This window comes from Poecilia reticulata, chromosome 2, assembly GCF_904066995.2.
Source record: "Poecilia reticulata chromosome 2, P_reticulata-male-v2, whole genome shotgun sequence".
In the NCBI taxonomy this organism is placed as follows: domain Eukaryota; kingdom Metazoa; phylum Chordata; class Actinopteri; order Cyprinodontiformes; family Poeciliidae; genus Poecilia; species Poecilia reticulata.
Genome location: NC_088831.1, coordinates 32,226,011 through 32,468,008, shown reverse-complemented (window position 1 = coordinate 32,468,008; position 241,998 = coordinate 32,226,011). Strand labels below are relative to the sequence as shown.

The 241,998-nt window shown below is 38.4% G+C and overlaps 7 protein-coding genes across 20 annotated transcripts; 3 read left to right on the top strand and 4 right to left on the bottom strand.

The window, feature by feature from the left end:
* The first annotated feature begins 691 nt into the window (after positions 1–691).
* Positions 692–2,648, top strand: dap1b (death associated protein 1b). Its single transcript, XM_008404003.3, has 4 exons — positions 692–849; positions 1,720–1,816; positions 1,933–1,999; positions 2,127–2,648. The coding sequence occupies exons 1-4, from the start codon at positions 780–782 to the stop codon at positions 2,241–2,243; spliced, it is 351 nt and encodes a 116-aa protein (XP_008402225.1). The 5' UTR covers positions 692–779; the 3' UTR covers positions 2,244–2,648.
* A 2,896-nt stretch (positions 2,649–5,544) lies between these two features.
* On the top strand, positions 5,545–113,288 carry tanc1b (tetratricopeptide repeat, ankyrin repeat and coiled-coil containing 1b). 4 transcript variants are annotated; one of them, XM_081603855.1, is made up of 28 exons: positions 5,545–5,727; positions 5,929–6,179; positions 16,670–16,763; positions 38,655–38,861; positions 50,210–50,314; positions 63,097–63,230; positions 66,021–66,210; positions 71,291–71,623; positions 80,713–80,835; positions 83,465–83,746; positions 84,119–84,273; positions 88,746–88,977; positions 89,488–89,654; positions 91,918–92,525; positions 94,707–94,815; positions 95,272–95,394; positions 96,895–97,131; positions 98,432–98,617; positions 99,025–99,103; positions 104,546–104,679; positions 104,842–104,965; positions 105,055–105,230; positions 105,953–106,085; positions 106,757–106,786; positions 106,896–106,987; positions 107,441–107,587; positions 109,123–109,223; positions 109,304–113,288. In XM_081603855.1, the coding sequence occupies exons 3-28, from the start codon at positions 16,703–16,705 to the stop codon at positions 110,802–110,804; spliced, it is 5,769 nt and encodes a 1,922-aa protein (XP_081459981.1). In that variant the 5' UTR covers positions 5,545–5,727; positions 5,929–6,179; positions 16,670–16,702; the 3' UTR covers positions 110,805–113,288. The 4 variants fall into 4 exon arrangements, with proteins under 4 accessions (XP_081459981.1, XP_081459983.1, XP_081459984.1 ...); XM_081603857.1 differs by lacking the exons at positions 5,545–5,727; positions 106,757–106,786 and having other exon boundaries at positions 5,850–6,179; XM_081603858.1 differs by lacking the exons at positions 5,545–5,727; positions 5,929–6,179; positions 16,670–16,763; positions 38,655–38,861 and adding an exon at positions 50,040–50,117.
* Positions 111,890–131,346, bottom strand: LOC103461690 (WD repeat, SAM and U-box domain-containing protein 1). 4 transcript variants are annotated; one of them, XM_081603882.1, is made up of 11 exons: positions 130,037–131,346; positions 127,472–127,659; positions 126,809–126,895; positions 123,239–123,332; positions 122,427–122,460; positions 122,240–122,280; positions 121,757–121,878; positions 121,290–121,319; positions 119,219–119,395; positions 114,538–114,672; positions 111,890–114,417 (listed from the first exon to the last, which is right to left on the bottom strand). In XM_081603882.1, exons 1-11 carry the CDS (start codon positions 130,432–130,434, stop codon positions 114,266–114,268), a joined length of 1,458 nt encoding a protein of 485 aa, XP_081460008.1. In that variant the 5' UTR covers positions 130,435–131,346; the 3' UTR covers positions 111,890–114,265. The 4 variants fall into 4 exon arrangements, with proteins under 4 accessions (XP_081460008.1, XP_017157918.2, XP_017157914.2 ...); XM_017302429.2 differs by having other exon boundaries at positions 121,772–121,878; XM_017302425.2 differs by lacking the exons at positions 122,240–122,280; positions 122,427–122,460.
* A 91-nt stretch (positions 131,347–131,437) lies between these two features.
* baz2bb (bromodomain adjacent to zinc finger domain, 2Bb) lies at positions 131,438–164,405 on the bottom strand. Of its 6 annotated transcripts, XM_008404009.3 has the most exons (38): positions 164,160–164,404; positions 153,741–153,896; positions 152,215–152,370; positions 151,340–151,471; positions 150,942–151,102; positions 150,672–150,851; positions 148,009–148,070; positions 147,104–147,531; positions 146,789–146,983; positions 145,718–145,778; positions 145,327–145,435; positions 145,096–145,197; positions 143,964–144,168; positions 143,304–143,396; positions 143,160–143,221; positions 142,894–142,959; positions 141,666–141,731; positions 141,234–141,278; positions 141,013–141,039; positions 140,498–140,563; positions 139,957–140,097; positions 139,375–139,629; positions 138,732–138,955; positions 137,820–137,894; positions 137,493–137,721; positions 137,336–137,398; positions 136,794–136,932; positions 136,514–136,708; positions 136,116–136,429; positions 135,010–135,175; positions 134,719–134,874; positions 133,973–134,130; positions 133,678–133,883; positions 133,377–133,512; positions 132,984–133,121; positions 132,616–132,884; positions 132,370–132,513; positions 131,438–131,730 (listed from the first exon to the last, which is right to left on the bottom strand). In XM_008404009.3, exons 2-38 carry the CDS (start codon positions 153,892–153,894, stop codon positions 131,583–131,585), a joined length of 5,526 nt encoding a protein of 1,841 aa, XP_008402231.2. In that variant the 5' UTR covers positions 153,895–153,896; positions 164,160–164,404; the 3' UTR covers positions 131,438–131,582. The 6 variants fall into 6 exon arrangements, with proteins under 6 accessions (XP_008402231.2, XP_008402229.2, XP_008402227.2 ...); XM_008404007.3 differs by having other exon boundaries at positions 132,984–133,118; positions 136,116–136,708; positions 164,160–164,405; XM_008404005.3 differs by having other exon boundaries at positions 136,116–136,708.
* A 5,032-nt stretch (positions 164,406–169,437) lies between these two features.
* On the bottom strand, positions 169,438–176,695 carry cd302 (CD302 molecule). The gene is made up of 6 exons (XM_008404010.3): positions 176,489–176,695; positions 172,956–173,081; positions 172,737–172,850; positions 172,248–172,430; positions 171,243–171,263; positions 169,438–171,137 (listed from the first exon to the last, which is right to left on the bottom strand). Exons 1-6 carry the CDS (start codon positions 176,586–176,588, stop codon positions 170,935–170,937), a joined length of 747 nt encoding a protein of 248 aa, XP_008402232.1. The 5' UTR covers positions 176,589–176,695; the 3' UTR covers positions 169,438–170,934.
* Positions 176,696–178,717: 2,022 nt separating this feature from the next.
* On the bottom strand, positions 178,718–198,519 carry rbms1b (RNA binding motif, single stranded interacting protein 1b). 2 transcript variants are annotated; one of them, XM_008404011.3, is made up of 13 exons: positions 198,182–198,516; positions 194,363–194,541; positions 192,252–192,310; positions 190,452–190,543; positions 186,503–186,660; positions 185,148–185,221; positions 184,487–184,602; positions 183,652–183,701; positions 183,455–183,542; positions 183,202–183,252; positions 182,502–182,612; positions 181,573–181,653; positions 178,718–181,502 (listed from the first exon to the last, which is right to left on the bottom strand). In XM_008404011.3, the coding sequence occupies exons 1-13, from the start codon at positions 198,230–198,232 to the stop codon at positions 181,431–181,433; spliced, it is 1,182 nt and encodes a 393-aa protein (XP_008402233.1). In that variant the 5' UTR covers positions 198,233–198,516; the 3' UTR covers positions 178,718–181,430. The 2 variants fall into 2 exon arrangements, 1 of the variants encoding a protein (XP_008402233.1); XR_533181.3 differs by lacking the exons at positions 178,718–181,502; positions 181,573–181,653 and having other exon boundaries at positions 182,557–182,905; positions 182,981–183,252; positions 198,182–198,519.
* A 10,799-nt stretch (positions 198,520–209,318) lies between these two features.
* On the top strand, positions 209,319–225,129 carry tank (TRAF family member-associated NFKB activator). Of its 2 annotated transcripts, none has more exons than XM_008404012.3 (8): positions 209,319–209,530; positions 210,314–210,445; positions 218,415–218,523; positions 218,656–218,726; positions 220,839–220,897; positions 221,005–221,123; positions 223,738–224,129; positions 224,690–225,129. In XM_008404012.3, the coding sequence occupies exons 2-8, from the start codon at positions 210,347–210,349 to the stop codon at positions 224,855–224,857; spliced, it is 1,017 nt and encodes a 338-aa protein (XP_008402234.1). In that variant the 5' UTR covers positions 209,319–209,530; positions 210,314–210,346; the 3' UTR covers positions 224,858–225,129. The 2 variants fall into 2 exon arrangements, with proteins under 2 accessions (XP_008402234.1, XP_008402235.1); XM_008404013.3 differs by lacking the exon at positions 209,319–209,530 and adding an exon at positions 209,550–209,726.
* The last annotated feature ends 16,869 nt before the right edge of the window (positions 225,130–241,998 follow it).

Genomic DNA, 241,998 nt, shown 5'->3' with positions numbered 1-241,998 from the left:
AACTCAATTATGGGTAACTTTGTAATTTAAAACAATACAACTCAAATAAAATGCACTTTTTTTTATTTGGTGTGTTCTTGATTTTGAAAGTCACTGTAGTCTAAATGCCAACAATGAACAAATTCAGTACCAATTTTAGTTTCATGAATTCAACACATATTTAATAACTCACACTTCTTATTTTATAGAATATTAGTCCAGCACATATAAATAGCTTTGAACGGAACCTGGCTTGTGAGTAAAAGACCAGAGAAAAAATGGTGAAATGGCCTTTTCTTAAGTTGCCTCCCATTTCAGAAGATTTCAGATCTAATTGAAATACGTCAAATGGAAATTTTAATTGTATGTCTGGAAAAGTCAGAACATAAACAGAGGGATTCTTTCCAGATAAGATTACTTTTCTATAGGCTCATTTGAAAAAGCCACAACTTTGGTTCCCTATGTGCACAGAGCAAATCACTGAGAGGGAAAACCAACTTAAGATGAGAGGAAAGCGACTTTGGTAAGAAAACTGCTCCGTTATTAACAACGAGTGAAACAAACTGGTTGAGTGTTCTTCTGGTTTCATTTCTTCCAGTTTCAGTTCTTCTTACATAGTTTCAACATCTGTTTGTTTTTAAAGAGAGGGAGAGAAAGATTGAAATGATGGGCGTGTCTGTGGCTTCCTGTAGATTCTGCGGGTCGCTCCTCCGCGTCTGAGCATAAAAACAAGCGAGTGGGCGTTCACAGCACTTTGCTGCCTGCGGATCTTCTCTGCGCTGCGGAAACTTTCCAACAAAATGGTGCAACAGCTCTCCAAATCTGGAGCAAAAGAGGCTCATCTGCTCAAAGCTGGGCATCCGCCAGCAGGTAAACAGATGTTCACATCAGCTTTTGTAGGTGTTTGTTTTGTTGTTTTCAGGTTTAATCAAAGCGTTTTTGTCCTGGCGCTGTTTGACCCAGATACACAGTCATGCAGAAAAACAAACACTAGCTCGACTTTGCTGCTGCGGTTTTGAAATAGTTCTTGTTTTCATGTTTGCATTATTATCAGACTACCTCTCTGCAAAAACGTTTTTCTGAAAAGCGTCCGGATGTTGTCGGATGTTTTTTTTTTTTCCTTTTAAAGGCAGGCCTTGTGGCGTAAAAAAAAACCAAAAAAAAAAAAAAACGTGACAACTCCGCTCCTGCGGCCGCAGTTTGCACACAAGGTGTTAATCAGTTTACTGCGGCAGCTTAGTTTCTAATGCTCAGCAAAGCATCGAGGTTTCAAATCTGCCAAAATCCAAAATGTAACTTTACGCATTTATTTCTATAACATGCAACTAAAATAAAAACTTGTGTAAATATTTAAATACACAAAAACATTGAAATACACATTACTTCAGAAACCCATTAACTAAAAACAGTTTAGTTCATCTCAGATAAGTCAAATTATTCAATACACATTTTTGTTTTGCTACAATCCTCGAAATGATTTTGGGCTCGTCAAACGCTCCCCTTGTGAATGATTGGTAAACCTGTTATTGCAAACCAATTGGTTCCTCTGAATCCGTCTTAGCCCCGCCCACTGACTTAAAACCTATTCCGCAACCTCGCGTTCTTTCAAACTTTCAAGTAACGCAGCAGAATACCCGAAGCTGATCACATTTTTAAAACAAGTCACATTTATTTGTAGTATATCTAATGCATAAAGTCAGAACTGAAATGAACACCCCTTTTATATTTTATCGTCGTCAGTGAAGGCAGGAGGAAAACGAGTTGCCAAGAAAACCCTGGAGGACGGATCTGCCCATGGGACTCCTGAGAAAGAGACGAAGAGGTCTGATAGACTCAGGTACGGCCCTCAATGTCGGGGCGGTGAACACGCCACCGCCCTGACTGAGTTAAGAAGCCTTGGCTAATTAAGTGAATCTCATTTGTTTTTCTTTTCTTTTCTTCAAACCCGTGCAGCCGGTCTCTTGCCACCTCCAACAGGATGCAACAAGTCGGGCTTCTTCTGACTGGGACTCTTGACAAGGTTAAAAATAATAATAATAATAATTTTTAAAAAATCTATTTATTTGGCTTGTTTAATTTAATTCAATTTCATCTAGATTTCCATAGTTGCACATTTATAAACCCCCCCCCTGCTTGATACTTTACAGCTGAGTCATGACTTTCCGGAGACCCCTGTGAGCGTGAGGCACAGCAAGGTGCGCCCTGCTGTGGAAAGGTCTCACTGCCCCCGGACCTTCTGCATCCAGCAGCCCAGGAAGTGGTGAATTTGCCTAAGAACGCCCCAGAGTCTGCTGTGTTCAGTCTGTTGTCAAACGTTAAACTCTTGAGGGGAAGTGGCAGGTTCTCTGTGAGGTGCTGATTTAAACCGTTTAGAAGAAAAACAACTTTCCTTTTGTGCTAAGCTTTTGAAAAAGAATCATAATGTTCAGCTTTGTGTGTGTTTTTTTAATTTTTTTATTTTTTTTACATCTTTTTGAAAATGCTGTAGTTTTGCTTCCCGACTTTTTGTGGGGGGAATGCATGGCAGATGGGTTAAAGTAAGTTGATTAATGGATTAGAGGCATGTAGGTGAAGCTTAAAAAGCCTCTTCTTTTGTTTATAGGCTTTCTTCGTTAAGCTCTGCATTGTAGATTTGTATAAAAAAAATAAATATGCCATCGCAGTTTGAATGTTTTTTTTTTCTTTTCTTCTTTTGTGTGCAATTTCCATTGAGTCGAGACGCCCACTAGATGGAGCCAAAATACAATTTCTAAACTGGGGCCGACAACAAAATGCATACAGAACGTCTAACCCTCAGTACCCTGCAAGCATCCTGCATATTTGCTCCAACACATGGGATTGAAATGACCGGATCAGCTCTGCATAAGCCAGTAATCTGAATGGAGAACACTGTGTATCTGACGTGAAACGGAAGTTTAATTCTTTGTTTATGTTCATGAACCTGGCCAACCTGACAGGAACGACATAAAATATGTTCACATTTTACCTTCCATGTGAAACCTGCAAAAAATATTTGGATTAGAAAACTGTTTAGCTATTGTTGCAGAGGCTCATGGGATAACTCTCACTTGCAAAAAATGCAAGACTTGGAAGGTTATCTTGCATTTTTTGATGCATATAATGATGCAAGAAAGGGCCTTAAACAGACCACAAAAAAATAGGGAGATACAGAACGACGCCTCTGATTTTTACCTCAACAAAAAACGATGTTAGGACAAGCAGCATGTTTAGTTCTATGCAAGAAAATTTATTTGACTATCAGTTTTGCATCAGAACCACTTTTTAGTGGCAAAACTGATTACAAAAATCACATTATAAAATTAGTTCTACAACCCTAAGGATTATATTCTGTTTGGGATTTAGGTTGCATCTTCTCATCCGTAGTGTATCCCACCTCTTGTATAATAATTGTAATGGAAAAAAAAAACCTCTTTGTTTTGATTCCAAGCTTTTATAAGAAACCTATAGGTCTCTTTTTGGCGACACTCAACTTTGCAGCTCTGTGTGTCTGACGGGATTAGTTAAAACCTTGTAAGTTTGAAAATACATGATCTCCTCCAACCCCAGCCCCAAAATGTGTTTGTGAAGTCTGTGCCCCGTTTCTGTTTCTGTGAACAGATCCACAAACAATATCTGCTCATTTGTTTGCTGGGAGCGTACACAACAGTCGCCTTGTGAACACAATGTGCTGACATCAGATCCCTCTGTGACCTTCATGCTGTTCGTGCACGCCTTTGATGCCATCTGTGTGCAAAGTTGAGAGACCTCCTCAGGTCTGTTTGAGGAGTCAGAGCAGCCGGTGGTCCCCTGACCTGCAGGCATGGGGGCATTTCACTGCCAGTGAGGGCCCATGAGGGGACCTGGAACTCACATCGCCACGGCAGAGAAACCCTCCCCCCCACTGTGGTGGCTTTGTCACAAGGGATGATAGAGAGAAAAACATGATGCTGACGTACAGTATTCCCATCATTCTTTCTTATTGCATACAATTGTATTGCCTCCAGAGGGCGCCACATACCAGGACAGAACAGCATGGGTGGATTTACAGAGACCTTGGCTTTTCAGGCTTCATCCATCCTCTTTTTTTTTTAAAACGCTCCTATATATTCACGAAAGTAACAGCCAATTTTACATCTTTCTCAGACTCAGTATGACAATTGATCATACTGTTACATGGCATTTATCTTATGTAATCAATGTATTGATGTATTATTTAGGCAAAAACTGTTAAGGCAGTCAGGAGAGAAAAGAATAGCTTGGTTGAAAAGATTCAAATCCACCCTGAGTTACTGGATCAATACTAGCTACATCCAAAATTATAACATTCATGTTTTATAAATGTTCCAGAATATGAACATTTTATTAATTATATTACACCTGATTTGCACAGAATAAATTGACTCATTGTGAATAACAAAACTATTCTTTTGATTATTCCTCTCTAGAGACAGGTAAATGTCAGCCTATGAGACGGTTTAGTCATTAAAATCTAAAGACTAGGATCTTGGTTTTAGTCATTTGAGGGGTGAATAAAACCATTTTAAAACAACAACAACAAAAAAACCCCAGTTCAGTGCAATTTGCGTCTGAAAGTAAACTAACGGTGTTTCAGTTCCAAGTTTAAAAAACAATGGTAAAGATCTGCAGTGAAAAAAATCAAGCTACCTCAGGGGCCCGAGGAAACAAAACAAACCTATGCAAGTGAAGCTGTATTTGAGTTGCAGGGCTTCAGACTTAAATCTTTGAGCCCAAGCTTGACTCAGATGAGTCCCGAAGCCATTCTATAAACTGCTGTGAAGAGAGAAGATGAAGGAAACAACGATTGCCGGCAGAACTTAACACTCCTGTTAAACTGACCCAGGAACGTTATTGCTGCACCTCAGAAACGAACATAGGAGGAGGGTTAAACTGTTCCCTTTCCATAACTGTATATTTGCCGTCTTTCTATCTGGTTGATTTCTGTGCATATTTACCACTGTTGTGATCATCAAAAGTCTTCGGTGAAGAAATCTGCCCCACAAACACATTTTATGTTATTTTTGTGTATAAAACACATAAAACTGTAAATTTGTTAAAAAAATATTCCAGTAGTCCACATTGTGCTGTTTGAGAGCTGATTTTTGCCTGTAATGATGTCACCAATGTATCTTTTGTCATGTGATAATTTTATAATAAACCAGTAATGAAAAAGAAGACATTATTTTAAAAGATTTTAATTTGGTTGACTTAATCTTTCAAGCCATATAATTCTGCAGCTATTATATACTGGAACTGTAGGGGGCGGCAGTGGTTCCTCTGAACACCAAACATTAAAAACATTGCCCCATTCACTGAACAATCACAATTAGAATAAATACATATTTTGAATTTTAATAAGTTTGAATATGAATTTCACAACAAAAAAAATACTTAAAAAAAATTGCATTATGTGCCTAATGCTGAAAAACAATCCCCTGACACTATATGGACAGTGACCTCCCAGGCAACATAAAATAAATGCTCAGTACAAGCTGAGGTGTATGGAGAGCCGATAGGCATGGACTTGGAATAAAGAGGGAAGGAGTAAACACAAGTGTGTAGGAGGAAGCTAATCAGCAGCCTTATGTGATGTCACTAGACTTATGGTGGCTTTTGGGAGTGTAGAATTTACAACATTCACGAAATAGTAAAACAAATAGAAAACCTGCCCTTTATAACTTTTTTTTAGGTGATTATATCAAGAAAGTGACTGATTTCAGAAAAACAACGGTGAGTAGCACAATATATAACAAATTTTCCACGCACAAACCTAGCTAAAATTGTATTACAACTTGCATTTATTTGGAACCAGGAAAGTGTATAACAATTTAATGTTGTTTTTTTTGAGGGAATCTCGTGTGGACTATATACTATATTCCTGTTCCTGTAACCCTGCAGCTTCTATCTCCTGCTTCCTTTCATGTCCATGAGGCTTTTCCAGTGGGAGGTGGGAGGACCGGGACTTTGTTCCCTGAGCTCTGCCTCCAGATGACCTCATGCCGGGGGAAAGAGGAGGAGGAGAAGAAGTAGGAAAAGGAGGAGTCCGCGGCGTGCTCGTAGTCTACCTTGCTGAATCAAACTGGGTCTGGGACTTGAGTTTGTGTGGAAGTAACGCTGTTAAGAACCGGGAGAACTTTTGTGTTTTCCTTTGGCGGCACTGTGATCTCCATGACATTTACCAGGTAAGACTTTAGACGTGCTGTTGTGAGTGGACTGTTGAGTGGAGGGTGTGTGAGGCGTTCAGGGGAGATGTGTCACGTTTTAGCTGGAAGTTTGTGAGGAGGAGAAATGCCGAGACATGCCCATTGAGTAGCCATGGGAAGCAGCAGGGCAGACAGCTGACTCACTGTAACTCCAATTAAATATTTCTGGCTCGTTTTAATAGACTCTCGTTGTTTTTTTAGTTTTTTTTATTTTAGTTTTTTAGTTTTTTTTTTTAGTTTGTTATAAAACTCTCTGAACGTTTGAGGCTGAGTTTGCTTTGAACATCAGCGAACACACCATTCAAACTCCAAAACTGGCGCTAAATGAAAGCGTTTCACCGCTGTTTCATCCCTCAGGACGCTAATGTGAAGAAATGCGTTGCGCATGTAGGTCTTTAAAGTAGCAGCGCTTTAATTGGGTTATTAACTAACTAACGCAGTTTAAATTTGGTCATTCCTCTGGATACGTTTGAGCGTGGTTTATGCAGCAGTGTGAAAAATGTGAGGACACCCCTCTAAATATTTAGTTTTCCAAATTGAGGCTTAATTAGCTTTTTGTTTATATGTAGGAAGTGGTTTAGTTGAACTTAAGCAACTAAAGTAAATCTCATCTTTCAAAAGAGCTCGTCAAGTCGGAGTGAGGACACCTTACCCTCCTAATTATTTCAACTTCGAGGTGTTTTTAGTCGTTTTCAAGTCATGGCAACAACACCTTAAGCAGATCAAGATCTAGGCTTTGACTCTGGCTTGAATCATCGCGTTTCTTAAATCTCACTTAGTCATCTATTGGACTAACTTGTGAGTAATTTTTATTGCTCAGTTTCCATTCTGCTTTAGCTTAATTTTAATATTTTATTTGCTTGTTTATTTATTTTTTCTCATGCCCCCTCTGATACTTTACAGTTTATGGTGAACATTTAATGGTGACCTGGATAGATTTTGTTGCAGCAAAGCATCTGCAAACCATGACACTTTCACCTATTAATGTTTGTCATTTGGTTGTAAAAGCTGGCACTGGTTGATCTTATAAATTTTCTGTGTCACCGTGGTGTTTATATTGCTGTTGCTCTGTAAATGCATTTTTAACCATAACATATTTAGTGGAACTGCAACTGAACTGCCCTCCAGCAGCACCCTGTTGAGGACTGAATACTATTTTGAAATTCAGAAATTCCTTAAACTTCAACCTTCGATGGCAAATACAAGGCCAGATCACAAATCCAACAGTTGGAGCAAAATCTGCAAATGTACTGATAATAAGGTACTTTGTACATTGAAAGAAAACTATATGTTTCATACATTGTTTATTGAATATTCTTCTGAAAGAAATCCAAAATCCAGACAGCAGAAAATCTACAAAGACTTCAGCCTCCTAAATGTTATGGCTCATGAATGCATCATAGGTTCTGCTTGTTTTGACTGAGGGTTAGTCATAACAAGAAATGCTATGCTTGAGTTCATACAAGGGAAAATCTATTAGATGTACCAAAGGATAAGAACACATTTTAAAAGAAACCAGGGATCCACTAATCAATTGGAAAGTGATTGACATCGCCATTTTTTCCCTTTGTGTTTGTGAAAATACCAAAATAGCAAAAAAAAAAGCAACTTTTTTCTGTTATTTCCTACTTTTAAATTCTATAAAAGCATCAACTAATAATGTGTTATTTCAAACAGATCATAGAGATTATATTGTGATTGCTTCATTGAAATAAAAACTAGAGCTGCAATAATAATAATTATTTGGTGGATAATCTATCCATTATTAGATCTGCCATTTTAGAGTTTGTATTTCCCAAAAAAGCTCAACAGAACTAATCTGATTCTGGCATCTATTGCTGGGCAAGTTTCAGCAAATCAAAGTTTGACTTGGTGTCAGTTTAAAGGAACTATTGATTATATAAGTACATTATATTGAGACATTTTAGTGAGATTCACATTATTATAAAGAGAGAGATAAATTTTAATGCCTCACTGATGAGATATTTGAAGACACTGGTTGTACTTCCTAAAAACTATGCCGACCTGTTTGATGCTCATCCCCGGTCTGTATTTTGAAACTGGATGGGGCATTTTATAAAAGCAAAAGCTAGCCCAGATTTATATGAGGGCTAAAGTACAGTAATTTTGTCCACCCACTTAAACTGAGTCATTGAAGTTTGACGACAGACAGGCAGGTTGGCTGTATATAACCTGAGCAGTTTTCTGGTTGTCGTCAGATAAGGAGTTGTACTTCTGTCCGGTGCTTTGAAAATCAAAGTTGTGTTTCAACGTCTTTAAAGGACGTATCAGAAGGGAGCTGACTTTGATTTTGAGCTCATAAATTCATTGATTCAAAGCCGTCTCTGGATCAGATTTATGAGAGTTTTTGTCTGTACAGCCTCCTGGCTTTCTACCTTGACAGCTTGTTTTGCATTAGAAACCCCAACAGGTGGGAAAGACGTTACGGAAAACCGTTGCGGTCAGATCATGTGACTGTGCTGTGTTAGCTTTCCAGTGTAATTTCATCTAATTTTACACAGATGATGAAACCATCAGAATGGATTTGCGTGCCTTTGGGCCAAAGCTTGATTCGTCCCAGTTGTCTGTTGGAAGATGCCTTCTTTACAGAGCAGTCATCTTGTTAAGGGTGGGGGAGGGAAAGGGGGGCGTCTTTCCCCTCTCAGTCTGCAGAGCCTGGTTCCCATGGTCCACGGCCAACTGGCCAATAAAAGATGCTGGCATTAGAGTTGCATTGTGATGGCTGAGGAGGGAAACTTACGGGAACCACTGACCCGACAGAAAGTACATACTGAGTCGTTGCCGTTATTTTGCTGAATGAATTTTGTCCTTCAAAGACGACTTCACAGCTTCTCCCAAGCAGAAAGTCCAGATTTAAAAAGTTTGTCCGCTGAAACGCAGTGATGCGGATTTCTGCTGTAGATGAGGCAAACGTCTTTGCTCCTGCCTAGCCATGTGACTGTATGGTATTTTACGGAGCAAAGAGTGTTACTCCGGAACGCATTATGTTGCATCACCTCTAATCTGCTTTAAACGAATTATGTTACTTTTATCTCGGTTTGCTTTGGCGAGCTACGGTCTGAGGAAAACTCTTTGAAACTCTTTACAAGTCAGTGTTTCGGTGAGCACAATGGCCTTCAACTTAAACAGGAAAAATAACTTGTGTGATCACATTGTTATTCATCGTACCTTTTAACATATTATCTGTCAGTCTGCCTCAAAGCCAAACTCTGAAATCATTTGTTGATTTTTATCTGGAAAGCATCAGCCACAACTGACGATTTTCTACTGGTTGTGTTTGTTCTCTCGTCTGCTGTGCTGGATTTTCTGTTTACAAAATAAGTTGATCCTCAGGAAAGTATTCATGTGTTCACAGCTTTGGAATGGAGGATCATAAACAAGGCCCTTTTGAAAAAATGGTATTGCGTAATAATATTAATGTCTTACAGAAGCCTTTGTTGTGCTTTTTGAAATGAACCGGTTGCCCCCATTTTATGGTATGATGACTAAAACATATGGTATCACGTGTAATGTGAAAATTTCAAATCCTGAATGTGTAAAGTTCTGCTATCGTTTCAGAAAACTGGAAAAAAAGATTATTCCTCAAACTTACTTAAAAGTTCAATTAACATTTATTTTACTTCAGCTTTTCGTTCAGACATAAGCAACACTATTTTGTGAACACCAGCTAAATGTAATATTTTCAAAGTGTTTATTGTGCAAAACCTTTTGCAGTTTTGTTTTTCATGGAGTTGCACATAAACAAGAAGTCAGATGCTTAATGGACAGCCTGCTCAAAGCTTCAAAACAGAGCTACAGCTGGTGCTCCGTTACTGTCCACAAGTAGATTAGGATATGATTTGGAGTCCTTCTTTTTAACCAGCTGTCTGGCAGTGCACAGCAGCAGTTGGAGGAACGGCGTCTGTACATCACCATATGTATGTGCGAACAGAGAAAACCCTCTGCGACTTATTAAAAAGTTAAAGACGAGAATGGTAGAAAAATGTTTGCCGTTATGAAATTGCCTGCTTGTCCCACATTGGCGTGTTTGTGATGGTTCATCATAAAGACGGAACCATCTTCTATAGGATTAAATATCCAGATGACCATCCCAGGTGTGGATGTTTACCCTCTGACTTGTGTTTGGAAGGACCTCTCAGTCGCAGCTGCTACTTTTTTACACTTAAGTTCAGTTCAGACTTTCTGAAGCTCCCAGGAATGGACAAGGGGCGCTTAGGAGATTAATGACATTAGTTTAACAACTTGTGTTGCAGTCATTTGTTCAGTGAAAACATGTTTGGGATGCAGATGCATATTAAGGTAGCTTCCTTTGCTGGCGCACAACACACAAACTGCAGTACATATGTCTGATCTCTTAGGAAGGCTGTTGCAGATAAAGCTCTTAAAAACTGAACATGTCCTTCTTTTGTTCACAATTTTACCATCTCCACATGTCACTGTTGTGCAGAACATGTGTTCTCTGGTTCCTTTACTGCTCCTCTGCTCTTAATCTCTGCATGTGGGGAGGACGCAATTAAGATGAGTGACTGAGCTACTAATAAATAAGTCATCAACAAAGAAGGCATGCAAACAAGATGGTTGTCCTCAGCTGGATGTGCTCTCAATGTAACAATGAATCAGTGAAAAATATCTCTTTGGCTTTATTAGATTGTCCCATCAGTTAACTAGGTTTCTGCAATAATGTTGCTATAAAACCATTGTTTTTTTGTGTGTGTTCAGTGTTAGCTTTACCTAATTTATGACATTTAAATAGAATCTTTTGGTAGTTTTTCATTGTATTGTAACTGATAAAGGAAGAATTGATTAGTGATAGAAAAGTTGTTCTTAATATGAATGATCAGATGAATAAATAACTTCCTCACTAAAACAAACTATAGTATCATAAATGGTTTGTTGCTGGAGCCTCCTTTTAGACTTTAAAGCATTCCTGTCAATGTTTTACTCCTGGTCAAATACCAGAGTTCCCTAGGAGGCAAATGTCAAATTTAGCTGAAGTTCCAGTGGTCCATCGTTTTTTTTTTTTTTTTTTTTTTCCTTTTCTCTCCAGAGCTTCATTAATTGTGTACTGGAAATCAATAATAGTGCCATCAAGTTTAATATGTTGAAATGAAAGAAGGTGGCAGCAATTCTCTTGAGGGGACAGAATGAAGTTGTGCGTTTTTGTTTTTTAAAGATGGGAAGGAAAGAGGAGGATAAATAAATGAATCCAGTTTAGTCATTTGTCTCTCTTTATTCTTACATGGGGTGTAACAAAGTTATTTAGTCATGACTGCTTTGTCTCAAATTGTCTAGAGGTACACCTTGCAGATGAAAAGATCTAGTCACTGCTAGAGCTGAGGCAGCTTTTAATTACCACATTAGACGTGAGAAACAACCAAAAAATGCTCAATCTTCTCAATACATCTCATCAGAGGTAATGTGTTGTTGGTTGTAATAAGTCCTATGAAGTTAAAATTTATGAAATTTGAGAAAACACAGTCCAAAAAAATAAATAAATAAATTGGTGATTTTAAAAGATGTTCTTCACTTTTCAATTCTTTTAGAAAGGGAACTTGTCAATTTCTACATCATTGCAGAATAATTTTTTCTCTGGATTTCTGTCAGCACTTGGTTAGATGACAAGTTGTACTTATCAAAGGGTTTTTGATGAATATCAGTATTCATCCTGCGGATTAAGTAGGATTAAGAATAAGTCTCCTCTGAGGGCAACTCTAGAAAGTGCTTTTCTTCGTGATTTATTTATTTTTTGCTCTGTTGTCTAAGTGACTTTAAAAAAACAAGAACACTTCCACCTTCTTCCTAGTCTGTTCCTATGATTTATTAAATGTGGATCCTTTTAAATTTCATGTTAGGTTTTCTATGCCTGATTAGGTGTGACTTTTGCCTCAGTTTGATTTTCATTAGAAGACAATAATTTAAATGAAAAGTAAATAAAGCTGCTGTTGAAATGTGGGTAAATAAAACAAATGTTTTAATTATGGCTGCACCAACAAGACATTTACGAAAACAAACAAAGCAAATGTACAAAACCAACGGCAACAAGATAGAAATAAATATTATATAGGCCCAGTTTTATCTGACCGATATCAATATGCTAAAAAAAAAGATTATTGGTCAGCACCAAAGATGGTAATAAAACATCAAGCATCCCTAATTTGAATTCATAATCCACTTTTTAAGGTTGTATAATCAAATGTTTTCTCCCTTGTTCCTCCTCATGGCCACACACTTCAGATTTAGTCTAATCAGTCCACAGGACGTCTCCAACTATTAATCTCCTGTGTCTATGTATTTTCTCAAAGGCAACTTTTTTTTATTTTTTTTAAAGTTTACTTCTTCCTCACTGATTGGCTTTTCAGCCCATATCTGTCACAGCGTCAGTCAACCTCTCTACATGATCATTTCCTGTTCTTCTGGTGTTGATGTGCACGTCTTACCAAAAACAGACTCATTTCAGGGTCAGAATTGTAAATACCAATATTAAGAGTTTTTTTTTTTGTTTTAAACAATTATTTTTAAATTAGAATGGTTTTAAACAAAGATCAGAAAAACATAATTAGTAACCATAACATGGTATTTTTAATGTGATAGTTGGTGCAACATTTATTAATAAGCAATTGAAAAAATATGTAAAAAAAGAAACACACTTGAGAAGAAGTGAGGTTTTTCCAAGGTTATGCATTTCCCTTCTGTTCGCTGGCATGAACACAGGAGAAGTCGAACCAGTAGGGTTGTTCAGTATAAATACCACTTCGTTTGTATTTTCCCTTCAGCTCTGGTGTGAATAATAACCTTTTGTTTACAGCGACTGACACTGCTCTCCTTCGTACCTAATCCCCACGCTTCCTGTTTAAAAGATTTTTTTTTTCTTCGCCATTGTTTTTAAAGCACTCGAACTCGCAGACCAGGCCGGGTCTGTTTCCTCCCCTCGTTGAATGGACAACAAGAGAATAGATAATTACCGAGTTCACATGAAAATTGAAATGTTCCACTTCTCGACAGCATTTATCAAAGCATTTCGAAGGTCGGCACCAGTTTGAGAGTTTCCACGTTGCTATGCCAACTGTGTTGAAATCCGAGCATGATTATTCATGTGAAACTGGTCGATAAAGACAGCTGGCATAACATTTCAACTGGAAAGCGAACGCTTAGAGTGGGAAATAGCTGTTTACTTGGAGAGGAGTGGTTTTGATTGGAGTACTTTCATTATTGTGTGCCACCTAATAAGAGGACAAAGTTCACTCTTACTCACCAGCATCCGGTTGAGGTAAATGCTTCCTTACCAGTGGCATTCTGAGCAAACAATCCAATTTTTTTTCTCTATAAAGCTGTTTTTCTTAGATAACTGGAGTAGCCACACAGCCCTATTAACCCCGTGTCATGTCAACATTGTGCAGGTGAGGATCTTTTCTTCTCAGCCTGTTTGGATTTGAACTGCATCACATGAGGAATGACCTAGAAAACGGGCACGTTGATAACCGGCGGCACCTTTTGAACCAGCAGAGACTTCAATTTCTCTTTCCTGAAAAGGACCCGTCTTAACGCTGCACTTTATTGTCACTTTAGGCGTTTTCAAAGTAACCATCTCCCTGCTGAAATATGTTTGGACAAAAATGCCACAAGGTCCCTACAGACGTTGGACAGCTACATTGTTTCTTTTTAAATAACCAAAGAGGGCAAGGTGGCCGTGGTTTTCTGCTGTTTCTATTAGTAGGTGTGAATGTTTACAGTCTGTTATGTCTGTTCTACCAGCATGTGTCTGCAAACCTGTGAACCTCTGAGCAGCTTTCGCTGCTGTGTGGTAATATTGAGAGGCCCCTTCTAAGGGGGCTTTGTATGTATTTGAACCCGTCTTAAATGGAGTTGGATGGACCTGAGCTTGAGGAATCTTGATCCCATCATCCTGCATACCACACAGTCCACGGCTCCTCTCTAAGGAGCCTTTCTCTGAAAGGTCACAGTTATGTCCCCAATTAAGCAGTTGTGTTCAATGGTATGTGCTGATCTTTGTGTCGTTGTTACATAGGTCTAATTAATGCCCGACAGTGGCTTCACTGTGAATAAAATGTGATGGTACAGTACATGACAGTTCTTATTCTGAGTTTTACAATGTGTGTGTGTGAGTCTGTTGCTGGTAGCTTTTGAAAAGGGGTGGGGGGGGGAAGGAAGGTAAGGAAAAAATTAGTCATGTTGTTTTTTTAGGGTTTTAAAACGGTGTATCTCATTTCCTTTGGGTGTTATTTGTTGTAACTGTGGAGATGAGCAGCGCGTTTCTATATGATATCACTCAACTGTTTCATTAAGTAGCCAATGTGGTGCACTGTGCCATTCCTGCAAAATCCGCACAAGTTTGTTGGAATCCAGAATGGCACAGTTATTAAATTTGTATAATATATCAAGCATTCTCCCCAGAAAACTTGCTAAACCTGGTGGTAATAGCTTGGCCATTATTTTCCTGTGCAATCCCGCTTGAATAAAATCTTGCCTATAGCACAGTTTGGCCTTTCTCCCCTTCCCTTGGATTCCCTCTGGTAGATATTTTTTACCGGGCCAATCAGCGAACAGAAGGAGAAGTTGTGAATGATGACGTTGGTTTTCTGCTCTGTTTTAGCAATGGCAGGGGGAGAATGTGAACGAAGCGGTTCAAAGCAGTGACTGGGGGGAAAAAAAGGGATTTTACTATTTTATAACAGACATAATTATCACAGAGTTGGCATTGTAATCTATTTCAGCATCTAATATCTCCAATTAGCATGATTGATGATGTGTTATTACATCGTCAACCTGTTTAAGTCTTGATGTCTCGATAGGATAACAATGAATGAACCGCAGGCTTGTCTCAACATGACGTAGGAAATTGGTTCCTTTATGGCTTTTTACTAGGGCTGCATAATTTAAGGAAAATATTGAAATATAAATATATCCGTTGTGAATAACTGTAATTTTCAAGACACTTGCTTTATTATTATGTCCCCTCAACTCTACTGACTCTAGGATCTTAGCCATTGATTAAAATACTGCTATTTGGGCATTTAGAGAAGTTTAGAGAAGAGTCTATTCAACTGGCTAAATATAAAAGAACTAGGCAGAACTTTAATGCATTCAACTCAAAATGGTACATAGCAAATATTGAATCCAAGCTTTCCTTGCAAATGCAATTGTAGAGATTGATATTTCAGCCAAGTTTGTGATTAAATATGTATAATTGACTTCATTTTTAGAAAGAGTACTGAATCTACTTCCTTAGGTAGAAACTTGGACACTAAAAGTGTTTTGTTTTCCATGATCGAAAAGCTCTAAATAGATTCTGGTTTAAGCTGACTGTTGCATACTGCCCAGCTGTTCAAGCATCCTCAAACACATCCAACCAATCATATGAAATGCTAAATGATCAAATTAAATCTAGAGTGGAGTACATTTCCCCAGCGTTGATCCAAAGCGTGTCTGTGAAGTCTCAAAATCAATGAAAAGTTAATTTATTGACTGGTCACAGAGGAGTTGAAATGATTTAAAGTTTTGCCATGCACCCCCCCAACCTCCAGTAACCAATCAGGTGGAGGGTTTGCTACAGAGTTCCATCCAACACCATCGTGGATGAAAAAGGGCAAATCGATAGCGTCTCCCACAGCAACAGTAGGAACAGTGAGATAATATGGAGACTGGCTTCTGGCTCAGAACTGTTTTTGTTTGCGGATGATGTGTCCTTATTTGGCTAAAAGCAATAATTTCAGTGGGAAAAAAAATCTCTGCTGTTACTAATATAAAACCATAAACTGCAGGACGCCAGGACGCATTTTTAAAGGGTTAGAAACAAAAAAAAAAAAAATCCCTTACAATCAACTGTCAGAGCTGCTGCTGCTGCATTAGGAATGTTTTAACCATGGTGCAACAACATACGACTAAGAATAGTTCCAGTGCAAACAAGCACAACCAGACAGGACCTTGAGTTTATTTCTTAGCATTTAACTCTGAGGACTCCAAAGACACAGCAGTCTTAGAAAGCCATGGATATTAATTGAAAGCCCTGTAGCTCAGGCACATAACATCAATTACGTGTGGAATTCGGGGCATTCGACCAAGTGTTTTCCTGCAGAAGACGATAACAGAACTTGTCCTTTTCTGTTCAAATATTGAAGCATTCTTTCCATGCTTTCCTCTGCCGATGACCTGCAGGTTTGGGAGTGCGGTGGGAAAACTCAACAAATACAACATTTACCCGCGGTGTTGTCAGGTTTTAGGAACGGTCTTTAACTCGTCGAGGCTGCTTTGGATAAACATCCTGCATCAGATGAGTTTCCTTTCTGCAGGTGCATGGACAATAACATGCATTTAACAATGAAACTGGTTGTGTTGCAGGACGCTTTCCTCAGTTCTCCTTAAGGAACAATGGATGCGTTACAGCTGTGGCTCTGCATGTAAGGGACTCACTGTACACACTTTTCCTTCAGGGGCCTTAAAGAGAGGATTCCAGGAACCTCACCATGTTCAAGGCTGTGCTGAAGAAGAATAGAGATGGAGGCAAAGGGAACAAGAAGGAGTCAGGTATGTGTATATCTGTTTGTTTTATATGTTTATTTCTGATTAAACTCTGAGGTTTTTACCTGGACACCCAATAAAAAGCTACATGAAAACTAATGCATATACTGGACAAACTAATGCAATAACATAGAGTAGCTAAAGAAACCAAATCAAATCAATTTTCATCTTAGGATTTATATTCATAAATATATTAGTCTTACATAAAAAGCACCCCATGGTGTTGTACAGAAAGATCACTGCGTGTTTCCTTTTGTCACTGTTACATAATGATATTGGGCTAAGACTACAAATTCTGGACTTTTAATTTTTCTTTTTTGTTAAAATATAAATGTAGTTAAAAAAGTTTGTAAATGATAGGATGCTGTAGTTTTGAAATATCTGTTTGGAAAAAAAAAATCTTTATTCCAAATATAGTGTCATAGTAAACCCTTTAAAAATAAATAGTTTTTTGTCTCGTTATCCAAATCTATATATTTGCACACTTTAAAATTCATTGCGCAGTTTCTACGTAATGCTGCCTCTAACCAGTGAAAATACACCAGATTGTGTTGCGTCAGATTGACTCGCTCCAAGCCTGAAAAAAAAGTTTGAAAACCTCCATACATGGTCATGATCTCATATGCATTATTTGAGCCTGGGCAAGAAAAAAAAAAAAAAAAAGCCATGCAAGGCATCAAAATAAAATGCCCTAGGTATATTAGGAGTTTGGTCAGTCTAAGAAGAAATGAAGAAAAGAAAATGAACTGCTCACATACTGCAGCCATCGCTAAATGCTTCACACTCAGAGACTAGTATACCTCCCATTGTTTAGCTATAATTTTGACTTGAGGTACACCCTTATTATGTCATAACAGATGTTTTACTTTGAAATTTGTATGCCAGCTGTGACTAACTACGCATCATCCTTAGCTGTACATTGAAGACTAGTCCGTTGTGCACATAATTTGCCTTTTCCAGAGATCCATCTTGGCAGGCCAGGGTGACACTGTGTGTTTATATTCCATCTACCAGCCCCGACCTGCTCCATCACCTCGGTGGTGGTTTCCACAGTCTGATTCAGCAGTTCTGATGTAGATGCATGTCTCATAGCTCTGCTGTCTTCGTCGCCTTTTGTTTGACTCAGTCAGTATTGAAATTACAGGGGAAAAGAGTTGCTTCACGCGCGCCGTCACACCACCTCCACTGCTTTCTAGCATACAACAGCAAAAGAAACGACTAAAAAGGCGTGCATGCACAGCTTTTCATGAGGCTGTTGAAACCCGTCTTGCACATACTGATGCAACACGGCTCCCCTGTTATCCAGGACACACCAACACACATCTACACTTGAATACAAGGGGGATTTGATCATGTGAAATCTGGGAGGGTCGACTGTTTCATGGCGGGATACAACTCTTTTTATTCCCAGTGTTACTTTTCCCAGTTGGCCCCCATCTATCAAGCCCAAGCAGCTCCTTGTCTTTTTCACATGCCGAGACAATAAAATCTGGTCACTCCTTTCTCTTGTTCAGGTCACTTCAGACAGATGAGAGGTCACAGAGTTTCAGCTCTGACCAGTGGCCACTGTGCCCTATTGTTGTTCCTCCATGGAGCAGACAGCCCTCTTCTTTTCAACTCAATTTTTAAAGTTAAACTCTGTGATTTAAATTTTATTTTACACATCATCCTCTAGTGGTTTCAGCATTTTCATGTATATATATATATATATAAAGACAAAAGGTGTGAAAAGCAGTAGTAGTGGCCATTTTCTGATCACCAGCATAGTAATGGTTTGACCTCCTGGTGCCAATTTTAGCTGACACTGATTTCTCTTTAAGAATTGCAATATACAAAATACTTCATTTTCTACTTTCTGTGTGTACATGTTGAGCAGTCTTAACAATTAAAAAGATTATTTAAAAAAGAACAATTGTTCCTTTAAAATAGCACAGTGTTGTAGAGTCCATAATGAGCCCAGTAGATAAGCAGTTCCACCAGGTGTTTGCTAGTTGCTGCTGGCTAGTTTGAAGGAGTTGAGTGGGGGAGTCACAGGCGAGGGCTGCTCTGTGAGGCCAAAGATTTTGAAGCTGCAGGGAGCTTCGTCTTCAAAGGCAGCGCTCGGTCGCACCAAGCGTTTTGTACAGCTGAATGGTTGCAGTGGGAGATTAAAAGATTTCTCAAATATACTTGAAAGAATCAAAGCAACACTTCAGTTACATTTGTGATGAGGGAATAACATAACGTCATGTAAAGCTCAAAAATGTTGAAATGATGAATTGCAAAGTCAAATTTCTTGTTAAGTTGTTTCATATATGCAACACTTTTTTTTAACAACTGAAGGTAACATGGTTACTTGATTATGCTATAAAGTAGCACTATGTGCATGAAAAGTATAACACCCCCTCTAAAAGATTATTACATGATTGAACATAATTTTCACCCCATCAGTAAAAATGGTTTTCATTAGTCACGACTGGCTTTTTTAACTAGGGCAAAACGTTGGGCAAATCTAAGCAGTATATTTCACAGTGGAAATAAATGGGAGGAAAGACTTTGATAATGCTATAATTGCAAGATACCTCAGCAGATGTTGCTTATGACTTTGTGGCTATGGACTGAAAGCAACTTAAATATGGTCAAGGAAACTTGGTCCTCATGCCAGATACCACTACAGTCATTAGCTCTCCTTTGGGATCTCCCCATTGCCAAGACCACAAAAACACAAACTTTGCTAATTCAGTCTCTCCATATTGTGCTCCTCCTAGATCTTTCTTCCCTTTTTGCTTCTGGAAATTTTCATCCTGCAAGGACTCCATGTTCAGATTCACTTCTTTTTTTAGTTTATGGTATCTGCTCTTTTGCGGTGGTGTTTCAGAATCTAAAATCAGGCTGTTCTGTAACTCTGGTTGCAAGCAGAGTTATGGTTCGTTGCATTACTGAATTTAAAGAACTATTATTTTTATGCAGAAATTTCAGAACTTCAAACATTAGTAGCCATGCCTTTTTTCTTTGTACGTTTCAGTAGCAAACGATCAATGAGCAATTTATAGAAATCTGACATTTTGCTCTGGTTTGGTTCTGACTAGAGGTGTGCCTATCGATCGGCCACCGATCATAATCGGCCGATTTTCGTGAAAAAGTGTATGATCGGTGATCGTCGATCACGGTCTCTTGTTGCCGATCACACAAACCGATCACCTGCATCTCATTTCGCAGCCTGCCTGTGCAGCTGGTCTCCTCTTTCCTTCACACTGCGCAAACGCGCAACAACAAATCCTAAGTGATGTTGTGTGGAACTATAACGCACTGAGTGAATGGGGAAGTTTGCGCGTTGCAGCGGAAAATTGAAGCACGTGGGGTGAAGCATCTCAAAATGCATCAACATGACGAATCTAATATGGCATAAAAACAATGCCATACTTGACAGAGTTTGACTACATCGAGGCTCACTGCAGTAAAAAGACGATCAGATAGCGGATAAAGCAGCGCACAGCTACAAACACTCACCCGGATTAGCATGACGGTCAGAAAGCTAAACAAATAACCCGCAAAATTATTTAAGTCTTCGAGCTGCGATGTAAGACGCTGGTTCTGCTCTCGCTGTTGAACCGCTGCTACGCTACAGGTAGTAATATTTCACAGACGGAGCGCCGCTTCTGCTCCACCTGGTAGTGACTCTCACACCGGACCTCTGCTTAAAGCTGCAGCATCTAACTTAATAAAAAATAAATAATTTTTTTTACGTATGTATTAAAACTTTCGCTGTCCTAACATGAGACAGATAATCTCTGAAAAAAATTATCGATCTCCTCCCTGTTCTGCATAATTACTCCGCTCAGTCAGAAACAGCCAATCAGAACTAGCAGTAATCAGCTAGCCGCCATGCTATCAGGAAGTTTTCATTCAGTAACTCAGGATTGTTTATTGTAATGGATCCTGTATTTGCCTTTGAATGTTAAGTTTTATACTTGAATTTTTTGGCAATGTTGAGAGGTTTTATTTTGACTCTTTGCATTATTTAGCCTCTTCAGAGCCTTCATATGTTATCAGTCTGTTAAAGATAGCATTACCGATAGCAGTACAATTTGCACAATGCCTGTTTTTTTCTTGGAAAAAGTTATTAAAAACAAGTTTGTCTAAATTAAGGTGAATTTATGGTTCCTTTTTCCATATAATGTAACCGGTAGTGCTTATGATAAAATAAAAAAAAATTATGTGATCGGTATCGGTGATTGGTATCGGTGAACGGCCCTCATGGGTGATCGGAACCAGAATCGGCAGGAAAAAACCTGATTGGCACATCTCTAGTTCTGACATCACACAGACCAGCATGGAACCACAACATTTAGACTCAAGCATCTTGATTATTAGAGTTAAAATATTACCTGTAACTTTTGTTGTCTTTTTGATTTTTGTTGACTTCTAACTACGGCTGGGCAATATACTGCAAATATTTTTTCGTCACGATATCTGTGTTTGCAATACTCGTATAACAAAGGACAGTTTGAAGTGCACTAATTGTTGACTAATGCATTCTGAGTCTTATGAACTTTCATTTTGATTCTAATTTAATATTTAGTCATTTGGGCAGAGTCTCAAGGATTATGAATCACAGATAATATATGAGTAAAGAAGAAAATAGTCACCACAGCTGTGGTCGGTGACCCCGTCAAACACCGGGGGTCCACTGTAGCTGTAGCACATTTCTGTTGTGGTCAGTGTTGTATTCAGTTGTTTAACGAAATCAGTTTTATACGAATGAGTTGTTTCTTTAGAAAGAAAATTGGGACCAGCTAGTTCCACTTCAAAAAGACCAGTTGATTTATTGTCACTAAAAGTACAATTTAAAAAGCCCCCCACAAAAGTAGAGGCTTTCAGAGATGCTTACTAGTTTACAGGCGGAATATGCTCCTAATAATGAATGACATAAAAGGCTTTTTCATGTCTAAACACAGATCAAATCTTTTAATGGATCCTTATGTTTCAACCCTCGTCAATTTTATTTTATTTTTTTATGGATGTATTTTCTCATCGTTTAATAGTTCCTCCGACAAACAGACCCACGGGACCCGCTTCTTCCCTTTTTAAAGAAATCCTTCGCTCTTAAAAGCTTGGCTTTCTGGTGTTAAGTGTCTGGCATTAAACCATTGCTGTTGCTATGGGAGTATCTTTAATAGGCCCCTCAGGTGACCAAGAGTAATGCCATTTTTGACCCAGCTTTGATTGCTTAGTGTTACTTTGTGAGGCAGGTAATGCCTCTGGAGGTTAAACTCAACACTAGACTTTTCACTCAATGAGGGTGGCAGCCTGAAGCAGCTGCCAGACATTTGTTCTGTCAGACGCAGTGTTAATCACAGCGACATGCTCTGTCGTGGCCTCACTGAGGCCGATAACAGTTCCGGCTGTTTGCTCCTCCGCATCCCAACGCATGCACACACACACACACACACACACACACACACACACACACACACACACACACACACAAATGTTGCATTCTCAAACGTCACCCATACGGTGGGTGGTTGTCACAGGTTGTTTAACAGCATAGAAACAGGAGCTGGACACACACCTGCTCACAACAGGGTAAACATTTCTCAAGTAGACCCGAAGGCAATCTTTTTTTAAGGGATTACCGTTTCATTATTGAGACTGAGTGAGGGCAGATGCTTGGATACAGAATCTATACGAGCAGTTTTCATTGCATTCATCGTGTTGATTTCTGATAACGTCTGTGTGCTCTAAAGCTCACCTTTTGGCTTAGCTGAGACGCAATCTTTCTAATGAGAAACAACAGATGATAAGCCAAACTGCAAAAAGAAAAAGAGAGAAAAAAAATATACATAATGCATTGCTTGTTTGGTGATTTGCACAGTTTTCAAGACTCAAATGTCATTTTTTCCCCCAACAAGTAAATCTTAATTAAAGCCAACATCGTTTCAGAGAGATTATGTGAAAAAATGAAGGGAATGTTCATGATTTAGAGGATCTGTGTACAAAGTAAAAGCATGACTGAGAGACCCCTAAGCACTCTGTTGCCTCAGCTGTGGTGGGGAATGGTACATGCTGGCTCTGCAGTTTCCATGAGCTCTTTGGTTGTTTTGACACAAAACAGTGATTTGTTGCTAAAGGTCAGGCCACAGCAAATTGGTTACAATGTTGTATTTGTGTTTTTTCCAGTGGTTCTTCACGTTTCTAATGCCAAAGGTGTTGCTAAAGCAGATAATTCTGAGGTTGTGGTTTGTGGCTCTGAATTTATTGAACCTCTTTGAAAGTAAAATATTTTACGCTGATCCCTGTTTTGCATTATTTTGCTTGCTGTTAGGCTCAGTAGAACAGCTGACATTGCAGACATTCCTGCACTGTCGTCTGCTTTCTTTCTACTTCATCTGCAACCAGGAGAGGAGTTTTCTTTCCCTTTTGTGGAAAGAATTTGCCACAAAAGAACAGGTATTTTTGCAGGTATTTTTTGTTTCGAGCAGTTACTTTTCAAAACCAAAAACATTTCCGACAAATCTTGTCTGCTGTTACTATTATCCTGGGTGAAGGGTTTTCTTTCCTCAACCAAAAATGTATTGGAAGCATTTTAACTGGACAGTGCTGCTATCCAAGTTTCTCTGTTCAGATGCATTTTATTGTGAAATCATATATGCAGAGTCTTGAGGGGCACAGATTTCAGGACTGAGCTTTTCACAGTCAGTGATAATTTGAGAACTCTTGTCATCTGTTGCACTTGTTTTATCAAGTGCAGCGTCTCTGCAAGGACATTTTTTGAGGCTCCATGCCACACTGCATTGATGCAGTAATTAATGCAAAAGTACCTGAAAAGTACTGAGTACACATACAGTGCAACACATTCAGCAGACTGACAATTTTTAAATTATTTTTTATTGTAATCATGTAGTATTCCACATTTATGAGTTTTCATTACCTGTAAGCAATGATCCTCAAAATACAAGAAAGGAATTGATTTACGTACCAATGTTTTTAACGCAGGCCATACAATGATTAATTGCTTGTTGAACCCTTTTGATTCATAGGATTAGCATTTGAACTTATTTTACTCATGATTCATTTCAGTCTGATGGTCAACGAGCCGTGGTGCCACCTTCTGTTTGTTTACTCTGCATGGCATTAAGCAGTGCTTAATAATTTAACTTGGAAAAGGAAGTTGTGTGAAGTAGTCTGACTTTTCTCACGTGATGTCATATTGCCATAACAAGTGAGATTAGCATGCCAAATATACAGTTTCATAAGACATGTTTATCACAGAGGACAGAGAGTGAATATCAACTTTCTTCTGCGTAAGGCATTTATCAACATTTTATTTATTCTCATGATTTTTTTGTTGCAGTTTTTTTTAATATTCTAAATAACTTAATCAGTAGTTATGAATTAGGAAATCACCCCCATTCTTATTACTGTTTGTCAAATTAAAAGCTGTATGAAACTAAGAACCCTGAAAGCTCTTTAAAGCCACGACTATAGTTTGTTTTGTAACAAAGAAGCAAAGTTTGGACAGACATTTCACTTTCTGATGTATGAAGAACGCCATCTATCATTCTCTGAACGGCGAATTAAAGGCCAAATTATCCCCTCAGTTTGTCTGTCTCTGTTACAGACGGCAGGAGTTCAGACTTGCATCACGCTGAAAATGATACGTTCATGTTACAAAGTTCTCTTGAGTCGGATGTCTGCTTAAAAAAAAGTTATGGAAAAGCACCAGGGGGCTTCGTTTGCACATTGTACACCTGGCTGTCCTTTTATTAATGGGAACTGATGCTTGTGTGGAAAGGACATAAGTCTCACCACTAAGCTTTTGATATAGGTTACCACATTTTCTGGATCTTTTAGCCAAAAATCTTCTTGCATTCATTTGTCCTCAAAATCATAAAATGGATGAAAAAGTTGCTCTTCTCGATAAAACGATGTGTAGATGGCAAATTGCATATTCTTTGGAGCTTGAATGAAAAAACACAACTATTTTCTCACATACACAGACATAATAAGTGATGAGAATTTGCACAGTGCTTTCATAGCACATTATTCTAACAAAATATCCAGTAATGAGCAATTCATTTTATTCAGGAGTGTTGGCGAAGCGATGCATCTAAATGTTACGGTATAGTAGCTCTCGAGGACTGGATTCAGGCACCCTTTAGGATATAATCTAAGCAGCTATGTGGGTTTAGTGTTCTTTTATTGTTAACTTGAGTCTCTGTGTCTGAATAATGTTTTTGTAAACTGTTTCTAAAACCTCAACAAATCACATTGTGATAAAATTTCTCCCCGATTCCTCTTTTCTAAATCGAATAAACACAAAATTGTATTGTAACGGTTGCTCAGTGGTTTTTTTTTTTGTCCTTTGTTTGCTCTTCTATTTACCAGTCCTGTTTATATAGATTTTCATGTCCAGACAGTTATGGCAGGACTTATAAAACCGGAGAGGAATGCACCTGATTTTACAAAGGAGACCATTCAGTATGCAGACCTACATGGCTATCAAAGCACTATGCAGCCAGCAGGCAACGATTAGCAGGGCGTAGCTCAAAACCACATCTTTCACTTGCACACATTCGTGTACACACAAACACACACACACACAGACACAAACACACCCACTCACCCGCAAACCTCAGGTGTATCCACATTAGACACGCCCAGTGTTTCCTACTGGAAAGCAAAATAAGGGCTCTTGGGGAAACCAGTGAACCTGGTTGGGCAGTCTGTTTCCTTTTTTAAGTCTAATGCGGCGGCATATTTTGGGCCAGCCATTATATGCTTTGCATGATTTGAGATGTCTGAGAATGAAGACTATGAAGCTAATAATTTTTCTTTTCTCTTTCCACACCTATAACATGCATGCACACACTTCTCTGTAAAGAGAGGCACAATTCAGTTGAGCAGTAAATTAATGTTAAACCTCACCTTGCTCTCTTTTTTCTTTTCATTGAAATTTTGCAGTTATTAAAAAAAAAACTGTAGTGTTTTGCTAAACACTACAGTGTTTAGCAAAAGTATTCACTTTCCTTAAGAATGGGTTCAGTTGCTGCTTTGTTTATATTTTATGTGATAACGAACACGAAGCTGAAGAAAAATAAATTATTTTCTAAATTTATTTAGAGTGCATTGTGCATTAATATTCACCCTCCTCCTGCAGTATTATCTTGACCGGTGTGCAGTTGTGCAACACTACTCCCGTTTTCAGATGATGGATTGGACAGAGCTTTGCTTGGGATATTGTTTCATAACATAATCCCGCTTTTCCACAACTTTCTCCCCAACCTTCCTGCTCTGCTCCTTGCTCTTTACGATGCCTTTTGCTCTCTAATTGTCTCTAACAAACCTCTGAGACCTTTATGCAACAGCTAAGTTTTTACTGAGATTTACTAAAACACAAGTGAAAAATGCAATCCGACTTTTGAAGGCATTTGGTGCACAATTTTTTTTAGGGGTATCAGAAAATAGGAGGCTGAAGTGAATACAAATGCACAAAAGACTTCATATTTGAAATTGTAAAACATTTGAAAATCACATGTAGTTTTCCTAATACGGAACAATTTTACTTTAAGGTGACAGTAAAATACATTGACGTTTGTGGTTGTAACATGAAAATAAGTAGAAATTTCAAGAACCCCCCCCCCCCACATGCCCATTGTATATTGTAACTGTTACTGTTTTTAATTACCCCGACTCCCAACCTGTGACACTGGAAGGTTGGCACGGCAATGAACAAGCCAAGCACATACATGAGGACTTGATAAAAGCAGCGAGTGATCTCATTTGTTACATGACAACAATAAATGCCTGTCACCCCTCACAACCCACCTCAGACTTCAAAGCAGAGGAAAAGCATTTTATCACTTAACATGCCAGGGTGTTTCAGATGATCTTCTGAAAGGTGATGGCGGCTGTGACAGCAGTTCATTGGCTGGGGAAGTCAGTAGGCCACAGGTTTTTCTAATTACAGCATGACCTTCCTGGGCAGACACATTCCTTCTGTCTGTTTTTTTTTTCTTCCCTAATAAGCTTTCATACCTTCAGCAGTCTCTGTCGGAAGAGATGGTCATCCCTCTCATGGCTGTTCATGCTTTAGTTTCCGATATTTTTTCCAATAACTTGAAACGGTTTTGTCTTGGTCATCCGTTATCATTCCTATGCTGACACTGTTCGGTGCCGTCACACTGTCAGGCTCTTTGACGAGGAGGTGTGGTTGTCCGTTAAAACCGCTTGTTGTCTTTCTTCCTCTGTCCAGCTTAGTTTGCTCACAAGGTCTCTGAGAACAGATTTTGGCAGCCACACTTGGTATCTTTGATGCAGTGAGACTTTCTACAGGTTGAACTAGTGACCCCGGTGCTTTTGTGTTCTCCTTCAAAAAGAACGGGTACTAGTGCTGAATGCCAACAGCAGCAGTTTGGATGCAGGACTCCGTTTTTCTCATTTTTTTTGGTTTTGGTGCCCCATTTTGAGACGAATATTTAGTTAACAGAAACATCATTTTAGAATATTATTAAAACACAAAATTACCTGTGATCAATCACTTTTTTTTCTGAAAGTTCAGTTCCACTAGCATACTCATAATTGCTGCTAGAACTGTATAATTAAGAAATCGGTTAAATGGAATCCGTCTGACAAGATGAAGTAGGCTAAATGATCTCAGAAAACAACACATTGTGCATCAATGTAGAATGATTCAAGAACAGCAGAAATTTTGAAAAAGTTAAATGACTCAAAATCTTCCAGACCCCAGTGGTTATGGTTGCCTGACGTTAAAATGTGTTTGAAATGAAACAGTGGGACCATAAAAAGAGAAAACTGAAGAAACGAGCAAGATTGCAAATGCTTTTTCAGAGTGTTGTAGAAGTGTCGTAATAGCGGAAAAGAATTGTTCATTGGTCAGTGCTACCCGTCACTTAAGGCACAATTGATTACTTAGTTTTGCAAACCTCCACCATTAACCGAGTTTCTCATAATTACTCAAAAGCTACAAGATTTTCCCTGGTTCGTGTTTGTTTTGGGGATTACTCTTTAGAAGGACTCTGTGGATAACCTTTGTACTACATTGTCGTCCGTTTAGTATTACTGAACAGGCTGGTTTCTAAAGGTTACTGGTGTTCTCACGACCTCACCTGGCCTCGGAGGCAGCTCTGCCTAATGGTCTGTGCTAATGGCAATCCAAATCTATCATTAAGCCAAATCTCCATAGTAACACAGGAATGAAGACCACATTTCACTTTTGCCTTGCGTTCTGTCCCATGTGGCTCTGAGTTCATTCATTCATAACTTTGCAGATCCTCAGTTTCTGACGTTTTTCCTCTCCATATGACCTATATGTCATATGGAGAGGAATCTCCTGTATGACCCATTATTGACCTAAAACTGTTCACTGCATTAATATGATTGATTGGCGAGGACCCATGGATCCCTTTGTCCTAAAGACTAAACAGCTGTGTCTTTGACTTTGACATTGTCATTAACCCAATTAAAAACCCATGAGGGATTTTTTTTGTTTTTTTAAGGTTGTGCTATAAAGGAAATCTCTTTTTCATTGGTCAATGGTTCAACAATAAACACTCATAAAAATAACTGTAGGAGAAATTAAAAAAGAAGGTGGATTGTTTTTCTTATTGCACCACTATCACTTTACTCTCTAAATTGCTAAATGTAGAGATTCACTGATGCATAATTTTGCGTTTTGCATTTCTTTGAGGCTTCTGAATGGCAAAATGGTCACAATGACTTCCTGATTAAGCTATTTATCTGCGTTATAAAAAGTAATTAATGTCTGTTGGTCTGAATAGACATTAGTTTGGCCTACCAAAGTATACTTGGATTACTAAATGGGGTTTCCTACTAATAATGTGTGCTACTTCTCCTGGAAATTTCACAAAAAAAAGTCTGAATGCAATTAATAGTCTTGATACCAGACTGGGGTCCAAAGCAGTGTGCATAATTCAGCTTCATGTAATGAGAACTTCAATAAACATTCAGGTTGTAACGGCGCAATTCCATAAACGTGCACTGATGAAGTTATATTTTACAAGATATGGTGCATAGCTGCTACAACTGAGCCTCTGAATACATACACATGCAAATGCTAGCAGTGCACCGATTGCAGTTTTTTACCCTATTACCAATCTTTAAAAAGCCTCACCTGCCGATTCAGATTTTGGCTGATGCCAGTTTTTTTTTTATTTTTTTGTCTGAAATGTTGCCAAATATAGCAAGAAAGTCACTGAGTTGACAACGGCAGGATGACTACTGTTATCCGCAAATGTGTAGACATGACCTGGTGGGGACCAGTCTGTCACGCAAACCTCTGAGCAGAGGACAGTGGCTGATTTTAGACGTTTGATGAGGTAGATTAGATAATCACCAATCTCCCAAAATTAAGGAGATCAGCACTGATAAATCAGCTGGCGTATAAATCGGAGCAGCCTTACCAAATGCTAAATTGTCCAAGTAGAAATTGAATATCCTGAACTGGAATTATACTCTGGTGCAAGAAGGGAATGATGGCCACGGCTAATTGGAAACAATGGAAACTGTCTTGGCACTACCACAGAACCTAACATCCACAGTTTTGCCTATCTTCTCTCTTTGAGGGCACAGCTAATCGGTGTCAAGGAAAATGAGCAGTGCTCCTGGATTGGCTTTTTGGCAACGCCCAGCCTCCAACTTCCCTTCAACTTCCCAAGCCGTATTTTAATTTCAGTCTTTTAGATACGCTTTAAGAAAAAAGCGGAGTAGACAAATGTTCTCAAATAATTTAGAGTTGCCTTTCACAGCGAAATAAGCAAGTAAGTGAATCCATGAGTGTGCAAGGTAAATGTATTCAAACTTCCCGAGTCAATGCCTTGTGAAAGGAGCATCAGAGTAAGGGGAGCCGAATGTAAATGCACCAAACTTGAATTTGACCAAACTTTGCATTTTGGGTCAAAAGAGAAGTACTGAGTTCAGTCTAACCTTGGGATAAAAACGGGGCATTTACACGAGTGACAAATGTCTCCAGCCACAACGTAGGAATATTTGTGTTGACAGTTATAGCACGTTCAGTCCCCTCAATAGGCTGCTATGAGAAAGATCAAGCAGGTCATGGTCATTTTTAATAATATCTTCATGGCCAGAATGGTGTAATTAAAATCTGTTTCACTTGACATTCTTTCCTATCAAGTGGCATACAGAAATTCTCATCTGTCAGTCTCTTTTATTAGCCTTCGTATATCTCCGCTGTCAGAAATCGTCAGATAAAACATGGCTAAGTCAGACTCAGGCACGTAGTTTTTTTTCCCCCATATATGCCTAAATTGCCAATTTATGAAGAGGAATGAAAAATGTCATGCTGCCTGGCCAGTGCTGCCCCTCACTTCCTCCCCCTCTTCTACTTCTTATCCCCTAGAAACACACGTACCCGTCCCTGCCAGTCTTTTCCCTTGGGGCCATCGAGGAAAGCATTCCACAGCTCAGGCTACTGCAGACAAGAAAAATTGAGCACAATCTAAGTCTTTTTTAGATTCAAAATGCTGTGAAGTCTTTTCAATTTTGTGAGGGGGGGAAAAAAATCAGTACGGTGTGAGAACACATTTAAGCTGGTTGTTTCACAAAGGAGCAGGAACTCTTGGACTTTGAGGAGCTAAAATGACATTGTCAGGATGGTTTCCTTCCTTCATGGACCACCAGCTAAGATGAGAAATCCGCTAAACACCCAGGTGTATATGTTGGAACAAAAAGTTAGGGAAATTAATTTTTTACAGAAAAAAAAAATCTAATTTTAATACCCAAAATTGCCATAAAAAAGGATGAAAAGATTGAGTTCTTCAAAAATTGAATATCTACCAAAAATACAGCCTGATGGAGGACAAAGTGCTCAATTATTAGTAATATTGAATTGTAGGCTTTTTTTTTTTCTTGGCTCATTTTTATAGTATTTTAATAGGTTTTATAACAGCTCTTGGGTGATTAGAATAGTATGCCACTAGAAAACCCTCATGATTAAAACAATTATTTCTCCAAAATGGTTTCTATTTTTTAGTTTCAAATTATTGTAAAATTTGAAGATTTTGCATCACAAAATAACCTTGTAGTCCTTGATCATTATGTATGGCTCAGTGTGGGATCTCCCCCACTCTTTTCTTTGTTTGCCTCTCTCTGCTCTCTGTGGGTCACTGTGGGTTAACCATGACAGCTTTTGTGAGACTGTCTCACTGGTCTCGGAAGTACATAGAGACTCCTCACTGGCACTCAGTCTAGCGAAAGAATTTTCCTCTTTGGTGGATTGTCCGTTAACCATCAGCCATTGTGCTTTGATTGAAAGAATACGCATTAATTATAGTCCCCTTTGTCTCTCTAGGCCATAAGATGAACTAGTTGCCAGCCAATCAATTTCTCTTTGCTGTGTACAGTGAACATTAATGGAAATGATAAGAAATGATATCACAGCTCATACACTTAGGACGTTACCTGTCTTGTTGTTTGTTTCAAAACAAAAGCGGTAGGTGATTGTTCTGGGAAGCCAGTTGGAGTGAATGCATTGCATATTTTTGAGCCTGCATCTTTCAGGGGGCCTTTGCATTCCCTCAGAAGGAGTGACGAGCCACATTCCACAGCACAGCTTTACAGGAGACGCTAAGGACATTGTCCAGAGTTTATTCATGAAAGAACTCTGCTGGTCAACACAACTTGAAATTGGGGCATTTTTTTATTTATTTATTTTTTTCATATTGGATTATGATTTCGCACTTTGCTTCAGTACTGCAGTGTGGTTGGAGCACTTAAGACAAAATGCGTAAAACAAACATGTCATTCTCTGTCGTTTATTGTATTGGCTACATGTGGTTTAATAACTTAAATTGGTACTTCATTTTTAAGAGGGACAAAATGCATTTCAAAACCTTTTACAAATGACAATCTGAAAAGTGTGGCGTGCATGTGCATGATGTGATATTACAGCATAAAATCCATTACAGCCAATTACCTTTAAAAGTCTCCTCATTAGTACAGTTCACCTTACTGTAATTAAGGCTCAGTACGAATCCAGATGTTTCATGAAGGCCTCAGTGGATTGTTAGAGGACATTTGTGAACAAACTGCATCATGAAGACCAAGGAGAACTGCAGACAGGATAGAAATAAAGTTGTGGTGAAGTTATGGGCAGAGTGAGGTTGTAAAATAATATCCCAAGAGCACCATTCAATATGTTGCACATAAATGAAAATAGTATGACACACTGCAAACCTAGGAAGACATGGCAACCTTCCTAAATTAACTGGCTGACTCATGGAAGGAGAGAATCAGTCGGATCAGGAAGCAGCCAATAGTAAGTATAGGGGAGCCGTACGGACCGACTGGTCAGGTGGGATAATCTGTGCAAAGGGCAATGTTTGAACTTATTTGGACAAAGTATGCTGTTTATGGAGGAATAGCTAACAGAAGCCATGTTGAAAGAAGTCTAGTTCAGTGTTTGCTACAAGCCTTATAGGGGACACAGCCACCACATGCTCTGGTCAGATGAGAGATTCACTTAACTTTTGTTGCCTTGTTTGGCAAACGCTTTACACAGCAAATCATCCTGCACACACCATCTGCGTGGTAAAACATCAAATGGCTCAATTACATCCTCAGTGCAGTCAAGATCTCCAGAGTCCTGCTAATGTCTTGACCGTTTGACCCAGGTGTGTCGAAACAGAGAAGCATCTAATACCTGCAGGACACCGACCCCCGAGGCCTGGATTTGACGATTCCTGGTCTAGACAAAGGTTCATCTGTGGCAAGATCAGAAAATTGATGTTCAGACATCATCCATCCAATGCGACTGAGTGCCCATTTTTAGATTTGCAAAGCTGCTAGCAACATAACAAAAGATTTGAAGTTTTAATTGTAGCAAAATGTTTCTATTCATTGAGGGTAAATGCCAAACACACCGCACTTTTCAGGTGACCGTTTGTAAATCAGTTTTTAAACCATTTGACATTTACCTTCCAATTCATAACTATGTCCAATGTTTTGTTTGTCTGTTCTATAAAATATCAACAAACTATACAGTTTTTAATGGCAACTTGACAAAATGTAAAAAGGTGGAGGGGTTTTCAATATCTTTTTCAAGACACTGTGAGTGATTGATTTCTCCTTGAATGGCAAACTGTTGTAAATCGATGTCTTGAAATAATATTGAGCCGTTTTATAGGGTGGGTATGTCCTTGTGGGCTCTGGACCTTTCCTTTTGATGAGGAGGAACGAGTATGTAAGGGACTGTAATCATTTTTACATCATCCCAGGCCAGTGCCATATAATTAGAAAGAGCCGATTTCCTCGACCACAGAAGGGCCTAAAATTGCAGGCCTTGTTCCATCCAGGACTTTGGAAAGTAACAGAAATAGCACTGGCGAGTTTCTGCCCTTGTGTCCATCTGTGTATTATAGCGTCGGTCAGATGGCAGTTCAGCCACCGTAGCACTCTGCTGCGTATCTACCAGCACTTCGATGAAGAGCTTTTATGTGGCGCCTCTTGTTTTCAGAACCAACTACCAAAATTGCATCTCAACCCCTTTAGCATGCAGCATGGCGGAAACCTTTATTGCCACAATCTGATGTGGCCTCAGCAAGTTCAGAACCCTCTGTAAGATGCTGATGTATAAATGTGTAGGTTTTTAGTTAAAATATACCCTCTCTAACTAAGCCTTTTATCACAACATCCTCAGAGTAATGGTTCCCTTTTGTTATTGATGGCTAACATTGCCCAAAGTATTGATGTAAGCAACTTAAAAAGACAGACGTGCAGCGGTTTAGAATTTATTTCTGTTTATTATAATGATCACTGAAGAGACCTTTAAAAAATATAAAAAATCAAAAGTTCAAAATGGTAAAGAGGCAAAATGACCAGGATTGCCTTACCGTAAGAAGATTTGAAAAAAAAACAAACATTTTGAATAGTGTTTAGTTTTAAAAGAGAATGCAATTTTAAGCTTTCAAAACTCTTTGATCGGTCTATCTAAAATGAATCTAAAATCTAAATCGTGAAATGAAATGTTAGTAAATGGGACTAAAAGCTGAAACAAAGTGTTCAGGGGAGGTTTATCATAAGTCATCATTTGTTTTCATCTATGAATTTGTAATATTTGTCTACCCAGAGATGCTTTCATCAATATTTAACCCAACCAGAACTATATAGACTTTATAGAGTACTATAAACTAAATAGAGTGAGTGTCCATACAAAAGTCTTGCTCTTTGTCTGAGCTGAATGTTCTAGTTAGATCAAGGTGGCTGCAGGTCGTGCCCTTTTGCAGACTCATTTACAGTTTTTTTTTTTTTTTTTTGGTGCCATGTCTGGAGGCATGCAGAGGCGTCATCGGACCTCTCCGTTTCCTGCTGCTGGCATTCTTCTTTGTTTCAAAGCTTCTAAAACACAGGACAACTTTGTGTCCATTCTGGCTCGGCAGAGGAGTGCAGAAAACGGATCTCTGTTTCTGATTAGGCCGGCAGCCTCATGGTACCCGGCCGTTTTCTCCTGAGCAGATCCAGAGGGTGCTAATATGAGCATGCCTCCTTCCCATTAGAGCCTGTAGTGATTAGGCTGCAGAAATAAGCCAGAGCTCAAAGAATGGAACCAAAGTGTCATTAATGTGGCTCACCACATCTCCACTTATGATTCAGCCAGGTCTGCTGATGCATGGTCTGTTTTATTAGTGAGGTAATAGATGTTGTCTTGAGGTTTATAATTTATCCATTTTATTTGTGGCAATGATGAGTGAGCAGCTTTGATTCTGGAGAATAGATTAGTATGCTGTGAGCTAGCCTCAGAACTCTCGCAATGTTATTGGTGAAGCTCAATCATTTTCCACACTGTGAGCAGGTAAAGTCATTTATACCTCTTTTGGCACTCGTACTCAGTTTGAGAGAATGTTTTTGTGATTTGTAACAAAATACAGTATTCTAGCAGATGTTACAAAGTGCTCAACATCTGTAAACCTGGGCTTGATAGCTGGAGAGAAAAGTCAAATCATTCTACTTTACTGTGCCTTGCCAAAGAATTTCTTCTCCTTTGATTTAAAAAAAAAAAAAAAAAAGATCATGTTATGTTATGAGTAGTTTTAGACCAATATAAATTGGTGCATAATTTTAAAGTGGATGAAAAATGCTTGTTTTCTAAATGTTTTTACAAACACAAAACTGGAAAATAATCATCTTTTGATGTGTTTGAAGCTGCAAGTCATTTAGGATATGTCTCTACCAGTTTTGTACAATGCAAAGATGAAAACTGTGACCCATTCATCAGTTCGATGCAACTCTAGCTCAGTCTGATGCACAGGTCTAGACACAAATTGGATGATGGTCTATATTTTGGTTGGTTATTCTGTTTGTCCAGCTGGAAGGTGAACCTCCACTCCATTCTCAAATCTTCTGGAGCTTCTTAAAGAATCTTTTCTGATATTGTTCTTTAGATAGCTCCATCCATACTCCATTATATCTGAGTAGCTTTCCTGTCCCAAAAGAAGGAAATAATCCCTGTAACATAATTGTGCCATGACCATTAACAGTGCGGATGGTGTTGTCAGCTTGATGTGCACTATTCATTTTCTGCAGCATATAGTTCTTTCAATATTAACTCAAATGTTCAGTTTTGGTTTTATCTGAGCAGCACTCAATCTTCCACTGTGTCCCCTCAAAAGTTTTGGGAAGCTGCACATTGTATTTCTCATTGTTTTCTTTTTGTTGCTCTTCTACAGAGAGCAAATTTGTGGATTGTACCAAGGCTGAACAATATTGGTAAAATTGCAAATGTGTAAATATCTCTGCTTTATGGTCACAGAATTTGATATTTCCATCTCAACATCAAGGTTTTATTAAAACAAGTTACTTCTGTATGGTGCCCACTGTTTTATATCCCTAATAAAACGTTTAATGCTGCCACTAAGTATATTATCAAGATCGAGGTATTAAATGCATGGCACCTAAATAATTACCTATCCTGGGATCTGTATACCTTGTGCAGTATTATAGCCAGCTTCTGATATATTGTGCAGCCCTTGAATAAGCAATCTGCCAAAAGGTTCTCCTGAGGTATGGAGCTCTGCAGTTCCTCCAAGTTTCCTGTCTGATTCATCGGATAGAAACGCTCCTTCTTCTTGGAGGAAGAAACACATTTGCACTGCGTAGTTTTTCTTAAGTTTGAAACATTTGTTTTGACTTAGACATTTATTAGTTTGTGTGTAAGATTTGGTCGTCTCTCCTCCGGTACCAGCTCTATCAAAGGGAAGAACATATGAGAGAAGGTGCAAGACGACATCTGACAAAAATGAAACAAACTCGCTTTTAATTTTCCCACGAAATGCTTTAAATACCAACTAGGAACATTCAGTGTGTCATCAGTGAATTGTTGCTGTCTGTGAATGGCAGAGTTAGTGCTCCACTAACTCGATGTCCTTCTCGTGTTTCGTAGAAGCATGGGAAATGCTCGCAGGCCCATGACCTCTGGGTTTAAACACACATTAAACAGTCCTGTTTTTCCCATGTTCAGGTCTGTTTTTTACTTTTTTCACCTCTAGCAGACATCCTCGTTTGTGTCCCCAGGAACTTATTAATAGGCTTATCTGTCCAGTGTGTTCGCTGGAGTTTCACATCAACAGTTTTTTTCCCCCTTCATTCAGTTTGGTTATAAAAAAGCATTAACTCTGGTAACTTTAACCTTATTATTGGCATGTACCTACATGGTTTTCAAATGCAGATTTCACTCATTTAAAGTATTTGCCAAAATCATCAGCCTTAGCTAACCTCGGTGTCTTGTTACAACATTCCAATATTGGCTCACAACTCTGTTGCTGGAATGGCTGGAAGGCATGGTATTTAGTTATCTTTCAGGCTGAGGTGCAACTAGTTTCAGAAATGCAAGACTTTACTCTTAAAAATTTTTATTTTTATTTTTTGGCTGACCTCAATAATGATTTCTGAACAGAATAGAAATACCTTTCATTGTCTCGCAAAGGGGAATTTGAGGTGTAATAGTAGCAACAGTTAAGGCTCAAGGTACAGTTGGGTTAAGTGTACGGAGGTAAATTATATTACAAACAATTTGCAATGGTCCATCACATTTTTTAAGACTCCTGTGTGTCCATCTGTCGAGCTGCTAAACAAACAGTATTTTCCCAGAAGTAAAGGGCTTTTAAATGGCTATCAATTACTTTGAAGCGTCTTCTTTTGGAAAACCAGAACTGATGGAAAAAAGTGTGCACAATGATATGTTTGGTTTATAACTCGGAGGAAAAAACTAATCGGATGGTGCCAAGAGAAAAATGGGGGCAGATGTTTCATCACCAGCCGTCCTCACGTCCTCAAGAAGAAGAATCCTTTTTTTAATGTGTAACATGCAGGAAAGAAGTCACCCACTTGAGATCTTGCATCTGGAAAAATGAACATGTTTGTACTCCCTATGCACTGCAGAGGACAGCATTCTCAAATAAAATAAAATAAAATATCTCTTCCTTCTTATTATGGAACACACCAAACGCGTATAATACAAAAAAGTCAGAAGTATTGTGAATTGCTCTACTATAAGAATAAATGTAAATTTTATACTTTCCTGCTGTTTTTGACAAACTGTTCAAACAGCCTGATAATCTTTATTTGTACATCACCTTTAATATAGAGTGACGGACACTCAAAGTGTTTTACACAAGATAAAAAAGATAAACAATGATGACTAAATTGCTAATAAATATGTTTATTTTTAATGAATGGGGAATATCTTCATTTAAGTGATGAAACACTAGAAAGTATTTTTACATTTAGTTAAACAAAATGCAAAAATACTACTTTTAAGTGTTTTTGATTTATTAAAGATTAATAACATAAATTATATGAAATCTGGAGAAGAAAAGCTTGATTCCCACAGCAAAATACTTTGCCTTAAGTTTGCTTTTGAAAGTACAATTAGTTTTTCTTGGTCTCAGGTCCTCTGGAAGGTTGTTCCACAGGTCAGAGCAGTAATTAGAGAAACATGTTTCCCTTCATGCCAAGTCTAACCTGTTTACATACAGGGACTTCTTGATCTGGAGAATGGTTTGGGGTGGAGGGGGCCTTGAAGATGCAACAAGCACCAGTAGAATGTCCAAACCAAACCAATGAGAACTTTGAAGATGAAAAACTTGAAAGTACACTTGCACAACGGAAACAAAAGTCATCGGATTGCTTTTTCACTACAAGGCATTAAAAGCAAATTATAATCCTGAAGACTTTGTATATTTTGGAGATCTTTTGTTTGACTTAGCATATTATTGTTATGGAGTGGTGTGGGATGTTTATATTTCTAAACCCTGATTGTTTTCCAATTTCTCTAAAAGGTTGTGGGAGGTTCAGGTTGATTTTTAGTCGGTGCAATTCCTTCCTTCTTATTAAGTTGGCATGGATGTAGAAATCATTTATTAAATATTAGTCTAAGAAACAAACATTGTTGCTTTTCTTCATAGTTGTGCCACTTTATGGAGTTAAAGGATCCTGGGTGCTTATACAGTCTACATGAATTTTACAGGGGCTGCATAAAAGAAACGTGGGAAATGGTTTTGAGAATGCAGATATTAGCCACTCATTCATCAGATTTAAACCAACTAAAGAGAGACTTGTCTGTACTGTCAGAATTCATAGATTTGTGGAGTTTTTTTTTAGGCTCTCTGCTTCCTCTGTATTTGCAGATTATCATCATAATCTGTGTGCAGGTGTGTTAGGTGTGTTCCCTTTCTCCTTCAATGTTTCTGTTTTGTTGTGTTTAATGGGGTTTAAAGCATAACCACAGTAAGCTGGAACAGATTTGCTTCTTTTTGGATGTGTTAAGATCTGTACTTAAATCAAAATGTAGTTGATCCCACCTTTTCTTTTGATCTCATTGCTTTGTTTTTGGCATAAGGTAACTATTGTTCTCGTCAACAGGTGATGTCAACAGCCACGGTGCACAAAGAAGATTCCCACCTGAAGGAAACCCCCTGCCTCAGGGGCCTGGCAGCAGCCACTTTTATGCACAAGATGATGCACTGAAGTTAGGATTTGCCAAGGGAGTATCAATGTCTCTTCCTTCCTCACCTCTTCTTCCACGACAGTCCTACATGATGCCCTTACGCCAAAACAAGAGATCTCCAGGTACTTTTTTTATGAGCTGCTCCTTACTTCTCCTGCTGCTTCTGAAACAATTTCAGAATTTTCCATTTTTGAAGCTCTCTATTTTAATATTTGTAGTACTTACTAATTTTGTGGTACCTTTAAGATACAAGTTTCATATTTTATGCTGTGTGATAATTACTTTGATATTATGGCAATATTTGTGGTATCAACGGATAAGAGATATTAACTTATAAAATATCGTCCATCTTGTACAGTAAGACACACAATTCCATTGTGTGTTGAAGAAAAAATTTATTGTAAATATCTGGGTTGATTTTGGAGGTTTTAATAATTATATGCTGGCTTTGCAGATTTTCCTTAACTATGTAATTCCTAATTATTTGTGGGAAATTTGTCTATTTGTAATTTTTTTTAAAAATATCTAGGAGCAATTCTCCTTGACATGCTGTTGACTGCTGTTTGCAAAGCAGCTAATTCAGGAGCACTATTGACTTTTTCTGCCTCTGATTGGCTGTTTCCCCAAAAGCAGAAATAAAGAATAGTGTTGATTTTAACTTTATCTGCAATACCAAGATGGTTTCCACTGTGTATATTAATGTGTATTAAGGTATATTTTAACGATCGAAATAGGCAGTTATAGATTTATTTATTTTTTTACAATTGGTCTGAAGTACTTGTGGATTGTATCTGCTGTTCCTAACTCCTTAATTTGGATGTATTTCATAAACTGGACAAACCAGTCATAGCCCACCGATGGCAAATCTGACAGTTCTGACCTCTGGTTGATTGATTGCCTAATCTTTAGTGTAAAACACTTTGTTACAAAAATTCCTGACTCATTAGATAAACTTTTATAACATGCAGCTCACATAAAATCTCAACAGCCAGTATCAGCCTTCTGATGAGTAACAACAGCCTGATACTGTTGATACTCGTCAGTATCAACAGATACTGGCTGTACATCAACAGTCCGTATCAGGAGTGGAGTTTTTTCACAGACTCTGTTATTCATAATGTTAAAATGTCTTGATTCAGACCCTGAGGGATCAAATAATGGCATCTGTAATTTGTACATTTTCTCCAGTTCTTAATTTCAACTCGGTCGTTAACGTTTCATTTTCTGTTTTTGGTCTGCCATGCCAAAGTGTCATTACTTTCCAATTTTACAGTTCTTTTACTCTCATTTCTATACAAAAGGGTATAGAAATGTGTTGAGATTTGATTTCCTTTGTTGTGTTCTTTGTGTTTTCTCTAAAAGGGAGATTGATATAGGTACAAGAAGAGTCTTTGTAACAGAAAAGCTTTTCAAGTTGCCTGTAGTCACCTCTGGAGTTTCTAAAGCAACATTATGCTGATTAGGTGCAGAATATATATAAATTATCCTTAAATACTCTCTATTTTCTTACCCTGACGCAATCTTCAGTGTTGGAGGTGATGTTTTTATATTAAGATAAGGTTAAGTTTCATTAACTTTGAACGTGTTAAATATTTTATCGTAACTACATTAATCACTCATATCTTGACAGCCAAAATATTCTTCATTGATTAATGTGCGGTTAATCTGCTTGCAGAAAACCGTTGCGTCATTTCCTCTTTTTATTTGACTACCGCGATTCAAAGAAAAGGTGCCTTGAACCTCACAGTGTACACTCAGTGAATGGTAATGGGCGTCTATTTACTCTGGATCGAACTCCTCTGGGACTTTTTCTGACATGTTGAGAACATTGTCACCAGCTGTAGAGGGCTTCAAAGCCATGAATACCTTTTTTTTTTGTAGCTGAACTTGTTCCAACCTGAATCTTTGTCTTCTGGAGACTTGGCAAAGAGGAGAGAAATCCTTTAAGTGGTCAATGTGGCCCCCACTCACATGTGGCACTCATCTGTGGGCTATGTAGCTATTGTTTAGAGAGGCTGCAGCTTTGATCTGCTTAGTGTAAAGACCAGCAGATGGGAAGCTGATAGTGTGGTTTTATACTCATACAAACCGGTGCTATTTTATGGCATACATCTCCTTTAAAACTTTAGATATATTACTTGCATGTTTGAATTTTGTTAAAATTTTACTTGCATTTGAAGAATGTAAGCAAAACACAATTTAGTATAGTTTATATTTTTAAGGCAATTCTGCTGAGTTAGCTTTTAAATTGGCAATCATTGTTGAATCCACAAAATAATGGATAGATAGAAGTAAGGAGGGGGAGATTTAGAGAAGAGGTATGATTTGTGAAGGTGAACGGGACCCTGTGGACACAGAAGGGAAGACTCATTAAAAGCATATTGCTCTTGGAGTGCTGGAAGGCATGGATGAGAGGAAAAACTGGGCAGACAGGATAGGTTCGAGGGTCTCTAGTTGAAGGATGTTGGGGGCAGGGTCTGGCTCTCCTGCACTGTCCTCACAGGTGCCTGTGAAACCCTTTAGAGGGAAGAGCTCACACCTGTAGTTAATAAACGCATGCTGGAGGAAATGTCTCAGGTTGGTGACAAAATCGACATGTGTGCTAATGATGTTTTCCTGTGGAGCCAGAGAAGCAACTTGAAATACTACATTTAGGCTACATTTAGGCTACGTTTAGACGAGACCGCTGTCTGGAAACTGCTGGGATTTTCGGATGCCGGTTGGGGAAAAGTTCCACATTTAGACTAGACCGCCAAGACACCTTGACTTCGCTGTAGTTGTCGTGCCGGAGCAATATAAACCCAATGGTAACCCAGCTACGTCTCAGATGAACCAAGTGCTCATGTAACATAAAGCTCTAGAAAAAATGAAGATCCCACTGCACTGAACCTCATGGTGATTCCACCAAATATTGATCTTTGAACTCTTCCTGAGTTAAAACATTAGCGTTGTTGGTTCTAAATGAATATGAACTTGTTTTCTTTGCATTACTTGAGGTCTGAAAGCGCTGCGTCTTTTTTCGTTAATTTGACCATTTCTCATTTTTTTGCAAATAAATACAAAGTTTTTGCTTGAAATTTTGGAGAAATGTCAGTAGTTCATGGAATAAAAGAACAATGCTCAGTTTATTTAAACATATACCTATGGAAAGTAAAATAAGAGAAGCTGAACATTTTAAGTGGTCTCTTATTTTTTATTTTTTTCCAGAGCTGTTTATGTGTTCCAACTTATAAGTTGTATTAAATTAAACTGGTAAAGTAGCACGAGTAGTACGATGGTATCTGCTGCTGTTTTTGTTATCTGCCCATGCCAGCATAGAGCAAACCTTCTGCGCGTGTGCACTTTCACATCTGTGGAGTACTTCACACCTCCATGGGAGTGTTCTCGAAAAGTTTCGCTCCGAGACCTAATTTCAAAAAGTGCTGGTCTCAGAGTTTCCGATCACTGGAGACGTGTAAATGAGCAGCTGAATCGCAACCACAATGACTTTTGTAAATTGCAATGATTTTGTAAAAACAATTATGAGTTATATTTTGGAGCTTTAATTTGAACATTACCTCGCATTCATTGTTGGCTTCCTCGTGGAGCTGTGCGAGGAGAAACTTTACACACATTATAATCTCATTCACAAGTAGACTTGGCATTATGAATGAGAATTTTATAGAGATTTGCTTATAGGATCTGTTTTGGACTTCACGCTGAAGCAATTCTTGGACCAGATATTGGGTTGTGGCGACTGCTCCCTTTACAGATCCAGATGCCACAGATCTTTACTCAATCAATAAATGTTGCACCCATGGATAATAAAATATTTGCTGCCTTTCATGGAAACCTTGAGTGAGCACGAAGCTAATCACCATCTATTTTTTTCTGAGTTATTTCTGTGTTTTGTAAAGGAGGGTAGCACCACGTAGGTGTTTGCAAAGTGTTTCATACTTGCAGTGGAAGATAAGTCAGGTGATTGCAGTGATGTCTGGGAACGAACAAACTAGCACTAAAGCCCACTAGAATGAACATAAACCTTGACAGTGTGGGTCACAGCACCTTGGTTGCTTATCCATATCTGTTTAAACGGCACCAAGACACAACACCACTAAAGGTCTAAGCAAAATTAACCTGCACTAATACTGAAGTTTATATATTTAGTTTATATATTTAACAACCATCCCAGGATAATTTATGCTGATCACGCAAAACATCTATCGCCATTCAGTTAAAACCTTTAGAGTATTCTTCTATGCATTCCACACTCTTTGATCTCATTCTCATCCAATGGGGATGTCTCTGGAAGGAAGTGGTTCCACAGACTCAGAAAGCAGTTTTTGCGGCTGGGTTTCGTTTCCCGACACATTGGATAATCTATTGCAGTTTGAAAGGCTCTAACTTGGTGGTTGTTCCTTTCATGGAAACTTCACAGGGGGACAACAGGAAAACATTGAGTTAATTAGGAGTGTGAGGGATGCCTGAGCCACAGAGTCTGGTGGCGTTGAGTGGTGCAGCTTTGATCAGTAAGGCCCAGAGCTTCGGCATGAAACACCGCGCTCCGACATGTGTTGAACAGCACCTACACATTACTGTCTTCTTACAAACACCCCTTCATCCCCCAAAGGAGCCCTTTGGCTTAACATAACCCCTCGGAGGTACCTGTCCTGCTCCCCCTTTGCTCGCTGGGACTACAAAAAGGGTTAAAGATGCTTTAAAAAACAAAAACTTAAATTGAATGAACACATTTAATAACAGATGTTGTTGTTCTGTTGTTGAAGCCCACTACAACAACAGAATCTTTCTATGCTCCCTACTTTGTCTCCAGGGTATGTCCACAGTGACCTCCACTGGTTAGAATAAGTTATGTGTCATCTGCATGTTTAACAGAATGAGTCTCTTCAATGCAGCATTTTACAAACGGAAAGGCAGAAGTTTGTACTGGAGAGTTTCATTCATGCAGTCTACCAGCACGGGAAGTTAATGTCTGATGATTAGATGTTTTTAGGCCTAAGGAGCCAAAGCCCTGACACTTATTATTTTTTGAATGTTTATTATTCTTTGCTCAAATTACACATCAGTCATGCATGAACTTCAAGTATTTATAAGGTCTTGCAAAAGTCGCAAAACAAGTAGCAGCAAACAGCTCGTCAGCCATTTTGGTTTGAACTTGTTTAATCCAGGATAATTTTGACCCAATTTTGCTCGTCTGTAGTCTCCACATTTGATTGAACTACTCTTTCAGGTTTTAATAAATTCACCATTTACAAATTTTGAATTGTTCTAACTAAAACTTCAATGAGCCCCTTCCTGAACGTAATATCAAGGCTTACTCATTGTACCGCCTACTGGGGACATGCAGAATTGATTGATGGGCTCTATGAAGGCGTTGAGTTGGCGGTGTGTGAAACCCTTTGGGGTTGCGAAACACACCGGAGCGGCGCTGTGCTGCAAGGACCGTAGGAGGCTGCTTGCACCTTTAATTTTAAATTGCATTTGAAATTTTAAATTCAAATGGCTGCTTGTACCTTTAAATTTAAATTACATTTGAAGGTGTGTAGATGCAGAGGTGACCCTGATTATGCTGTTATGCACTCGTGTTTAGCTGTTTGGCAGAATAATAAAAAGGCATTTCATAACAATTTATTGCTGTCACGGGCAGCGTATCAATTTAACGAGTCTTTTCATATGCAGAGTGGCTACGGGGGGACCTATCTCATGTTGGTCAAAGTGTATATCAAAAAAGCCTAATTAGTTTGAGCTTTGATGGGAGTTTTGTTTTGCGTGGGCTCAAGTAATGAGTTATCCATTGATCAGCCAAGCAGGTTAAAAAATATGTGAAATGCTATCTTCACATTATTAAAAAACAAAACAAAAAAAAGCATTTAGGCTACTCTATCATTCTGATGTGTGCCTCTTAAGAATAATTGTTTCAATGAAAACAAGTGATTTAAAATGTCTTTGTCTAAGAAAAAGTCCCTAAAAACAGAGAAGATTGATGCTCCAGTATTTATAAAGCAAAAATATGAGGGGTAATTTACACCATGGTTGCTGCCTGTGTGTTGAACCTTCAGCTGGCTGTTGGACAACTCTGCACTTTTAATTGTGATACAACCAGCAACATGTATTTGACATGTTGCTGGTGGACGTTAGTTCATCCTATTTTATCCAAATGTACATTTTATTTTTGCACATTGAGATTTATCAAATTGTGCAAAAACTCTGTCCAAAGCTGTTTTGATGCTCCTTTGAGGTGATCTTTCCCTGAAGTCAAATCACATGTTTTGACACCAACCAGACAACCTTAAGGGCATATCAAAAGCTTTCTGGAAGCTGTGCATTACAAGATCTTGTGAGTCTACGAGAAAACTGTGATGAGCATACACTTTGGAAACTGCACTTCTGTTCTCTACTTCACTGCACTTGACTTGACTCCAGGTTTGTGTTTCTTATCACACAGAACCTCCCTACTATGAAATATGAACTCTTGAGCTGCCTCGGAGATCTTCACTGAATAAATTCCCATTGCTTCCTCTGCCAGTCAGCAGAGTTAGAACTGTCCTGTCAAACAACTTAAGCTGCTATTTCATTTAAAATGCCCGTCTACTGACAGGAGCAGAGTGAGTAACCTTGGATCTTGTTTGTCATGCAGAACTCGGAGGGATATCAGAGGGGCTTTCAGAACTTCTTGAGCATAAAGACGACTTTGTGAGGCTGTTTTTCTTCTCCTTGGCTACACAAAGACGACACACTGTCTCATTGATGAGTTGAAATGTGAAGAAGTCAGAGTCCATGTTGAAGAATTTTTGGGGAAAGCTCCTTGATCACTTCCTAACCATAACAATCCTCCCTTTCAGTGGCTTTGACTGGACTGTGCAAGTTTCTGGCGATAGGTATGCGACTGCTTGCTATGTGCATGCATACGTGTGTGCCTGTGCCTGCTGATTGATGGTTCATGGTCATGGATGCCTGACTCTGAGAGTGAACATCAGCAGGTTCTCTACGGTTGACTCTCGCATTGTTGATTTACCATAAAGTGAATCTCTTTTTTCATTTTTGATTCATTTATCAGTATTTTCAGCTTTTATTTTTGTTTTGCTTGCTTTTAATGCTTTTAATAAATTTTTTGGATATTAATAATATGCAGCTGACCTATTCCACCCATCTTCATAATGTCTTTATTTTTAAGTAACCTCACCCATATGACTACTTCATGACACAACAAAATTGGTTTTCCAAAGCTTGCTGCTGGAAATGTGAAGAATTATTTCACCTTTAAACTATATTACTGCAATAAAAATAATGGTACTTTTTGATGATTTTCACATATCATTACTGAGGAAGCAATAAATGGGTGGGGCTGTAATCTCTTTAGATGAGAATTGTAACTTTCATCTGCTGTTTTATAGTCAGAAAATGAACAATTACAATTAAGGACAATTCACCTATATATGATACATATTAGATGAGTTTATTCTGCAAAAAAAAGTTTGTATATATGGAAAGGTTATTGTTCTGGATTTTGCTCCTTAGTCAAGATAAACGTAAGTGTGTGTCTCATTCTGTCCATCTCTACCCGTCCTTCAGGGGTCATATATCTGGCGATTCCATTTCGGTGACCTTTTCATGCCCGTTATGAACCGCAATTGCTTATCCGTCACCGCCTCCATTTAAAAGGGCAGAGTGGTAATGGCACCCTGTTAAATTTCGAAATGAGATTTTCAAGGAAGAAGGAAGTCTTCTGAGTCCCGTCTGACAGCTGGACATCAAGAGTCCTGCCAGAAGGCCTTTTATGTCTTCGCTAACCCCTCTGTCTTTAGAAGTGGCTCAGAATTACCTCTAATAGCAGGCCACATGTTTGTTATTAGATGTGTTTATCTTCTGTTCCTCTGCAGAGTTTATGTAAACTGAATATGAACTTGCGCGTATGGTTTCGATTATTGAAGCTATGCCTCCTGTTGTTTTCAATGAAGTACCATCATGAAGCACATCAGGCAGCTCTTTTGGCTAGACAAGAAATTTACCTGAGCTAAGCATGTAGCATACAGTTTCTCTGTCTCTCTAGTCTGACTTTAAGCCAAGCAGTGGCATGTGACTCCTGAGTCCTGGCTAACGGGTTGTGGCTGACCCTCCAGAGATGAATTGTCGTTTTCGCAGCATTCTTTCATGCAAACTCTCTTGAACTTTTTCACACTTTGTGACTTCACAACCATGAACTGCAATGTATTTTACAGGGATTTTATGTGAGAGGCCAACACAAAATAGCGTATTGCTACAAAGTGGAAGGAAAATGTCACATGGTTTTCATGTCACGTAATTAGTAAATGGAGCCCACTTGGGAGTAATTTAATCATAATATAAACACAGCTGTTCTTTGGCGGCCCGAGGTGTTTGCTAGAGAACATTAGTAAACAAATAGCATCACAGAGACCAAGGAATGCACCAGAAATGACCATGGTGACTCTCAAAAAGCTACAGAGATCCACAGCATATGACTAATGGGTTACCAGACAACCATTAGTCATGCATTCTACAAATTTGCCCATAATTAGCCATGAGCCTTGCAGAGAACGCAGGATGGAGGTGCTCAAACCAGAAGAGAACAAATTTGAGTGTGTTGGGCCTATATTCCAAATGTGTGTGGTGGAAAACTGACACCTCATTTCTGTGGTGAAACATGGTGGTGGCAGCACCATGCTGTGGGGACAGAGGCACAGAGAAACTAATCGGAGTTGATTGGAATATGGATAGAGATAAAAACAAGCGTACAGTCAGAAGTGCAGAGGAATGCTTCAGATCAAATCATATTTGTGTTAGAATGGCCCAGTCAAAGTCCAGATGTAAAGTGAACCGAAAAATGTGTGAAGCTTTAAAAATTGCTGCTCACAGATGCTCAGTTTCCATTCTGACTGACAGTAAGGTACTTTGCACACGATGGATAGGAAAAATGTTTAGGTTTCTAGATGTGTAAACATACTCTAAAATACTTTTTAGCTTAAAAAACCTTTCAAAGTGTTTAATTTGCATTTCACTTTACAAAGTTGCACAGTTTTGTAAAGAACACAGAATTGTGTGGCTGCAATGTGTAGAAATTTTTTTTTTTTCGAGACCACCAAGTCTCTAACATCTGACCTTTGTGGTAGCCGTAATAATCTCCACTGTGATCCCCTTTGAGTTGAATTTTCTTGACTTTTTCAGCTGAAGTTATCAGTGTTTCAATTTTGTTTAAGGTTCCTATTTTAACGGTAAGAAACAGCAAGGTTTGTAGCCAAAGAAGTTCTCAGGTATCAAAACCTTGCTATTCTGTATGCATTTCAGCTTGGATATCCATAGATGGCACTGTGCATCAAGCTGCACAGGTTTAAGATTACATCTTGAGCCTGATTCCCAGGAATTCTTTGAGATCGGAGTGACAGGTTATCAAAATAGGTAATGGGGAATGCCTGTCTTAGCACATCCATTTCTGCTGTATCTTTTGATTGGGGTTACACATGGTCATCTGATAATGGGAGTTTAGAGGAGGGAGTTACATGGGGTCATGTCTGGGGACGGTTGTTTCCTTACGGATTTATGGATACAATTATGCACCCATCTCTTGTTTCTAGGTTATTTTCTGCCTCTTTATTTTTACTGTATTTACGTTTTGCACAGGAAATGGTCGTCTCTAAGTAGAGAACTTAAAAGGGCATGAAAGGCAGCTAGTTACCAGGGCGATGGTTTGTTTTACGGTTTAATATTTAGACTCATGTTCTTCTTGGACCTCTCTATATAAACAATTATGTGGCCTTTAAGGAAAGATTAGTGGCTCTTTTCTGCCCTTCAACTGAGCAACCCTACTTGCAGTCTCTCTGTTACAGTGCTTTTTTCACCCCCTCGCACATTTCTTCTGTTTTTGCTTTTTTTGTTTCACCTCAATGTTTCAGACATGAAATTTTTATGTCGGACAAAAATAACCCGAATAAACACAGTCAGTTTTCAAATTATAATTGGCTATCCAAAACAACCTTAGAAACCGTAATAAATGAGTAGCCCTCCAAATATTGTAACTGTCATCAAGCATTTTCAATAACTTGCAATGGCTTTTTTTATGTCGCAGTGGGGGGATTTTGACCCACTCTTTACAGAGTTGTTCAAAGTCAATCAATCATACTGGAGGATCTTTGAGCACGAGTTGCCTGATTGCGTATATGCTGCAGCATCTCAATTGAATTTAAGTTCAGACTTTAATTAGGCCACTCTAGAACATTTATTTATTTAAAATAAATAAAGGTTTATTTAGAGATGCGCTTGCTGGTTTGCTTTGGATTGTTGTTCTGCAGCATTACCCGAATTCATTTGAGCTTAAAGATTTTCTCCCATATATTTGTCTTTTGGCACACACTATAAATCTATCAAAGACAAAAATATCAAAAATGCATTCTATAAACACATTTTTAATAAGATGGTGAAAGTATCTAAAAAAAAAAAAATCACCCTACCGACACCATGTTTGATTGTCAGTATGATCTTGAGTTTTTGAAATGCTGTAACTCGATTGCCGCCTTTCAAAAATGTTCCCCTTTTGGCTTTTAATAGCACAGAATATTTCCACAAAGTTTGAAGATCAAAAGAAACGTGAGACGGGTCATTCTATTCATTTTTGGTCATCAGTGGTTTTCACCTTGGAACCCATTGATCGTGTTTTGCCTTTTTCTGTTAACATGTGAAATGAGAATTTGAAATCTGGAAATCTGCAAATTATGTCTTAAATTAAAATTTCTTTGATAAAAAATATTTGTGACAAAAAAAGTAAAACCAAAAGAAATCTGAGGGTACATGTACATTTTCATAATGCTGTTTGTCAAAGACAACAGGAACCAATCTTCTACACTGGTATACAGACTGTACATATTTTGCAAGAGTAACTACATTCCAAGTACTCTCTAAACACAAGGGTGATCCTCAGAGGACTTTACGAATGTCCCAGATGCATCTTCTTTCTCACATCAACCCACCTGAATCTTAATCCATCTATGCGAAGTAACGGCTTTTGCAGAAATGGGACATTCTATGAATTAATAACTGCTCTGATAGATGAACACAAAAGCTTTTACTGTCTTATTACTTTTGAACATGTTGGTGTGTCTGAGCTCATTTTTAGTCCACTAAGAGGCTAATTGTTGTGGTTTCCTGCTGTAGTTTACATTCCCACAGCCAGCTTGCAGTGTTTAACTGGAAGCCTCCTGCCATGCGGAGTCCTGAGGGTTGTCAGCCAAACCAGGGCTGCTATCTGTGTGTGAGCGTGTGTGTGTGTATGAGAGAGAGTTTTACGTGAACTGTTTTACGTGCTGCAGAAGCTGTCCAGCTAAGACACCGCTGTGTCTCATCTCTATTCCCGTCTGGAACGCATTAATCCTGTGAGAACTCTCTCTGTCTCTTTCTCTTCTGCAAGTGTCTCTGCTGGACCCTCTCCCTCATTCTTGCTCTTCTCTTCTGTTTGTGCCGGCAGGTCCGACCAGGAAGCCCAAATATGTAGAGAGCCCTCGCGTTCCTTCTGATGCCATCATGTCGGCACTCAGAAAGGTGGCTGATAGCAAGGATTCCTCCCACAGTGGTGAGTTTTGTTTACGTTATTTTAGTTTTTATACATAAAGAAAGCAGGCACATCTAAGAAATAGAATCTAGACTCGCCCCTTTCAGTTTGACGCCTGCAGCTTCACAACTGTTTGAAGTGTCTTCCTGCAAAAGTTGATGCAAAGATTTTTGCATTTGAGCCTTCCTCTACTTCATGTAGTCCCTTTTGCAAACAAAATAGTACTGTGTTTACCCTCAACAGAGTGTTTATATTACAAAGGAGTCAGTTTTCCACTGTGTATGGAAGCACTGTTTGACTGAAGTGCTCAGTTTTTATCACGAGAATCCAATGAGATCTTTTTTAATCTCTCTGAAGCTCCACATACTTGTGTTCTCGTGTTTCCACATTTCTGTGAGGTGTGCCTTCAGCAGTACTGCAGCCTATTTTTTTATTTTTTTTCCCTTTCTCCTGTTGGGCGTTGTGTTTGTGTGTGCATGGGTAATATTCCTCCAAGTAGTCTTGTTTTGATTTCCAACAGAGCAGGGCTGGTTCAGATTCCTCCCACAAGGCTTAAGTGGAAGATGTAGAACACGTTATCTTTAGCATTGCAGGAAGAGTGCCCTTTGACTGTACATGGCTTGTATATGCAGACCACAGCCATCCACTGCACCCAGGTCGCTGTTGACTGGGACATTTGAGACATAAGGGTGTCAGACATTTGGCTCAAACACATCTCAAAGAAAGCCACCAGCAGATAGCGGGCACCTGATAAAAGTTATCTCATGACAGCTGGTGGAGTGATGCAACTGGTCAGCTAATTTTAAGAAGATGCAAACTTGGAGCAACATTTTAAGGTATTTATTTTCTATGTGAGTGGAACTTTGAAAGACTAGAGAATATATCTAGTTGAAAAGAATATTCTTAAATGTAAATATGTCATGCAATCATCACCTCCAAAAGCTCACCTCATTTATCCTCATCTTTTCTCAATGTTTAGTTCTAGTTCCACCCAAATAGCACTAATTCTTTTTGAAGCAAATAACCTGCATGCTTCTACTCCATTAAATGCTGTTTGTGTTTATTTATATGCAGTGCTTTCCAAAAAAAATTGCATAGTTTTATATTTTTTGCTTGTTGAAACATCTAAAAAAATCTTTGAGTTTCCTTTATGCTGATGCCATAAGATAAAGTCCTGACCAATCAACTGCCTTCAGAAGTCGCCTAATAGAGTTCATATGTGTATAATTTGATCTTGGTTTGAATGCAGTTGTTGCTGTGAAGGCCTCAGAGGTTTGTCAGAGAACATCAGTGAACAGACATCATCATGAAGACCAACTAACACAGCAGACGGGCCAGGAAGAAAAGTTTAGAGAAAGTTAGAACGGAGTCATGGAAAAACCAAGATGTTCTTACAAATAATAGACACGGTTTATTATAGAATAATGACTTTTGTTTGAGGTTCTGACGTGATCACGTCTGTCAGTGCTGACAGTAGCGTCTAACTTTTCTTCACAGCTGGATTTATTTAGGAAAAATGCTAGAATAAGTGTATTTAATGGGATGTTTGAGATTGTAACATGGCTTCACAAGGGCTGTAAAGAAATGTATAAAAGCTGCCAGAAGGTCTTGGCTGGGTCAGTTCAGGAAATAAAAGGAGGAAAAAAAACTGAACAATAAAAATGAGCTAATGTTTTTTTTGTATCGAACATGGTGTCGGTTTAAAAAATATAAACATTCTTAAAAAACTTGATTATTCTCTGTAATGGGTAAATGGTACAATTTACCAAAAAGAAAATTACAAAAAAAGATTTAGAAAACCTAAAATGTTAATCTAAACTTTTTTTTTAATTTGCTCAGGTTTACAGATTAAAAGATCCATGGCATAAAATCTTTATAAAAATATGCAAATATTTGTATATTGATATAAAACATTTTTTATAAAATAAAATTGTTTTCTTCCATATTCAAATAATATGCAAAATTCTATTTTTATGTTGTTAAAGTGTTGACTTCCAAGACTAATTTGGCTCATTCTTATCACCCCTAGCAGAAGTAAATGATGGTAAAATCTCTCTGGTTGTGAAGCCGGAGGGGTTTAAGCTTGGTTCTGTTCTCCAGGAGTGACTTGTACATGTTCTCAAATATTGACTCAGCCTTCAAAGAGCAAGAAGAAAGAGCCAGCCTGTTTTTAAGGTCAGACAGCTTCCCATTTGTGCCTTTTATTACTGCTGTGTACAGTTATTCAATAAATGCAGGAGAAAAGTCAATGTATCAGTCAGGAGAACTGTTTTTTGTCTTTACTCACAACCATAATATCAAGTAAAAAGACTTCAGTGAGGAAAAATCTGTGCTGAGAAAACCAATTGACTCAACTAATTATGTGTAATTAGGGACTTTACAGATTTTAACCAGTGATTGGCAATCATGGGAGCCCAGCTTTACACAGCTGATGGATCTCTGATATCAACATAGTTTGTTTTATTTGGATAAATTCACACACACTGAAGAAATAGATTTAAAGCACATTCTCTTGGAGTTGAATTTACTCTAAGCATATGTTTTGTTTTTGCCTCTTAGTTTATCTCTTGGTAAGTATTGACCTAATGGGCATTAAGTCACTCAGCGAAACAGAATAGCAACTACATTTTCCTTTTTCATTTCATGTTTTAGACACTCCTCCAAACTTCCTCCTGAGGTCATCGACTGAAATGTTTTTTTTTTTTTTAAAGGAGTATCCCGGTCTGCTTGGCACCGTTTGACTGCCTTACTTTTTACTTTGCAGTCCAAATTTGGCAATGTCTGATAATCTGCATCTTGCATATTCTGGATGAGCTCTTCTGGGTCATTGTTAAAAATAATGTCCCCACCTCCTCCATGGTTGGAACCACACATTGAGATGCCATCCGTTTCCTTTTCCTGCTCCTTAAAAAGACATGGAGACTTTAGGATGCACTGGACCATAGTTTACAAAAGGGTACCACAGTTTATAGGTGGGGTCAGACTGTCTGTCCAGTGCTATTGTTCTTAAAGCTTCCCTTTACTGTCTATGACCAAAGGTTTTCTTTCCTTTTGAGGTCAAGGTAAACTTTTAAGTACACAGGAGGTTAAATTGTTCATATTTATCACCATATATGTAGTATTCAATGTGCTTTGATGCCATGCAGCTGTACAGTCTACCTTCGTATGGTTATCATTTCTCAAATTAAGTGTTTCCATAATTGTAGCGATGTCATTTAGATTTTTTCAGTATTGATCTTCAATTTAAAAGCTAAGATTGGTAATCAGCAATTGGCCAGAAATCTGCAATCGGTGCACACCTAGTACAGAGGGACCCTCAGTGTTTGTGTGCATTAGGCATCACAGCTGCCTGTGACTATCTAAAGTCTGTGAATATTTCTGATCTTTTTATAACTGCCTATTTTAATAGTTCAAACACAAAATATACCTTTATATGCATGAATGTGCACAACAGAAGCTGTCTGGGGTCTACCATAGAACCTAATGCCTACAGTCTCCCTTATTTCCACTCTTGGTACAGCCAATCGACGCCAAGGAAAATAAAATAGATCTTTTGGATTGGCTGTTTGGCAGTAGCATGTCAAGTAGCATTTTACATACATGTTTTATTTTCCCAAGTTGCAGGAGAAAAGCTGTGGGAGACAGTGTCCCGTTAGCCCGTTAGCCATTTCAGTTGTTTTATTTTTACAGTCAAGCATAAATTACCAATTGTGTTTATGCTGTCTTCTTGAAATGCAGAATTATGCTGGATTTGTCATTTGATGTTGCGACACTATGAACTGATTGCTGCCTTGACGTCATCAGAGGGTGTTGACAGAGAGCCAAACAAATTCAAGTTGGAAAGTCTTCCAGCATGGAAAATGTGACATTTAGGGAGCAGATTTATAGAGGGTTTGCTGGTAGGCGTGTTGAGTGATGCCTCTCTTGAATGTCAGATAACCCATGGTCCACATCTGTCGTCTTTGAATGCAACTAGCATGTTGCTTACAAGCTTTGTTAAAATCGAGGACTGCAAAGATTTTTACTCTTCAATAATCTTCGGTCTTTCAATACAGCTTGATTTGTGTCCCTCTGTTTTATTTGGCTATAAAACAATTAAGATGTTGGCAGATTTACAGATGGATCTCATTTGTTCCTCTCTTGGTTTGGACTTTCAGCGTAGTCATGCTCTGTATTGTGGACAAGCAGGATGGGCTGTAGGCTAAGAAAGGAATGATAATTTTGACCCGACTTGAGTCTTTCCACATGGCTCTGTCACTGTGGATGGATTGGGTTTCCTCTGTCAGCGTATGAATGCAGAATATATTTTTATGTTGACAAACCCTTTTATCTATGTTTTTGTATGCGTGTATTTGGTTGCCAGAGGCGGCCCGCATTCTGGCACATGAAATTGTTTCAGCTGCCTTAGAGCCCTGTCTCTGTCAGTCATCCATGAGCCACAGGTTCTGTCCTGCTACACAATTGTATTCCTTCCAAATTTAACCTTGAGCCAAACATTTGACACCTGTCTTCATAAACAGGTTTGTCTAGTAGCTACTACTGCTGCTGCTGTTGTTTTTGTCTTTTAAGGTGGTAATAATCTCCTGCAAGATGCATGTTGCTTGATAATTAGTAGCTTTTGGAGCATTACAGATATCGCAGTATTCAAAAAAGATCCTGTTTTACTCGTTAAAAAATACGGAGAACGTTCAAAGCTTGACAATGAATATTGATAAAGCAGCTGACTCATATATGCAGGACTTATCATGTAAAGTGTTTTACAAAAATATTTATGCCGCTGGATCTTGTTCACATTATGACCATAAAGTGAAATGAATTTTAATTGGGATTACAAATTAAATTTTTTTTTAATTATGCAGAGGTGTAATTGGCTTACTTCTTAAAGCAATATGTTGAATTTTTTTAGAGGTACCAGATTAAAGGGAGCTGAATACAAATTCTCATCACGCCTATGATTTTTGTTTAATAAGAATTGTTGAAGACGTGTCATTTTCCTTCTTCTTTGACACTTTGAACTAATTTGTGTTTCTCCATTATGTAAATCCAAGTAAAATATATCAATTTTGTCATTTCAGCTTGATTTTTATTAAATGTCATATTTAATCTTAAAGCTTCATTACTATGGTTGGTTATTTCCTTAAAATACAGCCACTCTGTCCAGATCTAAATTTGTGCGGGAAAATGTTTAACTGTTGCTCTAATAATTAACCAAATACCATCTGGCTCCAATTAGTGTTTACTGCAGCCAGGCTATATTGTCAAGCTGAGACATAAAGACAGAGATGATTACTCGCATCCTACCCCTTGCTCCAAGCATTATTTTATTTGCAGTCTCTGTATTGTCAGTAATATCATCCTAATTTCCACCAAATTCTCATTTGACTCTCCCATCTGTCTGTGCATTAAAGGACATTTATGGTTTTACCGCTGGAATGTCCAATCGGACAGCTCGGTTTGCTTTAAGGGGCATGTCACCATGTAGGTCTGAACTGAAAGGTGGGGGAAGCAGGATACGTTCTCTCATTGAGGGTTCATTAAACAGCCTCTGCAGTCGGGGTAATGAAACTCCGGCTTCTAATGAGGACCGTCTGGATTGTTTTCCTGGCAGGAGTGAGTTAAGACAGCTCCGTGGAGCCAGTCTGTTCAAGGTGTCCCTCCTCCTCTTTGCCTTCCTCCTCCTCCTTGTCCATTCCCGTCTCCTGCCTCATCCCTTCCTTTTCCTCCTTCATTCTTGTATCGTGGAAGTACATGGCTGCTGTTTCACACCTGCTCATAAACTTCCTCCGGCAGCAGATAACGATGTTGTTTTGTTATCCCTTCTCGGTGCGGTGCCGTTACTGGAATACCAAATTGGTTCCAGCTACATCCCTGGTTTTCTATAGCTCCAGGGCATTGTACCTTTGAGAGAACAAATCAGATACTTTTTTTCCCCTCCAACAGGCTACAATTTCTCTTTAGGCTACTATCTTACATAATATCTACCTCACATTTGGAAAAGAGATGTTACATTTGTCCTTTGACAAAGCCAAAGTTGGCCTCGAGCCCCAGTTTTATTGTCCGCAGGAGAATCGTTAATCATGTAATTTCTGTTATAAACTCTTAAAATGAATCATAAAATGTCAAGTGGCTTGTGAATGTTCCTCTTCATTCACATATTAAGTCATTGTATCGGGTGAAGTCCATTCAGAGGGTACCAATTAAAAAAGTAGGCCAATCACAATGAGTGAAGTTAATGAGAGCCTTGCTTGTAATTCTTCAAATCATTTTTAATTCTATCCAATTAGGTTTGGATCTTATTTTATTCGCTGTGGAACTAGAAACAGTTTGTCAAAATTAGACACTTTCCAAATCTATTGTCACCCTTTTCCTTGCATATATTACTACCAGATGTTGGTGGAGTAATCTAAAGCTCATTTGTGCATTTTCCTAATTTGCACGGCCTGCCTCTACTAATAGCTTCCTTGTTCACTTGGTTAAACAGTTTCTGAGTCTGGCATTTTTTTTTAGACTACTCACCACTTTGTATGGACCCAAAATACCCGTTTTATCTACTCACTGTAGAGTTAAACATTGCAAATTTTGCTAATTTGCTGAAACACAAATTATATGCTTAACTATGTCACACTTTTTTTGTCAATAGCTTAGTGTATTTATGATGTTATTTGGCTGGAAAGCTTCTTTCAATGATCTGATGTTGTGTAGATTCACTCTCTACCCGTGTTCCAGTGTAAACTCTTCTTGTTTTTGGGATCCACTCCCACTTTTGAGAGTTTTTAAGTGAATTTAAGGCCCTTGTGCAGAAAAATTATGCTCACGTGTGGAAAGACTGGCTTCATGACATGAGATCAAAGTCCTCCTAAGTTGGACTGAGAAATGTAAATACAAGGACTTCACAAGTTGTTCAACATTGTTGTACATCACTTTCAACAAATGCAGAAGTGCCTCGGGATTTATTTATTGAGACATCTCCCCTTAACAAAGGTACTGATTAGTATGTACCGAAAGTGTAGTTTATACAGCAAAAAACATCAAGTTATTCACTTGAAATATTGACTATGATGATGCCTTAAAGACAGTGTGGTATCCATCTAAATGCTCCCCAAGGATTAATATCTATATCGTTAAATATATTCAGCTACAAACCCGTCCTTCACTGGTAAGCTTGTAGTCTCCTCCCATCATTGCAATCAATAAATCATGTGTCCAAAATGTTGACCGGCTTCACTTGCACATTATTTACAATTTGTAAATCAATTAAATAAAAATGCTTCTTTTTATAAAAAAATACATCACATTATGATGCTTTTATGGGACAGCGGTAGGAGTGCGCCGTGCAATCTTCTATTTTAAATTGTGATTTCAGTATTGACAAATAACTGTAATTACTCCTCACATAATTGAGTAAAGCTGCTAAAATATGCGACATTAGAAAAGCAAAATATTGTGAGTGCTTCCCTGAAGAAAATATATGTTATTAGATTGTCATTAAGGAATGTACCCCTAAAAAAAGAAACATTTCTACACACTGGGGTTGTTTTCTTTAATTCTTCCTCAGATGTATTTGCAACTTGTAAGTGAATGCAAGATAATGTGTTTTCTATAGACTGTATGCTTCTCGGTGTCTTATTTTCTCTCAGCATGCTGCATTTAATAACACTAATACAAACAGCGATTACCGTTTTTGTTCCTCAACAATGTTTCCAACAGGGTTGTGATAATTTGGACCCCCAGCTTTCTTGTTGTAGTTTGTTTTGTTTCTGGCAGATAAGAACTCTGCAAGATTTTCCATCCACAAAGAACTCTAGTTTGTCTGCATTTTTCTAGCTAATTTGTTTTTCATTTATTCATTAAATATCGCAAAATGGCTGTCTCGATAAAGACTTGACAGGTAAATAAATATAAGGGAAGAAAATACAGAATAATATTTATCTATTTGGTGAATCATTCAAAAATGTTGCGTTTTGTTCTAAAGCAGATGTGGGACTGTATGACATTGACAGACCCATAACAAGACTCCTGTTTATAACTGGGAGACTTCTTTGTTTCAACATCTGGTTTAGCCTGCAATAAATGTGCTCATCTTAACAATGCAACACCAAAATCATAAAAATCATTTATTAGAGAATCTGTGTTAATAATGGAACTACAATCACAATCTGCTGAACAATTTTCAGTCCTGAGACTATCCTAGGTGGTGCATAAACTGACATGTATTGGTAAATGTTATGCTGCAGTTACATTGGCCAGTAAGGCTTTAGATGCTATCATCCTATTATAATTAATGATCAATAATAATTGATTTGGTTCATAAACATGCTGAAAGAAAATGGTGAAAAATGTTCTTACTACTTAAAAATGATCCCAACTGAAGTTTGTTTGAGCTGGACACTTATAAATGTCCTGGTTTGAAAGCTAAAGTGAGACAATAGGAATACTTTAATTTGTTCTTATTTGAGCCAGATGTTAAACTTTACCGACACTTATATTGTTGATGGCTTTAATGCATTTGGCTTTTACAGTAAGGAGAAACAAATTATGTCACATAAACATTTATAAAGTAAATGTTCCCCAGATATAGCCACTTAACTTTCTTACAGAATGTCCATCTTGATTTATATGTATAAACAGACTGAAGGGTGAATCACACACTCTGTACTTTACATTTATGTTCAAAATAAGTTCCCAAGCACAAAGCCTAACTGGTATAATATATTATCCTGCACCAAACTAAGCTAAATACATTTCCCACCATGTTACAATAACATTGTTAAGGCTAAATGTAAAGGTTTGTGTCTAGTTGTGTATATAGTATTGATTTCACAGCTGTAGATGTTACTGATGTGACCCAGGAGCCAACGGTTTATTTGGCTTGTAGGTGTTGTGCGTCTTATTGCATCAAACGTCCTGTCAGCCCTGATGTATCCGTAATGTCTTATGACTTCTTCTCTTATGATTAGGCTTGCCATTTTGAACAATGCAACTATCCTACCTGTTACTCTAGGACACGGGTCTCCAAACTTTTTCCTGTGAGGGCCACATAACTTTTCCCTTCTCTGGTGGGGGGTCGGAGTCAGTTTGTAACAGAAAAAGTGTGACAATTGTAGGAGTGCCTAAATGTAAAAATGCATTGTTTTCCAGAAAGCACAATCAAATAACATTCTCTGGGTTCTTCACAGAAAAAATCCAGGAAGGATTATAGTCCGTATTTTCCGAACTATGAGCCGCACCGGACTATAAGTCACAACCCCAAAGTTGTTTTTCTTTAAACCAGTAAACATTCACATATAAGCCGCAGATATCTCTGCCTCTCCAGGTTTTCCACAACGATGCAGCAGCAGCAGAGGGGGGCGGACACCCAAAATCTGAGTAATAACAGATCAATTGAATATCACATTTATTACGGTTGAAAAAGAAAAAGTTGCTAAGATTAGATTTAACTGAACTGATTACGGTAGTTTCCGAACGGTAACTCTAACAGTAAAAGTGCTGATCCTTCGTGTCTGCTACTAGCATGTGCTAAATGAAAATGGGCTCCTCCCTCTTCTTTAGATTTCAACGGCAGCTTGCATCCATTATTGTTGGACTACTGCCATCTACTGGATCCTAATATCTATACCTCAAATTCTCATAATGATCCCAGTATTAAAAAAAACGAAAAATCTTCTTTTTCCCCTCAATGCTATTTAACTGATCAACAACATTCTCAAATTTCAATTCCCTATTAAAACCTAATTCCGTATTAATAGGCACTTTATTCCAATTTTGACTTCCAATGATTCACTTCCTGCTAAAGAGCCCCCTGGTGGTTGAAGAAAAATCCACATATAAACGGCTTATAGTCCGGAAAATACGGTATATGAAAAAAAATCTGAATGCTCTCTGGTATTGTTCAGGGGGCCGGACCAAAGGTGGAGGCGGCCGGATCCGGCAGTAGTTTGGGGACCACTGCTCTAGGACAATATTCCAAGTTTTTTTTACTGACTTGTGAGTTTGCTTATGAAAACTTTGCCGGTTTATATAAAAGCATTGCAATTCTAAACCGAGAACAACAACTTATGGCATAATGCTACAATTGGGAATAACGTCCATTGTCAATTCATGAGATGATAAATGTGCATTCTAACAGTTTGGGTCTTCTCCAGTACTTGGTTTGGTTCTGATTCAGTCAGTATGGCTGTTCCCTGCAAGTGTCGTTGGCTGCGCTTATGTTTTTTTTTTTTGTTGATAATTAAATTAGTATCTTAGCATTTTCAACAAATGATTCCAGCTTACTTCAGTGTTATTAAAGTAACAAACAGCTGGTCGCAGGATTACGTTAGACGGGAAGCACTAATCTTGCTTTTGCATTGCACTCATAAAAAAAAAAATCCACCAGTCAGCTTTTCTTTTTAGTATAACAACAAGAGTTATTATTTATGTTCTTAAAATGAGAGGATGTTATTACTACAGCCACTTGTGTGCCAAAAGTGTAATGTCCTGCCTTTATTGTGATTACGTTTGGACCTGGCAATACACTCCGCCATTGAACTTGTTTGTATTTAATCAGATTTAATGTCAACATTATTAATAACCATGGAAGACTGAGGGCAAAGGAGAAAATGCAAAAGATGAGACGAAGGTGCTGACAGAGAGCTGGATAGTAAGCGGTTGTGCTTCACTCTCTCAAAATCTTTCACCCACGGAACGGTCCGCCTGCTCTAAGATAATGCTTTGACTTCATTTGCATGCTACATGCATGATGCATGAAAACTATTTTTTTCCCCTACCCTTTTATTCACAGCTTCTACATAGTCTTGAAAAAAATGTTGGAGTATGAAATTTGCTTGTAATATTTTCCAAGTGTGTGGTTTCTATGGACACAACATTTGTGTTCAGACTGTGCTCAGAAAATAAGTGATTTAAAAAAAATAATAATGCTTCAAAGAATTGCCGTAATTTTCAACCTCAGTGATGCATAATGGATCTTTGGAAGAACAGCTGTACTTGCAGTTAGATCAAGACTTATGAGCACAACCAGTTACAACCAGTTTCATTGTACGAGACCTCTTCTACAAAATTTAAAATCCTGCTTGATACATTGCAAGTATTTATTTTGTTTCATTTTAATGGTTATGATGTCCAACTAATGAAAACATTCATTCATTCATTCATTCATTCATTCATTCATTTTCTTGAGACCCTTGTCCCTAGTGGGGTTGGGAGGGTTGCTGGTGCCTATCTCAAGCTAACGTTCCGGGCGACAGGTCGCCAGTCTGTCGCAGGGCAACACAGAGACACACAGGACAAACAACCATGTACACACACTCACGCCTAGGGGCAATTTAGACAGACCAATTAACCTGACAGTCATGTTTTTGGATTGTGGGAGGCAATAGCTCTACCAACTGCGCCACTGTGCAGCCCCCTAATGAAAACATCAAATCCAATATCTCAAAAAAATCGAGATTACATTATGCCAATAAAATGAAAGTTTTAATACAGAACTATTATGCCATGACCATGTTATGACTTACACAGTCACGGGGCGTTCATTGATTCGACAGTTGTTTAGTGTACAGTCTCAACCCTGAGGCCAGGTCCCATAAGGTTATTTCTAAGAAGTTTATTCCAGGAATGTTAACGAAAACTTGAGTGGAGGGAAAAAATGGGGTGTGAGGTAATGGAACTTAGTCACAAAAAGAGTTTAAAATCTTAATTTATTTCAAGTGTCTGTTTTTCTTTTTGGTGAATATGTCTTTCAAATCCAGTTTCTATGACAACTTGGATATTCCACAAGGTCAATAAAAAAAAGACATTTAACAGAGAATTGTTGTCGATATGAGCATTTTGTTAATGTGTGGTACGATGTAACATTTGTGCTCAGGTTTTGTTGGGCTTTTTTTCACATGACATCAGTGCAGTTTGTCATTGAGGCAGTTGAGTTTCGGTCATCCGTGTTGCTTTTTCTACCACAGTTTTTCCTCCGCTCAACTTTCTGTTAATATGATTTAAACCAGCACTCCAGCAAACCAGCAGATGAAAGTTAATTTAATAAATATCTGGACAGTATCTATATTCTGACATTTAGGTATTTGAGTTACTGTTTGAAAACATGGCACATTGGTGTTCAGACAATATTTTTTGTGAATCATGGTTGCTTATAATTCTGATAATAGAATGTATTGTTTTGGAGCTCCTTTTAAAGTCTGATTATTTAAATATTTTCAAGTCTGAATTTGAAGATATAAATTTATATATGTACTATTTACTAAAAACTAGTTAGGAATAGCCTTTAAGATGTACAATATTTGTCTGTGCTGCATTGCTGTCGCTCCAGTCTTTAATAATTGTCCAAAGGTTTAAAAAAATGCTTGAACAAAGTTAGTCAAAGCTTTGCCTCAGAAAGCCTCGGTTCACCTCATTTATATTCAGAGGCTTTATGAGTGAGAGCTGTAAACAAGCATAATGCCCTGGAATTGGCACTCAAAGCATGTTGCTGGACATGCATAGAGCCTCTGCTTTCTTAACAATGCCAGACATTCATGCATTCACACACACTCAAGCCACAGCTCCCTCCTCACTCTCTCCCTTACTCGTCTTCTCCTCTCGCCCTCTACGGGTCTGCAGCACATCAGCAGCTGCTGGAGGAGTGCAGCAACGCATTTCAAAGCAGAGCTGAGGAGGGCAGGGCAGGCAGCGTGGCCCTGTGTGGCCCAGCCAGAAGAAAGAGTGTGTGAGCGAGAGAGAGAGAGAGAGAGAGAGGGAATCTTCCCGGCTAACTGCACTTCTCTCCCTCTGTTTTTTACTCCTTCTCTCATCTCCAGAGCTGCAAGCGGAGCAACAGCCAAGCTCCTCCTCTCCTGCCACTCAGGAACTGATGACAAGGCTGGGCTTTTTACTGGGAGAAGGGATCCCGGGCACAGCACGCATACCTATGGACGACAAGAATGAAAAGAAGGTATTTAATTTTTTTCTTCCCTCCCTCCACCTCCACCTCCCTTCCTCCTCTCCCTCACCCAGCAGCAGCTGCTGCCACTGCTGCAGCACTAAGATTCACAGATAGAGAAGCTAATCAGAGGAGACGATAGTTGTCGCACTCCAGTAGTGAAATGGATTATTATTTTGCTACTTGACTTATTTTTCCTCAGTGAATTATGGACAAGTTTGCAAGCTGTACGTGTTGGATTCATTTTTCCCCCCACAACAAGCAATGGTAACTATGAGACTACTTAACTTGGAAGCGTTAAATTTGTACAAGGGAAAGTAAGTGGAGATTTTAAATTGGTTGCATGTGCCTTTATTTCTGTGCAAGCTCTTTAGTGTCGTGCTGTAACTTAAGTGCTATTTCAGGGGTGGCTCTGGAGAATGTAACAAGAGCATCTGAGCCCGGGTCCAGAAATAGTTATGTTAGGTCTGAGCCTCAGTTTGTTTGGCTCCGCTAATTAAGCTGGGACTTTGTGTGGAGCAAAGCCCAGCATGCTGCGCTTTCCTCATCCATCTCATGTCCAGGACATGTTTTGACGCTGAGCTGGCGATTTTAGGAACGTGATGGAGGCTTAGAAAGTGTTTCATAAATCACAGGCATTACTGGAGGTGTCATAGGAGGGGACAGCCAGTACGAGTGGGTCGATGGTTTAGACTTTGAGGGGTTTTTTGTGCACGGGTCTCCCAGAGCATGTTGCTGTCATCTGCAAGCAGTTCTCTTTTCCTCCGTGACGCTGTTTTACAGCACGTCTTTAACTCGGCGTGTTTTAGTATTGCCTCAGAGCTAATTATGAAGTCTCAGTTTGGTCTCCGACTGAGTTGTTTGTTTACAGAAAGGAGGGATATAAAAAGAAAGAATGCCATGTAGTTAACGTTACGGCTCTACAAGTTGTTAATCACGCTGTCACAGCTATTTATTAGTCTGACTGTTCTATTCCTACTGTTTCAACCTTAGATTTTGAAACGCAAAGAAAATTCAGTTAGTCCAGTCTCTCTTCTTTCTCCTTTTTAAGAGTAAAATGATTTTAAAGTCATGCACTGATGTATCAAGCAGGATAAATGGGAGCTCACAATTTTAATAATTGAACATATGTGACCATTGTGACCATTTGAAAAGTTTACAACTTTACAATTAAAATCATTTTAAGAGAAAAAAAAAATCAATCAAAATCCTTCAGGCAGCAAAATATCTTGAAATGCAATATGAAGACCAAGGAACACAACAAACAGGTCAGTGATGAAGTTATGGGGAGATTTATCACTTAGGTTTAGGTTATAACGTGACATTCTGAGCTTTAAAAATCTCACGGAGCATTGTTGAGTCCATCATCTAAAAAATAAAAAAAAAAACCTAAAGGAGAGTATTGACCAGAGAAGCAACCAAGAGGCTCATTGTACCTTTGGAGAAGTTGAAGCGATCCACAACTCAGGTGGAAGAATCTGTCAACAGCACAACAATTAGTTGTGCATGCCACAAATCTGACCTTGATTGCGAAAAACGGAAAGAAGAAAGCCGTTGTTGACAGAAAGCCATAAGAAGTCTGGTGAGCAGATCGTGACTAGTCATTTAGGAGATGCAGAAAACATGTAGAAGAAGATGCTCTGGTTAGATCAGAGAGTAAACCAGCTAGAGGCTTTCAAAGACTTGAGACTCCAAGCAGAGCAGAAACTCTTAACATGCTTCTGGTTGAAGTTCAGTTAAGAATCTGCAGTAAAACGTAAAAATAGATGGTCAAACAATCTCCATCCTCATGAGATGGCTTCCAGGTTAGGGTCAATCCTCATAACTGCAATGTGCCACACTTTTCAGATTTTTATTTGCAGAAATGTATGAAATCAGTTAGCTTACATGTCTCAATTTTGCACTGCTTTATATTGTGTTATCACATTAAATCCCAATTAAATGTATTGTTTGTGGTTGTTATATGATATGTGAGAAGGTTCAAGGTATCTGATTACATTTATAGATTTGCATAAGGCACTGTTTTCCATATGCAAACAATGTCACCCATTATACCTAGTGTTGTCGTCTGTAAAGTTATCCACAGGAAAAAAACAATAAATATTTTATTTCTTGAAGTTCATGTGAGCAATAGTGGATAGAAAAGTTGCAGAGTGATGATTAGTCATTCTCTCTGTTGTCTGCAGTGATTTGACTTTTCTTACAAAGAATCAATGATGACCTTCATTTACTTTTCATTGAGTTGAAGGAAAATGACGAAATGGAGCAAACAAGGATTAATTTGGATGTGTACTCTTTTTTTTGTTTGATTCCAAACATAGACTCAGCCTGTTGCCTGGTTGTCAGGCAACCTTGATGACTTTAGAAAGCTGTCTATTGTGTCATGACAGAGTCTTTTCTAATGTGCATTTTTCTTTGGGTTTATTTGGACTTCTCTAACACATGGATCTCAGCGTATTTTGATTTAGCTTGTGCCGTTTGCAGAGCTCACACCCTTCAGCTTGTGTGTCATACTCACATGTGAAACCCATGCCTATTTCCTAAGGAATGTCATCTATTGGTTTCACATGATTCAGGTCAAACAGATTGTGAAGTTAGATCAAATCTGCCCCTTTTTCTCTTTACTTTCTTTTACTGCATTTTACCTTCAGGATAAAACTCAAAAATATTGCTTGTTTTACAAAATATGTGATCTCTTGTCCTGGTGATAAGCTTTCCTGAGCTTTCATTGATTTTGCTTAATCTCAGAACACCTTCTCGTTGTATCCAAGCCCTTTTTTTCTGGTCTCTCTCTTTCCTCAGTGCACTCTGACCAGCCAGGGAATTAGCCCCTGCTCCACCCTGACCAGCAGCACGGCATCTCCCAGCACCGACAGCCCATGCTCCACTCTCAACAGCACGACAAGTCGTCCCCCACTCAGTCGTTCCAGCCCCTGTGGGACTATCACCAGCCCCAGCTCCACTCTTGAGAGCAAGGACAGCGGGATCATAGGTACGGTACAGCGCCTCTCCAGCCGTTGACGGCAAGCTTTTAGAGTTCAGGGGAAAACAGTGAGAATGGATAAATCTCTCGTAGTAGGGATGCTTTGGTTGGGATTTTTCAAATGACTGATTGCGACTAGGTCTTTTCAGTTAGGATTACCGATGTTAGTCGTCTCTGTTAAACGCCAGAATAATGAGCAGGAGACTTTTTAAGAGATTAAAAGTATCCTTTAAATCCAGCAGCTTTCATTCATTTGTTCAGCATTTAGTAGAATTTTATTTTTTAACTTGGATCTAATCTTTTAGGTATCTTTTGCACAATCTTCCCAGAATAGTTTGCTTTGATTTAGTTCCATTCCTCCTGACAGAGCTGGTGTAGCCAAGTCAGGTTGTGTAGGCCTCCTTCTTGACACACACCTCGTCAACTTTGCCTACAGGTTTTCTAAAAAACCGAGAAAGTTTTTGTGATGATAATGCAAAAACATTAAATCTATTGTCCCGTAGCCTCATGGCAACCCATTGGCAGTATGTTTGGTCAGTGTCCATTTGGAAATCCCAAGCATCAACTCCCCTGCTGATGTCTTGAGATCTTGCTTCAATTTCCACATGATATTCTATGTGGTGCCATCCATTTTGTCAATGGAAATGGTCCATCCTACAGCAAAATGACCCTGCATCGTGATATCACCTCCAGATTGTTCGTAATTTAGGTTGGGGAATTTAGACTTTTAACCTTCCCTCTTTCTCCTCCAAAAGTAACAGTGATAGTTGTGGGAAATCTTTGTTGTTTTATCCCAACAGACAACAGAAGTTGTGAATTTCATTTTCCCTTAAGTGCATTTGTAATGGCTAATCTGGCTTTTTTTAATTATTTTACTTTTGAAGTAAAAGCTTCTTCCTCTCTAAGTGATCTTCCAATACAAGTCAATTCTGGACTGTGTTCACTGTAAGTAATGACACTTTTTCACTAGCTTCATCCAGCATCTTCACAATAGTTTTTTCTGGGGCTGACTTGCACATTTTACCCCAAATAAATTTGTTTTTGGGCCAAAGACCCTGTCGTTTTTTCTGCTTAAAGCTAAACACAGGTCAAAGTAGGCTTTAAATGAGCTTTACTCAAATAGTCGGTGATATGTATGTAATACATTATCTTGTCTTTATAAATTAACAGCACAGCATAGAAAAATGACCAGAATCTTTGCAGCCTCAGAACTACCCCCTTCAGTTCCTCAGTGGTAAAACCTCCAGTTGAATTTAGAAAAACTCTGAAAAAGCCAAAGCATGTAATGACTTGTAAACACTCTTAAACTTTTTGTCACCTATCTCCCTAAAGTCTCAGAAACTAAAGAGTTTCACATAAGGACCCTTTATGTTAAAATTGATACCCTGTGTGTCGTTTTTGCTGCAGAACAAAGGGACGAACCTGTGCGATGTCAGTCACCTGTCGCTCTGCCAAGCTTGTTAAGACTGAGCAGCATTTGTGTGACATGTTATTCATCCTGAGTGTCAGTCAGCTGGTTTGTAGGAAGCTGCTTCAGCAGGAGGAAGCGTCGTCCTGACAGTTGTAGCAGTTTGACGTTGTGCTGGATCTCTTGTAATAGTCCTATAAGACATCGAGGGATTTATGCAAGCTGACAGGAAGATGGCATAGTCTGTTGATGCATTAGTTCGTCTACCGTTTCCTCCCACACTGTCTCGCATGGCCACACAGATGTTAGGGTCTTATTCTGAAAATGGGCTTCACATGTATTTAAGGATGATTGAGTAACAAATTGTAATTGGACCTTCGGCTCTGTACCATAAAGTTTTCTTTTTAACTGCAGTCTGTCTTTTTTTTATGTATTCTACAGTTCACACAGGTGAAGCAAAATGCATTCTAATGCTAACAACAATTATACCACGGCGCTTTGAAACCGACTCACTTGATATGTTTGCAGCAGAAACCAATATGTTCCAAAGCCATTCATAACGAAACATTTGGATTTCTAATTCTGCAGCGTTTCTATAACTGATTGCCATGAGTCCGTCATTCTGCCTCCCCTAAAGTAATATTATTGCTCAGCGCTGAATAATTTATGAAGGCCGTGATATACTATCTCCCTGCCAGAGGTGCCGATGCAAATCATGATTAAACATTTGCTGGAATTCTGCAAAATGATGATGGTCTAAAAAATGTGCACCTTAACCAGAGGATCCTCAATTTTCAGAAAGCATTGAATTTGAAATTCTCACATCATGTAATTTGTAAAATGTATTAATTACAGAAATGTAAAACTGAGGGAATAATCTGATGTTTTAGTAGTTTGAACAAAACTGAGTTGATTTTGTATAATTCTTTAATGGCTAATCTACAGTGAATTAAGTATTAATTCAGATACATCAAACTATTCATCAAGTAAAAAAGCAGAACAAAAATAAGTCCAAATATGACGCTTTTAGACTAAGTTATTTCTAGTCTTGGTGAAGTGATGCTTCAACATCTATGAACACATCTTACATCTTTGAGTTTTTATCGACACTTTCTTCATGTCTCGTGTGAAGTTTGTGTTTGGCTTTTATTTTCCTCGAGTTTGTGGAGCCCAACTACTCTTTTGTTCTCCACTTGTCTAAATTTGTCATTTTTGAAACCCAGACTGTCATCATTGGTGGTAGGGACAAAAATGAGTTATAGTTGTAATTTGGGGCCAAATGAATAAATGCTATTAATTCTGCCCTCATTAAATCTTCAGCAGTTAAAATACAAATAACATCCCTGGGTTCAGCCCACATTTCTTGTTTCTAACATTGTCTATGACCCACACTTTTCTGTGCAGACAGATGAAAAGACTGCAGCTGTTAGGTGAACAACCTTTCATGACAAGGCACCGAAATACAGAAAAATTAGAGATAATTTATACTTTAAGGAGCTGTGAAATACATGAAGATTAAGGACGAAATTAAACATTCTTCCTCACTCATCTTAGCTGCATTAGCAACACCTAACGTATTGGAAGAGCAACAATTAATGACTGTTCCTTCATAGGCATCAAGCTGAATTAAAATTCAGGGTTTTACTAATTTGTGTGCAAATCGAGGGGGTTGGGAAATGATCAGAACCACTGGGCTGAGACATCTCTCTTCCGTACCTTGATAAAGTAGTTCTAACGAAAAGAAGAACAAAGCTGTGCTGCACGTCAGATTCCTGTCGGTGATTAATGTTCCCTGTTCTTTGAAGTTTCACCCTGACTGGTTTGAAAAGCACAATAATTTGACTTTGTACTGAATCAAATTCCTTTATTTAGCAACATAGACTGGCTAAAAAGGGACATGGGAACCTGAAGTTATTACTGAAAACAGCGTTTTAAATGATGTAAAAGAAAAGTCTTTTTAGATGTGAATAATTAAAAGTTTTTTAGTTTAAGATGCCAAGTAATCCAGAGCAGGGTGAGATGTTGTTGTATATCCGAATGATTTCAATTGGCACATGTGCTTGCTTTACCAGTAATGACACAGAACTATAGCACTATGAAATTTTGACAAGTAGCTCATTCCAGGCACTTTGACTAGTGCCTGGAAAATGCATAACACTGCTCCTTTAACACTTTTAAGAACATGTTAGAGTGCCCTCCAAAAAAAAAAAAAACTTTGCTCTTCCTGGTTAAACAGTTGCAGTCCATTTATATTGAAAGCTGTGGAGATGTCACACTGCAAAACAGGATTTTACTATTGTAAAATATAGACAAAATTGTGTTGACTACTATAATGACTACTATTTTCTCACTGATTATTTCTGTTTTTATTTTAATTATGTAAAGCACTTTGAAATGCCTTGCTGCTGAAATGTGCTATACAAATAAAATTTGATTGATTGATTGAATGTTTGGATCTTATAGCTGCAAAAATGTGGGTAACATTACTTAAACGTTTACTAACTGTAAGGCTTCCAAAAATGGTCAATGTTGCTGAAGTTTGAAAGCTCAAGGGGATAAAACAAATATTTCACTCTATGTTCAACCTTTCTATTATCTGGTAAAAGTCGTGCTTTATTGTGGACAAATGACAGTTTCCCTTTCAATAACTGTTTACATATGTTCCAGCCATCATTGGGTGAGAAGTAGTGCACACCCTAGATCGACTGGCAGTTGGTCACAACAACTCAGACATACAAGACAAACAGTCGTACACATGCATGCTCATACTTGGGGAAAATTTAGAGAAGCACACGCATGCACAGAGCAGTCATGCAAACTATGTAACTGGACAACAGAATTCAAATCCAATAACTTCTTCCAGCAAGACAAGACTGCTACCAACTGTGCCACAGCACAGCCCTTCTCTTAATTTGTGAAAAACTCAGGAAGAAAAACCAAAATGAGATTTCTTTCCTCAGTAGCACCACCTAAACCAAAGGCTGCTGTTCCTGCTGACCTGATGGTGATAATGTATTATACATTCTCTAAACAAAGCAGATCTGATTTCTCACCTTCTGAATGGCCAATCACACATCATGAGCAATCAAGAAAATCATGCAGTTCTAGTCGCCAACTGATTTCTCTGTCCATGTCTGTTTTTTTTACCTTCTGTGCACCTCTCTGCTCTCAGAGAACATGTTTGTGTTTGATGGTTTTCTTATAGGATTGGCGGATTTGTTCTCACCTAAACAGAACTCCAGTCTAAACTTGAATGTTTTTAGACCTGTGTCTTCTTTCTCTCTCAATGTTTGGGTGTGGATTTCTTTTTTTGTTTGTGCTATATCTAATTACTGTTTTCACCGTATAAAGCTGAATGAATAGTCTCATTTGAAGCAAGACCTCTGAGCTAAATCCTTAAACTAATTTAACAAATCCAAGCTGCCATGCCTCCTACTTTTTTTTATTAGTGCACAGAGACGGTCGCTGTCGATTGAAAATGAGTTTCTGAGCAGCGTTGATAAGAGCAATGAGCAGCAGCAATGAGTTATTCAAAGTTCCATTACAGCTCAGTGTCTCAGTGAAGATTAAGACTGATAAATGTTCATATCACACAAAGAACACTGCTCTAATTTATCTCTCCTCTTTCCCTCCTATTATCCCTCCTCATTGGCTCAAATTCTGTTTTCTGTCTCCATTTAGCCACCATCACTAGTTCCTCTGAGAATGACGACCGCAGCGGCTCCAGCCTCGAGTGGAGTAAAGATGGCAGCCTAAGGAGCACCGGGTGCCATGGCTTGGCGCAGAGCGTGCGGGCTGACACGTGCTCTCCTGTGGTGGAAGAAGAGTCCAGTAGTGCCACGGCAACACCAGCTGACACCCCGTCGAGGACAGACCAGCAGCAGCAGCAGCCCCACACACCAGCTGGAGCACAGGGGCCACCACGACCACTAGGTCACACATCCGACGGGCCTAATCCGTATCCACCGCAGGCATCATCCTCCCTCATAATGCCGAGGCCAAACTCTGTTGCTGGTAAGGACGGTCTCTGTTCTTGGCAAATGTTGCAAATAAGCCATCTGTGTGAATGTGCTACTGTAGCCGTCTTGGTGAAAAGCTTTGTCAGTCAAGTTCTTTTGACTCTGATAAAAGAGAGCTCTGCCTGGGGACTGGCAAGTGAAATGTCATTTTAGTCCAAGCAGGTGAGCGATACAAATGGCCAGGAGCAGGAAGCGATATAAAAGAAATCAGTACAGGTTTTGCTTTTCACAGCTGGGCGTCAGGGCAGAAGTTTGGGATTAGGCAGCTGCTGTGTGTTGCGCCTCAGCCACTGGCTGCTATGTCAGCTCCAAGCACAACCTGCTGTCTGGTTGATCTGTTCTGCATTCCTTCCCTTAAAGCTCCCTGTTGTGGTTTGGCTCACGATATTCACACAGCTGTCACAGTTGTTGATATTCCCCAGTACCCCCTTTTCTCCACTCATGTCTCCCCCTTCTTTTCTACTCCCTGGTCTCACCCTTCCACCTCGCTTCTGTTTTTGTTGACTGCTTTTGACCTTGACCCTGTTGTTAAACTGGCCTTCATGAGCTATTACTTTCTACTCTATTTTGGACCAAGATTTTATTAGATCACAGTCGGTGCTTGGTTTCTCCTGTATAATATACCGTCAATGATGTAGTAGTTCATAGCTTTGTATACAAGTACAGCGGGTTTTGAAAGGTGCTTGTGTCGCTTGTCACAACCACAAAAATGATGCACAGCTTTTAAAATGTTTTACAGATAAATGTTTGAAAAATGGGCCATTTGTTTTGTGATGACTTACTCTTAAAGCCCTAAAAGTAAAATAGGTGTGAACAAATGTTGTTTGAAGTAAACCTATTTGTACTTTAGTCAAAGTGGAATGGTTGAACATTTCAGTCCAAACCTGGGGGAGTCATTCCTGAAAAGAATCACATCAGCATCTGCAGTGAAAGGTGTTTCTGAAATATCGACGGAAGAGGCTCAGAATTACACAGTGTCACATTTCTCATGTTTTTATTAATAAAACAACTATGCAGTACTTTATGTTGGTCTGTCACATACATTCGCAATAGAGTACATTAAGGTTTGCAGCTGTAACATGACACATGGTGAAAAAGTAAGGGACTGTATGCACAGTTGGATTTTGTTTTTCCGGTCCCAAAATGTCTGCAAGCTTAGGGTCAGGTTTATAGATGCTGGAACTGACAACATAAACACTAAGGTCATGACTTCAGCATTTGTTTGACAGACGGGAGTATGTGTTGTGTACAGAGGCTGAAACATTTCTTCAGCAAGAGGTATATTGCATACAAAGTGAGGTTACACAGGGACAAAGAACAAAATCATCTGGTGTACAGTATTGCCATTGAAATATGCCACCTTCCACTCTGGAAGCAGGTAACTGAACTGAAATTGCTGGAGCGGATATGTTTTCAGTCGGAAAAATAAAAATAAGTCGCACGTGTAAAGCCGTAACAAAAAAAAGCACTTCGTGTCCACTGACTGCTAATTGTTTTCCTTAACCTTTTTAACTGGATTGCATCTTTCTTATCCATTATGTTTTGTACCATAAAGCTTAAGAGGCCAGACGCACTGTGGCTCATAAAGCTGGCAGACCAGGAAATATTTGGCAGTATACGTGTGCTTGTTTTATGGGTTGATGTCATAGTTATGCAGCATTGCCCTCTTGGGGCCCTTGACAATTCACACCTTGGATTTTACGCTGTGTGACAAAACCATGGGAGAGGACATCAAGGACGCTGTAAGACGACTTCATTTATGGCTGCGACTGGGCTGTGTAGGTGCCCCGGCGAGGCACGGATGCCTCTCCTGAAGAAAATTATATTTGGAGAAGAAATGGTGATGAGCTCATTTTAATGAAAGCTGCTCCCGTTTTTGATGCATTGACTCAGAATCGCAGTGATTAATGGTTTACTCTGTCTAAACTTTGACCGAATACCATTAAGGAAAATATGATGCAGGAGTAAAAACAATGTTATATTAAGCCTAGGAGACCTGGTGTAAAGCTGACAATCATCCACTTTAAGGATTAAGGATTATTGTGTGTGATCTTAGACAAGTGAAAACAGTGCTTTTACCTCAACCTTTGCTGGTTTAAAGGGGAGGGGTAGTGCTGTGTTCACAGAAATGGAGAAAACTTTAATCACAACATCCTTTTATATGGCATCGCAGTAAAACAAAAAACTTCTAACCCTAGGAGCAGTAAGACTGAAAATTGTAGCTAACATGGCTGCAGTGCATTCCCATACTATCAATCCTCCACCTTCGTGTTTAATAATTTCTTTGACTTTGTGCTGACAGCATGTTTATGTTTTAAAATGTGCTGCTTGACTTGCCTGTGATTTTGCTATCTTTGCGTTGACATGTATCAGTTTTTAATGACCCTGTGTAGCATGTGCTTTGCTTAAGAAAATCTAAATTTAACAATTTTAGATGCTTCCTTTTTTGTTGAAGCATCTCAGTTAAATATTTTAGGAAGCAGGTATGTTTACCAAAATCAAAGATCCGTGTTAGTTTTGGGCCAATGAGGAGTTCCACAGTTTTTAAGTCATATGTTCAGCTGCTTGTGATTGTGTTGCTTAGATTTGGGGCGTGCAATAACCCTGCTGTGTGGGAGATGAATGACATCACAGTGCATTTATTTAATTTAGCAGTGATTTGTTACCTTCCAGGTCCTTATGTTGTGTATTGGGCTTTTGCATGCACTCGCTGTTTGTATTCTGAAGTTGTCTCTTCCTTTGGCAGTGGTCTTGCTCTGAGCTTACCTCATCAAAAAATGATGGGGCCGAGGTTCATTTATGTTCTTTAAAAAAAAAAAGCATGTGGAGAATGAAAAACCAGATTTTCTGACAGGTTTATCTGAAAAGGTAAAATTCAGATGCCTTCTGTTTTTCAAACATAATTAAGTCCTTTAGGCTCATTTTTTTTTCTTAAGAATCTAATTTGTGATTCCGAAGTGTTTGCAGAGGTCAGATCGTAATTACAAATGTGTCTTGAATTTCTGCAACACTGAGGCGTAAACAAAAAATAAAATAGCTTTCTGAATCAAATATACGCTGGCACTAGTCTGCTCCAGTGCAGCAGGTTGACATAGTTTCACGTCATCTTGAATGCTGGGAGCTCTTGTGATTGTTGCTGTTTTTATTTGCTCTTTGTTTCCTAGTTTAAAGACGGAATATCATGGTTGTTTGTGATGTCTCCAGGGAGCCATGGAATTCACATCCGGCCGTAGCTTTATGTAGTCACTAATCTGTTTAGTTCGCAAGTCAAACAAAAACAGATAAGCCATTCATATCCTCTGGCACATTTCGGAAAGGTCACAGAGGCATCTTCAAAAATGCCCGTTTCCAGAGCTGTTTTGATGCCTCTGTGTCACAGCAGGAGGAAAAGAAAAACTCTTTGAGGGATCAATCTTTTTTGAGTTTGCAAACCCCTCTCAGCGGCTCCAGTCTGAAAGATCAGGACTTGTTAAATGCCCAGTCTTATAATAGTAGAGTGTGGGATAAAGTCTCTCCTTCAGAGTTTGACAGACAACATCCCACTGTTTGCAATTCTATAGAAAAAAATATCTTTTCATAAGCCTCTAGTCTTGTATAAAGTTTGTTTTTCTTGAATATTTTTAATAATTACATCTTTTTTTTTAATTTAATTTTTTAAAAACATTTTGCAGTATTTATTTACTCCAATCAACATTATTCAAACTTTATTTTGAATACCCTCAATTCCAGCTGATTGCTGAAGACCAACAATAACGGATACAATTAGGCAAGTTAATAACTTATGATACCTGGAAAAAGGACACTTATTTATATATAATGTTTATCATGAGCTCTATCAGTTCACAAACTGTATTCCTTTTTATTTATACACGGAGTATAGATACAAGATACATTTGATAATTGTAGCTATTAATCTTTATCAACACATATTCATAAAATACTAATAATTCCCTTGCACCAAAATTAACAGCTTTGAGCTTATGAAGCTACACAAAATTTAAACTCTTTATTCTTGTGTATTTTTGCTGTTTATCAATTTGCATGAGGGTATATGGAGTACTACACCACATGGCTAATTAGCATAAGCAAAAGGATCACAGGGCAAATTAACATCATCACCTCTATGCATTTTCTTTTTGCCAGAGAGATGTCCCTTTTTATTAATTCACAAATTCTAATCCAAGTTGCATGATAATAAAAATCAGTGTCACAAAGGGGCTTGAAAGTACCTAAATAGTGCTGTGAAATAACATACTACATTCCATCCGTCTAATCCGCTTTATGTAGGCGTCATTGTGTCTCGCTTGTTAACTCATAATGCTTAGTTTGCTGCAGGATTTTTTCTGTAGAATAGCCTCAATATGCTGCTTTAACACCTGCAAGAGGTAATGGGATTGCTTTGTTTGGAACAGATTTGGGATCAAATCTGTACATAGTTTTTTTAATACACATGCTATTTAGACACGAACATCCAGTTGGAAATATATTTTCCTCGCTATAGAAAGTTTCTTGCTCCTAAGGCCTCGACACAAATGCTAGGACTTTCATAAAAATTATAGGCTTATGAAAATGAAAATAATGTGCGGATTAGTTCAAACTTTTCTTTTCTACTGTGGTGAGCTTTAGAAAAATTATATTTAGAGGATTAGGCTGTGATAATTATGGCAGTAATAATTAGCTGCTATTGCCTTCAGCTTAATCACAGCAGGCGTTCAGATCTCCATCTGTGTTAAAGTGAACAAATATTTTGAATTGGCCCTTGGAGAGAATACACAGAATTAGAGAGCAAAGCTAAGTTTTCTTTTTTTTTTTCAGAACTTAATGAGATCGTCTTGGTCACATCTTTGGAGTGGTGTCAAGGAAAGTGAATGGGTTGAGAAACCGAGAGGTGCGGTATCTTAGAGCAAAGGTGCTTCTGTCTCATTCTCTGCTCGGGCATGAGGAACATGAAACTGAAGATTTCAAAGTGCAAACCAGCTTGAGGGGGAAACGAGTCACATTTTCATCAGCCTGACACATTTTTACGACTTCAAAGTCATTGCAAACTCAAACTTCAAGACATCAAATGGGATTTTTTTTTTTTTTTTAAATGAGCACACCTGCATGAATGGGAAGAAATGCAGACAGTTGGAAAAGAACGGTGTTCACAGCTGAATGTGATCTTCATTTTTGGCTTGGCTTTAAAGGAGTTGTAGACTAAACTGAAAGGGACTTGATAAAAAAGGAGAGACGGGGAATGTATGTGCAGCACAGAGGATATCAGACAGGCATAATGGTGTGCCAATGTTAAAACATTCTCATATCAGTAACTCCGATTAAAGTTTGTTGGTGTTCTGTTTAGAAATGCACTGATCAGAATTATCTGGACGATTCCAGGTATCCAGTTTTTGCACAGTTTACCTGGATTAGCAGGTTCCAATCACTATTTAAGGACTTTATAATAACTAGATCTATAAACAGCATGCATGAGAGAGAAGCGATAATAAAAGTTTCACAAATACTTTAAAATAAAGAAAGTATTACTTGACTTTTACTTTTGTCTGACGTTAGCATTGTACATCAACAGAACAGCTGTTTGTTCAAAATGTAGACTTTTATAAGAGACTCCCAAAAGGTGGCTTACATTTCCAACATTTTTTTTCTGTTCTCCATTTAGCCTTCCTATTAAATGCATAAAGTCTTGTTCTCTGCTGGCAGACTGAGCCTCTTTCACATTGTAGTTTCTTTTTAAATTGCCTTTGACTTTATTTTAAACACTTTATTTATCCTGACAAATAATTTTGTCTTTCCTTACTAACAACTTCAACACTCAGGAGTGTTATTGTCAAGGTCTATTTAAGAGTAGTATGTTGAAAACCAATTACAAAGTATTCAGAGCCCATAGACTGAATCTCCTAGCTGACCTTTTTGTTTCATTTAATTCTCCAATTTTTCACCCTCTGCTGCTTCCTTATCAAAGGTAGTATGTAAATTCAAATTCATAAGGCACACGGACAGAAATTACGTCTTAAACCCGTGAGTTAAAAGTACAAAGAGACGGGGAGGGTGACACTCTTTGCATTCATTTAGCTAGCGCCTACTGCTGTGGGTGCTGTGACTGACTGAGCACCAGAAAGAAGATGGCCATTGTCTGCTGCCACTGGCTCTGCAAGTGAGGAATAAGTGAGGAATTGCTGTTGTACCCCTAGAGAGCTCATCCTATGTGGGTGTTTTATAAACCGTTAGCCAAGCGTGTGGACCCAGGTTTCCCGTAACTGCCACTGTCCAGGTATTCCCATGCTTTGGAGGAGTCTTCCCGAATTCCTGCTGTGCTTCCTGCCGGTGCTGCTGGGTGTGAGGAGTCGTAGCATCATAATCGAATTTGCACACCTTTTCATCATGTAGTGGTTTACACAGACTATTTTTCTTTTTGTGTCGGTTTTGTGTGGTTGTCGTTTTATTTAATTTGCTGAAAATTGGTTTATGTCCAGAGTGGTTGTCCAGGAACAGTCTGCTGCAATAAAAGTAACTCTGGGGCCTCTTTTCATTTCGGTCGCAGTTGCAGCAGACGTGTTTTAATTAGTGGGACATTCCAGAGAGCGAGTTCGCAACTCGGTGTGGGAGAGAGTAAGTGAAGAGGGGAAGATGAGTGTTTGTGACTGTCTCTCCCATCTGAGGCACATAAAGAAGATAACTGAGGCTTTGATTCTGCTCTTCTGCAAGGCCAAACCAGAATACAGCTCGATGATGTTTGGATTGAAAAATGAGTTGCAATTGGAGTAGAGACCTTGTTGCACTGCTACACATCTTTATTATATTAACAGGGCACAGCTCATACTTTCAACCTTCTGCTAAATTGCTGTGCAATCACACTGACTCATATGCAGAAGTTAATCTGGAGACTTTTTGGGATCAAAATCGTCTCCTGCTGTGAGACCTCAACTCCTCCCTGCACAAAGTCAGATTGAAATAAAATAAAATCTGGAGCGAGTTTAACATCCAAGTTACAAAGTGCATTTTTATTTAAGATGGTACAAACTAAAATAAAAATCTAATATTTATTGGCTTACTAATAATTTACATTGCTTCACTTGATTGCATGTGGATAACAAATATATGTTCAGCAGATTGTTGCTAATTAGGGGTGAAAGTAAGTGGGTACGGCAGGGTACTGCGTACCCCTGAAAGATTTAGCGGGGGTACGCAGTACTTGCAAGAGAGAGGAACGGCTGTCTGCTGTAAAAAAAAAAATCAGTGGGGGAAACTGTGCAGCCAAGAACAATCTAAAACAGACTTAATCAGTTAATAAATACCCTTTTTCCCATTTCATATTGTTTCTGAACTGTTCGTGCTTTGTAGAGCAGCGGTGCAACATGTCGATCACGGAAGGTTTTGAGTCGATCTTGGCATTAGATGACAAACTGAACGCCGCCAGGACGCTGAGACCAGCATGTCCTCCTCTAACTCCTTGTCAAAACGTTCATAACTTTATTAAAGAAAAATAACAAAAAATATCAACAAAACGTGTTCAAATTAATGACTCAACAACAATAGTAATCTCAGTATTTATTTCGACAAGGTGTTGTTCAATTCTGTGCGTTACGGTTCCATTATCAAAATAACGAGAAGAGCAGGAGTTTAAAATTAACTAATCAACCACCGCTGTGTTTATGAGAGGCTTATTAATGATCGCAAAAATAAATATCAAGCCTGCAAACCCAATATCGTAACGGACTGAATGTTTTTAATGTAATCTCGGGTCGGCTTGTGGAGCGCAGGAGGTTGCCATGGCAACGAGTGTGCTAATGAGAGAGACGGAGAGTAAAATGTGCGAGTGATTTAAAGTTGATCACCTGTTCAGGTTGTTTTTACCTTTGTCTTGGCGCATCACAGCCGCTGTAGTTTCTGAACGTTCAACAAACGACAAACCTGAACTAATTACCTCGTTCTTTGTGAGTATACGTCATTTACAACAAACATCAAACATATATATTTTTCATTAAATATCTAACAAGCAAATGGCTTCTACCGCGATAATTAGAGTCTGAGAGGCTTTTCCTTTATCAAACAATTTTGTTTTTTGCCTCTTTAGTGGAAATATTGATGTTGATGAGACTTTCTCCAAAATAACCTTTTTCAACCTTTATAGCTCCACTGTTGAAAATGAGGCTCTAACATTCACAAATGACAGTGCAATAAAATCCAGTCCAACATCTGGTTTGAGGTGATTCCTCTGGAACTTGTTGGAGGAAAAATATCCCTGCTTCAGAAGATGAGCTTTAACCTAACAGAGCTCTGTGGTTCCTCCTATCAGTGTGAGAGTCAGGGTGAGGAGCTGCAGGATCTTCAGAACTATCAGGTCATGATGCTGGGCTACTGATTATTCCTCTGTCTGGACTCAGGAACAATAAAACCAGTTTAAAAGCTAAAATGAATGGTTATATGCCAGACATGGAAAACTGGGGTGCAGTTTTCCATGCCATGATGTTCAGAATTTAGGTCTCATGGCATCTCAAGGTGTCACCATTGCAGCCAGTGGGCTGAAAGAAATACAGCTTTATTTTGTAGCAATTCAAGAGTTACCCAGCTTTTTGTTTTTGTAATAGTACCCCCAAGAATTTAAAACTACTTTCACCCCTGTTGCTAATGTGAGTAATTTTCGAACGTCTGAATAAACTTGCAGTAGAAAGAGCTTCATTAAGCCGTTGCAACTGGCATAGGATTGATTTATTCTTTTTTTCTGAGGAGAAACAAAGGTAGTCCGTCCTCTCCCTACAGCACAAATGTGCTGTTTGAGGGGACAGACATCTTACTGCTATAGCTGTCAGAAGAAATCAGACAACCAGAGCACATCTGTCTTAACTATAAGATACTGTTATCCTTTCAGCTGCAGTTTACTAGTACTGCCTCTAGGAATTGTCAAATGTCAAAGCGCACTGGCTTGCATCACCATCACTCATCTTCTGGGAAATAGAGCCTGTGTGCAACAAAATCTTCAACTACTGACTCTTCCCATCTCACTTTTTTTGCAGTTTTTGAAATAAAAGCAGTCTTCCTGATTTAGTGTTGTTCATCGTCTGTTTTTGGATCTGTGTGTCTCCGCAGCAACCAGCTCCACAAAGCTGGAGGACCTGAGTTATCTTGATGAGCAGCGCAACACGCCCCTGAGGACGTCCATTCGCCTGCCGTGGCACAACACAGGGGGGAGGCCACCGCATGACCCTAAAGGTGACTGACTGTTAATGCTGCAAATAAGCTGGATGTTGAACATTGTTGTGCTTTCTTGATATCCAGATTTGGGATAGTTAAGTTTTTCTTTTTAGGTTGCCATTATCACGACCAGTTCTTGAAAACACCAAATTTCTTAGGTAGAGTTTAAGACCATACAGAAGTATTTACCTGACTTTTTTTTTTTTTTAAACATTTTGTCATGTCACAACCACACATTTTAATGTACTGCATTATAATATTCTGTAATAGACCAACACAAAGTAGTGAATATTTGCAAAGTGGAAGGGAAAGTGTACATTAACAATATTTCAAATATGAAAAATGGTGTCATTTATTCTATTCAGCCCGCTTGAATCAATATTTGTAGGACCACAATCTGTAATCTCTGTGATTACAGATGACATATGTCTCAATTAGCTTTGGATGTACACATGCCAACATTTTTTGCCCATTAGCTCAAACTTAGACAGATTGAATCAAGAGTAATCCTCAAAGATACATTTTCAAATCTATTCATATGTCCCGTATTGAATTTGACTCTGAAATGTAACTTTTCGGTTGAAATTAGATGTATTTTTACGTAACGTTTTTCCTGGAAGTTGAACCTCTGCTTCAGCCTAAAGTGTTTTGCAGCTTTTTCTTCATTGTTTCTCTGTATTTAGCTCCATGTGTCTTAACTAGTTTCTCCATGACTGCTGAAGAAAAGCATCCACATCTGTCCACTGTTGACTGCAGTGATCAGCTTTTTCCTACCTAAACAGATTTTTATGGATCTTTTTCTTCCTACTACACTAGGTCTATGACATTAATCCTTAATTTTTCCAAAGGTCTCGTTAGATGCTTTGTACTGAAGCTCACTTTAGAAGGCAGTAGTACATTTGAATATTTTCCTGTACATCAGCAAAAATCCACAATTGAATGCCACCTTGTTTTAAGCTGAATATAAACAGCACTTTTAAACCTAAGACCAACGTTTAGAAAGAGTCTAACCACAGAAGCAAATCAATTCTGTGTGCACCCAGGACTTGTGAAATGGAGATTGATAGGATTTTAGCTTATGTTTGGCATTAAGAATAGTGTGTCGTGTTTTTATTTGTTTGGCTATCTTTATCTTGTTTGTTGTGTGAAAGAGGAAGAGAGCAGTTGGTGTTGCACAGCTTTGCAGAGTTCCTTAGAAAAACTTCAAAAGGAATATTTGATGAAAACTAGAGTAGCTCAAAGTTTTGGGCGTTTAGATTTTCACCTCTGAGTGAGAATGAAAATAGGACAGAAGCAGTGATTCAAGTCAATTCAACTCAACCCATTGTTTGATCCACTTCTGATTCACAATAAATTGACCAAATTCAATTGCATTTGAGGACCTTAGTCTAATATAGAGAGATAGGCACTTTAATACTAAATAAGATTCCGAAATACCCTCACAAAAAGAAGTTGAAGATGAACTTAAAATGCTCAATCTTGGAGATAAGCCTGTATGTCTCGTCTAATAATTTAAAAAAAAGAGCACAAGGAGTGGAGGAGAGGTACTCGGTGTGTATCAACTGAGGCCCTGCAGGACCTTAGGCTAATACCAGCATAACTAATGAATATTTCAGGGTCACCCAAGCAATTATAACTACAGCTTTCTGTAAAAAGCAACTTTTCATGGTTATTCAGGGAAGGTTAAGAGGGTTTCTGCTTTTTGAACCCAAACTGGAAGCTGGTTTAACAGAACAGATTCTAAGTTATTTGAGTTTTGTAGAAATCCAGTTAAAACTAGTAGGAGGAGATATGTCCTGTCAAAATGCAGAATCTCCATTTGGCACAAATAATGAGAAATTCCTCCAGAATGTTTTACTTTATTTTTATATCTCTTTTAAATTGTAGCTTCATTTTTTTTTGCTCTAGAAAATGTATTCAGTATGCACCCATCAGGGATTTTGTGGCTGATTTCCAAACACCAGTTTTGCAAAGCTCTGACCTACCAGCCCCCGTTTCTAATTAAGAACTATAAAAAGCAAAAACACATTTGTTTTATTGTCTTGTAAAACTAATTCTCACAAACAGCCAAAAATCATGATGCCAGCTCAAAAGAATTACCCCCCCCCCCTCCTTTATAGGTCACTAGCTTCTTTCTTTTCCTTTTTATTTTTTGTACATCTCAAAATGTTTAGGTGTGTTGTATTACCAGATATATATATATATATGTTTTTTTTTCTACCATATGTTTTTTTAAATAAATGAATAATGTTTCCAAAAATTATATTTTAGAAGGAACTCCGACTGTTGACTTATTGAAGCTTTAGCCTTAAAGAGCCTTTATGTGAAAGATAAATAATTGTTTATATTACATCCGAGAAACTGAGCAGTTGGTGTTGCACAGCTCTGCAGTTAAATAGGATTTCATTAAATTTACAGATCAGGGCCAGTAAAGTATATCAGCCAATTCCGATATTACAAGTCCAAAATTCTTGGGCCATTTATGTTTTGTACTGGCCAAATATTTGAACACCCAAAGGAAAAGAATAAATATATTAGGACTCATTTTGTATGTAGCAACTTAATCATTCCACACTATTACTGCAAGGTTTTATTATTAACACCATGACTAATTATGATGTGTTTCCCCCCCCCTCATTTACTTTAGGACGCTTTGCTCCCTACAAACCTTCAGACATCATGCTCAAGCCCCTGCTGTTTGAGGTTCCCAGCATCACTACAGACTCTGTGTTTGTCGGCCGAGACTGGCTGTTTCAGCAGCTTGAGGACATGCTGAAGGCCAGCGAGTCCAGTGAAAACCATGGAGTTGTGGTGGTGGGTAGCGTTGGGTATGGGAAGACGGCCATTATCTCCCGACTGGTAGCGCTGAGCTGTCACGGAGGACGCATGCGCCAGATTGCCTCCAACAGTCCCAGTGCCTCACCTAAAAGTAAGCAGTTTTCCTTTGGGTAAGAGCTTGTAGAGTGTGAATGGAAGACTAGAAAACTACCTAAACTTGTGTTTATACGCGTTATAAAAATGTCTCTAAAGGTATTTTTGGAAAAAGAAAAAAAAGTTTTTAAATGTTTTATTTAAAAAATGACATTGCGTGACATTGTGTGTGTGTGTGCGTGTGTGTGTGTGTGTGTATATATATATATATATATATATATATATATATATTTAACTTGCCTAGAACAATAAAAGCTTTTACTGACTTAATATCAGAAAGTGATGGAAGGGGGGAAAAGGGTTTTCTCTCTTTATATAGCATATGCAAATATCTGTTTTCAAAAGCATATGGTTGATTTATTTCTTTTAGGTAGTGCGGGACAAGGCACAGAACTCCCCCTCAGCCAGCCGCCACAACCCACTCCACCACCCAGTGCCACCAACACACTTAGCAGCAACAGCTGTCCAGGAACTCCTGAGATGCAACGGCGCAGAGAGGAGGCTGTCAAACGGCTGGCTTCAAAGGTAGCGATAAACTTAAGCTGAAGAGGAAATAGTAGTACGTGTGTGCATGTGTGGGCGTGTGCATGTGTGTGTGTGTGTGTGTGTGTGCACGTGCGTGTGTGTCTGTTTATAATGCCTTGTGGGGACCATTTTCCTGACACATACTACGTTGTGGGGACCTAGTGGGGACCTTGTGGGGACCAAAGACTTGTTCCCACAAGGGGAAACGCTGTTTTTGGGTCAGGGGTCAGATTTTAGGACCAAGATGTTAATTGAGTTTTGGTTAGGATTAAGATTAGGGTAAAGATAAGGTTTAGATTGTGTAAATGAATGGAATTCAATGGAAAGTCCCAACAAAGATAGCCACGCAAATGTGTGTGTGTAGGTTGGAGAGATATAAAATACAGAAACAGAAATAATAATGAAACAGAGACTTTGTGGGACCTTGCTTCCATAAGTCCCAGATTACGTCCTATTGGTATCTGTCATTATCTGCTGATTATTTGAGTTTAATTTGACTATGGAATGCAGCTTTTATTGTCTTTTTCTCAATTTATCAGTTTTGTTTGTACAATAAATTTGAATGTTCTGTCTGGTCCAGTCGGGTGTTTCTGCTTGATGTCCAGCACTGATTACAGACAGCGAAACAAGACTTTCGGATTGGACATTCCTATTTTAAATCTTGGGGGGTGTTTTTCTTATCGCTGAGTCTTCTAGACTACAGTGAAGCTGAAAAGCATTTGTGACCAATCTTTCTGGCATTTTTTCCCATATTGCTTGTCCTGTACCTGAAGTTGTCTACAGTAAGTTGAACTGTGTAAACACTTTATGATTATGATTATTTACAACATAAATTAGTGCAGAAACAGAATTACTCACACAAATAACATTTTGGCTAAAAAAAAAAAATCATGTTGTTTCGTGTAGCGTCAACTTGAATGCAACTACAACTACTAGTGAACGTAAAGCAATCAATCAAGCAAACATAATCAACTTCTGAGACCGTTTACTGCTGCTAGACACAGCTTTACAGAGATATAAAAAGTTTCATATTTTATCTCTTCGGTTATCTGCTAATCCCACGTTTCCCACAGGACCTAGAACTGAGATCACCCGGCTCAAAATGCTTCACCAGATTTTGAGTTTCTGTTTTCATCCATCCACTTGTTTTGAACCATAATCCTTTTGGAAAACCCAATGATGATGTGTTTTTGACTCCATAAAAGATTTACATAAAATATCCATCCATCTATTTTCTAACACCCTTGTCCCTCATTGGAGTCGGGAAAGTTGCTGGTGCCCATCTCCAACGACCGTTTTGGGCGAGAGGCGCGAATCACCCTGGACAGGTCACCAGTCTGTCACAGGGCAGCCCAGAGACAAAAACCATGCACACACACATCTAGAGAGAATTTAGAGAGACCACTTAACTTTTTTGGACTGTGGGAGGAAGCCGGAGTACCCGGAGAGAACCAGTGTGTCGCAGGGCAGCCCAGAGACAACAACCATGCACACACATCTAGAGAGAATTTAGAGAATGGTTGGAGTTCAGCTGTAGAAATTAATTGAAGTCAATGGAAAGTCTCTGCAAAGACAGTGAGACAAACGAGTGTGTGCGTGTGTGTGTGTGGGCGTGTGTGTGTGGGCGTGCGTGTGTGTGTGTGTGTGTGTGTGTGTGTTTTCCTCATAGAAACACTGCAAGACCACTTCAGAAAGACTAATTATTTCAAAATGTGTTTGTGGCACAAGTAATATGTTTTCCAGCTATACAGTTTCTCATATTAAAACAGAAAACCCATAAAGGTAAAAACATTGCTTCTAAAATCTTTTACCACATTTCTGTTTGGTTTGATGTTTAAAAAAAGGTTTTACTGGCCTAAAAGCTGAGGGTTTTTTTCTACATTTCGGAAGTATGCAGGTGAAATGACATGATTCTGCTGTGTCAAGGGGCGTCTTAGCAAGAAACGTATTTCTGTAGTTATTAAAACAATAGAGGTACAAGTGGTATTTTAGGGGCTTTTGTCTTTTAAATGTTCATTTGCAGCTGGCTGAAGCATAATGTTTGACAAGGAATGCCATAGATTCCCTCTTTTACTACTAAACTTAATATTAATAGTTGAAGATTAAAATTTTACACACTAAATACCTTCTTTCTATACCTCTTTTACATGATTTGTGCTGAGCTGAACTGTGACCAGTATCAGAAACCCAGTTTTCACAAAGCTTTGACCAGCCGACACAGATTTCAGACCAGTTCTGAAAGCTTTTTAAAAACTATGATACAAGAAGATATTGGAACAGGACTTTATTTTTTTTCTCCCAAGATTTCCTGCTATGGCCAGTTACCAGCATGCCTTTACTCGATTAGATTAGGTCACATCTTATGGGATTTGTTTTCCGAGCTTAAACTCTTGTCATTGATTTTGCTTTGCAATTAGTCTAATTTGGTTTATTACATGCCGCTAGTCTTGTTTGGGACTAAACACGCCCTGTTGTGGGTGCCTTTTGAACCCTTACACATTGATATTATGCAGTTTTCTCTTGCTATTGGGACAGTTCATGAACTCCATTGCTAACTATTTATGCACTGAGATTCTAAACGTCTGTGAAACCCAAAAACATCTCTTGAGCCAATTAATGTGTAAAGTGTTTCCAATCGGCGCTCTCTCCGGGGTTCTGTTCCTGTGATGTGTGAACACTGATGCAACGCTGAGCAGCTTCTGTCAAATTCAGCCATTTCTTTTTAATCACTGATTTAAAAGCGGTCTCATATCTGCGCTCTGAGGCTATTACATGTTATGATGCATCACAAGCTTTATATATATATTTTTTCTCTTGCTGTGACTGAATACTCTTTCAGATGTGTTTCTTCAATACAAATTTATAGTTGTTCTCATAGATTAACGGCTGCAGGTTTACTGCAGTGTTGCATCAGCTTGTCTTATATTGTTTATTGGTGCAGCAGTCTGCATGACTCATGTACTTTAGTGAACTGTTTGCTGATACACAGGTTGCTTTATTGTATCCATTCATCCTTTTTCATCTTTACTCGGATGCGCTGCTGTAATATCTTTACTGCAAAGCGCTCTCCACAGTCTGCTTTTAGGCCAGTTGTACCCTTCATGTGGGATAAACAACCATATCTCAGATCTATTTTTTTTTAATAGCTCTATTATATGATGTACCTTCTCCCTTGGACTATTGCCTACTTACTGTTTCTGCTTATTTACTTTCCAAATCCCTGTTGCAGATCTGTAAAACAACACAATTATTTGCTTATTCATCTTAATAACTTCCAGTTTCAACCATTACTATATGTAGTGATTTATAATTCTTTCTGCTTATTTAGGTATTTGAATCGTTTTATATTATTTCACATTACAACCACATATTTCTATATACTTGACTGGGATTTTCTGTGGCAGATCAAAATAGTGCACAAATGTGAAGTGCAAGAAGTAAATTGAACAACACTAATCAGAAAAGCAGCTGAGATTTCCAGGGTGACTCTGGAAGAGCTGCAGATTCCACCATATTGACACATGGTGGTGGCAGCATCATGCTGGAATTTAGCAGGAATAGAGAAGTTGGTCTAATTATAGTGCAGTTGTGGCTAAAAATGTGTTAGAAGCTATAAAATGAAATGTTGCACAAAGTATCATCCTTTGCCAACCAGGGATACAGTGGAATAGCTTAGATGAAAATACTTTTTATTTATTTATTTTTTTTACCAAACTCATCAATGCTCTGACTCTAATTCAATAGAGAATCTGTGGAGATCTGAACAAAAATGGACATCTTACCGATCAGATTCTCATTAGTTAAAAAGAAACCACGAGCAATATGTTGTTGTTTTTTCATTTCACAATTGTACATTATTTTGTGTTGGCCTGTCTCATAAAATTCTTAATAAAATACAATGGAACTTTGTCGCTTAAGGTGACAAAAAAAAAGAAAATATGAATCCTTTTTAAAAGTTCTGGAGATATAATACAATATGTTTTTTTAAATTAATTTTAAATTAGTTTCCTAATATTTTATCTTCACAAAACAATGAAGGAAACTTGATGTCTCAATGATATGCAAACGCTGGTAGTGTGTTTATAAAGCAGATTGATTAAAAATATGCAGCCAGGACACATCTTTAAATTTAATGTCATTCATGTGTAGACCTCCTTCAGAGTGTTGAAGGATATAGTGGCAGTCTGTTCCTTTAGTTGGGACAGCGATTAGTACAAATTCACATCCCCAAGGTCCCTTTTCTTCTCACCTCTTTTCCTTATTTTACCCAATAAACCCAACATCCATTAAGAAATAGAGAAACCTGCTTTTAGAATTTTACAATAACTTAATTTTCATAGTTTTATCTACGTAGAATTATAAAATTTTAAGTTATTTTCTCCTGGCCTCATTAACTGAGGAGATTCTGGGGAGCTTTCAGGAAAACGTCAAGTATCCCGGCTGCTTAAGACATTCTGCATTTACTTTTCCAGGTGGTTGCGTATCATTATTGCCAGGCCGACAACACGTACACCTGCCTGGTGCCAGAGTTTGTGCACAGTATCGCAGCTTTGCTGTGCCGAGCCCATCAGCTCACTGCCTACCGAGAGCTACTGCTGAAAGAGCCCCCCCTCCAGAGCATGCTCAGCCTGCGCTCCTGCGTCCAAGACCCCATGGCTGCTTTCCGAAGGGGGGTCCTAGAGCCGCTGGTCAACCTTCGTAATGGTAAGAACGCTACATTCCAGGGTTTTCTTTTCTTTTTCTGACCTGTTCATTTGTGACTTTAGTTTTTTTTCTGTCTATCCACCCTTTTGTTCTTTCTTGTTTCCTTCCCTTCTCTCTTCCTTCCTTCATTTCCTTCTCTCTTCCTCATAGTCATACATCTCTTGTTGTTTCTCTTTCTGTTTTTGTTTAAGCCTGAACACTGTCCAATTATATCCCATAAATGTGTCATTTTTGTATTTGTGTCATTTTACGGTGTTATAAAAGGACTGAGCACTCTAGATATTTAGGTTTGGAAAAGTACAGCTCTTTGACATTTCAAGAATGGGGCCATTTCTTTTCCTGCACGGCTCGTACCAGTTAGTAGAAGTGCTGATAAATGTTTAGCTGCTAAATGCCACTGCAGTATCATAAAGCTCTCACAGCTTGGTAGTTTAGTTGAAATAACACTCGTCTCAGTTGCTGTTCCCTACTTATTGTCTTCTCATTGCTTTTTTATGTGTATGTTTTCAGAGAAGAGAATTTCAGAGGAGGACCATATAATTTTGATAGATGGACTTAATGAAGCGGAGTTTCATAAGCCTGACTATGGAGACACCATCGCTTCTTTCATCACTAAGATCATTCCCAAGTTTCCTTCCTGGCTGAAGCTGGTGGTCACTGTTCGGGTTAACTTAATGGTAAGGAAGAAACTAACCCTTTTAATTTTTAATTTTTTTTTACACCATGTAGAAGTCTAAAGCACGGTTAGTTTATTAAAACAACATCCCTCAGAGGGAGCTGCATGAAATCACAACTCCGATGCGAGAATCTCTTGACAGAAGAAGTGTTAGTCTTCTGACCCTTATAGAAATGTGTTAAGCAGAACCAGTTTGTTGAATGGCAGCCACAGGAAGTCCTGTTTGGAGTTTTACATCAATTTTTGTAACGGACTCTGTAAACGCGTACCAGATGATGCTCCAGATGATGCTGACCTAAATACACGGCATCACTTGTGTTCTTTATGTTCACGTGAAGATGGATGGAGGCGAATACAGGGAAACGTCTGAGGCAAACTTATCGGAAGCTGGAAAAGGTTTCTGACTTGCACAGATGCTGCCCCATTCAGGAGGATATAACCTTTAGCAGCCAGAGCCAGAAAGAGAATAGTTTAAATGAAAATGTATTTATGTGATGATCTCATCTTTATTGAATGTCAATAAAGAATTTGTAGAAAGGTTTGAAAACGTATGTTTAAGCCATTAAGATGCATCTTCAGTTATTTCACAAAGATCTTTAGATATGCAAACTTGAAGTTTGATCTGCTATCGCGTCTCGAGATGCTCGATACACTTTAACAAATGTGAGACACCCTGTCAAGAGAGGCCAGCATTTCCTGGAAGAATTGGCAGATGGTGACCCAGAACTCAAGTCTGTATGACAGGAAAGAGAAGTCTGAAACTTTGGGCTTCCTGTGTTGATGACCCTCAGTTAAACAGCTGTAAAGATCTTCTCTGGCTGTGTTGAGGTCGCCGTGGCGGCAGCTGAAGCTTTGACAGGCCTGATGAGCCAAGCGACAGCTGATTGAGTCTTGAATAATAATGTGGTAGCTGACTGACATCCACTATAGGGGTTATTAATGCTCAGGAAGGAGCCAGATATTGACTGCTGTCCATCAGTCTGTGCTGCCAATTCAGTTTGTTTATTTATTAGCCTGCCAAGCATTTAAGATTCTGGTATCGTCACACAGCTCACTCAATGTGGTAAATCACTACGTGGAAACATTGATCATTTGTGTTTTCAGGATTGAATGCTTTTTATGATTTACTTGACAGCACATTGTTGAACAATGTGGAAAAAAAGACCTCTACTGTAGCTTGTGAGTTTTTTTTGTTCTGTTTTGTTTCCATTGAGCTGGATACCAACACTAAGTTTATCTGCAAGGCATTGCCTTCACTTCACCTGATCGAGTGTGTGTAGTGTGTGTGTGTTTCTCTGTTTGTGTTGTTATGATGAGGAAGAAATAAGCGTTATCTCACTCAGGCAATGTTTCTCAGGCCTCAGACAGGCAAAGGATTGGAGGATTAAGACACACTGACCCTCCGGGACATGAATTGAAATGTGAGCTCTGGCTAAGACTTGTGCTTACTCGCTAGTAGCCACCATCCCATCCATCCCCTGCCTCTTAATACTCACTTCACCTGCTAATGTCGTCCTTATAGCTGCATTTCCAACAGTAGCAGGTGTCTCTGCTGCTTCGGCCTGCTAGCTTACTGAGCGTACTTCCCTGCTGTTTGAAAAGCCTCTTCTCATAAAACAGTGCCTTCAAAGGTATTCATGACCTTGGAAACTTTCTACACTTTCTACATGTTAATACGGAAACAAAAAATCACTGTCTTTTATTGGAATTGTATGTGGTAAATGAACAGGTAGAGTGTTTTTTACTAAAACATATCTGGAAAGTGTTGTATCAAACTTTCAACAAAATAGTTTTCTGCCAGAATTCAGTTTAATCAGATTAGATCAAGAGTTTCTGTGAACACAATATTTATATTATATTCTTGACAAAGATTTTGATGCAACTCTGACTGGTCCATTCCAACACATTAATACTCTGTGATCTTAAACCCTTACACGGTAGCCTGGCTTGTATTTTTAGCCCTGTTGGTTTGGTGTATAGTGCTATTTTACCTCAGTTTTTTTTTTTTTCACTTTATAGCAGGTTTTTGTCTGAGAGTGTTCTGTAATTAGCTTTAACCAGCTTCCCTGTTTCTGCTGAAGAACAAACCATCACCATAGCATGATGCTGCCAACACAAGTTTTACCGGATGATTTGGTCAGCTATACCTATGAATAAAATTAGATTATATTAGAATCAATAACAAATTGAGGCAAAAACCAAGCAGCAATATTGCACGAATCTTCTTCCCTGCATCTTTACCAACTTCACCTTGTCTGTTGCAGGAGATCACCAGCTTTCTCTCATTCTCTAAAATCTCCCTGGATGATTTTACGGACAACAAAGAGATCACTAATGACCTCAATTCCTACATCCAGTACCGGATCAACAGCAGCAAGGACATTATGAACAACATCAGCCTGAACGGCAAGGCCGATCCCGGCACTGTGACCAAGCTCAGCGGCCACCTGACCTCGCGCAGTCAGGGCTCCTACCTGTATCTGAAGCTCACACTGGATCTCTTTGAGAGAGGCCACCTGGTGATCAAAAGTGCCAGCTACAAGGTAGTGCCTGTTTCGCTGGCTGAACTGTACCAGCTCCAGTGCAACATGAAGTTCATGACCAACTCGGCCTTCGAGCGGTCCCTGCCTATCCTCAACGTGGCTCTGGCGTCGCTGCACCCGATGACGGACGATCAGCTGTTTCAGGCCATCAACGCCGGCCACGTCCGAGGGGAGCTGCAGTGGGAGGACTTCCAGCAGCGCATGGAGCTGCTCTCGTGCTTTCTCATCAAACGGCGAGATAAAACGCGCATGTTTTGCCACCCGTCCTTCAGAGAGTGGCTGGTGTGGAGAGCTGACGGAGAGAGCACAGATTTCCTCTGTGACCCCAGGTCAGTCCTCTGCTCCGTAAGCAAATGTTTTGCTCTCAGCAGCTCTTCCTTAGGAATGCGGGCCTCTGTTATATGCATGATAAGCTTGTAAAGCATTTAGGCAGTCCTCTTGCTGTGGATTACAGACTTCAAGCGGTCCGTAGCAGAGTCCGACTAACACTCCCTGATAACATGAAGGCAATAAAAGAAGCATCAGAGAAGAAAGAGGTTTTCTTTAAACAAAATGTTTCTGTATTTGTCTTTCTTTGAAAACTGCGTTTCTACGACGGCACACACTTCTTTGCAAACTTTTATTTCACAGTATGATTCCCATTTAATTGTTCGAGGCGTCCATGAATATTTGTTGGTTATTTAGTATGCGGAGAGGGACGGAGTGTGAAAAGGAAGCAAAATGCTTTAATCAATACACACAGCACGACTAATGTCTGACTCAGCGAAGTAATTGGGTTTGAAATGCTTCAGGTGCTCTGATTATCCTTACAACTTTCTATTTTGTATCAAGTAAAAAAAAAAAAAAACTGTTTATAGCTCCACTTAAAGTAGACTCAATGCTTTTGCTTGCAGAAGCTTAAATTATCATGTACTGAATCAAAGCTGATATTTCTAAGTTAGTCTTTACATTTTAAACACTGTGGATGTTTGATACAAACACACTCCTGTTAAATTGTAACTCCATTTATCGCCAAGTAAACTGGGCTACCTTGATACTGTCACGCTTTCGCTTGCTGAAAGAGGAGCTGAGGTGTGTTAGGCTGGATTTCTGCTTAAAATATGTTGTGCTTTGTTTTTGGGCTCAATGTGTAGAATTGTAGTATCTCTTTGCTGAGACGCTACAGGTTAACTGTCAAGCACAGATGTCTCAACGATGTTTTTGAAACTTATCTTTTTGGTTGAATTTCTGCTTAGGCAGTCTGCTGCCGCCCGTAGTTTTCCCAACTCTGGTCTTCTATCAGTGTCGCCATTTTAAGTGATGAGTGACAATTAGAATCCAGGTTTTTCAAGACAGAAAATAATTAGCAGTTTCCACTTGAAAGACCGCTGGTGCTTCAGCTGACCAGCAGTGCACAGCAACAGGTAAGGGAGAGGGCTGCGCTTACTCTGTGCTTCAAACATTTGGAGAAAACTGCAGCAAATCAAGCACTTTCCCAGACAACTCATTAAAAGAACTTCAAACCATAAAACCAATATGAAATGTTTTTGAAAGAAACTTTTTAAAACCTCAGTAAACGTGGATGCTGGTAATTGGCGTATGCATTTTAGATATGTGCTGTGCGGCAGCTTTGGAGAGTCTTCATAAACCAGTCAAGACTCTCCTGTGGATGATTTTAATAGTTGAGAAAAATCACATTTTTTACCAGTTTGTTAAATACACACGCACTGCATAAAATGGATAAGATAGAGGATGCAGATAATAGAAATAAAGACTCAAAACATGGATAATCAATGCTTGAATGTTTATGTGCTCCTAAGCGTTTAATTTTTTTTTTTTACAAAACACATGCTGCCCGGTATATAGCAGATATTCCACCTTTCTGTGCATTCTGCTGGGGCTCTTTTTGCTCTGTCTGACAGATATGATACAGTTGCCTAATTTGAAATTCTTCGGATCAGCCATGCACGCCTAATAAGTTGAAAGATATCGGTCTGGCTGGCTCCCCCCCCACCTCTCCCTCCCCTGTCGTGCACCTCTACTCACATACTGATGACTCTGAACTGGACCAGATCCGAACTTCACATGCTGGTCATTCACAGCCTTCCAGCTCCATTAAAAAAACAAACGCTTGTAGTTTGGCATGGGCAGACAAAAGCTTGCTACACAGTACCTTTCAGTGTCTGTGTTCAAATAGAGGGAATTGTAACCAGATCAAAGTGATCTGCAATCATGCATGCCTGTTTAATGACTTTCTGCATTAATTGGTACCAGAGTGCCTTTGTGGGGGAAGATCCAGCAAACTTGTTTTATTTCTTTTTTTATTATTATTATTTTACCCCAGCCCTGTGTTGGGTTCCTGACCAGCTTTTGCATCAAAATCACACCAACCCTGAATAGGAGAGGTTTCTGTGTAGATGCCAAGTTACTCATCGTTATAAAACAATAAACGCTTTTATGTTTACGGTTCAGATGAGCAGGCTTTCCTCATTCGGACAGCAGAGTAATCTTTCTGTTGATTGGTAACTCAGGACTGGCCATGCTCTGATGGCCTTTATGCTGTCACGCCAAGAGGGGAAACTGAACCGTCAGCAGACGATGGAGCTGGGACACCACATCCTGAAGGCACACATCTTCAAGGTAAAACCACGGAGTCATCTTTGGACATTTGAAATCCATTTTCTGCAGTAAACATTTGCATTTCAAGCTGGTTTTGTGCAGTGAAATTGCCTTCATACCACTTCAGTTTTTTCATTTACTCAAGCTACAATCACAAATTGCAATGGTTTTTATTTTATAGACTAAGACAAAGTAGCTTCTATTTGTGAAGTGAAAGAAAATGGTATAAAAAAAAAAAGTCAGGAGTGCGCCAAGCAAATTTTTTATTTGTACTTTGAATAGGATGTTTTAGCGCATAAAATATGCTTAGATTGCAGCTCTGGCTGTATGTTGAAAATCCCAATAAAAAAAATAAAAAATCCCAATAAAATGTGGTAAAGTTTTTGGTTGTAATGTGAAAAGGAGTATAAAGCCATTTGCAATTCTCCCTACCTGTGTGTGTTTATATGTTTGCATGATGTATTTGCTTGCCTGCAGGGTCTGAGTAAGAAAACAGGCGTTCCATCTAGTGTGCTTCAAGCTTTATGGATCAGCTGCAGTGCTGATGGTCTTTCTGCAGCCTTGGCTTCCCTGAGGAACCTCTACACCCCAAATGTCAAGGTAAGGAGGCTCTTCATCTCCTGTCTCTGTGTGTGTGAGCTAGACCTTCTAGAGCCAGACGTGCTCAGTTTATGCCCATGTGATACGAGTTGTTTGAGAATGATTTTCTCTGGCAAAACAAGCAAATTCCATATTCACATCACTGGTCACAGTGGCACACACACACACACACAGTAATATTTCAATCATGGTTCCTAAAATCGACCAGCAATTCCCAGTTTAACCCCCCCCCCAAAAAAAAATAAAAACATTGAAAATTAAAAAGCACTGGAAGGTTGAAACTAAGGAAATGTGTTCCTGGGTAGGAGAAATAAGAAATGCAGGGAACAAAAAGATATGGACTGGAGAGTCTTGAAAAGGTAAATGTTTTCGCTCAGCTAGATGTCTGTGTTGTGTACAGATTTTCTCCCTCACTTCACAACTGTTAATAATGGGCCAACCTGTGCAGAGCATAATCATTGTTTCCCATCTCTAATTAGACTAATGTTGGTAGCAGGGCTCGTTAAACTGATAACGTGACAACTATCTGTGTGTTACCCTCTACATGAGTTGTTTTCTGGGGAAATAATGATTGGCCGTCACTGGAAAGGCTATTATGTTTTCTACCATACTACAGAATTATTAAAAAAAAAATTTCTTTGCTTCTAAGATGCTGTCAGCGAGGCTGACAGCATCACTTGTCTGCTGTGAGTCAGTAGTTGTGAGACAGTTGCAGAATGACCTTGGTTTGTCCTTTGGGGAAAAAAAAAAAAGTCTGTTAATTGATTCAGCCGAGGATTCAAACACAATTTTCTCTCAGGTTGCAGAATCCTTATTGGTGCAAACTTGTTTGACAAGATGATTTTATTGATTTACTCCTCAGGGAAGAGAATAACAAACGCTTATAATTGAATTCAGCTGCTTTAATTTGGTTTCTGACCTTTATTTTGAGATTTTCATCAGTTTTTCAATAATATCAACAAATCATTGAGTCACTATTGGCTTTGAGAGGAGTTCTCGGAAAACAGCGGCTCGCATTGTTGAAATGTTTTTTCTTGAAATTTGATTATGTACTCAGACTTTCATTTAATATTTTTTTTTCTGATTCAATTAAATATAAATCATCATGAAAACGAGATTTTTAAAGTAGCACAAAGATAGACATGAGTTTTGAATAAAGTTCCAACTGCAGCCCATCTGCACATTTCTCTTCTTTTGTTGTTTTTACATTTTTAATTAGTTTTAAACTAGGAACAGTGATATAACAACAACAACAATAAAAAACAAACAAACAAACATTGATATCTTTTGGTGCACGGATTTTGATATAGACATAAAAATGTGTTATGGCATAAAATATTAAAGTAAGAGTTGGGAGCAAACCAATTCTGATAATGATGAGTTGAAATCTAGTTCGTAATAGAAGGTTCTGATTTGAGATATGAAAGATGAGGACTGGGTAACGTGGGCTCTCACCATCCTCTTTGACTTATCTTCACATTTTCCCATCTTTGTGACCAGGTGAGCCGCCTGCTGATGCTGGGAGGGGCGAACGTGAACTACCGGACAGAAGTCCTGAACAATGCCCCAGTGCTTTGTGTTCAGTGTCACCTCGGTCACCATGAGATCGCCTCACTTCTGCTGGAGTTTGGTGCCAGCGTTGATGTTGTGTCTGAAAATGGGATGAGCCCATTGAGCTTCTCAGCTGCTGGAGGACACCTGGGCTTAGTCATGTTGCTGTGTAAGCGGGGGGCCAAGGTAAAGACACTTTTTTATTTTATTTTTTTGCATGAAAATGTTCTTAAAATGAAGAAAAAATGTCTTAAACCTGCAGCCATGGCTACCTTATCTGATACATAACGCATTCGGATCATGAGTTTCTCTTCACACTTTGCCAAAATACAGTTGCAAAGTTAATTCACTGGGTTTTTTTTTATTTTTATTGAGATTCAGTGTTATAGACCCACACAAAGTAGCACGTTATTGTAAAATCAATATCAACAATCATAAAATAGAATAGAAATAGAAATCCATCCACAAGTTTCATATTATGCATCGAGCTGTAAAACTAGAGGATGACTTGAGTGGTAAGTTGTTTCACAGTGAGATCCGTGTTGCCTGTCACAATCGGCAATGAATCAATTAATTGCATGACAAAGCTCAAGAAATTACATTTGCATGATTTGTCGTTTTTCTCTTTCTACTAAAAATTAGTTGCCAAAAGTCTAGTTTATTGGACTCAACTAGCCCCTCTTTTAAAGAACAATTTTGTTGACAGAAACTTCATATTTCATTTTATTTGTTGTTTATTTTATTTAAAATGTCTCCCAGTTTCAGTGTTAAATGTTGATTATAAATTAAGGCATATTGACGTTTGTGAATGTGTTCTTGCCTTACTGGGCCATTACCATTAAATCACTTAAAAAATGGTGTCAAAACAACAATATTATGGTTTATCGTGACAACTTCTGGGACAATTTATCATCCAGCAAAAATTATTATTGTGACCAGACTGGTAACTTAGTGGTAATAGTGTCATAATTCTTGACCGGGATGTGGGTTCACGGTGTGGTCCACTTAAAGTCCAGTTCAAATATCTGATTGAGAATCTGTGGTCAAACTTAAACATTGCTGTTCATATGGTCACTACTCAGTCTGACTGAGCTTGAGCTCCTTTGCAAAAAAAAAAAAAGAATGACCAACAGTTTCTCTAGATGACTGTTAAACACATACCAGAAAATGCATTATGCTGAAATGGCAACAAAAGCTTGCTTGAGAAAAAAAACACAAGTGTAATTTCCTCTGGATTCACAGGGCTACTTTGTGTTTGTCAATCATGTAAAATCCTCCTCATAATCTACATGAAAATCTGTGGTCACACCAAGACAAAAAAAAAAAAAGAATAAAAAAATCCTCAGACATCAATACTTGTATTTACACAACTTCAGTCTCCAGCAGTAAAGCGGGTGGTTATGGCTGCTGCACCAAATTTACCTCGCATGTAAAGCACATTTTCTGCTTCTCCACAATGAATCCAAGAATCTTGCATTTATGCCAGGTGGATCACGTAGATAAGAGCGGCCAGTGTGCTCTGGTCCACGCCGCGTTGCGTGGACACTCCGAGATCATCCAGTACCTGCTGGAGCTTGAATGGAGCGGTGAGGGGCAGCAGCAGGACTCCTCTCTGAAGAACAAAGCTCTGCAGCAGGCTTTGATCGCAGCCTCGAGCATGGGACACACACAGGTCTGACCAACATGCATGCATATTAATTTAGCAAACCAACTGCACGCTCTCATGAATTTGAAGATGGAGGAAGTTGGGCCAAGTTTTCTCAGTGGTGATGAATTAATTATTTGACACAACAGGTAGCCGGCAGACTGGGCTGCTTTTTTAGGCTTTGGGTTTGTTTTGCATTTCTCATCAAGCTGAAATGCTCAGCTTAAAGTAAACAGAGATAAAACTCCCTTTATTTGGTTATTTGAGGACCTACACTCCTCAGTTCTGCTTTGATCCATTTATAATAATTTGCAGATTTTTGTTGTTGTTTTTGTTTTCTGCTTCAAAGTTTTGCATGCTGCATCATATAGAAGGTTTATTTGATATTTTATACTGCAGTGGTACGCCATTAATCTACGTTTCTTTTTTGGCAGGTTGTGAGAGCCCTGCTGGCGCTGAAAAATGAGCATGCTGTGCAAATTGATAGTCATGACACTCTGTGGGGCGAGACAGGTATGTCCTCATCAATCTTTTTGCATTATGTGGCTCGTTTGTATGATGACCTGCTGTTTTACCATTTTCAACCTGGCTGCTGTAATTGAATGCTACAACAAAAGAGTTTGCAGTTTTGCTTTTCGCTGAGGTCATTTCAGATAGATGCCTATGCAGTTTGACTTATAAATTCTCGTTGCAAGTTAGGTTTACTGGAAAAAATGTGTGTACTAGCAGTGGTTTGTGTTTTTTTAAAAATGGTAGGTTAGGCACTAAGCGTTTCATATGAGCTTCACTGTAGAAATGTAGCCCACAAAATCTTGCTGTGGGTATTTCATAGTCAGTCTTGCAGTTTGGGATCACCTGTCCACTCAGGAATCTGGTGGCGGCCACTGATAACTTCCTCTTCCTGCCACCAGGTGGCTTTTCTATTGTACCTTTAAAATTCCAAACTATTTTTCCACCTGGAAAAATAGGGTTATGCTGAGAATTTTGTCTTCTTTTTGTATCATTTACCTTGTTTGTGACAGATTATGATCTCTCCTCTGCACGTTTTAAATGTTCCTTTGACTTTGCAATGAAACCCTTTTATTTGTTATCTCATGCACACGTGAGCCAACTAAGGAAGATTTTTTCTAGTTCCAACATGTGTGCCTGAAATCACGCCTGATTTTCAAACAGGTGAAGAATTTTGTTCAAGCGGTTGAATATTTTTGAGACTGCAGATGTTATTAAAAGTAGGATTCATTCATTGTATTAGATTATTGAAGCATTTAGTATGTTTTATGTAATTTATTATAATAAAAGTACTTTAAGAATTTTGAATTGTGCTGGCGAGCCTCAGTTTTATATATTTTTTTGTTATTTGAAACGAGAAGCACCAACTGCAGATCAGTTTTGTTTTCAAGTGAACAGTTTAGGAGCTTGAAATAAATCTAAATATCGATGCACAGTGACAGCCACTGTGATGTTTGAAAACACAGCCTTCTTTTTCATTCCCCGAACGTCTGCATTCTGAGGTGAAAATGTTCGACAGCCATTTCGCACGTTTGAAACCAGTGTTTGAAGTTATTTCTGGGCGATCATAAAAAAATAAAAACAAAATAAAAATTGAGCCTGAAAAGAGAGGAAGGTAATAATAGTTTCTTTGTGTCTTATTCGGTTCTAAGCTGTCAGAATTTAGCTGTCACTGCTTTGTGCTTTGGTTATTAAGGGCAGGCAACAAAAAGCCGTTTCTGAATCATACAAACTATATACCACTCAAGTGACCTCTTGAATTTATTTTCAATTATATTTCCAGATCTTGTGTTTTATCCAGTGATTTCTAGTTGGACCATAAACGGCAGTTTTGCTGGTGTTTTTACTGAGGACTTTTCCCTCTTGTTTTTGAGCCCCTGCAAGAAGGCTCGATATAAATATTGAAGTATTTTTCTAAATGCAACCATAAAATATGTTTGCTCTCAATTCAAAAACGGTTTCAAATCTGTTTAGTTAGATGGTTATTTAGTAGCTCTACTTCAGTGATTGATGTATAGCTGCCTCTCATTTAAGAGCAAATGTTTGTTTGACTTTATGTCAGAACATTATGTGTGCTGCATTATCTTGAACCAAAAACATGTTTGTTTGTAGTTAAATGAAGTTAAGTTACCAAAGTAGACCTGATAAGCTGTCAGCTTCGATTAAAGGAAAAGGAGGAGGCTTACAAAGTACCAGACGGTACATTTAGTCCTGGATTTCAGCTTGAGAAAAGGTTTGTAAACTGTGAGGAAATTACTACAATAACTGACTGTAAAGATACTTTCTGGGAAATAAATCTCTTTTTTTTACCCCTAATTTAAACACCACTTTATAGATGTTCGCTTTCTTAGAAACACAATCTCTCTTGCAGGATTTTTATGGCACAATAGCTGCTCTCCTTGAATCTGTCACGAACCTTAACAGGACAGGAGACTCGGTAACATGAGACCAGCATTTACAAAAACAGCTACCTGCTACCCTTGCTTTATAGTTTGAAGTTTATATTTTACAAGTCCACTCCAGAAATATTAACATATCACTTTCTTTTTTTACTGCACCAGAATCGAGCCCTGCAGTAACATTAACTTGAAACATGATCTAATCTGAGCAGAATCCAACTGACTTGAAACGGAGAAGCTCCGGCTGGCCACATAGTTTTTTTTTTTTTTTTTGCATTCCTAGATGATGGAACGTTGTGTCATTTAGGTCTCATATTGAAACTGAATTAATAACTGTGAATTTATTTTACTTTCTGACTCTGGCGCTACACAAACCTTTACATGAAATAGTGATCATGCTGTCTATTTTTTGTTCATCTACAGTGCAGACAGAAAAGCAGATGTTATCACTCAGCTTTCAAAGTGATCCAAATGTATTCTTCCTCCTAAAATAATGTACCATGTAAATATATTACGAAGTAGCTTCACCATGTACATGTATGTTTGCATTTACCTGTCGGACATCTCAGCTCATCTGCATTCAGAATTATTTAATCAGTGAAAACAAATTGGCTGAAGATGGACTGGATGGATCTGGCGGCGTGTTTTGAACGCCCACATTTTTAGCACTTATCAATGAGTTAAATTTCAGTTTGGCCTCTCGTCTTTCTTCTGCCTCTCGGCTGCAGGTGTATTAATCCAATCCTGCTCTGATGTTTGAAATCTCAAAAGCAAGTGTAGTTTCTCAAATATCTTGATCGAAATCATTCATTCATTTTGTCTCTGAAAACCCTCCCTGATAACAACCTGTGAGACCTCCTGTCACACTTAACTTCGGTGGTATATTGCATACTTATGCAAATGATCCCACTATGTTTAAATAGAGGCAGATCAGATCGTTCCTCGGTTCAAGCGCCGTCTTTTAAAATCCCTTTTTTAGGATGCAGTGCAGTTCCTCTTTATGCAAAGAAGAGGTGATTTAAATGCAGACAATCATTCTTGTTTCAACAACCGGGTTTAAAGCAAATACCAACAAGCTGGTTTGCTGGAAGAAAAAGAGAAAGAAGTTGTGAAAGATATACAACACATTTAGACTTTTTATTTTTTGCTACGAGTACCTTGATTGTTTAGCCACAAACATTTTTCCACGCTGTAATAATAGGGTATTTGTATGTAAAATTTTGGAGGAAGATTATTTAAATTAAATTTGGAAAGAGCCTGTTGCAAAACAAAAGGTGGAAAAACTGAAGCACTGCGAATTCTTTTCGGATCCTCTGTACAGGAAGCCGTTTCCTGCTGCTTTGTTTATAGGTGAAAACACGGCCATGAACCCTTGTGTTTAGATGAAGAAATATGACTAAGTGACGACCTACAGCTGCAGACTGTCACTCAGTAGAGACTTGGAAAGATATCACTGGGCTCAGAAACACTTTTCACACTTTGGTCATTTAAATTCTCAACTTTTAGATGAGTGTGCTGCTAAGTAAGGACAGTATTTGTAGCATGGTGTTTTGTTTTCTGCTTTTCATCATCTGCTATATTTCTAGTCAGGGCGTCATCTCATTTTGTATACGTAAATGTTTGTGATGGTCCTTGAACCTTCTCTGGTTGTCATTTTCAAAAAATATTCAGTTATAAAAAAGCAAGAACTACTTTTTCACTTGACTTTCTTTTAGAGTTAGCGAAAAAGTTCAACTTTTTCATTTTATTATTCATTAACATCAACAACATTTTATCAACATTGCTAGAATGTCAACTCATGAACATTTAGAGACCAAGTCACGGAAATGAGCTCCCTCTCTGCGGATTAGGAATTTAAAAAAGTTCAGGTATTGCGCAATGGAAGTGCTGTTGAGATTACTCTTATTACTTACATAAATATTAGCATTTTTGGCCAGAATATTTGAAAATAACTGAATGAGATGTGCATAAACAGCCATCAGTCAACAGCTGCTCTCGTGTCTGCTCTTTGTAAACTAGCGTGCACCTTCCCAGAGCGCCGCTAGCGTTGCTCCCTGGAGCCCAGGCTAAGTTTAGCTGTTTCAGAGTCATTGTTCCCATGTGTGAACTGTGTGAGGATATCCACGTTTTTAACAGATGGCAGGCGGGGTTGTTTTTGGCTGGGGAGACTGTTCATCCAGATGGATGATGTCAGTTAGACATGGAGGCTCTGCGGCACCTTTCGTCTCCGAGGTGAATGTGAGAACAGACCTGCTCCTGTTCCTCTGGTGGAGCTCGCTCTGTTTGGAGAACCGGCGTTCATTTAGGACCGATCCATCTGTTCTCCGTAAGCATCCAACATTATAACTGTGTCTCCTCTTCATAGTAATTCACTGCTTGAGCTGTTGGTTTTTTTTTCCGTCAGAACGGTGGTTTGAAGAAGACCTAAAACGCAAACAGGAGTGTGTGTTTAACAGAGCTGGTTGACTTTGTCGGCTTGTGTTTGTCTGCTGGTGCATGAAATGACTGAGTCCTCGACTCTGTCTATGAGGTCTGGGGAATACGAGGCAAGAATTTAATGAGTTTTAATAAGCACAAACATTATCTGATTTAAACTCAATTAGCCGCATGTCTTCAGCTTGTGAAGAATGGGAGTTACTTTTTTATAGCCAAACCTTCCTTTTTCCAACGCCCTCTGTTGCAACTTAAGGCATTGGTTCTCAGCAGTATAACTTGCAAAACTATTCTTACTCTTTGTACTTTTCCACAATTGGTCATAGTACAAATGCAAATGCCGACATATTTCATTTGGATTTGATGTGACCACCGTGGTGTTCTCCTAAGATGTGGTAGGTTATTTGTCCTTCACATTTAGGCCAGAAACTTTGGTCTCATGCAACTAGAGTACATTCTTCCACACGGTTGTCGTTTCTCCTACATGGCACATGCCAAACTACAATGATTTCAATGGTTTCTTATTGTCACGCTTCCACACCGGTCAAGTTTGTGGAATTTACCACTAATAGTTTCTTGCCACATGAGTCATGAATCTAAGCAAAGTCTCTCTAGAGTTGAATTTGGCCACTTGGCTGCTTTTCCTGTTTACTCTTTCAGTTTAGATGCATGGCCAAATCTTGGCACGTCTACAGTCTGGTCATACTGTTTCCATTTTCAATCATGGCTTGACCTGTGACCTGTGAAGCCTCGGATTACTTCACCCTTATTCTTCAGATTAAAGGTGAAAAATAATTAATTTGGACACCGATAGATTTTAGTCACTAATGAAGAAATAAAACTGGCTTCACTGTGTTTTATTTAGGGACACCAAAGTAGCCGAGGGCTGAATAAATTTGCATTCTTTTTGGATTTTCACGTTTTCATGTTTTAAAGGTGAAGGTTGTCACCTGAAAGTCTAATAAAATGCATTGCACTTTGTGGCTGTAACAAAAAACATGAAGAAATGTGAAAATTCTCAGGCAGTATGAATACTTCTGTAGGGTTCGGTATCCTTCCTGTGGATTTCTAAGTTCTGACAAACCTGTTTGTTTTCTTCCTGTTTGTAATTCAGCACTGACAGCTGCTGCAGGCCGGGGGAAGATGGAGGTGTGCGGCTTCCTGCTGGAGCAGGGGGCGGTGGTGCAGCAGGTGAACCGGCGGGGGGTGTCTCCCCTGTTCTGCGCTGTCAGACAGGGACACTGGCAGGTATGATGTGCTGAGCTGCTTGTTTGTTCCTGATAAACTGTTTCCACTCACAGTAACCTGCCGCAGTGACTCTGCTGCATCAAGGCATCACAGCACTGATTTTGGATGAAGTCATTGTCCATGCTAAATTAAACTGTTTATTTGTTTTTGGTCATTTTTCAGATTGCAGAGCTGCTGCTGCAACATGGTGCTGACATTAACATCAGCGACAAGCAGGGAAGAACGCTGCTCATGGTGGCTGCCTGCGAGGGTCACCTGAGTACCGTTGAGTTCCTGCTGTCTAAAGGTAAACACCAATCACTCTACATCACTAAGATGAATGTCTGTTTACCCAAGTGCGAAAGAATAACCTGTGTGGTAATGTTTGCCTCAAAGGTGCTTCTTTAACTTCGATGGACAAAGAGGGACTGATGCCTCTTAATTGGGCGTGTTTGAAAGGACATAAGAATGTGGTGCAGTTTTTGGTGGAGAAAGGTGCGGTCATCGACCACACGGACAAAAACGGACGGACGCCGCTGGACCTCGCCGCCTTCTACGGAGATGCTGAGATTGTAAGTGAAGCTGTGATGGCTAATGATGTTATCAGGGTTCTCCAGCAGTTTGGAAATCTGGAAAAGGACTAAATTGAAGTTTCTTCCAGGTGTGGAAAAAAATAGAAAATGTAGGAATATTTATTTTTCCAGACTTTGTTCCCATCAGCCTGATCCACATGACAAATATCACAATTTTTAAACCTAGCATGCTTCTGTCTGTGCACGTTTATGCTGGATTTTGCTTTAAAGAATCACATGGTTGCGTTTACATTAAATTTGTTTGCTTCGTCTTCCACAACAATCTTGTCTGTCATTTTAGGTAAAAATTGCTTTCATAATTTTTTTTACTGCTGTTTTAAAACTCTGATGTTTAAATAATGAAACACACGTTAAGGCCTCCTGGGTGGACATTACTCAGATAATTGTAGAACAGGTGATAATAATTTGTTTATTTATTTACAAAGTAAACAAATATAAAAAAAACCCTTTTGTGCATCCATCAATTTATCATCCGTCATACTATGTCATCCATCCATCTTTGCAAGTTTCACATTTAAAGCTTGACTACGACTAAATTCACAACAAATGTTTCATTTAATCCCTTTCTGGACCTAAGTTTGACTGCAACATCTTTAAATATTTCTCTGGAAAATCATGAAACATTGAAAAAAAAAAAAGTGAATAAACCATGTGTTATGGAAGTTTGTGGTATAAGTGTGTGTGTGTGTGTGGTCCTGTAGGTCCAGTACTTGGTGGAAAGAGGAGCAGTGATAGAGCATGTGGACCACAGTGGGATGAGACCTCTGGACCGGGCCATCGGGTGCAGGAACACGTCAGTGGTGGTGACTCTGCTGAAGAAAGGGGCCAAGCTGGGTAGGAGCTCCTCTCTAACAAACACATCCCCATGTTGAGGTCGACAGAAATTTAGTGTTTGACATTTGGTACATGTAGTTTTCTTTGGCTTTCTGGGTTGTTTCACATCTTTTGGTAAACACAGAAAAGCCCTCTTGTCTCCAGCTTGTTTGTGTCTCTCGGTATCTCATGATTCTAAGAATAATCCCAGACAAATGTAGAGGAATGTTGTGGGGAAAAAACTGCTCCTGTCGCTGCATGTCTCACTAAATCTTCAGTTTGTTTGCGTGCATGTGTGTGTGGTGTGTGTGTGCGCGCGTGCGTGCGTGTGTGTGTGTGTGTGTGTGTGTGTGTGTGTGTGTGTCGGGTCCATTTCTTCCTCGTGTGCTGCTGCCCTAACTTTAAGAATGACTTGTCACCCCAATGACTTTCATGAAGCTATCTAGAGCCCGTCGCTTATCTGCGGTGCTCTCTGCCATCTCAGAACAAAACTGATAATGGGCCGAACATTTAAATTTGCTCCCCGTGCATTTGCAGCTGCAAACACAAAACCCATTTCAGGCTGAGTGACACATAATTGCATATTGTCACGCTGCAGTTAGCAACACATTTTCCCCTCGATGCAAATGACGACTCGCTTGTCTTACCTCTCCCTCTCCCAATTCTTTCCTAACTGCCTTCAATAAACTAAGGCTACAGAACGTCTCCTTACGATCGATCAGGTACAATCTTTAGGTAACTCTAACTTGTACCAATTTCAAGAGAATACGCTGATGCTTGGTTTGCCACGAAGGAAAAAAACGCTTCACAGGATGCTTTGCGTTTCCACAGGGAATGCTGCCTGGGCCATGGCTACTTCCAAGCCTGATATCCTCATCATTCTTCTGCAGAAGCTGATGGAGGAGGGAAACCTGCTATACAAGGTAAAAGGCTGCGTGTAGAGTGCTGTTTTAATGAATTCGTCCTTATTACTCCTGAAAAAGAGACGTTTAATTTATGGGGCTAGCTGATAATGTCAAGATTGTTTCTCCGAAGAGAAACATGAACCGGAGCTCGATTTATTCATGATGATCTCTGTGGTATAGAAAGTGAGTTGTGAGGAACTCGTGATCGATGGTTGACATTTAACAGAGTGAGGTTTGTCACAAAAGCTGCTTGTCAGATGCAACTTATTTGCGTTGTGTTAGAGCTTGCCTTTGTATTAAACCTGTGATTGATTAGAGGAAAAAGGAGTAAGAAAACAGATGCTGAAGGGAATACCTGCTAAATTCCTCACTGTATCCCTCTCTCCCACATTTTCTCACTTTTCCTCCTGGTCCTGTGCTCTTTTTTTCTGTTTTTTGCTGTTGCACGTCTGACCTCGTTGTGTACTCCAGAAAGGGAAGATGAAAGAGGCGGCCCAGAGGTACCAGTACGCCCTCAGGAAGTTTCCTCGGGAAGGCTTTGGTGATGACCTGAAGGCTTTTAAAGACCTGAGGGTCTCTTTGTATCTCAATCTCTCCCGGTGTCGCAGAAAAACCAATGTAAGTCTGTCTTTATCCTCAAATCACTGATCTGTTAGTTTTATCAAGACCACTCAATAAACTAAGAGGCCAGATTGCCAGATTTTTGTTAGTATAATGAAATTATTAATAATTGTCTACAAATTCCTAAGCTTATTTTACAAAGATTTATGAACTCAGATTGGAATGAAGGGGAGACGGAGGACTAAAATGCTTAGTCTTCTGATTAGACACTTTAAAATTGCCAGACTCGAAATAAAAACTTGGGTGATTGAGACTTTTCCTGTTTTTTTTTTTTTTTTTAGATGACCGAAAAGAAAACATTGGGGAGAAGTTAAATGGTCTTTGCATTGTTTTATTCCTCCTAATTATTTTTGCAGAATGACTTTGGTTTTACAGACATAGTCCAATAGGAAAGACATTTGTTTTCCAACAGCTGCTTATGTAATCGCATTCTGCGAAGCAGCAGGCGATTTGAGCCAAGCAGCTCAGATGCTTCTCTCCTGTGAGTTTCTACTGTACACTTTACCAGGTGTCTGTGATGTAGACAAGTTGCATGGATTCTCTACTTAAGAATATGCAGAATACTTTAAGAACACGATATGTTATCAGCAATACATATTTTCCATCAATATTGTGACTGCATCCCTCATAATTAACTCAGCCGGGCAGCAGAGCCTGTGGTCAGAAAGCTCCCCCAACATTGACTCTTTTTCATGCAAAGCACTTGGCTTTCATGCTAGTCAAACATTAGCATGTTTATTATGTTTTGATATAAATGGATAAAAGCCGAAAAGAATAAGACAAAGCAACTTTGCTTTACTCTATTCGGCCTTCCCGTTATCTGCTGAAAGTCTTGCTCTCGCTCACCAGTTCAAAGCTTAAATAAATGTCGGTCATATAATGACATTTTTTTTTAAACATCTCAATGATTTTACTTAATAAAGCCCCTACTGATTCTATAAATAACTATCTTTGAGTTTTTACTCAGCAACACCGTTCACACTGAAGAGTGTTGTAAGCGTGAACTTTTAGCACTTTTCCAAAGTGCATTCACTGATCAGAAAAAGTGAGGATTTTTGTATTTCTGACCGGTTAGTTAACAACTCAAGTTTTGTCTGTTGACAAAACTTCAAGATAATCATGTCTTCATAAAACTTGGTGGTTTGTTTGGATCTCAAGTCTTTCAGGGGATATCTAAACACAGTGGGCACACCCAATTTAAATGGCTGACAAAGCAAGAGCTGCAGGAGTCTGTGCAATCTCTCATTTGCTGCGAATGCTATGGTGAAGGGTGAAACAGCATCTGGATCGTTTTATAGAAAACTCAGTTGTTAGATCAGCAGACTGATGTGCACAGCTTATAAAGTTCTGAATAAACAGCCACACAGCTCGCTCTGGGTGTGGCTGACAGTCACTAGAAGTACACACATAATTTAAAACTGCTTTGATAGGAACAGATGGAGCTTCGGATGCTGAAGAAAAAAAAAAAAGTGTTGGGTGAGCTTGTTTATAATTTTACATTTTCTTTGTAAAATCCTATTTTGTTTTTGTAGGATTTTGGGATGGCTGAGGAATTTGCAACAAAAGCGCTGGAGCTGAAACCCAAATCCTACGAGGCCTACTATGCCAGAGCCAGAGCTAAAAGAAGCAGCAGGTAAACTATTCAACACCCAAACCAGCTGTAACTAATCATCCGTGATGTGTATCCGGTAACACCGCCTCTTCTGTTCACAGACAGTTCAGTGCAGCCCTGGCCGACCTGCACGAAGCAGCCAAACTGTGTCCGAATAATCGAGAGATCCGTCGTCTCCTGGCTCGAGTTGAGGAGGAGTGCAAACAGATGCAGAGAGCGCAGACTAAAGGTTCGGCTGCTTGCAGCCAGGCATCAGGAGGCCACGAGTCTGATCCAGAGCAGAATGAGAGCCAGATTGACCCATCAGAGCACAGGCCGGCGAGGAGCTTGGAAGCCCAAAGAGACATTCTGGAGGAGGAGGAAGAGGAGGAGGACGATGAGGAGGAGCCAGTGGCCTTGAAGCGTGACAGGACAGGTGAGGCCTGCTGGTCCCAGAACAGTTTCTCCTTCAACAGAGAATCCGCAGCTGTTAACAACTGTGCGACGCCCACCTCCCCTCCGGGCCCCAGCAGACTCCCCCCACACCGATACCCTCGGGAGCACCGGGAGGCGCTGGCCCAGCAGGCGCTGGTCCTGCAGCCCACCAAGCAGGCTCAGATAATAAAGACCAATCAGCACATGACTTCCATGCAGGCCGTGGGGGGCCGCTCTTCTGGGGGCAAATCTCAGTACGCACCCTCCAGCCCGTTGCCCAGCCGACACATGTCCAGCAAGCTGAAGCCAGGTCCCGGTATTGACATAAGCCCCCTGGCTGCTCCGGCTGATGAGCCAGTGTACGAGAACCGCATGTTGCTGGGGGCTGCTTCCTCCTTCATGGGTCAGAGTTGTGACGGAGACAGCCTGCTTTCTTCCCAGGCTTCGAACATATCTTGCAGCTCCTCCAAAGCTCTGGGGCCGGAGAGGCTGTCTGCCCACTCTGCTTCTTCTCTGGAGGGCTTGGCCTGCTCCGGCCCGGGACACTTGGGGAACCACGATGCTGCTGCGGCGGGACCTCAGGGAGGAAGCGTCAACAGCATGCGCGTGTCCAGCTCCACCAGCAGCCTGGCGTCCAGCAGCAGCTTGTCGGACAGCGGCAAACTGGGACCCGACGTCCGCAGCAAAATCTCAGAGAAAAAGCACAATCAGCAGGGCAGCGCTGCTGGGGAGTATAAACCCAGACCGTTCATGGGCATAACTGACAAAACGGCTCGATTTCAGCAGCAACAGCAGCCGTGCCATCCTAGCCTTCAGTCCGTCAGTCGCAGCTGGTTTAACCACTCCTCTGACGGCTTGATGTGCCACAACGTGTCGACGATGGGTCTGCAGCCGGTCGACTGTGAGCTGTCTTACGGCAAATCGGTGAGCACTTACCAGGAGCAGCACAAAGCGCCGCTGCCACAGGGTGGCGCCATGATGAGTTGCTTACACAATGGCATGCATGCCAAGGAATTGGAGAAGTTCTGCCAAGTGGCCAACTGCTACAAAGAGTCCAAGCCAGCGCTGGCCATGCCGCATACTTTCATAGACGGTAACTCCAAGCAGCCTGGCCTGGGCCGAGATAATCCCGCCATTCATGTAGCTTCAATGAAACCAAAGCGATCCTTTATAGAGTCGAATGTGTAGAAATGGTTCATCTCTCCACACCGTCCACAACGCACACAAGCAAAAAATCTAAAATGAGACACAGATATTTTTTTTGTTTTGTTTTGTGTTTTTTTTTTAAACCAGCGACAGATTCCAATTTCACCCGAGATTTTAAGGAGTGCTGTTTGCTGGCTGCTTGTGCATACAAACGAGCAGCTGAGAGTTTTGTTCCTCTTGGTCTGCAGCTTGTGTTACATGACAGCATGTCCGGCGTCGTTCAGCCAAGCTGGAAACATTGCACTGAAGGTCTGCGGACACGACGTACAATCCTGATCGGCGCAGCGAGACACGGAGCACGTTGCACACACTTAGGCCAAGCAAGTGCTCCAACGGCTCACACAGTTACAATATGTTATTACTGAACATAGCAGTTAGGCTTAAAATGTGTTCATCACATCTATGGTGCTGAGTGGCTAGTTTCAAAAAGGTTTCTGACCTATTCACTTTTTACACACTTGTACATAAAAAAAATAAAATAAAATTCATTACTAAAAAGAGAAAAACTCTTTCTAGACTTCCTGTCGGGTCCTTCTTTAAGTATGATTCGGTTCTAGCTTTTAACACTTTAAACGTGTCATAGTAAAGGAAGACATTAACATTTGGTAGATTACAGCTCATCCTGGCAGAGGAATAATAATGCTGTGATTATGCAACACATTTTCTCTTCAAATTTGAGGTCTACTGGACCGTTTCATGTCATTTATGTCTCTTGCAGGAATGCTGCTGATTGTTGCATTGGTGATCTCTCAGAACACAGATTTCCACCTTTCACATCAGCAAGGTTCAAATGAATGAAACTCATTATTCAAAAGCAAAGTAAAGTCACTCCAAGCTTTGTGTAAATGTGTAATCAGTGAACTTTGACCATCGTGACTTAAGTTTTGGAGGGGAGAAGAAAGGACCAGCTCATAACATACAGCGTCATTTCTGACAGCAAAACTACAACCAATGATTTTGTTGCTACAGTCCTCTCTATGGGATTACAATCTTGGAGTTCCCAGAGTCATTTGAGAGTACATTTCCTGAGTCTGAACAGGCAAACGAGTGGGATAAAAAAATAAAAAAAATTCAATTAAGTTTTCCTTTTGCCCCACCAAATTCCTTAGAACTAACACAAAACATAAAATGTTAAACATTTATTTGAGTTTGGTGGTTTTTGGTGATGCAATCATTTTTAAAGTTCCCTTTGCTTCAGTGTTGAGATTGTTACCATTTAACAATCTTTTAATGTTATAGTAGCACAAAAAAAAAAAAAAAACACAGCACAATCAGCACCACTTTGGTTTTATTTGGTTAATGTGAAGGTGACATGGTTGAGTGAATCATTCTGTCTAAATAATTTGTAATTTATTTGTTGCAATGTTTTATATTGCTTTAAGCAACTGTTTAAGAATGTCCGAAGAGTTTGAAGGTCATTTGTTGTCATAACCACTCTTGAAGGAAAAAATTGTGATCAGTTCCTGTTCAGCTCTACTCTAACACAGATACAGTGATGTGTGCTTGTTTCCTCACTGAGTAGTTTGGAGCGACTTTACATAAGGTGTAGAGTGAAAACACTTTGGCAAAAATGTATTAGTTGTGGTTCTACTGACAAAAAGATGAGCAAGGTGAGCTACCAAATAATACGGTGAAATTGAGGGTTTGAGATAAGTCCGTTTTGGGACATAAGGGGAATATAACAGAAAACCATTTTAGTCTGAATGTTAAAATAATTTGAGACTTTGACCAATTACTGTAATTTCTGAATGTCGGTCTGTTCAGTTGAGTAGAATCCAGTTGGCTTAGAAATTAAAAATCAGCAATATTAACACCACACTGTGTGCTAAAAGTGATGACGTCTGAGTACTTTGAGAAACGTCTGAAAGAACAACTAAGGGATGGGCATTCCTGTGACTTACGAAGGATGTTATAGATCCTCATGTGTATATTATATAAATATGTACTGTTTCTTCTTTTTAGTGAAGGTCTTTGTTGAGTGTATTGACAAGTTCAGACTTGTGTATTTTGAGTTTTAGGCACAATGTTGTTGAAATGGTGTTGAATATAAATTTGTACATTGCATAAGCCACCATTAACACTGAATCCTTTCTGTATCTGCTTGTTGTTGCTGTCTAGTTAATTTATTCACAGTGCCAATGGCTTGGTTAATTGTAAAAGCAATATATTTTATATAGTTATTTTTGCACAGCTACAAAGGCATTTGACTCTCAGTATTGAGAATTCAACGCATGCTACAGTTGCAGTTTATATAACAGAAAAACAGGAATATCTTAAAAAAATAGAGGTGGTTTGGGGGCTCGGTGCCATTAGCTTTATTTTATGATGTACGTTAAATGCAGTTGTTACCATGTTTTCAGTATTGTGAGCTTTATTAGCCGTGATCACATACTGTAATGAACATTACTGCCACCATGCGAGCGCGAAATAAAGACCCACTGAGGGGGGGAAAAAAACAAAAAAACATCTGTCTCCTGGGTTTTTGTCTTAAATACATACAGATTATTATTGCAGTATTTAAAATGTCTAAATATACAAAGATAATTAAACAGATTATAAAAAAAGGACAACATTACAATGCAGAGCACCATCTGTGGCAACACAAGGCAACTGCAGGTTGACTACAAGCCGTCTTGTGAGTTGTAGTTTTCATACAAAAATTCTGATTTCAACTGCATGTAAAATTCAATTAAAACCAGAAGTTTACATGCACTGTTGAGACATTTTTTTTTTCTCACTGAAAGTGGAAGTGCAGAGAGGGTCTACAAGTGTCGCATTTTTTGAGATAAGCCACTGTTAAACCTGGAACTACTTTAAGAGTGAGAAAAAGGGACAGGACTGCTGCTCAGTGGTCCAAAGTCCTAATCGTTGCGCCTCATTTGAACATTAAGGTCGCAAAACAACTTGGATTCCTTAACACTCTAGCCTCTAGACAAAATGATTGACTTCGTGCCGCACAGCATTGATGCAGTAATTCATGCAACAGAAGCCCCAGCCTGTAGGCTAACAAATCTACATAAAAAAATATTTTGTTATTGGTATTCTGAAGTATTCAGATTTTCTGACTGATTTTATTTTGAAGTTTTTAGACAAAATTAACAGACTCACTCTTGGAATTAAATTCCTGTAATAAACTGTTTTCTCATTTTGATCAAAGTTCTAATAAATATTCAAAGTGCTGAATTCAGTAAATTATCTTTAGAATCATATTTACGTTGTTTCATTGTAACATTGAAAAGCTCTACAGTATAATACAAAAAAAAAAACAAGCTGACTGGTTAATATATCTGAAATAAATCTGGCAATTTTCTATATCAGTTTCTAAAGTGAAACTCAACAAAGCAGCAAACTGACTCAGTAATGAGAACACTTATTACCTTTCTGGCAATTACAGTAGTTTAAGTACCTGTGACATTTCAGAAAATGTAAAATGAGCTGCTGGTTTACTGACTGGACTTCCAGCGGGTTATTGCCATCTTCAGGGATCTGTTGGGGGTCAGCAGAGTCGTCTGCAGGGGCAGGTTGGTCATTGGGCTTGTTTTGTTCTTGCCTCGGATCCAGCTCTCGATGGATTCTCGTTCGTAGGAGTACCCATCTGTGGGACAGATGCCCGGTTTATGTTTGAGAACCACCGCAGTGGCAGAGAACTGAGTTACCGTGTCTGATGAAGCGCACGCTAGGGGACAACGGTTTTCTGCTTTTAATGTGAACAAACCTGCAGCTATGACTGGATCCTTCATCAGCTCTCTGGTGATTGGACACAGAAACTCATCCGGAGCTTCTGAGCCGCTCTGCTCCGCCTTCAGGGCCTCGATTTTCCTCAGGAGACGTCCACGAAGACCTACAGACTCTGCAAAACCACAACCAGATGGTTTCAATCAGTATGAATTTGAAAATGAACATTTCTGAATTTTTCTTTTCCAACATTAGCTCAGTTTAATTTCTTGTTACTTTCTGTTGAGCTAAGTAATCAAAATCACAGCAGACCGACTAAAACTGACTTAACAAAAATCAGAAATCTGTGCTGAGTCACAAAGAGCCAGACGTTTTGCTCCTCAGTTCTGGCAACTTAACATCTCCTCTCATTCTGCCTGAGAGGTATACATCCAGCAGGTCCAAAAGAGGAAAAAAATCTCCCTACACGCAGCTGCATGTCTCCGCCTCCTGACGGCAGCCTTTGAATTTGTCATCTGCAGCAAATTTCTCGAACAGCTAAAAGGGAAGGCCGACCTTTATGGCTGCACATGATTAGTTGCGTGTCTGTGGGTAATGTCCGTGCCACAGAGAAGCATGTCTCATTCAGGCAGTAACAGCAGCTGCAGTGACATTTTCTAGCATGACTTTTAAAGTCTTGACAATTTTATTACAATAGGGGCACTGAATGATTCAACATATTTAAACCCATTTTCCCTGCATGGCACTAATGCAACACCATGCACGTTTCTAGTTTCATTTTAAAGGCTAGGCAAAGGAACAAAGATCTTATTTTTTTACAAAGACATATCCTGTGGTCTGATGAAAATAAAATTGGAGTGATTTTCCAATCATGAGTGGGGTTTTGATGCACGAAGGATGGGTGTACTTTACAAATATCATTGTCAATTTGAGGAAGGAACATCTCAAGACATCAGCTAGGAAGTTGAAGCTAGAGAACACCTGGGTCTTCCAAATGGATAACGGTCTGAAGCACACTGACAAATCAGTTAAGTTTTGGAGAGACAATCACAAAACCCCTGTTCTCAGTCTCTGTCTCAAAGAAACTTTGTGGGTTGAGCTGGAAAACTGTGTGAAAAAGGCGACCCACGAACCCGATCCCCTGCACCAGTTCTGTCTGAAGCATTGGGCTAAAATTCCAGCCAATTATATAGTGAGAAGTTTCTGAAAGGAAACAAAATGTTTGACCCAACTCACAATGATATATTCTTATTTAAACAAATACTAAAACTACTAAAATACAAATTAAACCAAATACTGCTGATGATTGCTTTAGAGCAGTGGTTCTTAACCTTTTTTGGGGTACCGAACCCCCCAGTTTCATATGCGCATTCACCGAACCCTTCTCAACCCCTCCACCCACCCTAGACTATAGAATTTGGTAAAAACGGTGAGTTTTGCTGAAAGACACAAGCTCAAATCCATGCTGAGAGTGCAGCTCCTTCAATCTGATTGGCTAAGCAATGTAACGCAATCCTCTGCAGCAAGTGATGGCAAAGCGGCGCGTCATCACGACTTTACACAAGTGTGTGTTTATCTCCGCGGCAGAGGCTCCACCGAACCCCTGAGACCGACTCACCGAACCCCTGGGGTTCGATCGAACCCAGGTTAAGAACCACTGCTTTAGAGGTTGTTAAAAATGCAAGTCCCTTAAGCAGGTCCTCCTGCTGCTTGTATACGAAGAGATGTGAAAGATGCCACTTTCTTCCCATGTGCCATTTGATCCCCTCCATCTGAACCACATCTATTATTTTTAGTGCATATGAACTGCATCTATTATTTTTAGTGCATATGAACTGCCATCGTGTGTGCCACTTGTTACTCTGTATCATTTGTAGCCCCCAATCCCAATGTCTAAATCTGTCAGAAACCTATCCCTGCTTTCGTTTTACATTAATTTATGCGATAGATCTTAAGAAAATTAATTAAAACGGACATATAGATGTTTAGCTTGCTAGGTGGACAGATACTGGGGCACTTTATTTTATTTTTTGTGCTTCTCTTCACCTTGTAAAATTTTAAGCACATTGATTTCAGATACTCAGACTCTGTTCTACGCTCCCATTTCTTTGAGGTAGAAAATAAACTTTGTGAAACATGGAGAAAGAAAAACTACAGGCATCCTGTTGGGGACACAAGTGCATCTTTAGACTCACTAGGTTGTTGCCGGAGCTGTATCATCCATCCTCTTTGTCATAGCTTATAGTTTGCTCCTGTTTAGCAAATAAAAACATTTTCTCTCAATTTGTGAAATGTGGATTGTGCCAATGGCAAGAGCAAAAATCTATATGGCCTGAGCTTAACTTCTGAAACTCGGCAGCCTTTTCAGAAAAGTATTTTTATCACCAGTGCTCAGGACTTGCTCATGCAATCTGTTAGGCATAGTTTGATGGTCACTGTAACAAGGTTTGGAGCTGAATTGTACACAAAGATAAAGAAAACATTTGTTCATGTCTTACTTACAGAAGTATTCACACTTGTACATCATTTTCATACTTCAGCTCATTATAAATAACTATTTTATGTTATTTAACATAAAAAAAATCCAGCCGTTTTGCGAACGCTTCATTGGTTTGTTGGAGAACATTAATGAGCAAAGAAAGAATCATAAAGACCATATTCTGTAAGCATTCTTCTTCCAGATCCTAGATTTTAATTTATCTCTTAAGTACAAGGGAAAAAAAACAGTTCCCATTTCTTGAAAACTGTCTATAAAGAAATAATTTGAAATACCATTTTTTGTGGTACATTTTGGTCTGTTGGAAAAATCATTTCTATTTGAACAGAGACTATTGAATATAACCTGATGCTCCTGACTGTGTATTGCTCTCCAACATGTTGCAGTGAAAGCAATGATGTACCAAGGCTGCACTCGTAGGCATTTTACCTCTGTTCAAGGAGAAATTATTCAGCCTCTAGTCTGAAAACATCATTCCAATCAACTTCTATAAGACAGAAACTAGTCCTGCACTGAATAGCGCCTTTACTCTTCATAAAGCAGGAAATCAATACGGATGAGGAAAAAAAGACTGAAGTCCTACAGAAAAAAAGAAAAAAAAAATGTGTTGCTATGAACCAGTTAACCCATCAAGTGTTGATCCAGCTTATGATTATGTCAACAAGGGAGCTCAGATGCTAATGTGTTGAGAAAAAAAAAAAACAACAAAAAAAAAACAAGCAACAGAAGACAGCAGTACAGCCAGCCTGGATCACGCTGAAAAAATAACATAATTCAATCAGGTTGAACCCCTCGAACCCCTCAAGTTGTTACTGAGCTAATAAACAATGTTAGAAAAGTTGCACTTCAAAGTAATACTTCGTTTAGGATTTCTATACACTCCAGCATCTTTCATCACAAGTACTATACCGTCCACTTTACATTTAGATTGATCATTTGACGGAGTGGGGGTGGGTGGGTGGATGGGAGCGAAATGAATATTTCATAAAGTTTACGGAAATCTCACTTGCTGTGTGTGTGTGTGTGTGTGTGTGTGCACGAGAAAGAGAGAGGGTGAGTGTAAGCCTATGCAAATGCACACACTATTTGCATGCATAGAAAATAACGTGTTGTACTGTGGGGATGTAGGTCGCACAGCATGACAAAAAATGTGCCAATCTGTCCATTTCTTCTGCGGTAATGATGAGAGCTGTCCTCCATACTAAACATGCAGCGATGGTATGGGGCCTGCTTTGAATCTCTGAGCAGCATGCGAATCTGGCTTGCTGTCTGCTGCTTCACAATTAAAGCAAACAAAATGGGTTTTGGTCTGAGTACAGTCAGGACTGTAAATGCAGTGAGTTTTGTCATTAGAATCAGATGGTTTTTTTGTGTGCGTTTGAGACAGAAGTTCTATGTTTTAACACTAATGTGTGAAAGAAAAAGTTTACGATTTGAAAGTTGAAATGAGACTTTGGTTCTGCTTTTACCTTTAACACCAACCCCACAAAATTAAACTGATGAAGTGATTAATGCTGAATGGCTCATTTTAAGAAATGCCTTATGGGGTTTTAGATGCATAAAACAGAAATGCAAATAGTTTGAGATAAATTTTCGGGCTACAGTAATTATTGGCCACTTTGCAGTGTTAGATAAAGTCACAAATCTGACAAGCAGAGGCCAAAGCCTAAAGCTTGCTGATGTGAAAGAAATAGCTAGTAACATTACATGAATCAATTAGGAAACTTAGCATTTATCCTTGATCGTTTGACTTTAATACAAAAACAGCACAAGGGGAGCAGGTCAAATGTTTCTGATCTGGAGAGTGTTTGCTCTCAGCTAACTTCCTGTCTACTGTTTTGAAGGACATGCAGAACAGAGTGGTAGCAGGAGCAACACCACTAAATCATTTTTGAAAGCAACATCAAGTTTCTGAGCTGTTGCAAGCTCTGACGATAACAAACAATATGACAAAATTACATATTTTATCCAAACTCTATGCAAGAATAAGTTTCTAAATCTCGACAATGACACAAAAATGCATAATCTCATGTCTAGCTATGCAGACGCTCTGGACATTTTAGCTCAACTCTCATCAAGCTCTACGGAAGAAAGCATCCAATTCTGGGAATGTTGTCACTACAGATCGAATCATTTTTTGGGAACAATGTTTAAATTGTTCTAATAATTGTTATGAGAAACACTAAGGTGCTTCTTAATCCTATCAGGTATTCTCTGTCCTCACCTATTCCCAGCTCAGTCACAGTCTCCCTGCTCATGTGGTTCACCTCTGACCCGTCAATATTGTTGGTTTTAAAAATCATGACGAGTTCATCCAGTCCTTCTTCGCACAGCCAGCTTTGCACATCCTCCTCTGTCCAATCAGCAAGCAGCAGCCTGGAGTGACCTGGCAGTTTCCTTCCTGCAAAGAAAAAAACACAAAAAACACAACAGGCTAGGAGGAAGTGCTGAGCTATTACAGCCCAATCTCCTGCAAACAAACAGTTTCCTCCCAATCTCGACAGAAAGGACACACTCCCTATGATCCGATATGGGAGCGATGATTACTTTCATCTGCACCCACCCATAAAGATCCACAAACACAGTTGTAAAATAATTTTAAATCAAGTCCTTCTACTGTAATTTTAACATTTTATCTCATCCACGTTTTTTTTCATTGAGTGAAGGCACAGAAACCCGAGCACAACGCTCATTCAAGCCACGATAAGAGTATATTTTTTTTAGATCTGTAATCTTTAAACTTTTGTTGTACGTGGCATCTTTATAGAACAGTTTAGTAAAGGACAGCTAGAATCCTTAACAGCGTAGTTAAATTTTTTTGTCAAGAAGCTTTTACAGTGATGTAGTTTACACAAAAGCAAAGATTTCCCAAGACGTAACACTTAAAGTGAATGGGGGAAATGCTAACTTTGTAGGTTTGTGCAGCCATGAGGAAAGCAAGAGGCCTTTTTTTGGTGTAATCCTGGCTGATAGAGTGCATCATCTGGAGTCTCAAAGTCTAGGGGGCTGACTCATTGGAACACTATGCCAGAAGCAAGGAAGATTCATTGGAGCCACAGCAGTTCCAGACTGCATCCTTCAGATCTTAGTCTTTTTGTTTCACTTTTAAAAAGAAAAGAAAACAAAAAAAATCTATGAACGTGCCTTAGAGTTAAAAAATAGGACATCTCATTAAATATATTTGTATGTATGTAAGGACAGCATTATTGAAAGAGAAGGAACCAAGAGCCCACAGGGCAGCTGGAGGGTATTCAGACCTCAACAGCTTAGGTGGGAGAATCTGTTAACACAACCACTAGTCATACGCTGCACTAATCGGGCCTTCGTGGAAGAGTAGCAAGAGAAACGTTATCTGAAAAAGAAAGGCATGGAAAGCCTTCTTTAGAGTTTGCAAACCGTATAGAGAACACAGCAACACATGGAAGACGCTCTGATTAGGCAAAACTAAAATGCACTTTTCTGACCTGCACAGTGTGTGTGGTGGAAAACCAGCCCTGAATATCAGCAGCAGAACGTTGTAGGACAATTTCCTTCAGATCCCACAGGGAAACCGATGAGAGTTGATGATGAGCAGAGAGCTCACGCCCCAGAACAAGTTAAAGTTACAGATCTAAATCTAATTGAGGATCTGTGGGAAGACGTAGGAAACCTTAACGTTTTAGAGACTCTTTCCATCCAAACTGATGGTGAAAGCAGTTCGAAATAGATGTGAAAATCTTGTCGATACACCTTAAGAGATATGCCACACTTTTCAGATTGTTATTAGTCATGATTTTTCGCTGTGGAAGGAAACCAGAATACCAGTATAGAAGCCATGCATGCACGGAAAGAACACGCAGAGACCCTAAACCAGGATTCAAACCCAGAACCTTCTTGCTGCAAGTCAACAGAGTTCAAAGGCTTTAAAATAGTTTTATAAAGCACTGGTGATTTATGGAGCAAGCACCTGTTCAGCATTTCAACGTGTTGCGCATCGTTTGCCGTGTTTACCTCAGAAACCTTGGCTGTGGCTGAAATAAATAAGTCGGACTATATGGGCTGTAGCAAGATTTGAACAACAAATGGAATTTGTGTTCAAAAAGAATACTAGCCCCAAATTTATTTTCCAGTCAGACACACGAAAAGAAGATATTTTTCAGGGGGGTCAACAAATGAAGTCTTAATGCTTGTCCTAGACACCGCTACGTGAGCAATGTGCACAAACTGCAGTTTTACCATAAAACATTCAAATAAATCCAGATATCGCCTGAATACTTGATGGATTCAGACAGAAAAACAGAGTGACGGTTATTTACCTTGACATGGCGCCTGCTGTGATTCAGCCGCTGCAGAAAAACATGAAAGGAAATAAGTTCATTGTATGAAAAGGGAGAAAGAAACGAGATTAAAGCGAAGACGTGGCGCAGCAGCGGCGGAGGAGTATTAAAAGACAGGTTTTAGAGGAGAGGGAATTTGTTTTATCAACATCATGCTGGCGAACGGCAGATGGAGGAGCTGTTCAGATGTCTATCGAATGCATGTTTTCTTTCACTTCATGATCCTGCTTACAGCATTCCCTAACCCTGCCTCCATTACAACAACTCTATGAGGAGCAGTGATCGTCTATCCAGCTGCAATATCATAATATAAACATCATAACTCCTCTTGAAGGCAAGTAGGAACTTTGGACTTTAACTATGCAGGCAGTGATTTCTGAGGTTCTCTTTCCATCAAATTTTAAAATACAGGTTTATTCAAGACATTAAAAAGTGTCAAACTCAACTGCAACAGTATTTACCAGTTTCTTCATATCCATCTCCAATCTTCCACACATTTACTGATCTGTCCATTGAGCCGGTTGCCATCAGGCCAAAGGCAGGAGACAGAGCGACCGCTGTCACATATCTATAGGAAGACGAGATACCAGGAAAGTGAAGGGTGTTTGTGACAACCTGAAAGTGGCACGGGAAGAGATCAGCCTCAAAAATCTGTTTCCCTCAACCATAAAAAAAAAAAAAAAAAAAAAAAGAGATCCCTAAATCCTTTCAAACACTTCAAAGCGCTCTGATGGTTCTTACCTGCAGTGCCACATCAATGACTGTGCAGAAAGCAGAAATACACTGTTGCATCACTGCACCCAGCGCTTCTGGGAGAAACTAATCAAGCAAAAATCGCACATTTTGATCTGAAACGCCGGGGCTCCATATTTTGCTGCTTGGCTGAGAGCTGCAGAGATTGCATCGCAGCAGGAGGCTGGGTAATTTACCTGTCATGTTGCTTCAAAATGTGGAGCAGGGTTCCCAGGTTCTGTGAACAAAGTGCAAACTGTTCAACTGGAATGTTTTGAGTTCTTATTTACAGGGACGAGACATGTTTGATTCAGAAGTCATCTTTATATCACTGTGAACTGAGAAGGAACTAAAAAAAAAAGACACTTTGGGAATATTACTTACGGCATCGTATACCGTCACACTTTTATCCACCGACCTGTAATAATTACGGTAAATAAGGTCACCTCGTGTTCAGAATCCATATGTATGCATTTACATCACAGATTAATCATGTAGTCATGTATGAGTTTATAAAAACTGAGGAAGACAAGAATAAGAAACAGATTAATCTTCAGTGTGTTTGACTTCCAGCCAAGAGCAACAGAAGGAGCCAACAGCAGCTTTGCAATAAAGTACATTCCTCCTGTGGCTGACTGAGAGAACAGGAAGGTCTACACTCAGCAGTAGCATCTGCTGCTTACTCACAAATAAAAAAAAACAAGAAAAACATAAAAATCCTTCACAGAAGCAAAGGCATTCAACAATGTATTGGAAAGCTGATAAACAGTAATGCAATTACGTATGGAGCAACAAACTGCCTTTAATGATCAGCAATGGATATCAGAGACTGACACAACCTACAGCTCTGATGTTAGCTTGTAAATTAAAGACTTATGTAAAAACTTGTCAATTTTTTTTTCTTCTAGAAGTGCCATCAATTTAGTCTAGGCCTGTTTCATTAGTTACTTTTTTTGAAAACAGTTCTGCTTAACCATATTTCAGAAGTAATGTCTGATTGTCATTGATTAATTATCAGTAAATTTTAGTTCATTATTACTTTACTTTCATTTTCAAGTTATTTCAGTTATCATTGTGAGCTTTTTGGTCATCAGTAGAGGGGTACCAACAATTTTGTCCACGTCCACATACTCTTTATAGTTAGCATGTTAGCAAAACATGCTAACATGCTTGTGTTGGTGTGATGAGGTTCTCACCCAGAGACCACCAGCTCTCCGTCAGCAGAGAAAGCGCAGGACAGAACGGGAGCAGTTTGACCAGTGAGAATGTGCAGAAGCATCATGGTCCACGCTGCAGGTCAACGTGAACACACACACACACACACACACACACAGACACAGAGAGAGAAAAGGTGGAGAGGGATTTAGAATCGTCATACATCCTAAACTGTTGACTTGACACTTTTTTTCTCCCTTTATATACAGGTCCTTCTCAAAAAATTAGGATATTGTAATAAAGTTAATTATTTTCCATACTGTAATGATAAAAATTAAACTGTCATACATTTTAGATTCATTGCACACCAACTGATATATTTCGGGTCTTTTATTGTTTTAATACTGATGATTGTGGCATACAGCTCATGAAAACCCAAAATCCCTGTCTCAAAAAATTTGCATATTTCATCCGACCAATAAAAGAAATGTGTTTTAATACCAAAAAAGTCAACCTTCAAATAATTATGTTCAGTTATGCACTCAATACTTGGTCAGGAATCCTTCTGCAGCCTTCAATGCGGCGTGGCATGGAGGCAATCAGCCTGTGGCTCTGCTGAGGTGTCATGGAGCCCAGGATGCTTCGATAGAGACCTTAAGCTCATCCAGAGTTTTAGGTCTTGTGTCTCTCAACTTTCTCTTCACAATATCCCACAGATTCTCTATAGGGTTCAGGTCAGGAGAGTTGGCAGGCCAATTGAGCACAGTAACACCATGGTCAGTAATACCAGTGGTTTTGGCTCTGTGAGCAGGTGCCAGGTCGTGCTGAAAAATGAAATCTTCATCTCCATAAAGCTTTTCAGCAGATGGAAGCATGAAGTGCTCCAAAACCTGATAGCTGCTGCATTGACCTGCCCTTGATAAAACACAGTGGACCAACACCAGCAGCTGACATGGATCCCCAGACCATCACTGACTGTGGGTACTTGACACTGGACCTCTGGCCTTTTGGCATTTCCTTCTCCCCAGTCTTCCTCCAGACTCTGGCACATTGATATCTGAATGACATGCAAAATTTGCTTTCATTTGAAAAAAGTACTTTGGACCACTGAGCAACAGTCCAGTGCTGCTTCTCTGTAGCCCAGGTCAGACGCTTCTGCTGCTGTTTCTGGCTCAAAAGTGGCTTGACCTTTGACCTGGGGAATGTGGCACCTGTAGCCCATTTCCTGCACACGCCTGTGCACGGTGGCTCTGGATGTTTCTACTCCAGACTCAGTCCACTGCTTCCGTAGGTCCCCCAAGGTCTGGAATCGGCCCTTCTCCACAATCTTCCTCAGGGTCCGGTCACCTCTTCTGGTTGTGCAGCGTTTTCTGCCACACTTTTTCCTTCCCACAGACTTTCCACTGAGGTGCCTTGATACAGCACTCTGGGAAAAGCCTATTCGTTCAGAAATGTCTTTCTGTGTTTTACCCTCTTGCTTGAGGGCGTCAATGATGGCCTTCTGGACATCATTGACGCCCATCATTGACGCTGCTGTCAGGACTGCCAACCTGACAGCAGCAGTTGCAGTTTTGAGTAATGAACCAGGCTGGGAGTTTTTAAAAGCTTCAGGAATCTTTTGCAGGTGTTTAGTTGATTCAGATGATTAGGTTAACTGCTCGTTCAGAGAACTTTTCATGATATGCTAATTTTTTGAGACAGGGATTTTAGGTTTTCATGAGCTGTATGCCAAAATCATCAGTATTAAAACAATAAAAGACCTGAAATATTTCAGTTGGTGTGCAATGAATCTAAAATATATGACAGTTTAATTTTTGTCATTACATTATGGAAAATAATTAACTTTATCACAATATGCAAATTTTTTGAGAAGGACCTGTATATATATAAAAAAGTTATAATTTCTCTGCTAACTCTCCTCTATGCTGCAGCTCTGCCACCTGCTGTCAGCTGTCCAGAGTTGAAAGATTTTTACTATTTGGGGAATAAACTGAACACATTTCAAGTCAAATTTTAAAATGGCTTATAACTAATTGAAAAACCATCTTCAGGGGATTTTTGGCATCCCTGAATTAATCTGTTTTCCTGCAGAGTTGTTCAGTCTTGCCTTTTTCAGCTTCCTTGAACAGTCAAAAGACATGTTTTATTCACCAGTATTTTGAGATCCGCTGTAGGCGTTAGTATGAGTATGCATGGTAGTCTGTATCTCCGACAGTAGTAATGAACCAGAGAGGCGCTTCTTCTACGGCCAGAGGGAGCAGGGATCTGCCCCGGTCCTCCTTAACCGTGAATAGAGTAACATTCCTTGGGTATAAAACAGATAATTGGTGGATGAAAAAAGATAAAACTACATTTCTCCTCTTTGGTGTTTTACTTTAATAAGATTATCAATGGAATGCTGCAAGGTTTCTGTGTTGCAACTCAAAGAGTGAAACTCACTTATTGTACATATAAACTGATATAATTTATTTTTCTTAATTGTGTTGATTATACCAATGGAAACCAGAAATGAAATAACAATAAAAAATTTTAATGTGGAAATTATGTATGCATAATTATGTGCGCTCATATTTGAGTGTCATCACATCTAAACCCTACTGTGCCACACGTTTTCCTTCCACTCAACTTTCCACTAATATGCTTTGAGAGAGCACTCTAAACAGACAGCTTAGGGAGGGTGGGATTGTCTGCTGGACAACTGTCATTTGCGTAGGCTACAATAAGCATTATAGTAATCCCTTTTGACATGGTTCAGTGTGCTAGCTTTCGAAGGTTTATGTTGGGATTTCATCAGCTGCAAGTCAAAATGTTCAAAAGTAATGTGCCACAAAGGGAGAAATCCCAGCTTTAAAATTGACCAGTTGCTTCTTTTCATCACCTTATGCTGTAATTCCTGTTTCATAGTCATGCAAAAGAATAAATCCACTTTTCTTCAATGCAGGACAGTTGCAGTCTCATGTCTGAGAAACAGCATTTCAAAGAATTGAAACAAGGACAAACCAGTTTGAGAGTCCTTCAACATCTCGCTTAGAAGACAAAAGAAGAAGGAAAAAAAGAAATATATATATATATATATATATATATATATTTTTTTATCACCATGGACTTGGGTTGCCATGCGGGCCAACAAACCCTCCAGAGAATGACCATTACCACGGCAACGCATCAAAGGAACTAGCACCGTTGTATGCCCAAGCACATAACGAAAATGCACCTTGTAACCTGGTTATACAACCCGTGAAGGACGTGTGAAGTCTGCTTCCTCTGCTGGAGCTTGAGCAACAAAATGTGTCTGTTTGCACCTGGTGACCTTCCAGATCATCTGCATATGGACACACACGGATAACAGAGAATGCCCCAGTGCTGCTGCGTTTCAGGAGGAAGTCTTAATACATTATTAATGAGTCCACCTCTGATTTAAAGACCATAAAATGATTGTATTCAGCAGAGAGAGATATCAAGGTTGTCCCAGTCAGCAGGGTGTTTCTCTCTCTCTCTCTCTCTCTCTCTCTCTCTCTCTCTCTGTCTCTCTCTCTCTCTGTGTCCTGGACAATAGATTAAAGGAGTGTTTGGCTGAGGAAGCATGCAGGACTTGAGGGGGGTCACCATACCTGCTCCCTCACGCTGAGAAACAATCCATATTTTCAGAAGACTGTCCTGTCCACAGGAGGCCAGTCGAAGCTCCACACAGGAGTCTTCTGCAGAGTAAGTGGAGAAAAAAACTCAGTGTTCATGCTTGATCAAACCAGCAACAGAGGAAGACAAATATGTTATGACAGCATGTTGGTACAGAAACCACTAACCAGCAGTATCCTTTAAAAAAGAAGTAATGTTTTGATTAGTGGACTAAAAACAGCGTTGGATTTTTAACAAATACTGAGAACACCAAGCTCCCCATCACAATTTTGTCAGAGGAGTAGGTAAATAAGTGGAACATGACTTGAGCTGTAAAACACATGAGGTTCATTTTATAATCTTAAGAACAATAGTTCTCATTCCTGGTAAAATGGCAGGTCTTTGTGATGTAAAAGTGTACACACCCTTAAAAGGTGTGTTTTGTTGAAGGATCTTTTTTATTCAGTTTGGCAGTCCACTTTTGTAAAACTATGTTTATATTATGATAACTATTGACTCAAAAAAAAGAAATGCCTTCAAAGAATATGTAAACAATTTCCATATCTTTGTATTAAGAAATCTTTACCTTCCATAATATACAGGTATGCACATTTTTTGCAACAGATTTTTTAAAGTTATTTCAAGTTTACTTAACTCACCAATTTTGAAGTGAGATGCGAAGCTGCAGCAGGTGACGCCCAAATCGTGGGCGTCTTTCTGAGCAAGCAGAAGGCTGATGTGATCATCCCAGAGTTTGAGGTCTCCTTGGGTACAGCCGGTCACAAAAACCTGACTGCAGGGGGAGAAACTGCAGGCCACAATGCTGGCTTCACTTGCTGCAACACATCTGCAGGAGAAAATTATTAGAGCAGTTTGTTTAAAAGATAAAGAAGACTGTTGGTAAAGATGTTTGACCTTGTGCTGTTCTGTTGAGATGAGAGGCTTAATCAGTGATGACAGAGCCTCAATAAGAGTTCTGATGAGGAGGAACCATTAATTTTTCTTGAAAATAAGTATCTTATTTTCCGCACTATAAGGCGCACCGGATTATAAGGCGCACCTTCAATGAATGGCCCATTTTTAAAACTTTTTTTTTTATATATAAGGCGCACCGCATTATAAGGCGCATAACATAGACGCTACAGTAGAGGTTGGAGTGACGTTATGCATCCACTAGATGGAGCAGCACTAAAAATAATGTCAAAACAGTCGACTCCGGTCGGCGAGGAGAGCCTTCTGCGACTGGGCCGGGGCGTGGCCGGACGATGGTCACCCTTCTCCGTTCGCGCACAGCATGTTCGTGGAGAACGCGGTGCTAAAGTGACCTGCAGACGATCTGATTCTAGACGGTTGGTAGGTAAGTCAAACTTTAGTAATAGACTACAAACCAGCGTTCTGACAACTATCCCAGCATGCAACTCGCGCTTCTTCTTCTACAGGCGAAAATGAAGTTGGCAGCTGCTTACCGTAGTTGCTAGACCTGTTGTGGCTCAATATTGGTCCATATATAAGGCCCACGGGTTATAAGGCGCACTGTCGGCTTTTGAGGAAATTGAAGGTTTTTAGGTGCGCCTTATAGTGCGGAAAATACGGTACAGGTTGTCTGAACTCAAGTTGACCTGAAATAAATACATGTGTTTTTATACTAAACTTTATTAGCTCAAAAAAGCCAGACCACTTTTCTGATATGCATACTCACGTTGTCCTCAGTGTCCTAAAAATGATTAGATGAATGAGTGCATTGTTTTCTAACACACTTTTAGGATTATTTTCTTGTTTTAAAGTTTGTCAGTGATGGAAGGGAGGGGGAAGCTGCTGAGGAGAAAGTTGTGACAGCTGTACGATGACTCCATCTGCTGCAGAAGGCTGAGAGATGTTGCCAAAAGCGACAAGTGTGAGAGCTTTTCGATTCAGTTCGTCTGTCAAACCGTGGTTTTCCGAGTTAAGAACTAACCTTGAGTCTCACTTTGAATCTTTGAAGTGTCAGTCAGATTTTTTATTTTTTTAATTAGTACTCCAACACAGAACAGGGACTCTGCCATCAGGGGTGATTCCAGAAGGTTTTCAGATGAGGGTCACTTACAGTGTTGGAGGGAGCCACACTTAAACTGAAAGCAATTAATTTTTTTCAGGGGTTTTTTTATATGCTGCCATCCCTTTAAGTCAGGAATATATTAAAATCTTAATTTCATGATGTAAATGTAAACATGCTGCTTTTTTTAATACATATTGTACAATAACAAACATGATCACTAGGCTGGATAGGAGGTTTGTGACTAGTTACAGTAATATTCAATACAAACACAAAAAAACATAATTAAACACAGATCATGTGTTGATTGGCAATATCCAAATACAGTAAATAAAGTGATTTGTTTTGCTATTTCAGGTCAACTTTAGACAAGTTTCAAATGTAGCATTAACAGTTATCCCAGGACTACATCTATGAAAAGAGTACATGTATATAGCTCAAAACATGTAATCTTGGTGTGATTTAAAAGTTATTTTTAATTAACTTTACAATCAACCCATTTTGTTAATAACTGTGTTCATTAACAAAATGGTTTATTTGTAGTTAGACTTTTTGTAAGACAAAAATACTAAGATGTAACTTTTAATTCTATATTTTTCAATCAAAAGTTATTTCACTATATTTACACTATTGTGGTTCAGGCTTGTTTTTGGACCTGCTGACTTCAATGAAACATTTGATTAGCATCCATAATTAAACTAAATTAAATCTGGATGACCTCCTGCTGACCTTTGGAGCCATATCTCTCTCTCTCTCCCTCTCTCTCTCTCTATATATATATATATATACACTGCTCAAAAAAATAAAGGGAACACTTCTGTGTTCACTTAAATGTTTAAGTGTTCCCTTTATTTTTTTGAGCAGTGTATATATATATATATATATCTTTTTTTTTGTTTTTTTGTTTGTTCCTATATATATATATATATAGGAACAAACAAAAAAAAATCTGTTTTCTTTCTGCCCGTATGTTTTGTTTTGGCCTTTACAATTCTCTAGCAAGTGGGGAAACAAAGAGGTTGTTTATTTTTTAAGATAAGTACAAAAACATGAATGGATGAAGAAAAATGTTACTGTTGTGATAACATGGCACATTTCCAGCAGTGTCAGCAGTGGACATGTCTATATCATTTAAGAGTACTTTCAGACAAATACGGTCTGGCATCAGAAACGAGTAAATCCCCAAGTATACCTGCGTAGTGTCTTGGAAGAGAAGTCCCAGAGGGCCACGGTGCCATCACAGGCACCCGCCAGCAGGAGGCAGGAGTCCGGCGACAACGCGCAGACTCGGAGCGGACTGCGGCCCGGGTGCTGCACTGCCGAGAGTAGTTCACCTGTCTCCGAGCTCCAAACTATGATGGAGCCGTCCGTGGAGCAGCTTAGCAGATAGCTGCCGCAGGAGCTGAAGCAACAGCGGTGAACCCCGTAGCCATGACCCGTCAGAGGAGAGAAGGGAAACTCTTTAAAGTCCGCCGTGCTATACACCCGGAGAGTTTTATCAGCTGATCCGGTCACCAGAGCAGACGGAGAGAAGGCACAGCAGCTAATCTCGTCGGTATGATCTCGAATTGTATGAATTAAAGAGACCATGTCGGCACCTGTCGACGCTGGCCGTAAATCAGTCTCAGGGTGGCGCAAATGGTCCGAATGTACAAGCAGGAAGAAGCTATTCTACTTTCCGCCTGCTGTTCTGTCTCTGCTTGAAAACTGACAAATGTCCAGAAAGTGAAATGAGGCCCTTGTTCGTTATTAAGCATTTCCTTGCTTCCGCCTACAGCACACCAATAAAATTTATCTTGCCTGTTATCAGTCCTGTGACGCTTCGTCATTGCATTACACAATGTTTATAGTTGACTCAATAAAGCAGAAACCAGGAGTTATACAATGATTTTTCCTCCTTAATTTCCTAAATTGCTGTTAAAACAAATGAGTGAAAAATAGTTTTAGAGTCTAGTTCAGTTAAAAACTACTTAAAGATACAATCCAGTGGTGTTTTCCCACCAAATCTAAAAAAAGAATAAATATAAATAAAAAACAACTAATTCGCTGCATAATTTGGGTCACTGAAATCAGCTGATTGGTTCGCAAAAGCAGGCAGAAGATCAGTTTTAGCTTTACATATTTTGGCAGATTCTGAAACTGGATAATAATACAAGTATGATCAGCATTTGTGAAACATTGACCAATATATTTTCTGTGAATTTGCCACTTTTGTGATCCCTAGAAATGATCAATGAATTGGATTATTCCAGTCTGTTCTGCTGCTCCTCCTAAGCTAATTTTCATGCGTTTTGTTGTGGCCAAATTTTTTGGGTAAATCTATTCACTTTCACATGTGATGGTAATCCTGCTGTTTACATGTAGTTCTGCCGTCCAGAGTCAAATAGTTCATGTACTTTGTATATCACATGTTCTAAAAAAAAAAAAAAAAAAAATTGTGAAATCCATTATCCAATGACAAGATCTTGAATATAATCTTTAAAAAAAACACATACATCCACTTGATAAATCAGATTTCTGACAACACTGGGTTCAGGATGAAGTGTATTTTATTAAATAAAGCAGTATTCAACACAACCAGACATTCCACAAGTCTTTTCTGTTACCTTTATTGACTCTGCACATCAGTGTTAACAAAAGGTGTGCGATCTTTTCAAAAGTTAGTCAGAGCTTTAATTACAAAGAATAATACGGTTATTGCTGTGTCAACTGTGGTGTTTTTTGGGGGTTTTCTTTTTTCAATGCAGTAACTCAGTCCATCGTTTGTCAAAAAATCTCTTCATCCTGTGGCCGGCTCGTCCAATTTCAGAGTCGTCTTCGTTAAATTTTTGACAGTTATCAAAAACCAGGTTCACATCAATAACGAAGTTCTCCTGATTTAAATACCTGTAATCATTAAAAAAACAGTTTAATTTACACACCAAACTTTTAATTATTTACAGTGCCTTGCAAAATTATTCCAACCCTTTGAAGTTTATTAAAATGTTGAAAAGTTAAATGTATTCTAATAATTTTTTTTGAGATAGATCAACTTCAAATGGGGCATAATTTTGAAGTGGTATAAAAAAATTTTTTTCAACTGGCTTTACACTGGTAACCCAATACCAATAGTAAATATGATTCAATTCAGTTTTGCGTTGGAACATTATTCTTTTTAGGCCTCATAAGTTGAGAACATTACTGAACATCATCAAGATAGAAGGAACATACCAATCCTAAACATATAGCAATGCAAGAATTTAGATCAGAGCATAATTATACACCAGAGCTGTTTAGTCAAAGTACACTTTTCGGACTATTTGTAAAAAAAAAAAAAAAAAAAAAGTATTGGAAACTATAGAACATTTTCCTTTTAATTATGCACTACTTTCAATTTCACATCACATAAAACTAAGGGTTTTATGTGACCAACTCAATGAAAATTGTTACTGTAATGTGGAAATGTATGAGGGACATATATACTTTTGAAAGGGAGTGTATATACGCATTTATATATACATTTGGCACAATGATATTGATACTTGCATGTTGTTGATGAGTTTTTCTTTAATAGTAAAGAAGTCCATTGGTTTCTTGATGATTTTTTTGTATCCAGGGACAGATTTGAGCTTAACCGGTCTCAGAAAGGGCCAAGCGTCCTGATGGGCTTCCAGCTCAGCCAGCAGCACTCTGAAGGGCAGAAACAGCTGGTCATCCTTTTTCGATTAAGTTTCACTTTCTTGAACAAAAAGAAAGACAAATGCTGTATGTTCTGAATGTGCACGTACATACCGACACACAGCCAGCTCACTTTTGGGAGTTTTTGTCCTTTTTGTACAGGAGACAAGGCTGTCAAACCTGGGCTCAGAGCTGTCTTCTCCTTTCCTCTTTTTGAACTCCTTGGAACCTCTTCTTGGCATGTTGTTGCTGCTGGCAACCTCCTCACTGACACGCTCTCCCTTCACAGATGGCTTACAGTTTTGTTTTACCTCACTGCTTTTATGCTTTCCTCCAGCTGTTTGGCTTTGTTGCTCCCCGCTGGGAGGGATTTGACCGCTTTCCTGAATGACGGAACACAGAAGATTTTAGAGGATCTAAAAATGCACCATCTGTCCATTGAAAATCAAGAACAAATTGTCAAAAAGGAATCATTCGCTTACACAAGAAGAACAAAACCATGCTCCGGCAGGCACCATGGTTATCTTTGGATTATGGCAGTAAGTGTGGCAGCCTTTGTCACAGCCATCGCACAGTAAAAGAAGTTCATCGTTGTCTCCTTTTTGACAGAGCTGGCACTGCTGAAAAACAAAAAATATAAAGACAAATATGCATAATCACTTTGCAAAGTTTCAAATGATAATTAAAATGTTTTTATCATGATTGTAACATTTCAGATGGTAATACATTAATTTATTAAAACAGCCTATTTTCAGATAGCTCAGAACAAATCACTTTATTAGGGATGTTTACAAAACACTTGCTCCTTAGTCTAAGTGTTGAAATAATTTTTTTTTTTTATGTATAACCAAAGAGAGATATCAGGTAAAACCAACCACTTTCAAGACGTCTTGTTTCCAAACAACAGATTTCCGCAGATGCTGAATGCAAAGAGACAGCTGAGCTGAACTGCGGATTTTACCGAGGGCTTTATGCCATTGTCTCATCCCAGGAGCAACCTCCTGCTTGTTGCTGTAAAGAGACAATAAAAGACTCATTGGAGAATTAAAACAGAATAAGCAGCAGCCCATTTAGTTTTTAGTTACAAAGCACCATCCATAGTCTCACATTACCTCAAATATAAACATGGTTATCACATTGTGCTGTCAGATCAGAGGTGTGTAGTTTGAGGTCTACCTTCGCTCAGTGTTCCTCTCCAGCTCTGCAAGCTTGATGACAGCTACGTCAAGAAGGTTGTTGGAGCGTCGCATCAACAAGCCTGAAAGTCTCTCCTGCCGAGTTTCTCCCCATTTTTTGTTGTCCAAAGAACCACAAGAGAAGGGCTTGTGTTCAAAACAGACCAGATCGTCATTGTTGTACTTGGGTTCCCTTGGCATCCAACCCTAAAGTAGAAATATTGGTGCATTATAACCATTACGGTGCTGTAGGAATCTTATTTTATTTTGGAGTTTATGAATCAGACACAGCATACCTGAATGTGTAAGTTGGCAGATAGGACATTTTTCTCCAGAGCTTCTACCTGCAGCAGCAGATTGCTGTCCACCTCTGCGGCTCGCTGTTCAACACACCAGCCTTCAAAAATCTCCCTGCTTCTCTTCTGCTTTTCTGGGTCTTTTGTATCAAATTCTGCTGCCACAGACAGTAAAATATTTTAGAATCTACAGTCAACTTGCAAAGCCTTGCAAAAGTATTCATATCCATTGAATGTCTTTACATTACAGCCACAAATCTCAGCATATTTTAATGGGATTTTATCCAACAAATCAGCATGGTATAGTATGCAACTGTGAAGCAAAAACGAAATAATTGGTTTTATATTATTAGTTGACTACTAAGGAAGAGCCAGAAAATGAGGTGTATTTGTATTTAGCTTCTCTGAGGCATTTCTTTGGAGAAAATATATCAGCATGTATGTTTGGAGTCATTGTTCAATGAACATCTGCAAGTCTTTTGCAACTACTAACAGGTTTTCTTCATCTGGCTTCTAAAGCTTAGCCATTTTTCTCATTGCGGTAATTTGGCGCCAATATTCCTCGTAGAGACGACACCCTTCATCCATCTTGTGTTTCACGTGCACACACATCCCCAACTTGTGCCCTGACTTGTTTAATAAATGTATTTTGATAATAAGTGATATGTATACTTTTTCAAACCATGTGCATCTTAAAATATAACATTTCAGCTTGTTCATATACTATTAGTAGAAGTTTAAATTACCATTTGCTCGGTTGGCGTAGATCTGGCTCATATGCTCCATATTTTTTTGGATCTGTTTCTGCAGCACCCTCTCTCTGATACCCCGGTTATGGAGAGAATTGACCAGACTCTGCAGGTTCTCCGCATCTGAAATTCTCCACCAGCCTCGCAGCATCTCTGCCAAAACATGCATGCAGATTTAATGATTCTTCAAGTTTTTCGGGCTGACAACTATCACATTATCACAGTGTGTATCCTGATGGCTTTTTAGTATCTCAACTTCCCACATACCAGAGACGTTTTCCCTCTTACCTTCAGGAACTGGCTGAGGACAAATGTGGTCCTGAGCCTTGGCTACCTCCAGAGGAGAGAATGACGCACAAGCAGGCTTGTTATTCAGAGGCTCTGTGGTCTCACTCGTGTCGACAGCGTTGCAATCTGCCAGACAGAGGTCCTCGTCTCGATTACCCTCTGCTTCCTGGGAGGTTAGATCCAGCAAAGAGGTTATAGAGGAGGCAGAGAGGGACAGGCTGGAACTTGTTGCTGAGCTGAACATGTCATACAGTGTCAGACTGCTCATATGAATGCCAGACTTTACTTTACTGAGATGATAAAATGCACAGTACAAAAGTTTGTTTCACTTCGCATTACATACAGCAAAAGTAAAATTGTCATTTTAAGTATTAAAATAAAAATGTTCAATATAATTTCATTTTGCAAGTTGTTGCACATCATTTTGGGTCTCTACTGCAACCAGAAATACCTCTAGCACTTAAAATAAAACACCCAAGCATTTTTTTGGACAATAAGTTCATGGTTTTTGGTGTTTGGAGAGCAAAATCTTCCTAATGTAACATCACAAATCCACAGGCACTCCACCTCATCTAGCAACCCCAGCGAAGCCGAGCCCATTATCTAGCAACCCAAGCAGGGCTCCAGCATGATTGGTCAGTTGGTTTTGCCATTGTATTTGCTGTACAATGACTGCTGGAAAAACAAGTGTTTTGCTGTTGATTCACCATCCAGAAACCATTTTATTTCCTGTTGGTTGTGCAGGAGGCTCTACTTCTGCTTTCCAAATATTGTATAATTCCACATCTGTTTGTAGCCATTTTCATGAACCAGAGTAAATAAGTAAGAGGGGCTGATGGGGTGGTGTGGCCAGCATCAGCTTATTTGGATTTAAAGTGACAAGAGGCCCTAAACACACTCATTCTTAAAGGAGCTCTAAATAGGCAGAACTGAGCAGACTAAAATCTCATTATCAAAGAATGAATAGCCCTCTGAATAGCCCATAGACCTATCCTAACCTTTTCAAGGAAGCACAATAGGCCACCTTTAAACATTCACTTGGATTCTGACTAAATCTCAACAAAGCAAACCCAATTGTTTGATACTGCAATAAAATAATGACTGACCTGAGAGTCAGCTGCATGTAGTCTATTAATCCCAGCTTTGGTGTTTTTCCTCGGGGTATTGGTGAGGAGAGATGAGGAGGATTCGGTCCTGACAAGTTGCGAGGAGGAGATGAAAGCTGGACAACTGATGTTCGAGACCACAGAAGAGCCATCACAAGGAGTGCGGGGCAGGAGGCTAAACCACTCACTGCTTTTTTCAGTCAATACCGCAGACAGCTGGTTGTCAGGCAGGATGGATTGAGGGCTGCAGGTCATGCAGTTATTGTTGAGCTGGGCAGCACTGAGCGCAGATGGAGCTGAAGTTTTATCCGTCTCTGGGGTACAACAAGAATGACAAGGCTCTGTGATAGAAACTTGACTAGGATGGGTGTCCTCAGCATCAACGTTTGAGTTTTGACCTATTTTGGCTGCTTCAAACAGTTTGCTGAGCTTAGAAAAAGACTTTTGGAGAAGACTGTCGTCGTCGTTCTGCTGGCGCTCTGCCTTGGTTTTAACATTTTCTGTCCTCTGTTGTGAGATCTTTTCCTGCTGCTCCTCCTTTACTCTGACAGAAGCCTTCTGTCTTCCCCCGTCTTTCTCCACCTCCTCCAACTCTGCGAAAGACAAACATTTGGTCAACTAGGAAATATGGAACACAATAACTCAGAATTCGATCATCAACTCTGAATTTACGCTTACCATTCTCTACTCCTTCAACAAATATGCCCCCGCAATGTGGGAGGAGCCAGTAACGCCTCCTGTATCGGTCTTCACCAACAACCATCGAGCGCAGTGAGTGAGATGCTTCAAACAGCTTCTGACTGATTTCATTTTGCAACTTAAAAGAGAGAAAAGAAAATCTAAATACATCTCAGTGAATTACAATGCCAGCGAATATTAGTCAAAGTAATTCAAGACAAAAAGAGAAGCTCAAGTAATTTAAAAACACATACACTCAGAGTGATGCATTTTATGTGCTCAGTTGTGATTATGATGACTATGGTTTCATTTTATGCCTCAAGACTAATGTCAAGAAGATGCTGGGAGACGAAGACCAAGATTGCAAACAAGCTGAAGGTTACCAATTATAATACTTTACAGGTATATTTCAGGGAAATACGTGTAATGTAATCTCAATAATACACAGTCTCCCCTTGTGAATTGAATAATTGAAACAAAAAACAAATGATTATTTTTCTGTAAAGGCATTCATCATGAAGACATGAACCGTCTTCTTCTACCTTGCATGTTTTCTGGATCTTGGTGTCTAGTTCGGTAATGTCTCTTGAATGTCTAGCGGCTTCCTAGGAGAAAAATTTATATTTGTGAAGCTGGAGAATGGGCTGATGGTTAATATTTGAAACAATGATTTTCCACTTAGAGGATACAATTTCTGACCTCCTCTCCATACGTCTCTGATTTCTTCATTTTCCTTCTCCTCATTGCTTTCTCCTGTCCATCATAATCCTCTCCTTGGTCTTCACTGTCTTCATCCTCTTCTTCTTCGCTGCTCCTGCTTTTCCTCCTCTTACATTTGTTCTGGACAGTGACGCTGCTGAAGGTATGGTTCTCTTCTCCACCATCAGTGCGTCTTTTATCCGTTTTCTTTGCATGGATGTTCCTAAGTCTACAGAAACAAAAAGTTAGCAAAATTTGATTTTCAATACAAATTTAACAATATTCATCTAAGATTCATAAGACATCTCAGATGACTTATTTACTCACTTGCGCAGCTTTCCCTCTAATGCCCACTTATCCTTCCTCAGGTTGGTCATATAATCTATATTTTTGTCGATCTGGCTGAAAAACATCAGGCAAAACCATCAACCTTATACCATGTCTCCTCTACCTCCTTTATGTAGCTCATAATAAAACAATAAAACAGAAGGATCTGAGGCATTTTAACACATCAAAGAGTGCAAAGTATACTTTAAAGCAAGACGCATTGGCTGATGCAACCTGGTGAAAGTCCCTGTCAGCCGGAATTTGACATTTTCATACATATATTGGTACAACAAAGAAGTTTTACGAATAAATTAAGCTTTTTTTTCTGTCAAGGACATGAGTTAGCCTAACATCTTAAGTGAACTTGTTATTGTAAATATTTCCAGTGTTGTTAGCATACCGCTTTTACTGTCCTGATGGAGAACTAATTCCTTCATTAATTTCACTTTTTTCTTTTTTTTTGCTTTTAAATGTTGTAAAGATCATTTTTGAAGTGGTTAATTTACTTGTGAGCGTGAATAGATTTCAAAAGAGGATGTTTAGGTTCCAGAGACTTTTGTAAAACACTAAAGTTGCTGCAAATTAACAATTTTCTGTTGTTTTTGATCAAATACATACAGACAGTAGAATATTTTTGACTGAAGGAAAACACAGGACAGAGAATGAGCCACAGTCTCCATCAGTACCACACTGGAGAACGGAGAGTAAAGATTACAGAGTTATTTTGTCAACATGTTAAGCGTTGTCAATTAGACTTCTTCACTCAGTGATATAAATATTGGTGGTATCCACATCAATAGATGGAAAGAAACATACAAATCAGAAAATCTCAATGCGAAGCAGCAATTCTGACAAACGCTTCCTAAATTTCATTGCTTTAATTGTAAAAAATAAATCTGAAGGTAATCTTACCTGATCACAGCCTTACTGCAGCAGAGTTCGTTAACCAAGAACGCCAGCATAGCAGCCTTATCTGACGGACTGTGAGCCTGGAACGCCTTGGTTTCAAGGCTGTGGGCCAGAGCAGCCACCTCCGACTGTTCAGAATGAGCTGCCATGTAGATTTGCAGGATCTCAGACACATTGTCTTGGTTGATCTTCACACTAGTCAAATGGTCTCCCAACAGGGTTTTGCACTGAAACAGTCAAACATTTTTTTTTTTTTTTTAATCTCCAGCTGTTTCCAACTCACAAAGAATTCAAAACCAGTTGTCTAAGATAGTCAACTGGACTAAGATAGTGGTGCTAAGTTACAAAGGATAAAAACTGACATAAAATACTTGTTTCCTGGAAGACTGTAAGAACACAATATGAATTTCTTGTCCAAAAGAAATATATATTGCAGCACATATAAAGTTTTAGAATCCTATTTTCTAAAGTTCCTGACCAAATCTAGTCACCAGTGTCTTCCAGCAAAACAAGAACATCAGTATGTTGCATTTTGCCATTTTTGTGCATCTGTCTCCATTTAATATATGAATATTTGACATTCATTTTCAGCCTCTTGTAGTTAAATATTTGCAGAAATGATACAGGTGAAAAGACATGCCCTCACCTTATGGCCTGCTGGTATACCGGGATCACACACAGCTGCAGACAGCATGCTCACCAGCAGGTCCTGCACCTTCTGCAAACTGTTCCCAATGTTGAGCAGCCCATCTTGCAGGTCGCTTATAGTGAGCTGGTTTGAGTTTAATCCGAGTTTTAGAACCGCTCCAAAGTTACGGATAAACTGCAACACCATCAAGCAGTCCGAGAATGTTTTTCCCGGTAAAATTAGTCCAGGTATACCAGGTAATTCTGGAAGCGGCTGGGGAAAGGAACACAATTTTAACAAGAGGCTCACAATTATTCTTAGCTTTTTAAATTGTGGATTAAAATTAATGATGTACACGTTGCTATAAGTCTCAAAGTATTTTTCAAATAAATGGTGTAAGCAGTGATATCTGGTTTATGGTTATACCAAGAGTACCCACTTGATGGCACTGTTGTGATCTACATCCTCCATTTCAATTTAAATCAGTTTAAGTGTGGTTTGGTCGTCAAGTACACAAAGAGCTGTTCAAATCTTCAAGCATGCAGCTTCAACAACATTACAATGATTATGACATTTATAAACAGCTCACATTATGCATACCTTATGATCTGGTAAACACATGTCTTCTTTTGGCTTCATTAGCTCCTTCGCTTTTTTCTGCTTCAGTCTTTTGAGCTCCAGTTTCTTCTTCTTGTTTAATTGTTTCTCTGCTTTCTTTTCTTTTCTCAGACGTTCTTTCTCCTGCAACAAAGAAAATTAGATTTACCATCCCAACAAAAGCACTGTAGGGTTGTTTTACATGTTTTGATAGGGCTTTAAATCGATAAAATGCAACTACATTGTTTAAAACACAAATTTACAATACCTTGTAAGTATGTAAACCTCTTGTGCATTTTAAAACATTTGTTATTTTTACAACTAAAAAGCTCGGTACATTTTACTGAAATTTTATTTTATGAAAATGGACAATTTAGTGCAGAAGTGTAAAGCTGACAGTAAATTAAGAAGATTTTCAAATTTGTGGATACTATTAAAAAATGATTATTTTCAAAAACAAGCATGGCTAAAACTAACTCTCCTTTATGAAATGTAACCTTATCGGAGTGTGTGAAAGGATAAGATGTAAGCTGTAGTTCATCACCTCTGCCTTCCTCCGGGCCTCCACAGCTTTCATGAGAATCATGTGCTGCCTGCGCCTTTCCCTCTCCTACCAGTGAACAGAAAAGAGTTTTTCATCTTAATTTGCAACCGTTTAATCTATTGGGATAAATCCTGTAAGTGTCAATGACAATTATGATTAACAGCTTTAAATAATAAGAAGCATGGGAAGCAGAACTCAAAGTTAAAACAGTTTACTAGTGCTACATTTAACAGCTCGTGCAAGGATGAACCGTTCTGGAGAACATGATGGCAAACATACACACAACATACATATGTTCTCGGTGTTTTGCAGTGGCAGTCTGATTTTACTCCCGAGTGCATTTCTAATATTAGAAAAATAATGGATGCATTTCTACAGAGTGACCAACAGCAGAGAGGTGTGCAGTGGATTATTCTGGAAAAGCCATGCAGACGGAGGCAAGAATATGATATTAGCTATTCATACAGCACATGCATTTGTTGTTCTAAATGTACAAATCAATAACATGTTCGTACCATATCTAGCCTATACCTCTCCTGCTCCTGGGAGAAAGATTTGGCATAGAATTAGGAATCAGAAAAGCACAAGTAAAACCAAAGCCTGAAAAATTCAAGTATGGAACAGGAAAAAAAAAAAGATTAAATAATGAACAGCTAAAAAAAAAAAACGTACATTCTTTTGACACATGATATAGATTAAGAATAATACTGCTGTCAGTTTTGGACAAAAATCATACCTGGTGCTTCTGTAAGAAAGACTGAAGTTTACGGAGCTCTTTCTCCTTCAAACAAAGGATTCAATTAGAAACCCAAACATGAGCACATAAATGACCATAATTAAATAGCATGCAGAAAAGGCAAGCTTGGTTCATTGTACTGAACAATCTTGTTGTCAAACTTCCAACCCCATAAAGATCACTGACTAATTAAATGTGCAAATGAAGACATCGCCAATCATAAGAGCATGTACATGAAAATGAGGTTAGTTTGCCCCTTTGTAATTACACTGATGCTGCAAGGCAATCAACAACTTTGACACCGACAAGTCAGAAAACAGCAACGCTAGAGCGACGATGCCTCCAGTAAGCAATGTAGGCAGAGGAAAAGGAAGGGCTAATGGGTAAAAAGAATTGGTAAACCAAAATAGCACCAATCAAAGTTTACCTCACCTGGTTTCTTTTCTCCGCTTCCAGCATTTTCACATTGGCTGCAGCTTCTTTTTTCTTTCTCTTTGCCTGCAAGCAAAAACACACAGAGACAAGGTCAAAATATAGGAGTACGGTCACTTTAACATCATATAAAAGTTCACATTTATTCATTTAGCACATTTAGAAACATCTGTTACACTGACCAAAGTGCTGTACAGAAAGACCAAAAGAAATAGTAAATATTGTCAGGATTTTAAAGACCTTACCCCTCCAAATACCTGAAGCATAGGGCTCTCTTTGATAGTGTCAAATATATTTTAAAATTAAACTGCAGCCTGGATCTCCCATGGTCTTAGCCATTCAGTTTACTTGGACAATTGGGAGGTGAGTGGGTTTCTTCTCTGGAAGAGCGGGTTCATGTAGTGTGCAGTACCAGAGTCTATGTGTAGATCCAGCTTGATGCAAGCGTGATTAAGTTTTATCCTACTTCAAATTAATTGATTAATTTACGTGCACCAGGGCAACATATTACAGATAACCTGGCGCTGGACTGAGGCACGCTATAGGTCACGCCATTCATGTGTCTGACTTTGTCACAAAGCACAGTTCATCCAGCCCAACTGAAACACTTAGGGCAGACCACTAACAGCAAAGTAATTATTTTATTTTATTATTAAAACATTTTTTAAAATGCATCACCATCATCACCATCAAATGACAGGACTGAAGAGGAAATTTTCTCCACTGTACATTGCTTAGTAAGCTTGATTCTACACAGCAGTTTCCAGATAACATTGCATTGAATATATGGAATTCTAGGCATTGAGATTCACATTTTTAATCCGTTATAAAACACCAAACTGTCGTAATAGTAATGAAAAAAAAAAGAAAAAAAAAACAGGCCTCAGAGAGTGCAAATTAAGCAATGTTTTTATCAGTGATTGCAGCTCTAATGAAATCCTATTAAGAGCCTCTTACTAAGCGTGTCAGCTGAAATTTGATTTAGAAAAGCTGAAATAATTCACAGCTTTTATTAATGAGGGAATGTAAAATAGGTGTATTACACATTACCGTGTAAATTCTTCTCTTCTCTTGATTAATGAATACTGTATTTTTCATTAAACTTCAGCACATATGGAGGATTTTCATATCTAACTGTACTTTTGCAAAGAAAGTGTTAGCATTAGTAGTTTTTGTTTTATTTTTTCATCCAAAGCAGATGGGAGGTGTTTCAAATTTCAGGACAAACCTCAAGAACCTGCTGTGCACGGCGTTCTTTCTCCATACGGATATGCTGAATGCGCTTGATCTTCTCCTGGAGAAAAGATGAGGGCAAGATCAAATGGATTAACTGTTAAGTCATGCATGGTAGAAAGCAGTGAGGGGAAGCAGAATGGGAAATGAAGGTCTACAAAGTGTTAATGCAAATTGGAAGTCCCAGTGTTATAAATTACCATAGGAGTAATTCATACAAACATGAATTACTGCAGAAAAAAAAAAAAAAAAAAAACTTACTTGTTGTTTATGAATCTTCATCTCCTCTCTTTTCTTCCGCCTCTCTTCGGCAGCCCTTATTGCTGGAATACGCAAAGGAATAAATTCTGAACACAACTTTTAGTCTGAATTAGAGGAGAGTCTGACTGGACAGCAGCCGTTTACCTTGTTGCTTTTTTGCCTCCTTGGTGGCTTGTGCTATGGCCTGTTTTTGTAGTTTCCGCATCATTTTTATCTGAGCTGCCTGTCGAGCTATTTCTGCAACAAGACAAAATATCAAATGAAATGCAAAATATAAGAATACATAAATAAAAAAGAAAAAAACAAAAAACAAACAGGGCAATCCAAAATTCTTTAATTAGTTAATTATTTTAACAGAGGGGGAAAAAAACGTCTGGTTTTAAAAAAGCTAGGACTTAAAAGAAATATTGACAGTAGATTGATCACAAAACTTTTTACAATGCTGAAAGACAAGATTTTTGTGCTCAGACTCAGATTAAGGTTATTCTTCCATTCAGTCTTCAGCTGTAACAACAAGAGCAGAAGCCACAAACATCTGGTCTGATTTTCTACCATTGTAAGGAGGAGTCCCAGTACAAACTGGTCTGGTTAGAATTATTTGCACTACTATCAAATGCACTCAAGCAAAATTAAATTTACACAGTAAAAAGCATGAAATTAGAAATAATCACAGTCATGTGGAACATAGTTTTCAGGAAGACAAAGAATAATCAAGATATTTGGATTTTACGATGGTCTAAAGCAACACCGGCGAAAAGTTGAACAGCTTCTGCATGCTGAGTATTTCAGTGATGCAAAACTAACCTTGAGCTTCCAGTTTACGTAATAACTTTGAATCACTAATATCTTGAAGAGGAGGTTCACTATAATATGCAGGATGATGATGCTGGGCTGCAGAAACATGGTTTGCGGTCTGGTGTTTGGATTTTGTTTGTTGGCTGCGCCGTCCATTTATTGCTATGATACAAGAAGAAATGTCCTCCTCATTCATCAGGAACCACTGTAAACCCTGACAAAGATCAGGAAAGTCAGAGATGGAAAACAAACAAGGGGTAAAATAACCTGCACTCTTATTATAGTGTAGAGCCATCTTTTTTCCCCAGTTAGCATGATTAATACAAGAACCCATGGAGACTCGTTTGAGGTCAGCAGCTTTTTTGAAAGCTATGTATGATTTTTTTCAACGCAGCAGTAATTGCTAATACAATGTACAGCTTGATTTTTTCTGTATTGTTCATTTTCTCTAATCCACAGAAAAAAGAGCAAGATCTACTCTATACATCTTAAGTGACAAAAAAAAGCTTTTTTATGGCTACAAAAATCATGTGATCAAGGTGCAGCTAAATATTAGTGGGGTGAATTCAAACTTGTGTAAGAAAGTCTAATTAATTATATTATATTAAATCTAAGTTAGTTGCATAATCATTTTTCAACAGAAAAAAGAGCAGCTCAAATAAAATCAAATTAATATGACACCAGTATAAATGATAAATGCATGTAAAGCGTCAACATCAGCTTTAGTCATACATTTGATCAACATGTCATCAAATACTATTTATATGACCACATGTACTCTAGTCCAAAATTATTCATGCACCTGGCGAATTTTCTTTCAAACTATTTCTTTCTTGTTTTACTAACTGTAGATGTGAATGATTTAGTGTGGTCTGAACAGAGTTAAAACTTGAAGCCAATAGAAAATTTCAGGAGAGATACATTTTAGGAGGACTTCCGATCTTAAAGTCTGAGTTCATCACCAAAGATAACATATTCAAAACACCAGCAAAATGTTGGTCTGCAGTACTTGAAAGTGGGGTTAACTGTTGTAATCCCATTAAATATTTTTATTTTAATCAGCCATTGGTGCGAATAATCTTGGGCTTAACTGTATTAATAATAAATTCAATAAATAGAGCTTGGAACGCAAAACTTTTACCTCTGGTCCTTCTCTACCTTTGTAGAAGTTACCAACTTTAACTTTTGTGCTAAAGCTGAAGTTGTCCCGGGAAATTTCTGTTATTCTATGCCGGACCAAGTACTGTGGAGGACAGAGCACTGCACCGTAATTATTCAGCTCATCTGTCAACAGAAGCTTCAAACTCAAACATTTAAAGCTCTAACTCAATCTTTTAGAGAAGCTCAGCTACATGACACAGCATTTATTTACCTTCACTACATCAGGATATTGACGCAGCTTTTTTCCACACGGAGCAAAGTAAGCCACCTCCCCTTGCAGGCGGCCAAAAACAGTTCTCATCCGGGTCTCTCTCTCCCATCTGAAGAGGAATATCAAGAACAAAAATTTAATCAAATACATATATTAATATCCTATCATAAATATATTGGAATAAATGGAGTTTGAAATTATTTTTTATCAATTTAATATTAGAGCCAGAGATAAGATCCGATTTTTAATTAGTGGGCATACATCAAAGAATGTTCTTCATAAAATAACTGCAGACCTTAGTGAGAAGCCCCAATTCTACCTAAAAATTGGCTTCGATATCAACGATTCAGCAAATAACCACGTAAACAAAGGCTTGGCTGCAAAATCTCACCCAAACTTAAGAGGTAATTGCAGAGCTCTCTCATCTGTGACTCTCCTTTTCTTCTTCAAACCTTAAAAAACAGAAGGGGAAAATGAGTGTTTTTCTCACTTACTAAATATAAGGTAATGTTTTTAAAATAGAGGAGGATAATAGAGGAAAAATGGAAGATGAATGTTGTACCTTAATAATTTTAATAGATGTAATAAAAACTGTTTTTTTTCCATCTAATATTCTGAAACATATATAGTCACTGAATCCATTTTCTCATTTATTCAAGAGCATCATAAACGTGAATCTGATCTAAACAATTCTAGACAACAAGGAACCAGATGGGTTTTAGTCAATTACTTAAATGTATTATTAAATATTGTTAAACAAAAAATATATATCTATATACGTTTATAAATGTACTACTACTATTAACATTATGTAATAAAGCACTCTATATATCTCTATAGCATTGTGAACACAGATTTTTTTTATCTTGTGTCAAAGCAGAGTAATTTTGTTAGACTGCTCAAAGGGGAAAATACACACATTTAAGAGCAAAACAAAATAGATCAAAGGGTTTTCATTAGTGAACTTGAATACATTTCAGAATTTAATGTGGGGGTTGAAAAGGTTCATAGAAAAGTAGGATTTGTATTAAAATCATGCTCCATGATCTGATATTTGAGAATATCGGAACAAATTTTTTGTTCACAAATACAGCCATCTGTTTTAATAAGGGGCTCTAAAATGTGGCATATGCAAAGTGTTTGTTTTGATTACTAAAACTGCATATACAGAGTGCTACCAAAAGCTAAACGCTTCTTGCAGAGAGCTCATTTTATCCAGCTTGTATTACAGAATAAACTTTACAATCTGGATTTGCTAAATAAAAAAATTAAATTAATTACCACAAATAATAATAATAATAATAATAATAATAATAATAATAATAATAATAATAATAATAATAATAATAATAATAATAAAAGACAGACTATGGGAGGGTCTTATAGTGATTAAACTTTCCTACTGAAAATTCACTAGACGACCTTTATAAATATATTGCATGTAAAAGAATAGATCTGTTACCTGCTGTTGCAAATGTTAGAGGAGGAGTGAGGTTGCCATGGTGGTGGAGTGAACTGGTGGCTGGTACACCTAAATGCTTTGAGATGTGCAGATTAAGCAGGGCAGCACTCCTGTCTGCATCTGTATGTGATTCTGCCTTAAAGAACTCCTTCCCATGATCCTCAGCACTGTCACTCTCTGGATTGCTCCCAGAGTCTGAGGATGATTGTAGACAGAGAAGGCTCAGTTTATTCCTATCATTTCAGATTTTTTTTTTCTCTTTTCTGATTTCTACAAGCTCTTTTCAGAAACATATTTATCGCATTGTAACTTAACCTGAAAGGCTACTGCCAGAATTCAGACTATTCTCTTCGTCATCCTCAATGTCTCCTGAAGAGTCCTCCGAGCCTCTGCTGCTGTGGAAATCAAACCCACTGCTTCTGGTTAAGTCCACAGGTTTTAGGCAGGAACTGGTTTTTGTTGGCCTCCACCCTGCGTGCAGAACTGAAGCAGCCTCAACTGATGCTGGAACAAGGCCTGATGGGGCAGATTTAGATGGCGAAGCAGATGTGTCGGGCAACTTCTTGGTGCCACTGCTCAGGTTGATGGGTGTGTGGTAGGGAGGGCTGGTTGCTGCCAAGAGCAGCCTTTTTCTTGGAGAGTCGGTCTGGATACGAGGTTTCGTTATGAGAGCCAAAGGCGCATCTTGATCTGCAGTGCTGACCACTCCGTTAAAGTGGGGGTTCAAGAACAGCTCTGGGTTCCTGCCAGATGAAAAGTGAAGGGATATAAACAATGACAAACTGAGATTTTAACAGTACTTTGACTGTTTGAGGAGAACACATATTTTTGCAAATTCCAACCAAAAACCTACAAATATTTCATCAGGATTTTTCTGAAGTTTTTTTTATGGGACTAGAGACCTTTATTCAATAGTAGCCTGACAGAAAGAAGGCCAGAGAAAAAAAGGGGAAGACATGCAGCAGATGGTGTGGGCCAGGAATTAATCCAGGGAAAACTGCATTGAGGACTGTAGCCTCTGTGCGATGCGCCTGCTCAGTCACTTAGCCATGTGGTGCCCCTTTTATAAGAATTATTAATTAATGACAACACAGCAAAGTGCATAATTATAAAACTGCAAATAGTTCTCTTTTTGTTATATATAAAATATGTTGTAAAAAGAACAGTGTCAGCTAGTGGCCTTTAAACAAGAACAGAGAGGTAAAATATTTATTTCTTACCAAATTTGGCACTTGGGTCGTACAAAGGAAGCCTTCTTCACAGAATCCATCTGAGTTACAGCCTTTGTGAATAAATAGAACAACAACAAATAAATCACTGTCACTCACATTGTATTGCTGTGGGTTGTGAATGAAGGTGTAATAAAGGAAAATGACAAAGGCAGGCCGGAGTCCGTCAAATATTGACGACAGACTGCTATAAAAATATTTTGAAATTTGTTTAGCCTCCTCCCCTCCCACTGTGAGACATTAACTGACATGTTGTACAACCCTATTATCAAACTTTGACAATCAAAAGGCTGTACTTTCTTGGGAACCACCACATGGATCCAAACTCTCCTAATACGCAGTCCTTCATTATCCCTTATTTTTTACAATGGTGACAATCACTATACACTGTAAAAGAGATTTACTTTCCATAATAACAACCAGCCCCAAGCATAAGAGAGCTAATTATTGATCCGTGTTGTGATGTTAATCTTGTAGGAACAAAGCGCAACTGTAATTTTCAGTCCCATAGCAGTCAGACACTCCAGAAGAATAACAAAATCCCTGATCACAGCAGTGGCTTTTATTCACTCGTAACAACAGAAAATAGTGAGGTGAGTAAAGGGTGAATGAGTTATGTTTTTTTTTTTTTCAAAGTACATATTTATAAATATACAACACAATTTTAATAACTGATAAGCTGCTTAAGTATAAAAACAGTTTAATTGATGATTTAACTATTCAAACCAACCCGACCCAATTACACTGATAGCTTGGAGCCGTTTAGGATCAGGACAACTTGCCATATTTGACAGAATCATGAATTCTGGCTTCTAGCATTCAGGTCATATTTATCAAAAAAATCTACAAAATCTAAAAAAAGTCACTCAAGAGCTTTAGGTTTGTTCAGATGTCATCATCTCATACATTTTTACTAATTAGTCTAATAAGGGAGAGGCCAACTCCAGTCCTCAAGAGCTGAAGTCCTGCATGTTTTAGATGATTCACAGGAAAACTTCCAACTTTCAAGACATCAGGTGTTGCAGGAACTTCCTAATGAACTTTTTTCTTGATTTAGGTGTGACTTTCATCACTCTATATCTAGAGTTTTATCGTTACTTGAATGTGAATGTGTAAAACGTTTACATTCATGTGAGGAATGTTTTGAGGAAAAAAAGCATATGTGGTTTGGTTTTAAGAGGTTTTAGCAAACCAGTACACTGATGTTTAGAGGTGGAACTCTGGTTTGGAGATGATAAAGGTATTTGGTGTTGGGGTGGAGTTGTACTTTGATAGAGTAGGGTTTGGAAAGGGGGTTAGATTATGAAGGGCAAGCCTTGCTGTGGGACTGTGGTAAAGAAATGTTGTCAATAGCCAATCCAGTGGGATGTACGACGCTGCTATGCTGTTGGCTTTTCTCCTCTGCAGTCACTGCACTGTGGAAAAACAGTACTGTGCAAGTAGGGAGACCAACAGGACGAGAAAGGAACTGAAGCTGATCAGAGGAAGTGACGGGAACACTGCGACAAAGACTCGTTTGACAAGCTTTTCTATCACCAGCAAAGGTCTCCTCTCTTTACTCTAAGAAGTATTGTGTGTCAGATGCTGAGTAGGAGGAAAACAACAAAAATCAGAACATCATGTCAGCTCCTGCTGTGAGATTCTTACACTAGCAGCTCTGTCATCCAACACATGCTTCCAGCCTTCCACCCACCAACTGAGCATGATTGCTGACAAATCCAGAGCAGATATGAAGTTATCAAATACACTTTATCAAAGTTTGTGCTGTCACTCCAACTATATTTCTTTATGCATAATTCAAAATGTTAAAATATTTCTATCCTCAAACATTTTCCGTATTGTCATACACCACAAACATCAATGGATACTAATGATATTTTATGCGATAGATCAAAACAAAGTAAGTACTCCTAGCAGGAAAAAATGGCAGTGGTATTATGCTGCAGGGACACATTTCTTGTGCATGGAAAGGGAAATCATTTAATTTAGTGAAAGAAGGATGTCGCCGTCTTGGAGAAAAAACAGTTGAGATGAGACTGAGCTAAAGGTTCAGGACAGCAGGACAACAGCCCTAAATATACAACCAGCGCTCCACTGGGTTTAAATCAAGGCGGCTAACTCCAGCCCTCGAGAGCCAGTATCCTGCATGTTTTTGTACCTGCTTCAACACAGAAGTCTCTTCATTATCGGAGTTCATTATCCATGATCAAGGCACACTAATGTGTTAAAATGGCCAAGTCAAACTCCAAACTGTAATTCAACTGAAAATACGTTGTAAGACTTGAATCTTAATCCTTATAGCCACAAGTTGTCCAATCTGACTGAGCTTGAGCTATTTTACAAATATGCAAAATTTTTGTATCTAGGTTTGAAAAGCTTTTAAAATTACACCCTAAAAAACTTGCACCCAAATCTTATTCTACAAAGCGTTGACCCAAATGACCACACTTTTCAGATTTATGTTTGGAAGATTTTCATGTATCGAAAGTATCTTAATGGGATACTTTCTGTTATTTTATTAAAATAGAATTAAATTTGTGTGTGCGCAATGTGCCAAAATGTAAAAAACTCAAGTTTTATGAATTATTTTGCAGCAAACTGTACATAAGCAAAATGTTTAGTTTCGACAAAAAGAAATCCACAGTTCCACTGACTTTCTTTCCAACTTGGATCTCTTTTTCAGAGTCAGAGTCGTCGCTGTCGCTGCTTAGATCCTCATCATCTTTCTCCATATTGTCAGAATCACTGCTGATTTCTTCACTGGAGCTTTCTGACAAGGATCCTGACAGGCGAACATCACACCAGGGTGTCTCTGGCGGTCTTTTCATGACATCCTTAATGACAACAAAATAAGATTTGAAAACGATTACATTCACCTCATACCAAAGTGATAAAAAAGAAGAAAAAACTTACTTAATACAAACCTTTTCCTTTGTTGTGAGGATGGTCTTCTGGTGTTGCGCATGCTCAGAAAGGCTATTTTGACTCCAGCTTGAGTTGATTTTAGTTTTCTCTTTTTCTTTAGGTGGTAATGGACTCGTGTTCAAGTTCCTGTTTGAGGAAGAAGCGTTCCATCTGCCCACATCTGCACAAAGTAGCATTTTAATTGTCTTGAGAGAGTACAGGGTGTACATTGTGAACCAAACACATTGATACCTGGACAGGTCAATTTTGAGTATTGATAATAAATATTATTAGTTAATACTTCCATGCTTCTTTGTGGTTTAGGTTTCATTTACATTCGGTACTGCTTGATACTGCATAATACCCAATGATGGAACAACAGTTGTTTGGTTTTTTTTGTTTCTTTTTTCTACATTACCTGAGGTGTAAAGTTGTGGATCAGCAGGATTATGGGTTTTAAAGACTGGTACAGAGAAAGGATGCAGACCCAGAAGAGGGTGAAAGATGGCTCCTCCTCTGCAATTCTCCATCTCAGTAGGCCGCCACAGCTCTGAGTAAACAAGGCAGTTTGTCATGTGTAAAGAATAAACATGCAAACATTCTGTCAACAAACCAAAGAACTTGAACTTAAATTTATGTAAAATATCAATGATATTTGGTATTACTCAAACTGTATTTGTTGTACAACACTGTAGATTTTGAATATGTAAAATATTTTTGGAGGTTTTGGGTTGTCGGCATCTACATCTTTAAACATCGCCATTAATTTTACCATTTCATATGAAACCATCGGGAAAGAGACTTATTTTGTCCCCATAACTCATTCTGACAGACAGTTTTCTGTTTACAAAGCTCCAGCTACAAATCCCAGAAGACCTTGTCATACCATTCCTATAATGAGATGCCAAAGAAACAATGGGAATGAAAACAGTTTTCTCTGGATGTATATAGAATGGTGCAACACAATGCTGCCCTCAATGTACTGCTGTGGCTGGAATAAGGAACTCGCGTCTTTCACGAAAAACATTAATAGTTAGGAAAGTTTCTGGTCTCAAGAAATAAAGACAGTCACTGAGTAAATATTTGAATTAACCCAGTTAAGCCAGTTTATACATTTTATTTAAAATTATCATTCAAACATGAAACGATAGTTTTGTTTTTTTATTATTATTTGGTATAGAATGATAATCTGATAGTAACCCATGAAATAATTGTTTTTATATTTAATCACTTGCAATAAAAAATTGTTCTATTCTGGTATTCAAACCTTCTGAGACCTTAAGCATTCCTTACTTGGAAGCACTTTGAATTGTGTGTGTGTAGGTGTCGTCGACAAGCCTGTTTTTCCTCGGTGAACAAACTCGGAGCAATTTGAACTTGAGGTTAAAAGATCAAAAGCAGGACAGCTCTGCATATTTGAAAGTTCATCTACGGTCTGATGAGTTTGACCTAAAAAAAAACAAAAAACATAAAGAACACAATGTAAAAATACAAAAACAAACTAACAACTGAAAACCTTTACAGATTAATTTATTGACAGTGGGTGGACAAAAAAATGACCCCAGCAATTGTGAACTTAAATATAGATTGTATGGGCAGATATGACTTTGAGATCACCACACCATGCAGTTGTGCTTGTGGGCTGAAACGTTGGGCCGATATCTAGCAGATGTAACACAAACAATAAGCTGTGTCGCTGAACATTAATACGCAACATGAAGCGCCAAAAGACGTACTTGCAGTACTACATAACCTTCAAAACAATTAAAACTTAAAGAGACCAGATGGCAACATAATATGTTTACTTAAAGGCAAAGCAAAATTATTGTCCTCCAGGATAATCTGATGACCAGAATGACTACAAATTTAACTTGACCAGCCATGATTGACGATTACCCAGTAGGAAACTTGAAATGACATCGTTTTTCCAATTAGGGAAATATGCATATTTATAGTGTACTGCATGTACTTTACTACGTGCATCTCACAAAACTAAAGATGTAATTAGTCCATATTTCCAACAGTTTTTCATACAAGAGATTTACAACTTAACATGGAGGTCTGTATCCACAGTACCACCTTCGAAAACAATTATTTTAACCTTTAAGGAACTGAACACAGTAATGTGTCTTTGAGGTCACCATTTGATGGACATGTGGCCTTGCAACATGTCCATCAAATGGTGTAGCAACTCAGTTTACTGAGTTGCTACATCAATATGACTGCATACTTTCATCTAACATAGGGTATAAAAATTGTTCAAGTTTTCAGTTAATAAATAAACATGAATAATTTATAATGGTGACTGTGTTTTTCCACTGCAATAAGCAAAGGGAAAAGACAAGGTTTTTAGGGCATCTTATCATTAAAGAAAAAAAAAAAAGAAGACCACCCCTTGTATGTAAATCTGCACATTATTCTGTGGTCATGGGTAATCTGACAGTGTGTCAGTGTGTGCAGCACTGTTGCTCAGTACATAATGGCTTTGGTCACAATTAGTATTCAGAGAAAACAAGAGATGCCACTGGCTGCATAAACAGAGTGGAGCTGACAGGCATGTTAAATCACAAAAGATAAACTGGAGCTTAAAGAAATCCACAAGGGCATGTACTGGTTTTTAAATAGTTGCCATTCATTAAGTTGGTGTGCTGAATTCTCCAAATAGCCCTCCTTCTTTAAAAAATTCAAATAAAGTGTGCTATATAAAGTCAGATTAATGATGCAATACATACTGTTAAGAAAAGCTCTCTGTGGGCGAGTCAACCAGATTTGCAGTGCAGCACGTTTGATTTTTAACCTGCTGTTAAATATGCACATACCAAATATCGTAAAAGGGATGTTGCCTTCAGGACTATGTGCTGGACTGTACTTGAGTGAGGTTGGTTGAGGTGGAGCAGAAGAGAAAGTTGGAGAACCCTTCTGAAAGGAAGGTGGGACAGGAGATGATGAGGCCAGCCCCAGCTTGGAGTCCATATCTGTCAAATGAAATTCAGTCAACACTTATAAATGGAAGCGATGAAAATAGAGTCAAAAAAGACGCAATCATTGTTACAATTTGATTACTCGTATTTTAGAGCGTTTTTCCCTTTTGTTTTATTCCACGTGGCATTGGACAAAATATATGTTGACTTATCTGATCATTTTACTGTGTTCAGATATTTTTCCAAAATTGTATTTACAACAACAATTCACAAATGTGGCTAACAAAGTTTTGATTTAGTTAATTTTGGTGTCAACTTTCTGGTTAGGCATTGTAACCTCAATATAATCATCACTTACGTAATTTAATACGGAGAACAGACGTCCTCAGTGACAAAACAGAGGTTCTCGAAAAGGTTGCAATCCACTGTTATTGTCCAAGACAAATTTAAAGGCAGCAAGGATCAGGGTAAACATCACAATCACAGCTCTTCTCTGTCCTTCTCAGGAATACAACATAAATCACTGTGCAACCATCATTGGAAATGAGATGGCAGTGAGCCAAATGATGCAATAAAACAGATCCTGTGTGCTCCTTTCAAGGCGTTTCTGACACTGTCCATATGTCCACTGCTTTACTGAAGGAGATGCATCTGTTTACAGTGCATTTTCTTGTGATTCTCTGATGATTTATTTGCTTTTTAACTGTCTTTGCACAGTAAAAAGCTGTCAAAAAGGTTAAATAATAATGAATAAAAAATTTATTTAACAGCCTTTTCAGTGTTTAGAAGTTTGAAAATCCAAAATTTAGGCTACAGAAAGACCTAGAGAAATCCTGCTGCCTTGTATGGAAATATTGAATGGGGCAATACCGCCATGCAGAAAACAATATTAGTAATAGGTGGATGGATTAATCTCACTGCAGTGCTGCATGAATCTCTATCTAGCCCCTTTACTCAGATACACTTAAACGGAAATCAACTTTTAGACTTCATCAGGCATATAATAAATTCCACCTGAAAGTAATCTGATATTACACAAGGTATTTTTAATTGAAGTAAATAACTACAGCTCTTCTGTGAGGGCTTCAGAGGTTTTATGGAGAAAATTAGTGAACAAACAGCAACAAGGAAGACCAAGGAACACGGCTGACAGGTCAGGGATAAATTTGCGCAGACACAAAGTTGTACCCCACGCAAATGAGACTTAGTATGTGGTATGTGGGGTGGAAAGCTAAATCTACACACCACCTTGAACATGATCTTGGCAGCATCATGCTGTGGAACGGGGGAAGTTGGTCGGAATCAAAAGAAAGATGGACAGAGCTAAATAATGATACTAGAAGAAACCAGTTAAAGGCTGCAAAATACTTGATGCTGGAAAAGATTCAACCATGTATCCTTGCCTTCCACTGCACAATGAAGTGCTAATTTGTGTTGTATTATATTAAAAAAATATATGATAAAATATCTTTACGGTTTGTCGCTGAAACATGTGAAACGGGCGATGAAAACATTTGCAAACCACGGTATTTTACCTCAACACCTACAAACAATGAAATATCTGTAGGAGTCATGTAAGACGGCGCTTCTGTTGGAGGTTAGATGTCACAAGTTGTCAGAGAAGGAAGTGCAGATTTAAACTATGCAGAAGTTTTGCTTTGCAGAGATCTCTGAATATGGCATCAAGGTGTGACCTGGTCTCATTACAGGTACAACTAAGCAACAGGGAGAGGTTATAAATGGGGACAGAATCACTATTATTACTATTATTATTATTATTTTCTTTTTTTATTCATGCACATTTATGTTTGATGAAAAAGCTAGCGCCAATTTTAATCACTCAAAAAAAAATATGCCAAGATTTAATTAGTGGTGTAATGACTTGGCACAAGAAGCTCCAACTTTAATAGATGCAGGAGAATCCCTTGAGATCCTCAGACTATTTTTATTTTGATGAAAATGTGGAAAAAAAAAAAAAACTCCTGTTTGTTTTGTTAGCTTCCAACAACTTCCTGGAATGTGCAGATTGTGGGTTTGTTTCTCAGACTTGTTGAATGTTAACAAAATAATTGTTGTTTTATCTCGGTGAAATGACGAGGTTCTCCAGGAAGGGCAGACATCAGTCTTATATCAAACACAATTATTATGTTGGAGCTCGTCTGTCTGAGATCCTCAGACTATTTTTATTTTGATGAAAATGTGGAAAAAAAAATTTCTGCTTCTACTGCTTGGTGAATATTTGTAGAACCCCCTGCTAGCACCTCTAACTTTGTCAAATAGTCAGATTAAAAACTACACAAGTAACAAGCTGTGTCCATGAAAATAGTTTTTATCTTAAAGGAGGAACGTATCTAGAACTCAACGTAAGCATTTTTCCAAGTCATTGAGATTTAGATTTTTTTTTGTATAATATTAAGCTAAACGTAATATTAAGTTTAGGCATTAATTCTGATTGTGAAGCCTTCATAAACCTACGTGTCTTTCATATGAAGGCTTGTGACAGAGGTTGTGAACTACCATTAAAAATAACGAGTGACTCATCTCAGTGCCAAAAATAGCCATAATATATAACTAAATGGTATTTAATGAATGTAAAAGGAAAGCCATACAAATTATGGCTTGATGTGCAACCTCTGCTGCGAGTCAAAACAGCCAAGTCAAGACAATATCTGAAGGAATCATCACATAAAACAAGGCTCCACGATCACAAAAGAGCATGCAGGCAGTGTCATTCAAAATGCAGCTCCTTCTCTTTCTTTGTGAACAACCAAAACGCTCTGTTAAAACAGAAACCTTATTTTAAATAAATTAAATTTATATTCCGTTTAACTCTTCAGTTTTTAAAAACCCTGCAAATAAAATGTTTAATGTTTGGAACAAATGAAGATCAATGTGTCGTAACAAACGATCTGTATCTCCAGCAGGGGATACTTCTTCCCACACATGTCACTCATATACAAATATTTCCTGCTGATTATTCAGTCTGCAGAGATGCAATATTCATTTTACTGCAGGAAGGCAGTCGGTGCATAACAATGAGATTGGCTAATGAAATCGACCATCAAGCTGAAACGCATACATATTAAACTGGTGTCTCAATGTCATTTGGTTTTTGCATTGTTTGCTCTTTTTTGCTTCATTTTTCCTTCCGTATTTTACATTAATTTATTTACATTGAAGAACAATGGGAGCCTTTTGTTGTTTGCATCTGTATTTGAATTAACTGTGTTGGTGAGAGAAGCCATTGCTAAATTATTACCAATGGCATAAACAATTAGAATTTTTATGAACATTTTCATCCAAACACATTACTCGTCTGATGTATTGTAATTGATATAAATAAACCGTTTGCCATAATAATGCCAAGCAATACATCAACTCTCCTGAGACATTTGTTCTGTAAATCAGATTGTTTACCCCTGGGTCAGAGATATTTTTTATTACCTGGAGCTTTGAGTGATACTAAATCATTTGGTTGCTTCACACTAAGGACGCATTTGCAAAAGATGCTGCTCCTTAAAGTAAAAGAACGCAACATAAATAAAAGAAAAAATGGGTTATTTAAAGCAATCGCATAGTCTTGTGAATTTTCACAAAGAGCTTAAAGGTTGTCAATTCTCATGGCGTTTGTTGTAGATTCCTACCATGGAACAAAACCAAAAAGGACTTATTTAACTATTATTAGCATTAAATTGTATTTTTAAAAGGAGCAAAAATTATTTCAAAAAATAGAGAATTTTTTTTTTATTATTATTCTAATTTCTAAGTAAAAACAACAAAAAATATTTTCTTCTTCATGAAAATACAGGCATTTTAGTTTTTCTTGCCTCATTTATCTGCTTTGAACATGTTTGTAGTTTAAATACAGAAAAAAAAAAAGAAATGTCACAACCTGGAGAACTCTATATTGTTATATAACTGAGCCACCAATATTTAACCCTTACAGAGATCCTCTTACAATAAAAATTGAATTCAGTGGCTGTTAAAATTTATATGTAAAGTTTAATAGCAGGTGCTGCATTTCAGAAGGTCATAGCTGCTCGGGTAGAGCGGTGGTAGCTGGATATTGTCGATGCTCTCAATTTGCCATTTTTCTTCCCTGAGAAAGACCCTATGTGCCAAAACCAGAATCTCAATGATTTCCTATGATTTTACAACTCAGCATTCACCTTGAACAACCTCCAAGCCTGTACGAGTGCTGACAAAACAGATCCTCTCTGTGCAGGGTGGCAGAAACACTCTTTCAGCAAAGCTGCATTTCTTATCACTAAGTTTGCGGAATTATATTTAATGTTTTTTATTATTATTATTCATCAGCAAGCTCAAAGAAGAGTTTCACTTTGATACAATTTCTTCCAAAACATAGAGATACTCTGTCATAGAAGTCATAAAAATACCCCAGCTTCGAATTCCTTTAAATTTACTGTCCCTAGCACAAATCAGCTTGTTATACTTCCATTTTCAATAAGGGCAAAGGGAAGGCCATTACATAAGCTTAATGTTAGTCTCTTTTTTCCATTCTAAATCCAGTTTTGGTATGCATTTGGGAGTTTGGTACAGTTGAAACACCCAGTTTTCTACCCGTCTGACTTATGATATCATCTTCAGCTGAGTAAATTGGTTATAATATTCAGGAACAACACAAGAAACCGCCAGGGCTCGGGTCAATCACCAACAGAAAGCTGCTCGTGCAACAGTCTCCCTGTTCTCAGAGAAGTCAGTATAGCATCAATATAGACTGAAAGCACACCAACTTCAAAAGAAAAAAAAGCATTCTTAATTCATTCCTAATGTAGAAAAGCAGAAGGTAATATAAAACTTCTGTCTTAAACCCTCGCACAGCTTCTACTACATTCAGATGAAAGGGAAAATGTTGACTTTGGAGAATGATGGGATTCCTGTGGAGACAACCATTTTGCCTTTGACATTTTGATTAATCCCATCTGCAGCACTGCAGATCACCTGCATCTTAGCAGGGTCTGTGACATAAAGAGCCACGTTATCTCCTCCATCTTAGGTTAGTCGCAGTGAACAGGTCATCAGTATCATGACAGTTCAAGATGTCTTAATGTGTTGCACGTATTTTGTGGTTCAGAAATCTTGGTGTTCTGGAGGAGAGGTAGCAAGATTTCATGCTTCAGACAGATGATTTTCAATTGTCTTCTTACTCATTCCTATGAGATATTTAGTCATAAAACCCAAAGTGAACAGTCATGGATGATTAACTGCTTTTAAAAAGGCAGAAAATAACCTGTAATTTATCTCCAAGTGCTGTAATAAAAAAAATAAAATAAAAATCTGATGGAGTAGGTACGCTGCTACTTATACACCGTGGATCTGTTACACCCACTCACTGTGTCTTGAGGCAGCAATTACATTTTTAATAGCATCTAAGATACATTTGTATAAAAATGAAGGGAAGTCACCCAAATTAAATTTTAAAACAAAGCCAAACAATGGCTCCAACCTCATAAATTACTCCTGTTGGCTCACAGTAATTTATCTTCAAATACCCTGTGGTCAGAAAAGTTTTCCTTCCCATCCTCAAGAGACTTAATATGCTCTGAAGGTTTAACACTAATTCAAAGAAAGATGTGAATTAATTAGATGCACAAAAATGAGAGCAAAGTGTAATGCAGCACAAACTAATTTCATAAAGGAGGACTTTTTGAGTCTTAACCTAATTGGGAAATTTTAATCCTATACAGAAATTAGAGTTTAAAATTAGATGTTCAGCACAGTGAAGCATTTCTATTCAGCTGCTACATTCTGCAATTTAACAAAGCAGATAAGTTTTTTCCTGACACTAAATGATAAGAAGCACTTGAGAGAACAAAACGGTAGAAAGGGATTGTGAGCTCCCAATGTATCCAAACACTAACTGTATAAGACAGTACTTGAGTTTTATGGCATTGCTGCTGTTGACCTGAAAACATAAGTACACAAACACACTTACTTAAAGAGTACTGTATCATTGGTCATCTGGGACAGCTTCGTGAAATTTTTGTCACACAGAAATATAATGTGGACTATTAGTGAAGACTGTATTATCGCAATCACATCTATTAATGCTATTAGTGTTGCCAGAAAAACATGAGAAATTTACATTCACCAAAATTACTAGGGCTGGGAAATGAATTGATAACAATATAAGACAATAGAAATAGCGATAATATCGATAGAAAAAATACGTCAAATAGAATATTCAATAATTTCACTGAACTCCGTTCCAGACCTGAATAGCATTCTGGGAGATGTAGGCAGAGGAAAGGCTTAGTCGCTCAACCTCTTCTAACCTTTTCCAAGCCAGCTCAGAAAGGTTGATAGCATCAACTAACTCACTCACTCTGTGGTTACCTAGCGACAACCTATTAGTTAACTGACACATCAGCAGTTTCAGGTTTTGCCACTGTGCCAAATAACTGCTTAGATTTAAATACTTACAGAATGTTCACCTCTCTAGTTTAGCAGTACTTAATATTTAAAACGTGAATGCTTCAAGTCAATGACTATGAAATCTGATAGGTTTTGTCATGTATAAAACTTTAAACTGCTTTGACTAATTAATTGAGCTCACTGTATTGTTTGATAACTAGGACCAATTGGAATGCATGCATGATTGAAGTGAAATTATTTTTGGAAAGTGCCTTGAGACAACGTTTCTCTGTGTGCAATCTATGATTTTGATACGTGGACATGTTGCAAAATTCTTTCCCTTTGGGGACAATAAAATTACCATTTGTTGTGAATTGGTCCTATATGAATAAAACTGTATTGAAATAAGTCCTGACAGAATCAACGCGTTGCAAATATTTTGAATTTTTCAGACATTTAAGAGTCAGGCAAGGGAATTTATTTACAATAAACTTATTCTTCTGCTTTAATTATGCTAATGTGATTTCTTAGTTTTCTGTTTTTATTAAATTGACAAAATTGCAAACATTTTTCCTCATGGTCATAATAGAGCATGTCAAAATTTGAAGAAAGATTAATTTAATGAAACTTGGAATAAAGCTGTAACATACCAAAATGATTTTTAAAAAATGAAGCACTGTGAATACTTGCAAAATATGAGAGAGTACAACAGCTTACTGTTGTACTCTCTGTTGTAAAAGTCAACACTGGAGCAGCCATCTGACCAAGAATTATATGCACTCAGTTCAGTCATCCTCAATTGGTCTAAAATCTTTAATAATAAAAAAGCTTGGGTTAATGCCATCAAAAAGCCACTCACATTTTAAACATCAGCCCCATTAGCACAGCAGGTAGAGCCCCATCTCAAACGCATCAGTGGTTTAAATAAAGCCCGCAACATGCATCTCCAGGCGGAGATAAATTAAAACAGCGACAAAGTGTAATCTCCCTGACATATTCCTAATAATCCACTTCCTGTGTGCTGCTCCCCTCCAGCTCACCCAATCATAAAGTGTCAACACTGACCTACAAAGCACAACTCCAGTCAAGCCTAACAGGTTTAAAAACATCAATCACAGCAGACAAAGAGGAGGACATCAAATTATGCAGCACTAACCTTCAGGGCTTGCATATAAAGACTATAGATTTATTTATGCCTGTGTGTTGAGAGCTTTTTGTCCTGTTCCTTACGGAAAGCAGGCTGCCAGATTGATGAACCTGCAGCTCAGCAGGAGAGCAGCATCTCTGATTAATGAGTGCAAACTTGCAGAGAGGATAAGAACAGAAGTGGCAGGGTGAAAATGAGTGAAACACAATTATTAGCAGACCCACTTTTTTCCTCGAGCCTTCTATAAAGTCTAAAACAAATAGTTGGATATGAAAATACTGTGTTCTCCTGTTCAACAAGAGGATGCAATAGCTGAAAAAAAAATATGCAAGTTGATTTTAACTCAAGACATGAAAAAAAAAACACAAGGACAAATGTTCAATAATGTGCATACATTTTGCTTCTATATGTATATATTCTATTTAAACAGACTCATTTTAATTTAGGATAAAACATGTTTTATTTAATCTATATTGCAGTACTGCCACAGTGAATCAAACAATCTTTAAGGGTTGCTAGAAGAAAGGAATGAACTACAGAGCTTAAAGCAAAACTTTAATATCAATTTCCTTTTGTTCCACAAGCCTTCCTTTAAGGGAGGGAATGACAACACTGCATCTGCAGTGGACAAGGACGTGTGCGCTGAATAAATATGAGGCAAATGCAGTGACCTTCTACCTGTGTGTTGATTTACTGGCAGCTACTAGATGCATGCATAACACATCAAGGCTGTGTGATCTGATTTACCCAGCAGCCCCGGCTACTGAAGCCATTTAAAAGATGAACTTTAAAGCAACTAATGCCGGCTGCCATTTCACTGAGGCTGTAAATGTGCTGATGCCGTAGATACACACACATGCGCTCATTGCTACCCCTCAACTAGATCTCCAGACACATATCAGCTCTGATTTACAGCAAATGAAAGATGACAAATAACGCAGCCTAAGTGATAAGTGAGATCTGAGCTGTGCAGATTCTATTTACAGGATTATTTTCAAGAAGACTTGTAGTTTATTGTGCTTTAAGTCGCCCTTAAGAAAACGGTAAACCTGTATTTTATATCATTATGGTTCAACCTTACAAGCGAATTTATAACACAGATTGGCTCTACAATAAGTTAAGAGGATTTTCAAGGCATTAATTTGCACGAACTGTTAAATAGCCTAAACAAAATAATGAAAAATGAGATGGTAGTTACTTGAGGTAGTGCCAACTTTCCATGAACTCAGAGATAACGTGAAGATACAATTGAGATGATTCCAACTAAACACCAGGTTTTATACCATTGATAAATAATTTATACTAAAAACAAACAAACATGAAGTTACAATCTTAAGGCATTTCTTGAGGAAGGCAAGTCAGACTTGTAGTAATGTTGCTCACACACACCTTTTCAAGCTGTGCCCACAAATTTTATATTGTACAGTGATCAGGGCTTTGAGATGAACAATCCAAACTACAGGCTTTGTTGTTGTTAAATGATTTTTATAAATAATTTGATGGTATGTGCAGGATAAATGTCAATTTGGAAAAGCATTTGCATCAAACTTTTAATGCCCCGCCCGATATCTGTAGATATTTCATTGATATTTCGCGATGATCTGCTTTGTGTCCCAGCCCCTCCCTCCATAACATGAAGCTGCTGCCACTGTGTATTAAAGCTGAACACATTTCACACCAAAACACATCAAGATATCAAACTTTTTCTCTTCCTGACTGGAGCCATGGCTGGCGTTTCCTGTGGCGCTTAAACTTGCATGTAATTGAAAATTGATGTGGTGCCCCTTTTTATGTCTGAAATACACACAGACTCAGAATCAGACCGGTGAAGGGCCACAATTTTCTTGCAAATAGTTTTTGCTCTTTTGAAATTTCCCCACGACATCACACAAGGTGAGCGGTGTGTCTTATGTGTTGCCTTAATGGATTCACAGATTTGCTAATTAACTCAAAAGTTGTGAATTGATCAAAAGCTTCCATCTTCTGGGATTTCACAAATGACTTAGCGACAGGATAATCCAACTTCTGTATTTGCAAAAGTCATTCATATCTAAAAATAAAAATCCACCATTAAGCAAAAATAAATAAATTAATAATTAGTAACACTATATGTTCATTCAGTCCCTTTAAACCCATGTAAGAACCTCAAAATAATGTGACTTCATAATAACCATATGGATATATCCAGATATAAAGATACACATAATACATAAAAGCTCTATCAGCACAGATGCTCCAAGTAATTCTTAAAATACAAACGTGGACATTTTTCAGTTAGTCTTTTCTAGGACTTCCGTGTCATCAATATTTAACACCATAAGAAAATAATTCCTCAAGTCAATTTAAAAAATTTAAAAATGTCTTCCGTCAGTTGAAAGTAACTGCTGTTTGGATCAGCTCCCACCGGTGTCGTGTTTAAATAATGATAAAGCCAGCAGTTACATGAGGTAAGAATTTTGTATCCAAGTGCCCATTTCCACATGACAACAGCTGTATTCTAAACAAAGTTTAGCGTAACACGACGCTTTATATTAGTAATTACAACTTTTTAATTTTAAAATTGTCGTGTTCAACTTTAGCTGCGTTACAAAAATGAGGTAACTGCAGATGAGGATGCTTTTGGTCTAATGAGTTCAGAGAGCGTTAGCTGCTCGCCTTGGCGACAGTCTATACGTTTGTCACAATACAGAGATAATAAGAACACGAGAGCCCAAATTACAGGGCAACACGCCAAAAAAATTTAAATAAAAAAAAAAATCCCCGCATTTCTTAAAAAGGGAAAAACGCACACTTACTTTCCAGTTTTGAAGCTTTTTTGAGGATTCGCTGATAAAACGGGTGCTGGTTATTAACCGAGTCCGATTGAAGAGTGTTGTTCTGTTACCGCAGATGGAAAAGACTCCGATCTGAGCGAGTGAAGCGAAGTGACGTCAGGAAAGGTTGTTTTTTTTGTTTTTTTTAACAGCGCGAACTTCTGATCCCAGATCTGTAGCTACACGAACAATCGGTCACCTTTGTATGGCATGCAGTTGTAGTTTTAATTGAATCACCGTGCACAGAGTTCTTCAACCTGCGGCTTTACATGTGGGTATTTGTGGCTTAAAGACTTGGCCAAAAATGCATTTTAAACTGAGCAATGTTTTAAAATAGACAGTACTCATGTAAATCACTACTTCAACAAATGTTTGTTTTAATTAAAGCAAAAAAAAAAAAAATAAAAAAAAATAAAAAATCTAAGAAATTACTAAAGTAGGTAGAAATGTACTTTTTACCAAATACCAAAAAAGGTAGCCTTTGTTTTGGTAACTTTAAGTGTAACACTTAACTTTAAGGATTAAGTGTGATGACACTTTATGTCATCACACTGTGATGATCTCATCATAGATCATTTTTGCTATGATTTATAATGATCATAGCAAAAATCAAAAATGGCTCTTTGCTTTTCAAGGATTGTTGACCCCTGCTTTAAGTTTAAGACTAAATGGCAGATTTTTGTTTAGATATAGATTCACTTTGTGTTGTGCTATAAAGAAAAGACATCTCTGTCTGAGTAGTACTTGAATTTCTTACTATTTTCTGATGTTGTTGAATATTAATAGAATAATCTGTTTTCAAATATTAGGACTCAGCAGTGAGTTGTCCAGTTTTGTGAGGCAGTTTTCTACTGTCCTGAGTGGAAACTGACCTGCACTTAGAACAATGAATTTATTTGTATAATTTATTTTGCCCCATCAGAACAATCATCCTTGAAATATCTGAAATATTGGTTGTGGGTGAGAAGAAATCTTTCAGGTGACCCGACATATATTTGTAACTATTGAAAGAACCGTAAAACTGAAATAGCTTTGAAAATATTCTTTCAGTATCATATCATAAATTGCTTGCCATACAATGGAAAACGAGACGTTCCTCTATGGCTGTTATCAGCGGTGAAATAATTGCCGATAGGTTATCTAGATGGATGGCTGGGATGTTGTGGATTGACTAAATTGTTATTGATAAAATTGAATTATCATTTCCATGTTTTAATATTACATTAAGCCCTACATCTGAAAAGGGTAACTATATTAAAAATAGAGTGGTTCTGAAGCCACTCCTTTGCTATGTGCTTTTTATTGTTGTTCTGCTGTTCTTGTCCTCACTCCAGTCTGACAGAACACCCTGAATCAGGTTTTCGTACATTTCTTCATTCATCTCTGTCTTGACTGGTTCCTGCTGCTGAAAAACCATCCACAGATCTTGAGGCTGCCACCACCATGCTTCACTGTAGGGATGGCATTGGCCTGGTGATGAGTTGTCCCTGGTTTCCTCCAAACACAACTTCTAGAATTCACGCCAAAGAAATCAATCATTGTTTCTCGTGTAGTCCTTCCGGTTACCTATTGGTAAACCTCAAGACGGGCTGCCATCAGGCTTTTATTGAGTGGCTTTCTTCTGACTCCTGGAAGGTTTTCCTTTCTTCACAGAGAAATGATAGAGCTCTAACAAAGTGACCACTGGGTTCTTGTTCGCCTCCCTGATTTAAGGCCCTTCACCTTAAGGTTGAGGGGCCTCAAATCCTTGAATCACCCATGGCAACCATTTGGGGTTGCCTAAACATTTGCTCAAATAAATCATTTCAGAAATAACAGAGTAATTTTGTGATGTATTTCATTAACAGCAAGTGAAAATTTATGTTTATGAAGTAAGAGTCTTCAAGAATTTATCGATTGCTGTTTTTTCTTGTAGGAGTCATGGCAAAATGATTCAAAATACAGTTTCTTCATTGGTATTGGACCTTTCTATATTGTAGCCATTGCTAAAAAAAAAGTAAATTTGATCATCGTTTGTAGATTTAAGCATTTATTTGCTTTTGAAATATCCTGTGTTTTATTTATTTTCCTCTCTCATGTGTTGTCACAGTGTTTGCATTCACAGAAACCACAACCTGCACTGAGTACATCATGCACACAGAGAGGAAACGGCAGCTAAAACATTCCTCGACCATTAATTGTGAGGAATCAATAGTTTAAAAAGGTCCAAAAGGTCAAAGCTGTTTCAGATCAAATTCTATCTAGCATATTTGTAGTGGTACTAACAGTAAGTATGCTAAATTCTTATACATATTTATGCAACACAATGTGCAGGTTCCCTCAAATGTACAATGAAATTGTGGTTATCTTTGACATGCATGCCCATGTCCATATTAATTAGTGTCAGTCACAGTGTCCCCACCTTCTTCTCCAAACAGATGTGCAAAAGGAAATTCATTTGCTGATATCTGAGGGAAAATGGGCCATCCTGGCTTTTGTGATGAGACAACAGTCCCCTGTGTGGCAATAAAACACGGATGTCCCAGTTACAGTGAGAAAAGGCAGCAGTGATGAAAGAGTATGTGAGTGTATATATATGACAAAAGTAGGTTCAGCTTGATTTTGTTCTTTTTTGTTGATGAACAACAAAAATGTTTAATTCAAAAAATATTATCTTATGGTCAACACAATCATGACAAAACCTTCTGACTTCGAAGTTGTATAGACTGTCAGTGACCTTCTCCAACAGGAGGGTATGCAACAAAAGATCATTTCTGTGAGTTTCGAGAGACAGGAGATATTCATGGTAAGGCTGAACCTTGGAGCAGTATTATCTGCATATTTATATGTTTTTCAAGTCCAAATTCAGCAAAGTCAGCCATCAGAAACTCTATTCATATAATCAATGGATTGATATAAGATATTAAATGCACCTTTGTATGAATATCAAACTTACTGAGATGCACATGTAATGTTTATGATTCATTTCTTAAATGCCCACTCTGGACTCCAAACAGATATTCACCACACATTAAGATCTAATTATATCCCAGACAAGACACACTTTCTTAAACAGCTGTGATGATAATTTATCTATAACATTTATCTACATCATGTATATTTCACCTTCAGACATGAGTAAACAAGTAAATACGTGTTAGAATCACAATAAGAGTGATGCAATTCCCTTCTTCAAGAAGCATATTCAACCTAAATGTGTTTGTGTCCCATCTGGTGGTCAAACATTGAAATTACCTGACACACACACGCACACACACACACAAACACACACACACACACACACACACACACACACACACACACACACGCGCGCGCGCACACGCACACGCACACACGCACACACGCACACGCACACACACACACACACACACACACACAATGAATACACAATAACAGAATTATTGATTCACTTCAATCATTCACCACATGTTGAGAAAAACACAGAAAGAGCGGCATAGATTTAGGGAGACATTTTTTCAGATGAGCAGGAGAGACCTCATGGAAGGCTAAAATTAGATATTTCTTAAAAGCAACGATAACAAAAACACTTCAAACACACTTAGTTCTGTTTCATCTCAATTCAGGCAGAGATGTAAACAGAGCCACTGGCCTTCTAGGGAGAGTGTATTGTTTCAGATGACCTAAATTTAGATCTGATAGGCTGTGTTTAAAGCTCAGTGTCCTAATTTATCCATTTCATTTCACCTTATATTTATCCGCCTAGTTAGGACCGTTTAGAAGTCAGTTAACAGTAGAAAAGTAAACAAAAAACAATGACATTATCGTTATTAAAGTGAGAGTAATTGATTTGACAAGTTGCACTTACAGTGCCAGTGACGTTTATCGTTAGCAGCAGGCTGGGCGGTGAAATCGGTAAGTTCACTGCTGTGGAACTGAAACTTAGTACCACAGCATATTTGAGTCACAAAGTCTCCATAATAATTTCACAATCTACATTCCAGTCAGTTGTTTGGGAATAAAGATAAAAATATATATTTCCTGTCATACCATCATTAATGTGTGGAGTTTATTCAAAGGGTCCAGAGCGCATGTCATCAGAAAATGGCTCACCACACACAAACAATCTAATTTTCCTTCATGGTCATTTAGTAGTGAGATCTTAGTTGTTTTTTTTTTTAGCTTTACCTTTATTGATTCTCAAGTAAGTGTCATTTACATGACCTTAGGCCTCTATGTCACAAAACTTACTTCAATATTTAAAATAAGGTGGACAAGTATACCATTACATTACGACAGTCAAAACAAAAATGCAACTTTACTGCCCTGAGAAAGATTATAAAAAAGAAAAGAAAAAATTAAGTCATAAATGTAAAAAGCAAACCACCAAAAATAAGAATACCCCAACGACAAACATAGTATTAAATAATTATGAGGCGAGTGGATTGAGATTTCATCAAGTTTGGTCTCTAAAAATGAAATCAGATCTTTTAAGTTTTACATAGTTTTACCCAACTCTGCCAGCACTGACAGAATTGTTCTGTCGTGATCGAGAGTCTGTTATTTTTCCCGTTACATACATACATACATGTTAAATGTTATGTCGATCCAGTCGTCAAAAGTTGGTTTGTCTTGCGATAACCATTTTCTTGTAATGTTTTTCTTACTTGCTATTAATAAATTAGTCATCAGATGTTTCTTTTTGAAGCTTCTTGAGGAATTATGCCAACATACATAAGCTTGATCTCCAAAGGAATGTTCTGCTTGAAAATATCTTGTAAGGCACTATGTATCTCTTTCCAGTGATCTTCTATAATTGGGCAGTCCCAGGAAACATAATGGTTTGCGTTTTGATTTCTACATTTTCTCCAACATGTAGGATGGTTTCCATCATAGTGGCATTTCTGAGCAGGTGTGATAAAATAAAACTTACCAGATTTCTCCATCCAAATTCTTGCCATTGTAGAGATGTATTATATGTCCATTGGTATCTCCACATTATTGCACATTCCTCCTCTGTTATTGTTAAATTGCCCTCTCTCTCCCATCTTGCTTTGATATGTAGGGCTTAATTGTTTTTGAGATCTAAATCTTAGTTTTTTAAGATGAATGACAATTTTGCTGATTGATAAATGTGTGTGTTGGAGCAGGGATGCATCTTAAAGTTGCATGATTGAATCTCTAGAGGAAAAGTCTGGGAGCCTGCTTTAGAGACTGTGCAAAGTAGAATTCAATCTTATGAAATGTAAACAAAGAAAAAATCTTGAATAATGAATGACTAACAGAATTTGAAATCCAGACATTTATACAGACAAATAGTGATTGTCTTTATTCATTCACAGGTCATATATTTACAATTTCCAATGATAAGATTGCATTTCACATGTCAGAAAAAACATGACTCGCTTCCAAAAGAAAAAAAAACAAAACACACACACACACAAAAAAAGCATGCCATAACAACTAACAAAAAAATGGCACTCAAATAGATGTAAATAATTTCCATGAAAATCCGCAACAGATTTAAAGTCTGAAAGGTTCCCTCGCTTTATGAAGAAAATGAGAAATGCTTGTGACGCCCAAACACCAGCCATGATCAAAAAGCAAGCACTAATAAAAGGCTCTGATCCATCATTAGATCTCCTGATACTGTAAATAAAAAAAAACACAGAACATGCATGAATTAATTAGATTCATAAACACTGAAAATGTCAGATTTTTTTTTTTTTAACTCAGAATGACTTAGCTTTTAAATCACACAAGTAAAAACAGGCAACTGATAGAAAAAAACAATATTTAAAGATCAAATGTATTTGTATATAATTAACACGATGCAGGGAAGCAGCTCTGGCGATTCTGGTACAGGACTATTAAAAACATTTGCTTTTTATTTGCAGCAACATTCACCTCTCGTATGCATGCATGAAAGAACCAGGCATCAGCTCATGGTTCAGCTGGGTTCCTGCTGTGATTTTGGTAGTTGTATCCGTCATTTAGAGTTTGTAACAAAGCCTGATAACAGTGGCTGAAAGAAAACTACACTGATTTATTTTAAGCTTAATATGTTCAAAACATGTTAGATTTTGAACTATTTAAACCAGCATATCTAAGTTTTCAAAATAGTTGGACAAGATTTGACTCGCTCTAAAGAAAAAAAAAAAAAAAACAGTATTCAAATGTGCAACAGGCAGCCTGGATGCTCTGACGCAGCAGAGCCAGTGACTGTGAGGGAGGACATAAAGGCAGTTTACCTACAGCAACTGCACCTTTATTTGATATTAGTATCAATATATCCGTTTAGGTGGCAAAAATGACCCTCATTGACTTCCTTTCATTTTGTGTTGTAGATATTTGGAATGTATTGATGTGCAAAGCCCTCTAAAAATAGATTAACAGGAAAAAACAGACATGAAGAGTTCAAAAATGTTGTTCGTTTTGTAGAAATGTTAATTCTGGGAAGACATAAAAGTAAGCTTATAACTAGCAAAGAAATTGTAATCCCAAAAAACCTAAGCATTTTGTTGTTTAGAAACAACTGATTCGAAGATCTGAGGTTAACATGAACCAATTTAAAGAATATAACTAAAATTAGTGCTGATCATAAAAAAAAAGCAGATAATTCTGTATGCCTGAGTGAGGAGGTTAGTAGGTTGGCACTAGTATTCTTCCAATGAGAACACATTGTTCTGGGTCCAAGTCAGTGACATGTTAATCCAAATTACTTAACCTGATTTTATAGTGGACATGTCGTTGCATAAAGCACACACCCAGTACTTCTGGATTAAAGGGAAAACGTTCTCTAAGGAACAGTGTCAGTTTCCTCAGCCTCCACCAGGCAAGACTGGTCCGAATCCAGGACTCGGAACGGGGGGTGGTACTCGAACGCTGTGATCATAGTTGAACCGAAGCTGTGCTTCTGGTGCAGAAACCAAATCACAGCAGAGACTCCCACGATGGCCACCACGCTGAGAATGACCAGAGCCGAGACGGTCGAACTGGGTTCTGAGCGGGAGAAGAAACAATGCAGGGAAGGTCTCGGCTTAGAAGGCAGAGATCACAGAGGAATACACAGAGAAACAACAACACAACGTTCAAAGGTTTACTCACTGGGTCTGGGCTTCTCCGCTTCTGAAACAGCACCAAAAAAAAAAACAAAAAAAAAGAAAGAAGGTGAGGTGAGACAATGAAACAATACTGAAACAATACATACTACAGCTTCAAAGCTCACATGCTGAGTGCATATAATTACAGTAGTTTGTAAAAGTATGTACACCCCTTGATCTTTTTCCTGTTGCAATCAGTTAAGCTTTATCTACTTCATTTGGACTTCAGGTGATAGACCATGACAAGGTAGCACAATTTTTTTCTAAAAAATAAAAATTGGAAAAAAAAAAACAAAACTTTCTTGCATAAAGAAATTGAAACAGTAAAGAAAGAAATTGCAATAAAATGTAACATGTTACCTTTGTGATATAGTGTTTGGTTGAGACCAAACTTGAACTTTTTGGCCTACATCGGCTTCCACATATTTGCTCATGTGACCACATGGTTTGTTGCCAACTGATTTTTTTTTACTAATTAAAGTAGACTGCAATTAGACTGTAGTGTGAACAGCTTACAACCCCAAAGCGAGCCGTATACACAGAGGAAGTTGGATAAGATGCAACATGACTTTTCTTACTGCACTTGCTTTGAAAAGAATTGGACACGTGTCTGATTTAGTGCCACAACATGGCACAAATCACAGTTTTTGGGGGGGAGGCAAAGATCAGAACTGTGCTCAGACTGCGATGAAAAAGTCAGATATGGGTTGCATTTACCTGCTGCATGAATGTGGCCTAAGTTTGCAAAAAAGAATTTAAAAATAGGTGACATTGCCATTGTAACACAACCATTAACATGTTTTCTTGATATAACAGAAAATGTGAAAATCTTTTTACAAAATCTTTCCCTTCACAATTATAAAAGGGTTTAAGTAGAAAAATCCACTTTGTGACAAAATGGGGAACAAATACTGTTCAGTAACTGTAAAAACATCTTCAGGACAAAGGCAGATTTATGCACAGATGTAAAAATATTTTTAACTTTTAGTTTCACAGAAAATCAACTCACTCTGAGGTGTTTCACAGACCACTCCGTTCTCCACGTCATCCTGACAGCTCACGTTTTCCCACCTTCCTGAGATGCTGTGCAGAGCCACACAGATATCCCCCTTTGGGAATTCGTCAGGAAAAGGGTTGTACTCCCAGTTGGTGAAGGTTACAGACCTGTTGTTTGACCACTTCATGGTATCATCTGAAAAGATACAACAGTCAGCACTTGTTGTTTCTGTCATTTCTGGGAGTTTTTTTATTTTTCTAAAAGTTTCATTTGGAAATGGGAGAAAATGCATTTCGGTAGGCCTGGTTGTAATGTGTCGCCTGCTGTGTGTCTCGGGAATATCTTAAAAGCAAAAACAAGGATTTCCTGTTTTTAAAAAAAAAAAAATTTTAAACAAAGCAGTTCTGTTGGATCAAATATTGTCCAACACCAAAGACTCTAAACAAGTTTTGGCTTGGCTACTTTTGAATAACATAAAACGTCTTTTTACATGACCCATACCGTCTGTATCATACTTCATTCCCAGCCAAATGTTGACATTGCCATCTTTCCACACTCCGGGACTAAAACTCATGACAAAATCATTTTCTTCGGCACTGTGGATCGTCAAAAGGCCTAAAAAGGAAGAAAAAAAAAAGCACAATTTTAATCAGAGATTACTAGAATGTATCCCATTTTCTTGGTGATAAGCAGTGAAATAATTTATATTATCAGAATTACCAAATCCTGTGCAGTGAGAACGTGCTGCTTCAAATGTGTAGCTTTTAATTTTGTCTTCTTCTCCATGGACAAAATAGTAACATCTGTCTCCAAAGGGAACCCAAGTGCGTCCATCAGCTGGGCAGTCTGAAAAACAAAACAAAACAAAAAAAAACCCCTTATTGCTTTAGTTGATTAAATTTGAAATGGGTTTTCCACTTGAATACTAAGTCTTAAGAGTTCAGACAAACTGGGGAAGGAAGAACAAAGTCATTCTCATGATGAAACCTGGTAATAGCAGCATCAAGGACAGAAAAGCGTTTATGAGCAGATTCAGGGAGCTACAGTTAAGCCATAGATGTTTCACATCACTCACATTTCATCTGACTGGAAGTAATATGAACACTTTGGATTGACTTAAAGTTCTGTCTTGAAAGTACAAGAAGAGTTTGATTGCTGTAATGCCAATAAAGGTTTTTTGTTGACTATATAAAAACTATAAATTATTTTGTATTGCCGTATTTGTTCAAATGCGAGTACAAATAGATTAAAAAATAGCTCTTGTGTTGTGTAATTTAGGGTTAAGGATGGAATAACATATCTTAGTGGCTGCACAAAAAACAAAACAAAAAAAAAAAAACAAGAACCAAACACATTTGACACAGAAGTGAAGATTTTTCAGAGCAAAGACCAAAAACACACACAGCCAGAGCTACAAAGGAATGGTTAGATGAAGGTATAATTATTTTTAGAATGGCCTAGTCAAATTCAGAATCTACAACCAACTGCATATATGTGGCAACACTCACAGATTGATGCTCAAATACATTCTGTGCACTACTTTCTGCTTACCAATTATACAGCTGCCAAATATTTCAAATTGCAATAGTCACTGCAATATTAATGTTTAAATGCAATATTTAGTAGGCTATCATAAATCAAGTGCTATGCCCATCATATTTTTCCCTAAAAAAAGAGTCAGGTAGATGTAGGTTAATCAATCAGTGTAATCACTGCAACATTCAGCAACTATGTGTTCTTATATCATGTAGCTTAAGTCTATCACATAAAGTTTGAATAAATTACATCAAAGTTTGAAGCTCCAATGTGACAAAATGTGAAAACGTTCAAGGGGAATAACTACTTTTGAAAGACACAGTAGTTAACTCAGTGAGCTGCCAATGCACTTGATGAAATAGTTATCACCAGGGGCGAGCGCCTCTACAGAGGCGGAAATTTTGGTGGTTCACTGGTCTAAAGCATGTAGGTGGATGCTAACGCAATGCTCAAGAGGAAAGACATCTGCAGTAAACTCAAAAAAGCAACTGTGGCTGCCCATCAGTCTGCGAAAGGTTGTAGGTGGAAGTGTCAAACCTTCTAGACAGCTGCCAATCTTCTCATGGGTGGACATTACTGCAAGTTCACCATAAAGTCAGACTGGCAATGAACAGAAAACTGGAAAAATCCCAGAATTTGCTTCTCAGGCGCAACAGAGTTTAACTTGTTAATTATTAAAATATGTGACAGCAAAACTATGTTAAAAAACAACAACAACAAACTTTTTGCATAACTTTTCTAAAAGGTCACCATAAAATAAAATACTCTGTCATGTTCTGTTCGGCCATGTACAGAACATGGCAGTGCAGCTTAAGATTGCAAAGCTGGACCCTGAAACAGAAGTAAACAGACACGCACTTTAATTTATTTTGGACAACAGAAGGAGAAAGGTTTTCCACATCACACAGCTCCATTGTTACAAGAAGAAGCATGTAGGTGTGTTTAACTATGAACATGTCATACAAACTGTAAACCCTAGAAGTCCCTAGAAACCCTTGAGTGAATACCGTGATTTTCACTGGTTTAATAGCTGACTTTGTGCAAGTCATGTTGCATGACAAATAATAAACTGGCCATCAGAAATGGTTAGACATGTTTCTGTGTGACTGTGTGCACTGTGGACTTTGGGGACAAAGGGAGAGAAAAGAACTTTAGTTGTTCAGTTATTTATTTAGGGCGATTTTCACAAAGCAGAGACGAGAGAGCAGGAGAATTATCAAGATGAAGGTGATGTTTGCTGCCTTAAACAATACGATGGAGCCATCCACAGGATTCAGCACTGAAAGTTTGGATGCGTGCTAGTTATGCATGCAACTATATGAAACCAACACTGCTTTTTACCCAACAAATCTAAGCGAAGGGCCTTAAATAGGTAAAATAATCCACGTTTCTCTGGTCTGAAATATGTGCTAAAGTTTTATTGAAACACATGAAAGGACATATCAGGCAACAAGCAGCCATGTGCAAAATAAGTAAATAAATAAATGTCACAAGTGTTTGGAAATATATCTTCACATCACTCCAGCACTGGTAAAGCTTCAAACAGGCTGCAGACATTTAATGCTTGAATAACCTTGAAACTGCTGCACAAAAAATATACAAATACCAGGAATGCAGAAATGCAGGATATCAGGAGATCTCACAACTGTTTTGCAACTTTTCAGCCTTGGCCTGGTTCCTCTATGTAAAATTGTAAAAAGGAAGATGCAGAAGGAAGAGCACCCTATACAACACTAGTTTCCTTAAAAGTGCCCTGATTGTAGTGTTAGACTAAAAATTCATTTTTTGTGGAAGACATCTAGTATGGATGAGTCACATTCACGCCTTTTCCATTATTATTATCATTATATCTTTATTTATCCAAGAAGTCGTTTTGAGATCAGAATCTCTAAAAGTGTAGACCTGGTCAAGGCAACAGCCACAAAAATCAGAAGTAAACAAAATCCAAAAGATGCAACATTCCTTCATCACTGCATTTTTTAAAAATGATACTATTTTGCCAAAACATATAAAAAGCCCTTAGATACTGAAAAGAAAATTGGAGGTTCCTTAGAAGCCCATGAACATTTGCAATATGAACTCTACAAATCAGGCTTGTAGCAGTTCATAGCTTACATAACCTTTTAAGTTAAACTCCACACCTGCTTCTGTCAATTACTCAATATTAACCAGAATAAATACAAAATTCACAATAGTTATAGGTTGCATCTTTCTTTTTCACTTATTTGAATTAAAGAGATAGAAAAACAACCTAACATTTTTCCACTAGCATATTTATAGGAAGCTGCCAACTTGAGTCGTCAGTTTCAGTTTGTGACTATTGTTCCCCTTTCCAGTCCTTGTGCCATAACTATAAAAACGGTTATCGTATCACAGTTTTGACTTCGTCTTTGAAGATGTACTTTTAAACAAATGGTTCAGATTAGTTTAGTGTAGCTCCAACGCGTTTCGCAACACGACATAGACAACAATTCTGCGTCCTGAATACGTGCGAGGTCACGTTTAGGGAAAAACAACAATGTCAACATTCAGGAAAGTTGGAGAGCGAACAGTATATTTACATGCCACGTACTAAAGCGTCCTATCGACTGAAACCCCCACAGAACGCAACAAAGTTTAACACGCATTAAAAAAAACAGGCCTAGTCGGTTTGAATATTCGGAAGGAAGCAGCGTCTTTCAGCAACAGTGGCGTTTACTGCGATTTTACCCTCTCACCTCCAGCTGAAACCGTCCTCAAGTGAACACACAGAGCGAAAGCCAAGCAGCTGAGAAACAGCGACTGGGGACGACGGTCACTTTTCTTCCGTGGCTCCATGACAGCTCCACAAACCCTGCACCAGCAGCACCTCCCGAGTTTTCCCCGACTGTTGCTCTCGCGTCGTCAACAACGTGAGCTGAAATCCCACCCACGACCCACCTCCACACGGCACGGGCGGTCCGCGAACACGGCCTTAGCGCCTCACAATACACCACACGCGTTTCTACGGCGCATATCCAAAAATGTTTAATCTGTGCTGATGTGCACTATTTAGCGTCGAACGTGTAAACAGAACTAGAAGAAGGATTTTCTGATTTCTAACATTTAGGCTAAGTAATTAAGTAAACTATATGTGCAAATTTGTGAAAAAAGTAATTTATTGTTATAAAAAAATATATATAAATAAACCAACAATGTTCCAGAATAAGATTTTTGCAGATACACAGCGATGTTGCACAGTTCAATCTGTAGATGGCGCTGCAGGCACAGCGATCAACATACGTTAACCACTTTAAAGTGTATTTTCTAAATTCAGGCTGAAAATGATTTGCATTAGGGAGTTATTGTTTAATAGGCTGCATCTCGAAAGTTGTTTACAATCTACCACAGCATAATTAGGCTAGAATAAAAGCTAAAATAAACACAAAGGCCTTGTTCGGATACAGTCAAGAACTTTATTGCATTTTGTCACGTTTTAGCCATGCATAATCTCCGATATTGCTACTTGCTGTTGTCTATCTCCTCATAAAAAATATTCACACCCCATCCAGAGACCTGAATTACAGAATGAATCATTGTCCAAAATAGTCAGATTATTCATGTGGCTTTATTGTGGCCATTTATTTATCGGATGGTGCTGTGAGTGCTGGGTAAATGAAGGGCCTCACAGGTAGCTTAGGCTTTAAAAGGTATGTCTGCTGCCTTCATATTGAGTGTATAATGGAGGCACGGAAGCTTGCTATTAAGTGGGGAAAAAAGAGGTTTCAACTTCACTGCTTGTAGGCGCATGTGGCACAAACACAGACAGCTGGAGCGTGAGTTTTGCTCCTCGTCTGGAGCTTGTGGCTTCCCGTAGGGTGGCACAACACTCTGCGGGCTACTGTGGGGGGACCCATCTGCCATGGAGAGGCCTGCTCACAGTCGGGTACGTCCAAGCAATTACGTACGTCCAAGCAATTAGTCCCTCCTGATACCCAATCCCACCCCGTCCAGGCCATGCATGTTGTCACCAATCAAATGTGACAGTGTTGATAAAGTACTTACCAGGTCTTCACCTTCTGGGTTGAAAGCAAAAGGGGATCATAAACATTTTTATTCGATTTCAACATGCAAGCTGGTTTAGATTGTGCTCAAAGAATGGCTTTGTTGAATTTCTTTATCTTATCAAGACAAAGCTGAGTTCAGCTTCTGATTAATATCTGAAGACTAATTTTAAAAGGCAGATTCTATCCTATTCCTTTTATACCAAAAGGCCCTCACCACTGATGCGTTTTTAGCCACCTGCAAAACATCTTCTAAGTAATTCTCTTAGAATTAGTCATAAAATCTGAATAACTTAATGTGCCAGGTGGATTAAAAACTTTTTTTTTCTTATTTGGAAAAAAAAATTGAGGATGTGATGGTGTTAGACTAACAGAAATGGTAACAAGTTTATTTATTTTTTCTTCCATTTTTATTTTTAACTTAGCATATTTGAATTAATAAAAAAAATCTTATATCTTATATATTTTTGAACTACTATTTAAGACTAGAGCTTTGCATTTTAAGTTTGGCTCAAAAAGATCACAAACATATCTTAATAAATAAATAAAGATATATATATATATCCATCCATCCATTTTCTTGCACCCTTTTTCCCTCATTGGGGTCGGGAGGGGTGCTGGTGCCCATCTCCAGCCAACGTTTCGGGCGAGAGGCGGGGTACACCCTGGACAGGTCGCCAGTCTGTCGCAGTATATATATATATATATATATATATATATATATATATATATATATATATATATATATATATATATATATATATATATATATATATATATATATTTTTTTTTTTATTGTTTTCACATTTCTCTCCTCAAATTAATGTATGGTATATAATGATTCATGGTACTAGCTGATTCATGCACATTCTCAAAAATTTATGTAGCTTATCAGTGCTATAAGAGACTAAAATCAGACAAAAATTAAAAGCAAATTTGTTTTTTTTTATTCAAAAAAGTTCAAAAACATTAACAGAAGAAACAATGGGCAACAATCTAAAGGAAGAAAAAAGAACTTGTTGCCAAGAACAAACTTAGTAAAACAAAAACAAAGAAATTCATTAAACTGTACATAGATGTTACCTTTGGTAATAGTGGCACAAACAAAAAAAGCAACCTTTAAACAGCTCTATGAAAATCTCATATTTCCTCAATCTGTCTGTACAAAACTCTTCATAAGTTAGAACAATTTCATATAACTTAATGAATGTTCAATATGGTGGTTACTAATATGAACTTTTTTTTCCTCTTAAGCACCTCTTTAGCTCTTGACCCAGACTATGGCACTTGATTCAGACACCACTAGCAGCATAAACCTCACTAAGACAGTATTACTCCACAGTCTTAGGCATTACATAGAAATCTCAAGTATAACCATAATTGGCCCTTGACATTTGTTTTAAATCCCAGCAAATTACAGGGGAAAATACTCCTTTATATTAAAAAATACTAACGTTTTTTTTTTACTACCACAATGCTTGTTGTTTCTGTAGGTCTCAAAGGATTTCTAATGTCCTCCACAATTACACACGGCCAAAATAAAGATGCCTACAAAAGCCTTGAAAAAAATGGTCGCATTGAACTCTTGATGATCCCAAGATGTTACTCTGCCGCAGTTCCCAAACAGTAAGGCGTAGGAACGTCTGCACCCTTGTGTTTTTTTTTTTTTTTTTCCTAATTCCAGATTTTAAACTTCCATTATTCGTCTGGCTTTAAATGTCAGAATGTAGCACATTTTATTAATAATTTCCAGTTATTTATAAACAATAAGAGAAATTCACCATACTTTAATTGGTTTGTCTTTCCCATTGTGATGAATGGTTGAAAGAAGTTGCAAACAAATGGTCTGCCTGAGAGAAACACTCATCACAAACTTAACAGTTTTCAGTCACACAGAGGGAAGTCAATAATTCTGGCAGTGGCGATGTTGATTAAAATATTTTTTTTAATAATCAGTGTCAGAAAATATCACTGCAAAAAGAAAGGAGCAATTTATTTAAAGGAGATATTACACACTTTTACCAGGAGCAGCAAGAATGGTGGTCTGTCCCAAATCGACCCTTGGATTCTATCCGTTGTTGCAGTTTTCCCCTTTTTTGACTATAACTTTGCATTATACAAAAATAACGGAGTAAAAAGTAAAAAGCTGCGGCCAGCTCCTGAGTGTGGCGTTTGGTCTGGAAGGACGGGCTGGACCTGCTAACCCGACCGACTACGGAGGAGAAAACAAACTCTGAGGTAGATAACTGGTCCGGCAGGTGACCAGCTCAAATCACAGACTTAGTGGAGGAAACTTTAAGCAGAACAGTCGCTTAAATCCACTGTTTAGCTTTTGTCTTTAAATCCAACCATTCTGTTTTTAAGCACAATGTTGTGTTTATTTTAATTGTAGCTGTTTTTTTTTCTTATAATGAAACATTTTCTAGTTATTTCTGCAATGAAAGCTCTGTGTGGCACTTACTGGCACACTAACATGTTCATAAAGGTCTAAAATCTAACACATAACTAAATGTGAAAAAAGGCACAGAGTCCAAACTGCACTCTATTTTGTTGAAGCCCTAAAATCCTGGTTAGAGACAAATGTTACAGTCTTTGATGAAAGAAAACTAAACTTAAAAATGCCAAGTTTGTTTCCTAACAGAGAGTGAGGCCTTTTAAATTTAATTTAACACCCAGATAAAACTGATGTTTAGTGGTTTTTCATAAGGCTTTGTTTTTTTTCCCCCCCACAATCCTACATCTGTGTTTTCCTTAGTTGTTTTCAATCAAATAATAAGAATACATACTAACAAATTAACAATTAATATCTAAAAACTAAACTAAACAAACAAACAAAAAAAGCAAAGTAGATTTGTTTTGTTCAAATTTTTACCCTGACAACTTTAATTTAAATTACCCTAAAATACAATTATTCTAAAAAAGTGGGAAAATGTGATGGTTCAGGAGAAAGTTGACATCCATACAAATGTAAGGCCGTAAGCTAAAAAAATAAATATTCATTTCAATAATATAATTACATGTAGTCAGTTGATTCAAGCCATTTGTCTGGACCTTTTTTTTCTACTTCCCCATTTGGGCTTAAGTGGGAAGAGCACTTTATTATTTAGTCATAATTAAAATGTTTTGTGCTGTTCATCTCTCCACATCTACAGCTCTGTTTTTCTCTTGGTAGCTGTGTCAAAGCGATGTAGGAAAATTTAATGAGCAGTTATTTCAAAGAGAAGAAAACACTGAACACTTCAGTTTAGCAATACTCACACAGCAAGCACAAAACATTTTCAAAATGTCTGCCAGAAAAATTAGAGAAAAATCGAAAAAAATAAAATAAAATCCCAACAAGATACATATTTACAACCTTTGACTTTGCAAAAGTGGTCACAAGATTCTCGTGCATATTGTGAGAAACTGCTGTAAAAAAAAACCAAACAAAAAAAAAAAAACTTTTTGTATGAAAATAAAACTCTTTTTTTTATAGAATATGAATCATTTGTTGATCTCAGAGAAACTCTGAAATCATATCAAGAAAAAAAAAAACAACAACTCTTATTTAACGAAACATGTGAAAAACAGTTAAAGTTCCTTAGCGTCCACTGGATTTATAGATAGTTTTTGTTGTTGTCCAAACACCAGCAGACCACTACTTGGTCTGCTGGTAGGAATAAGGGGAGTGACTGCCAGATGAGTCCACTTGAGCCTGGACACCATTTTCCTGGAAGAGAGCATGATATCAATCTAAGCCTAGACTTTTTGTCTTAAATAAGAAAATTGCATTAACTCACCTCAGCAGGGGCAGCTGCAGTCTGCATGTGCGCGTACTGCGGGATATATGCTCCTTGCATAGCTGTGTTGGCAGCCATGAACTGCAAGAAAAGAGGAGCAGATAAACATGCAGAATATATTCTTGGTTTAAATGGACCAACAGCAATCAGCGAGCCCAAAAGCTATTTTGTAGGGCCTTAAGATTTGTGTGATCTGGAAAACTTGACCAGATTTGTGAAACTGGATGTTTCTTCACTATCTAATTCCATGCAAAATATAATATTAGCACAGAATGTGGCCATTTGTGGACAACCCCTCCAAGAAAAGTAATTCTGTAGAAAACAGGAACTTTGTGTCGTACATCAGAACCACTACGGACTAAAAAGATCAACCTGTTCGACATGAGGTTTTATGCATCATAAAATGAATACAGTTCAAGTTTACCATCTAATCTATTCTTACCAGGCAAGGTGTGCTGCCATATTTTACAGTGCCTATACTTTGCACAAAATAAGTAAGCGCCATACGTAACTATTTTTTTTCCCCTTGTGGTTTGGCAGCAACAATGTCATCCTGAGCAGGGAATAATACTGCACATATATGAAACATCCTCTTATCACAGGCAGGATGCTATTGAAGACCAAGTAATACTGATGAGAATATACATTCATATTTGAAGAAAACAAATTGTTTTGGGCCCTATTTCTAGGCACCTCAAATGTCTGCAAGTTTTACCTACGTTTATTTTCAGTTTCTTTCAGTTCGCTTTATTTAGTGTGTTTACTAAATGCACTTTATTTAAGGGACCGGAAGATCATGAAATCATGTTTAAGCTAAAATATCTTATAAAGATAGAGTTTTAAAGACAGTGAGGGTTCACAAAAGAAACATTTGTTCCAAGCATGTTTAGTGAAAGGGGGCTCCCAAGGTATTCGAACCCATCTCTCACCGTTCCTGAACCGCCCATAGACAGGTGACCCATCTGCTGAGTGAGCGGGGCCATCATTGAAGTAGGCTGCAGTGACACGGATGGGTCTATAGATGGCGATATCACTGCACCCTGCAATAACGGAAGATGGGAGAGGAAGGTGTACAAATTCCCAAAATGCCACAAAAGGACAAGTTAATCTACATCTAAAAAGACAAGCCTCGAATATAATGACTAACCTGTCATGAAAAATCCTCTCATCTATTGTTTTAAATGCACGTCACATCTGAGTTTTGTAGGAGTGAATACACGAAAATGGAATCTGGGTACTCCCATGCCTGCAGCTGACAGAGCTATCTGTGAGCATCTTGGCTGGCCTGATGCCTTAGACAGTGTTTTTCTCATCTGCTGGCTAATTACCAAACCTGGAAAAAAAAAGGCTCTTCTCTCAATTTAGAGCCATCTGTTGTAAAATATTAAGCATCTGTCATTAAACGCACTTATTTATCAAGACTCTCCAAAGGAAGTTGTTTTCACATTCCTGCACAGACGGTTTAGTCTTTTAGCTTCACCTTGCGCATAATCTTCCACGTCTGTTTACAGAGAAACGTTTCGGTTCTGCTACATCCACAGAGGGAGATGCTTCAGGAGAGTGATCGGGAGAATGGTAAAGAACAGAGAAAACTGACATGTAGGATGCATGGAGGCGTGTTGCTCTTACAGGGTGCTGCATGATGTAGGGTTGATGGGACATCCAGGAGGGATTTTGCACCTGGAAAATTACACACCCAGTAAACACATCGCAACGACAGATACATAAATATGTGATGTGATTACATGTCACTGTAAACAATATGGAAGGTTATGAGGTCACATTGTTCAATGTCTCACATTGAAGTTGCCAAAATAGCTTCAGTAATAAAAATGTTGATCTAGAACTGCAAGCTTTATTAACGAAAGGGAAAGGCCCGAACCTGATACGTTGAAACTGGAGACATGAACGGAGACATGGATGTCTGAGCTATCATCCTGCTGGAAATACTGTATGGAGCTGGGAAAAATCTGTGAGCAGAGAATTGAGAAAATGTTGTTTTGTTTAAATGGTAAGGCGGACATCAGTCAGATGTGATAATTGCAACAGTACTGCTGTGTGTTTTTAAAGTAGCTTTACCCATTTTGCATAGCAGCTGCACTGGGGTCGTATGTCAGCGTCATTCCAGCCTGAGACAAAAGACATTCCAAGATTAGCACATCCACACTAGCTTGTAGCAACGGAAATTGTTCCTACAGAAATTCGCCTTTCAGAATTCCACGGAATTCCACAGAATTCCAGAATCTTATTTTACTAAATAAAAAATATCCATACTTAAATGTTCTTTTCCATATTTATCCCAACCTGAAAATTACTTAAGTCAAAGTCCAACACCAAGTTCCTCTGAAGAAAGGGTCAACATTTGTGAATTTACAGCATTCAAGCTTGAGAAGAGGTGGCCTTTAGTGCAGACGCCTGAACCAGTCAGGAGCCTGTTGGTTTAGTTATTAGCCTTCAATAATAGAAGACCAAAATAACACTTTGTTCAAAAGATGTTCAAGAAATGCCCTGAGTCAGGCAGTCTAGCAGGAACGAGAACAGTAAAAGCAAACGCCTGCTGACTGGGCTGAACGCACATTACCGGAAATGTGACTTGTTTGACTACATGCCTTTTGTTAATCTGACTTACCAGATATGTAAAGGTTAGATAGGCCAGGAACACGATTTGGTTGTCAGAGGCTCATAAATTATTTGTATTTGCATGAAGGTAAATGGCTACTGTGGCAAATACAAAGCTAAAGCTACACAATTACACTTTTAAGTTTGTCCATTTTAAGAGGTTTTCAAGCCGCATTAATAAACAATTAAGAACTTTTAAAGCTGGCTCATGTAACATGTATTTTTTTTCTACTATTCATAACGCAACATCTCACCATTTTAGCTTTGCCCATTATGTTTTCTGGGTCCCACTCACCAATCTGGAATCCATGTCCCTCCCCCAGCCTCGACCATTCTGGCCAAATTTATGATGACTTTGTCTCTTTTTCTGTCCTCCATCAGCAAACTTGCACAGCAGGGGTTCGGATGCCGCTAAAGAAAGAGAGATGTAGAGGACATATTGTGAAAGAACTGTTTTTAACACAAAGTTGTTACCACACACAACATGTTGCTGTCAGTCCTTTCTATTCAGCCTTTTAACCCATGAATCACGGGATTGCAGGTTTATTAAGCAGCCTGGGAACTTGGACATATAATTTAGCAGCTGTGGAGCTGTAATCCCCTCCCCTTCCTGAAGCAGGCTAGGCCAGCAAAGACTATTTCGGTCTAATAATCCAATTAAAAATCTTAGAGAGGGAGTGGTAGCTGCTTTCACTCTTGTCTTTGGTCTGCCACTCCAAGCTGAGTGCTTATGAGCTCTTCACCACCAGACTCTCTGACTCCTTTTGGATGCATTAATCATGTGACTTAACCACGTTGCTCCCCTGATATTCATTCCACCCATTTACTCGGCACAGACTATAGCTACGGCAGATGAAGCCCTCCTTACTTTTAGATACATTTTTAACAGCATGACATCTAAACTATAACATTTACTACCAGTCCGAGTGTCAAATGATCCTTTGTTAACTTCTTACCACCTGTTGGCGTTTTGATGAACTTTCCATTAAAGTGAGAAATGACTGCTTCACATTTTTCAGTTGACTCCATCCTGCACATAAAGAAGACAAACAGACCATAACCATATCAGCAAATGACTCCAGCAACAAGAGCAACTCAGGTGCTTTCCTGCACCAGCTTCCTGTGCAGCTTGGTGGAAGCGCCGCTGCACCATGAAAGATTTTATCGGTGTTGTCCCTACAGTGCAAACCGTAGCTTGTGGAGGGCAAAAACGCTTAGTCTTACGTGTTTTACCCAAACACACCTTTAGGAACACACCCAGGTGCAGCCATTCCACCCAACAACACCCAGTGAGTTTTGCTGTTGCAGTTGTAATGTAGGCTTTGTCTGTGAGGGCATTCAAATGTCAGGTTGTACAAGTACGACTGGTGGAAACCAGAAATTACAGACAGTAATTAAATCTTACACTCATTCTGAAACAATTCTTAGAGCGTGTTTCTATCTGTACGCGCATGTAAGGCACCTTCTCATTTGTCAAAATTTTACTTTCTTTTTTTCCAGTATTTTTTTCTTGATCATTACTACATTATTTTAAACTTTAAAACAGCTAACTGCCTTAATAGCTGACTTTATATAAGTGAGTGGTATAGTTTAAGGTAAGTTAAGATTAATACAAAATTCTCCTTGTCTTGTTTTCTGCTTAAGGTGAAGGTGAGACTCCTACTTGTCTCTTTTCCTGGTTAAACATCTGCATCTGCTGCACTGATCTCTTCCTGTTTACTGGTAAAAGAACAAATTTTGACATTAAAAAATGTCAAATATATTAGGTGGAAATTCTGAGATGTAAATCAAGTGATGGAAAAAGAATCCGTGATGAAGATAGATACAGTGCCTTGCTGAAGCATTTATAACCTTTAGGTAATTTTTTTTCAGGATACAAAAACACATTTCAATGTATTTTGTTGCTAATGTTTGCTATAAATCAACACAAGGTAAAGAATAATTGTGCAGTGAAGAAAAATAAATTGTTTTAAAAATATTAGACGTATAAAGATCTGAAAAGTGTGGGTTGCATCTGCATTTAGCACACCTGGCCTGGCCTATCTTGTTTCTTGGTCAACATGATGCTCTTTATCCCCTACTGTTCTCTAACAAACTTCTCAGGCTTTCAGAGAACAGCTGGAATTTACTGGGATCAAATAAACTAACTCTGTGACTTTTGAATACAATCCTCTGGATTTTAATTTGGGGCATAAGATAAAACGGGGATGGATATATATATATATATATAGACACGAAACCTTTCTGACATGTTTTCAGAAGTTATGTTTACATTCAACATATAATATTAGACAGACAACAAGAATCCAACCTGGCAAAGCCCACTCCTCTGCTGACTCCGCTGGGGTCCCTCAAAATGCGCGTGGAAATAACTTGGCCAAAATGTTTCAACATATTCTCCAACTCCTGCTCATCCATAGACAAAGGCAAGTTGGAGATGTAGAGGTTTGTTGGGTCCTGTTCCTGTTGCTGCATGATGACAAACGAGGGAAAATTAAAGAGACTAAAATAAAGTGTGTAGAACTGGTATGAATGATGTGCTCATAAAATGAGAGTTGAATCAAGTTTGAAAGATTTTACACTTAATTTACTTCTCCGTTTGGGGTTTTTCGTGTTTTGATCATCTTTAGCTGTTCCCAGTTTTAATTGGGAGTTTAATTGGAGGGAGAGGTGGAGTGGAAGGTTATGTAAGAAATGTCACTGGGCAAAGAGATCTGTACATGCAGCCCAGTGTGGCACGAGGTTTTGTTTAGCTGACTTCCTGCTGTGTTTTAACACAGTCAGCAGAAACTTGAGACACAGCCATGAGTCCTTGTGCAGAAGTCATGCCATTAATATTCATCAGTGACGCTTGGATCTGGACAGGATTGTTTTGTTTTTTTTAAATCACAAAATAAACGTAATAGAAAACTACATCAGAAATGTGCAGTAACTAACAAGTTTGATAGGAAGAATTAGTCATTAAAAGCATGACATTTGTGATTCTCTATATGTTTGCAGACTCGCGTGTGTCTGCAAACATATAGAGAATTTCGCTTGGTTTTGTAAATTATGATAATTTAATGCAGAGTTGGCCTTTTAAATGGACTTTCAATGCAACTTTTAGAGCAACTTTGCATTAAAAGTGTCATTATTTACCAAATGACACTTCATGACAACAGTCATAGACATTCATAAAGACTTCATGTTTATGACCAGTGTTATGTCATGTTTATGACAGTGTCATGTCAGTCTTATGCACACCCCTTCAAATAAAGTGTTGCCCTTATTACTGTGCTGATCAAACCCCTAATGAGAACAGAAAGGTCTGACTTTTCAGAAAAAAACTGACCTGTATAATTATGATACGTTTTGTTTTCCTGAGGAAGATTCATTAGGAGGAGCTAATTAAAAAATCCTTAAAATCCTTAATTAACTTCTCCATATTGTCATGGTGTGCAGTGGTTGCATTGGACCCAATGGAGAAAGACAGAGGCAGCAAGTAGTTGAAGAATGTTTAATAATAATAATAATAATAATAATAATAATAATAATAATAATAATAATAATAATAAAAGATAAACAAAAATCACATTGAGCCAGAGCAAAATCCAGGTAAAAACAACAGCCAGGAATTAACGGTGATATGACAGAAACCAGCAGTGACAGCAGAAGTGTTTCAATGCTGAAAGAGTGAATGCTGGAACAATGGACTGGGATGATTAGCTAACTGATTGCAGGTGTGAGGGGAGAGAGCTGAAGGCAGACTGAGGTGAGAGAGAGAGAAAGAGTGAGAGAGAGAGAGAGACAGAGGGAGAGAGGGATAAAGAGAGCAAGTGGCACGGGGCAAGGGGCAAGGGAGAGTACAATGGGGACTAGAAAATGAATCCAACATGAAAGAATAAGCAGACATAACGAACATAATAAAACTAGAATAACTTGGAATAACTAGACAGAAGAACTAAATAGAATAGTGATTCTAGAGCTTTCTAGAATCACTAAGAAAGATCTAATTAAAGTAAAACTGAAATAAGGCTGATCTAATGAAAGAAAGAGACTAAGTGACAGAACAACAATGAAACTGGAATCAATAAAGTCCTTTTTGAAGCAGGACAGATGTAATAGACTGACCATTTCTCATGTCTGTTTCTTTTGTACATATCGTTTTTTGCGTTTTTCATTTATTCATACAAGTTCAGTGTTGCTTCTGTAGTGAATAATTGCATGATAAATGATGCTGTGCTACATTTTTTTGGTCTACAACAGTAAAATAATTCCTGTGTTCTTCCTGTTTCTCTCCCCTTCAGCCATAACTGAGCAGCGCCCACAGCTGCTCTGAGTGCTCTCAAACAGCACAAAACGGTGCCGAGTAGAAGGAGAGACAATTTTTTAAAGAAAAACATAGAAAAACAGCTGAACTAGAAAAGGGATTAATATTTCATTGCAGTGCTGGCCAGGTCCAAAAAGTACAGAAGCCTGTGCGCTTATTGCAAGTAAAAAATTGACAACATTGAAATAAATTGGCCTTGGTTAAGGAATTAACTTTGACAGCCATATTATTAATACAGCCTAGATTTACCTACATAAAACCCCTATGGGGAAACTGGTGAATCTTCAAAAACAGAAAAGTTATTCCCCCCGCCCCCTGCTCCCGGAAACCAACTTTCAGAAAGACATAAGCTTGAAGTGCAATCTTTTTAAGCGCTACAGCAGCACTCTTCAACATAGAAGTTGTTACTGTGGGAAGAAGAGTAAAGCTTAGGAAATGAGGTCAGAGTCTGCAAAAAACAAGGGAAATTATTGAGAAGAAAGCTATTTTCTATAGAGATATCCAGGATGATATTTTAGGCTGCTTACAACAGTGAGCTAAACTACAGTGGATAGTTGTCTCTCTTTTATCTATCTCCTGCTGGAAGTTTTGGTTGATTCGCATGTTAAAATTCAGGAGCAAAAAAGGAGATGCAGTTTAGCCCTGTTCAGAGGCTCCGTGGCATTTGTGAAGGTGTGAGCCGAGCTTGAACCAATAGATAAATACGCTGAACATATACCACCATAGTTGGTCTGTTTTATTCTGTCAAACTTTCAACCTGACTATCGAGGAACAGACTGCATCTGCATACGTCGGTAATTTTTTCAAAACCTTAAGAGTTTATCTGGAAACTATAAGAAAGTTTGAAATGTGAGCTACGTGATCACTTTGTCTTTATTTTAAAAATATCATACCCTGTTTACGACAACGACTCTCTCTCCAACACAGAGTGATGTCGTTTCTGCTCCTAATAGAATCAATGACGACTCACTGCAGCAACGGCCGAGAAAAAATATGTCGAATGCTATTTGTTAAACATGACAGATCTTATCCTAGGTGTAGACACTGCATGAATGGACTCACAGACACTCACCACTTATATCTGAAATAGTAACACTACTGAAGAATGACTTGGTAGATCAAAATATCATCCAGGAAAAGCTCAAATGTTACATATTTAATATAGATTATTTTTCATATTAAAATTTAAACACTGACGTCCCATGCAGCCTAAGAGATCTACAGAGGGGGAAATGAGGTTGTTTCTTGGTTAGTGCTATGAAGAGAACTCATTTCCCCCTACTAGTTCCTGTTGCTATAACAACACAAACATATTTACTTCCTATTCTGCTTTCAATAACAAAGGTTCTGTTAGAGCTCGTCACATGTTCTGATTTCATAGCTTTCTAAACCCATTTTGAACCATCATTTGAAATCTTTGAAAAACACACAAACTATCATTTTTATCATATTTTTACTTTTTGTCTGAAATCCTCCTCACATTCAGGCTGGAACAACTCCACAACTAAAACATATTTAGATACACAGAAGAGTGACAACATAGTTCAAGAGTTTTTGACTGTCTTAATTCCTTTGCTTGCAGTGTATCAGACAAACTCTCAAAATCTATGTTGAAATATGTCAGCTGCAATAAATGTGGAACTTATTCGGGTTTTCAAAGGGATAACTGTCCATGTCTTAATAAAGATGGCCCTCAGAAAATTAAATACAGCTCCTAAGTCATGCAACACATGCACAAATAACACAGCACATCATTTACTTTCACGATTCAGCTCTGACACCATGATGACAAGTTTAAAGACAAACCGTTTGAGCACAGGACACGCAGAGCATACAGTTGAGAAATCATGTGCTGCTGTTTTTCCCCACAGAGAGTCCTTCATCGTGTGGAGGACAGCAGCGTTACTGTGTCTGTGTCGAATACCCAGATTAGTCTGCCAAAAGCTCTTACCTTGGCCATCTGAGCCTGTACACCAGAAGTCTTCAGGGCAGCCACAGCTTTCTGGGCTGCAGCAGGACTATCGAAGTCCACAAAACCGTATCCTGAGGGGATCAGCAGCACAGTTAGGGTGGTGTTAAATTTCCTTTTTTTTATTGCAAATGTCCTGCAAAATGTTTCCAACTATTTAAAATTTTGTCATGACACAAACCTCAATGTATTTTATTGCAATTCTATGTACAAGGTTGAAATAAATTAGGATATGAATGGCAATTGGAAGGATACACAATTTACAAAAATAAAAGATATAAAAGGTATGTTCTGAAGAATATTTAGCTCTTTTCCCTCAGATATACTAATATAAAATCCAGTGTAACAAACTGCTTTCAGAAGTATTAGTATCACTAGTAGATAGATAGCCTTTAAAAAGCAATACATTTTATGCAATGTGTTATGCATGGTGGAAAATTAACACTTTGAACGCACCGATCTCACAGTGAAACAAGGTAGTGACAGCATTATGCAGAGGGGATGCTTTTCATAGACAAAGAAGCTGTTCAAAGTTGATGTGACATTTGATGGAGCTAAAAACTGGATGGCTCTGAATAGTGGCTGCAAAAGATTTGAGAGTGGGGGTGGAAGTTCACCTTCCAGCTGGACAATGGGCTTATATACATACAGGTGGAGTCCCAATGGAAAGGCATATTCATGACTTAGAATTCCCCAGTGAAAGCACAGATCACAACTCAACCGAGATTCTGATGCAAGACCTGAAAATTTCCGTTCCCAGACACCTTTCATCCAGCTTCACTGCGGTTGAGCTATTACGGATAGAAGAATGACCAAATACTTCAGTCTCTGTCTCTCTCTCTATATATATATACACACACACACACACACACACACACACACATATATATATATATATATATATATATATATATATATATATATATATATATATATATTTATAAACACGCACACGCGCGCGCACACATCAGCTGTGTGTGACCCTGTTGTGTTCATTTGGTTGAAAGAAAAAAACAGCTGAGGATGCAGATACTGCTGGCTCAGGTCAGCTCTTTGTCCTGTGGGGTACAAACAGGGTGCACCTACACACTTTGTCTTCCTCTGCATTTGTTATATTAAACTTTAATAAAAATCAATTTTGAGAAATGCACTCCCAGCTTACACAGAGGTCAGACTATTTTGAAGCGTGTTTTACTCAAATCTTTTGTTTTGGTTAATACAAAGTCTTGAAAGCTTTTATCATAGTGGGGAATTTAGGTAAATTAAAAGCTACACTAATTTACTAATATATTTCTAATGTGTATAATCAAATAAAAAGTCTAATAATGTAAATTTCTGCTAAAAGCAGAAATTCCTATTGCCTATATAATCCCGAGGAAGACTGACAAAGCAATCACTATGTCATTTTTAGTTTGAGTAGCAATCTACCAGAACTGGACAAAGACCAACCATGCCACTCAGCAGGAAGAAGGAAATGTGGTCAATTCTTCCCAGGAAACAGGCGACAACCGTAATCCACACACACCGGAGCTGTGTTCGAAAATAACTTGAGCTGGTAGGCAGCATTAACAGCTTGGTAGTCTGTTTCCTGAACCGGCCACATCACCTAAAACCACAGCCCTGATGCTCTGGTAAATTCCTCACATTGGGTATCTATAACATTGGGGACTACAAAGAAAGTCAATTTATATTTTCTTTGACAATCAGGTGGGCTTAGTGAGATTTTATTTTTAACCTGAGAATTTGCTAAAGAAACAAAGGAACAATTAAAACTTGACACACCTTTGCACTTGTTTGTAGTTTTGTCCAGGATGGCTTTGGTTGATACTATTTTGCCGTACCTAAAAAAAAGGAGGAATAGAAATGAGGCCCTTAGTTAGCAGGCCCATACACCAGAAGCAGACAGTTATATAAAACTCACACAGAGGGAGGATTGAGCAACAATCCATGACATCACTGCACAAATATGAGAAACAGGAAGTGGTTTCCATGTGGTGCTGAAAACCCCAGCATGTGTGCAAAACACTAATCTCAACTTGTCCCTTTTTTTTCTCAAGCCAAACTACACCGATCTTATCTAGCTTTTTCAAACAAAACCTCTTTCAGTCGGAGCCGGCTTACTTTGGTACCATCCTGGTAAAGCCCCTACACTTTGGGGTGATCAAAGACTATTTTATGCCACAGTTTCAAAACTGTTGTTGGCTGCATGCAGAACAAAGGAGGGCATTGATGATACCATCTAAAGGAGCACCAATGTCATTTTAAGGATATTTTATGCATGATGCAGCTACTGATTAGCATTTCTTTATAATATAATGTAAATGATACTCATTTACATTATATTATCACTTATAATGTAAGTGATACTCATAGAACATGCTTTGTACAACAGCTTTTCAGAGCTCAAAAGGTACGTTCAAGACTGTAATCTCAAAAGATAACATATTTTAGGTTGTAGATTAAAATTTCAACAACAAAAAAAAAAACAGATTAGGGTAATCTAAAGAGAAAGTCTGTCTTTTGTCTTAAAACAGCTGCAGTTGCTGCTGATAGGAGACACAATGCACTCTGCAATCAGTCAGAAGGACACTTTAGCTAATAATCATGGCGGATCCAAACCAGGTGAAAGAGCATGAACTGCTGACCTTTCTGTCTTGTGAACTCCAATCTCCTAACTTATAATGGCGGTATGTTTCCCATTGCAGTGCCTTAAACAGAATATTGTAGTACATTTATGTGTAGGGTACATAACTTTTTTTTTTACATCGCTGCAGATTTACTATCTACAATAAGATATACTAAAAAGAATCTAAATGGAAACACTTTAGAAAGTGTTTTTTTTTTTTGCTTGCATGCAATAATTTAAGATTTAAGTTAAATCTAATACTATCTATTCCCCTTTTTAAATGTAAACAGGGGCTTATTAGCCCTAAACGACACACTTTCTAATGTGCCCCTTCTCTCTATGTTAGTTCCCAAGTACAAATCAGACAAGATCACCTTAAACCTGTTTTGCAGGGAATCGCAACACTGACTTATTTGTAGTTATTGCTCATTGTTTAAGTTCTATCCAACCTCCACTTTTGTCATTTCTTCTGACATTGATAGAAATTCTGCAATTGAAAAGATGGCCTCTTTCGGTACCACTTTTCGTCTTTGGTAATTTCCAAACACCAAACAGAGGTGATTGAGTGGCGCATCAGTGTGCGCGTAAGTCTCAGCGTCCTTTTATTTTAAAAAATTTATTGCAGACCAGCTCAGTCATCTCTGATTTTACTAATTCAAGAATTACTAATTCTAATTTCTGTCAGCTTTTGTTCATGTCCACCAAATTGTATCTGTTTTTCTTTTTAACAGCATCGGCTGTAGCACGTTTTGACAATGGCAGATTTTAAAACGGATTCTGTGAAAACGACTACAGTGTGGTCTAGGTTTATTTTGAAATACCACTATGAACTTAGACAGACTAATCTAACATTGCAGAATTAACTCGGTTATAATAGTATCATTTGGTAAGAGAAGGTTGACTGAACACACCAACTCCAATTGAAATTGCTTTTGTTTTGAGCATATAGAGACTCATCAGCTTCAACACATCTCAAGAATAGAACATGGGACATATTTAAAAAGCTTTCTCTGGAAAAGGCTACAATTTATTATAAATGTTAGTTGCCGTTCTTACTTTAGTGCTCTACAATACATTTTAACATCTGTGCACTTCACAATCCTCACAGAAAACCTAATACATCCACCATTTAACCTTTCACTTTCTTCTATTATACCAGTTTATGTCAATAAGTGACAACCACTGCAAACTGAAGCTGGCTTAGGAAGAAAAAAAAATCAATAACTAATCAATGAGAGCTAACAGGGACAGGAAGTGAAGTACTCACGGCTGACAGAGCTTGACCAGGTCATGGTCTGTGGTTGAAGGGGACAAGCCTCGGATGTAGAGGTTTGTTTTGCTGAGATGTTCCCAGCCTCCTGAACTGCTGCTGCTGCTGTTGTTGGTGCTGTTGTTGGTGCTTGGGCTGGGTGGAGCCATGGGGTGGGACAATGAAGCAACAGGTGGCTGAAGAGTGAAAACATACAATAACAGCTTGACATGTAATCCGCATAAAAAAGCAACTGTGCTGTACATTTAGGTAATAAATATATATAAAGAACAGATAAAAATCACTGTGGCCCCGGAGCCACAAGTATTTGAACAAGAACCCTTTAGTAATGCACTTTTTTTAGTTTTTAATATGGAAACAATTTGCTTTCTCCAGGATTATCAACATGCCTTAGAAAAAAACATATCCAGCCTTTTTTTTTTTTTTGCCAAAGTTTTGTTTTTCTCCATTTCAAAACCTATAAATTAAACGGTGAGGATTTTTATTACAACACATTTCTTACACTAGATATGCATCAAAATTAGAAGTTGTCATTTTTCTAATGGTAATGTAACATATAAACTTGCTAAATGAGTTTTATTTAGGTAAACAGATGGGAAAATTTTTTTCTTTGGATTGTAAAGGTTGCAGACCCCTGGTTTAGAGTAAGGCTAGTTAACGTTTCAGTGAACAGCGATGCTCATGGGAGCGGTTCCTATCACAGAACAGGCCCACAAGAACCTGCAGCAAATGCAAAAGTGTTGCACTAACGTCTCAATACAGGTTCAAATAGTTGCTTATTGAGAATGGCTGACTTTTCTCCTTTATTGTAGAGCTAGACTGCTTCAGTTTTTAATCTTAGAATATTTATTTGAGTTTAAAAAACAACTGTTGAAAGCAGATATTAATATACAGTGCATAATAAATATACATAACCATTTTTTCTCACTGCCTGACAACAAATCACACTAAATTTTTCCTGTTCTAGGTCGGATAGGATGATATAAATAATTAGTTTTGACAAAATGGTAGGAAATTGTGAGAAATCAATTTTACACTTCAGTTAAATGGAGGCGCACCTGCGAATGTGTTTTAAGGAAATATCTCTCACACACACACACACACACACACACACACACACACACACACACACACACACACACACACACACACACACACACACACACACACACACTGCTTTGCTGTGCGACATTATCAAAAAAAAAATCAAAAAGGTACAAATAGATATCAGGAAGAGACTTTCTTCTGTTCAGCTATGCACAAGTGTAAACAGCATGAGAATCTCCAACAATCGTACTGTTCAAAAAGAAAGATGGCTTCTGTGTCCCAGAGAACGAAAGAACATGTGAAGATGTTGGCAGAAACTGGCAAGACTGTTATTCACATTTTAGTTCACATTTTAGTTCAGTACTGAACGGCTATTCAATGAAGAAGAAAAACCATCACTCAAAGAGCAAAATGAAAAATCAAATTACACTCAGTGGTAAAAACCTTGATATTTGGAGACATGTCCTGTGGTTTGATGAGACTAAAATTGAAGTGTTTAACCATAGTGACTAGTATATTTATTAGTATATTTTGCTGCTGGAGCCACTGGGGCAATTCACAAAATGGAATCACGAGGAAAGAACCTAATATGGAAATACTGACGCAACCTCTCAAGACGCCAAATTAAAGGTTAGAGGGAAGAAAGTGTTTTGAAATGGTAACTATAAAGCGGTGATCTCAGTCCCATAGAAAATATTTGTGCAGAGCTGAAAAGGAGTAGTGAAAACAAGGTGGCCTTCAAACCTGTCCCCATTTTTTGCCGGTTGTGTTGGAGAGAAGAATGGGGCAAATTCCAGCAAAACTTTGTGCCAAGCTTGCAACAAGATACCAACCATGTTGGATTCGAATGATACGGCATAAAAATCAATTCTAACAAATATTGAGAAAATGTAAGTAGATTGCCCATATGAAGAAAGCAACGGAAAATTTCTGTCCATTATTCTGGCATTTACCACGTCAAAATAATCTGAGTCATCCTAAAACAGGAAATGTTTAGTCTGATTTAATGTCAGACAATGACAAACCAAAGACAAGAGTGTCTTTTTTATACAGTGTATCTAAATATCTGGTTTCAGCTGTATACATCCAGATCTTTTCGAAGTCTCTGGAATGTATTTTGGGCATTTCTTCCATGCAGATGAGAAGGATATAATTGCACAACTTTGTCCTTTCTGTTTACAAAACCCAGATGTCCTAGTCTGGCGGAACTTTTCGCCTTTAGGGATCTGTCCTCCTTACTATCTGATACTGATTATCTCCAGCCCCACAACCCCCACCATTCTCTGAGGAATCCCAAGCCGAGAGGAAGCTCATGGAATCCCATGCATGAGGTGGTGACAGGCTTGAGCAACCCAAGTCGGGACTACAGCCCAGAGGACCTTTTCTTGTGACTGACTGGTCAATTGCCTCGCATGCCTTTGAGCATGAAACGAGCCTGACAAACTAATGTCTTATGAATGTTCCCAGTTCAACTGTGGAAATACTCACTGGTTGTCATGAGTAACGATGCTGCATGCTTTAAATCTTCCACATCTATAAATCTTCATTGGAAGTTGTTAAATATAATCATAAGGCTAATTATTATAAAAATTACGACATGCTTTCTTAAGTCTATTCAATAAAATCCAACACATAAAAAAGCTAAACAAAGCTGAACATCATGGGATATTGAGTATATTGTGTACTGACAATGTAACACATTAAAAAAAAAATCTAAAGCAAAAAATCCTTGTTGAACGTTTCTTATGTATGTTTTTGTATATGGCCTATTATTAAAGCAGCCTTAGCGAGCTGTAGATGTACCAACAAACACCATATAAACACCAAATAACCAAAATGAATGTGTGGAATTATAACAGTTTAACTGACAGTTTAAAACAAATGTACAAACACCCAAGCCAAAGCAGTCGTAAAAGGGAGGAACCGAAGGAACCTGAGCCTTATTTTTTCCCTGCCTGTGATTCGGGAATTACAACATCCCCTTTTCCTGTGAAACTGCAAGGGAATTTTTGTTTTCATACAGCTGCCAGACAGCTCAGAAGAAGCCGTGCTTGGATGGCGGTGGTGGTGGTGGTGGTGGTGAGAGGGAGAGGATGGCATCTTATCAGCCAGCTCCAGACCAGCAGGGCCGTCATAGGCTCGCCGGAAATATACCCAGGGTTTCCAGTAACAGGCCTCGCCCATGAAGCGCCAGCCACAGGATAAAACACCCTGAGCAATGCAGAGTATATGCGTCCAATAAAAACATCTTAAAGAACAAAAAAGGAAACTGGAGAAAATGAGTGTATTAGTCGTGCACCAGTGTAAGATAATAACCGATGGAGATACTATAAATGTATGTACACAGTAAACATCTGGAAACAATAGATTTTAAAGAAACACATGCCTTAGTTATACCAACTAGTCCAAAGTATGATTATTTATGCATTTTAAAAGAGCTCATTTGCTCTAAAGAAACACCAAACAAATTAAGTGATGAGAGGCTTTTAGAGACTGGTGTTTTATGTAACTATGTGTCCCGACTGTTTGCGTCCCGTATCCTGGACTACTGCCAGAGAAGAAGGGATTTTCATTATTCGTAGTTCATGTCAAATGATTAGCAAGAACACAACGCAGCAATTACAATTGACCACTGTACACCAACACGACTTTAAAGCTCCTAATTAGAGCTCTCAAATTGCGAGACTAATTTTGCGACTTTAACTTACACGCAGTTTAGAGGAGTCGGGAGTTTCTTATATAAAAAAAAGGCAGACTGAGTGTGTTTACCTGTTTGCGATACGGAGTCCTTAGTGGGTTTCCAGTATTTGCAAAAATCATTCTCAATCTGAACAAGGAGTTACTTTTAGTTACGTTTAGTTAGCAAAAATGCACCAAACTCCACTTTTGAGTTGAATGTTGGTTGAAAAAAAGAAAATGCCTCCTCTCTAGTCCGCTAAAGGAGACGAAAATAAGTTTTTGTCCATACTTGCTGTAGACATGTCCCTGTTATCAAGTGTCCGGATTTTAACGAATCCCCTCGGTAAATGATCCACACTTCGGTCCGTGCCCTAGTAGTCTCAGGCGGATTCATTGATTTGCAGTCACCGCTGTGCTGGACCGAGACCGAGGCTTCCACGGTGGAAGAAACCATTTCGGGTTTCGCTGTAGGGGGGGACCTTTTGGAAAGGTAGTCTAAATATATGAGAAAATGTTATATATTTAGTGTAATCAGTGTGAGATTCGATGCTATGTTATACCAGAAATAAAAAATAACATTTTTATACTTAATTTACTATTAATATTTGCTCAACCTGTTTCTACAAAACAGAGCTTCTACCTCTGGTGTTGTTTATTTATGGAAGGATGCATACCAATCGTTCCAGTATGTCTAAGGTGGTCCTGGATTTATTTTCGTGCATTTGTAATACTTTAGAAGAGCAATGTAGTTTTGGCACCTAAAAATTAAGTTGTATTTTTAAAAACGCCCAGTTTAATTCAACGACATTTTGTTTAGTTATATTTATTGTCAATTTACATAAAAAGTTACCGTTTTGAAACTAAATTCATTTCGATCCAGTTCATTTTTATACAGTTCAATCTTATTCAGAAAAACCCAGTAACAAACACTCAAACTCTACAGATACAGTCAGATTCAGTAAATCATACAATGCCAAGCTGTGGTGTTTTCTTTTTTTCTTTCGTCTAAAAAAAAAAGTGAACAACATAAAACCTAAAGTTTCATCTAGTTCACCGTAGTTCAAACCAACTTATTTCAAATTAGTTTATCCCTATGTATTGTTTTATTACAATTAATTCAAAAATAAAATTCAGTTGCCAAGTTTAGTTTAACCTATTTATAAATTCACTCAGTCAAATTTAGTTAATCATGCAACACAAAAAGGTAGAAAGTTGAATCCAATTTTTATCTCAGAAAGGACAGACAAGGGTAAAACTCACATTTCATAGAAAAAAAAATCTCCATTAGCACCAGGCAGCTCAGAATCTGTCCTTAACTGCTTCTACAAGCTAGGGATTTAAAGTCCAGGATTTAGCATGACCACCCAGAATAAACAAGAAATGTAAATAACATGTGTTCATTGCATTCAGTCCTCCAGTACGTTGTTGGCCTAAAACAGCAACACACCAAAAGACAAGACTGAGTCAAGCTTTTTTTAATACCAAAATGAGGTCTTAAAAGTGGCCTTTCATAGCATAAGTAACTATTTATATATTTGAATGTCACACATGATTTGAAAACATGAAAACAAAATCAAGCTGCAACACAATTTTACTTTATATGTTACATGTAGGCTGCACAGTGGCGCAGTTGGTAGAGCCGTTGCCTTGCAGCAAGAAGGTTCTGGGTTCGATTCCTGGCCCCGGTCTTTCTGCATGGAGTTTGCATGTTCTCCCTGTGCATGCGTGGGTTTTCTCTGGGTACTCCGGCTTCCTCCCACAGTCCAAAAACATGACTGTCAGGTTAATTGGCCTCTCCAAATTGCCCCTAGGTATGAATGTGTGTGTGCATGGTTGTTTGTCCTGTGTGTCTCTGTGTTGCCCTGCGACAGACTGGCGACCTGGGGCGTTGGCTGGAGGTGGGCACCGGTGGCCCTCCCAGCCCCATCAAGGGACAAGGGTGTGGAGAAAATGGATGTTACATGTAACATTGCTCTGCATATTAGCTCAATATTATATTCAGCAGCTTGCTATATATTGACACAGAAACTAGATAGTGAGAGCCTTTGCCTCTATCTATCCACTACTAAAAGTAAAGTAACAGTTATTGCATCTAGTATTTACTTCACATTATTTTACAATTATTAGTGACTGTGCTGTTGTTTTCTCTAATTTGCTGTGCTTTTAGCTTGCCAGACTAAAACTTCCACTTCCTTATTGTTTGGGTGGAGACAAAACTATGCTGTACACAGCGCAACCCCTGGAAATACACACTTATCAGGGTTGAAACCACCAAAGGAAGTTGGGAAAAATGTTAAGTTAAGTTCTACTTGTTTGTGAACTTGTCCCTTTTTTTCAGCACAGCAGAAATTTTCTAAAAGAGCTTTGCTTCTGCTGCAGATTTGCTCCCTCATGACATCACTGGGCCTGATGGTTGACTCTGAGGGTAAAATAAGTGCAAGTGTTGCTTCATTGGACATGGACCATCAAATGCAATTTAACACCTCCTGATTAGAAACCCAATTTTCTTTTAGCTCCGCACAAGGCCCAAGTCACATTCCTTAATCTTCTTAATTTAAGACCAGGTCAGTTGTTCTTGTGTGCATGTTATTCTGTCTCACTAAGAAATCAAACCACAAAAGTGTCATAAAATAGAACATTTGCTCAGAGCTGGCTGTAAAATACGTCATAGAAACAGTCATTGGGAGTCCAGTGTGACATCAGTGTCCATGTAATGAGCAGCCCAGGTCATTCTGATGTGTGGGAAGTCACTCTAAATGAAACAAAAGATCTTGTAGAGAAGTTCATTAGGCCAACCAGAGCCATTAGGTCGGGCGTTAGAGGAAAGGGAGTGAGTTCTGATTCAGCACTCTGCCCAGGATGCCGAGGGTGTGGGGGGCTTAGTGCAGACAGAGAGGCGATTGAACCACCTTTTATGAAAGCATGAAAGAAAAGGTTATCTCATACAAGCATTCGTACCTATATAGTAGGCCCTACCCATAAAAAAAATATTGCCAGCTGGTGACCACTTTAACAGATGTGCTTATAATAACAGACTGAGGAGCAGTGGGGAAAATATTCTTATATGCATTTGATTTAGAGGAGATCTTTACATATGTTTACGCAAGTTCAGATTGTGCCGGGATAATTACTTAAACAGGCACATACCTGCAAAATTTCAGAGATTACAAGATCAAAAATCACGAGCCAGTACACACACAGAGAGATACCCACACTCATACTGACATATACACACTGGGTATTTCCAAGGGAAATAATTGTGAGGTTATTTTAAGACACCGTGCTGCTTTGCTTCTTGTACTCACTCTTCCTTGATCTCATAAAACAGCAAACAAGTATGTGAAAAAAAAAAGACTTTTCTCACAGTGTGTGTCAGCATTTAGGGTTGGACCCAAAATAATCATGTTCCTAGTTGATTTAACTTTTTCAAACATGTTTCTCCTTCATATGTTGGAATGGCTTAATTAACCACAGTCCTGACTTAAATTTGATTTGATTGCCTTTAGATAGAAGATCTGGGGTGGGGTGGGGGGGGAGGGGGGAGGAGGAGGGGAGATTATGGAGCTTGTAACTTCAAAGACATGCAAAAGATAAATGGCCAAAAAATACCTGCTGAAACATTTCAGCTATTATGAGAAATGTGTGATATCTTTAATGCCAGCAGAACATTGATTACTGAGAAGGGTATAAATAATTTTGACATGCCATTTATTGTTCAAATAAACAATGAAACAATGGAAATTAAACAATGAACATTATACTGCTTCTTGAATTTTCTCTAAATACCCTTCAGGACATGTGATTGCTATTTCCTAATAGAAATAAACTTCTTAGATAAATGAAAGTGGCTTTAAATCTAAATCTAGCAGGGATCTTGAGAATTTTGGGGCTTGATTCTGTAGTTCAGTCAGATCAGCACCAAATTTTTTCCCTCAGCCTCTCTCTGTTGATGAATCAAGGCAACTAGAACTTCTTTGCTACAGGAAGTGGTAAATAAAAGCCTTCATGCCTGAATGCAAGAGTTCAGGAGGTTTGACCTTTGCAAGTAAATTAGTGACCACCTCTTTTTTTTAAATGCAGGAAAGGCTACCTTGAATATGTCATAAGAAGGCCTTAAGAATAACATTTTAACTCTCCACAGCTTTGTATATTTATATAAAAATTGCCAAACATCTGCTGCAGAGAACAAAGAACAAATATTCCCATAATTCTCAAGTAGTCAGATGGATCTCTTTTTTCTCATCTGTTGTTGGTTCTGTGTTTGTTTATAGTTATTGTGAGATCTGAATTGAACAATGGATAAAAATGCTCTTATTTATTTGCCCAATGCCCAATGTTGGTTTTGTCCAATTGGAGGTCATGTTTACTTTTTAAGTATATTATTTCATGATTTCCCTGGATAAAAGTAAGAGCCTGTTTTGGATAGACAGTAAAGCTCATTATAAGTTCATAAGACAAATTATACAATAAGTTGCAAAAAATAAAATAAGACCATGAGGAAAGAAATAGAATGAACACTTACCTGTTCCCTTCATAACAAAGGCATTCTCAGCAGTGTTGCTTTTTCAGTGAGGATGTTCTGTGGTCTTCTGTTAAAGTGTTGGTTGTGGTTAAGGCAGTTAACACTGGCAAGGTGTACTATAGTTCAAAGACAACTACAGTTTCAAAATGTTCTGTTCTACTGTGTCTGTGGTTTAAAGTCCTATTTAACAGATGTCAGAGAAAAGGCCAGGCTGGCCAAGCATATAGTGATATTTCAGCCCTTCCTCTGCCTACTTCTGAAATATTTCTGCGTATGACGCATGTGCCATTTGACAATTACTAATAAAATAATTGAAAATTTTTGTTCATGTTAACTGAACTTGTAATGAGTAAAATACATGGGCATTTGAATTTAATTGCTGTTTTTTTCTGGTTTAAATAAGGCTGTCAGCTAAATATATAAAATTAACTTTCACATTTATTTTGGAAATCTAAATTTGAAGGTAGACATTTGTTTTTTAATTTGCATTTGTGATTGGGATTTCTAGGCACGTATCTGCTGATTAATTAAATTCCATTTAAACTGATTCAACTTTATTAGAGAAAATGGTGGCATGTTATACCTAACTGTCATTTTACATATGTCAAATGTCCCACAAGATTAATACAGACACAAAGGTAGTTCTCTCAGGATTGAAACGGCCACATTAAGCAGCTCCCCCTGAGGGTCGTCTCATTGTGCGCATTTTGCTGCCTGGCAACTCTCCAAACTTTATTGTAAGCATTGTATGGCGCTGTTTGGGCTTAGCATAATGCCATTGTGTACATGGTTCCTGCAGCAGGAAATATATCCACCTGACACCCTAGTCTGATAAATAAGTTTACTTCTGAACAGTTTACAACATTGACCTCCTATGTGTCCTCAAAACAAAACTCCATTCTAATGAGACAAGTGTGGGAGGCCCTGGAAAAAAAATAACTTTATAGTATCATTTAATGAGATATGTTTGATTAGAAACATATTGAAAATCCTACATAAGGTTGGACACATGCCATCAGACTGCAACCTAGGGATCACTATATGTTTGGCAGATCAGTTTACAGCTTCTAAACTTTCAGGCTTTTCTTTTTTTTCCTATTTTGTTTTATATGTGCTAAAACATAACTCTGAGGCCCGAAATACAGATTTTTTTTTAAACAACTCATAATCTGTAAAGTTGGATGCCAAGCTTTATTTACTGAGAATCACACGGATAGAATTTGACTGCTGTTGCTGTTGTACAACTAAAATAGTATGCTCTTAAAAACCAAGGGACTTTCCAAACTCGGCAAGCCTCATGCAGCCTGTCTTTACCTCTGGCTTAGTAGAATACATATTGATTCTTTATATCCCTTTAAAACCTTATTAAGAAAGGCACACCTTATAAATGTTACTAATGCAGAATCAATTTATTATTTAAGACACCAGTAAAATACCAGCAAATCAGATATTTTGACACTTTGAGAGTGCAGTCATTTGATTTTCAATGTGAAGGTTTGTTATTTTAAGTGTGAACGATTACATCCATACATATGAAGTCTATACATGTGGGGTGGTCAAGAACAAAAATTGGAACAGAAAAAGGATCTAAGTTAATATTGTCAATTAATGTATAGACCCAGAAAAGTAACATTTGCATTTTCCACGAAATTGCATTTGTAAATTTGTATTGGAAGGTTTGTTAAACTTAGAAAAGCAAACGTAAAATGTAAGAAGGCTTTGGTGTTGAAAATATGAAATATTTATATATATAAGGTACTTGTAAGTCTAACTTTCAGGTTGAACACCCAGAAAAGAAACTAGATATTTCTACTGGTGGTAAGAAATTCTCTAATCTATTGATTCTGCCCTGGAGTTTTTGGCATAATAAGCCCCTTGCTCCATACCGCCCTCTTTAAAAGGCTTCAAAGGGACCCTGAGGCTAGAGCTGTGGCCAAATCCATTGTCTGCAGCTTTGGCTTCAGATGAATCTCACCACTGCTGTTTCACAGTATCATAAAAACAAAAAACAAAAGAAAAAAAAACATTGCATCATTTGATTAGTATAAATCTTTTTAAAATACAAGTTGATTAAGAAAGGATGCATAAGTACATCACCTTACTGAAAACATAATACATTCTTTATTATTTTGGCATTTTAAGAATGGGAATATTAATTTACTTAGCATACCTTTTACAAGCCAGTTTTGCTTTCATTCTGCTTCACCTCCCTCTGGGCTCCTGAAATCCGATCTGTGTGTTTCACAGTGCATTCTTCCTCTCCCCTCCTCCCATGTGCATGCCAGAGCCCTCAGCTCTGCCCTCTGTCAGATTTCAAGTTTCTGCAGACCTACAGCGAATTGTTTATTTTGCTAGACATGGAGGAAACACGGATGTGCCCTTCATTGGCTTCGAGATTTAGTGCTGAGCCACACTTCAGTGGGATGTATATTTAGAATAGAGCCCTCTCTTACAGGAGGTTTAGTGTCATTTTCAACAACTCAAAGGACAATCAAAGGACAATCAATATATATATATATATATATATATATATATATATATATATATATATATATATATATGTGTGTGTGTGTGTGCGTGTGTGTGTGTGTGTGTGTGTGTGTGTGTGTGCGTGCGCGTGCGCGTGCGTGTGTGTGTTTCACTAAAATAAAGTAACTGTGTAGTACATACCATCACAACTATATTTGAAGAGGAAAATAAGCTTTCACTTTACCTTTACCAATGATTTGACATTTTCACCTTAACTTTCTATCTTACAAAATCTTAGCAAGCTTTGAAAAGAAATATAAGGTACAAGAGCCATCACGTCCTCTTTAATTATCATATTGCCCCTTATTAAGTTTTCTTTAAATGTTTAAAAATGTCATACCCACAAACTTCAAGCAGTTTCAAAACCCTAAATATAACCCAGTACAACCAACTGTCTCTTGGCCAGGACTCCCTTGAAAAAATTATATTTAATCTCAATGTTTATTTTTATCTTTGTAAAATAGAGGTTTCAAATAAAGGCAACCTAATTAGTAAATGTATGTGTACTTTAATCTAAGGATACATCCTCTGTGAATACCCCAGGAGTTTAGTGAACCTTGGTGAACAAACAACATCGGAAAACCAAGGAACACTACAAATGTGTCAGGAATAAAGTTGTGGACAAGTATAAAGCAGAATTAGGTTATAAAGCAATATTCCATGTTTGAACAGAAAATGAAAGCTTATGGCACAACTACAAACCTAGAAAGACATCGAATACACTGCAACTTTGACAGGGAGAACATTAATGAAGGAAGCAGCAGTTGCCATTAGTAACTTTGGAGCAGCAGATTCGCAGCTCAGGTGTGAGAGTCTGTTGTCAAGGCATCTAGTAGTTGTACACAAATCCAACTGCTGTTGGAATAGAGGCAAGAAGAAAGCCAAAGAAAGCCACTTTTGAAACAAAACCATTTAAGGTTACAGTTTTGCCACTCAGAGATAGTGTCCTTGATGTCAGGCGAGATCCAAATTTGACTTCTTTAGAATGGCCCAGTCAAATGCAGGCCTAAATCCAAATGAGAATTAGTGACACGATGTAAAAATTTCTGGTTATAGTCACTCGTTCAATTTGAAGGGTAGGCCTACGAAAAAAATTACTCAGGAAAAATGATTACAAAAGAACATCATACTTTTCAAATGTTCATTCGTAGAACTATGTAACAGCCTGCACCATCTTCCTTTAAACTTGTTTGTTTTTTTATGTTGGTCTATTCCAAGAAAAATCCTAATGAAATGTAATAAAGTTTATTTAAATATTAACAGGTTGATAAAGGAATTGCATTTGGTCCCAACTCGTCTTTAACTTAAACAGCTACACACCCCTAAAAATTGCTACACAGACAGGAAGTATTTTTTTATGACCCTTTGAAACTTATGGCATGCTGTGTAGCCAGCTGAGTAATATAATTTCCTTTTCAGGATATATGAACAAAGGGAGAATTGTAAACTAAACAGTGATGGAGGAGGAAAAAAATGGTAATTGAGGTGAATGATTGTGTGGTCATTGAAATGACTAATTTGCCTGGCTCAGTGTTTAGCTGTAACATCACAGCTTATCAGCACACCACAGCCTGAGTGACATTTTTCTATACCAGAACCACTAGGGTTATGTCAGATTGCCACAAGTTCAAAGCGACCTTGAGAATATTTATGTGAAACCCTGGAGATGTCCCGCTGCTCTTTTTGGAGGATGGTGAAGTTCTGACGTTTTGGGGTTGTTTGTGGTGCTTCTGGGTCTGTAAGTCATTCTCAGCCGGAGGAGAGGTTGAGGTTGGAATGTCGGCCGGGGTCGGGTCAGAGATGGAAACCTCTGGAACAGGACTCGAGGAAATGACTCCTGGAGGAGCCAGTTTGCTGAAGCCCCACAGAGATGAGCAGGTCACAAGAAGTTCTTAACTAGTTCAGGACAAGAGGGGAGAAAAGAAATCCATTCATGGATTCTTCTGGAGAAAAAGTATTTGTCCTGAGGTGGAGAAAAAAAAAACATGTTTATTTCTGCAAGATCGAACACAAACGTGATATTTTCACATCAGAGAAAAAGTCAGCTTAAGCTACACATCATGGCAACAGATAATTCAAAAAGTTGGGTCATTTAAAAAAAAAGAAGCACCTTGTACATATTGTACTCAATATGTACAAGCAAATATTCTTCTTCGGAAGTTCTCCATGTGCTCAGCATCTGTCAAAATTGCACTTTTTAAAGCATACTGTACTCCAATGTATACAGCCCATCTGTGGCGGCGTTACAGGAAAAGCAGTATGAATAAACTTCAGGTTGCTTATAATGATGGCATGAGGATGCTGCTTAGGGTGCCGCGATGGAGTAGTGCCAGTCAGATGTTTGTGAATGCCAATGTACCAACCTGCGCTGCTGCGCTTAGAAACATTATGCACAGATGTATGTGTAGATTAACAGACTCTGCAAGCAGCATCATTCAGACTTTGACCAATCCTGTTCAAAGTTCAGTGAGATTCTTCTCCATTTTGTGGAATCACTGGCACATTAGTTTATATGTCAGTGATTATTTATTTGATTAGATATTTTTTATATTTTTTATTGTTCTTGATTTGTCTGCTCATGGACCATAATTGTGTCTAAATAAAGAGGATTGATTGATTGATTGATATATATATATGTAGTCAGATAAAATAAAAAGCAAAATGATTCTTAGCTACATGGGATCACCAACTCTGACTACTCTTAGTTACTTCTCCAAAAGACACTCTTAGCTGCCATCTGCTGGTTATGCTTTAGGTTTCTTGACTGTTTCTTGACTTTTAGTTTGAAAAGTCAAGGCCAGGTTGGCATTTCCGCAAGAAATGAAACACGCCAGAGCAATAAATCATCTAAAACATGCCCACTCACTTAAAACAGTGGGGGTTTACAAGAGATAAGTTGGAAGAGAGAACATTGTTAGTGTCAGTTGAGATCTCTACTCTCTCAATGCATGTGCATGCAAAAATGAATCTGTTCTCAGAAGTGTCCACACAAATTGCACAACTTCCTATTAAAGAAAGGGTTCTTTGTATATCTTAAGCATCTAAATTGTGTTTCTCAGGGCAGAAGGATAACAAGCTTCTAAAAATATGCATTAAGGGTTTTTGTAGACTGAAACCTGTAAGGATTTTTATAATTTTCACCATCCCGTATTCAATTCAAAGCTAAAATAAAACCAGCATGCCTGATAATGAAGTTGGATTTAATTCAGAGTCAGCCTAGAACCTGCATTTTTCCCATTTTTTCACATCGGAACCAAGAATATCACTATTTTATTGGAATTTGGTATGGTATGGATTTTGTGTTATAGACCAATACGACATAGTAATTAAGTGGCTTACTTTTGGAAAACGTATAAAGACATATCCTATTAAGATTTACAGCTGGAAATGCAGTAAAATGTTTTTCTACAAAAGTACTGACTGAATTCTTTTGCATGCTTTTCAGATTTCTATTTGTGAGGAATTTTGAAAACCCTCCCCCTTCACATTAATGCACTGCACAGTGGTGATCTGTATCTCACATAAATCTCTATAAAATACATCAGCTTTTGTGGTTGCTACTTAACAAAACATGAAAATGTTCAGAAGGGATTAAAACGTTTTCCATCATACTGAAAATGCATGACCCGTTTTCATTGCTGCATGAACAAATTCAGCTTAGCTGCCCAATCAAAACGTGAAAGTAAAAACAAGAGAAGTTGTTGTTAAAAGCCTCTGGACTCTTGTAATGCAGACTGCATGGGGTTAGGGCTTTTTTATGTGCTGGATTTTATTGAGTAGACTAAGAAAATATGTTGTAACTTTTATAATAATTAGCTATATGACAATATTTAGCAACTTCCGATGAAGATTTCTAGATGTAGAAGATTTAAAGCATGCGGCATCATTGTTACTCTTAACAAACAATGAGTATTTCCACAGTTGAACTGGGAACATTCATAAGACATTAAACAGCTCCAAGCTTAAAACATTTCATGTCTGTTGCAACTTTATTGTCATTATTAAAACCCTTGTTATTCTATTGAAAAGTCGTGCTGAATACGCAGTTATAAACGGGACAGTGAATTTTTAGGCAAAGTTAATAAAGCACAAGTCGACTTTGGGGCCAATTTTCACATGCACAACAGTCGGTTTGCAGACGCGTAGGTTGGAAGAACCCTCAGCTTGTTAACCACTCTGTGATTGGTCCGGGCCGAGTCAAGGCGGAAGTCTACAGAGCAGGGGGATTCCCCGAGGGAAGTTCCCAACTCAAACTGGGGCTATGTAAAACATACAGCGCCATATCCTCTCCAGCGCTTCGTAACTTTGCATCTGAAGATTAGGGCGACGATGCTGCGGTGGTGTCAAAACAACAAATACGACTTAAATAATAGGGGACTCAAGTGAAGGTAAGGAGGACGCTCTCTCGCACGCAAACACACTCACACCGGCGGCGAGGCGGATGGATCTGCCGAGCTGTTGCTCGGTCGCCTTACTGAAAACACCGGCTAATGCAGATCAAGTTCAGAGAATACGGAACTATGCAAAGCACTCTTTAAATGTCACTTTGTAACCAGTTGGACATAAATCCCGGATGGTTTTAGCGTAAGTTTTGTTGTATATTTCTCATTCACGTTGCAGTAGGTACTCCTGGAACTGTTTGTATAGAGTGTCATTGATAGGCAGTTTAAACTGTGGAGACTGATCAATAAATGATACAGATCTCACATTATTACCAGTTTTTGAGTCCGCAGCTGCACATTTTGAGCTGTATTTCTCTCAAAGTCGATTAAACGTGCGATAATTGTTGATAAGAAGAAAAGAAAACAATGTAAAAACTGTATTTACACAATTAGTGGTATCAATTATTTATCATTAGTTTGTTGAGGCTCTGTTATTCAATATCTTCCACATTCATTCTTTAACTGTGGCACATTTGACCAAATTCACATAGTAGAAAGGAGATAGTAAGATTACACAATCAGGTTTGGTAGACTTTTTATTATTGCAACATTTAGCTTATTTTAGCCTGCCAATACATTAGGCAACACTTTAAAGGTTAATTTCCCCATTGTTCTGTTATTTCAACGTGTACAAATGCAAACTAAAACATCACGAAGCAGGAAAATCCTACTCAATCTGCAGATTTTACTTGTGAAAATGTTTATAAGCGGTTGTTTTCAATTATATAGGGCTCATGCCTGCCGTGACAGTGATGACAAGGCATGGACAGGAATATTGGAGACCAGCTAAACAAAGCTTTTGAAGCTTATCGCCAGGTCTCCATCGAAAAGGACAATGCTCAAAAGGAGTTGCAAAAAATGGTAAGTGTTAGAATTATTATTTAATCTTTCTTATATGAAGATTATAGTGTTATGCCACTTTTAGAAGTTTGTTCTGTCTGTTGTTTGTTCACTTCCTGTGTTGCAGAAGATAAGCGGCAGTACAGGAACACACTCCAACGACCTCAAGGAGAATGTGCTGTTCAGTTATCTTATATGGATAAGAGTTGCTGTGTCAAACAGAGTATATTTCCCCCCCCCATTAGCTCCATGTAATTAGGGCATTCCTGATCTAATAAAAGAGCGAGGCGAGCAGAGAAACTTCAGAGTGTTGGTCGGAGATTGTAACTGAAGCTTTCTCTGAGGCACTCTCCTCGCGAGTAAAAACTATTTACTGACTCTTTGTCTCTGTTTTTTGCAGTGTGTAAGAAATGTCTTGTGTTTGAACCTGACATTTAATTGGTCCTTCGAGCCGGAGTCCGATACACCAGACGATTCCAGCGAGTGAGTAAAAAAACCAGGAAGTCTGTGCACAGCATTTAAGACCCTTTCCGGGACTGGTCCTTTTTTCTCACGAGCTGGAGTCCGACGGTTGACGGTTTTCCTCAGAGACTGGAGACACAGTGAGTAGTTTCAGTTTAAAACCAGTATGTATGGGGAACGGTAAAAAATTGGAATAAAACCAGTTAAAGTCCGCGGGAGGCCAGACTCCTCTAACTATAAGTTAAAATCTGTGTGGGACGGCGGCGTCCTCTGGTAAGAAATTAAAACCCTGAGAATCCTAGGCACTATCAGGTAAAATAAAAGCAGTTAAAGTCCGCGGGAGGGCAGACTCCCCTAACTCTATCAATCAATAAATCAATCAAATTTTATTTGTATGGCACATTTCGGCAGCAAGGCATTTCAAAGTGCTTTACATAATTAAAATAAAAACAGAAAAATCAGTGAGAAAGAGAGAAATAAAAAATAATAATAATAATAATAAACATTACATCATTAAAACGTCGAAAAAGTTAGTTAAATTCTCTGAGTTAGTTAAATGCTGTATGGGACGGCGGCGTCCCCTGCTAAAGGACGGCGGGAGTCCTCTACTAGGTAGTTAAATTCCGCGAAGGACAGGAGCGTCCTACTTAAAAGTGTGAAAGTGTGTGTGAGTGAATGAAAACTGAATATCACTAGATAAACAGTTTTATACCAAAACAACGGGGAACAAATGGTGAGATTTTGTGGATGTTTGTAGACAAGAAAACTCCGCTCTCTGAGTTGAAGTGAGTTTTACCACAATCTATTTATCACCATCCTGTTGAAATTTTCCAGTGTTTAGAACACAGCAGGTGTTGAGACCACACTGGACTAAATTTAGTTCAAAATGGGTAAAGGGGGAAGCAAACATAAACAGAAGGTCTTAGAAGACCTGTCTAGTAAGGATTGGAAAAGAGTTGAAAAAATAAATGAGGATGCAGTAAACCCGCCTTGTTATTGGGTGAAGCAGTACGATATTAATGGCAGGTTAAGTACCACAGGCATAAAAGAACTACAGCAAAAAATTAGAACAAAATGTAATGGAAAAGAAAAACAAATGGCAAAAGAGGGTTATGAACAGACAAAAGTCTGGCTCCAAATAGCTGAGAGAAGAGAAGAGGGAGAAAGAAAGGCTAAAGAAAAAAGAACAGGAAACGGAGGAGCAGAAAAATAAGGCGGAGGGGAACCAGTCATTCTGTTCACAGCCGATGTTTTATCAGTTTGTATTGGAATAGTTTGTTCTTGATATGCGGAGGGCTCCATCCTAATCAGACATCCATGAGCCTGTTCTTCTGAAGCGATGGTCACATTGTTATTCTTGTTGATAAAATGAAAAATGTTTGCAGTGAGCAGCCTTATTCCGTGTTTGTTAAGATTGCGTCCTCCTCTTCCAAAGAAGTGAAAGCTCTGCCAGTAGATCCAGAGGTTATCGATGAAGGTCACTGAGCTGGCAGAGCAGGTTTTAAACAGCCATTTGTTTATCATAAGCAGCCTGGAATGTTTTTCGCCTCCCCGTTGAGGCGATGGAATTAGCCCACTGAGAAATAACTTCATTTTTAATTTTCCCATAGTGTCCAGAAGAATATTAAAGTCCTTTTTCAGAATCTCGGATTTTTGCTTTTCCAGATCATTGGCTCCAACATGCACAACTAAAGTCTCCATGTTTGGCTGATCAGTGGTTATAGAGAGCACTTTGCGGAGCTTTGTGCGGTGGATACGTTGGTTTAGCCTCGTTGCTGGTGTTTGAGGGTGGATTTTCACTCGGGGGCTCGTGCTGAGGTGCAGAGAATCTGTTTTTCAGTGGGATTCCCACGGAGTCGGAATGTTTTGAGGCTCGGGCTGGTCGCTTTGTCCTTGGGAGTGAGCTCGGTGTAGACGTTTTGATTTCAGCTGCTTGTTTGTTATTCTTTGGCGGAGCAGGTGTTGAGGTTGAAGGTGGTTTCTGCTCAGAGCTGGCCACGCTGATTCATCCAGGTGAGGGGTTCTCCCCGTTAGTCATCTCATGGGATCTGCAGTGTGAGACTTTTGTTTTGGCTTGGCTCCCTGAGCGATCCAGGGTGAGCTGTTTGGTGCGGGGTGTACGAACTCTCCGCTGATTTGAGGAAGAGTTGTTTCATATCCACAGGTAGCGTTGATCTCAAGGTTCACCTCCAGCCGTTGAATCTTTGTTTCTAAAAAAACTGAAGTCGTTGTAGAATACTGCTAATGTCCTTGGGGTCGAACGGGGGCATTTTGCCCTAGTTCAACTTGGAGGTGAAGAAAAGTGAGGTAAAAATAAAAGTGAGAAAATCTCCTGGTCTGAAGTAATCCAGTTATGATGTCGATAATGTGAAGGACGGGAGAGAGCAGGATAAGCTGTTCCTCCTTCAGCTGCCAGAAGTAGTATTTTCAAGACTTTAGGGAAGATTGAAATTTATAATCTACCTGACCTAAGACATTCTGTTTCACTGGGAAATGCATTTGCAGATAAAACAGCTAAGCAAGCAGCAATGGGAGAAAAAGAAGTACTGTGGAAGAACAAATCGATAATGAAATATTGAAAGACATGCAAAAACAGGCAAGCACACTAGAAAAAAAAAAAAAAAAAAACTTGGATAAAAAGTGGAGCAACTGTAAAAAATGACTTATACATCTGACCAGAAGGAAAACCAATCCTACCAAAAAATCTATATAAATGGGCAGCAATATTGAGCCATGGGAAAACACATGTCTCAACAGGAGGGATGGTAGGATTAGTAAAACAGCATTATACAACCTATGGTTTTAATTTTAATCTATATTCAAAAAAAATTTTTTGTAGAGCTTGCCTCATATGTGCTAAGCACAATGCTCAAGGTAATCTACGTCCAAAGCGAGGGAGGTTTCCAACACCTAACTATCCTTTCCAGAGTATACACATGGACTTTATAGAACTAAATCAAAGTGAAGGGAAAAAGTACTGTCTAGTGATCATAGATTCATTTTCAAAATGGATAGAACTGTTCCCAACTAAAACACCAGATGCCCTAACAGTGGCAAAAGCCCTATGTAAAGACATAATACCCAGATATGGAATACCAGAAAAAATCTATAGTGATAATGGTACACACTTTGTGAACCAAGTGGTAAAAAACATAGGAACTGCCTTCCACATAAACTTAAAAAACCACTGCAGCTACCACCCACAAAGTGCAGGACTGGTAGAAAAAATGAATGGTACTATAAAAATAGATTAAAGAAGTGTATGGAAGAAACAGGAAGGCCCTGGACACGGTGTTTGGACCTAGTTAAAATGTATATAAACATCACTAGTACATCAGGGCTAACACCTTATGAAACACTATTTGGGAGACCGTACAGACTTCCATTATTCAAGAATGAATGGGAAGCAGAGGATGAACCTAACTTAGCAGACTATATGAAAAAAACTATATGAGAAAATCACCAAAGTGGGAAGGTCCCTATCAGGTCTTGTTGACCACAGGAACTGCAGTTAAGATAGCAGAAAGAAACACATGGATCCACTTAGCACATTGTAAACTGATAATACAAAATGATGACTAAAATAACTCTCTTAGGAACAAAGTTTTGCCTACCTTCAGTTAGACCCCCAGAGGAAGCCCGTGGTACAAAGGGAACTGTATTTCTAGTATACAGTTGTCTCAAACCGGTGAAGATAGTCCACAACTCTGCCGAGGGGTTTTTAGGAAGGGAATCAAAACATAAAACATGATGACCACTAATAAAGAATAAAAATAAAAAAAAAAGGGTGATCCTTGGTGTAGGAGCTGCAGTTATAAACATTGCAGTTCTCCTGTTATTTCGGTATGAAACAAAAGTAAGAGAAGAACACATAACACCGAGAAGTATGGATGCCACCTGGGAAGAGTTGCACGTGGTGTCCAAAGTTAGGGACATGGAAAATCCCTGTAAAGGGTCAGGTGAAGAGGTTGTAGATGAAATCTACCTGTGTGTTAATGCATCCAGATTGGCAACTGTGTTTTCCCTAGACCTGAATAAGATCAATATTGGGGGCTACCCAGGAAATGCCTGGGCAGGTTATGATTGGTACATGGCGTCACGGGACGCTGTTCGCAGTGTACAATGGGAACATGTTTTCGCCTACACAGGGGATAGCTGGAGGCCAAATCCAAAGATAAATACCAAAGCACAGTACTGGGCTAAAGTTATGCATCTGGGAAAAAATCAATAAAGAGCTAAAAATAATCATAAACACCACAAACAATCCGATTCCTTTCAAAAGTGATGTTCCTTGTTTCTATTTCTCTTTGTGGATTGAGAAAAGTGGAAAAGACCCCTATAAAATGATTTTCCCTGTGCCAGAACATCACAGAGTCAAATAACTCCTCCCCAGGCGTAGTGGTGGCGGGCCCACACTCAACTAAACTCGCAAGTTCTGTAATGACTATATTCAATGCAGATGATGATGTTGATGTAGATGAGCTAATTAGAATAACCACAGGAGTTACCAGCCGAAGCAATAACTGGCTTCTAATGATAGAACAAGCTGCAAAAGTTCCACAAGGGGACTGTGTGATATGTATGGGTCCACGACCACTTTTGAGAGTGGTCCCAGCAACGCTCCTAAATGAATGAGAATTCAGGAAATTGTTCGACTATAGTAAACGTTACTCGGTATTTCAAACCATTATCCCGTAGTGACATCTGGTGGTGGTGTACTATAAATAAAAATGTTGATAGAATAAAACTACATCCATTACAATGTCCAGAGGTTAGGTAACAAAACAGAGCAAGGTTTCTCAGCCGTCCACGAGCAACTGTCAGCTACCTCCCTGATGGCTTTCCAAAACCGCATTGCTGTGACATGTTTGTTGGCTGAGAGGGGTGGGGTCTGCGCCCTTTTTGGGGAGCAGTGCTCCGCCCTTGTCCCCAACAAACCCCGCTGCAGATGGCAGCCTCACAAAGGCCTCGGATGGGTTGAGGGCCCTAAACAGCAAAAATGAAAGACCACTCTGGAGCTGATACAGAAATGTGGGACGGTTTGGGTAATATATACGGCCAATATCAACGACTAATAGTCTCTGTCTTAATTCCCATAGCTGTGTTTGCAGCAATACTGACCTTGTGTGGATGTTGTTGTATTCTCTCCTTCCTCCTGATGACAATAAAAATGTAACAGATGCTGAGTCCAGTGATGAAGAAGATGAAATGTCTCTCAACTTTCCAGACTTGTATCCTGACCCAAATGTTCCTATGTCGAACTTGTAACACAATGTTAATGATGTAATGTGTGAAATGTGACATTTAATCCTCTGAGTGTACCTGTTTTGAACCGCTTAATGAATTACCAATAGAAAATCGAAAGAAGTTATTGAGTAAGGACTAGATCTGGCTAAAAATGGCATAAACAGGAGGGAAATGTTAGAATTATTATTTAATCTTTCTTATATGAAGATTATAGTGTTATGCCACTTTTAGAAGTTTGTTCTGTCTGTTGTTTGTTCACTTCCTGTGTTGCAGAAGATAAGCGGCAGTACAGGAACACACTCCAACGACCTCAAGGAGAATGTGCTGTTCAGTTATCTTATATGGATAAGAGTTGCTGTGTCAAACAGAGTATATTTCCCCCCCCCATTAGCTCCATGTAATTAGGGCATTCCTGATCTAATAAAAGAGCGAGGCGAGCAGAGAAACTTCAGAGTGTTGGTCGGAGATTGTAACTGAAGCTTTCTCTGAGGCACTCTCCTCGCGAGTAAAAACTATTTACTGACTCTTTGTCTCTGTTTTTTGCAGTGTGTAAGAAATGTCTTGTGTTTGAACCTGACAGTAAGCAAATGTTTGATCAAATGGGCTGGTCTTTGCCGCTGCAGCGCAAGTGTTGCATTAAAAGAGCACTATGTCAGAGACTTTCTAATGTTGTGGATTTAAACGAGGCTCACAGCCCTGCCAAATTGCCAGGTTTTTGTGTTGGGGAGTGGGGGGGGGGAGTTAATTATAAATAAGTTTATAACCTTTTATTTAATAGGGCATATTTTGCGCAATTCAACTGAAAAACAAAAACTTAACAACTAATCTGACAGCAGAAAATATGTACAAAAGAATAATAGTTCTGTTAAACTGGACAACGCTAAACAAATATTTTGTTCATGTACCTTTTGATCTAATTTCTACATTTAGTCTTGTTAGATACACATCTAGCACAAACTATGATGAATTTGATGTACCTGATAAACTTCGAAGTTATGCTGGTTAGGAATTTGAACAATGATAGTGCTCAGAACCCCCCCACTCCCCACAAAAAGTTCACATTATTAGTAGAGCCTAAAATCATTCATACTTCTTATATAGAGTCCATAGAAGGAGATAAAAATGAGAGTGATGGTAAAGAGGCCTTCCAACCTCAATAGACTTGGAGCTTATCACCAAGCGGTGTCCAAATATGAGAGGAAACATGCGAAAAGATGGTTTAATTATAAGAGGAATTTTATTTCTGTAATACTAAAGCCGATTTTCTCACTGACTGTTGAAAATGGTATAATAATTTTAAACATAGTATATCTTTTTGTAAAATACAAAACAACACATTATTTTGAAAATCAATTCTCCTTTTCCAATGTTTTGTCTTCTTCAGAGATTTCTCTTTTATTTCCTGTCAAAAACAAATGTCTCGGTGGAATGAAAACCGTTTTTAATCTGTATCTGCCAGGGATTTGAAAGATTTGGGCCGAGTTGTGTACTCAATGGTACAGTAAAGACAATACTGTATACGGCAACAGCAACCTTAGTAAAACTCGATGTTTCGCCAAACTTAACGAAAAAGACAAGAAATTGTCCAGACCTGGCTAAAATAAATAGGCTAGTGGGAGAATGTGTAAAACATGGGAGGGGGGAGCAGCATCTTGATCTGGAGTTAATTTACTTAGGACTGAACTAGTTTTTAAAATCAAAATAAATTAAACTACACATTCTCTTAGAAGTATACATTTCGGTCAAATTGTGCAGGATATATGTCACATTAAAGATTGAAAAAGTTTGACATTTCTTTATATCATAAAAACCAGGAATTGTTAACAGGGATGTGTATGGTTGTCAGGACGCTCTTGTAAAAGAGATCTTTGATGTCGAGTTTTCTCCTGGTTAAATAACGGTTGAACAAGAACATGTAGAACTCTGAAAGCTACTGTATTGTTATTGTGTTTTTGAGTTTGAAATGATGGTTTTTAATATTGATGAAATGGCTCACTGCCCAGGGCACAGTTTGCGTTGAGGGCAACGCAAACTCTTCCGAGGGTGGGGTGAGAGCGTTTCGTGTTTTGCTTCCCAAATTAAGTTTTATACAGCTTATAGACCTTCCAGTGAAGTGGTGAGTAGGCACCTCCCACTGAGCTGCTTGTTGCTAAGAATTGAGAGGGAAAGGGCTGGGCTGAGGGCACAGAAGGAGGGGTCCAACCAGGGCTTTATTTATGCAAAAAACTGCCACAGTGTGTGTTTGCAGTCGGAAGAAATAACAGATCCCATGTGTTTACAGAAGGAACATTATGAGCGGTACACTCAAGAACTTATAAAGCAGATAGAAGACCAGCAGCGTTTGATTTCTGATCTTGAAACTGAGTTGTCAGCAACAAGGCAACCCTCAGGTTAGTCTCTGTGACCATTTACATATGAATTGTGTTTCGTTTTGGAGCTGCATTCACAAACTGTGAAAGAATGGGCTTTATTCTTTCCCACCCAGTCCTTTGTCGCACTGATCATTTTTATGTGACTCTTAGGAGAGATGAAATGTGAGCCTCGCAACCATCTTCTCAAACCAGCTGCCTCTAGTAGGAAGACACAGTACCGGGTATGTTCACAGCCACAACTTTTATAGTTCTTCCTACCTCTTCTGTTTGTAAAATTAAGGATATGCATCCTGTAGCTCACTGCTTCCTCTCTGTGTGCAAACAGTGTAAAGGTGCTCTACTTAAATTCCACCTTCTTTTGTGCTGAATAATTCTAGAGAAGGAAATTGTACCTGCAACAAACAGCATCATTTGTAAGATGTCTAAAATAAAGTTAGCAAATGATCCAGATGGTAAAAGAAGGTAGCGTACTTTCCTTTGTAGCTATTTGTACCACCACAGTCTTTAAAAGCACCTAAATTGTTCATGTTTTTAACAGAAATAAACAGACATTTTTGCCATGAAGATAAAAAACATTTTCTTTCATGATTATTGTGTACACAAGTTTTTCAGTATTATTACGGTTTAGATAAAAGGTGTAGAAATGTATCAAAAGGTAGTCATGGAATATTTATTGTTTTATTAATCTGCTTATCATTTTCCCTTTAATGGAAGCAGAACGTCCTTGGTACTAAACTACATTAAATCAAATTTATGTTGAGATGCAAAACTTTCTTGTTCTTTGGGAAAACGAGATAGAAGATTAGTGAGTATATAATCACTTTATTTGGTAGAGCAGTTAAGAAAAATGTACTTAAACAGATAAAACAAGTAGTTTGTAGCTAAATGCTGTAAAATGACTGACAAATCCCTTGTAACAGAGTCATTCTGCTCTAGAATTTCTTTTCAGATATCACACAAACATACATAAATGCTAAAACAAACTCTCTTATTGTCTTTATTATTATTCTAAATTATAAAGACAATATAATCTTTAGTTTTTTATAAAACAGAGTGTCTGTGGAGGGGCTAAAAGGTCACAGGTTGCAGAACTCTGGACTAGAGAAAGAGAAATGGCATCTCAGTGATATTACCTGGTTAGTAAAACAGGAAGCAAGAAGAATTTACTTTTACTGTGCAGAATGACGAGTTACTGTTAAAAAAAATTCAAGGGGTTCAACAATTGCTGCAACATATCAAATTAACAAACATATCTGGCTGTTTTCTGCATCTTTACCATGCTTACAGTGCTGTGGAGAAGAATTTGCTCGCTTGCAAATTTTCTTCAATGTCTTTCTTATTTGTCTTATTTACATTTTCTCAGATTTTTCAGATAATTTTAATGTCAGAAAAATGTACAATACAAAAAAAAAAATAGATTGCCGATGATTACATTTATATATATATATAAAAGAAATCTAGCAATCTGGTCATCTGGGAGAAAATAGTCCCTAACCCCGCTTGTGCCATCCACTGGCAGCATAGCAGAACTGTGTAGGAAATTCGACCCACTCTTCTTTGCAGGATTGTTTTGCTTCAGTCATATTTGAGGGTTTTTGACCATGTTTGAGGTCATGCCATAGCATCTCAGTTCGGTAAAAGTTTGAGCTCTGCCAAGGCTGATCCAACAGTTATGGAGCTTATTTCGTCTAGTTGTCCAGATCCTGAAGTATGAAATATTTTGGCCTACTTCATTTTTTCAGGCAGATTCTAATTAAATAATTTCTTGCAGGACGGTTATTATTCAGGTCTAGGTGTGGCTAGTGAAATTGTCATCGGCTAGTCATAGAATTTGGTTAATCACAGTAAACTTAAAACTTGACAAAGAAAGGTTAATCTCTCTATTCACATATGGCCAGTTTGTTTTAGCTAGATGAAAAAAAGAACACTGTTGTTTTTATGTACTTATGTGACATTTGTGTGATATTAAAATTTGCTTCATGATCTAAAACATTACAGCAAAAAATGAAGAAATCTGTATGGGGGGTAAATACTTTTTCACAGCTCTGCAAGTGACTTGCTTTCCATCCAGTGTTTGCATGTGTCCTGCTGTGTCTGTCTGGTTTTACTTCACCAGATGGTGCTAGAGGATAATATCGCTGCTCAGTGCAGCAGCTCCATCTTTGCTTGGTCTTCAGTAAGCCAGGAAACTGTTCTCCCCCTTACCCCCCTCACATTCATGATGCATAACTAAAACGGCACATGCATCAACAGCCTGCCCTTTGGATAATTGTTGTTAATGATGACTAAAAAAAATTAAATGTGTTTCTTTTTTTTTTTCTTTTTTTCTTCAGGGGAATGTGGCCACTGTTGCTGGTGCTTCAAATTTGACAGTCAACAGCAGCTCCGACTAGTACGTGCCTCTCCTCCTAAAGATTTCTCTGTTTTTCTGTAACTGAGCTGACAAATGTATTTTTTTTTTTTTCACGTCTTATTTATTCATGTATTTCTTGGGGTCAGTCAGGACATGTTGGCGGCATTTGAAGCAATTCAGGGCAAATTCCGACAGATCCAGACACTGACTACAAAGCAGAAACACCATCTGAAAAGGTTCCACGGAAGTTACGACAACTCAAACGGTAATATTGACAGTAGTTTTGCACAGGCTGAGCTGAAATGCTGTTCTTGGAATTTTATCTTAATTAGTTGCAACGGATGCGATTGTGAATTGGGTTGTATAGGTCATAAAATAATTTTGTTTGTAAATGTCACATCAGCTGATGAGTGTATTAGCTTTTGCTCTCTTTTTTTTAAATTAAATAACTCTTTAACTAGAAATGGCTGATTATTCCTCAGAGATAGTATGGATAATCAAATCCAATCATCCCAGGGAGAAATGGTGGCACTTTTCTTTGAATTGTGGCTGTTTGGTTGTTTTTAATCACACTGACAAGTGTTTTCTTTTACGTTATTACTAAAGATGGTGATATTTAAGTGTTTTGAATAAAACTAAGTATTGTATAAACTTTTCAAACTTAGTTTTTAATAAGCAAAAATTAAAAAAATATATTTCTCATGAAATATTATTAAATGCCCAAAGCTGACCAAAATGTAATGTCAAACTATTTCCCCCTTTTTTAATAAATACAACCTTCCTACAATGTCATTTATCCGCCTCCATCTCCTCCATTTGCTTGGATGCCACAGCTCACTGTCCTTCCATTCACACACTCTTGACTCTGCTCAGCTGAGACTAATTCATGCTCTGAACACCCTTTTGTCTGCTGCTTCGGACCAAGCAGACACGCTCACTTTTTCAGTCACTGTTGCTAAATTATGGGCCAATTTAAAATGTCAGTTTATTTCAAGGAGGGGGGATTTAAAAAAAAAATAATAATAATAATAATTTTTGACCTAATTATAAAAAAAAAGATTTTTGGCAGAAAATTATCAAATGTTTTTTTTTTTTTTCTAATCTACTCCCTCCTGTAATAATAATTAATGAATGTAAAATCACAGTGAATCTCCTCAAACGGTTGCTTCTTAAAACAGACAGCAGACATAATGAAATATCTCAAGCTCACCACCATGGAGAAGTATAAATCTCTGGCATTTTTATGTTACCACTACAAATTTTAACATATTTTATTGGGATTGAATGTAACCAACACAAAGTTTTGCATAGTTATGAAGCAGGAAACTTCACATTGATGCTAATTATTTATATATATAAAAACTCTTGTAAAAAAAAAAACAAGTTTTGAAAAGTTTGAACAGTGTGGTACTTTTTTCAGACTTTATTCCCAATCCTGATATTACCTTTTTTTTTTACAAGACTTTGTAGAGCTACCTTTTGCTGCATCTCAGGATTTAGCATTTATCATCTAGAAACTAAAATTTCTGCCTATAAGTATTTGTGAATTACCTGAAACTGAGTCAAAGGGATGGAGAGCATCTATTAGGATGTGCGACAGATTTGGACTTAAGTTGGGACGTAATCCATCTAACACATGGTTATGCTTTTCACCTGTTTCTACCTGTTAAAAGGTGAATCTCGACCTTTGTTTCAAGTCTTTTACATCATCTAACGGAAGGTTCGTCTTTAGCTTCATCTATCCTCTCTTTTCCCATCAAGTCTGATCAGGTTCGTTGTCCCTACTGAAGAAATGCATCCTTCCAGCATGATGCCTACACTACCGTGCTTCACTGTAGGGACTATTTATTCAGGGTGATGTGGATCTTTGCAGAGGCTAAACAGGTCCAATAGACCTGTTTCTGTGATTAATGCCCACCTTCCCGGTCCGTTCCATTTGGAGTGTAAATGCTTGCCATTTGTTGCACATAGAAGTGTTGTTAGGTTCTGCCTTCTTCAGATGATGTATTGCAGAGGACTCCACAAAATGTTCAAAGCTTGGAACACTATAACCTAACTCAGCTTTAAACTTCTACACAACTTTCTCCCTGACCTGTCTGTTGTACTTATTGGTTTCATGATGCTGTTTGCTCACTAATGTTCTCTTACAAGCCTCTGAGGATTTCACAAAACAGCTGGATTTATACTGACCTTAAGATATACACAGAATGACTTTATTTATTAATTAGGGTGCTCCTACATGTGTGGCTGTACTGGAATTTGGTGAGGTGTATCAGAGAAAAGGGAGCCGAAAACATGCTGGATTTATATCTGTAACCAAATTTGAAAACTACATGTCATTTTCTTTCTTCCTTTTGCTTGTAGGTTTTAGTTTGTGGTAATGCTGCAAAATAAAAATTGAAAGTTCAGTGGGTTTGAATAATTTTGCAAAACAAATGAAACACAGGTCAGTGCAATCCAGTGAGCACTGGCTGATTAAAAATAATGTCATTTCCACTTAGATTTAGTTTTCAAAAAAGATTGAAATAATTTTATATCATTCCAACCATATGGAACAGTTAAACCAGAAAACAGGGCACCGGTAAGGCAAGTAAATTGAATACAAGTGAAAACAAGTAATACATTTTAATTTTAAGCCAACTGACCGGGGGGGCGGGGAGGGGGGCTGGGCTGGATGATTTGGTGGAGAATTCAACATGGATGTTCAACATAGTCGATGCAACATATCTAAACCTAACGGCAGCCTATGATGTATTTAGTGTTTACTGTACTTTTTTATGTACTCTAAATATTCTCAAACTTCTATTTCAAAATTCACCAACATGCTGACTTAAAGAAAAGAAACGCTCAATATCTCTTGCTCTCCCATCACCTCCCAGACCAGCGCTTCTCCATGCCGATCCAGTGCACGGACGGAACCGTAGAAGCAGAGAAGCCCTTTCCTACGCCTCTGAGGCTAACTGCGGACGTCCCCCGCCTGCCTGCACCCTTGGCGTCTCGTGGCACCAGTCGGGAGGACAGAGACTTGGTAGACTCTCTCGCCAAACTCAGTGTCAAATTCCCGCCCCCCACGGACAGTGAATACGACTTCCTGAACAGTGCCCCGGAGAGGAACATCGGCCTGCCGGTGGCTCGAAAGCCGCCCCTCGGCTCCCCCACTCTGCCAGAGGAGGAGCCCGTGGAACTGCCCTTGCCTTTTGTCTATCCCACGTCCCCCTCCCACTCGCCATCCTCCTCACCCTCCCATGAGAGCGTGCGGGGACCCGAGCAGGTGAGAAACAGAGAGGAAGGTCTGAGAAAAGTAGTAGCAAATTATCAGTTTCTGATTGGTCTTTGCTAATGGAGGAGTAAAACAGTGTGAAGCCCAAAAATATCTCCCTGGCTAAACATATTACCGTGCGATGTGTGCCGATTCCTTTTTTTTTTTTACTTGAGCATGGATGCTCTGCTTATAATTGGCATGTTGGTTTGAAATTGAGAGCCAGATGGAAGCAGTTTAGATCAAGTATGATGGTTTGTTAGGTTTTTATTGCTGATGTATGTAAATGCTTAAAAAGTAATTGTGAATTATGTACAGTAAGATCTAAAAGTTGAATTGTCTTTTCTTCATCCACTTCTCCTACAAATACATGTAAGATAGAAATAGCTGTTTTTGTTGGTTGAGACAAAGAGGGAGATAATTAAACACTTGAGAATAATGTTGCTTTTCTTTGCCGCCGCTGTTCATGTTCTCTCTCTAATGCAGCAGGAAGTTATACCTTACACAGCTTGTTATTACTTCAATGAGGTGTAAAAATACCCTAATTTCCTTTTATTTATCCCACGCTGCAGCCCCTGTGGACCCCCGAGCTGTGTGACGCCGTTGACATGGGAGCCAACCAGGAGCCTCTGAGCAGCTGTCCCGTTGAATGCGCATTCTGTCCCGATTTAGTTCCCCAGAACCTCATGACAAGCCATCTCTACTTGCACTTCTTGCCAAAGAAGGAAGCAGAGAATTGACAGCAGACTGACAGGCAAAGGTCCGAACTTACTTCAAGAACTTTTTTTACTGTTTTTATGGTCTTTGCAGGCGCGATCCTGCTTGCCATGAACTCCAAAGCGCTGTACAGGATTTGAAAATTACACTGCTATAAGACTTGAATTCATTTATTTAATACTGAAGAATTTAATGGTACACTTTCTTGTCCATACTGATTTTCTAATATCACACTGAGAATTTACAGTGATGCATATGGTATATATGAGCAAATAAACGATATATTTACTCTTGACAGTTTTTATAGCTTGACTTGTTTTCAACAGGCAGATGTGAAATTTGATTATATAACATATGTTCAACATATAGCAACTTACAGAATGTCATGTTAAAGAGCCACTAACTGTCAACAACTTGCAATCATTTTTCTTCTTTTTCATTTTGGATCATGTGCTTTGTTTCAGAAATGTTTTAGAGCAGCACAACAACAAATCACATGATTATCCCAACCAGTTGAGCTTTTCCTGAATGGTTTAATCCCATCCTACTGACTCCTGATCAACAATGATTTTTTTTATCCGTAATGAGATAGCTTTGAGATCGGTTTAAACTATTTCATACCAAGTCTTCATGAAGTGGCAGCTCAAACCAATTTTGCATTTTTAACTGTATTTTGTATGGAAATATTTATTCCCTTTAACATGTTTTTCTGTATTCCTACTCTGTTGTTATACTTACACGTTTCACATTAACAGTCAGATTTTGTGATGCAACAATAACCTGACTACGTAAAAATCGGTAGTTTTCCAATGATGATTTTACTTGTTAAATTAAATTTTGGGAAAACTGATTTCCATTCTGTCTGGACACCCATGTCTGGTTACTGCCAGATCTGTAGAATCAATAGATCATTTAAATGGAAGGTGTTTTAACAAGAAGTATGACCGCGGCTAGAATATCTCGAAAAGCAAGACACAATGCCCTTTTCAAAAGCAATTCAAGAACATATTAGACAATAAATCATTGCCATCTATCAATCTGGAAAGGGTTCTAAACCCATGTCTAAAGCTTCAAGGCTTCAGCAAGCTACAGTGGGATTCATTATCCACCAATGGAGAAAGCATGTTACAGTAACAAACCTCCCAAAGAGTGACTGGTCTACAAAATTTACTTCAGGGATCCACCTACGACTCACCTAGGAGGACATCAAACAACCCAGATCAACATCTAAAGCACGCCACGCCTCACATGCCTCATTTAAGGTCAGTGTTCAGAATGAAGGGTTTGGTGTGGCCTAGACAAAGTACAGAGCTAAGTCTGATTGAGATGCTACCGTATGGTATTTACCTAAACACATCTAGTTCATAATCAATATGTTCCTGTTTCCCTGGGGTAAAAATAGGACATAGCCTAGAAGCCCATTTTTTTATCCACTCTTCAAAATGGGAAAGATGAGAAAACCTTCAATTCAAGATAGGCTATGTGTGGATAGCCTATCCACACATAGCCTATCCACTATGAGCTATGCCTATGTGGATAGGCATAGCTCATTCTTAGCTCATTCATAGCTAAGAATGAGCTATGAAAATAGCTCATTCTTAGCTATTTTCATTTAGCTAAGTTAGAACATAGCTAAATGAAAATAGTTGAACTTGCCCATGTGTACAAGCAGAGCAATAATTTAAAAGTTTACAAGTAAACTGACAAGCAAGTCTGGAAGAGGATCCATGTTTATTTTGCAACCACGCAGTGAGGAGGACGCAAAAAAAAAGACATTTTCAAAGCTTAGAGATCTGCATGAAACTTGCAGTGTGATTAAACTATTGCAATGAAAGATGGACTTGTTCCAAGTTTTTTTATGCATAATTCTTAGAGTGACAATAGATAGGGAGGAGACTATATTTAAAAGGTTTAAGCTGCCTTATCGTTATACCTAACAGAACATACTTTAATTTATTGGGTAGTTGGTGTTGATAAATATGTCAACTAATTGATAAAGTGAATTTAAAACCAAACAAGTTGTGCCAAAGTTTTTTACTTTGATCTTTTTAACCTTTTCATGCACAAAAAACAAAAGCAAGGCAAAACTAATACAGAAATAGATAATAAACAATATTTAAATTCCAAAACCACAAACTGTAGACTGAAGTGCTGTACAATAAAATTAAGTCAAGTCACTGAAACAAGAAAATACTTCATACTTCATATTCCTATGAAGTAGGAATAAATGAAAACAAAAGAAAAGATTACACAGATTTAAACTTCCAGTTTAAAAGATAGAATTAGCTTGACATAGTTATGCAAGAATGTAAAACTGTACTATAAATAAAAGGCAAGTAAAATAGTATGCTTTTTTTAACTTCTCAATTAGATGTCTGGCATTGTTGACTAAGATTTTTTGCATGAAGCATTTACCATGCAGTCTGAGAAGGGTTGGGGAAACATTGATGCTCAAATTACAACAAATGTCTACACATTCATAAATGTTGTACCTTTTATGTTTCTGATTATAAAATCCAGAATAAATGTTTACATTTGGAAAAATCATAAGTAATGATATTGGTGGCAGCATAATGCTGCGGGGATGTTTCTCTTCGGCAGAAACAGTAACACATCCATCCATCCATCCATCCATCCATCCATCCATCCATCCATCCATCCATCCATCCATCCATCCATCCATCGTACAGTGACCTTTTCTCTGACCATCTTTAAAAAAAGTGAATGTTTTCATTCTATAAGCCGTTTTCAATTAATGAGTCATTAAAGAGTCTAATTTGATTGAGACACATCATCTACAAAACACAATAGAGTGTAGATAGATAGATAGATAGATAGATAGATAGATAGATAGATAGATAGATATGTTGTTGTTTTTTTGGCAAATACATATCCCTAATGATCCTGTCTCCTTAATCTGTGAACAGCCGAACACTGTGCAGCCTGCATGCTTTTCTCTCTGGGATCATGAACAGCTGCTTGCTCATAATTATGTTGTCATCCGTCGTTATTTGGAAGAAGAAACTCATACTGACAGCTAGATTATTTTGTGGGCTTGTGTGTATTTCTGTACACCACATTCACCTATTTCTTTATACAGTACTGTGCACTGTAATGGGCATTGTTATGGCTATCGTTTTCTGTAAAACATAGATCCATATCCCTTCTTACTTTAGAGCCTGTAGATTTGAAATATACTTAGGAGATATATGGAAAAAAAAATCAAAGGGGACAAAAAAAAGGAGCAGGGTATGGATAGAGATGGAGAAGTAGCAGGCTGATTACAAGGTGTCAAAATTGCCAGGAGCAAGAAGGTGAAAGCAATCAGGGGTGAGAAGAGTGCAGCATTCGTGAGGGGCAACTAATTATCCATCTCATTTGTGGAGGGAAGCATTTGAGGCAGCTCTAGTCCACTGAATGGTGACAGATTGGTGCGGAGGAGAGGGGAGGTGTTAGAACAATGGAGCCCAGCTCACCATCATTACTGCATGCTAATCAGCAGTGCTTCTGCACCACCAGTCCGTGCTGGAGAGAGTTCGGGGAGACGGGGAAGTCACCGGCTTCAGGGGACTTCATTCATTTCCAAGAAGGGGGAGAAAAAGGGAGAAAATTGACACGAAGCATCGCCTGTTGGCGCTGTACCACCGCTTATTTGAGCACGCTGGTTATCCTGTGCAGACTGATCTTTGCGGCCTCCCCATTAGCTTGCGCTTTGCGAGATAATTGTGCTGTGAGTGTTCAGTTTTAACAAGCGCCAAGAGGAATAATAGTTCACTGAATGACAGAGAGCAAAATAAGTGGAGAGCGTCACTCAAGTTTTACTAAAGATCAAAAAAATGTATGGAATACACTAAGATTCAATGAATTCTACAGGCCTACAGGTGATACTTAAAGGCTCAATATATATTTTTTAAATACATGTGCCAAATACTATAAAAAGTTAAATATGTCTTGATGAAATGATCATATTGCAAAACCGCAGTAAATACTATTTAGGCATGAGCTGAATGATATTCCAATGCAAAGCACATCCTTGTTGCTGAAATAAACTTGCCTTGGCTTTGAAAATCAGCCATCCATTTTACACTTGCTGAAATAACATAGCATGCTGAGCATTATGTTTAAATACCGTTTATAAGAAATCGTATTTGTAACATTTGCACATTGTTTAGATTTTGACATATGGAAATAAGCAAAGAGACTGAACATACACCCACTACATTTAGCTGTACTTCTTAAGTGCCTCTTGCACAGAAATATAAAGTGGTGTTACATTTGTAACAACATGAGTGGCACTTCTTTCGTTTTTAACACTGTGACTGATCAAGTTGTTTTGTAAATGGAAATATTGTCAGATATGCAAATTTGTCTGTTTTTTAAGTATCAGGAAAAAATTGCAGCCAGCTGACCAGCAGTGTCCAGCACATGTGGGAGAGGCAGCTCTGGATTACCTCTAGAGGGCATGGGTCTTCAAATCCAGGCCTCGAAGGATGGCGTCCTACAACTTTTAGATGTGTCCCTGGTCCAACACACCTGAATCACCTCCTCAGTTCGCCATCAAGTTCTGCTAATAACCTCATTATTTGACTTTGGTGTGTTGAAGCAGAGACACATTAAAAGTTGCAGGACTCCGGCCCTCAAGGTCCGGATTTAAAGATCCCCGCAATAGAGCCATGAAACACTTGGTCATTAAAGCATCTAATTAAAAGCACTTTGAAAAAGTGCAAGCAGTACGATGGAAAATGATTGTGATTTTCAAACTGCTGCAGCGTTTGTCCTTGCCTGCTACACAGGAGCTGCTCCCAGACTTGGTGGAAGGACAAACCTGATCTCCCCTATTCTATGTTACATCCCTTTCTATTATTGTTATCTTTATTTCTCAATGATTTCCATGGAATTTGTCACTTTATGCGTTCAAGTGATAAAGCAGAGTGAAAATACTGTTTTCAAAAATCAATTATTTGCCATTTTATTATGAATTTTGTTAATTACCAGCCGCTATTGGGTGTTGTCTAGTTTAGGTATAATTTAGGTAGAGGATTTATTGTATCTCTTGATATACATATTCCTGCATGTTTCAAGTAATTAGTGTGTACAATCTAATATTTGAACAACACTCATAATTAAAAAAAAAATAAAAACTCTTAAGTGAAACAAGCATAAGTTTGTTGTTTTTTGGAGGCCAGTAATTGGGCTATAATTGCTGCAGACAATAGACAGATAACACACCACTCCACAACATTATTATCTTCAACAATTACTCTTAAATATTTAACAAATGTTTTCCAGGCTGTGCCATTGCCAAGAAGATACAACACAAGTAGAGTGTGTGTGTGTGTGTGGGGGGGGGAATTAACAGCGATTGTTAAAGGGTTTAATCAGAGTGAAGTAAAACAGAGAGCTAGCAAGTCGATTAGGGTCACATGGCTGGAGTGCCCTCTTCGCATCAATGTCGTTTAGACAATTAACAACTTGGGAGAGAAGCATATTCAGCTGTCTGTGCACTGGTCACCGTTGGCACGAGACAATGCCAACTCCGGTGGCGATGTGAGCCCCGAGTATCACCTCGCAGTTGTCTTGCCATGCGTCAGGGCTCCTCATGCTCTCTCTGCGTGTGCAGGAGTCTGCCGCGACTGACTTTGTGTTCGATTAAGTGTGTCGAAGCCACTGGCTGCCTGTGCAAAGTCTCCAAATGTCCCCTCCCCTCTTCATTGTGTTTGTTTCGGTGCTGGTCTGAGAGCCCTGATTTCTGGAGCGGAGATTTGGCAGTCACAGCAAGTGATGACAGAGGCAGTGGTGAGATCGCACCCAGAACCCCAAAGGAGGCTCACATTTCAGGCAGATGAGAGGTCTGTTCAATACACAAAAGCACTGATCAGTGGCGTTTGATCATGCTGCTGTTCTAAAAAGTCACACATTTCCACCTGTCTGTCATGTTATTTGATATTTTACATGAAAAGTGTTGGTTATTTGTGCACTTTCGAACATCTTGAGGACATTTGGCGGCCTAGGAGTATAACCATACAACTGAAAGTCCAGCTCTTCTTTTATTCTTTTTTTTTTCTTCTTGTAAACCGGTAAAGGTTTTTTTTTTTTTTTTTCTTGACACGTGGGGGAGGGACTGGGCATGGGGATGTTTGCGGAATTGCAACTTGCAATTCAAGGGTTAAGGCAGCATGAAAGAATCCATTCTCGGTTTAATGACCTAGCCTCGCCGGGCGAGGACGACAGGGAACATGCTCTTGACTTGTACTGAATTTGCCAATTAACACCTCCGGTAACAGGCTGCCTCTGAACATCACCAGCGAGGAGAAAGGCGGAGCAACTCTCATGCTTTGTTTTTCAGCCTCTGATCCAGTAATGATGAGGTCTGTGAGTTCTTCATATACAGAATGCTATTACGCCTTTTGGTAGATTGACTTTTTGCCGTGTGGATTGTTGCGATAAGTTAGACATGAAACCCCCCACCCCCTTAACTCATGAGCTGGCAGTGGAGTTGGAAACATTTTATTTTCCACATGCCGCTCGGATCCTCGTGCAGTTATTGGACATTCTATTTTTCGCGCACGACCATATGGCCATGTGCCTCTTCAATTAGACACGTGGCTTGTTTCTAAGATACACCGTGCTTGATTAGCTTTGTCCTTTCTTATTGTTGCACTTGAAAACACAAGGCAACAGTTCTGTCCTTGATAGATTTATCAGGAAAATATTTTTTTCTTTCTTTCTTTTTCCTTCTTTCAAGTAAGATCCCCCGCTCTAGCCACCCCTTCGGTTTCACACATGCTTATCAGACTCCCAAACAACACCTAGCACAGGTGTGAATATCAAAATCCCCAGTGAAAATCACAGTGGGTACTCTCATGTTGTCTTCGGAGTCCTCTTACATGCAGCAGTGGCTTTTGCATCGGGGCCCGAGATACTGCTGGCTAACAGCAACTGCAGAAACACCTTTGGCTAAGTGTAAGGTGGACCTCCTTACACCAAACGCTCTTAATGACTGAAAAAAAACCTGCCACCCGGATCTAATTGAAATAAAAAAAAATAAAAAAAATGGAGCTTAAGAGTGAAGAGTACAGTAGCTGGTTATTGCCCAGTACAATCACACCATGACACTGTAGTTTCACAATTCATTAGCAGGTACTTTCACAATATACAATAATTGAAAGATGGCTGCATAATTGATAGCAGTTCACACCGCAGGGAAAGTGCTCTGATCCATCTAATGATAGTAATAAAGTGTTGCGGGCTGAAGATGCTACCAGTTGAGGTGTGAGCTGTGTACGTTTGCGATGACAAAGGCCTTGTCCTAACACTTTGTCAGACATAACAGATACAAAACACCGCGGAGATGTTACTCACATTCATGTCAGCGGAACTGCGAAGGCTCGTGAAGGCAACCTCGAGGAGGTTGGTGGATCGCCGCGCCTCTTTTTCATGACCACCTTTATGTGTGTAAGAAAATACGGATGCAACGTATGAATGTGTTCACTTATTCAGCGGTTTGCAAACCATATGACTCAACGGGAACTGAAAGTCACCCTGGCAGGCCAGTTTTCATGACATTTCACAGCAGCTGTAGTTGTTGCTCGATTAGCACCCCGAGCAACAACCATATAACGTTGTCCAAATACTATGTAAACGTTTCAAAACAATCCGTTTTTGTGCTTTGGCAAACACAACCAAGATTACGTAAATATGAAGCTGCATTTTAAGGAATGCACATCTAAAGCAGAACAATCAAGTCCAGGTTTGACCAGTGCCAACTTCGTAGATTTTAAACCCAACAAGTTCCTCAAAACAACAACAAACAAACAAGAAAAAGAAAATGGTCGGAGTCTGCAAATCACAAATCAAATTTACTGTAGGATAAAGACATATTTTCCCATATTGCTTACATGGTGCAAAATGCACTGACATATCTAATACCCACTGATGGGATATGCAAAAAAGTAGTAGAAAACATTTTTGTGGGGCAAATAACATAATAAAAAAAACAAAAACATTGACTAAAATGTATATTTACTCAAAGGTTTATGACATCTTCTAAATAAATACGAAACATTTCAAAAAGTTGGCACTGCTTTACATTTCTAATGATATTCACAAAGACAGACATGGTGAAATTAATTCACCATACATATTGTAAAACTGCAGTAAACACAATAAATCTTAATAAATTGTGGATATGTATGCTCAGTTATTTTTAGACAGACTCAAACATTATCCTATATTCCAGTCAGCTCAATGTATAGGGCCCTCAACCAACAGGGGGCCTCAAGAGCTGACTCAAGTCATGTTTACAAATGTATCATTTCTTTCTAGGAGTGATACGCAACCATGCTTAACAAAACCATATGATTCTTAATATATAACCTAAAATGCAGAAAATCTGGACTCTGGATGAAGCAGTGTTGGCAAGTTGCATTTTAAGAATGCTGCTGCTTTCAGTTTTGAGGTAATGTGGGATTAGCCTGTGGCAGCGCTAATTTTGATCAGCATTCACACCGCAGTGTAATGGTTTTTATTTGTGTCCACGGTACTCGATAACTTCTCCTGGGCTTAGTGGAGATGCGTCCAAGAGTCCTAGAATTGCCACTTAAGTCAAATTTACAAACTGCAGAGATTCACTGAGTAACCTCAAGAAGATTAGCAGACGCTGCACTCATTTTCATGACCACCTTTATGTGCGTAAGAGAATAGGAAGCTTATTAGAGATGCCACATACAAATCAATTCATTTATTCAGTGTTAAGAAACCATCTGGCTTGATGGGAGCTGAAAGTCATCCTGGCAGGCCAGTTTCCCCGACTGACACCTCATAGAATTAGTGGGAGGACGGCTTAATTTACCGTCTTTTTGCTGGGCTCAGAGCACAGCTTATCGCCTCTCCTCGCTCTGAAACATCAGTCATGATCTAAAGAGAGTCCTCTGCCTTCTCCTACCTCAATTCTTTGTTGCAAATATTCACCAGATCAGGTTGTTTATGAGTCTTAGGTAGTGAGATATAACACTTTTTGTGTTCTCTTTGTGAAAGCTGTGAAAATGGCACGCCATATGTAATACACTTGCTTGCTGTTGGTCTTGCCAATTCCCCCAAGATTGGTAATTCCTGTGCCAATGCTCACACTCTCTCTTTGTCCTTGTGATTTGATTGGGATTGTTGGATCGGGTTTCTTTCTGATGCCGTGTCTCGTGCTCAGTTGTTGAATCGATGGCACTCGGAGTCCGATTCAAAATAACCATTTGAACCAGAACATACGCGTTCAGTCGTACCTCAGAGCTACTGATAAAACAAGCATTTCAGAAACCAAATAAATGCCTGAAAAACGTCCAACAGAAATCAGCAATGCTTTTTTTTTTTTTTTTTAAGCTCACTTCTAATTCTGCACAAAACAAATTGGCTGCATATTTTGTTCACACCTTGTGCAACCTGGGGATAGCGAGCGCAATTCTCCCTCGTCATACCTGTGACAACAACCTGCAAAGTGCTCCCAGTGCCCTAATCTGCAAGGTAGAGACCTGCTGCTGCTGCATGTAGATGTTGTTTTCTTACTCCTCGGATGCTTTTCCCTGCGGTTTTTTACATTTACACACCCACCAGAATCACAAAAGGTAAAAGAGAATATGAGACTGTCTCACAAGCTTCTCTCTCTTTTTCTTTTTTTTCCTACTCTTTCTCGAAAGCATGTTTGCATCCAGTAGAAAGCAATAAAGACAAACTGATGGTGTTTGATTTAGAAATGGCAGTCAGACAGTGATTTCAGCTCCAACAGATGGCCGGTAGATTGGTTTAAATGAGTAACACCACTGCCTGCTTTAAGAGTTGGCTCAAGTAGTAGAGTAGTGTACTACTGTCATATCATATCTCCTTGTGTGAATGATGATGTCACCATGATAGATGCTGCTCAAGTGGGATCAGACCTACCCGGTGGTGCCTGCAGAGACCTGCTCTGGGAGATCCCTGTCTGGCTGCATTATTCAACAATACTTCTTACCTCTCAAATGGGAAAAAGGAACTCTTGAATATTTGAAAGATAGATTTGATTTTTTATTTACGTGCATGGAAGTGGATGGGAGAAAGAGGGGGGAAAATAGAAAGAGTGCCAGCCGGTGCAGCCTGGATGGTCACCAAGGCAACTTGCCGAGTTTTGCTAACTGATCCACTGTACGGGACTTCTTGGCTGTATCACTGGGGGACGGTTTGGAAAAGTGTGTTACTTCGAGCGCCTTTTGACTGCGACTATGTGTTGACAGATCATTGATCATTTTAGTTTCACAACCATGTGTACCAGTTAGTTAAGCAGAGGGAATTTATCTGCTTTGTGGCTCAGACCATATCTTACTCAAACCTTGAAAAGTATGGTGTTCAAAGTTTAGCTCATTATATCTGTCTGTTGAGAAGCAACAAGTCCACTCCATTAAAAGCACTTTCCAAAGTTGGACTAAAAAACATAAAAAGATACTCTTTCAACTAGATATTTGCACATACGGGAATAAAAGGCACAACCATTTGCTTTTCACCTTCTGACATTAAATTAGAGAAAACATTTCCATTTATCAGTCAGTTAGGAAAGCTTAGATGATGACCTGATTTCTGTGCTTCTAATAGGTTACCTCACAGCACATGAGGTATTGGACCCACTTATATTCATGTGTTTTATGCAGCAATCACACTCAAGCACACAGTTTCCTTGTGTGAAATATAAAGTTCTCTTTCTGATATCAGTGAAGATATCAGAAAGAGAACTGTGGACCTCCACAAATATAGTTCCTCTTCAGGTGCAATTTCCAGATAACTGGAAGTGCCACGTTCCTCAAAAAAACAACAACAACATACACATGTAAACAGCATGACAATGTCCAGCTAACATATTGTTCAGGAAAAAGACATATTGGTGTACATATTGTGTACATATTGGTACACATAATGTGTACCAATATGTGATACACATTTTGTACCACATATCGTGGTACAAAATGTGAGAATCAAGCGAAAGACAAAAGAAAAAGACCTTCTGAAGATGTTGACTGAAAATCATCATTCTCCACAGTGAGACAAGCACTGTACTGCCATGAACTGAATAGCCATTCATTGAAGAATGGAAGAAGCCATTACTCCTAAAGCAACATGAAAATCCAGATGACAGTTTTCAAATGCAGTCAGGGACAAAGACCATCATTTTGGAGACATGTTCCATTGTCTGAGGAAACGGAATTTAAAATTTTTTGCCACAGTGACCATTAACAGTTTTGTAAGACAATGGGCAATGGTGGCAGGTAGGTCTGGTGTACAAAACAAAATGGATGGCATCTTGATGAAATATCATTATGCAGAGCTACTGTGGTGAGGGAATGTCTCTAGACAACAGGCTGGACGCAAAAACATTAGTGCAAAGAGGTCCATAGACATTGAGAAGTTCAGTGGTTAGAAGTGGCCATCAAAATAAAATGTGTCAGGAAAGTGGACTACAAACCTGACTCAGGTACAAGTCATGTAGTTTAAAGGCAATTTAACAAAATACTAAGGAACTGCATGCAAACTTTAAAATTTAAGGAATGTAAAAAAAAAAGATCATAATTTAAAAACATGTATATTTATCATTCTGAAAAATTGCAAACAGAAATAATGTTAGCATTTTTTTCTGAACTTAAAAAAAATAAGTCTGATCTTTGGCAGTTATAAAAAAAATTCTTATGCATATCTTTATATAGTGTGCAACAAGTGTAATTAACTTGTTTTTGTTTTTACTGTATTTAAGTAATTTTGATCAACTATTTATGAAACGGTAATCCAAACCCACTTTTGTACTAGTTTTTTTTGGGCATCTGACACATTAGTTCTATATTTCTCCAATATATTAATTGTTTTGTCTTTTACAGATAAAAGGCCACAGACATGGAATAAAAAAAAAGTGTTGAAGGCTTTGATCCAATACATATCAACACTCAAACTGTCGAAACAATAATGTTGATGGCGTTTTTTTGTAGCAAACACACGCAGACCCCATTATTCTGGGGATGCTAAAATCCAGATTCTCTGGAATGTGCCCGCTTTGTCAGATTAAATGAATCAATATTTCAATTGCAACATAAGAAAGGAAATCTGCTCATTGATAACATAGCAGACATTGTGGCAGACAGCGATAGCCTATTGTCAAGTCGGCGACGCACAAACATGGCTGCCGAACCACTGCTCAGATCCTGATGAGCCAAGCTGAGTATTGATCCATCTGGCTCTGAAGACACTGTCATGTCACCTTTGCATTTAAGTGTTATCTCGTCAGCTTCAAATGATCTAGCTGTCAGATCTGGAACAACCTGGTCTGTGTGATGTTGCTTTGTTCCTAATGCCCAGCTGTTTATCCAGCAGTCTGTGCCAACAGGGTATTAGACCCTGATGTTTACTGTGTTTTGTATATGTTAGAATGAATCTGATCTGCTCTCATGCAAACACCGCACTTGCATATGTCTTCATAATTTGACATAATGCGCGTCTGTGGCATTATGTCAGCAATATTTCTGCATGCTGCCTAACAGTTGCCACTTAAACCTACAGCTTCAGTCAATTTTCGTCTTAATTTTATTCATTTCCAGCTATTTTTCTGGTATCACCCATTCTCAGGGATAATTAAACAGACAGCTCAGAGTGAAGCATAGCAGCAGCACAAAGCATGTGCAAATTGCTTTAAATTTAATTCCCTTTTTTTCCTCCCTCAGCAGATGTAACTCAGGATAAAAGGTGGCAATCCTGCCTTGTGATGAAAGGCCTGAAACTCTTCCAGTCAAGGTGTGGAAATGGTGAGAAAGTAAAGCAAATTCCAGCAGAAGAGAGTTCAGTCTTATGTTTTTTGAGTTTTTTTTTTCCATAGGTTTGTTCATTTTTATTCTGATATCTGGTGTTAAATTTGTAATCCTATGTCTGTATATTGATTGAGTTCCTCACTTCGTTTTTTTTTTTTTTAAATACGTTTTTTTTTTCAAAGGTTTTTAATCTCGTTGCAGTCAAGTGATCATCTGGATCTGCTTTGTAGATGACAGAAATATGACAGCAGTTTGTAAACCATAAAGGCAGCAAGTTACAGCTACAGACACCGTTTTTCACCCCCAGAATCAAAGTGAAACAGTTTAGCTTCTATTCTGCTTCATGTTGCATCTTGCAGACCTTGTTTCTTGAACAATAATTCAATTCAGTTCACTTCCATAATATTTGATCAATCCCACAATTAAATTGTTCCAGTAAAAGGAAGTATTTTTAAATAAAATATGTCGATTCATAAAATACATGATCATTTATTTACAATATTGCATTTTAAATGTATTATTTTAAATGATACACATCACTTGATAGATTACAATTATTGTATAACATGTATTATTTATCAATGTGAATGTTTCTAAAAACGGAGACAAACATTCAAATAAAAGAAAATAAATATTGATCATTTTATTTGGTCCTCTATACATACGATTGTTCAGAAAGTAAAAAAAAAATAAAATAAAAGCTACGAAACAAAACGATTTTCTCAACCATCTATGTGGCAGCCTTATAGATTTGAGCGGCGGCGACGTACATCACGACACATTTATTTTTCCTCTCAACTTGGAACATAGTTCTCTTCCCCATAGAATTCAGAACTGATCATTAACCTTTCCTTTGGTTCCTTCCCTTGCCTGGTCACATTTCCTCTCTATTTGGTTCCTGGCCCCATATGCCACTTTCCTATTTCCTGCCTGTAGACAGCAGGGAGTAGCTCTATTATCACCTTCCTAGAGCTGTCTTTGAATGTGAGAGGCAATTCCATTTCACTCAGCCATGGGGAGGAGGAGGCGAAGGAGGAGGTGGAAGAGGAGGAGGAGGAAGAAAAAAAAAAAGCAGAGCACACAGAAATTGGTTTAGGTTTACTTCTTATAGCTGACTGTAAGACTATTTTGCTTTCTGGCCTTTATTTCAAAGGCACAATACTACAGAGCCTGTTGTTGATGTGCAGGGTATTTTTTTTGGTGGTATTCTTCCAAGTCTGAGCAAAGGTTAACTGCCGTGGATTATGTTTGGTTGTTGTGTGAACCCTTCATCGCATTTAGAAGCCATCTTTTGAAATATTAATAATCCTAAAGCAGCTATATTACATGGCTGTGAAGCTGTGCTAAACATAGCCAAGATGTCTGTAATGCACGCTTTCGACTGTGCTGAGCTTACTGCATTTTGCGACATTTTACTTGTGTTATTTTTGGGCTTCCCCTCAGTCCAATACCGGCTTTTCTCAGCATCCGAGTTCTTTTTGGAATGGAAGGGCTCTTGACAATATTGCTCCTGGATAAATTAAACATGAGTTACGCAGAGTGATAATCTGTGGGCCTCTCTTTTCACACTGCATTCCCAATGAGCTGCGTGTTGGCCTGGTGTTGTTGCCTGTGATTTTAATGAAGATTATTCTTGTAACACGACTGTCGCCTGTTTGCTCCTATTCTCCCCCAAATATTTTTTTTCTCTCTTCAGACTGAGATTTTTTCTGGTTTCCGTCAAGTGATCTGTGCAGTTTTGCTGTTTATTTTAAGGACTGTTTCGATTGCAGGTCGATGGCCTGTTTGTTACAGATTTATAATTAAGATACTTAGGTACTGAATCAGATAACTGTTTTCTGTCTTGCTGTTTTTGGACTAAATATTCATCATCAAGCTCACCAATCAAACATAAACTGCCAGACACAGCTGTGACTGACTAATTAGCATTGATTTCCTTCTTGTATGTTCTAATGAATCCCTGTAAAAAACTTCCAACAGGATTGTATAGTAAGCTGGCTGTGAAGTATGCCACTCTTCTGTAAATATAAATGCTATTCATAAGGATGGGAAATATTATAGGCTTGCTGTGGCATAGCTGTACTTTAAATGTACAAATAAATTACCTAGAAAATTTTGGCAGCATAAGAAACAAAAGATTAAACAACTTCCGCTGGTTTAACGTTGCTATAATTAAAATGTTTTAATACTGGTTTGCTTTTTATACTTATACACTGATTGTGTTTCCAAGGACTATTTAAAGTTACATATTTATAAACCTGTAATTTTATCTGCTATAGTTGAGATTGGTTATTTTAAAGGAATTTTCATAAGCAAAAAAGAAAAAGAGAAAAAAAACCCTAAACAAAACGAACAAAAAACACTTTTAGGTTTCTTAACTATGTTAGCTTTTTTATTTTTTATTTTTTTAAAAGAAAACATTTAAGATAAAGGAGATGCACAGGAATTTGGAAAATGTAATTAATTTCGTTACTTCATTGAATTTTGTGAAATATTTAAATCTTTCAAAATACACATTTTTCTGTGCTTTGCAATATGTTACTATAAGTTTTATAGTCAATTTGCAAATCTATTAAGAAAGAATGCAAAATCTTTTTGGCTGTAGGATAATGTGCATAACCCATCCATCCATCCATCCATCCATCCATCCATCCATCCATCCATCCATCCATCCATCCATCCATCCATCCATCCATCCATCCATCCATCCATCCATCCATCCATCCATCCATCCATCCATCCATCCATCCATCCATCCATCCATCCATCCATCCATCCATCCATCACTTCTTATCCCTCCATGTTTGCAGGAAGTGGGGTACACATTGGGTGAATGGTTGTAAATTTTAAATATTGTGGAATAATAACCAGCATGTTGGAGGTGCAAGAAGTGGGAGGGGAAACATTTCTTTTCCCACTAAATATATATATTTTTAAACTCAAATATTTTTATCCCATTTTTTTTGTAACCTATGACGACAGATGCCACAGGATTATATCCAGATAAATAATTATGCTTCTTCTTTTCAGTCTGTTGAATATAGCTCAGATTATTTCTTTCCTAAAATCATAAGTAACAGAAGTACTTTCGAGTCCTTCTATGACATTAGTTTTGTTTTTTGTTTTTTTTTCTGGCAGAAATTTTTTAAACCAGGCATGTATTTAAAAACAACATTTTAAAATATAGCATTAGTCTGAGTTTTGTAATTGCTTATCAGTTGTAATAGAAACACAGTGAGGAACCATAATGTAACAATCAATACTTTACAAATCCTTTACGATAAAACCATTGCAGTGTATCAGCAATGCATACTTTTATATATTAAAGAAAAAAAAAGCTTAAAGCACAGTCTTCAGATGGTTAGCTTGAGGCTGACTGAGTTCAGAACATCTCAGAGCATCCTTAAAAGTACCAAGTGCACACTTGGTCTTGGCCACTCTTAAAATGGAACTGATGTTCAATAAATAATTTCAAAGTCACAAACATCGCGATCACAGCGATTCAATGATATTCATTTGGCATAAGTCAGTTTCATTTCTGCATGCTTTTCATCAGAAATGGCTTAAAAAGTGGAGTTAGTCTGAATTTTTCATGCTGTGGGCTTACCGAGGGGACAGTGGCCATGTTCCTCACTCGCAGACGACTGACGGTGCATGGCAGCAGAAGTAACAAAATGGTCACAAACCCCTACCGCTCTCCCCGGGTCACACAGGCTATTTAAAATTTAATGAGAGCAGCAACAAACCAAACAGTTGATAACGGATCAGGAGCAGGTGATAAAAGAAGTTATGGTTGGAACATTAGCCCTTCTGCAGACTTTGTGCTTCCAGAGATTATTTACCCACAATTTGTTAGGCCAAATAATGCGCATCAGTGAGTGTGAAGCGGTTACAAGCATTACTCTCAGGGACTTTGGTACCCGGAGGATGAAAATATTTCACAAGTGCTATTTTGTCACGGAACTGGGACGAGGCAGCATTCACACATTTATAATTATGCATGAATTTCATCTCACAACCTCCTAATTCAAATTGCTCTAGCTTTTTGAGAACTGCAGCTATAATTCTTGGTTGACTCACCAGCGTAAATGAGTTCACATTTCCAAAGGATCAAATTTATTGTCCAGCTGTCATAATCACACAATGTGAACAGACAACAGAGTTGGAAATATGTGATTGAGTAAATAGAATTTGGATGAAAAATAAACATATATATTGCACTCTCTTTTGTAGAATTGGTGTGAGATATTGTGAAACTTGATGTTAATATATTTCTGATGTAATTGTGTACTTCTTATCATGATAAAAAATAATATGATTTATAAAATCATATTATATGATTACTAATTTTGCCAAACTAA

Bases quoted from the DNA above. Each gene is read 5' to 3' on its own strand.
- dap1b (XM_008404003.3), top strand. From the start codon at position 780: ATGGTGCAACAGCTCTCCAAATCTGGAGCAAAAGAGGCTCATCTGCTC. The intron at 1,817-1,932 runs GTACGGCCCTCA...AAACCCGTGCAG, and splicing joins AAGAGGTCTGATAGACTCAG to CCGGTCTCTTGCCACCTCCA. The intron at 2,000-2,126 runs GTTAAAAATAAT...GATACTTTACAG, and splicing joins TGACTGGGACTCTTGACAAG to CTGAGTCATGACTTTCCGGA.
- tanc1b (XM_081603855.1), top strand. From the start codon at position 16,703: ATGTTCAAGGCTGTGCTGAAGAAGAATAGAGATGGAGGCAAAGGGAAC. The intron at 92,526-94,706 runs GTCAGTCCTCTG...TTGGTAACTCAG, and splicing joins GATTTCCTCTGTGACCCCAG to GACTGGCCATGCTCTGATGG. The intron at 106,787-106,895 runs GTACAATCTTTA...GCGTTTCCACAG, and splicing joins GTCTCCTTACGATCGATCAG to GGAATGCTGCCTGGGCCATG.
- LOC103461690 (XM_081603882.1), bottom strand. From the start codon at position 130,434: ATGGTCTCTTTAATTCATACAATTCGAGATCATACCGACGAGATTAGC. The intron at 119,396-121,289 runs GTAAATAACCGT...TTTTCTTTGCAG, and splicing joins ACAGCAGGCGCCATGTCAAG to GAAGGAAACTGCCAGGTCAC. The intron at 114,418-114,537 runs GTTTGTTCACAT...TCTGTCCCACAG, and splicing joins GGATCCAGTCATAGCTGCAG to ATGGGTACTCCTACGAACGA.
- baz2bb (XM_008404005.3), bottom strand. From the start codon at position 153,894: ATGGACTCCAAGCTGGGGCTGGCCTCATCATCTCCTGTCCCACCTTCC. The intron at 145,779-146,788 runs GTAACAGATCTA...CTGTTTTTTAAG, and splicing joins TCTAACATTTGCAACAGCAG to GTTTGAAGAAGAAAAGGAGA. The intron at 140,564-141,012 runs GTACGAACATGT...GTTCACTGGTAG, and splicing joins AGAGGTATAGGCTAGATATG to GAGAGGGAAAGGCGCAGGCA.
- cd302 (XM_008404010.3), bottom strand. From the start codon at position 176,588: ATGGAGCCACGGAAGAAAAGTGACCGTCGTCCCCAGTCGCTGTTTCTC. The intron at 172,851-172,955 runs GTAATTCTGATA...CTTCCTTTTTAG, and splicing joins TTCTCACTGCACAGGATTTG to GCCTTTTGACGATCCACAGT. The intron at 171,264-172,247 runs GTGAGTTGATTT...GTGCTGTTTCAG, and splicing joins GGTCTGTGAAACACCTCAGA to AAGCGGAGAAGCCCAGACCC.
- rbms1b (XM_008404011.3), bottom strand. From the start codon at position 198,232: ATGATTTTTGCAAATACTGGAAACCCACTAAGGACTCCGTATCGCAAA. The intron at 194,542-198,181 runs GTAAACACACTC...TTCACTCTTCAG, and splicing joins GGACTCCGTATCGCAAACAG to CCACCTGTTGCTTCATTGTC. The intron at 183,543-183,651 runs GTAAAGCTACTT...CTCTGCTCACAG, and splicing joins GCAGCTGCTATGCAAAATGG to ATTTTTCCCAGCTCCATACA.
- tank (XM_008404012.3), top strand. From the start codon at position 210,347: ATGGACAGGAATATTGGAGACCAGCTAAACAAAGCTTTTGAAGCTTAT. The intron at 218,727-220,838 runs GTATGTTCACAG...TTTTTTCTTCAG, and splicing joins GTAGGAAGACACAGTACCGG to GGGAATGTGGCCACTGTTGC. The intron at 224,130-224,689 runs GTGAGAAACAGA...CCCACGCTGCAG, and splicing joins GCGTGCGGGGACCCGAGCAG to CCCCTGTGGACCCCCGAGCT.